Genomic DNA, 240,749 nt, shown 5'->3' on the forward strand with positions numbered 1-240,749 from the left:
ATGTATTCCTAGAGAGTGTGTGTAACTTTAACGAGAAGAGTTTTCTGAACACAAGCAAATGTTTCTTCTGGGCCTGTGGGGTTTGGTAGTTGTGGTGGTGGGTGGGGGTGTGGGCGAGTGTTGGGAAGTAGTGAGGTATTGGGGGGCTGGTAGGGGGGTGTGGGTGTTAAGAGAAATAAGACCTCTATTGTATAACGTCAGCTGTATTTCGAAAGCACCGACTGCAATGCTGCCTGTGGTGGTTACTAGAAGCAGAACTGGGTGTGTGTTTGTGCGTGTGTGTGTGGTGTTGAAAGCGGTGGTCTGAGCACTGGACTCGAGGCGAGGGGAGGGTGTCACAGTTGCGAGGCTGTTAGTGGGTCTAACTATCTGGTTCCCATTACTCCAAAACCAAAATGGCTGCTTTTGCCTCCTTTGCTTTTCTGAAAAGAGACAACTCGCTCCAGCTGAAAAGTGTGGAGCTCTTTAGCACGAAAAAGTCCCAAAGTGGAAAAGACAGGCTCGTTCCCTCTCACCCAAAAAAAAGAAGAAAAAAAAAGAAGTTTCTACGAGTGATGATGTCACTTGATGCTGTTAAGGCGGTTGTCATGGGGACTGTTTTTGTGATGGTGTACTGTGTTTTAAAGGACAGGAAGTTTAAGCAGTTTCACACTACTCAGAGCGAGCTAATGAATGTGTGCATGAATGACTGGACAATTACACATTTTATGATGCTGAGCTACATGATGCCACCCTTCATAGTTACCAGGAAGCTGATTATAAAAATTTCCATCTCCTACAACACAGCTAAAGCACTGACAGAGGGAAGAATCATAGTAGAAGCCCTAATATGTTCAAGTATTGCTTAAAAAGAAAGTTTATAATCTCAACACTGGTTTGTGTGTGTTAACGACTCACCAGCTGCTGAATGACTCTCTCGACCAGCGTGGAGAAGGTGATGCTGTCAGTCTCTCGGTTGTCGTAAACATATTTGATCAGTTTTGGGATCACTTCTGTGTCAGTCTCTGACTCAAACTCATATCCTTTGGTGATCTGAGAAAGGTAAGAGGATGCACTGTCTGAAATCCATATTCTTATACAGGTAACAGATAAGAGGAAATCTAAATTATGTATAGCATCCAAAGTGTCTCATATCATTGATGGGTGTAACGAACTACCTACTTCATTAACTGAAAATGTCCTCAAGTGACCAGGTTCAATACATCATTTGTTAAAGTGATGTTGTTACACACTAAAGTTGCATGGGCAGATAAAGTTATTTTACACTAAATATTTAATGTGCAATAATCCAGTTTGAACAAGGTGAACTATTTTAACAAAGAGGTTTCTTTCAGTTTTTAATCATTAGATTTCCTCCCTCTATCAACAAACAGTTCCCCACTACTAAGAAACATCCTCTCTCAAGTTTTTAATCCATGCTTCTTCAGAGGGATAACATGAAAGCTACTACATTCCAGTCAAAAACAACTCCATAGAGCAGCTTTTGTGCAAGCATAATGAGCTAACAAATCACTTTTGACATTCTTATTTAATGACAGAAAATTTAAAACTCATAAATAATGTGATTTTAGTCTCTATGAATGCTACAGCATGTTACTGTAGACTGCTGTTTTCTTTATATCTATCATATATTCATCTTGCATTCTTACAAATATGTTTATATGTTTATGCTTTTTTACAGTCCTTTGCTTCCAGTGGTTACTGATGCAGTGAGCAGGTTGACTTATAAAACAATCCCAGCTGAATAGAAATAACAAATGGTGCAGCCAAAAATTTACATTTGCTTGACTGGTGGCCAGTGTTAGTATTTCAGTCAGCCTTGAACACTGGGCTAAAAGGAACAACATGACATATATTGCCACTTTAAAGAGTCTTTCTAACTTATTCTATGGATGTTAGGACAGTGTCAGAGCAGCTAGCCACTGAACAGGATGACACTAAGTGTCTGCAGTGGTACGAGCTTCAACCTGACTGACAGGTCCAAGAATAGCACTGAACAAGATGATAATTCAGTTGTTTGTACAACAGGAATTCCTCATGATAGGATCACTTACCAGGTACTCTCTCAGCTCTTTGTAGTTGGTGATGATGCCATTATGGATGACAACAAACTCTGAGAAAAGGCAGCGAGAGTAAAAATGTTAGATAAAGGGGCTAAAGGTTTAAAAGTTTTAGTAAAATTGTAATGGGACGATGAGACGACATGTATGTTCTCTACCAATGATTTTTTTACTCTCTTAAAGAATTTATATGCTGCCCAAGTTCTAAACTAATAATAGAGCAATAACTGCCACACCTGCAGACCTGAGCAATGATGATCTCAATGTATGATATGGCAGGTCTAACAGGTTGTTACTATTTAAAGAATGTTACTTTCAACAATGGAGGATAATACATGTGGACACAGCAGTGGATTTAGAAGCAGCTCAAATGACACAAATATAGTATAACCACTATGACATGACAGCACAGTTTTCTCCTTATGAAATGGACTTTCACACTTTGTATTTTTATGAGCATACAGCACATGCTTCAGTTTAAAACCAAGGTATATTACTGACACACCTACGAGCATGGCACGCAAATGACAAAATGATGGGTGTGTATTCGATAGAAAATAGAAGGTGTGTGAGGGCGTCTACAGCACCTTGACTTTTCAGCCAAGATATATATGCCACTTTTATAGGTGGACAATGAAATGATTCAAGACATGGGAATCATGGAGACAGAGTTGATCTTGATTTGCCCTTTATTTTTTCACTGTAGTTAATGTGCATCAGTTAAGCCAAATATACTGAGATTCCTGCAGTATGTTTTGCATAGATTTATACTTAGCTGAGCATGGATGTTAAGTGCATTTGCATACAGCATATAAAAGAGTGTTAGCATGCATATTAGTACATTATATTACCGTTGTCCTTGTCAGAGCGATGGGGGTGGCTGTTGACTGCACTTGGCTCTCCGTGTGTGGCCCAACGAGTGTGAGCAAGGCCAAAGTGTGTGTTGAGCTTTGCGTCCAGGTCCAGTGTGTCTTTTTCTGTACAAGGAAAACACAACAACAATTCTTTTACTGATATGAACTGACTGCAGGGAACTATAAAGACAGAAAAAATGCACCACGAACCAAAGGACAAAATTGATTCTAAGTTCTGGATAATTTCCTTCAAATGTTTGGATTAAGACAGAAAAACAGAGGATGATGTGAAAATAAAAATGACTGCACTGATCATGCTGGTATACACGGAGCACAACCAGTAAAACTACCACCACCATATTTAACTCCACAGTTGATGTACAAATCGGTCATAGAAATATTAAATGATATGTGGATAAACTCACTGTACAGCTCCTCATCCAGAGCCTTGACCTTCCCCCTCTTCTTGATCAAGCAGATGGTGTTTCCATTAATGTCAGTGGTCTTGTTAGGGCCATCCACAGCAATCCCTGCAATCAGACAAGGAGAGAAGAGTTAAATATATACTTTCATAGTTGGACAGACAGGCCCTAAACACACAATTATCACAAATTCAAAGTGAAGGTAAATTATTTGAGGTAATTAAAGTGACCTGTGATTTAACACATTAGTATCTGAGGTGCTGTGTTATGTAGGAGACTGCGGTTAACAGTTATAAAAGGACCTGTGGCTTCATCCTGCTCAAATAGGATGAACAAATACAAAGTGTATGTGCGTATGGGTGTGTGTGTGAGTATTATTAAATATCCAGGTCGCAGTAAGATCTGAGTGTGATGTCACTGGAGCTTTACAAGGTGTTGCGGTAGCTGAAACATTTTTATTCCTGCAAGCAAAATTGTTAGTGGTGATAATCTCCCCCTGGTTTTATGATTAAAGGTGTGTTGATGTGACATTGACTACACTCTTGGCATGTCATCTGTTTCACCTGTCATACCAGTTTGTCTTCATTTCAGTCATTAGAATTATGATTGGGCTTTTAACTTAAATGTCAAACAATCATGTGCAGCAGAAAGAGGTTGAATGGGTTAGGGCGTGCTTGTGTCCTCAGAAAACTGACCCAACATAGGACATATTATTTATTGACCTTTAAACATGATTCATATACAGTATGTACACTATGTGTTCCAGGGCTGACTACTCATCATTAAATCTCTGGGTAATTTCATGTCTTTGAGCTCTGAATACTGAGAAATGTTGCCTGGGGTTTGATTTCTGAGGACCTGGCACACAGGTGCTGCCAAGGAGTACTATTAGTGTTTGTCCATGGCGTGTGTGTGTGTGTGTGTGTGCACATGTGTGCGCGTGTGTGGCAACTCTGTGTAGCCGAGTGTCTTACCTGCTGAATCGTACCCTCTGTACTCCAGTCTCTGCAGTCCCTTCACCAGCGTCTCAAATATCTCCTTTCTGGTGCGAGGCACTTGGTAATTCAGGTAGGCAAAGATTCCTTTTAGAGAGGGTGGAAGAAAAAGAAGCAGGGCTTGAATCCTCTGACAGGCTCAAAGCTGTGGGCAGAGTTTACACAACTGGCAAAGCAAACAGTGCCATCTTTTTAATAAGTATTACCATATGTTTTTATGAAAAATCTATAATGCAAGCAAAGGAACGAACGCTGGCCTAAACAGTCATGAAATTACATCAATATTCACTTTTTTATTCTATACTTTATTATTCAGTTGCATGATAAGTCATTAAGGAAGGAGCTGCTTGTTCAGTGAGATCAACTACTTAGTCCAAGCTATATTATTTTTGTTATCTATCATCCTCATCTAATGTATTCACCCTGGAAGAACAAGGACACATAAGACAGAATGAGAAACCAGACATGGCATGTCATTACATTAAATGGCATGAGTTAGGGCAAACTGATGCATCCTTATTAAATTAAAATAACTTTGTGTGTACAGTATGAGGCTGCTGGGTATGTTGTCCATAATCTGTATATTTCTAAACCAACTTCTCTCTCTCTCTCTCTCTCTCTCTCTCTCTCTCTGTGTGTGTGTGTGTGTGTATGAGTGTGTGTCGGAATGTTCCGGGCAGCTCTCTTCTCCCGCAGGCACACAGCTGGCCATTGACGGACGCACATTGCGCGCAGTGTTGGAGCAGCCAGGTAGGCAGACTGCGGATAAGCAGCAACCTTGGCCTCTCCCTCGCGGACGTGAGGAGAGGCCGGGGGGACTGTTAAAGATTTACTTAGAGCTGTAAACGCTCCTGCTCGAGACCGGAGACATGTGAGGTTGTCAAAAGGCGAGATGCACTGATGGTTCAGGGTAGGATGGATGTGCGTCACCTCATGGACGCGAGGTAATAACTATTCCCTGTGCTACCCTTTAACAGTAACTGGTATGGCTTGCCTGTCCTGTTGTCTACACCCGTAAGTGAAAACACTGACACGTAGCAGTTGTGCGTAAAGCGCTTCAGGAATCCACACAGATCAGAAAACTGAGATTTATCCAACTGTTGCGGCTCAGACTAAATATTTAAATTATCACAAAATTGTAACAAGGTCGTCATAACCCGTTAAATTATCTGATAACTTTGCAAATGTCTCGCTTTATCGCTGGTATTACACTCTTAAACATCGCTCTTATAGCACTGGGCACTGCAGGGGCTCGTCATGAAGCAATTTTCGTGCGTAATTCGCTTAAATTCCTCGCAACAAGATTAAAAGATACAAACATTAAAAAGAAACATGAGGAGAAGCCTTACCACACATGGCTCAAGCTTTGCCGTCGTTGTTAAAAGGCTTGTTTTTTAGTGAGAAAACGTCTTGTAAGTTCCCGCTGGAGTGGAGTGATGCTTCTGCTTCTCCCGTGTTAAATCCAGAGCGACTGATCACTCCGGCACAGTCCCAATATGCATTTTAAATGGTGCTTCCTGGAGAGGCAGCGGGCCACACCCCCTCTGACGCCTCCCCCTGTCCTGTTAACACTATCCTGCTGCCTCACAGGTGTTCACCACTTCATCTGTCATAGATGGATCGGGCGCCTATTAACTCAGTTCTTTGTCAAACCCACCTGTTAACGTCAGAAAGCAGTGGAGAGTTTCAATGAGACACGGAGCTATAGGTGATGGTTCACCTTTTGCCTCTGTCAGCCAAGTCTGACATGTGTAAATATCTATTTTCAATTATCAATCACTTCTTTCTTTTATTATTTATTTGGTGAAGGTTTGGTCCTGATTTCTTTACGTCAGCTCGGACCGTTTTCACCAAACTATGAATGAGGAATTGTACTGTAAATGAAACAAAACCTGTTCCTCTACAGGCATCTTTAACAACAGGGAACAAGATTAATTTATTGTGTCTACTGATGCAGAACAGGTGCAACTCTATACTTAGTTTCACTAAACCTTTTGCTGGCACACTTTTGGTCTCTCCTGCTCTTTGTATAGACTAAAAAAAATCTCATGAATGTCTGAATAAAAGTGTCTCTGTTACTTCTATTGAAAATCTGGTTCATTTCTTAATAGTAATTAATCTATTTGAATGTAATGTTGGGAAATAAACTGAGTATTTCTGTAGTGGTTGTATACATTAGTTTCTACATTGTATATAATTTATTCACATTCTTGTACTATTGTTATGTTACATTTATTTGTTCTGTACATGCCCAAGAACTGATGAGTAGTTTGTAAGGAATGAATGAGGAACAATGAGGGGAGTAAGTGCTAATTATTGAGGTGAGTTCCTGAATAAGTGCATAATAGACAACTTTACCGGGAGCACAAAAGTAGTAAGTAACAAGGAAGTATTGATTGGTCACTGGTTTTATGTAATTTGAGACCTGAGTCAGACCTGATCTTATCAGGGGTTTAAAGATTCCTGAATGTATCACTCTGGTTTATAAACAAATTATTCAGGTTATGTGATTCTATTCCTAGGTACCTTCCTAGGCCCCAGAACTGCACGTTCAGCATGTCACCTGTTGAATCCACCATGGGTGGGGGAATTGGCTCACTCAGGTTCACCTGTTGGCAACTGTGCTATTCTGGGTGGTAAAGCCATCCGCCATACTCCTCATACCCTGACTGCCAATGCTGCACGTTTGGATTTTGGGAGATAACCTGGAAGAAAATGTAGAGAGCACAACCCCAAAATGGTGATGAAAAGGACTTTTTATGTTCACATTGACATAAAAAATATTTTATTGTCTACTCCACCTAAATGAATACCAGGAAACAGTTTTATAAAAGTCTCAGGTATGAAACAGATACACTTAGATGATGAAAAGGATTTAGGTCATGTGGTCAGTTCTTGATAATGTTACTGAAACCTACTGTGTTTTGTGTCTTTGTGCAATGATCCAAGTTTCTGTAACTTGGAAGTTGTTTTTCTAAGGAACCTAGGAATGTGGCGTAAGACTACTAATTATTCTGTATTGGTACCGGAGTCATCTGGTCGATAACTGTACTCTCATGTTTCTACTCTTACTGAGGGTGATCTGATTCCAAGCAAAACATAGAGCAATAACGAATTACGTATTTATTTTAATTGACAGAAACTGAGGGGATTACGTCCACCGTCATCTCTTCTGTTCCTATCCTTCTTGATAGCACAAGTTGCTTCCTTATCAACTAAGATGATTTCCCGGACTCTGGAACACTTGTTCCTTCACTGACCTGTGTACTTAGTTTAAGGACTTTTTATGTTCACATTGATATAAAAAAATATTTTATTGTCTATTCCACCTAAGTGAATATCAGGAAACAGTTTTATAAAAGTCTCAGGTATGAAACAGATACACTTACATGAACTGTGACGACAGTAATGACAGTCTGGTGAAACGCCTGGTTGGAAGTATTTAACAGAGATTAATAAACTATTTATTTGACTAATGATTGGATAAATGATGTGTTTATTATTTATTCACATACATCACAAAATTGTTTAAGGAGTTCAGCTGTAGTACCATTTTAGTGAAACAAAAGTCAAACTAAAACACAGCACAGCACTGAAGTCAGGCACTTACTTATCAACCATATCACTTTGATTACTCCTACTGCTTCTAGTTTCACTGTGCGAAGGTCTTGCCAGAGCTCAGATCTGGTGCCAAGGCAGCATTTAAAGGGAACAATGAATGATAGAAACCAACTGACTTGGACAGGTTTATATGGAGTTATTGCGTTTGCTTTATGTGAATTTGCGTAACACAGATACTGAGGGAGACTAAATTATTATATAAACTATTTGGTTTGATAATATATCTAAATTACATTTGAACTATGGTTTCCATATTGAAGACCTATGACAATATTAGGGGTAGGCAGAGACACTGCTTATCTCTGTCCCCACCCTTCATCTCAGTTGGATGGGAACCAACAGGGACCGAGTGGGTAGAAGGAGACAGGTAGTCAGAGAATGTGTGAGACAGTGTGTGGGGAGGACAACTTAAAAAAAATAACAGAGAAAGGCACAAAAACAGAGAAAAAAAAATCTTGGTACATGTGTGTTCTCTCTGACGACATTTTGTCCACTTACTGTCCATGTCTCTGCTTGAGGAATGTGTGAGCGTCTGGCTTATTAACAAACCTCACCTCACTTTGTCCAAACCACATCAGCCCATATGTGATCATTATGAAGTAGAACAGGGATGGACCATTTTACAAGTGGCCTATTGTGAGTGTATTAAAAAGTATAATTACATGTTTGTTTTTCCACAGCTCCACACCCAAGCTAATGCTACACATATTTATTAATATGCATGTGTGGATGTGCGTGAGTGAGAAACTGTGACAGAAGCCAAAGTACTGCATTCCTCTCCTGGCTTAAGGGATTAATAATTATAATTAAGTGTGCACCATGACTTCATTATCCAATGAGATCCACACCAAAGATCAAAGGTTCCTTAATAACTATGGTGATATAAAATGATGGGCAACAGTGAGGTTTTGCTGCAGCTTATCAAAGAATTTTAGGGAGTTTAAATATTTGATTCATTTTCACTTTTACCTTTTCAGCTTTTAACCCTTCACTTCTGTTGTCTAGTTTGTTAGGTTAGGACCATACTTTATTGCTACTCATGGTATTCATCTTCTCTAACTGTTACATACTAATAATAAAGCAATGCCAGGTTATCGTGGCACAGTCAATAAAGTGTCAAATATTTGAAAGGATTCACCCAGATAAACTAGTGTTGTGTGGAGCGTGTGGGTGAGCCTACAGGAATGACAGCACTCACAGTCTGACAGCCACATCATATTAAAACGAATAAACCATCTATTCATCCGTCTCAATTCCCATCCAATAACAACAAGGAAATATCAATTACAAAGTATAGCAGGCAATGTATGAAAACAGGATGTGGGCAACATTTGTTGAATATTTGAGGGTTAATTCATGACTGGTGACATAAACTATGGCCCTAATTTAAAGTTTATGTAAATATTAATAACTATGATATAATTTATCTGGCTGATGATAAAAACTGGTTAGTAGCCAAGATAAATGCTAATGTACACACCTTAATCTTCGCTTAGAGTCCATAAGGAAACACTGTAGCCTGGAGTACGTAATTTTGATTATAAAATATCATGCACTTTAGTCGATTGCACAATACGTGTCTTGGGTGTTAAATTAATCTCTATAGCAGCACATCCCAGACATGAATCATTGCACACACATGCTAAAGTTTGATTTTTGAGTGCACACACACACGGGCAGGGCTGCACGCACAATGAGTGGTAGTGTTTTCACATACCTTTCTTGTGTTTTCTGTGTGAGGGCATCAGCAGCTCTCTGAGTGTGTGTGGCTTCTAAATGAATACTGAGTGCATCAGCCGGATGTGGCTCTGGTGAGTTGAGCACCTCCAGCTGACTGTTCAGACCTTGTTGGGGGGGTTCCCTCGCACATCTGCTTCATGTTAGCTCCTGGGGGCCAGTGCAGGAGGGCCCAACAATACTCTCTGCTTCTCTCTCTGTTTCTCAGTGGGGGATGGCAGGAGAATGCCTGAGGAACTGTGCTGAGACACACAGCCAGAGGCTGGAAACTGGGTTACATAAAACAGGTAACATTTGTTAGATCAATTTAAATATTGATTGTTTCAGTTTTTCCAAAAGCACATAGATAAAACAAGGAGAAAAAACAAAGCAGTGTGGTACACGAAGAGTATCCCACTCATCACACATCACCATCACCTGCTACATACATACATAAACATGAGGAGAGAAGAATAGGGGGAACAACAATTGGCAGCTCTGTGTTGTTGTCTTTTCCATAAACAATCATTTGCCATAAGGATACAGAGGTTACAGTATTAAGTACTATTTACTCTATATAATTCTCTGATGCTTACATCCATACACACTCACTGACTGTGCAAAGATGCACATTTTTTTCTTCAGGGGCTCTTCAGGGACACAGCGATGCTGTAACATAAGTCTCATGTCATCTCAATTTATGGGGTACAGCAGTTTGTTATTACATAACATACTGTAAGCACGCTGATTTGATTTGTGTGTGACCTACATCTGTGTTAACAGCCACAGCACTGTAACCCTATCCCCAGGTAGTAGGCATGATTTATATTTACTTTCACAGGATACAGTACCATCGGTTCAGGTCCCTGTGCCCCCCCCCCCCCAGCTTCTCTGAGCTTGGTGGGTTCACCTCAGGGCCATGTCACCGTGAATCAGCCCCAGATGTGGTTCTGGAGTCAGATGTTGTAGAGTACAAGACAGAGAACCCACCCAGCAGCAAATGTTGAAAGAGACCCCCTCCAAATCCCTCGCTAAGTTTTTGTCACCAGCTGTTCATGTCATCGCGTGAATAATCAGATTACCTCTGAGAAAACAGTACGTTAGTCATCACCACGGCTGGTGACGCTTGTTACACTAACAAGTTGTGAGTTCAGTGAATAAGAGGTACTGCATTTATGGCTTTAAATGAAATGTAATTCCAGTAACAATGTCTGGCAAGTGTAGATATTATTATCTTATCGCTTTCTTTAGTGTATTAAGAAATTCAGCTCTGGTGTCTTTGCAAGTAACATCTCATGTAGAGCTGATACAGACAGTACCACATGCTTTGCATCACAGCAGCTTTCAAAAGAGTTTATTGCTGCTTTAAAATAATTAATCTGTGTAGGTCAACCCAATAATTGAAGATACAAACTCATGAGCTGGTGAGAGGATTTCCTGGCATACTCCTGGAGTCATCCTGACATGAAGTGCTTCTAACACTCCTACATATATTAGATGAAAGTTCACACAGTCTTCCTCAAAGCTGACCTTTACACAGTACACCATTAGACTCTAACAGTGTTTATACAGTGTTTTTACAGATGTAATATCACTAACACACATGAAGCTGGATCAGTGGAACAAGCTGGACTTAAAAAAATTCAAAGTTGACACGGTTTCCTGTGAGCTGGCACCGGCATTGTTTCCACATCTTGGTAGTTTGGCCAGACAGGCAAATCAAAGCTGTGTCATAGGGGTGTGAGGAATTAAAATAAAGTCAGTGGAAAGGAAAGACGTTGTTTTGAGGTTGTTAAGGAAGGAATTTGGCAAGACCAGTTTTTCAAAATACAGATGAGTAAGTGAGTGTGCCGTGTCGGATTGCAGATGAGACCCTATATTGTTTGTTTTGGTGTGCGGTCACTCTGGCAGGGTGGTGCTTTGCCATCGCACATCTGTGAGTGAGCTAAATGATTTGTGTGGGATCGGAGCAGGGGTGGGGGGCGGGGAGCAGGGAAGGGTGGGGCAGGGTGGGGGGAAGGGGGCTTCGCAACAACCACGTCATGTCCGACCCAGAGAGAGAGAGAGAGCCATCTGTATTATGTCATGATTGCCAGGGCACTCCACCCTTCGCTCTCTATTTCCCTGTTCCTCTGTCTCGCTCCCTCCCAGACTCCCCCGCCCTCTGATTCTCTTTACTTTGCTTTATTGCTGTGTGTGATATTGGTTGAGTGTTACTGACACAGTCGTCTCTGCCCAGTTGTTTATGTGCCATATTGACTACCTCTAACAGAGATGTGGCCTAAGACTGAACATCTCCATCTGTGATTGTAGGTTCAACAATATCTTACACCAAATTCACTGCACTGTCTTTCTCCCTGCCTTTCATCTTGTGTCCATCTGTCCATCACTTTAATTGCCGCTAATGACCACCCACGTCCAGCTTCTGACTGACAGCTCTCTGTCTGCACTTGCCTGTCGCATTTGATGTTCACCCTGGCTCCTATCACACCACCTGTAAACCTGACGTGGACATTCAGCAGCCTGTAATCAAGGGAAGGAAAGTTTCCTTGAAAAGCTCCAACAAATTTCTGAATAAATGAAAGTTACATTTTTAATTTAATGAGATAGAAAGTGAAAGTTTGCCACAAGTCAAGGCCATGCTTCTTGTTAGAACTGCAGCTCCAAGGTAAGATTCATTATTTACATACACTCTTTATAATGAGTCAACATACAGTATACATGTAAATGGTATGTATCTGCATTCTGTTGTGTCTCTGTAGGTAATGAAATGGAGGCTACAGGCACACCCTGAATAAAGCAACCACACGAGACACACACACTGCGATACTGTTTCTCTCTCACACACAATGGAGCATCAAACAATAAGTGCAGAGAGCTTTAACAAGGCTGTAAACCTTGCCCGTTCATGGCTGAGCCCACGGGGAGGACTCTGCTCTCTACTGTTTCTCCTTGCTGGCTCATTGTCTCATGGCCTGGATGTTTGCTTTGATATGGAGAAAGGAGACCTGGCAGGTAATAATATTCAGCTATCCTGTGGTATTGTTGACAATATAATTGCTGCAAAGATTAATCTCTCTGACAACAGCAGGACAAGACTAATTAAATCTGTGTATACACAGCAGATGACCTGATAAACTAGTCACCAGAGAGACTCATAATCTCCTCACGGTTCCTCTCACCTCTGCCCCTCATGTTTGCATGGCAAAATTAATTTCCTGATTATCTATTTCAGATTATGAAATTAGAACAAAATAAATAAATAAATATCATGGCTACTTAATACATGATTTGAATGCAGCACACATGCTCCTGTTTTTGATTCTTATCTGATAAGGGTCTATGCAATATAACACACGAGTGAAGAAGAGTCAAACTAATAAGTAAGAAACTTTTAATGTAATGTGATGTGATTCCATGTTGAACTTATTGTGCCATCTTGTGGCCAAAGACTGCAGTTAAAGGTTGGTGCGAGAGCTTTACATGTTATCGCCACTGGGATCAAAGTCCACCCTTATGTGCTGACATTGCATGAATAATTTCCAGTTGGTGCTTATTGTTATCACTCTTTTTCCATGACAAGGGAAAGGTAGCCCATTTTATATTGCCTTGCTACAGGCCCCAAATATATTAAGTGAAACAAACAACAAGAGAAAGAAAAAAACAAACAAAAAACCTTGAATAGCACTCAGTAGAGTGCATACCTCCGCAGAGGCCAAACAATCCTACATGTCTGTCTGACTCTGTTCTGCACCAAACTGTACAAACTGGTGGCTCTGAACAACATATTTTTTTACAACATGATTTTTGCATCTATATCCAAACAGTATTTCCTGAGAAACTTAACGAGAATGCTGAAAAATGCCCTCTTGCAATGTTCAGCACCTAAACTTAATAGGCCCTTCTCTGGCTCATGCCTCATCCTTCCTCCAAATTTGGCGTGAATCGGTTTGATGTGTTTTGCGTAATTCTGCCAACACAGACACAGGTGAATACATAACCTCCATGGTTGAGGCAAGAAAACAAAGAGGACCATTTTTGCTTGTCACTATCAGATTTATTTACAGATGTAAGTGGGAGACAACCTCCCTTGTGCAATTACTAGAATTCATCAACTTTTTCAAATAAAACAGCAGGCATTCTTGGATTGTGACACACACACACAAATATTGAAAATGACCACTTCAATGCTTCATATGTTTTAGCATTTTGAAACAATATTGTGATGCAATATAAAAATGTGATAAACCCAAAATTCTACTTATTTAGAATGACCAGTGTTGAATTAAAGTAGAACAATATGAAACTACTTAAGTTGAAATAATAATAATTAAAAAAAAATCACTTCAGGTCAGCAGTCATACTGTCATAAAGCAAAATAAGCACTCTTTCACATAATAAAAAAAGCGGAATTAAATTGCAAGAATGTCAAAAGCAAACACTCTGCAAGTTCAGTCATACCACACTATACTCTGCATGCCAACAGAGAAAAGCACTACACAGCTACAAATCTGTGAGCATATAAAAAAAACTCCAAAACAAATTATAATACAAATGAGGCAACTGAGCATTATTAATTGAAATAGCTGGTCAGTGTTAGTATGAGAGGCAATGCTAAAGCGATTAACTTAAGCAAGGGACTGACAAGATATTTCAAAGACTTCAATCTCATGCCACCACTGACAATGAAACGAGGACAGCAAGGCAATGCATGCCAATGCACCCATTACGTGACAAAACAACAATAATACAAAGCAGAACCATCTTGAGGGATGACAAATAAAGTTACTTCATTTGGTGTTTTATTTGGACCAATGCGCTGGAAGAGACAGGAAAGGGATGGTTTGGAGTAAAAGAAGAGAGAAATCCATCTGAGTAGGCCCACTGGGAGGAGTAACAGTGCAGCAATGTCTCGGGGGCGGGTGACCTAATACTACAGGTGGTCCTCATTTCTCTCAGCCTCAGTGAGTTTGCAGGGAGGCAGCAAGGACAGAGGAGGGCAGGAAAGCAAATGAGTAACCAGATGGAGAGGGAAAAAAAAAACTAATGAGGATGTGGCACAGAGGTGTAACTACACCGCTGGTCTGGTTTCAGAAGCCCGAAGGTGTTAAAACATTCATGTCCCGAGGTTTAAGTTTGTGTGGCCGTGGGGGCACCTGCTTGGCCTCAATGCCCGAGATTTCAATCTTGGGGGGCATGAAGTTGGCAGGGTCCTCCACCTTGAGGTTGACCTGGGTGTTGGTGCCATCCATGGTAGAGGACTTTTGCAGGCCAAAGTAGGACTGCAGAGAAAAACCTACAAGAGAGAAGACGAAACAGTACATATCATTAATGACCTAAATCTAGCTTTAAAAGGGATCATCTTAACTGTCATGGTTTTAAAGAGTAACTTTAACACCCCCTGAATGTCTTGATTTTTCTAACATTCAGTGGTTTAGCTTCTCACCTTCCTGCAATGATATACAGGTGTAATCCAGGACACCATTACATTAATAATGTTAAATAATCCTGCAATACAGTCAATATCCAGATGCGTGATCTCTCACCCGTGCTGGTATCAGAGCCTGGGTCAGTGGGGGACTTCTGTACCACAGACCGAGTCCCAAAGAAGCTCCACCTCTCTCCTCCTCCTCCTTCATTTCCTCCCATGTTGGTGCTGGGGTTTGGACTGAGGTCTGGGATGGCAAGAAAAGGCGCAGGACTCAGCTGGAACCAGCTCCTGTAGACCCACCAAGCAATGAGCATGTAAGTAAATACAAGAAGGATAAGACATATGACACGAGGTTGGGAAATTAAGTATGTTATGATTAGGATGTCTGGTTCCACTCATTTCAACATATGATTTTCACTCTGGGCTTATGTCAATTAATAACATGAGTTAATAATTTCAGCAGCATGTTACCTACCTGCGACTAACAGCCGGTGATGTGTGGGGACTAACGCAGGGGGTGACACTGGGAGTGACGGAGGGGGTGACAACAGGGGTGCCACTTGGGGTGGATTGTGCTGATGTTGTAAGCCTGTCCTCCTTGAAGTCCCCACTTGGCATTCTCAACTTCTGCACAGACAGGAAAAACAAGCAGTTAGACAAACAAACAATGAAGGAATGTCCCCCACTGATCCAGAACAACCCTGTACATTAGAAAGTGAATTTAAAAAGTCTTAATACTAAAAACCATAGTTGACTAGTTGTTTATCTTTAAACCTTGAACAAACACCAAAGTTGTGGCACTTTTCCCCCATGTCCATGTTAGACTGTCAACACAGTTGGTGACAGATGTGTCAGAGACACAACATTGATCTTATTTAAAGAGTAAACACTCCCTGAATACAGAATGCAAAAGGTCAGCAGTGTTTTTCCAGGCCCACGGGTCAAAAATGATAACAACATAGTACGTCACTGATCCTCAAAGCCTGTGGCCATAAGATGTAGGAGGGAAAAGAGAGAGAAGGAAAGACACACACATAGTGGACCACTCCACGATACAATTACAGTGATCTGATGATGAGCCAGATCATTACCAACCATCAAAATAAGCTTTCATAACATAAGCTCTGAGCTTGAAAAGTTGTATTACTTAAAGGCAAATACTGCAATGAATATCAATTACTTAAAACTCCTGCCACGCATCTGGTTGCACTACCTGCAACACCTGCAAAACCACCAGTCCAAGTGGATGTAACCTGGTGTGGTTTTCCTCTTCTACTCAGACAATAACTGCACAAAAGCCAGTGTTCGACCCTGATAGCTTTAACACACTAAATACACGTTCAACCATACTTGCCTCAAGATTTAGATGTATTTCAGTAATAACTGGAAGAAGGTTTTCAGTGTTCAGTCTCCATTCAATGCAGGAATATTCCCATCTATATGCTGGATGTTCTTCCAAACTCCTATCAGTGTCATACATGTGTTCCTGCATTCTGCTCAGGGCAGTGGCTACTGTGCAAATGAATAACACAGTACCCCCATGGCCTTTAATCCCCTGTGTATTATTTAGGTTGGTATCCTGTTGGGATGTCATCATTGCTCCAGCCCTGCTGGACCTCAGCCAAAACACTCCAAATCAGGACTCAACAACATTTTGAGAGTTTAAACCTGTTTCTGTGTAATTTATTAAGTGTGGGGTAGGTGCCGTTGATACAGGAAAAATAAAAATAAAAACACGACCCATGGTAAATCATGTCCTCAGATCTGCAATAGACTCTCACATGTTTACTACAGAAAGGCACATGTAAGTTATATAAAACAATTACTATCTTTTATATAGTAAGAGGTACAATGGAGACAAACGTGTGGCTAATGTAGAAAATGTTTTAAATGAAGATAAATGTACAGAACAGAACAAGCCTCTCATATGTTATTATGAAACTAGGTGATAACATGTGAAGGCCACAAACGGGGGCTAGTTTCCCTCAAGAGGCTATGGTTACATGGGGACATGGCTGCCTAAAAAGTGTAATATACAAAGAAAAATCTAATACAGTCACAGGAAAGGTCTCTGATGAATTCCCTCTCTGAAGCTTCCATTCATATTAAGCAATTTCACCGTTCAGCGAGGCAGTACCGTTAGTAGGCTAAGCTAACTGTGGCTGGACTGCCACATAACAGCTACTGTATGAGCCTAACGGGCTACATAGTAAGTTAACATTATCTAGCCACCTACAGTTCACGCCACTCTCTTTGCTTCTGGCTCAGCCATGAGCTCCACAGTTCTTTACTAAAGCTGACGGAGACTGATAAATGCCACTTAATGTTTGACAGGAATCAGGTTGTTTACCGGGGTTAGCTCTAAGGCCAGTTTTACTAGCTAGCCGACAAGGTTGCTTTGCTAACGGCCTGCTATTTCGACAGAATGTACAAACTCTGTTGATTTAACGCAATAACGTCTTGACATACCTTTTAATGATACGTTTTCTTTGACGCTCCAGTCCGATAGGTTCCTTAATTTTGTCCATAATTAGCTGTTTTTGAAGTTTAGGGGAGTATTATTTCTCAAAAACAGACTGTATCGTCTGCTCACACCACAGTCGGCCTCTAAAACGTCTGTGTTTTGTTAGGAGCTCGCTGATTGGTCCGTTTCAGAAAATAAGGGGGCTCGGTTCATTTAAGGGCGTTGCCTGGCAACACTGCTGATAGAAGCTCCAGCTTATGGAACCAGCGCAGAGCTGATTACGTAATTTGTTTACCAAGATGTTTTTCCATACTTAGCAAGCAGTCACTCACCAGGCTACAACAATATGTTACTGCCGTATAATTTCTCTCAGTAATACTTGCCTATTTTAAGTGACAATACAGACAGTCATTCATATAGTAGGAATTGGTCACAGTGTTTACTTGTGAGTATTGTGGAATCTAGTTGTACTTGTGACTGGTCTGTTGACAGGAAGGGGAACGTGAGCATGGAGGGTGGGGTTGGGGGCAAAGTGGACAGAGAAACTGGACAAATCTAGACACAAAAGAAAACAACTTTTGTGCTTTCAAACACTCACAGGTAGTGTGTGGATACATGTGCACAGCGCCCTCGTCTGTTACTTTCTAAAACAGTCTTTGCTAAAACCCTCCATGAATGAAAGAAAAAGCACAATACTTCATCTGCTCAACTGGTTAATTTTTAGCACCAATTTTGTTTGCTATTTGTGCAAGTTATATTTTGAAGACATTATTCTTGTTTTCAGTGTTGGTGCACCACATTGTGATCATGAAAACATTATTTTCAGGGGTTGTGTGATATTTCCAAACTGAATTTCTCCAGTCTGATGCAATCTAATTAACTTAATCTTGCCAAAAGTTCAGTGGCTGTAGAAAAAAAAATCAGATATGCAGTGACTACTCATTTAGGCCTAAACCAGCAGTAAGTGAGAGTGTTTTGTTTTTTTCCCACCTTGTGTAGTGTTGCCCTTTGACAAATAAGTCACATGTTATGGTGTGAAGAGATTTTCTTTTAAGTTATCTGAGGACAAGCACAAACTCAACACTTCTGCATGCATCAAGGCATCTAACTCCCATTTGTTTATACTCACTGGCAGCGTGCTGTCACCCAGTCGGTGAAAGTGGGTCTCCTCAGCAGAGAGGCCCTTGTGGGGAGAATACCCAGCTTCTGTCAGCCCTGCTTGGTGCTCAAACCTCTGGAGGTTCTCATGGGTTTGCTCTAAGTGAAGATGGGCACAGTGTCAGCGGTGGAGATAAAATTAGTCAGTGTTGTAATTTGTTGCACTCCACTGTAGCCTGCTGATGCTCTGAAGATTGTTTATCTGAATCTTTGCATTTTTAGATATTTATTGAAATGAAAATTAATCGCTTTTGGTGACTTACTGATCATAAGTGAGCTCATTAAAGTGGTGGCTTTGGCTTTCACCACAGGCACTGGAGACTTGGTTGGCGATGCCGCCTCAAAAGTCAGCAATTTCCCACTGCTCTCACCTTCCTATTAACACAAGTTTACACTGTTAACATTAACTCACAGACGTGTATGGACAGTCCAAGAACAGGTTTCACACAAGCCAGAACAAACAGCATTTATAATCTCCAAAACAATCCGGTTCAGGCAACACAAACAAACAGGAAAGCACCTCTTTAGCATTTCTGAACTTGTGCTGTGGGATGACGGGGTCTTTCCATAAGATGTTAACAGTCAGGTCTGGTGGTGGAGAATGCATGGGGGTGTCCATGTGCTCATCATAGCTGATATTGTGCCTAGTCATTCCAATAGGAGATGACAAAGCACCGAAGAGTCCGGGCGATGTGCTCGACTCAAGCGCTGAAGTATGGAAATAAACATTCATGTTAGAGCTGTGTTTAATCTTGCATAAGGAAACCATATCTGATATCAAAAATGGCAATAATTTCACAAGATACAAGATGTAAAGCTTATCCCCCACTCATTTGCCAAATCTAAATTCCATTACCTGGAATGTCTCCCTGTCTTGAGTCCATTTTTGACACCAGATCGGAGAGGGAGTCTGGGGGCTGACTGTGTGGAGGTCAGCTCTGCTTGACTTTGGACTCCAAACCTCAACACTTCATCATATGACATCACACAGTGGTACAGGGTCATTAGACAAGAGAGAAAGGCCTGGTGCTATTGATACAAAGCATGTAGCGCAAGAACAACACGTGAGCCGTGTTGAGATGTAAATGCATGCATGTTTTTATTAGCTAAACCATAGTTAAGTCAGAGAATAAACTTCTTATTTAGGCTTCTTATTTACTGTTCACAGTACATGGTGTTCTGATTCTGACCTGCTCCAAATAGAACCTGTGGGTCCGGTTACAGCAGTGTCATTAATGTCAGTCACCCTCACATACCAGCCTTTACTTCTCTCTGAGGCAAAGCAAAATAGCCCAAACTCTGAGCTAAAGCAGGCTCATGTTTCACAAGGAAATGAACCTCTTGGAATTAAGGAAATACTGTTTGTTTGACAGACTGGAACCTGTTCTGCAGTTTGATCCATATTGTGTAATATAGAAAGAAGCCTCCCTTTATAGTCCTCTGCTCTTATGGTGAACCCGTTATCAGCTCCTTATCAGCCTTGGCTGAGCTCACTTTCCATTGGAATCTTCACCTGCATCTCCCTCATTTAAATAAACGATGAAGAGACCGTCCGCAATCTGCAAAATCTACACCCAAATTCTGCCTGAATTCAGATTTAGCATATTTAAGTCGGTGGTGTTCTCTGGTACAGGACTAGTTTACTTTGCAGACAGCTGACATCTATCTGCTGTTCACGTCAGCACTGTGTGAAGCCAGATACAGTGACTTGCAAAAACAGGAACCGAAGTCACGCTATGGTCATACGGGAATAACATTTAAAGGAAAGTGCAAACTATGATTATAATAACAAACATAATTCTGATGAGGGGGTATTTTCCCAGATAACACGTATGATTAAAAATCGTTTATTTAAATAATATAAGTAGTGGCTCTCCTTTAATAACCTCTGCATTTCAGTACAGCATGTGTCTTTTTAACAGTGGTCAGTCATTTGCAGGTTTCACATGAAGGACAAAAGCTTGTCATGCATGCCACACTCACCTCACCCTGTCAGGATTTCTTCTCCTCTCCTGTTGAGATTACTCTACAGCTGCAGAGATTTCTTTGTCAAAGCGGCGCTTTTGCTAGACTGAACGGACGGACGATGTATGTTTGCTCAGCGGCCGGTTCATCCATGACTTTTGGACATGCAAACAGTAAACAGAGAGCTGAGACGCCCGAACAGCACCAGGCAGTGAACGCACCCGGGAACGCAGCCGGCGGAAGTGATGATCCGAAACTTAAAGCCCCACAGCTTGCGAATAATTGGTGGTGCAGGATGACAGTGTGGTGAAGTCTTAGCCTTTCATATGCACCAATGCCAGCTAGCGTGTGAGGGAAACACACAGTTCAAATGTTATATGTCAAAACTGAGATGGGTAGGTACAGTATTAGGTTGGTTAGTTGATAAAAAGTTAGGCTTGATGTAATATTTGGGGTCACATTATGAATACTGAGTTCCTTTTTGAGAACATAAACAGGCCTCCATTGGTTAAAGATTATGTTAAAGGGGGGGTTAAGCACATAATTGTATTGGTACTGGTTAAGGATAGGGTAAACCCCAAGGGAGTAAATGAAAGCCCATGTATGTGTGTGTGTTTGTGTGTGTGTGGTGGGTGTAGAGAAATGCAGCCTATGAGACTCAGCTGAGCTGAACCGCCCCTGTCAGAGTTGAGCGGGACCACATGGTGTCGGCAGGTTATTGACCCTGTCTGCAGCTTTGGCGTCTTCTACTATCTGATACATGTAAGTACCGGTAACACCCATTAAATGTGTCTAGATGACGCTTTAGAGCCTAACTCCTTCTAATATTTCATGCTTTGCAACCTGAGCCCCTGTGAGATCACAGGACATGTGCTCTGACACATACACTGTACTTAATGCATTGACAGAACTGAACCACAAGATAGCACTGTTGATGTAGGACACAACTCTGGCAGTCTCAGACTTGAAGCAAAAAACAATCACTCAGTGCTCTATTGATTTTTCTTTTTTATTAAAAAAACTGAAGTTATCAAAATACAGACTAACTTGGTATAGACTATAACACATAAACCTATTTACAAACAAAAATCAGAGGAAATAAGATAGAACGGAGATATACTGTAAGTGCACGTCAGTATAAATAGAAGATAAATAGACAAAAAGTTTCACTCATTCTACGTCTACATTCATCAAAGGTGGGAGGGGTCAGAGGTCATACAAGCTTCTTGTTCATCCACGAGTTAAAGAGATCAGTTGTGAGCTGTGTTGGTGCTGCCTGGGGTGGAAGAGGGTCCAACTGTGGTGGAGACTTTCTTGCTCTTTCTGGAAATGACAATGAAATGAACAATTAGACACAACAGTGCGGAGAAGACTTTCGTCTGTGTGTGGTTTGTGTATTCTGGAGATGAGGCTTGGATTCGGCTCTGTATACTCACATGATGTTAGCCAGGAGTCTTTTCACTGCTTTCAGCTCGGGGTTTAGGCAATAGCGAAGGCCTCTGCCGGCGGTGACACTGTTGAAATCAAGATAAGTTCAGATGAGTCATGCAGGTAGTAGTGGTTTTCAGAGATTACCATCTACCTTAAAAAGTTACATGAGTGCTCTTTTTAATGTTCCATCCTCAAGAAACTTTAAACTCGTGAACAGTTGCAGACATTTTATGATGTTATTTAATTCCTTATAAATGCAGTGCTTTATCTGAGCTACAGTAAGCCTCTGTTGATATCAAATTTTCCTGTAACATGCCACATCCTCACATTTTTACTGTAAAAAAAATTAGTGCATCTTACACAATCTCCACTTTGTTACAGAAGATGGTTGCCGGGTAGATCTGGATGTCCTTTATTTCAGACTTGTCAAGTTTGTTCCTGACACGCTGACACAGACACTGCTGTCCTGGTTCATTCACTGGAGAGGAAGACAAGGGAAAAAAAACCCAAACATTTTATTTAATCCCAGTTCTTTTAACTGCACAGAATTCCAGCTTGCATTTACCAAAATCTCATGTTGTCTATATTGGAGTGTAAAATGATGGAAAATGGGATAAAAAAAAAAACTTACATTGGGCTCTGGAGAGGCAGACCATGGCGCCCAGGAGCAGAAACACTTTGATGATGCCGGACATTGTTGGTTTCTTCTTTAGTCAAGATGACACCGGAGCTGGAAGAAGTCTTGGTGGTTGTGGTGAAGATGATATAAAGAGTAATAAGCTAGTGTCAAAGAAAGCCAAGTGTGTTGACAGGAGCACTGTGAAGAACTGAAGGTGAGGGGCAGCCTTAAATACTACTCTTGAGCTGCATACATCATCCTTCCTGTGATCAAGGGAATTTTTTGCGAGTGGAAAGTGAAACTTCAAAAAAACCACAAGGAAAAAAAAAAAACCTTATTCCTCCGCTGCCCCTTACATATTAGCAATAATATATCCAGATTTTACATTATTCACAGAAATACAGTAGACATTATATATGAGAATAAAAATGTATAAAATAGAATAAAAATAAAAAGGAATTTAAAAAAGCAGTGTAACTTGTTGGAAATGTAAACCCACATGTACAATCAAACTTTTACATCTAACTAGTACTTACACTGTTTGTGTAAATAGTCATGCAACTAATGGACAAATCTTTTTGGACATTTTGCATATTTTCTTTTTTTTTGATATAATGAAGAGAAAAGATTCAAACAAATGAGTCTTGTCAAAATCAAAAGAAATATCTATGTTAAATGATGACACTTGTGTTTCTATGTCCCATTTCTGCCTATGTGCAATATAAATTTAGCACAGTAAACCTATACATGAGTACAGCTGTAACATTTGTGTCTTCCTGTTGAGATGAACTGTGCAAACTGCATTTATACACAGGGGGGTCATAGAGTTGTTCCATCTAAAGCAAACAAAAAAACTATAAAGTAAACACACAAGTGAAGTGAAAAAAAAGAAAAAAGGCTAAATTACATATCAATGCATCGTCAGTACCATTCTTACTCTATGTCTCTGATTGACTTGGTAAAAAAAGTTTCCAAATGGATTTTTAAAATTAAATTAGTTCAGATATGTGTGGACTATTTTATATATTGCAACACAAAGTGTAGGCTGTGATCTTTGCAAGACGGGGCTCTGGAGTATTTTATGTGCAACAGTGGTTAACACCTTTAGTATGTTCAGTACCAAATCAAATGTGCGAGTGCTTGGAAAAAAATGAAGGCATGATTTCATTGCTTTCCACTGAAGATGCGTGGTCGTCGTGACATTTGGTGGTGTTGAATAAATCACTAATATCTGGTTTGTGTGATAGATACTTATCTTTATTTCCTCCTTAATATTGTGTATTTCATATTAACACATAGCATCACATAGATGACATGTTCAGTCCTCACTGGTTTGAAAGGAAATGCTTGATTTCAACAGAAAGCTTGGTCTTAAAATCAGTTTCACTTTTATGTCCTCTTTCACTTTTCTGGACAAAGAGAAATCTTATCATAACAACAACTTTTCTCCTCTGGATACTCTTCTCTTTTCCTCTGTATTCAGGCCACAAAGCTGGAATGAAATAAAAGGAGGATGGAGTGTGAAGAATACTGCAATTATACTGAAAATCTTAATACTTAAATAATAAAATAAAATACTTTTTTGTAATATACTAAACCATTTGCCATGGAAGGCAAAGGAATGTGGTTGCTGTATTGTCATATTACTTTCTATCTGACAGTATCTCTACAGTGATCTGTAGCCACACTGATAGTTTTGGCTTTACTTGCCCAAGTTTTGAGATTTCTATCTTCTTTGGGGGGCGGACAGAGATAGTTATCTCAAAACAAGGTGATTAAAATCAAGACTATTATTATGCGTGGATTTTCGTGGGTATGTGTGAAAATACAGTTTTATTGTAGCCTGGGTGAATTGACTGTTTGCATGGGAACAGTGCATTTTAAGATTTTCCAGTGGGTTTTGAAAAGGTTTAGTGAGTGTGTGGGAGCATGCATTTCCTGTGTCTTAAAAATCATCAGATTTAGAGATACAGAGTTCTTAAGTGTAAATCCTTAGATTTACACTTATCTATCTTCTTCTGGTTTTGTGGTAAAAAATTATTTTCACTTGGCATCGCACCAACCAGATTTCCAAAGGCCAAGCGGTGCTAATTTAAGACACAGGGGTCTTCCCTGTGAGTAAAGTACAGTGAAAGGGACTTTTGTCTATTGCTGCATATGGAACGGACCAAACAACAATAGTCACGTGGTCAGCAAGAGTGGCTTCTCCAGAAACAGTCACAGTCATAAGAAATAGCTCATAAAACACATTAAATCCTATTACAACACAAAAAATGCGAGTGTATAAAAATGTGAGTCATGAATCGAGAATTTCTCTGGTTGACTTATCAGGGGGATTTAGAAATCACACGACGGTTGGTACAGAGCAGCACCTCTGACACACGTCATTTTCATTCTGGCAGACAGTCTGCACTTAGCAAGCTTGAATTTTTCATACATCTCCTCAGTCAATATTTCATGGGTTTTACTTAACGGGGACAGGAGAGTGCACCAGCACACGTCAGTAAAGCACAGCTTGTTCCATCACATGCTGACACAGGAACAAAAGAACGGGCAACTGCAGTCCAGTACATGTTTGACCCCTAGAATGTGGTTCATGGAAAAAGGTGGTTTTTCTGTAATTTGTCCTAAACTGTTAAATCTTAACTGTTGAAGGGGTGAGAGTAGGTTTGAGCATGTGAGGGGATTACCAACCCACAGCAACTATCTTTAATAATTCATGTTTCCTTTTTGTGAGGCAGTGCATCTTTTCACCAAAAGCAACTTCACCACAAAGTGTGACCATGTGAACCGACAGGAACTAATAACGTCAGCAGAATCTCTTCCTCTGCAGACTTTGGGTACACGGCCTGGTGTGGTTGCACTTCTCATTTCATTTAAAAAGCGATTTTTAGGATCAGTAGACAAGCTATGATGAAATAAAAAGTGAATAGTGTCAGTGCTGGGTTGGAAACATTTACAGTACACAATATCAGTGGAGGAAGAAGTACTCACATCCTTTAAAAGTGCCAATGGAAATATGTCAAAGTACTCCATTCTCAGTAAATGCATTTGAACTAAGAAATCAAAAAAAAAAAAAAAAAAATTTTTTTTCATTTGGCATTTTTGCCCTAATTTAAGAGCAGTGGTAGAGATAGAGACAGGAAGTGTAGGGAGGAGTGAGAGGGGTATGACGTGCAACAAGATCCTCCGGCTCAGAGTCAAACTCACTCTGCTAAGAAATAATATTATTAAATGATTAAATTGTAAATATTGATGCACTCATTTAGAAGTAGCATTTTACTGCTTTAGCTGGTCGAGGCAGTTTAGATACTTATATACAGTTCATCAGGTAGGTCCAGTTCCCAGACTAGAGCTCCAATCCTCCGCAAAGTGTTATTATGTAAATCTGTGTGAGATAATTAATGAGGATTTGAAAGAGAAAAAACATAAGTTCCGCTTTACAAATTAGTGTTTTTGGACTTTTCTCTTATTTTTTTCTGCATTTTGTTTATCTTCCTGTGCATCATGAGACTGTCTGAAAAGTTTAGAGAGGAAATCACTCTTTGGTAAAACTAACCACAGCTCATATAGGACATCTGAAATGTGACTAGGGGCTTGAAGCACTCTCTGCTATTATTGTAAGAGGTCACAAGTCAAACAGCCAGGGAATCAGTGGTTTAGGCTTTATCTGTTTGTTTCTTCAGCTTATCACATTTCAAATTAGAATATTAATTAAATGTAACTAAAACTAAATGTAAAATAAATGTAATGAAGAAAAAGTACAATATTTCCATCTATTTAAAGTATCTCAAAATTACAATGCTTTCTATTTTCTCAGCTGGTGACACTGCTGCTGTGTACAAATCCTGATTGGTCAGTGTCTACACAAAATTATTTTGTACATTTTACACGTGGAAGTTAAGACTTCTATGTACAAGAGAGTTGGTTATTCATATGACCAACTATGCATTATAAGTGACCTATTGCCTCAGGCTGCTTTACAGAACTCTTTGGTTTCGTGTTTCTTGGTTGGTGCTGAAGGTTGGAAGGGCACACGATAGTTTCGTTTGACATTCAGAGGATTGTTCCTATGTGTGGTTCCCAAGTGCGGTTGTGTTTCCACCACATGGTTTAGATCATTCCATATGTGTTGGCGGTCAAAATTATTTGTTGTTATAAGTTGTTATAAGTTGTCCTCAAAGATAGTGAAGCTAAATATTAGAGTGATGTTTTACAAATGCATGTAATTAGAAAGAAATGTTTTAAACTTATAGACAGGGCAGTAACAAAAATGAAACTGATTCACTGCAGGGGGAGTCAACCAAGATTAAGACAGTTATTTTAGTTTGTGTGAATTTTCAGAGATTCTGAATAATTTTGTACTAAACAAAACAAAGTATTAAAAATGTTTGCATATTTGATGATGTTTATTGTACTGTTTTGACAGGTTACTGTGTTAGTAACTGTAGGCCTTGCCTCTCATTTTAGGTGAGGTAAGTGTGAAAAGAAAGACAGAGTTGACAGTCACATTACCACACAGGAGTCTTTGAGACTCTTTTCCTGTGACAAAAGGTGGTTTACTCTTACTGGAACCATGAATGTTCATGTTCCCCCCTATTATTCCGGCAAGTTTTCCACTATGTCCACGTGTCTGTGTTCATCGTTAAGTTTTCTCATTAGTTGTTTTACAGGACAGCTCTGGTTTATTACAACTTGGTTCTTGGTTAGTAGTGTAGCCCATCATTTTTTGTGCTATCAAAGTAGTTGCTGAGATATGGGGACATAGAAACACAGGAACATTGAATAAAATCCAACTACAGTAGGTAGCAAACCTGTTTGGTCAGTCAGTCAGACAGCCAACTATTCAGCCAGAGTTAACTAGGCCACAGTATTTGGTAGAACCAAAAGAGAAAGCACTCACAACTGTTAATAATAATAATCCCCTGTTGTTGAAGTGCTGTCAACCAATATGGAAACTCTGAAGGTCTGTAAGTTCACATGGATGTTTACGTTTTAAAGGTCCAGTTTGGGCAAGTTTGTTTAACCTGTAGGGTTTGATTAAAACAAAATTTAAAAACTATGAAAATAAAACGCAACTTATAATAAAAATAGAAATCTGATTTAAGATGTTCAACTAAAAAGGCCATATTTCCTTTTGGAAAAGAGGAGCCTCAGCTTAGCCTAATTACACTTGAACTACATATAAGTCAATAACTCTTCACCCATGAAGAGTTCAAAGGCTTTTCAATGATCTGCAGTCACAGTGATCAACAGCTGAGAGTCAAGCATGGACATGTTCACTGTCCACCATGTTGGAATGGAACAACTTGTCGCTTCTGTGTTATTGTAATGTGATGTTTATGTTCCATTTGATCTCAAATGGTCAATTCACCCAGTTACAACTAACATGTTTTATCACTTACTGTAGTGATATTTACTCATGGAGTTAGTTTTGGAGATTTTGACAGTTTTTAAAAAAATATATATTTATCTCTTAAGATTTCTGCCTCCACCCCAATATACAATGGAGGTGAAATGAATTTGTTTATGACACTCATAACACTGAAAAAAATATACTTGATGAGCAATTTAACAAACTGCGCACCAGGCACTGTCTCTGCAAAGATACATATTGTTTCTGAATTTTTGAATGTTTCAATGGCTCAAAACCTGGGCAAATAGACCCAACACAAACTGCGTGGCACAGATACCACTACAGGTGAATAATAAAACGTGTTTTGTTTTGTTTTTATAATCTGGGTGAGCTGAGCGTTTATCCATGACCTATGGCAATGAAACAGGAAGCAGCAAAATACTGAGTGAGTTCTGCTGGTTCCCTCACACTCCTGTTACAAAATGAAAGAAGGGAGGCCCAAAACATCCAGTGCAGTGCAGCTATTGTTGTTGGGACCAGGTCTCTGATCCTTAAATCAGGTTGAAAATAACTACACACCCAGAGTTACTTCAATATCATCAGTACTGCAAGGGCTTGAACTGCTTATGGGAGATTTGAGGTTACAAAATGTGTGATGAGTTGGTTATGTAAAGTGTTTACCTGAGGGATGAATGATATAATCCTGCCCTCTAGTGTTGCAGATTTACAACTACATCCAGTGCATCCGATGCTTTGTTTTGTGTTTTTTGGCAAAACCGCGTCCAACCTCTCATTGATCATAGAAGATAATATTTGTTCAAAATTGTTTTTCCAGTTTCATTTATTACTGTCTTTTGTTTGTAGAACTGAAATGTATTCATGTGAATCAGCAACATCACTGTTCAGGTAATAATAATAATAATAATGCTTTTCTCTGTGACATGCAGGCAGATCTCATTGTCCCAGTTACAGCGACAGATGACCTGCATCTCGTGTGTTTAGGTTCAGAAGTGTCATCTTCACTCTGCTTGTGTTTCTCCACACTTTGTGTTTACCAGCACAGGATCCCACAGCAGTTACCATAGAAACTCCAGGCGCCTGGCACCGGCAGAGGCGGAGAGTGGGGAGTTCATTTTCGCAGGGTTTACACATGCAAGAAAGAAGAGGTTATAGCTAGAAGAAAAACACTGATCACACAGTTTGGTCGAGAGTATCAAAAGGTTGTTTTTATTTATTCATACATGGTTCACAAAACACAGAGAGGTATAAAAGGATTTTGCAGATTTGTCCATTTCTATGATTTTGTATGATCACCAGCATACATCAAGAGAAGGGGGGTTGCAATAGTAAATAACGACATTAATATAACATTACAGATTGATAATCATGACAATATTTATTTGCCTCTGTGTGTTTTCAATGTGTATTAGATTGTATAGCTGTTATATATCTGCATAATACATGTCTATATATCTCCTAATGCCAATGTCTCATGCACTGACAGAGAAAGACCAGGATACTTTATTAAGGAATGTCTTAATTCACAGTTTCTGTCCATTTGCACCCTATATCTCAGCGATGGCGGGCAACATACAGGCTCGTACACGTGCCTCCCTCCACGCCAACTTGCAGTCAGAGATCCACTGGGAGATGAGGGATTGTTTGACTGTTGGATTCTGTCTCTCCCACTCTGCTCCTCTCACTGCGGGGCTACCTCCCCTGGCCTCCAACCTGGACAAACAGTTTGGGGAGATATTCGGGGTTGAAGTGTTAGTGCTAGTGTGTAACTCAGGGCAGCTGCTCTTGCGCTGGCGTGGTAGGTCTGGACTTGAAGCACGAGGGATGCTGTGTGCTCTGGAGCGAGCCAGGCCCTCCCGCACGCTCCCACGTTGCCTCACAAACCTTCCCTCGATGAACACCTTCCTCGCACCCCCTGAGAGGTTGTTCTGGTGTCCATAACCATAAAGATACTCCAGAGGGTCAGAGTTGCCAAACATCAGCTTGCCACTCAGTTCTTTCTCCTCCTCCCGCTGTGCATCAGCGGCCTGTGCCTCCTCTGTGGGGCTGAATTCAAAGGCAGCGGTCGGCGTAGTCCCAGTTTGCCGTGACAGCCTCAGCCTCTGGTGCCCGGCGTCCAGCTGCCGAGCGTGGACGTTGTCAGGGGAGACTTCTCTGGTGGGGAAGGTGGGGTGGGCCAGGTGGCAGATGGAGAGGAGGTAGTCCTCTGAGGAGACAGGCTGGCTGTGGCCAGTGATGTGATGAAGTGTGTTGGCCTCATTCAGATCCCTCACTGTCTCCTCAGTGCCCTCTCTGATTGTGGGCAGCAGGAGTCGTCTCTTGGACGGCAGTCTGGACCGCGGCCGCATAGCTGAGAGACAAGGAGGGAAGAGGTTTATATTTACACAGGCAGAGTGATGGACAGCACATAAGTGTCAGGAAAATCATTTTTCCATTCATTTGTTTTGAGTTTTACAGTAAATCCACTGAGTGTTTAGAGCATTTCCTTGCAAAAGCAGATTTAAAAGCTGAACATAATAAATAGCAGTGGACAGCGATCGGCTGATAGCATTACTGTTCAAATTGAATTATATTACCACATCTGCGGTCTATCCATCCAAAAACAAAACAACAACAACAAAACAAAAAAACAAAACAAAACAAAACAAAAAAACATAATTTGATTCACAAGCATATTTGAGACTTATAATTGAGGTTTTCACTCTCCAAGTCAGAGATAAAAACAATTTTTTGAAGCACAGCAAATCAAAGAGTTGAGGCATTTCAAAACACACCCTGTTTTGGTCAATCAATTTTTATCAATAAATTTTCATTCACATATAAGCCTTCCTCTCCTCCTGACCCTCCTCTTCCCCATTTCAGACACCGTCCTCTGCTTACTTTGGAGTGGCAGTGTAAACAGCCCAAAATACAAACAATCCCAGCAAGGAGCAGCATGAGGCGGCATAAATAGATGACTATTTTAAAATGCCTTCTCAGTCATGTAAAGCCACAGAATGTGTCAGCCTATATTTTCTTATGTAATCCCATATTGTTATAAGCCTGAGTGCAAGCCCACGATATATTTTTGTCTCAACCTCCATGCCAAAAATAGTGCAAGCCAAACCAAAATACCAGCCTCTCCCTGTTTCTTCCAAGGTGTAACCATTGCTAAATTTAGACCACACCTTCGGTATACAGCGGCTAAAAATGGTTCCACGACGGCAGCTCCGGGCTGAAGCACAGAATAGCCTCCCTGTGTATTTTCACCTCATGCATTATCTGTAATTATGTAAGGTTTTTATGCACAATTTGCTTTCACACTCACCTGCTCGCAGATGGTCTTTGTCGAGTCCTTCCTTCTTTCCCCTGCTCTTGCAATCTCAAATATCAGTCTGCAGGCTTTTTGTAGCTAGATGTGTGTGTGTGTGTGTGTGTGTGTGTGTGTGTGTTTTTAAATCTACGATGCTGTGTCTCCCGCCAGTGATGCTGCTTCTCCTTGAGTGCACTCTGTAGCTCCAACTGTCTCTGACCAGAGGCAGTGGCAGAATGCAGATTTATCTTCTCCTCACATCCCTCCTCCTCCCTCTCCCTCCCCCTCTCTCTCTCCTGCTCTCTTACTTTTGGTTTGCCCTCCTTCCCTGGTTCTAAATATAGACTCACCCTCCATTTCCTCAGCCCCAGCACTGTCATTGGCTGACTGTATTGATGGGGAGAAAAAAAAACAGAGGCAGGGAAAGAGGGAAGAGAGAAAGGGAGAGGACTAAGAAACAGAAGGAGACAGGGTGATTGTGAGAGTGGGAGAGAAAAGAGAGAGAGAGAAGGAAAACAAAACAGAAACACAGGGAGGGAAAGAGATGGAGGTTTATTTTGTTCTTTGCTTTTTAAAGACGTGCCATTTCTAAAAATGACTGTAAGTGAACTCAGTCACCCTCTGTAATTTTGGTGAATCTGCCAAAATGAATGATGCTGTGTGAAAACAGAAATCTGCATATTGTGGATCTGGTTTGACCTTATTCTGTAGCGCATCATGCAGATAATTTGATATGCATGTGAGAGCTTTGCACATGTTTACTTGCACAACTAATAGCTGATCACAGGGCCACTTGCTTTAGGAAGCTTTTCGCCTAGAGCTTCACGTGCAGCACATGACAAGTCAAGTCATATTTTATGAATATAGACTAGTATCACAAATCACATATTTGCCTCAAAGGGCTTAGTAATCTTTGAAGCATCAGAACATACTCTTGTCTTAAATCCTTGAAGCACAACCGAGTTTCAACCCTCACGATGAGCTAACATTAGCTTGAATGAATCTAACCTCAGCAAAGGGGAGCTGTTGACATGTTGCCAACCCTGCATGGATTGGGGGATAATGTTTTCCAACAGCGTTTTCAATCAGATCATGAAAGTGGTAGGCTGTTTTCTCTGGTTATTTTCAGACTGATGACGATCATTTCACTCCCAGTCTGCCCAGTCGGACAGACAGGGAAGGGAAGATAGTGGTAGTAAGAGTGTAGGACATAGTCCCACACCTGCCCCACATGGGTCACCTGCCACCTGTTTGGGCAGCTGGGGGCCCATTCTTCTTAGTGTGGGAAAGCCCACACTCAGCCACATTTTGGGCTTTCCAGCTTCGAGGCCCACCTGGGCCCCCTAGTGTGGGGCCCACATGTGCCCAGCATTTCACAATGGTTTCTGCCCACAGTGGCCCTGTGTGGGCCCCAGATGGGCATGTTTGCTGGGAAGACATGAGGGGTTGAGGAACATGAGGGAGAGAGAGCCGTAGCATCATTAGCTTAGCTTGGCGTACAAATGGAGGAATGTCTCTGAGAGAGGATGGTTACAATAGCCTACTCGCAGTTACTACTTCTTCATCCTCTCATGATGGACTGAGGTCAGTACAGTTGAAATATAAAGTGATATGGAACAGAGTGGATGGGATGGGGCTGATGGACCAATGTGGTAAATTCGAGGACAGGCTAGTATTGCTTCAAATTTGAGAATTTAGCAATCTGTCATAATGGATGTGATGGGTGAGACAGATCAGAAATCACTATCCTGTGAGATAGAATCAGGTCAAGCAGGTTACCACTGCAGTGAGTAGGTTCACCTACAAAGTGGGTGAAACCATAAGTATCAGTAAGTGTGACAAAAGCTTTACTTAGAGGATAGCAGGCCGTATTCAGGTGAACACTGAAGTCAGCTACATTAGAATCTCATCAGAAACAAACACAAACAGCCCTTTACTATTTAAGCTACTGAAATGTGTTTCATTAAGACTTTGTGGTGGGTCTCACAAGACCAGAGTTCACATAAATTAAGATTTGAAACACACTAAGAAACTTGGCAGATGTGACTCCCAGCCAAGACCATACTGACTGAATTTCTGGGTAAAGACACATTTAGAAGCAATGAATAAGAAAGCAGATATCTTTGATCTAGAACAAGCATTTCATCTTAGATTAAACTGGACAATGTAATGGTGAACTCATTTTTGAGGAGTTGGGACAGATACAGGGAGAATTATATAAACATATGGACTGACCACTGGACAGTTTTGTGGTAAAAAGTGGTTGTTGTTTGTGTCTTGTTTAAGGGAAAGATTTTTCTAGAAAAAATGGGGCAGCAGGTCAGTGAATAGAGGCAATGCTTTTTTTTTTCAAATCTCCTGCTTAGATTTTGATGACTGTTTGAAACCTCAGTTATTTCCTTTTCATTCAGAAGCATGTTTCTCTGACACAGCATGAGTTGTTTAGTGAGTGTTACTGGATGGCCTCAAATCACATGGTGATTCAGGCCTCTGACCACTGTGGTAATTCAGTTATGGGTTTGTAAACAAGGGTAAAATATTTATCACAACTGCATTAATTTAATACAGCAAATACAATCTTTCTGACCACTGTCAGAAAATTTGAATTTTTGCATATTTAACACAACATTTCACTTAAAATATTTAAATATTCTCACTAATATGTTTCAGAAGTTTTCTTGAACAACTAAAGATGTGGGTGTGTATTTAAATATATTCATGATGTGGCATATACATTATCAATGTGGTGAGTACATTTGTGTAGGATCACAGACCTGCTCACCAGAGGATTTATACACAGGAAAATCCAGCTTCAAATCCTTCAGTCAACAGTCTGCTCCTGTGTCTGGGGAAAAAGGCTTTCAGTTGAGTGAGAGAGTGTGTGTGTGTGTGTGTGCGTATGCGTTGGGGGCAGCATGACCCCTGATAAGTCAGATGAGTCACATCTTCTTTGCATCCAACCTGTAAAAAGATTCCTTGTTTTTTATGGATCTCTAATGGACTAGTCACAAGGAGCTAAATTTGCCTCAAACACACACACACACAGACACATGAACTCACACACGGACACTCTGGCACGTGGTGTAGTTCAGTTACAGTCTTAAGAGACTCTAGGGCACCACACTGACTGCATTCATTGATGTGCTTTCTGCTAATGACAAACACCATGCACAACATCAACCAGGCTTCAATTCTAAATCAGGCAGCAGGATGTAAATTCACGAAAGGAACAACAAACACAAGATTAAACACCAGTTATGCTGGCATTTGTATTTGTTGCTGTGTGTGTTTACAGGGAAATAGCTGTCTTATCAGCAGGCATAGCAGGCATATTAAAGGACTTACGAATGGGTCTAGTTGCTTATTGGTAGTTTTCAGCTGAACACCAACCCACAGCCAATGAGCCAACTACATTCAAACTGAGGTAAACAGGTAAAGTCATGAAAACACACAATAAATATAAAATCAATTTTGCTATTTTGTCCTCAGGTTTTGCATATACCAACAATTAACATATTGCTGATGCATGTATGTATTTCTGTAGAGAAAGGATGGTAGGCGAGAGGCTCAAAACACAACAACATTTCACAGAACACAGAAGAAGCCTTGTCCCACAGTTTCCATAATCTATGTAATGTTGTTGTATTTTCTAAAATGTTGTTGTGTTTTGACCTTCAGGACCATCATCAGGAAGTCCTGCCCACTGCAGAACATGCATCTAAAAGAAAAGAATCTGTAAAACTTTTCAAAAATAATCACATCTTCATATAAGTAATTGACATTATACATATACAGGCCTCTTTCCACAATGGTCGTGTTGACTTGTCACAGTAGAAAAAGCACATCTATATCTAATAACATGAACAATGCCTTTGTCTTTTTGAAATGTGTCAGTGAACCTGCATGAATAATACCAGGACCCTTTAACTGAAGCAGCTAAATGGAATTCAGCCATCAGTCATTTCATGATTTACACCTGAGCTTTTCCTGCCCCATTTTTTCAAGAGAAGGCAAAACGAGGGTTAAATACTTCCAGTCCTGTTCAGTGTAACTATTCTCTCTGTCTTGAACCTCTTGTTCTTATCCACTTATAGGTTCAATAACAATTAAATTGATGCGGAAGGACGCTTATATTTTATGGCTGATAAAAGCTTCATTGTGTAGGTAGAGAGAGGTAGACACTTGAAGGATGGATAAATGGAAAGGCTCTGATTGTTGAGCCTTTTTATTGATTTTTATCACTGAGCTTCCAGCTTCCAGAGTGATTCTGAGAAACGGTCATATAGTCTCACCTGAAGGGCAGAGGGGAGAGTTTCCTCACTTCTTCCAAGAAGCTGTTTTGAAATATTATTGGGAAAACAATTAAATCACATGGGGTGGGCAAAATAAGATAGCACAGTGCAATGCAGTGTAATCCAATACAACCACCCTGCATAAATACATTTGTAATGCTGTAATAATGCATCAGCTGTAAAATAATATATCTAGCAGACCACAAACTTCAGCTGTCACCAGAAAACAAAAATCATCATAGTTATAACCTGGCTCTAATTGTAGGGCTACTGAATGACATAAAAATCCCTGTAAATAGTTACAATTATTTTACCACTTGTTTTGAGTACAAAGCATAAAGGTTAAATTATCCAAAATGAGTCAGGAGAGCTTGTGTTACAAAGAAGGCTCCAGTTCTAACACAACTGTGTCTAAAGGCAAACCCGATTTCATAAGACCAGGATCCAATTGATGAGCCTCACAATGTGTTTTTCATTATGATTATTTCTAATTATATCACACTCTTCCCTACTTGTGCGTTTTTGTTTTCTGCATAGTTCACCAGGTGAAAGTGACCTTTCTTTGAACCATATGCATCTCTTTCAAAATTGCCTTTTCATTTCTGCATCATTTCCAATGATTTATTGGTCTGAATAACTTAACAAGCTTAGCAGTTAACTCAAATGTCAACAAATATTGACAACTATCCCCTACTGTATACAAAATTCCTCTTTATTTATTTTGGACTCACTTCACCTCAACACACAGGAAGGTACTGATCTTGGTGGGTACCAAACATCAGATCTTAGTGTTTTATTTCTTTGTATTGTTTGGGCATATGTACACTATATTTTTTGTTTGTCTCCCAGTGGGAAAAATTGGTAGCCGACAGTGTTTTTGACCATGCAGTCCTAATTTGCTGTGCAATATTAGACAAGAATTTATGAGTAATCTAATATTCTGATGCCAGTCAGTGTTGTTTGGAAGTATTGACAGACACAGTGGAACCTTTAAGTTCCGTAACAAGAGTAGTGTGGACACTTTATCAAGGCCAGTTAAAGACCAGTCTGGGAAAACAACCAAAATGGGAAATAAAGAACAAAAAAAAGAAAAAAAAAAACCCCACAACTGATTGGTTTATGAAAGATGTAAACAATTAAGGGTCAACTTGAACTCTTGCATAACTTGGGAATCAGAAAAATGCTCTTCCTCATGTTTGTTTTTCTCCCAAAGTGTTGAATCTGGCATATTTAAAGAATGCAAATGTCAATAAGCCAGAGTGTGAGTGCAGTGACTCAACATTTCTCACAGAATCAATCTGAGTGTAACCAGATGAAGTTAGATATGAAGTCTAATTTAATGAGTGCAGAATGATGGTATATTTCCAGTGACGCTGGTAATCCCATTAAATGTGTTAACAACCAATTCTACCCATAGCAATACAGCTGTTGCATTTCCCCTCTTACTCCAAGTGCTATCTAGCCATGCACATAGTTTGGATTTTAATTGCAAATGCCATGGTTAACTGCCACTTGAATACAACACAGGATAATGAAATCCTTAAGTGCTTAAAGTGAATGAAATTAAATTGAAAAAAAAAAAAAAATCAATGGCAACATATTTTTTCAGAAACATTATCCAGACCTCACTGTGAACAATTTTCACTATTGTTTTAACCCTGTGTTGAAATATTTAGCCTAGTCATTTCCTTTGTACAGTCAAGCTGAGTCATGTGCTGGACCTGCTCCATCGACAATGAAGAGGCTGAGCTTATCTTTATTATATATTAGACTCAGTTTTAACAATCAATGACTTTATACTTTGGATTTGACAGTCCAAAGACAGCTGTGCCCTGACCCTGCTGTCAAGATAAAGAAAGGCAATAGAAAAGGCTGGTGTTAGTGATTACAGCGAACATAAACACGTGCTCTGTCTCCCCCTGTGTGCCAGATACTGCATTACTCTGGAGCTGTAAGTTAAATATAGATCGAAGGAATGGTTTTAAGCATGCTATAGATAATTTGATGAGATTGTTGCTTAACTGGTACAAACTGGATCAGAAGCTGCAAAGTCTTACATCACTGAGTTAACCTCAAACTGTTGCAGCTGTCAGGCTCACAGTAGCTGTGTCCCACATATCAGGATTGACCGAGTGACATAACTACTGCTTGTGACTGAAGACATAAAGAACAGCAGCATGAATGTTGTCACTGGAACAAAATCACACTCACACTGACAGTTTGCAAAATTCCACAGGCACTTAAACTTTAATAAATATTAAACATTAAGTTCTTTTTCATATGTACAGATATCGTACAGAAAGATCCGTAGGTGCTTTGGCAGTTGCAAGTTAGAGATGTACCAATAATAAAACTTTTAGAAAAGAAAATATACTGGCCCTCAAAGCTTCTATGTGGATACCTTTAATACAAACAGGCTTATTATATTTTTGTTGTTTTTGTACATAAATGAACACATGAGGGACATTGCTGTCAAAAAAAGCACCATACTTGACTGACCGTTGAAAAAGAAAAACAACAACAAAAAAACGCAATCAAAATATTTTTTTTCTCTTCAATAATTTTAGCTTAGCAAGATATCAAAAATATAATTAAAATCCAGGAAGCACCAAGTGTGGCAATGTCCCTCACCAGACTTCCACAATGTATCTAAACTTCCTGAGAGATGAAAGACCCTTGTGCAGTCAGAGAGACTGTTTGCTTTGGAAAAGGCAACACGATCCAAGCAGTGTAAACTTTCACAATGCTATTAAACCAAAAGGAAACTCTGACTTTCTGATTGTTTGGCATTACCATACTGCCCTCAGGCCTCCAAAAGCTCCAATTTGCTGTGTGTGTGTGTATAGGGTATTCAGAGTGCTGGCCACTTAACAAGGACACATTTTAATTTTGTGCTACAGTAGCTGTTATTAGGGAGCTGAGAGGTATTCATATCTGTTTGGGGGAAATGAGCTGCAGTCCTGGGCTGTAATATAATATCAGATGGAGATTTGGATTCTAGGTTGTAGATTTTGTTCCTCCATAAGTGCCAGTACGGATAATACCATTTTACAAACTACATTACATCTTATCTACATCATCCGTTGAGTGAATCCTCAAACAAGACTGTGGGTGGTTTAGAGGGATAAAAGCTTGGCTTTGTAAAGTGCTGGTCAAACTGGATGTACACTTTTCATCCCTTCTGTTTCTCATTATTGTGTTTACACAGGCAAGGCGATTTGCTGCAAATCTGCAACAGTCTGTACTCTGAAGGGCTTTGCTTTATTCAAAGCAACTGTTCAAACATTTGGCCATGATATTTTCTCTCTGCAGCAGTCCTGATTGTCATGATACTGATATGACAGAGAGTTTTTTTGTGGAGAGGCCTGACAGAAAGCATCATGGCAGTTCACAGAGGGGTTTAAACAACTCTTACAAAAGTCTGTAAAGATCTCTATAAGAGAAATGAGAAGGCTTGGTCTATCGTGCCGCATGGCCTCTCTTCATCCTGAGGAGAAAGTTCCGTTTCTCCTCCAGAAGCTCCTGAATGCGTTTGTTCCTGGTTCGTTCTCGGAGGTTGACCCGGCGCTTTGGGATCAGGTTGTTCTGAGAGATGTCATTGTCTACGCTGACGACCCTGTTGTACAAGACGTCAATGGAGTTGTTCTCACTGTTCTCCTCTGCTCGTCGCTGAGGTCTCACTGTAGAGGCCGTGGTGGTCGTGATGACAGCTTTTTCTGTTGTTGGAGCGAAGGTGGTGGAAGGTGAGGGGGTGATGGGGTCTGGGGTTGTCATGGGAATGCTCACGGGGATGTACTCGGACAGGTCCAGCCAAGGTGTGGAGGCGAGATCCATCATATCATCGCTGTTTATGGTCGGGATCACCATAGTGAGACCGTCGTCCAGCACCATGGTGTCACTGACCACTCCCACGTTGCTGTAAGACACTGTGATGTCATCACCGCTGACAATGGTCCCGCTGGTTACTGTGATGTCACCACTGCTGGTCATTGGGACATCACCATATGGCATGGTTCCACTGGGCATCGTGACGTCATCAAGCTGAGTAGTAGTGGTGGGTGTTACGAGATCATCAAAAGTGCTGGGTGTTACTGATGCGGTGTCTGTGCTGTCATAGTACTCAATTGGAGTTTCTTCTGTAGCCTCTGTGTTGTTACTGATGAACGTGACATTGACTGTTGACTCAGGAAAAGCTGCTGGATCATAGACACTAGTGCTAGAGGAGACAGTGGGAGAAAAGTATTCTCTTGATGGTTCTGGGCTTGTATAGGGAGAGGGAGCTATGGTGTAATAGAAAGACGTTTCAAGTGTTTTCTTCTTCGGATTAGTCTTTTTCACTGTGCCCTTATTCTGATTGACCTTGGCATGTGAGGCTGTGGGCTTTGAGTTCTTTTTGTGGTTTGTCTTGGTCTGAGTTTGTTTTGTTACTTTTGTCTTTGGCTGTGTGATTTTTTTGGGGCTGGCCTTTGGTGGAACCTCCTTTTTGGGCAAGGGTTTGAGTTTTTTCTCAGGAGTAAGCTTCACTGGAGAAGTCTTTTTAGGAGTAGTTTTTTCTGAAAGCACCTTTTTGGGGGTAGTTTTTTCTGGAAGCATCTTTTTGGAAGTGGTGCTTGCCGGAGTAGTCTTTTTGGGAGTCATTTTTTCTGTAAGAGTCTTTTTGGGAGTAGTTTTTTCTGGAAGCGTCTTTTTGGGAGTGGTGCTTGCCAGAGTAGTCTTTTTGGGAGTAGTTTTTTCTGTAAGAGTCTTTTTGGGAGTAGTTTTTTCTGGAAGCGTCTTTTTGGGAGTGGTGCTTGCCGGAGTAGTCTTTTTGGGAGTCGTTTTTTCTGTAAGAGTCTTTTTGGGAGTAGTTTTTTCTGGAAGCGTCTTTTTGGGAGTGGTGCTTGCCGGAGTAGTCTTTTTGGGAGTCGTTTTTTCTGTAAGAGTCTTTTTGGGAGTAGTTTTTTCTGGAAGCGTCTTTTTGGGAGTGGTGCTTGCCGGAGTAGTCTTTCTGGGAGTTGTTTTTTCTGGAAATGTCTTTCTGGGAGTAGTGCTTGACGGAGTAGTCTTTTTGGGGATTGTTTTTTCTGGAAACGTCTTTTTGGGAGTAGTGCTTGACGGAGTAATCTTTTTAGGCGTTTTTTCTGGAGGAGTCTTTTTGGGAGTTGTTTTTTCTGGAGGAGTCTTTTTGGGAGTACTTTTTATTTGAGGAGTCTTTTTGGGAGTAGTCTTTATTTGAGGAGTCTTTTTGGGAGTAGTACTTGCCGGAGTAGACTTTTTGGGATTTGTTTTTTCTGGTTCATTCTTTTTGGGATTGCTGTTAACAGAAGTATTCTTTTTTGGAGAGGCACTTGTTTTCATTTTGGGATTGACCTTTGGTGAAACATCTTTTCTTGTAGTATTTTTTGGTGCAGTATTCTTTTTTGGATTGATCTTTGGTGGAATCACCTTTTTGGGGTTTTTCTTTGAAGGAATATTCTTTTTGGGCTTTGGTTTCAGCGGGCTGTCTGTTTTTGTGCTATGTTCAGCTGGATTTGTGATTGTTGGACTGGTGGCTGCTGTAAAGTCTATGGTAGTTATCATACCAGATGTCGTTAGAACATTTGTAGTGCTCTGTAACTGTGGATCTGTGCTGTCGTCTACATCTGGGATAGGCAGAGGCAGGGGATGAGCAGTTGTACTGGGAGAGGTTGTAATAACTGAGGTGGTTGCCATGGAAAAGGTGGTAGGGTAGACAGGAGCACTGGTAGCATCCAACAAATAAGGTGTGATCACGTCTGTGGTTCTGAGTGGGGTTTGGGTGGAATGAGGAACAGGAGTGGTGAAGGCAGGAGGATGAGTGATGGTCCAGGGGCTGGTGGTAGGAGCTGAAATGGTGGTGATGACAGGTTCGGTGGGTTGGGTGGTGGTGAAGCCAGAGCTGAGGGTGCTGGTAGGTGGAGGAACTGTGACACTGGGGCGCATAGAGGTGGAGTTGGGTAGAAGCTCTGTGATGGTCACATTGCTGCAGGACTTGCAGCAAATGCGCTGGTAGTCCGGTAGAGAGCAGTAGCGCTTCAGCACCTCCATTCGACAGAACACGGAACGGTCTCCATGACAACGCTGGCCTGTGAAAGAGAGAGCAGAGAGCTGAGACTGGGCACAGCCAGGGGTAGAGTCTATGTAGGGGTGTGTATGTGTGAGACTGCTGGGGTATGTCTTTATGTGTGGAAGTACATGCAACAACAAGAGTGTATTATTTAGCAGTAGTCTCTGTGTGCATGTTAGTTTATACATTTGGTACATAAATGTGTGTGTGTGTTGGTTCCACACCGTGCAGAGTACAGTAGTAAAGCCAGACCATTAGCAGAGGATGCAGGGGAGAAGAGGAGAAAAACCCAAACATCAAGAGATTCATGAGATTAGTCCAGAAAAAACTGAAATGGAAAAAGAAGGGTCGCCAGTCTTGTGTTGTAAATATAACTATCTTTCAGGTCGGAATATTTCATCTAAAACGTTTGATGTCTAATTTTGACTTCTTTGTGCTCATGCAGCTTTGTGTTGCCTTTGCATCAGGTGCACATCATTCAGTTAAATTTGACTTGTACCCTTTTTGTACCATGCCAGTAAAAATAACTGTGTTCTCCTGGCGATGTTTGACATTTTGACATTTTCTCTGACAGATAATCTAGCCAGTGAACACATTCCTACTGAGAGAAAGATCACACTTTTTAAAACATTTTTATTGATACAACTTTGCTGTTGAGAATGACAGGAACTGAAACAATGAGATGTACGCCCCCCCCTGCTCAATATATAGATATATTCTTTTCTTAAGAAAAATAATTCAACTGTATCGAAAGTTACAAGTTCACAGTCACTTTGGTAAAACACTTCATTACTTGGAAATCAACCAGTCAATCTGTTTATCGATTGGAAAAAAAAAAAAAAAACGAAAGAAAAAACAAAAAACAAAAAACCATGAAGTACATAAATGATATTTGCTGTTTAAATAAAATACATAATTTCCATGATGATGTAAAAACTGGAATGGCACATTAAGTGTCATATGAAACATTTACAAAACATTAATAAAATTTCCCTGATAAATCAAAGTGCATATAGACGCAGTGCACGTAGTCCATCTGAATGTTTCTTCAACGTTAGCCAAACGTTAGCCAGCCCCACGCAGCAGGCCAGTGAAGCCACAAAACAGTTACCCATAGTATAGAATATTATAGAAGAAGATAACAGTCATGAACATTATTAAATACAGTCAACACCAATGTTATATACAGTATCGCACTGCTAGGTCTGGCTTGGTCTCATACAGTCCAACTCCAGCAGAAGGAAACCTTGGATAGCTCGCTACATAGTCACAACAGAATTATGTGATCACAATACAATGACAAGTCTGAAGTGTTTTTTTTTTTTTCTAGATGCCATATGTGTCGATACCTTAGGCCCTTTGTAAACCCTTCCCAGTAGTCGGACATTGGTCCAACATCACCTTGGTAGGTTTGATGGTTGGTGGGTGTGAGTTTGTTAAGTTGGTTTGAAGCTGCCTCTATTACGAGTGAAACTTTGAATGAGTAAAGCCATCTCTTTCACAGATAAATGCCATTACATTCAATCCAAGATAAGGCATTGTTCATGTGGTTAATGTTCATCAAAATAAAATGAGATCATCGGACGCTCTCAAATCAAAGTTTATGAGGTATTTCTGTATCTGATTGCGATGTGTAAAAGCCCGAATGATGAAGCACGCTCACACACACACACGCACGCACACAACCACGCAAACACATTTTCATTAACAAGACGACTACTCATTCACTCACCCGTTCATTTACTCACTTATCCAAGCTTACACACAAGACACACATGCATCCATTCACATATACACAGACACGTAAACACGCACTAACTCGCTCACACATGCATGCAGACACACATGCCCACACACACACGTACACACGTGCACAAATGCATGCACGCATGCACACGCACACACACACACAGGTGATGGATGCAAATGCGCATGACAAAACGTGATCCTATCCTTAAAGAAAACAAGAAGCGACAGTAAACCACTGATCCATCTGAGAAAATGGAGAGGCAACTAACTGACCAAGTCCTGCATAATATAGGTCTAACCCCTTCCCCCCTAAACACTTTACCTTTATTAAATATTCATCTGTATTCATGTAAAATCAATAAAAAAATACACATAACAGTCAAGGATCTAAGCGATCAATAGCAGTCCAAAGGTTTTAGGCAAATAAGCTACAGCTTATTCATGGTAAAACATTATTAATATTATTGTTACTCATATAGATTTAGATTTATAGGTATATATAAATACAAATATATTTATAGATGTATTTGTTTAAAGTCTGCAAGCACAAATAAGCTGCATTTATTGAACTTTAGTATAACAGTCAAAGAGAGGATGGCTGATGGTGAGGTGAAATGGGAAGCAACCTCAAGCGGTCAGACTACCCTGTTTTTTTTTTTTTTTTTTCAATTAGCCTTTACTTTGAGATTCTTCATCTCACAGCCCCCCCCCCCCCCCCAAAAAAAATAATTTAAAAAAAATCAAAAGGTTTACCTATGTCACTTCCTGTCCCTGTGCTGAGTTCCTGTCAATCTGAGAATGGAACGTAGAATGAGACACCATTCTCATCCCCGAATGGAACCAGGATGTCAGATGAGCACTTTAGCAAAGATGTCCTCATTGTGACAAGATCACATTCACAATAAAGCTTTCATATTTTTTATATATATATTTTTTCTATATAGATATTTATATACCTTTTCTGTTTATTTTCACACCTGTTTCTCCCGACAATGACAGTGCGCTAGAAAAAGAAAAAAGCGCAGCTGCATCTCAGGAGTGGTAACCCATGACAACACGCAGCTAGCTCGCGCAAAACATGGCCGCCAAATGCAGAGGGGGTCCCTCACACATGAACGGCTCCTCGACACATCTCAGGAGGTGTCACTGAAATCCTGTTCGCCTTGCCACTTCGAATCCTTTTCACATCAAATTTTTTGTTGATCTTTTGAGTTTTCGACTGGCCAGCGGTTACAACACAATGCTCCACAAAGGAGAGAGAGAGATAAGAGAGAGAGACAGAGCAAGAGAGAACCAACTAGCACACACAGGAGCCAGAGACCTCCCCCCAGTCAGAGCTGTCTCAGACACAGAGAGAGAGAGACAACATCCCCCCCCCAAAAGAGAAGCAAAAGCTTTGCCGCTCGCTCACGGGCGTGGGCACAGGCACAGGGCGTGGGGGAGGGGCGGGTCAGGGGGCCAGCCGGGGCCGGCCCTGCAGAGACAGGAGGACAGAGATGGGCAGGGCCCAGCAGAGGACAGACATGCAGCTGCGGCTGCCGCTGTGGAGGCCAGGCTGGGAACTATAGAGGGAGGTTTTACGTGAGGAGATCTTCGGGAAGTTGGGGTTGGGGCGAGACAGCCACTGGATCAGGATGTTGCCGTTCTTGTTGAGGTCTGATGAGCCCTCTGCAGACACAGGAGAAGAGAGAGTGATGGAGTTCTTAAAGTGAGGAGGGAACTCTTTTAATGGTTGATGTATTTATTTTTTTTGTCTGTTGTCTGTCTGTTTTGTCACATATCCTTCTCCGCTCCTGTGCTGATGTCTCTGTCTAATTTATAAGTTTAGTATTGCCCCCCTCATCTTATTCCACACTGTTTGACAGTATCACATACATTATATATTCAGTATCAGTTTGCTCCAGCTCCTAATTTAAGCTATGTGATCTTTACATTGAGTGCAACATTCAAACCTAAAACTTTTTTTTTTATAGCTGTGCCATTCTGTCAAATAATATTCTAGATGTCCTAGATTTCTGTGCAGTGTATCAGGTTTTAGATTGCCCCAAAATTCAGCCTGACATATTTGGGCAATTAAATAAATGTCTACTTTGACATAGTACAGTTTGCCCTGGCAGGCTATGCATGGATGGAGAACTCACTGGGACATGGATCCATGCGACAGACTCTGATGGTGTCAGGCTTGCTGTCCAGACACAGGCCGATGGTGTTGTCCCTGGTGTGGCACAGAGCCTGCCTCTGCTGGGTCCCATTACCACATGTCACTGAGCACTGGAGATAAAGGACATTAACACAGACCAACTTATTCTAGCAAAAACATGGTAAATGTGAATAAAAATATTTTCATGTTCACAAAATCTCAGAGGCTTGTCAGACCTGCCAAGAATACAGTTCTGAGGAAGTCTTGTGATATTTAAAACCCTGAATGTCTGACAAGAATGCCACCTGTTTGGCTTCAACACAAAATATCACTAGTATTCACAAGTATTCCTATGCAAAAATCTTATTGCTTAAATGTCTTTTCTACTTCAGTTTCATTTTTGAAATGCCCTGTTGAACCATGTTCAGCCCGCACACCTGTGACCATGGTCCAACTCTCCACTGGGTGGGACAGGGGTGTCGGTTGCAGGGTCTGCGGGACTCAGGCCGGTCGTCGTTGCAGTGTTTGTTGTGGATGGAGCGTGTGGTGTTGTCGTCTGACGGCTGGACACAGCTGACTGAGCGTATTTGCATACCTGTCTTTCCACATGGTTTGCTGCAGTTCTGCCACTCCCCTGTCACCCAACTGGAGAACATCACAGGAAAGAGAGAAACAAGAGTTCTGAGGGCATTTGAAATGTCAAAATTCTGAAGTAAACAATGTCACAGGAAGAAAAAGAGGGCTGATGGAATGAAGAAAAAGCCTGAAGTTGTCTGTATCAAGGTGCAGTCAGATTCCTTCTGTTTTGTTTTTGCAGCTGGTGACATATAATACAATGCATACATGGGTGGAGGGCAGGGCTTCTGGTTGCAGTCTCTGGTGTCTCCTCTAGGTTTCATGTTGGACTTGTTACAGAAACTCTTGTGGACCATCTTGCTGTCAACTTTTCTTCTGCAGCCGTATCTCAAATACTGCTTCCCTATGGCAAGACGGAATAGAAAATTAAAAAAATGTAAGCACATATACATAAACATAGGCACTCAAAATGCACACAGGTGATCTCAGAGATACAACAGTTTCACAACGAGTATTTTTCTTGCTCTACTGTACCTCCACCACAGGGCTTGGAACAGTAAGACCATCTCTTTGGGGCCCACTCATAGGCACTGTCTTCTACCAACATGTTGTTCTGAATGGCTGAGTCACTGTCCATGTTCATCATGTACTTATAGGATAAATTCACATCTTCATCCCCGTGTAATTTCATCTGCAAACAGAAAGATCATCATAAAACAAGTGATTCACCTCACTGAAACCTGTAGATAACTTTATAATTTAGACCATTTAATGTGCAGAAAATGTCCAACCAAAGTCACCACCATCTTCATTTATTACCATGATAAGAATTCCATGTCTGAGAGGGCCAGTGGTCTGAAGGGTCTCCTTGTCGTTGTCGTTCTCATATTCCCATTCCACTCCTTTCTCTATGACTGAGTGGGATTTTGGGTATTCATCGTCCCCATTTAAGAAAAACAGTCCGGATGCCACATTCTTCACAGCTGTAGATATGTGATAAAATATATATTAATTATGCTTGTATAACACACAAATTCAAGGATTTAAACATACCCAAATGTTAAGGACTCAAGTGTGGAGTGTCAGATACCTAAGATGTGAGAAGTTGCTTTCAGCTCTTGAATCAGCAGGTGTCTGGCTCCTCTGGGGATTTCAAGAACCTTGAGGAAACCTGAAATGAAACGCACATCTGGTTCATGACTCCAACATCATCAAAAGCTTGTTTTACGGTTTCCTGACAAAGAGTCTCAGCTAATCCACTAAAGAGCTCTCACTAAGTTCAATCAAGCATACCTGCTCACTAGTTAAAATCCCTGCAGCCTTGGGTATTTTCATCCTGAATAAACATCTGATTCTGGGAATTTTTGGTGTTATAATCTAGGCCTGTACCGACGTCAAGAGTTAGATAATATACTTATAAACGTTAGCTCACAGACTGAGGGCTTGACATAACGTCTTGGCAATGCCCTACTCACATGGAAACACCTCAACTCAAATCACCCTGAGGTTTGGACAGTGTTACAAATCTTCCTCTAGAGGGTGATGTTTAGCTAAACATAAGTAAATACAGAAGGAGAAGGGTCCAGCTTATAAACAAAGGACGCTGGCCAACTATTTATGCTGTACTCACCAGCATGACAGACACCTGCTACACTGATGGATGGTCTGTCCCGTATGTAGATTAAGGTTATTGTGACTGTATGTGTTTACCTTGTTTTTTAGCAGTACGTGTGATGGTGTCTTTGAAGGTTTTGCAGCTGGAGTTGTCGCCTCCACACACTCCACACTTGTCGTCCTGCTTTGACGAGCCGACCACACTGTCGCAGCCCACTTTCTGTTCATGATGACATGGAAAGATCAATGCATGTACATCTGAACACACACAGCTCTCTTGCTCTCATATGTACGTGTACTGCCACTCACCTCACACTCTCCACGCACACACACGCTGTGCGGGTCCTTGTATGAGCAGCGTGTGCCGTCAAGGACCATTCTCTGCATGAAGACCACATCTCCTGTCTCCTTGGATTGGCAATGCAAGTGGCAGCGTTTGTTAGCTGGGAAACGAAGACAAACACACATTAAAAATGACCCAATTATTCAAATGACTGTAAGAGTGGCACAATCTATTCTGATGATTTCATCTTTACAACTAACATGTGGTTATATTTTATGTTCTGAATGAGCTCTCAATGAGTCAGCGTGATGCTGTGTCTCATTGTGTCTGTCTGTGTGAGTCATACTACAACTACATGAGCCTCTAGAGACAAAACCTGGCAGTTCATTCCAGTGAGAGTGAACACTCCTACTTCATCACGTTTATTACAGATGGACATAATCCGGAGACCTTGTCTTACAATGCTCTGACACTAATAAACAGGTGGCAGAAGTGCTACTGAAGCTACTGAACTGTAATATGTGGAGGAGACACATTTTTGTCAGGTTGAACTGAGAATGCAAAGAGACAATACATGAATAACTACAGTGTGAAATAAGCTATGATAATTAAAGAGGGCCATGCTGTGAGAATATCTTAAAGGTGTAATGTATGTGTGTCACAGTATGTGTAGATTTAAAATACAGAATATTTATAGATTTACATAGACATATATACATGCACAAAACAGAGTACACCTATGTCAGCCATTCACTTCAAATGGCTACAAAACAACACCAAACAAATAGACATATTTGATATCATGAGAAGTAATAATACTGACAACATTTAAAAACATGTTTACAAATGTCAAGATTTCCAAAATTTACTTTGTTATAGATTGTAATAAAGACCTATTTTGCATGACTGCTCTATTGTAGATCTATTATGTGGAGTGGAGTAGCAGAGCAACGGAGGTTAAAATAGTCAGTCTGTATTTATAATTTGCACACTGCAGCTGCAGCACCAAGAAGATATAAATGTACATTAGTTGTCACTGTCGGCCACATTTTCCGTGCTGCTCCTCACCTTTTAGCATTTTGACATTTCAGACACCGCAAAAATCTTATTTTGAGGTTTTCAGGAGGTCCAAGGTGTTAATTAAAGAGTCAGAGACCCCACCATGTTTTGCACACTGCTCTATGAGGAGTTTTGGGAGATATCTGATCTCATCTGTGTGAGAGCACTAGAAACAACAACCAGTTTTGGGGTTTAGATCTAATGTGATAGACCAAAGGGTTGGACGACTCTACTAACCAGCCACACAAACAGGGCAACCTTGCATTTCATGTTTCTTTGCTCAGGAGTATTTTACAGTATATCTGTTGGCCCGGGAACAGACCCAAATAGAGACAAAAAACCAACAGTGTGTCAAACGTCTCTAAACAAATACTACAATTTCACACTCGCAGCAGACACTCTTTTTCTCTCCTCACACTATCTGGAACTTAGGAGATGACAGACCATGAATGGAATTCAATTTCACCTCTCTGTTCACTTTTTTCTCTCTCACACACACACAGACACGCACTCATGAGAAAGTAATTTGAGACTGAGAAAGCCTTGCTGAAAAATATGGCATTTAGAAATGATAAGAACAGAGAAAAACAATTTAGTGAGACACCTCTTAGCCAAGTGTGCGTGGCGTGACCTCTGATTAGATATGGAGACAGCTCAGCACTTTTACTCTATGGCTGCCCTTTAGTTGGATGATAATTTAATACATATCGGGAAGGCAGTGACACCTCCACTTAGAGACAGAGTAGGTCTGACAACTGCACGCACACGCACACACGCACACACACACACACACACACACACATCCTCACACTTCTCAATAATGTAAAAAGGTTTTTGGATATTAAGTGGAGAACTTTAGGATGGGATCCTACTGGGTTTGTCAACTGATAGCAGTTGGACAGCATGGAGGAAAAGGTGGAGGAAGAGGGGGTTAGTGAGGTTCAAATGAAATAAGCAAATGGGTGGGGAAAGAGAAGACACCAAGTTCAAAAGAAATTGTTTTTAAAGAGGTTTTCAAAGACATGGTGTGTTTTTATGGGAGGGCGTAGACATACCTCAAAGCTGTACTCAGACTCAGTAGGACAGCCAGATGTCAGTGACCATAAGAGAACACAACCTATATATAAAACCCTCTAAAACCCAACCGCATCCAAGAATTATGTGTTTGTTTCCTCTTCTTGGCTTTTATTCATACAACAGTGTATCGTCATTTAGGGTTTTCTATTCTCAGGTTGGTGACCCCCCCACCCCCCATCTGTGGGTGTATACTCACGGTCTGGGTGTTCATAAGGCAGCCAGTGGTGCTTGTTGCTGTGGAGTTCGAAGCGAGGGTCCCAAGCGTGGCATTGCTCTTCTCGCATGTCACTGTAGATATCCTCGCATTCGTTGGTGTTGCACATCTGGAACTGGTAAGTCGCCCCCACGCAGGTACGGCCCCCGTTGGCTGGTCTGAGAAGACGGCAGGATGGGCAATTTTTATCCATCTAAATGTGTTTTATGTTTTACTTCATAATTTACTGGCTTTTATTTGAAAAACCTGATCTAGAAATTACACATCTAAGACAATAACACACATGATTGTAATTTATGTTAATGAAGCAAAATGCATCTCTAGAATTATCAGTATCAAGAGCAAAGGTTGACTATCAAATATTCATATTGAAGTACACCTGCTAAATAAATGTTTAGGGCTTCAGCTGAATTTTACAAAATGAAGCACCGACTGAAAACTTACAATGCCACTTTTTTACACAGACTTTCATACCTTGGATTGTCACAGTCACGTGTGCGAAACTGTACTCCTCCACCACAAGTGCGGGAGCACTGGCCAAACTCACTCCACGAACCCCAGTTTCCATCTTGCTTTATGATGTCAGGGGTCAACCAGATACAGTGACCTTTAAAGCAATGCTGGAATAGGCCAAGAACAAAAGACAGTCATGGTTTCATGAGGCTGTCAAATGATCCTTCTCAAACGTGATGTATGTTAAAGTGTAGTAGTGTACAAATACCTTCCCATTCCCACACATGGTGCCATCAATGGGCGGTCCTTTCTTGGTCTTGCAGAAGAAGGGATTATCTGGGTGGCTACACCACAGCTGCTTACATGGGTCAAATGTGCGATACTGCGGGGCACAAAGAGAGACTCCTTACAATCAAAAGCCCTGACATACAGCACACACACTGGGTAACAGACTGACCTTCAGTAATACAAATCAACCATCATGACAGCTGGAATGAGACTAAACACTGAAAATAGGAAATTAAAGAGATGAGAAGAGAGATATCACAACAATAATAACCACAACAGTATTATACCCAACAACAACACCACAGATCCTGTACTGTGTCACTTCACTGTACACTACGCTCCACTGAGAAACACACAGCCATTCATGCAAACTAAACCAAAGGATGAAAGAGAGAGACAAGACTCTCAGAATGAGACAGCCCGTGGTTTAATTAGGTCACAAGGGAGGTCAGAGGGCAGAGGGCAAAAGGTTAAAAGGCCAAAAGGTGAGGTCTCAGTGACCTCTAAAATGCCCCTAGACACAGATCAAGGACCAAATTCTCCTCATTGTCTGAAATGAACCATTGATGAGGATACCATCACAGTAACCTTCGGTCCAGTGTCTGAGGGGCCGTGCCCTCCTCCCTCCATTTCACAGATTTCCCTGTCCACCATGACCCCCGAGGAGCAGGTCAGAGGGTGAGTCACAATCAATGGCTAGACTGTGGTAGGTAATCACCAATGACATCAGACTGGAGGATCCTAAAAGCTGAAGTGAAACATGGAAAAACAGCCTCTGTTCTGGCTCAGCCCTTTCCCTCTTGGATGGGAAAGACATCTTTCCAACCTTTTCCACTCGTTTATAGTCACGAGCGTGCCAATATAATGAGGCTTTTCCTGACAGTGCTGCAGTGATTTAACACAGATTTGCAGGAAAAGAGTCGGGGTATGGTGCGGTTCAACTGCTGAAATGCACCATAGCCACTGAACCAGAGAACCAGTAGAGTGTTTTTAGGGATTTTAAAGCCACTTTCTCTGGAAATGTGAGCATTTTAGAATCCTGCAGACTAACATCCAGAATATGACGATGGGTAGAACAGAGAAACAAAGTACAGTAAAAAAGAAAAGTAAGGAGCAACATTACAAACAATTACAACTTCAGAGGACAAATAGAAAAAGAAAATCTGAGAAAACAAATGACGGGCCACATGTCTTCCGGGAGGTGGGGTTACCTTACCTGCGTTCCTGACTGGCCCGCCTTTTGTAGCTGAGGGGAATGGGTTTGACAAGAGAATAGAGGGTAATCTAGCAATGTGTGCAAAGCCCCTGAACAAGCCCTTTGTCAATCAAGCAACAGCTTCCCAACAGCGTGCCACAGTGGCTTCACAGTCATAGAGCGGGTGTGGGTGATGGGGAGGGGGAGGTAAGATGCCTGGCAAGGTGCTCCAGCTGGGTGAAGCTGTGTGGCGTTTTGTGTTTACAAAAAATACTGTTTGTGATGGGCTCATGTAAAGGCACTGTGGTATCAAGGCAAGTGTAGTGTTCAAATAAATAGTATTTATTATAACTAACATTAATAACAGAAAAAAGAAATAGCTATCAAAACCAATTACCTGCTTTTAATCAAGATGTCAATCCCACCAGTGGCCAGGGAGAGGAAAGCAGAGGACATCAGAAGAATGTGAATAGCTGTGTATGTGTGACTCTCATTTCATTACAGTGTAGATCAGAGATAGATGTCGGTGCTTTGTTCAGTTCACTATGGGAAAATTTTAGAGCTCAAAATGTATCTATCCTAAAAATTTCAACTCAGAATGATGCTCTCTCAAAAGAAACACAGATTTGAACTGACTGTGTTCAAAGTGGGTCTACCCCAACTCTGAAAGACTGCATCACCTCGGTAGGTAAAATGAGGCTTCCTTGAAAAGGTTGGTGACAACTCTCATGGAAGTGCATATGTCCCTCACAATATTAGTAGAGTTAGTAAAGTGTTAGTATAACCTATAGCTACTTCAGTAAAGTCAGACTATGGGGATCTCTTACCGCTGTGCACATCGTGTAGCCCACACCGAAGTCAAAGCGACACTGCTCATTCATGGAGTAGTGCAAACCAGGGAGCTGAGGCAGCGAGGGCCAGTTGTGGTCAAAGGGGTCGTCACGGAGACAGTCATAGGAACTGCAAGAACAGGTGAAAAAAATTTGATGAGATTTCATTCATTTTATTCCACTTCTTCCATTTAAGTCATTATTCAGTTCTAGAATTAGCACTGCAACTAACAATAATTATTACGAGCTATAAATCAAACCAAATCAAATCGAATCAGGATTAATAACATCTAAAACACTGATTATTGCCACAAAATATGTGTGAGTGTGTGTGTGTGAATCTCACTGAAGGTAACGTCCCAACTCTTGCATGCTACATCTAGACCAGTGAAAGCGGTGGAAGGCAGCTTGCACCAGCGGAGCCATGATGCTGCCCATGTGCACCTCATCTCCACAGCGGTTCCCCTGGCCGTCGTGCTCCATCCCCAGCCTGCACAGAGAGAGAGCGAGAGAGAGAGAGACAGAGGGAGAGACGGAGGAGAGAAGTGAAGGGAAAAGAGACGAACCAGTGGAGACAGATTGGGAGCGTGTGGGAGGAGAAGGAGAGCAAGCAATAAAGGAGGGAGGCAGTGGCAGCTCTCTCATCAGACACTGGCTGATGTGACCAATTGACCAAAACTGTAATAAATCAATAGAGTCCTTTAAGTGACTGCTTTGTTGTCTTCTGCTGCACCATGTAAGCAAGCCTGAAGACATCATTACGGCGTTGCACTTACACGTGTCCGGTCTCGTGTGCCACCACAAAGGCAGAGGAGAAACCGTCCTCATGGTTCAAAGTGCAGCTCCTCACCGGATGGCACATGCCTGTCACTGGAGCGTAACCTAGGCAACCGACAGAAGAGACATTTTTAAAAATCTGGAGACTTTTCATTATATTTTACTGAAACCTTTAGGGAGTGAAAGAACCTTTGCAATGCTCAATATAACAGACAACTAATTTGCTTGGCCAGACAAAGGTCATTTTTTAAATTATTATTTTTTTTATTTTAATATTTTGCACAAAATGTACACTAATAACAATACACTAACAAACTTCAAAACATCTAACAAACATACACAGAAAGGAAAACTCTCTCTAATTACTTGCCCCCTTTTCAAGATGACTGATTATGACTGATTAACACAGATATAAATGGTTCCAAAATTTTCAGTCAATCAATTACATAAATATTATGTTCATATTGTCCGATCACACAGTCTGTATGTATTTTCTTAATTGACCTGAATAATACTTGAGTAACATCAATTTGAGTAAATTATTATTGTATAAAATCACCCTAAATCTGAGACTTACCTATCTACAGTAAATATTTACATATGTATAATGCACACACACACATACACAAGAGTGCAGGAGTCAGTCACACACACAAAAGGACAAATGCATGTTTGTGTGTGTCTAATCCTAACCCTAAACCCTTGCCTTCCGCCCCCACATATGCCAATCTCCAACTCCCTGTGTGCTTGTCTGTCCCGTACTGCCTTTAATTGTGGAGCTGTGGCTGGCCCTGCTCTGTCTATTGATTTTCTGCTGCTGAAGGCTGAGCCCAAGGGCAGCTGAAGGGCTTCTGGATAGCTAGGCCACTGCCTTTAGAGGCCTCTCCCCTGGGCCTGCCTGTTAGTCTGCACTCTGCTGCACAGAAAACCACCAACCACCAAACCCACAGTGCGCTATGCAGCTGTATAAGGCAAAGGAAGGAAGATGGGAGTTTTCTATGTGTACTTATGAGTTTTAGGTCCTCAAGAGGTTCAGCATGCAGCTTGAATGTATGTACTATACGTTAAACAGAAGGGGTTATGAAGGCTTTAATTTGTGTACATGTCCTTTATTACCCTGCATGCCCGTGGGACCAAATTCCTGTCGTGTGAGGAAGATGGCGTGGTCATGATACTCGGCGTCCCCTGTGTCCTGCTTCTGCTGCAGGAAGGCCCAACGACACACATTCTCCAGACTCTGAGATGGGTTCCCCAGTTCAATCAGACTCATGGACTGGAAAGAAAGACACACACACACACACACACACACAGAGAGGGACAAAGAGAAGATGGTGTAAAGATTATATAAAAACAGGAAACTATACCTGCTTCTTGTTTAAGTTCTGGTACAACAACATTTTATTCAACCCTGTAGAGGGCAGTGTCACAATGTTACATATTGTCAGCACATCTTGTGAATTGCTGAGGTGTACAACACTCCCATACACACACACACACACACACACACACACACACACACACACACACACACACACACCACACACACACACACACACACACACACTCCAAGAGATCTACAGTGCTCACTTTCCTGATGATTTCAATAATGAACATGAAACTGAAAACAGAGCTGCCCATTAATGAGCTATGCACTAATGGTCAAAGACATGTCCAATTACAGAATATTTACTTTTGATAAAATGCATAATACCGACACCCACACAAACACCCGGATGCCAGCAATTCCTTCCATTCACCTTCACCTCTCATGCTCCTCCTCATTAGGATCTCCCCATGCCCTGCTCCTCTGTACAAGTCCTTCCATATCTCTCTTTCACTGCCTCCTTTTTTTTAGCCTTGCTTTATATGTTTCCTCACTGTTTTCACACATGCACAATGCACAGCTGAATCAAACAGCAGAGTGTGTGTGTAGTGTGAGTGCGTTGCAGCAAAGACATATGGCCTGGCTCTGCACACATGATGAATTGTGAAGTCTGCTCTCAGCACACATGCAACCCTGGACGGAGTGCACTGTACACGCGTGTGTGCTTTCTCATGTTCATCAGGTGCTTGAGTGTGTGTTTCAGTGTGTTTTTATGATCTTTAAAAATGTGTTTTTGCGATGGTGTGTATATGGTGTGTACATGCTGTATTGGTGTGTGCGTGCGTGTGTGAGAAGTTAAGTGTGGGTGTGTGGGTGCGCCTGCATTCAGGGTCACATAGCCAATCTGCAGGCTGTCTGGGTGCAGCTCTGTTGCCACGGTAATTGGGGATGATGGACAGCCGGAGCTTTGGCTGAAGCTGCACAGGGTCTGGCCCAGAATGACCAATGTAGGAGTGTGTGTGTGTGTGTGTGTGTGTGTGTGTGTGTGTGTGTGTGTGTGTGTGTGTGTGTGTGTGTGTGTGTGTGTGTGTGTGTGTGTGTGTGGGAGTGTGTGTTCCTGGGCTCCACTGGGACTGTAGACATGTAGAGAGGAGAGGAAGAGATAAGGCTACAGCAGCATAAGTGTATCACAGAGCACCTATCCAGCAATAAAATCATTTGTGTCATCCTGTGGGGTAATCCCTGCCCTCCTCCATTCCTGCCATCTCTACCTTTATCTCTCTTTTTCCCTCTCTCCCACTCTTTCTCTCTTCCTCTCTTAAGCACAGACAGGCAGATAGAGTTACAGTCAAGAAGAAAAGGATGCTACCCCCATCGTCCGGTCTCTCTGTTTATGAATGAGGGAGGGCTATCATTGATTGTTTATCTTTGCCTGGACTTCCCATGATTCTGTGCTGCAGCCTACTGGGAGGAAGGCTGATTGCATAACGGGCAGAGTTTCTGTGTGCTTTGGTGCTGAACTGTGAAGGCGTGCGACTTGAAAACACTCCCCTGGGACGCTGCATGCTTTTAGTTCCTCTTTTGCTCAGTCCACTGGAATAACAGGCTCCGAGGCATCAGTGCGTGCTGATGAGTGTGTGTGTGTGTGTCTGTGAGTTTGTTTATGAGTGTGTGTACGACTTGGCTGTGCTTACTGTAGGTACTTGAAGCAATTGGAGCAAAATCCTGGTATCAAAGATGGTGCCAATAGAGAGACAAGGCAGGCAAGGCATGCACTTTCCAGGAACTTGCACCTTGTAATGTCTTACCTTGCCATAGCCCAGCATGATAATCCGCACCAGAACCACATTGATCTTTGCTCCCAAAGACTGGTCATGGTAGATCTCATTTACCTGGAGTCACGTGGAAAGAAAGACGAGAAGGAACATAAATATCAGTAGCAGGAAAAAAACAAACAAACAAACAAACAAACAGATGAAGTGGTTGTAAGTAATGGCTTTATTAATACTTATACATACTTATACAATACTTTATACATCAGTTATAAACCATTAAGAAGAACTTTTGAGTTTCAAGGTAGTGATGATGCTGATCTATTAATTAATACTCATTAGGTGCTTCTTCACTTTCTAATAAGCCACTTGGTATGCAGTTATAAATCTTAGTAAGTCATAAACAAAGAGTTTAAAAAAAAAAAAAAAAAATTAATCAAGTTTGCAGCTGTTAATGTTATAAAATATAAGGAATAGTTTAACATTTTTGAAAATATGCTTACTCATCCTTGCCAAGATAATCAATGCCACTTCTAATACCAAAATATGTCAGTCAAATATGAGGCAAGGTTTGTGTTATTCATTCAGAAACTGAAGTGTAAAATTGACATGTTTTAGGGAGTTATGTAATGAGTTGTGTAGTTGGACACAGACACTACCTGGAGTCACTATGCTAAAATAAGCTAGTCACCTGCTACCAGCAGCTTCATATTAAATGGACAGAAGATATCTTCTATCTCAAATGGTATGGTATAATTCACAAAATGTCCAACTATTCCTTTAAGAAAATGCTGTAATTATTTCCCATATAACTGGTCAATTACAGTGGTGTTCTCACTTAGTTAAAGAGCTAGCTAAAAAAAGATTAAACAAGTGGCATGTTGGAGGAAAATAAACACCAATCTATGAGATTTTTTCAAAACCTGGAGGCCCAAATGTTGTTAGGTAAATGGCTATTAACTGATGTACAAAGCCTTCTTATATAACTTATCAACCAGGAATAAATCAATGTACCAAATTATAATCCTGTTATCAAATAGAAAAACAATAAAGACCGAGCAAGAATGTAACTAAAGTTTGCAACCACCAACACACTGATAAACAGTGGACAGAGGAGAACCAAAAACAAGGAGGGTAAGGAGAGGACAAGGGACTCCCACCGAGATGAGGGAAGGAAGATGCAAAGGAAAGAAAGAACCTAATGCAAGGAAACAAGGTAATGTGTGACAAGGGAGATGCAAAGAGCATTATACTGGTGAAACACACACACACACACACACACACACACAGACACACACACACACACACACACACGCGCATGTGCAGACACAAAGCAAGAGAGAGAGAGGGAGAGGTAAATTGGCGCGGGAGTTGAGGCCTGCTGTCCTCAGTGGCTGTGTGCGGTGCCTAATGAGGCAAAGGGATGTAAAAACAGACAGCCATAATGAGATGGCTGATGGACACACTGCGGAGAAAGAGACACACATACTGTACACATGTGTGCGCGCACACACACGCGCACACACACACACACACACACACACACACACAGTCATAGAGGTACAGGGATGAGGAACAAAACTGCAGACACATCCAGTGAGAGAAAGGTATGAGAGAGAGTTAAGGAATGCTATGAATAGAGACAGCGAGGCAGAGGGGAAGAGACAAGAGGCGGAGAGGAGAGAAGGAGCACAGAGGCAAAGTGAGAAAAGAGAGAGAGCTTGGGAGGCAGTGGAAACGAGGCATTCTTAGGAAACAAATGTAGCATGGAGCTGTGGAGAAAGGTTTAGAGTAACCTAATGCTCTTTTCCATACGTGGTGTAAAGTTGGAATTTCCAGCATCCTATTAGGAACAACTGAGCAGTCCTTCAAGTCAATATCCTCATTTGTTAACCACAAACCGTCTGGAATAAATGTATTTGATTACATCAACATATAAACATGGCTGCAGCATAAAGGTTTAACAGCTTTACGTCACATTCAGAAACCACAAAATAAAGTCATGTTTGATTTGCAGCATTGCATTGCCTTTGTGTTATTAGGAACATCTGATATACTGATTAACCTTCTGAAATATTATGTTTACAACTGCCAGCATTCTAAGCTAAGTTGCTAATGTATCCAAATATCATTAAAATAACATCAGCAGCTTTAGTGGAAGCAACATTTTATGTAAGGAAAGTCACATTTTGCGGACATCCATGGTTTTCCGAGCTGGAACACTAGAAATAATGGAGACTGTAATTAGTCTGTGACACTAACTGGGACTTTTTGACCTTCAGCTGGGAATGGAACAGACTATTATGTGAGAGAAAGGAGAGAGTAATATTCAAAGTTGTGATCATAAGTCAACACATCTGTATTAAAAGAGTTTTGGTAGAGTCAGGGAACTCAAAAGAGATACATTAAGAAATAAATGGTCACAACCAATGCACACATAATGTGTCTTTTGTTAAACCCTCCCTGCCTGGTCAGCATCCACATCTCTGTGTGTCCAGTCAGGAATCATACAATTACAATAAACTGTAATTGTGTGATTCCTATAGGACTACTTCACTACTGAAACATGTTCCCTATGCACTATTTTATATATAGGAACTTTCTTGAAAAAAAAAAAGAAAAAAGAAGAGACACTGAATACCTCTCACCTGTGGAAGAGGTATTCAGGTTGTTTACTTAAGGAAAAAGGAAAAGTAGAATACTGAACTATGTGTTAAAGTCCTGCATTCAATGTACTTAAAATATTTGTGTCTATATATATATAAATATAGGTGTCTATATATCTGTATCTAAAGTAAAATACTCATGATGTAGGAAATGAAACAAGTCAAATTTTACTGTTGCAGTTTGTCATACACCGTTGTGTTGTTTAATCTATAACAATAAATCACATTTTATTAATATATGTTCTGCATATAAAATCCTAATCTGCAAAGTAACTAATAATATTGGTGTCAGATGAATGTAGTGGAGAAAAAGGTACAATATTTTTCTCTGAAATGTCACAGAACCTAAATATAAAGTAAAGTAAGTAAATACCCAAGTAACTAGTAAAAGTGATTACAAATGAATTAATGTAGTGATTTACCTTCAGACATTGAATGCAATATAGACCATGTATACGGGTAGCAAATCATGATGATAAAATGTATTCTTGGACTGGCTAACTTTTAATATTTGATATTTTGCTTCAGTTCCTAAAATGACAAGTGGAAGAGGAGTTGGGAAAAGTTTTAGTGTGTGGGACACAGAAGAGGACAGGGAAAAGTTTTCTTCCAGCGACCTTCAGTTCCATGTTTTGGATGCTCCTTTCACACATTAAAAAAGACACATAGTTGCTAGGCAACCACCAAACAAAGACAGAGGGTTCTGTTGTCTTCTCAGTTTAACCCTGTCTGAGATTATGTGTGTGAGTGTGAGAGAGAGGGAGAGAGATTGAGAGAGAGAGAGAGAGGGAGGTTGTGTGTGTGTGTGTGTGTGTCTGCAGTTTTCATCTTGCCTGTCTATCTGGCTACCTACTGGTATTTCTGTCTCTCATTTGGTAACATTTGTCTCACTCCCTCGTTATCTTGGCAGGCTGAGGTATATGAGAGGAAGTGACACACAATGTATCTGTGTGTGTGTGTGTGTCTGAACGTGTTTGTTTGTCTGAGATGACATGGACACTTGGGTGGGTCAGCTCACACTTGGCCTGATCCAGCCCGTTTCCTTGACAACTGTTAGGCCAATTAGGAGCAGTTGACTTCCAGATGACCTCGAAACCACAAGTTCCACTCTAATGAGACACACACGCATGCACACGCATGCACAGAGGTGGCAAAGAGTCCTCTCAGTCCCAGATTTAGCTTTATGTGTCTTCATACACTTCAACACTTCCATACAGTTGGACACTTCACACACAGATGTTTGAAGACAGATATGCCACAAAAATTCATAAACCCAAACACACCCACATATTCAGTGTTGTCCTTACCCATGCGTACACATGTACACACCCAACACACAAACACACACACACACACTAGGGCGACGCCAGGTGTCATTACTTACCACCCAGGCTACAGGTATCCAGGTTAACCTAGATTTGTCCAGCTCTGTGCCTGTGTGTGTGTGTGTGTGCGTGTGTGTCAGTCTGTCTGTGTAGTAAGTAATGCAGGCCTAGAGGTCAGCAAGGCACAAAATCATTACTATGAGATAAATAATGCAGACAGGTCCTGCCACTTAACTCTGCAAGAAGGAAGATGAAATTAAGCAGGAAGGCAGGAGGAAACTGGCAATACGGGGTACAAGGAGTGATATTCAAGGCATCACTAGTTATTGTCATAGAAATTATAGGTATATTTAAAATGTTGGATTTTAAAATGAACAATGGGGAGTTTAGTTTGTTTACATGCATGATAATTGGAAAACAGAGGCCTGCTTTACTCCTGTGTACAAACAGTGTGGAAATAAACCTTCTGTGGCATCAGAAAACATGAATAACGTCACATCGATCAGTAATTTCAGCGGTGTGTTTCGAGACTGAATCAAAACCTGCATGAAAAGGAAGGACGGCACATGAGATGTGAAAATGATGTGAAAAAAGGGGGTAAATGCTTTAAAAAAAGGAAGGGATAACTGAGACTGAAACCCAAGAGCAAGAGAGTAGTTCTGTCACAGTGTAGCGACAGGTTGCTACTTCTACTCTACACTTTATTAGCTGCTGGCACCTCATCCACTGGTTCACACATACATTTAGTATTACAATGACACCTTTCCTTACACATTAAAAGGACAGATAAGAAAAGAATCCTTCTATTTCTGTCTGGATTCGGCTCTTACTGGGACTAGCGATACATAGTGGTAATAAGCTCACAAAGGCTTAAAATACACTCAAGCTAAGTGTGTAATAATATCAATATTTTCTCAGTGCTTCATACACTGAGCTCATGTGTTTTAATCAGCTCATCGTTGAGAGTGGGTTTAATTTAATAGGCAATGAAAATTTGACAGGAAAAATTTGGAAAATATGCATTAAAACACTTTGAGCTTCTGATGAGACAGAACTGAGTCATCAAAGAAGATTTGGCTGGAGTGCTACATAAATTAGAAGACTTTGGACAGCTTTTCTACATCTTTTTGTCAACACACATGGGAATATTAGAAAAAAACTGAGACCCAGAATTTGAGCTCTCAGTCTGACAGTGCTCCTTACATATCTGTGACACTTACAGCTAACAAGGTGTCTATTATTACCTGGACTACCTCTACTTTCCCAGCTTTTCCTTCCACTTATTAATATGACTTTTCTCTGCCTCCAGGAGCTTTGGTAAAGACAAGATCTGCACTATGCACACCAGACAGCTCTTACAGAAATGATGCTTATCACACACTAGAGGCATAAAGGTGCAGACAAAATACACCTCACTAAACCAATATGCATCATTAAAATTAAACCTGCGCGCGCACACACACACACACACACACACACACACACACACACACACACACACACACACACACACACACACACACACAGACAAATGCACGAGCACATCCCAAAAGCACACACACTTCTCTCATCAACAGTGGCTATTCATATCCATTGAGAATGTGATTAACACTATGCAGCACCTCTCTAAAGGTCTCCATTAATGGGTGAGACAGACAGGTAGACAGACAGATCACCATTGGCTACTAAATCTATCACCATGATGGTTGCCACAGGAAGGTTACCACACAAAAGTATCTACTTGGTATTTGGCACACAGCAGCTTTATAACACTGTTGATACAACACTGTGTTTTTATAAACAGGCGTAAAATGTGTGTGGAAACCCACATACAACTTCTAATGATGATTTTCCATGTGAAAAAATGAAATTTCTTTTTGCAACAGAGCATGTGGTAAAAGTATATGGAGCAACACGAATTAAGATAAGATAAGATAATCCTTTATTAGTCCCACATTGGGGAAATTTGCAAATTAAGATCACAACACAACACGTAGAGTACACACTAGTACTCTGTAATAAGTTAATTAGCAGAGATAGTCCTTTTGTTTATGTAATATGATATAGGCACTTCAGTAATTAATATTATCAAGAACAGTATTCAAATAGTACTGTATTTACCAAATAAAGAAAGCAGCTGTTAAAGTCAGGGTTCAGGCAACCATTTCTCCAAACGAAATGACAAAATGATGTTAAATGTTTGCTGATCTGACGCCCATGTCGACTGCATGACAGCTTTTGTCAGCCTCTTCTACAGCTGTGACCTTGACAAACATCATTAATATGGGAGTTTTCTGATCTGCCACCACTGTGCATCAAGTTTGACAAAGTTAAAAAAACAAAATCTTTTGGTTGAGGTTTGAGAAAAACCAACCCTGATTGTTATTAGGAAACAATGCAAGCAGCAGTGTCCTGTCACAGTGACATGCTTTGTTAAAATAAATGAAAGGCAAAAAAAGACTTGAGTGAGTTTAAGTTGATCTCTTATGTTATGAGGTCAGTCAGGATTCTGCTCATCAGGAGTGATGGTGGTTTGGTATAAATAAGGAGGAAGTGTTCCCAGTTTTAGTCTTCATCATGTCATAATTATGAAGCTTCTCTTCAACAGTGAAAGTTGTCCAATTTTGCCCTTAATCCATCAGTCTCCCCAGATTCTTTAATATCTCTTCAGTCATAAAAATAGTCTCAAATGAAATCCTCTTTTTATGATTTTTGTTGAATGAGAGAGAGAAAAAGGAAGAGAGGCTGGAAAAGGGTCTGGCTTTTTTTTTTTTTTTTTTTTTTTTTTGTTACGCATGTTTGGTCCATCAATTGTCATTCATTTCACCTGTAGCAGTTCCATCAAGACATAACTGGGTTTTTGACATTTACTCTGCCTCTGTGGATGCAGTTCTTTTTGTTTTACAATGTGCATCTTTACTTGTATATTTTTGCATGTATTTACATGAACATTCTCATCCACTGATAGTTTGTGAAGTGTTACATGGTCAGACCCATTCTTAGTCCATTGATGCAATTGAACAAGAAGACAACATGAGGAAAGGAGGTAAACACATGGGAAAGGAGTGGGAAGCAGAATTACCAATACACACATTTAACACACACACACACACACACACACACACCACACACACACACACCACACACACACACACACACACACACACACACTTTGACACTCCTGTTGAACTTCACAGACAGGATTTAGTGGTTTTCTGTGGGAGCGCTTTGATGTCCTGCAGACAGCAGTGCTGCTCACTATCCCCCAACACACATACGCATACGCGTGCACGCACACACACACGAGACCACATTGTCCACTTTGACCCTTAGCTCACTTCAGCTGTCATTCAGAGACAGAGATATAGGAGGAAGATGCAGAGAGCAATTACAAAAACACAACAGATGAGAAGAAGATGAGAAAATAAACTATGAGAATCAATACATATATTGTCACAATGACTCTCTGCACTGAAACACAAGTGCTTTATTTATCCTCTTCAAAGTGTACAACAGTGTAACAGCTGCTGTCACAAAAGACACAGGATCACTTCACACTTTATTTCAGGTGTGCCAAGATTGTAAATATGCACACAAAAAGGCAGAGATCAGATACACTCAACTCAGCCTGGGAGTAAGGAGAGGGAGAGAACTAGGGGGAAGAATTTGCACAGAGAAGAACAGGGGAAGGCAGGAAAAAAAACAAGAGTGGCAGAGGAGCAGAGAGGAGACATCATGACATAAATTTGACGGTTTTACAGTCTCAAAACAGTGCCCTTATTTTCTTGGGCTTATGTAAAATACAAATTGTAAAAACCATATAGACATCATCATATAAAACTTTATTACACCATTAAAGTTAAATTAGTAGAGCACTCCTCTCTATTAAAAGTTGTACTTTTAAACTGAAAAAGGAAAGGAAAAGAAAAGGGCAATACAGAGAAGAAAAGTATTTCTGTGTTTCTGTGTGGTTCAGCAGGCACACTGTTACAATAACTCAAAAACCTGTCCTACGTATGAATGCCTTTAGAGGGCACCTGTGGTAAATAAATCTTCTAAAATCACTCTCCTTATCCTAAATTTACCTTGTGAGTCTCCTCATAAACTTGTGTTAGCACTCACATTATACTTAGAAAGTTTTTTTTTTTTTTTTTTGAACCATTGTTGAAGGATTTGTTGCCATAAACTACCCCAGTCAGGGAGGAGTAACAATCTCAAAAAGCTCAGTGCAGAGCGAGTCAGTGCTGCTGAGCGACTGGGAGGGTGAGAGAAAGACAGAGAGGGAAAGAAATAAAACAGAGACAGAGGGAGAGGGAGAGAGAGGGAGAGAGAGCACACCCATCCTGAAGTGAGCAAAGCAAACTTTCAAGAAGAAAGTCGCCCAGATGCCATGCGTGGGAGGCAGCCCTTATTTATTTATTTCTGTTTATCTGGCTGTCAGTAATTTATTCCGAATGCGCTGTTTAAAATACTCCCTTCTCCCTCTGTCTCTCCATCTCTTCCCCACAGATTAGAGGGGGGCTGCGACAGGGCTGCGTATTCCCTCTCCTCCTATATTGTCTAACAAATATCTAAAAGGGGAGGCAGAGAGCACAGCGGCTCTTGTTCTTTCTCAAGTGCTGAGCTGAGACAAAGAGGTGTGGTAGGATTTGTTGCTGTATGCTTGCACCTGCTTAACAGTCAGAGATTGGTTGCTTGCGCAGTGTGGTCGCAATACGAGCAAAAGCAAACAGGAGCATGCACACAAACAGATGTGCACACACACATGCGAGCAAGCGCGCGCGTGTATGAATGCGTGCAAACAGCACTCTCACCACAGGTTTAATTTACAAAGATTAAAGTCTGCAGTGTGTTCAGTGTCACGCCAACACACAATCACATGTACACACACACACACACACATACACACACATACACACGTAAAAACACCTGGGAGTGTGAGTGTTTGGGAAAGTGTTGTTGTGGCCTGGAGCATACTGCCTGCTGTTTCTGCATCTCTCTCTCTCTCTCTCTCTCTCTCTCTCTCTCTCTCTCTCACACACACACACACACAAAAACACACTCACAGTGAATGATGACATGACACAAAGCTTGATGAAACGATATGTAGGAGCCCCTTCAGAGCACGGGGCTCATCTAACACACACACACACACTCACACAAATGAAATCTCATCATATTCAGATAGAGAAGAAAGGATTACCCGCGGCTGATTGCTGGATGAGAACATGTAGGAAGGGAATTGAATCCTCATTCAATTGGGGTGTGTGTGTTTGTGTGTGTGTGTGTGTGTGTGTGTGTGTGTCTTTTACCCTCTTTCTTTGACCTCTCTGTGACTTAATTTCCATTCAACTCAAATGGAAGTTTTCCCATTTAATAATTTAACAAATGTCACTTTCGGGCATTTGGGAACCTGTGTATGAGGTCTGTACATTACCATATGTTGATGTGATACCTCAAATGTTGCCCATTTACCTGACAAGTGCCTAATTCAATCATGCATTTATTTGACATACACTCATCTGCTCCTCTGTCTGTGTGTCTGCATTAGTGCATATAGGCCACTGACACTTACGATGTTCATGAGTGTGAGCAGGTATTTTTGGACATGCTCCTTCCCGTGAAACTGGACCACCGAGTCATCGACGCCCAGCAGCACCTCGATGTTGTAGGCCCTGTCCAGGCTCTGTCGACGCGTTCGCCCCGCTCGTGTGTGGTTGATACTCTGCTCCACACCGCGGTACAGAGACTCCAGGTCCATCAGACCACCAAGATCAGCACCTAGGGTTGGAGAAAACACACAGGTTTTGAGATAAACATGCAATTAGACAAGATCTGAAGCTTTAAACTCAAACATACACTTTTATACAAATATCAACATTGCAGGGATGAAGGGAGGAAAACAAAGTCGACTCCCACCTTTTTTATTTGGAATGAATAACTGAGTGAGATACTGATGTATCAATCTCATTAAACAGCATCCAACTAATTCTATGTAAGTAGCTCTGTTTTTGGTCTGTACCACCTCCTGAAGAATGTATCTGACTCTTTAGCTGCTAAATGCTCTACTATGTTCACCAGCTAGTTTCTAACTCTACTGAGAAAGTAGTGTACCGTGGGTTAGAACTTTTTCTCTGCTGTGGTGGAAAATGACACTATAAGAGTGGTGAGAGACAACCAAAAGAGTTAAGTTGTGGGCCAGATAGGTAAACAATGTGCTGAAACTCTATTAACCTGCATTAAGGTTCAGCACTACAGTAGGAGGGTGCCTCTCATATTACACATTGTCATTAGATACATTGTTATTATAAATATGTGTTTATAGCTGCTTTAAGTATGCTTTGACATTTACCAGATGTAGGTCATATTGTTGTGTATTGTCCTGTTTCTCTGCTTTTACCTCACTGTACAGCAAGTCCTTGTTCATCTGTCAGAGAGTGTTTGCATCAGCTGGCGAGCGTCTGCTTCTCTCTGACACGTTACAGAGTTTTGAACACTATTGTCGTACACATTGACAAATGCACGTGTACTTGTTTGAGCACTTACATGTTGATGTCTGTGTGTCTGTCTTGTGTTTGCTTTCCAAGACACCAGTTGACAGAATTGAGCATGTGTGTCCCTTGTAACCGGTGGTAACGGTGCGGCTATCCTTTGCAGATCCTCTCCTAATCAACCAAATATTTCTGCTCCCATCTGAATAAAAGCAGCAGATGGTGCTTGCTAAACACATGGATTAAGACAGCTCCCTCACACAGGGGCTGCCCACCCTGCTCTTTTCTTGGCTTGCTACATGCTGGAAAAAATGCAAATTACACAAGAAACTCAGTTCGAGGTTATTCCGTCAGAAAGTGTGCAACCTACAGAAGCCCTGATTTGTTAAGATCACTAATTATTTCTCTGGTTTTACCTGCACAGGTATGTCAGAGTGTTACAGTTTTGGATAGACTGCAGTCCTGGCTCCTAAATGACCATGTTAAGTTTTAGGTGTCTGGTCTGATCCTGTCTCTTTTTTACTTTTTTTTTTTTTTAAACCAGGCAAAGAGTTGCAGTGAGTGAGGATACAGAAGATAAATTGTCCTGTCTCCAGAGCCAAGGACATCCTTCCTTCATCATCCCTCTCTCTCCCTCTCTCTCCTTCTCTCTCATCCTCCTGGTATGTAGACACAGCATGGCCTTGCTTGTATGGAAGCCATGGAAGGCCAAGTCATGCAGTCTTGAACATGTGGTCTCGGTGGATTCGACAAAGCACTATACTCTCTGACTCCAGCCAAGGCCTCCCACAGCCAAGGATGATACACAACACAGTTCATGGAGCGGTGTGTGTACAAGCGTGCGTACGCAGGTGCTTGTGCGTGAGCGCTGTGGTGGACAAACATTTTCAATTGGGCTATAAATCACTGTTCCAACAGGATCTTTAATTTAGTTGAAGCTTGGGTGCAGGGCCGACTAACTGTAATAGATATGCTGTTTTTGACTGCAGAGGTGCTGGGCGCTGAGTTGATTCAACACGTGGCATGATGGGACAGTTGGAGTGCCAGTGTTTTGACACATACAGTTAGAACAAGTGTTGAGTGGAGGGAAAAGAACAAGATGCAGGAGGAAGATACAGGGAAGACAAGGGGAGAGAAAGAGCGATCTGCCACCTTGTCTCCCAATCAGCAAGGGGCATCCCGCTTTCCCACTCCCTCTTATGCAACGTTTCCAAGGCAACGGGCTCATGGGTAAAACAACGACCGCGTGGCTAATATTGGCTCCTGAGTCGCTAGCAGAATGAATCTGGAAGTCTGAATATGATCCCATATCTGCCCACATTCCAGTGAGTGACAGAGTACCCACACAGAAAGAGAGAGAAACAGGAGGCGGGGGGCAAAGACAGAGACTAATATAGCGAAAGACAAGAGACTATGAGAGGAGAATTTAAAGATTTTTGCAGCACATACTTTTGTTCTGTTTTCATAGCTTCTCTCTCTCTCTCTCTCTCTCTCTCTCACACACACACTGAACATTTCTTCTTCTTGTTAGCAGAGGAAGCCCGATATAAGGATGTGTACTTCACAACAACCCTTGGCTCTTCCTAGTTATAGCTGCCTTTAACGAGCCTGATGTCATAACCACACCATCTGCTTTTAAAGACAGGTCCAGATATTTTTACCTTTTGCTTATGTAATGTTGAGACAAAACACAGAAAAACAGTATTGTGTTCTCACTTTTAACTGCGCCTTCGCAAAATTGCAGTGCCTTGAAAACTGCGAATGCGACAATGTGGGGACATTGCATAACAGGGGGCCACAGCTGTATAGTAAGTGGAAGGAATAAAGTAGAGATAACTCAAAGTGACACAAGCAGAGTGGGAAACAAGAGGTGACTAAACCAAAGGTTGGAAGGTGCTTGACCAGGTTTTGAGCTCTAACTATTTAAGCCTCTCCATGTCATTGCACCTCTGTCCTTGCTTACACTTGCTAAAACACTATTTTTCTCTCGCTTCAGCTGTTTTGGAGCAAGTTTTTCAGAGAAAACTGTGGAGGAATAAGGTGCAAGAGAGACTGAGGGAGGTGAGAGGTAGAGCTGAGGGGTGTGATGGATGAGAGAGAGAGATGAGAAGAGACCAGAAGGACCTTGGGTGTTGTGAGTTCCGCTTCAAGCTCCTGCAGTGACGGAGAATATCGCTCTCTTGTAGAGCATCCGAGGCTGTCTGTGTGACTGCAGGGCGAAGCATCAGGGTGCGCTGCCGCGTTTCTCACAGCAATAGCTTACATTAGCCTCTGTAACCAAACTGTTATCACTCTCAACTTACAGACAGGGGATTGATCATAACAATGTTCCACTTTTTCCTTCTCCAAGGAGCATCATTTACAGTCCGAAACCTTATCCTCCCGCAGATCTTACCTGCACACATACACACACACACGCAACTCTTCATGTCTCTTCCCACCTGCAGCTTTCCTTTCCTTTTCTGGTCCTACCCACTCATCCTCAATCCTCATTTACATTTTCATACTCCCATCTGTATCCCTATGTACACACCTCCCTTCTCCACCTCCACCATCGCACACAAACACCCCACACTACATGCAGTCCTCCTCACCACACATCATTCTCTCTCCCCTAGTATTCTCATTCAGGTGGGGTATGGAGCGCGGCCTTATTATGAGACAAAGGTTCTTTGTCTTTCAACCTTTGCAAAATGTCAAGAATGTCTGGTTACCCCGCTGAATATGAGGTGGGGGAAGAGGGATTGGGGGGTCGAGAAAGTAAGGGGAGACTAAAAGCCACAACAAGAGAGAGAGAGAGTGGTGATGATAATTCAGGTCAAGCCACATTTTACTACAGAGCAGCGGTCTTTGGTTTAAGGTGACTGTTTGACAGTCAGGTGTGGCACATCGCTCTGCTCCGCATTCAGGAGTTCTACTTTTCTACTGGCTTTGACCTTATGATGGTCACTCTGGCCAGACCACGAGAGAGTATGTGTGTGTGTTTATGTGGATCAGATTGCATGTTATGTATGGCTCATGGATCAACAACATAACATAATAACTACCAAGTATAACACAGAGCTCCGTTAACATTATTATTTACATATAGAGTAATTAAAACAGTGAATTACACATTATCATATTGTAAATATACACACTCTCTTACTCACTCACACACGACCACATGATGACAATACTTTTATTTAACAAGACTGGTTGGCTGGCAATGCATCTTTTTACAGCAACGCCCAATCGACTTTTAAAAGAAACAAAATAGCCGACGTAGACGATAAACAAGCTCTATTAAAGTCGCCAGAGGCAGTTAGAGGACCATTACTGAGAATGGTCTTGATTGATTAGCGTTTAGGTGCCAGTATCCTCCAACAGAAGTTCTTGTCGAATGGTAGAACTGCCCGAAACCCCCCCTCTCCCTGACACTTTGCCGATGTTGGAATTTGGAGGGCTGCACCTAACAATTTCTGTAAACCACACACAGTGATTGGCCAGCTGTGCAGAGGTGAAAAGGGTTTTGAACTTTTTGTCTTGCTCTTTTTTTTTCCATTTGTTACATAACTGTTTCTGTTGCTTTTTTGCATGTGCAAACAAGTGCAACACAATGAATTTCTTCTGGGAGAGATTGTATAAAAGTGTGTGGCGTTATTCCCATATGTCAAAGATTATTGCGTGTCACCGCTTTCTGTGGCAGTTGGCTTTTCGCTTAGAGTGTGTCCAAGGGTTCCCCAGCTTCACCCACACTGTTTATGGTAAAGTCTTGCACGACTTTAAAGTAAATATAGTAGAGTCTTATAATAAGCATTTTAGGGCTGCTAAATTACACAAGATTATGTGACCACAGTGCTCTACCATGTACTTATTTGGTAAAAGGAGCTTTAGAGGAAAAAGTGCTTTTAAGAATGATGATTAAATTTGATTACATATTTGTTGTATTGATTTTAGAGATGTGAGGAGTTTCGTTTCTTAAAGTGAAAAAAATAAGAACTGGTGATATAAATATTACATTAATCACTTGAAAATGAATAGCATACTCAAGTGACTTTGAGGGTTTCTGCCTACACACACACACACAGTCATCCCTCAGGAGTGATTAAAATCTGTAGAGTTATTGTGTATTTTGGTTATTTTTTTAACACAATGCTAACTTATGAGTGGCAGCAGGTAGGAGGGGAAATGCTGAACTCATTAGTGCTTATCTGAGTTCAAGGCTGTCTGTCCACAGGAAGGCACAGTTATCCACACACGTGTGAACTAATTTACTTACAGACACATCTTGGTCTCATAGCTCAGGGCATGGACATTTTGTCCCCCAGGTGACAGCTTTATGGGTTGTCAAGGTGATGAGTGGTTCGGACAGAGGACTGTTAATGCTGTTGCTAGCATCTGGGCAGGTAGCAACATGCCACGCCGTCCCACACAATGTTACCATGCTGAATGCTCATTATTTCTAAGCTGCCATATGACTGCTGTAAAGGCTACTTAGTGTGGAACACACAGTGAACTACGCTTCCCATAATCATACTGCTGTTAATTATTTAGGTTGGCAATCAGTAATCTAATTTTACATGGACAGCTCCCTGAAGACCATAATAATTATTCATACATCAAGCAGTGAACTTTGCCCATTTATTAATAACCGCTTTAGGTTAGGGCTGTTTATTTTTAACAGTGATTTCTATAATGCTGATGAGATATTTTCAGTGGTCGAGCCTTGGTTGTGAGTTTGCTCAAAGATCCATAATATTTAGGCTGATGTATTATATCTACATATCTGTGCTCCCTGAGTAGAGGACCATTTTTAATATTGCATGAAGCAGCCTTTATAATCAGCAGGCAAGAGGGCCGCCTATCCTCACCGCTGCTCGGTGTGTCTGGGTGGATTTCTGGTAGTTCAGGAGACAAGGCAACCTTTAGCTCTCCCCTCTTACATAACTGTCTGTCTGTCAGAGACACACAAGGCTGTTGGCTGCTGGGGAGGTGCTGTGGTGCACACCGATTCCCCCAGCGTCCTGCTGTATACCATGGTTTCATTAGTTGAGCCGAGCCACTTGTTCATAAAGTCTATATGTATGCAGAGTTACCTACACATTCATAATGCAAAGCCATCAAATGAAATAAGCTCTACTGAGGTTTGAAATGGGCAGAATTCACACTCATGATTGTACATGTTGTCACAAATAAGCCTAAATTAAGTGGTGATATTTGTCACAAGCTGCAAGGAGCCCGGTGAAAGCCTCTTGTAGCATCAATAATTACAGCGAGAAGAAGAGCCCATGTAAACATTGCAAACACATCTCAAAACATGGTAATCCAATCATTGCCATCCACGGAGGCAATATTGTTGGCAAAGATCAATCATGTCCCCAAACTCTCGCTCTCTCTCTTCGCTCTGTGGTTGGATCTACAGAGCTCGATGTAAACTGGAGAGCCTTAGTGTCCAATAAGACAGCTAAGCCAGGCTGATATAGGGCTTACTGCAGGTCTCATCCAGTCTGAAACTGACCTGTCTGAGTGCCCGTCTGCCTGTCCTTCCCTGTGTCTGTCTATATCAGCCTCAGAAAGCCAGACATTTATAAAGGTCTGTTATGAAATCAAAAAGTAGGAAAACATCTCCAGCCATGACAGGGCAGCTAAGATAAACACATAGCAGCACCGGTATGTAGATGACAGCATTTGCAGACAAGACAAATTCATCTACATCTCTTATTACTGTCTTATCAAGCTCCACTGCCCGTATGTCTTCTTTAAGAAAAACCTGTACGGCTACAGATCAATCTTACTGGGAAACAGTGTATGCATCAAGAGGAAGATGAAGAGAGAGAGGCTGACAGTGAGGTGCAAGGTCCAGTTTACAGAGTATCTATAAATCTAAGCAGAGACAGCCTCCTGCTGGCTTGAAGGGTTTGTGGCCCCCTTGCCACCTCTCTCCCCAACTCTGCAACCCCTCTTTGCCTGTCCCCTCTCTATTTCTGTCACCTCATCCTCTCCTCTAATAAAACAACCAGTCTCCTGAAAATTATGTTCACATATAACTAACATGCATTCGCAAAGATGTTTTGTAAGAAATATAATTCAGCCTGGATTATGTTTTCATCAAAATAAAAGAGGAAATATTCATCTTGAACGTATATCAGCATATTTCTTTTTTCTTTCCTTTCTCATATATGTGTGTGTGTGTGTGTGTGTGTGTGTGTGTGTGTGTGTGTGTGTGTGTGTGGATGGATGGACACCTGTTCTCTGGGTTGTATGTAAAGTTAGCCACACATCAATTAAATTACCCAAAAAGTAAATTTAAGTTTTAGCTGCAGGTTTTCTACTTCCATACATATTTTCATATTTGCATTGTCATAGCACTAACTGGCTCATCACGCTACAGTTTGACAAAGGTGTTACTGATTTGGCTGTGAGATCAACGTTTTCGCCAGTCTTTTACTGAGATGTATCTACTGTAATGAGAACTTGGGTAAAAAGGCATTATGAAATTAACTAATATTGAAACTCTTGTTTCTGCTCCTCGTTTTCTCATGTCCTCCCTGCTCCTATCCTCATTTCTCCTTCCTTCACCCATAGCCCCAGGCAATGTCCTGTCCTGTCCTGTCCTGGCTGTGAAGTACTCAAAGAGCAGCCAACGCCAGCCACCTGAGACATTCAGCTCCACAGTTATTATGACAGGCCAGCCAGCCAAACATCTGTCAACCTGAGCACTGTGGGGATGGATGGAGCGGAGGAGGCGATGTAGGAAGAGATGAGGGGAGGGGGGAGCAGGAGAAGAGAAAGATAAAAGTGAAGAAGGAGAAACATGATGGAGACAAGATAAAAAAAAGCAATGAAGTGAGAAAGGGGAGAGATAATAATGAGAAGAGGTGGAATTGGGAATTGAGTTCTAACCATGCTTTGAATTTTGAGAGAAAATGTTTGACTCTACACATTATTAGTCAGTGGTCAGTATTATAAGCTCAAGGTAGCGGGCAAAATATTAAAACTTGGGTTACAATCACAGCCAGGATCTAAAGCCTAGATCCTTTAAAAGATGAAACAATACAGTTATTTGTACTGAAGTTAAAATTTTGTTTTCTCTCTCATGGATTCTTGACATTTCAAATGTTAATGCACTGTCACTTTTTATTTCATGAACGGCCACTATAAATTTCCACTGTCTGACTGAAATGTCATTAAGAAATGAAAGTTAAGGGGAACTGTAGAATTCAAGACGACATTTGGAAGACCAAGAAAACTTTTCAGAAAAAAAAAAAAAAATCCATAATGACTGAAAAGGGGCTGCAGGAAGGTTTAGTTGACACAGGAGTGGTTGTGCACTGTTCCACTGTGCAACTTGATGTACAAATGTGGTCTGAATGGAAGAGTGATCAGATGGAAACCATACCTCATCACAAAAGTAAACATCTGAACTGTACAGAGCAACATCTGGATACACCAGAGTAGAGACAAAGTTAGATAGAGTTAAAATTTAGCTCTGCAATTTGAAAGAAAAAACAACATTTGGCAAATCTTGCCAACTGTTAAGTGTGGCAATGAAAATATTATTCTTTGGGGTTATGTGGCAGTCAGTGGCACAGATAGAGGGAAGAATGTTTTCCACCAAATATCAGGAAAGTCTGGATGCAAATGTTCAGACAGTCATGAAAGTGAAACTGAAAAGAGGCTGGGTTCTACAACAGGACAATGATCCAAAGCAGACCTCTAAATCCACCATGAACTACTTCAACAAACACAAGCTGAAGCTTGTGGAGTGGCCCTCAGAGTCCCCCTGACCTGAACATCATTGAAAATCTGTGAGTAGATCTTAAACATGCTGTGCATGTGAGACAGCTTAAAAATATCTTAGCACCTTCAGTGATCTTCAAGAAGAGTGGGTGAAAATCTCTAAATCTAGAACAGAAAGACTCTTAGCTGCAACAAAAAGCTTTCTGAAAACTGAAGTTTACTAACTTAGCAAAAAAATTTCCACATGCCACTGTTAAATTTTTTTTTGAATTTCATGAAATAAAAAGTAACAGTGCTCTCACATTTGAAAAGTTCATTTGAGGAATTAGCCCAAACTTTTACAGAAAACTGTATCTGTTTAAAGCATTTTACATGATACCTTTCATTTTGCACTTACTACATTAGAGGGCAGTATTTTTAATTTGTTAATTATCACCACTGGCAGCTTGTGAAGTCAGCTGGTTTGCAAATGTTTTCTAAAACAGGCAACTGAAACCCAAACTGACTATTAACACTCTATAAACAGGACTCATGTCATGCTAAAATATACTTGGGCAAAGTGCAAATGGCAGTGCCTTGGTGTTAATGCTTCTGTCAACTGCCAACCTGCAGTGAAACATAAGTGTCAAACAAGGTGTGTCAACAGTTGTGTCTAATGTATTTGGACCCCTTAGTTTAGCTAGTATAGTCACTCCCCCTGTTTCAGTTTGTCTCTCTACAACTCTCTTTCTTCCTCTGTTTTCTTCATTTATTGTTAGTTTACGCTTTTTCTGGAGACATCTCATTAACACCTGGATGATTTGACAAGACAGCCACAGGTGGACCAGGAAATACTTACACCACAGGCAAAGCAGGTGGAAACAGCCACATAAAACCAACAGCTCAGCTGTGTGAGTGGCCTTCATAATGACCATACAGCTTACAGGTGTCTCTCAGTCTGTAGGCCTGCTGACCGACAACCACCCCCTTCAAGTATCCTTCACTCTTTACATTCCACTCCTCTTCTGCTTCCTTTATTTCCTCTTTTATTCATTAAATGTACCTTTGAAAGTGCTTTAGAAAGGGTAGATATGGAGTAAGCGTGGGTGAGAGAAAGGGAAAGTCTATCTAAAGGTGTGAGACAATATGTATGCAAATGTTCTCTCCAAGCAGCTCACCAGTAGAGCAGAGCATGGCTGCCATGGGGCAGCACGATGAGGATTTATCATCCAATATCACCTCATCATAAATGATAAAGATAAACACATAAGCCAGGTTGTAACATAGTTACACACCATCTCTAACCAAGCTACCTAAACTGAGTAGTAAATCAGCAGAGATTATACTGTAATGATTTAAACAATTAAGGCATGGAATACTTGAATACACCGAAGGCTTGGACACAGGGAGGTGAATAAAAATAAGAGTGTTTTGGCATTTAAAAACTGGCATGCTCTAACACCAAGAAATATTACTGCCTAGCCGGCCCACAAACACACAGACGGAGTTCTTTTCAATTGCACACTGCTCGAGCCAGACGGGAGAGAATTAATAAGGCACTACAGTGTATCGGTGTTACTAAATTGGCGGTGTTTCATAACAAAGTCTTTCAGAGCAGTTATCAATTAGAAACAATTAAAAGAGCCATTCATCATTCTTACAAAGCCAACTCTGTATGGGGAGCAGCGCTGACAAGGGAAGCTGATAAAATGTAATCAAAACCATAATCAGTGAGTGCTCTTTAAGAGAGACCAACAGAGACTATGTAGAGATCACACTTCAGACTGGCTCCACTGGACAGAACACTGTGCACGTCTGTCAAACAAACACATGGCCACTGAAGCGGTATCTGTGCAGAAAAAAAAGCGACAACAGGGGAGAAAAACAGGAGAAGAACAGGTTTAAAGTCAAGCTGTGAATAAACTTCAAAACATGCTAGAGAAATCACACAAACAAGTCCATCCTTAGGCCCTTGGCAATCATCAGTACGGCATGTGTCTGCTTGAGTATGAAGCCATGTGTGCTGGTCTATTTGTGTGCATTCTGTTGATTGACAGACAGTTTCCTTCTTTCCTGGAAAACCCTCGCCAAGGCTTCCCATATTAAAGTCCAGATTATCGCTGCGTTATTGGTAACCAATGCAGATAGGATCTTAATGCAAAGATACACTGGGGGAAAGTAGGCCCTATCCTGTACACAGTATATCTCTGCATATCCAACTTCCCCAGCTCTCAGTCCCCCAGAGGCGATCGTGATGGCACAGGGTGAGGCTACAACGCCCCCCCACCGCCACCCCAGCCTCCCAGGCATATGGCTAATCAATGCAGCCGCTTCCGCACAAAGGTAACTCTATACTCAAGCAGGGAGAGTAGGGGAGTTACCAGCGCGGCCTCCCCTGTTTTTCTATCCCTAATGAAGCTCCAAGGTAATCAAATCACTGTACACACAGGCAGATGGCCAATAAGTGAACAACCACCAGGGCTTTTTGATGGTATCATCAAAGTTTTTAACTTAGCAGTGAGTCTCTCTCAGCATCTATTTATCATTAAACAAAACTAATTGAACATGCGGCTCAATGTGTGATTTATTTCAATGTGCCCTTTCTGTATGCACATACACACACATTTACAGTATGGCTGAAGATGTATTTTCATTTGCTGGACTGGACTAAAGTTGCAAAGCAGGAGGGTCAAGGGTTTCTGGGAGTTATAGTCCTGTTCATTCTCTACATATGTTAGTGGTCCTCATAAAGCAATGTATAAGAATAACAGACTTTTGACAAGGAGGAGAAGAAAGACTGTTTACGTTGGGGCGGGGGGCATATCAGGCGGCCACAACAATGACGTTAGACAACCGGCAGCTGAAACACTTCCAAGGCTTGGATGGGCATGAAAGTCGCTCCCTGTTCAATCATTAGAACAAAGTGTGAGGTTCAAAATAATGTAATTCTTTGATAAGAGGTCAAAGAAACTCTGTCAACTGAAAACTTCAGGAGAGTTAAATGAAGTTAAATGAAGTAACGATGACACATTCTGAGCTCACTACAGCTGCTTTCTGCTGATGTCCTCACCATAGCAACGTGCGTATTGCAGTGTTTAGAGCCATTCGCCATACCAAACAGATGACCAAAGACCTTAACTTAACCCTATATAGTACATGTTGTATTGTGAAATTCTCAGCTCTAGGCAGCTGTAAGAATGTAAGTATAATGTGATATGGGAAAAGAAACATTATTTCCTAGTAAACTATTTTCTGCTTTATGTCGGGATGACACTCATATTCAAACTAAACCCATTCAGAAGCAATAATCTGATCCATATTATGGGATTCACCATTAACTAATTACCTTTCAATCAATATGTTAACAATGACTCAATCAGAAAAACTTGGCATTAGCTGAGGACAACTGTTGGCAGCTACACAGACAACCAGCTCAGGGGGGGTGAAACAGGCTGCTGTATGTCCTCCAGCTAGATTTAATAATGAGAGGTTATTATAAAGGAATATTTTCCCTGCTCTCCCAATCTAGGAACTGGCAGTAAGACCTGTCTCATTCTCCTCGCTCTGCAGAGCAAGTAATACCCACTAATCCTAGACACAGAGAGAGACTGTGGGGATGAGAGAGAGGAAGAGGGACAGAAAGAAAGACAGAGGAAGAGAGATGGAGAGACAGAAAGAAGAGAAGAGGTAATGACATTATTTACAGTTTTTATGTTAAGTCCTTTCTTCAGCCATTCCCATAGACCCCATCATGTTGGTCTATGTGTGTGAGAAAAGTGTGTGAGTTTTTGTGAGTGTGTGTATCCATGTATGTGTGCTATGTCACCAGAGCATGCCCAGTGTGGAGGACTAGACACAGACCAAAGAGTTGCAATCCCCAACAGTGTTCATTTAGAGGGGTTCACGCTGGCAGTGCGGACACACACGCACACCCACCCACCCACAGGAAGCTCCCAGGCCCATCCTATCCACTGTGATGTAATGAGATATCTGCTGTTTCCCATTTCAGCCTCTTCATCCTCCACAGAACAGAAACAACTGCTGGAGAGGAGAGGAGAGGAGAGGAGAGGAAAGGAAAGGAAAGGAAAGTATGGGACTTAAAGCACAAGGAGCAAAATCAGACTCCTGTGTTTCTGCCCCCCCTCCCCCGTTTAAGGGAGTAATATGTCTCCATCTCTGTCTATCCTATTGTAATGGAGTAGGTCTCACTACACTGCCTGAGGAAATTGCCTTATAGTCCCTATGACCCTCTTCTATATGTGGACACACACACACACACAAACAGACCACACACACACACACACACACTCATGGCGGTGGCCCCAGTGACACTGCTTAAATATTAATGATCTGATCCTCCCTCATTAATAATAGCTGCAGCACTGATTACTCTGTGAATACCACAGTGTGTGCGTGTGTGCGTGTTGATGTGTGCATGTGTGTACACATATGGAAGTATGGCTACTCACAATGCGCGAGCCAAGTATTTGTTCTGCCTGTTACTGACATATTACACCGTGAATCACTCCAAAAGGATTACTGACATTGCATTACTAAGGTAAATTAAATAATATTGAATTACATAACAGCAGGAGTGTTAAAGGTTAACATATGGTGATAAATCCATTGTCAGTTTGTGTCAGTGTGTGTGTTTATGTGTGTGAGAGAGAAAAAGAAGTGTCGGAAGAGGGTGTATGGATGATACGAGCAGACATGCACAAACACACATGAAAAAGAATTAGACATACATAGGCCACACACACATACACACAGATGCAAATGCATAGACTTACAAATATACAGAAACACCCACACAGACGGGCATTCGCTCAGTTAAGCCATGCATGAGGCGTGTGAGATGCAGCAGGCTTAAGCTAGCTTAGTGCTAAACACAACACACACACACACATCGGCATGCACACATAACATACACTGGAGCCAACAAAAAGCACAAGTAGACATCAGTATCCATTGGGTTGTAATGGAGAACTTTGCCTACCCCTCTGCTAAGAATAGCAATGCTGTAGCTAGCCGTGAAAGAGGAGAGAAAGGGAGGCTGTGGGTAGATATGGGAGTGTGATATGATGAGCTGTGTGTCCTTTAGTAACGATGAATCAGCAAGTCACAATGGCACATGTGGTAAATGGAAAACAATCCAAAATAAGGCGTTCGCCAGTTGAAAAAAAAAAAAATGCTTTTACTGAATTAAAGTTTAAAAGGTAGTTGCTTGTGAAGTTTATCCTTGAGGTGCAATACACATTCATATATGATTACCACTGTACTATTTACGAAAAATAATGGACAATACTACAGCCTCAATTATTCTGCCTAACATTACTGGACTCTGTACCAGCTACTGGTCATGTCTGGCATGTATGAGTGTACTGTATACTGTGTACTGTATTTTCTTTGTGTTTTTGTATAGGTCTCTGTGTGTCCTGGAGTGTGTGTGTATTCACGTGTCCAATGGCCCTGCGAAATTCCCATTTCCCTGATGAATTACACTGAACTACATTGAGACAGGGAGGGAGAGAGAGGGAGCAAAAGAAAGAACTAGAGAGCGAAAGAAAGAGAAGGTAATCATTGTTTCTTAAGTTTGTAATGCAGTTACAGGACAGCTGAATCTGCTTAGAGATTGAAAAGAAGCAGAGTTCCCCAATTTTTACCACTCACTCACTCACACATACGAACGAAGAACAGAACTAGCTGTGCCGTGCATGCAACCCACACTTCATAATCCTGCTTTTCAGGCCACCCTTCTCCTTTTCTCCCACCTGACTGACACCCTTCTCCCCACTCAGCCTTCTTCCACCCCTCAGGCACAAGTCAGACTTCAGTCACCGTCCCGCCGCTGCCGCCCACCCCACCCCACCCCAGATCTCCCTGGCCCTGGCTGTCGTTCCTTGCATTGTCTGGCTATGGCTGATGGAAATCATCTTATTAGCGCTGTGCTAATGTCTGCTCTGGATTCCTGGGACACTCCGGCTGCCCCTATTTTAATTGGCTGACTCTATTAATATTTCATTCGTTTAAATACAGCACATCACCTTTCCCTTCGCTAAGTCTGACCCTGTGGCTGGCTGCTCGGTATGTCAGACTGGGAATATAGATGGGGGGAAATTATTTTCACAGTGACATGCCACAATACTGCTTTGGATTTTTTTGGTTACGGTATGTTTTGTCAACAGTTAGAGTGAACTGAAGTCATGTATTTTATTCATTTAATTATGAATTAGTGGATTAAAAGGCCAGGAGTAAAGTTATATTTAAAAAGCCTTTTGTATATAAACTAATATATGGAAGTATAAAAACATACAGTGCAGTTATGTCATTATCAAGTCACCACTGGGGTGCTGAATTTCAGTAAATCATGTTCTACTGCCTCTGTTTTTGATCTGTGGAGCAGGATTTTTTAATCTTCTCTGGAACACACTCCAATTTTTAGGCTTGCAAAACTCTCATGACCCCAGTAATTATATTATTGTAAAAAAAAAATCTTGAGAATTTGAGTTTGGCGTACTTCTGTTGTTGACTGATACACAAGTCTATTTCCAATTAAAACAGTTATTTTAAATGATGTTCAGTGAATAAATGCACAATTCTTAGATCTTTCTCGCAACCCAGTCTACCTGTCAAATAACCAGCAGCCGATGTAGTCTGAGAGAGGGGGCAGGGGGATTCAAATGCCCAATGAACCACAAACATGATGATTCATGGACAGAAAGAAAACAATCAAACTTGGATGCAGATACATCTGGGCAGAACGAACTCAACAAACTTTAAAGGTAGATGTGAATCCTCTGTGCACCAGCTATAAAAATGCAGGTGAGCACGTTGTTCACTCAGACATGCACAGATACACACACACATACACATACAAGCAAACATGCATGCACACACACACCTGGCAGCCCTGGGGCTACCTCCAGGATAGAATGGGTGATGGAGCTGGAGGAAGGAAAAGAAAACACAAGGAGTGGAATAAAGTTGGGTAGGGTGATATAAAAAGATAAGAGACAGAGAAGAGATACGACAAATTGGTTTAAATCAACGCAATTCATTTGGTACCTAATTTAGCAGTTGTGCTATTATAAAATGCATTGTAAGAGCATTATGATTCACTGTTATTTTGTTGGTTGTGTTGGTTTTGTGGTATTTAGGGATAATGGCATCAATGGACTGCTTTTATCATGTAACAGTACGGTTATAAATCTTTCAGCCTTGTTCTGATTCAAGGATCATCCAGATGTCTTCTGCAATGATCAGGTACTAACATATCTGTCTCTGAGTGCCAGAGACTCCAAAGATGTGCATTCACAGTTGAATGTTGTAGTTTATAGTGAAGCTGGCATTTCCTTTTCACTGTTGAAATGTCCAGGACATCAAAAGCTGCTGGAGGTTAAATATAATAAGACACTTTTTTTATTGTAAAAGTGGGTTAGCTGCATTACTGACCATTTCTTCCCCAGATGACTATAAGGTGAAGTTTACTCTGTAAAGTAAACAAACAAACAAACAAAAAGAGCAAAAAATGAGAATGAATGTGATCACTGTGCCTTCTTAAAGAGGCAATATTTACAGCTCTTGGGGAGCACTACTGAATATATGAAAGTAATCTGCATGAGTCTTTTTTCCAGAGGGAGCCATGCAAAGTCTAAAACACTGTGTCAAGAGATGTCTCTTTAGTCAGCATCAGCTGTTACTGACTACACTGACTACAAAATCATCACTGTTAGCTGCTATCAGCATAACATCCCTGAATTTCCAACCAAACTACTGGCTGTTCAGTTGCATTGTGGGTAATGTAGGTGCCAGGGTGTGACAAGAAAGAGGAATGTATGGAATGAAATATATTTATGATTCTGCTGCATTGATTTTGATCCTTTTTTTAAAAAAACTGTGCATTGTGAGTCCAACAACTCTAAATATTTTGAACACTACGGGAGATGGTCTGTTTTTAGCTGTCATTGGGTTGTCAGAAATTATCATTTGCCTGCTGTAGTATGAGAAACCAGCTTCCATACTTAAGCTATTGGTCACCAATGTTCCCCCTAATTTTTCATGTGTCTGAGCATATACACAAACTCCCTGAGAATTCCTTGGACCACTGTGAGCAACATCAGACGTGCACACTGTTGCACATTTTATGCAGTACATAGTTTTGCTGTGCGCAGAGAAAGCGGGAGCAGTGCGTGATTGCGCGCAGCTTAGAGGGAACATTGTTGGTCACAAAGACTTATGAAAAACACATTTTTCTCTATTGTGATGTTATGATGATAGATGGACTGTGGGAATGTCCATTTTTGAGTTCTATTTTAGGGAATCCCAGTCAGCTTACTGGAAATGCAGAGAAGATGGGATTTTTTTCCCAGTAGTTTTTTCCCCCAGTAGTAAAGCTACACAGACACCTTTTCTTTCATAAGCATTTATATGTACCATATATCTTTCTGTGTAACTGCATCCTTGTGTGAGCTAATATGAGATTAGAGTGCAGAAATCATCTTACTGAAATGTAAATCCCATGATCCAGAGTTTATTCATCATTCACTCTGAATTTAAAATCAATATTGTTCTCCATACAGCACAATACCTAACATGTTCTAACTAAATACACACAGTGTATTTTAGTTCTTATTTAGCTGTGTTTTTGATGCGTTTGATTAAAAGCAGGACTAACATTTGCTTTGCAGCACCATAAGCAGCCTGAGTGTGAATCCCTAAACCAGGCAGTTTGACACAGCAAACACAGCTGTTATGAGTTTGAACCCTTAGGGAAGCATGATGTACGTAAGAAGCTTGAAAAAATTTAAGTTTTCAGTCTGAAAATACAAAAGCTTTCCCTATTGCTGAAAAGTTAAGTATTTGGAAAATGCTGAGACCTTAGCACATTATTTGAGGTCTCTAATAGACGACAGAGTGAAGATACTCAAACCTGACATTGCACTAGACTTTATTTGGCAGCCCTAAAGGTGAAAATTGGTGCTAGGAGGAATGTAAGCACAGGTAGGATTGTAATGTGACAGCTTCGGCAGCTAGGAGTTTGTGCGCACACATGTGTATATGTGAGTCATGGCTGCTCCTGCGGCCTTTAACACCCAGTCATCTGTCATCCATCGACTCAGCTCTGCACTGCTGCTGTCTCAATCGCCTGACATAATATTGCACATACACAACACTCACTTTCTCTCTCTCTCTCTCTCTCTCTCTCTCTCACTCATTCACTCACTCACTCACTCAAGCACACACACACACACACACACACACACACACACACAGTATTTTGACAACGTGCCACCAGCACCGAGTGTGAGTGGCACAGAAACACACACACTGTGTCCCCACAGTGTTCCCTGATTAACGAGATGGTTTGTTCTCTTCCTCAGGCCTGGACCAATCAGGCACGAGGACACAAATCTCTCCCCGCTGGTGATGCTGAAGGCCACCGGCCACTATTTATTGGCAATCTCAGCCCTAACTACCCAGACAGACAGAGCAACACGCTTGCCACAGGCAGACATCCACCACCACGTCTGTCTCTGTGTGTGTTTTTCATGTGCTCCCAGTAAATTTATCGAGGGGAAATAAATATGCCCGCTAGTATCATGAACTAACAGTTTGAAAGAACATCAAACAAATACACAACAAGATATACTGAGGGATCTCCCCATTTTTAGGTTGTGTGGGTGTGTCAATAGAGTGGAGGCATTAAAGCGACAAACCCATCAAAGCTGTGATTAATGCAGATTAGAACTTCTCAGCATAAAAAAAAATAATGTCTTCTTATATCTCAACAGAATAATTCCTTCTTTTTTTTCTTTTTTCTTTTTTTACCTCTCTGGACTTAATTAGCAGGATTTAGCAGGCTTGGTGCTGTAGCAGCTCAGCTAAACATTAGTAATTGCTGTGTTTATCTGCTTTCAGAGTAAAAATAACCCACACAGAGAGGTTGTGACAGTGTGGCTGCTTTCACCGAAGCAATATTCCTGTTTTGTTCACTGAAATCTGAAAACAGCTCCTCATGGCAGATCTTTTTTTTTTTTCCTGAAAGGCCTTGATGACAGCTTTGTTGGTGAAACATTTAACAGTGTTCCCAGCAGTTATTTTAAGAGGCCTTCAATTGTTTACAGTGTTTCTCTTTTTAATAGCTTTAACATCACATCAATGGCTAAATTACAGATAGTCCTGGCATGAACTTCAGCCTCAGAGGTTTGAACTCGACTGACAAGGAGTTTAATGAGAAGGCAATTTCTCTTCTCATCTTCTCCTTTCTCTTCTCTTATCTGCCCTCTGCTCATTCTTTACTCACTATCCCATCTCTATCTTTTATCTTGTTTATCTCCCTAATAAGAGAAACCTTTGATATCTGTGCTGACGTATTACTTGTTCAGCTCCACAGACAACAAACAGCATCTCAGGTATGCTTATTTATCCCACTTAACAATCCTAAGGTGATGAATTATGACCTACATGTGGAGTTAGGAGATAGTCAGTGCCATCTACTACACGCTTGTGATATTGATGCCATAAAGGAATTCAAATGCAGAAAGATGTAGTGGGAGGAAATGTGGAAGAAGAAGAGCCAGAACTTAACTTGGCCTATATTCCTTACTGTAGTGTACATGAGTCATTCTTTGCGTAGTCAGACACGCTGTGATCGCAAAACCTGGCACAAAGTCATTACAGCAGGGAGGCCAGAGGTGATTCAGGGGCAAGAAAAAAATGGGAGTGAGTAAATAAAAATGTAAATCTAAAGTTATAATCCTTCAGATTTTTATAATATCAGGTCCTGTTTTTGACAGCATTTATGGTTGGTATTTTGTCAGTAACAGCAATTTTATGTACTTAGATTGTGTAATTACCCCTGTACATTGACCTAATGCATTTTAACACACAAGGAAACGCTCCAACTCTGATGTTTTGTCTTTTAACTTCCTGTCTGCACCAGAAGTGAGGATGTTTTATGTTGTGTAGGTGGACATCTGCTGCTAATAACTGCTTTGTGCCTACATTTTAGCAAACATCTGACTAGTTTCACAACATAATTTAGAGTTGTTAAGGCCTGCTGGAAGAAAGAGAGACCAAAACCTGCACTGGATTCAGTCAGTCGATTATTTTTGCTATCACTGGATCCTAAACCCAGTCTACAGTGTTTACTGCAACAGCAGTTATTCAACTTTTTTCCAAAGCAAATGAGTCTTTATTTAATCAAGTCTCAAATATTGAAATGAAACTTTGACCCAGAGTGGGCAGTGAAACACCAACACTTTTCAGCCTAGTGTTCAGTTTCTCTTAAAGGGGGGAGGAAGAAGAGAAGGAGAAAGTGAAGCAAGGAAGGAGGCAGAGGAAAAGAGAGCCAAGGGACCGACGGTTCAGGGGTAGGAAGGAAAAGCTGAGGAATAGAGGTCAAAAGGAGAAAGCAAAGGGGAGAGCAGGGAGGGATTTAGCTCCTGTGTATGAGCAGGGTAAGAGTAGAAGACACACACACATTGATGATCACAAGCCAGAACACTGGGGTTTGTCAGCTTGACTGGGAACCCTTTCAGAAATCTCACAGAGCTCTGAGCGACAGTAGGAAGGCTGGAGAAAGAGAAGGATCACAGGGGGAGTGTGGGTAATATGCCAGGGAAGTGAACTAAGTTTTCTCTGGCATCAGCACATCTGCTGTGGAGGATGATCTATCTCCCTCTCATCGCTACAGGGCAATACATATGGCAGTGGAGGTAGAGTTTGCACATAAGCTGCTCTGTGACAACACCCGCACGCAAAGAGCACAGTAGTGAAGACATGCTAGTGTGCTCGGTAACTGTCTCAGCGTGATTGTGACCACAGCTGCAGAGGACACATCACATGAAAGCAAAGGGTTTCCAACAGTCACTTTTGACTTACTGTGTAAACCAGTGGCTCAACTTTATTACAAGAACTGAACCCTCTAAAACTGACCCCTCCTGTCTGACTCTGCCAGCACAGTAAAGCTGACACTTCAAACTGAACCTCCCCTGTAGATTTTGATGATTTTACATTACAAATAGGTTTTGTGTAACATAATGCCAGACAGAAGCGCATCTGCATACTGCTCACTGCCAGTGGAAAATTCAGTTCATTCTGAATGTATACCTAAATAGCATCAAGAGCACCTTAAGGTACCTGCATGTGAAGCTGATTGTCTTCTGTGTTCATTTTTGTATGATTAATATTTTTAAGGTTATATTTAAACTATTTGAAACTTGGTTAATGTTAGGTAAAGGATTGTGGTCCTGGTAAAATGTACATGAACAGCACATGCTGATTCCTTTCAATATTTAATCAAAATTACCAAACAAAACGGTTTTGGATGGAGGATCTATACTGCCATCAGTTACACTTCATCAGTTATAATTAGTAGTATAAAAACATATGAACTGAGATAGTGACTGGTATTGACAGAGCTGCAGAAGTACAGAGGTGCATGCAGGATATCAAATGTCAGTTCTTCATTCTGTTGTGTTTAATTATTTTATTATTGCACTTGCATGTGGTTGAAGTGCTGCATATAATCTTTTTTGGTCTTCAAGGGCTAAGGTGTGTTTCCCTGCATTGGAACATGCACTGCGCATACAGACACACACAAGCACTCAGAAACACTTAAAATACAAAACAAACATATTGCTCCACACAAACATTTGGGCTTATAATCTTACTCTACATTTCTCTTCACACTCAAATCTGATAGTGAGCTAATATTCAATTTTGCAATAATATTAAAGATAATTTGCTGTAATAAATTATATGGATCATAAATGAAATTGCTACACATGTTGATTGTGAATATAAAATTCTATTAAATTGCAATTAATTATAGTATCCAATTCTCGATGAGGCATATTGCCATGCTTGGCCTTTCAAGCACCCGAGAGTGACTAAATCATGTTGCTGCAGCCACAATATGCAGGGTGTGAACAGAGCCTGCGAGACAAGAAAAACACAATTAAGAAGAATCATTAGATTATTGTAGCTTTGAAAAAAGAAGACTAATAACCAAGCCTGCAGTTTGCCTCCCACCACCACCGTGTTACTGTAATTGCTCCACACAAGCACACATTGTTAAAGGTCAGAGATCAACACTGTATGGACAACCACAACATGACCCATCTGGATTTGACAGTCACTCCACTTCATTGGGTGCAGTAAACAGAATGACAAATGTGTATTTTCAGCTCCTGCTAAGCTCTAAGTGGGCTTTGTTTTCTCCTCCCTCCCTCTCTCCTCTCATCTGTACAGCCATTCTCCACTTTTATTCGAAGCTAAATCTGAACACATCAGACTAATACTACAAGACATACTTGTATCAGCCACATCAGTGGGAGCAAAGAACTGAAGACATAGATGGAGAAGACTGGAATTTCTCTTCTCCCTTAAAGAGATCCAACAGTTCATCACACTTAAAGTAAAAAACACAAAAATACTAATATACTACATCCATCCATAACCTGTCCTACTCATAAATGAGTGAGCCTGTCCTCGATGCTCATGGCTAGTATAATAGACACCGTCAAATGAAGAAGCACAGAGCTGTGTTTTATTCAATTAAACTTCCTTAGGGGGCGCAGCAGCAAATGAACTGCAGCCTAACAAACTCCCACCGCCACACATCACCCTGCTAATCAGACAGCAGCCACGAGGCGCACACACGCTTTGACAATTTTGTTTCTCGCTACATGGATGCGTTATTACCACTGTGCAAACAGAGATGTATCCTGTCCTTGTTTGTGACAATTAAAAATAAGGTTTTTATTTAGCCAAAGAAAATTGCTTAATAAAACTCAACAGTGACCTTCTTTACTACTAAGTTGGCTGCATTGCATTCTTATCTGTAATTCTTAGAAGTCTGAAAAATGCAGGGCAAAACACTATAAAAATAGTTTTCTGCAAATATCTTAGAATGTTGGAGCACTGGAAACAGCACTCTCCGTGTTTGACATTTACTAACTTTTTCTGGTGCTTTAAACTATTACTATGTATGATAACTGTTATTATGTGGATGAATCCAATGATATGAGAGGTCAGGAGCTATTAGAGCTACTAGAGTTTCATCCATTTAGGATTTCTTGTTTGTGTGACAGTTGAAAAGCCTGGAAAACCTACCCTACCCCAAAATAATATGTCTATGCTCAATAACAAGCTTTCATTCTTAACTTAAAGTAAGACAACACAAACAAGAAGGAGCTCACACATCAAAAGAGCCCTATCTGTTGACGAACAGTTGATATAGTTAAAAGAAACAGAGAAAGCTTGTGGACCTTGAATTAGGATTGTTTCATCAAATGCTCAGAATCATGTCTCTCTGCTTTTGGAGGATTTTTAAAATTTATTTATTTATTTTTAATTAAATACACAAATCATATAAATATAGATTTTATCACTTATGCAAACTACTGAAAAGGCAAAACCACACACTTAACCATGACTCTAATGATTCTGCACTTGAGGAACATGTTTACTCTTCACTGAAGTAGATAATCACAGCACACACATAACACACACACACACACACTCTCTCTCTCACACACACACACACACACAGAACAAGAAATCTGCTGTAATAGCAGTGAATGTATTTGGGTCTCCAGAGCGATGAAAGCCTCATTCACATGAAAGGCTCCATTAACCTCTGAATCTGCTGCCATAGTATTACATCCTCTTTACACACACACATTACTACATTAACCTACATGGTGTTCTACTGAGTGGCTGCTCATACCAGGGACCATTATATTGCTGTTTAAAGGCCCTACACGCCCACACAGGTGTCTTTAGTTATTCTGGCTGATTAGAGCTCAGTTCAGCTTGATGTTGGGTGGAACCGTGCTGTGAGTCACTAAACTATGTGCACTTATAAAGATGATAAAAGTGCAAATTGTCCTCCCCTGACAAATGCAACTAAACTAGAAGGAGATCACCCACATAGTCCAGCAAGGAGCTATAATCAGCCAAAATAACTGACAACATTTGTGTGTTTTTTTTCTTTCACCATGGCTGTGTGGAAGCTTTAACATTAGAAAACAATGTCAAATTTTCCTGCTCAAGTGTGCACATCAAAGAAGCTTATTCAGCGATGGAAGTGGCTCCCACACTGCTCTGATGAGTGCCAGATTTAACACAGCATGCGTGTGCGTGCGCATGTGTATAGAGTGTGTTTGCGGCATTGTGACAGTAGTGGGAGGAAGGAAGTCACACGCCATCTCCTCTTCCATGAGCTTCTGTCCCTTAGGTTGACTGGTTACATAACTGATGCTAGCACAGAACACTGGCCACCTCCAGGGAGGTCTGTTGCATGTAATTGTCATCACATAGTTGTACCTGCTGTGTGTGCGAGCCCTGAGTTTATGTCAACATACATAAAAATCAAGATACCATGACATTATGAAATATATTATATTATCCTTGCACAATCATAGTCTAGCTACTGCTGTACACATACAACACTGATAAAATTTAAAATACAAACTGCAGTATTTTTGATAATGATGTTTAAATCATTACATTGAGTGGGTTCTAGCACATTTTTAAGTGTTTAACTAAGCATTAATACAACACACGTCTTTTCTCTGTTAAGCAGTTTTAGGAAAAAAAAGAATTAAAGTCTAGACAGCTATGATCTAATTATAATGCCTGAACAGGAATCAGACACATACTTTGAATATTTTAACCCTACGTTTAACCCCTACACTATATCTACAATCTTACTCAAAACCTTAACCTACAGTATTTTGATCCATGTCACCAGGTGCAAATGTTACTGTTTGACAATTCCTCTGAGAATTCCCAAAATTAAAAGAAATGGTATTGTGTGGCAAACAATCTATAGATCATATGGTTAAGATATGGAAAGTTTAGGCAATGAAACTTGGACAGGGGGAGTTCATGGTTGTGGGAAAAACAAAAAAAAACAAGCATTAATTGCAGGTTGTAAACTCCAGTTTCGCATGTGAAGATTCCCATCTACCTTTCTAAGCTCAAAACCTTACTTTCCTCCTTGCTTCATAAAGGAAACAATACTAATGTTCACTATGGACATAATTTCTGCAGAGAGGCTGACAGAGTGGGAAGCACTGTTTTAGCCCTAATGATATTCACAAGTTGATTCTGAAATCAGGTCATGCAGGATCATAATTGCTCATCGGAAACATAAAACTACAAGGACACACGCTGAGCTATGTGGCAGGATTTTGACATCAAGAGTGTGACTCTGAAAATATGAACACCACATCAGAGGCAGCACTGAAGCTCAGAAAGGTGCTAATCTTGTCAAAACACTATGATCACCATGATTATAGTGACGCTCTCTCAATCACTAAGGCTGTAATAACACTATTCCTGTTCATCCCTCCAAGGCTTCCCTTCTTCTCCACCTCATCCTCTCCTTGCTCACTCTCTCTTTGTCTCAGAAACAGACAGAAACCCACACACAGACAGACTGTGGCTGCAGTGGCTGCAGACAGGAGCAGAGGTCGGCCGCACCCTGCTATTATCCCCGGAGTCCTGCTCTTTTTAAAGGCAGCGCTGTGGCACACAGAGTGACGGCTCAATGGAAGGCCTGCTGGGAGCTTACTAGCAGGTGAGGAGTCAGATGATCCAGAGGGAGAACACACACAGAGGGACACAGTGCAGACACATGGACAAATACACACTTACACACCGGTAGACGCACAAATGCCGTCAGTCAGTCATGAGTGAAACAGGCAAGAAATAAAACCTGCAAACGCATGGGAGAGCACACATAGATGCAGGAATGCATGACTGCACTGACACACACACACACCACACACACAGACACACCACACACACACACACACACACACACACACACACACACACACACACACACACGCTGAGTGTGGTAATAAGCCAGTCGTGCTCTCCAGGGATAGAGCCAGTGGCCACAGAGAGGGAGAGAGGAAGCAGCTGGCTGCTGAAATACTTCCCCTCCTAGCACTGTAATTTCCTCCCAGAGGCACACCTGGGCCAGCATTCATTCACACATGTATACTGTATCTGTGTGCCTGTGTGTGTGTGTGTGTGTGTGAGAGAGAGAGAGAGAGAAAGAGTGTATTTCTGCACCTGTATATGTATATGTGTCTTTTGTGTGTGTGTGTTTCTACTTGGCTGCATGTACATGTGTTTATGCAGGTATGCGCTAATGCACTGCTGATCCAAAGTGGATCCCTGCTGCACAATATAACACCCATATTATCATATAGCATTACACATTATTATATACATAAAACACATGTTCCATACAAAACGCAAGCTGTGAAACAGCGTGAGGTGCTGGTGCTCTGCTGATCTGAAATCAAAGGCAGTAGCCGTTAGCCAGCTGATCTGAGACTGGTACCTTGATATAGATTTTTATTTTTATTTATTTATTCTTAGTTTTATTTGATGGACACAAAACTAATGTGTGTGTGTGTATGTGTGTGTGTAAGGCAAGGGGGTGGGGGTGTTGATAGAGGAGTACAGAAAAGACGTTGGGCACTTTAATGTACTCAAATGAACACTGGGTGAATTATTCTCAATTAACACCTTTTCCTGAGCACTGTATACATTTATTTTGGACTGCTAAAGCCTATATTTAAGCACCCTATAATGGTTCACTTAAGTTTATGTTTCCAGATTCTGGAATTTGGCGCTAAGCTTCAGGTTTTCCCTGCTAAAAATGCTCAGCCTCAGACAGGCCTTGGCGAATTACATTGTTTACATAGGCTATATATGGTGAAGGAATTCTCATTTTAGAGCTTAACACAGGAGAAACACTCTCAGGACAGACGACTCCTGCATTCATACTAGGGATTAGACGGCCATCTTGCTTTAGGGTGAATGGGAAGAGAATGCTGGAATGGGAATACGTTGCCTCAGGGAACTGGGCTAGAAAATGGAACGAGGCACTTATCTGGCAAATTGTGTAACTGCAATGTATCTCCTGAGCGGAAATTTCCTGTTTCTTGCAATGTAGTGGTCAAACAAGCAGACAGGTTTGAAACAAGTCAACGGTTTAGTTACATTATTTAAATCACTTTATTTGGAGGTAACACCCAAAGTGACCACACCTGAAAAGTCAGAAAGAATTCCTTGAGGCACAGCAAAACTGCGTTGGACAACTACAGCAGATATTTTTTACTGATAATTATGCTTGTCACCTTTGTTTTCTCTTCCAAAAATGTTTGGCTAAGCTGGGAAAGAATTTAAAAAAATAAGGCCTTGATGGAATGAAACTGTGATTTCCCTTCAGATTTGTCCACATATACTTGCAGCCTGTGATAGTGCAGGTCCAAAGGAGAGTGTTTAGAGGATGTTCTTAGCTCAGTCTCTTAAATAAGCCTCATAATGACGTCAGAAGAAAGTCACCTTCTGAGGGTTTTCAGTTGGCTATTTGGGATTCTAACAAGAGGCACGCTGTCCTGCAAAGTGTCTGCTGGGACCCCCTGTTACACACTGAGGATGAGTTCAGGCCATTTATGAGTTGTGTATGTGTGTGTGTGTGTGTGTGTGCGCGCACACTCACTTCTCTAAGTGCTTAGTCACGAGTCTCCTTTTAAAACCCTTGCACCATATGACTATCCTTGTGTCACACCAGCAGAGGCAGAGCACAGGGGGGAGAGAGAGAGAGAGGTAGAGCGAGAGAGTGAGGTTCTCGAGGGAGCCCCTTTCATTTTCTGGATGCGAGAGGCAGACATTAAGCTACAGTGACTAGCACCACTGGCCTCTGTCTGACCCCCCTTCCACTTCCTCTCAGCCCAGGCTGAGGCTGACACGTCACTGTGTTGGCGCTGTGCGACGTGGCATGCTTCGACAACACAACAACACTGACCTAACAACACCATGTTGGCCCGGAACAATAAAGAATAATACGATACAGCACAAAGCATACAACAATGTAACAGAACAGCAGTGCCTGAGGAGTAAAACAAATACAGGCTTTGTGCAGATGCATGGGGTCCTGAGTAGCTGCCTCAGTCCTCCGCCCAGTGTCAGCCCACCAGCTAATTGCAATTGCTTCGCCCTAGAGGCCGCAGGGAGCCTTTCTGCCCCGAGAACAATACAGCTGAAATGTCAATGAAAACAAGTCAGCTGCAAAGGACTACATTTTTCTATCATAACTCTATAGCCCTCAGTATACGACAGTTGAGAACAGAGCTGATGGATACCACATACAGCAGCCCATCATGTTGCTTCTTTAGTGCGGAAAATTTGACAGGAAACTGTTAAAAAAAAGATGCATTATTATTGCTGATAACTGGTGACATTTATGCATAATATTTCTGCAGAATTCAAGTCCAGGTAGCAGGCTAGGTGAAGGGGATTATGGGAAAAAGCCCTCTGGTAGTCCATCTGTCTAGGCATGTCGCAGTACTCTGGACACAACTCTGTGTGGGTGTGTTGCTTCAGCTGTGTGTATACAAGCATGTGTATGCGTGCCAGTGCAGACAGTCCAGTCCTCCTAGACAAAACACTAAACTTCACCCTCACTGTCCAGCCTCAGAAAAATAAAAAAATCTCTGCACACACCAGTGGAGGAATTGGGGGGGGTGAGATGACAGTTTGTTTGGGGAAAAAAGTAGCAAGTGTAGCTGGCCCCCAAGAAAAACAGGGAAGAGGGAGAGAGGAAATAAAATTAGCTGAACAGAAAGACATTGATCAAAACTACAGATAAAAGAAGGAGATAAAATGAAATTGTAAGAGGGGGGAGAAAAGACAGATTGAAGGATGGAGCTCTGTCCGCCCGACAAAAAATGAATGGCAATCCTTCGTTTTCTATTGCTGCAGCGATTAATTGACGAATGTGCCACATTAATAATAAAGCTTGCTCTCTCCACTTAGGACATTGATTCACACCTCCTCAGCTTACGGTGTAAGAAACCGATCAATCTCACGCCGTCTTCATCTCTCTTTCTCTCCTTCTTGAGCTTCTCTATTACCTTGCTAAATATAACTTCCTTCCCTCTGTCTTTAGCCAGGAAATGAGTCCAACATTCAATAACGGGCTGCGAATTAAGCAGGCTTGACGAAGGAGATCTCCAGAAATTATCGATTGATTATTAATTAATTTGCTAATTTCCCTGATTGATCCACAGAGAGGGGACTGATTGTTTGAGAAAGAGAATATGAGGGAATAAAAGAGGAAAGACTTTGGTTTGGATTTAACTGGAGGATGGAGGGGGAAAGAGGCAGGAGAGTGTAAAGGCAGGAGGATCTATAATGTGCCTCCTATGTTGTCCATGTGGCTGTGATATTACAGTGATGTGATGTAACGACTAGAAGGTAAACCTTATGTTTACATAATGTTTGTGGTCTAGAATAGCTAAGACAAAAGATAAAAAGGAAAAAGAGAAGAGAAACAGAGAGAGAGATCCACATCAAATGCTTCTGGGAGCAGCACATGCCTGTGCGTCTGTCTGTCTGTCAGTCTGTCTGTCTGCTTAGCCTTGAAAATCCCAGCACTCAAAGCCAGACGACCACAGAACTCATGCCCACGCCATACATGCATGCACACAGACACACACTCACACAAACACACACTGTGGCCTGTTCTATCCTACGCTATTGATCTGCACCCCACTCTTCATTAGAAAGAAAGATTCAAAGGCAACAAGGAGCAGTGAGACGTGTTGAGTGTATATGTGTGTGTGTGTGTGCGTTTGCAACGCATGTGTGTGTTCCAAAGTGTAAATGTATGATCAAGGGAGTTGTGTAAGCTGCATGTGGTTACATCCTGTATGTATGTGTGAGTTTCCGTGTAGTTTTTTTTTTTCCCCAGTGTGTGCTCATGCCTGTGTGTGTGTGTGTGTGTATGTATGTGGATGTACTGCCAGGTATCAGTAACAGTGGGAGCAGATCTGTGTTACTCTAATGCAGTCTGTCCTCACTGGGTGTTCCTATGGAAACTCTCTCTCTCTCTCTCTCTCTGTATATTATTAGACATTCTCGAGTCAACTGCTCAGAATAGGAAGACACAGATCTCATCTATTGCCATACACTCGTTATAAAGCGCTTCGCCTCTCGCCTGTACAACATGGGAGACTCAGTGCGTTGAGAATATTTTTTGCTTTGGTGATTAGTTGAGATGCAGACTCTTGCACTGGTCAGGGTCACGATTGATTGACTCGTAGGCATCAGATCAGTCACGGTGATCGCACTTTTACTTCCAGATGCAAGTTATTGACAGTATAGCTGACATACTGAAATCTATTTGCTAGATTTTTCTAGTTTTTTTCTTTGCTCATTTTGTTCAATTTGATGTGCACCTTTTATATAGTACATACTGTAGATCTCCTGGTATGAGCCAAGATGTGGACAAAAGAGTACTTTCCAAATGAATGCAAACTTCTGTGCTTGTTATAATAATTTCAATATGTCTTTACTTATTTGCATGTGAGAGTGTAAGATCTGCTCTCTTGTCTGATTAGGTGTTGCAGTGGATCACATGTGTTGTGGTCCATATTATGACATTGCTCCTCTACATCCATGTTCATATAAATTAAATGTCCCATCCAGGCTTCAGATTAATAAAAGATGGAAACATTTGTTGCTATGCTTTTCTACATGTAGTATCATCAGTGCTTAGACTGAGAAATGCACAAATTAAAAGAGATCATTTTGACTCCTCTTGTCCCACTGGATTGGTAATGAATGCATATTCCCAACTTCCAAATTGATCAAAACTCCCTTTTATTTTGTGTTCATCAAAAAAGCAGCGAGATAAATTCCTTTGATCAACTTGAATCAAGTGCAGCTGCTCTTGTATGAGCATTTTTTTTTTTAATCAGTAATGTGACTTGTGAGCAACTTACACTGCATTAAAAGCCTGATGTTATTTTTCACCGTCTTTTCTAAATAAATAACATTTGATAGTAATACAAATGAAAAAAGATGAAGAGATGAATTTTCATGATAAAAGTATAAATTTTGCTGGCTGGTGTGATAATCTTCAGATTTTGAGTTTTTAAGCCTATTCGAATACATATTTGTCTCCCTTCCTTTTAATCCTAGAGCCAACATGCTATGTCAAACACTAAGTATTATGCTCCCTCTAAAATAATGGCCTTTCTTGTTGTTTCAGTTCATTTATTTCATCTGTGGAAAATGGATGCAGACACAATGGGAAACCAAAGACCCGGGTGCCAGCTGTTAATTGTTTAAGCAGCCAAGGCAGCATATAATTCTATAAAAGATGCAGAGGGTGTTACCTTACCAATCAAACACGTTTGTCTCCATATGTCACTCCTTTCTCACTGAAAAATTAGTGCAGTGACAGGAAGATGCGTTTGAGTGTGTGTAGGTGTAATCTTTTTGACAGTAGGTTATGCTCACGCTGTGACTCACTGTCTTTGCATACAATAGTTTGATATGATTATATAAGTAGGTGTGCATGAGGGGAGAATGGTTTAATTCTATAGTTTTCTTGAAGAATGAGCAGAGCTTGTGCTGTGTTTACTGCAGAAAATATTCTTACTCAAGTAGGTTTCAAATTTAAGGTGAATGATCAGAGATAAGCTTGCAGCGAGTGTCATCAAATAACTCCCACATGTGGCTAGCTTAAGTTAAAACAGAGAAGATGGAGCTGAAGTGTGCATGACAGACATCCTGTGAAGGGTGTGTAAAGGTGGAGGGTTGCACAGTGGGAGCCACAGACTGACCTCTGGAGTGGAAGTCTGCCGCCGCGCTGCTGATGGGAGCTTTCTTTACGGCTGACGAGCGGTAGACGATGTGTGTCCTCCCTCCTCCTCCCTCCTCTTCCTCGTCTTCTATCACTCCATCGCCCCTCTCCACTGGCTCGATAAAAAACTCCTCTTGCTCCGTCCTGATCATACCAGCCTGAAAGAGAGTGTGGAAAATTAATTGGATGATATGAATACTTGTAGGTGAACCTTGACATCATGTTAACATGACCCCCCCCCCATAAAAAAAAAATCCAATCCTTTCTCCACCTTCTCTCTTGCCTTGACAGTGGAAAGAAAGAAACATCCCTTTGCTTTACTCAGTTGCTGTGTTAGGTTGGGTCATGCTGGTAGAAAAGAGACTAGGTGGGGGGCAGTGATCCCTCCTGAGGCCCCTGAACAGGGCCAGAGTGACACCTGGCATCTACAATGGACAACACAAAAGCAGGAGATGAGACTGTCCCACTCCCATCCTGAACTAACATATTCTGTCAGGTAATTCCCCATGTCCACTTCTCACACACACACACAAACACACATTGGCCATGCACAAATGCAAACTCTCAAGAAGAGAGGGATGGGAGGGGCCTGAAAGAGATGGAGAGAAGTAAGGAAGCGTGCATACAGAGCACGCACGCAAAAAAAAGGAGTTGCGTGCACATACATGGGGATAAAACAGGCACTGGGAAAATTGCCCGTCACTCTCTCTTATTCCATCTGTCTGTTTAAGACAACTGGTAATTACCAAGGCAACGCGCTGCTGTAGAGGAAAGCCATGGGGGAGAACACACAGAAAGGATGGAGAGGCTTTGGAGAGAGGAAGAGCGCAAAAAGAAAAAGTGATAAATGAAGAAGAGAGAGACCATCGATATGATCAGTGCTTGTCTGCTTGTCCCTCTGCTCTGACAGGGAGAAGGAAGGGGTGAAGAGCGAGTTGAATAGAGGAAAGTCAGCTGATGAGTATACATTACAAAAGAATGCATGATGAAAAGCTGTGTGTTTGTGTGTGTGTGTGTTTGTGTGTGTGTGTGGACCGAATGTGTTTTAAGTTCAAGTGAGTTGAGGTCTCTCTCAGATACCGTACTATATACATAACATGTGGTGAATGTAAGGGAACAAATATACAATATATATCCTGCACTGTGCATTATTTCTTTGGCCTTGTCAGGTTCCCACTGTGTGAAGGAAAGTCATGTTAACGTCACTGGCAACATCTTTATCCAAATCATCTATGGTGCAGTACTTAACTGGAGCCTGAATGTGACATATGTGAGAGCAGTTTTAATTTATGAAAGAACATAGACCCTATTCTTTTGTAAAGACAAGTATGCATACCACTTATTGAATCCTTTGAGCTCTAAATAAAATGGAGTTTAAGAACTTGCATGCTCCTTGAATACCCCAGAGAGGCTGATTTGAAAGGAGGTGGATATTAACAAGAGTGGCCCCTCAGAAATAAAAAGGTTCTCTTTTCTCGCCTTTACTTTCTCTCTCCCTCTCTCTCTTTTTTTCTCCCTGTCAGTCTGAGGCTTTGGTCCCGGAAGGATGTCGACAAGCCACTGACCTGCCCTCTCTCTCTCTCTCTCTTGTTCGTTCCCTCCTTTTTCTCTCTCACTCCTCTCATCCCTCCATTTCCCGGAGCCGTGGTGCGGCATTCCGATCGGAGCTGATGGATCTGCGATGGTGCATGCGTTCCCACTCCAGAATACCAAGCAGGGGCGGGGGTGGGGGTGGGGGGGCGTGTCAAAGAAAAAAGATGACATGTGGGACTGGGAGACATGGTCGGATCGATCGGAGCCGGCGTAGAGGGGGCGGAGGGTTAGAGAGAGGAGGAAGGTGTAAGGGAGAGCTGGAGAACTGGACACGTCCTTTGAAAAGCCTGAGTGAATAAAGCATCAAAGCGTCTGCACACATTTCCATAGTGAGAAGCATTGTCTTCATCTCCTCTAAAGCAGGAGCAGCCAAGTCCTAGTCGAGGGGATTACGGGGAGGCTTGTCCAAACACTGTGTCCAGAACAAGTGAGAGAAATTCAGATTCACCGACAGTACACTACCTGCCTTAATGTGCCGACACGAGTTAGGTTATTCAAAAACAGGGCTGAGGGCCACATAGTGATGAGCTATAGATGAAGATCAGCCACACTGTTGGTAGGGGAGTAATGCGAACACTACTAACTGTCTCTATATGGGTTTATTTCCTGGATTTACAGTAGAAGTAGTAGGAATAAACAAAAAAGCATCAATTTAAACCATGTACTTAAATTAAGAATGAGGTGTATTTGAACGCCACGTCAGAATATAACGAGAAGCTGAACAATCAACATGGTTTTAGAGACTAAAGGACTTGTTGGTGTTTTTCGATGACTCTTCGAGGAGCATTGTGACATTTGTAGCAAATTGTGTGGTTGATGGACAAAAAAATATTACTGCAAAAATTCAAGTTTATATCTGAATAATGTATTAATATTAGGTTACATCCCCAGTCAATGGTAAAACACTACAGTCCTTTCCATAGTGATGCAGGACATGAAAGCCTGCCATGTTTTTTTGCCACACCTGCGACTTCAAAATCTGTTCAGTCATCTTCAGTCATTAATTCTTGTTCATGCTGTGGCATCAGCTGCCTTGCTAGTTTCTGTTCTCTTATTAAAGTAAAGTTGCCATGCTCCTTCTGGTGATGAGCCTGAAGATGTTTTATAAGGTTTGGTGTGTTTGAATTTAGCGTATTAGCCCCACAACCCTCATGAGACATTTGAATATGACACACTTAGTTTTCTGCATCTTATCTTCATCTGCAGTGATTATAGAGGGACTTTTACTTCACACACAGGAAGTATCGCTGCACATCTGGCTACAAAGGTCAAGGTAGAGCATCCTCTTCATTTATCTGTTATCACTTTCATCACAACAGCTGATCGTTTGCATAGAGTCAAGGTGGTATAGTGGATACTGTAAACAACTTTGTGCTGGGAAAAAAAAATAGCACCTGTTGGATTGCTTCTTAGTTTAGCCATGGTTTCTGCGTTAAATGTCAAAATGATACTTTTAGGAAGATTTCATTTGATTACAATTACATGCGAAATAATCTACTAACTTTGCTGTGGAGCATTTTCAGTTTTAATTACTTTAACTTGGTCCAATGGAAAGTATCCATAGCCAGGTTTGTGAATTTCCTGGAGCAACTGAGACAGTGTCTGTTAAGAAACATGATTTTTTAGATGTTATTGTTCAGTGCCAAAAGTGTATTCACTTCTATTGTACTGAGGTGGTGGCAATCATCTCAGAATTATCTACATAGCTAGAAACCACTAGTTTGGAAATAAATCTCCATCACAAGGAATCGTGATGGTAATTATTGTACATTACTGAGTAATTTATTATCCAGATTAAAGCAGGGAAAACATTAGCACATTCCGCACATGCTCACAACTCCACATATGTAAGTGGGGTATTATTACTCTCATGGCCACTGAGATGGTGACACTAACCACAACCCTCCCTGTGATACTTGAAGCCCATCTGCAGGCTCCAAATCTGGATCCTACACACCAAGTGTCCAGTTACAACAGGAGGATCCTCTGTGTTTGAAGGCACACTGAGCTCTATTTGAAGATCTGAAAGGAGTAACTTGAGTCCCGGGTAAGTGTCCTGAGGGGGCACGTGAGACAGATGAGTAGAAGAAAAGCAGTGTTGGAGTGGAAGAGCGGATGTTGTGGTGAGGATCAAAGTTGCACCCGGTCAGGGCCCTTCAGCTCAGTCCAGCGCAAGTCTGTGTGTGTATGTTTGATCTGGTGTCACTATGTGTGTACGTGTGTGTTTGATCTGATTCATAACCCTGCTACTGCCACCGAACTTCACACACAGTTGCACACATGCATCCACGGGCAGGCAGGGCAGACACAGTCGCACAAACACAAACACACGTCTACGCACAAATATAGCTTTGATAGTGACTCACTCACACTGTGTAACCCTCCGATTCATTCACCCTTTGAGTCATAAGAAAATCGGGCTTGTACAATAGTAAGGCTGATTTGAAAAATTAGACACACTTCAGAGAGAGAGAGATTAAAAGGACACGTCACCGCAAATATACGCAGTGTTTAATTTAATCGCATCAGCAGCAAATTGTACGTTTATGGTCCCCCTGCCAAACTCAGAGAAAGCCAAGTTTTGTGTTTGGATTATGAATATGGCTTTGGCAAAAATGTAGATTGATTTGAAATTTATGAAGGCGGCATGAAGCAAAGCTATTTAAAACATTCAGGGAAGCTAAATATATAAGACATTTATGACCCTTGGCAAACCTTTCCTCTCTGCTGCTTCACTTTTGCAGGCAAAAAAGGTAGAGAGCAGAAGGAGCAGGAAGAGGGAGAGAACTGCAATTAAGGTTAAGTATTAAGACAGATTCATTAAGTGAATTAAATTATTTGCTTAATGTCCTGAAGAGTGAGGCGATTGCCCAATTATGCTAATAAGCTATATGCAAGGAGGATGAGGAGACTAAATCCGATGCAGCAAACAAAATTTATCAAATGTAAATACATGAGGGGAGGGAGGCCTTGTCAAACTGAAACCCGCTTGTACCCTTTGCTACTCTGTCCTCTGTCGGCCATACAAACACTGACACACACATACGCATGCTCACAGACGCTTGCAGGTTGTGTGTGTGAGAAGAAGCCAGATGCCAGGGTGATTTAAGCCGTGCAGGACTTAGCCATGCGGCCCTGTCCCTGTCACCCTGCTCATGCTCATTATATAGAGTGGTCTCTAAAAATGTCACTGGGAAAAAAAAATACTGTAAGCACACACCTACACAACCTCACATACATACACATGCATGACAGCCCCGTCCCAGTCACCCTCTATTTCTCTTTCCCTGCTTTCTTCAGCTCATTTGCAAATTGTTCATCTTTGACCTACATTTTTGATCACAGTATGTCAGCCAAAACTACACACACACAGAAAGAGAGAGAGAGAGAGAGAGAGAGAGAGAGAGAGAGAGAGAAAGAGAGAGAGACCGGGTCATTTCAGGCTTTAACTCTCAACTCAGTCCTGTTCTGTGTGCAACCCCTAAAAGAAAAAGGGGGAACGGTAAAAATGCTGCAGTGAGAGGAAGAGGAGGAGACGTCAATAAACAGGAAAGACCCTGTGTGAGTCCCTCCCAGGGCCACAGCTATCTCCAGAAACATCTTCCATCTCGTAACTCCGACCACTTGCAGCTTTCACACTGCTATTTTCACTCTTCTCCATTGCTCTCTGCTTTCCTCTTTTCTTTTCCATCTCACTTTTTGTTTCTCCCTCATTTTTTTCCTCTAACAATTCCATTAGTATCCCATCCTCCTTCATTCCATCTCTTTCCGTTTCTCATAATACTAAGTGGTATAGGCACTCTAAATGTGTGAGAGTGAAGACAGGCCCAGGTGTTGGAAAAAGAAGACAGTCAAAAGACAACAGAGCGCAGGCCCATATTATTTAAACAGGCACTGGATGGCACGAGCCTAAGAATAGCAGTAGTAAGCCAAACCTGGTTAGCCTGACCGCACGATATGTGGAAATTTTGGTTCGGGGTGAGAGCGTTGACACAGACAGAAATACAGTCGCTGACAGTCTGGCAGATAGACCCAGAGACAGAGTGCCAGCCAGCCAGGCAGTTTGCAAAAGGAGGCTGCCTCGGTGTCCTGTTCTCGCTTTCTCTCACTCTCCCAATTCCTGTTGTTATTCATCAGGACAGAAGCTCCCTCCCTCTGTTTTCTGTCCAAACAGAGATTATGAATCAGCAGTATGAGGAAGGGAAAAGGAGAGGAAACAGAGACAGAATGAGCAGAGGAGTTAAAGCAGAAGAAATGTGTGATGACCAGCCGGGAAGAGGTGATGGGGGAAAGGAAGCAGTGGGAAAGTGACAGATGAGAATTAATGAGAGTAGAGAATTAGAGAAAAGAAAAAAAGAGTGGAAAGATGAATTGTATGGGGAAAAGCCGAGAGGAATTTCGAGGGCGCCAGACAAGGAGAAAAAAGGGTAACTGTTGAAGAGAATTTACAAAACAGAGGATGTCATTTAACTTCATAGCCAGCTCAGAACTAGAATAAAGCAAGGGTCCTCCTCCACCTCCTCTCTCCTCCTCCTCGTCCTCCCTTGTTGTTCCTCACTCTGTCTCACCCTTTCGTTCTTTTCTCTCAGCAGTCTGACAGCTTTCCTAGACAGCCAAATGTTCTTGGCCAGGCCAGCATGAAGGAGTCAGGACAAGTGTGGGGAATGTTTACAGGATCTAATCATCAGAAGCATCCACACTTGTCTCCACTGTTGTCTTTTTGCAAAGTGGCTCAGGTATTATCAGAGGGCCTGTACTTTCTAAAGAGGGTAGCAGTTTTGCTGCAGAGGCTGCGTAACATAAAACTGATATATTGTTGGATCGAGCTTAGTCCAACCCCACAGGAAGGTTCATTCCAATCATGAGGTGGTGTGTGGAGAGTTTGCTGATGTTGTGTTACATTTACAGCATCCCCAACAATGCCAAAGTTCCATTGAGGAAAGCTCAGAACTCCAAACAGACCCTGGGGCAATGCACCAAAGGCTATCTCTGTGGAAATGCATGCCTATAGGGCTTAGTGTTTGTTTAAGCCTTGGAAATCCAAATTTTACATTGTGCAAATTAGGGAAAAAGCAGATCTCCATAATAAAAGAGCTGATTATAATGGTTATCTTTATTACATTGTTCTGATGTACCTACGACTGCAAACTGAAGACTTGAGTTAGCCTGGAATGCTAACTTGTTGCTTGTTGTACATACATACATTGATACTTGACCTTAGAGACAGACCAAAAAAAAAGTTGTACTTAGTAGCCTTTTCTTGAGGTCAGATCTTGCTTATTTTTTTACTCAAACTGTAATGAATTTGGACAGTTTTCAGTGTGAAACTTGTGGAAATTTGTCAGAGAAGCAAAAGGAAACCATTTTATTGCACGGCCCAAGTAGTTTTTAAGTGACAAGACTGACACATTTCAGTCGACTGGAGGTTAATCTTTACAGACCTTTAGCTTTTTTTGCTCCCTGCTGCCACTGTGTTCATGCCAGCACACTCACACTCTTAAACACACATACACACACACACTTGCATGCGCACACACGCACGCACACACACGGCACCAGTCAAGCGCCCATCAACCCCTCTTACCGGCCCAGCCCAGCCCAGCCATCGATCAGTGTGTGTGTGTGTGTGTGTGTGTGTGTGTGTGTGTGTGTGTGTATTTCAGTGAGTTCACATTTTTGTGTGTGGTCTTCCCGGATTGATAAATGACCCCGATTAGTGGCGACTGACCGCTCTGTGATTGCAATCTAAGTGCAGCAGAACAGCTGTTCTCAAAGCAGTGTTGTCTAGAGCAGTCTGTGATTAATACAACAGCACTTTAATGAATTACAAACCAACCACAGGCCTGGGATCTGCTGACCAGTAATAATTAGACTGCTACACCTGTAGATTTTGAGGAGGTCAGAGGGAAAATATGACATTTTGAGGTTATCTGTATCTCATACAAGTCTTGCAAAAGAAAGAATTTGGTGTCATCTGTGTTTAAAAACAACAAAACAGAACAGCATTTTCAGATCTCTCCATATTTGGTCCATTATAATTGTTTGGATAAGCTGTCAGTTTGGATTGTTGGAATGTAGATAAATTATGTTTGTCTGTGTGAACAAGACTCTGTGCTAAAACACAATAAACCTGCTTTTTTTCTCCCTCTCACTGTCAAGAAATCCCTCCGTCTCACTCACTTGTCGCTCCCCTTCTGTCTCGCTCTTCTTTCCACCCTCCTGACCCTCAGTCCTAGCGACCCCTCCCTGATACTGACAGTCTCACTCACACACACACACACACACACACTGACACATCCGCACACTTGTACACACAGATCCATGCTCAGATCCACACCCATGCTCATCCTTATCTCTACTCTATCTCTATATCTCCACATCTATTGGGTATACCTGTAACCTAGCAACAGAGCAGAGCAAAGACCCTCCCCTACCTGCTCACTGCGCTGACTGCTGGACCTGACAGCCAATCAAGTAGTCTCAGGGCAGCAACAAGAGCCAATCAAATGTTTGCTAGAACAGGGAGTTGCCCCCACTGCACTCCATGCTTTTGACCCCACATACGGGCAAAAGAAAGGAGCATGTGTGTGTGCATGCACATGTTAATGCATGCTCTTGCACACACTGCCTCACACACAGCCACTAACACACACATGCTTGTGCGTGCACACACACACACAACGCAAATCTCTTGAGGCCACCAGGAGAGATCACAGGATTTGGCTGACTTGCCTGTTGAATTCATAACAACCAATCTTTCATTAGCAGAGTGAGGAAAGCTACCTGTGGAAACACATTACATGTGTGAGTGTGTGGCTGAGTATAACTGTTAATGAAAAATTGCAAATCCAAGCATCCATGACAAGACATATGAAACTGTTCAAGAAAAATGCAGAACATAATGCTAGGTGAAAAGCATTTCACACCAGAACAAGCTCCTTCTGTAAGACCAGGTCAGTGTTTCTTCTCTGCTGGAGAGCTACAGACATCATGGTCTAATCATGCTGTTCTGTCTCTTTGACCACTGCTGACTACTTCTTGATTTATTTCTCTCTGCATGTGGTGATGAATATAATGTGTGATGGTACAAGTGTATGACTAGTGGCTTCCTGCTGTACTGTTGCGGTAAAAAAAAAAAAAAAAAACAACATAGGCACTGGTGTTGCTAGGTGCAACAACAAGACCTGTCGTGTTCAAAGCCTCAATGTCGCCACGCAACTTTTCTTTCTCTCCTTTTCCAGGTCACATTCTCATGCTCCTTCTCAGCAGAACATGCAATATCTCTTTTTATTATTATTATACAGATAATATGAGGCCCGGTATTAAATTCTTCATGTCTTTCATACTAACAGATTAAATCAGAAATGATTCTTTCTGATTCTCCCTCCTCCAGGTATCATTTAGCACATACTTAAGTAACAGTGAAGTATATTACTGCCACAGAAAAAAATTATGAATAATAATAATGGATAACACTAATCTACAGCAGAAACGTTTCACTTCTTTTATGCTGAAACCAAGCAACAGACATGTCGAATGTGTCGCTTAAGGGCCGTTTCTTCCAGTTCTTGCTAACTGGCTCAGAGCTGGATGAGGTAGCAGAAGTGAATGTTCTCTGCAGGCTTAAAACAAACTAGAGGCAGTACATCAGCAAATGCTGAGTGCTAAAACCTTTTCCTGAATTAATGGCTGCTTGCCATGAAACAGCCTCACACTATAAGATCCTCAGGCAGCGAATTTCTGGCTGTGTCAGAATCTAAACTTCAGTCAAAAGGGGACCACACTGATTATTGTGACACTGTGGATTATTTTCTCTATTAGTTGTTTAGTCTAGAAAAAATAAAAATAAAAATAAACATTCCAAGAACCCAAGGTGACTTCTTTAAAATGCTTGCTTTTTCCAACCAACACACCAAACGTTATTCAGTTTACAATCAAATCCTTTCATTTGAGAAGCTGGAACTGAAGCTGTAAATCTTTGGCAATTTTGCTTGAAATAAAACAATGAATCAATTATTAAAATAGCTGCAGATTAATTATCTTTCTATCAACTAATCCTTGCTGCTCTACATGCCACACAGATGAGATTTTCTCTTTATCTTATCTGTCCCTCTTTCAAGTCTCTCTACCTTTCTCTCTAACCTCTCTCTTTGCCTACTGCTTCTTTTATTTTCACATTCCTGCTATTTTCCAGAGGAATCTGTCAAAACACCACAGGAGTGGGTAGGGAGGAAGGCAGCATAGAGGGTGAGAGTCCCTTGTCTACCTTTGAATTGTAAGAGCTCCCTCTCCGGCTGTGTCAACAGCTCTGGTTGCACTCTGTCTGAGTGGAGTGATCAAAGCGACAAAATTGTGAGAATTAATCAGACTCTTGTTGGATAGATGCAGAGAAAAAAAGAGAGGAGGGGGAAAGAGAGAGATGCCCCAGTCCACGTAAATTTTAACATCATTAAATTTGGACCTTGACCTCATCTGCACAAATGGAAATATGATTATCTTACTGGTGGATGAAAGTCATCAGCATTTACTTTAAAATTCCTGGTCACACTATCATAGACACCTTTAATCTTTATATAAAACACTTTCATGTTTCCAAAAAAAGACAACAAAGGTCTCCAACTAGTATTCCAAGAATTCCAGGTATGACATCCACTAGCTCCATATGAACAAACTGTGTGTGTGTGTGTGTGTGTGTGGTAGAATGCTGATGAGGTGAGGAGGCAGACTGGGAGGGTTTATAGAGTTACAAAGTGGGGGTGTTTTTCTCATTTCAGATTTTTCTTTAAACAATGACCTCAGTGTTACTACACGTAGAAACACGGGACTCTCCCTCAATAATGTAACAATCCTCTACGTTTATGTAATGACCACCAGTCTCAATTATTTCAACTTGGTTTCTGAGAAATCATGTTTTATCCATCACTTTGGTCAGGCAGACGCTCTAAATACATTACCCAGGAACCCACCATTAGCAGTTCATGTGGCAGAATTTTAAGCCTGGTAATTCAATGTTTTTATGTGCACAGACATGTACCTTTGACTTTTTAATCAAAGAACAAGCATTTTTCTGATCCAATTGTTTGTCTTTTGAACTGGTCACTCGGCCAGAAGAGTTTTGTGCTGATTTAAGCTGTAGAAGTGTGAGTGCTGAGTCATGTAACATTGTCAATGGGAATAAATTATTAGGAGTTCTACTTCCAGAGCCAGGAACACTGCACTGCCCCCAAAAAGAGCTCCTCCCACTTTACAACTCTATAGTAAGTTATCAGCTCCTGGTCTGTGTAATGCTGTGCAGGGTCCTCCCACTTATGTTGCTGGTAACAGAAACATTAGTGGGAATGTGTTGGGTAAGTGTTTGCATCAACTTTTGTTTGTATCTACACTGTAGCTTTACTTGTAGTTTTAATGCTGAAGAAATCACAGCAACGTTGCAATCACTGTAATATTCTTGTAACATACCAGCAGCGCTGTCTGTTATCTTATCCATTATCTGTTACACAGTAGTCCTTGTAAATGCTTATACAAGATTCAATTTAGAAACCAGCTTCATGGAGATATAACTGTAGTATCCCTACAGTACTGTACACACTTGTTATTTGATATACTCAGTTACCTTACATTATTTCCTCTCAGGTTATTTTCTTCAGATTATCTTTCCTGCCTGTATCACTTCATCTTAATGGAAACTTATTTTCATCTCTGTGGGGATGAAAACTGTTTTATTCATCTGTAGTTTGGACTGAACCTAAACACAACATTATATGACACATAGACCATAACATGTTGGATTGGACTGGAGGAGACCTTACTCCTATTTAGCAAATCTTGCATTACCTGTGCATAAAAATGGACCCTTACTACTCGGTAAAGACCTAAAACAGACAGTTTCTAGTCACATAAAGGCAAAACAGGATCACCAGCATCTCAATGCAATTTCTGCAAAAATATGACAATTCCATGAAAGTGCAAGGATGAGAGCCAGAGAGCCCACTAAGTATACTTGACTGGTTGCAGACGGCTGGTGCGTGAAGTGAATTGGAGCCTTTAGGGGCAAACAATGGGAGCATCAGTGAACTGAGGCCACGAGAACCACAGAGCTTCTTTGTTCTTTGCCCAACTCACCCTCTATTCCTCTCTTATTCTAGCGGTCATTGTTACTATAAAGCTTCCAATATGTGTAATATAGACAATAACTAGAATCTATGAATACACAAGTGAAAGACAATTTAAGATAAACCCCGGTTATGGGCAAAAATATGCACCATTTTACTTGTGAGAGTCTGTGTGTAGAGCATAGTTCTCCTGCATGTCCCTGAGTGTATGTGCTGTGACCAGCCTACAGTGTGTGTGTGTGTGTGTGACCTGGTCAGCTGTAGAAAACTATAATGCAAGACCAAGCAAGAGGCAGAATTACACTGAAAGTGAATACCACACTGTATAAGCCTCAACGTCAAGCTACGGTTTACTTAGTTTTACGTTCACACATCTGCTGCATAAATATAGAGGATGAGAGACGACATACACAGTTTACACTGGTAGCAGTGGCACATTTACAACTCATAAGCAATGGTTCAGACAGAAGTCGATGAAAGCAGGCTTCTCATTTTTAGCCAGTGACCATCCATTTTATAGGACAGAGCCGCTGACGCTGACCTCTGATAGCATCCAGGTCCAACCTTCAATCAAATGTAACCTATAACCCAACAAACTGATGTAGCTACAGTCAATTCTTGGCAATGATCCCGTACATTCAAATACGCTGAAAAAACACTGTCTAATTACTAGACCAAATTTCAGGTGAGTGATAAAAGGATTGGACGTATGAACTCTTACATAGAGAATAATGCTACAATCCCGCATTGTGAAGTGCAGGACAGCAGTGCGATTAACAGTAAAACTAGAGGTGGTGGTGCTCATATTCTGTTTCTCAAGTATTTAAAATTCATTTTTTCAGGAAGTACTTTTGTGACTGATCAAAAACAGATTTTTGATCGATCCAAAGGTTAGCAAAGGCAAATGAATTACAGTGACATCTTGAGGCAGATCAAGGAACTCTTTCACCTACACCATGACTGGCTTTACTCAAGACAAATTTTTTATTCAACTACCATAGACTTTTTGAGACACACATAGCAATAAACTAAGTAAAAAGTTCAGTTAACACCTCTCAAATCAGAGTCGCGTAACAACACACTTAGTGAAATTCCGCATGCATATTTCAAGACATTCCCCTTTGAGGTGTGAGTACTACCACCAGAGGGCGACACTGATGTTCCAGGCCCATAGGAACTCAGTGGGCAGCAAGGTCTGTCTGGTGGGCAGAACAGAGAGAGGTAGACGGGGGGGGGGGAGGCAGAATGTGTGTGGGAGAGAAAAAACACTAAACAGAAGGTGAGGCGAGACAACTGAGTGGGGGGCCATGAGACTGAGATGTACTCAGAAGGAGTATGTTTGTGTGTGTGTGCGTGTGTGATTTTATGTGTGTACATGAGGCTTATGTATGAGATCTTGCATAAGCGCAGGTGTCAGCAGGTGCATGCAAGCACTAATACGAAGTGGTGCATTGGCATCTGTGTGTGTGTGTGTGTGTGTGTGTTTGTGTGCCTAAGGACAATACTGCTCCCTCATTACCAAACTGTTTCCTCCAGTCCAGCACTAATGAGGAGCCTCACCGTCACCATGGTAATCAAGGTCAAGCCTAGGCCAACACACAAAAACAGACACACACACTCACACGCACAAAACACAGACCTTCACACACTTTGCAGAGCACAGCGTGCATGTGTGTGCGCGTGCAAAGCTGGAATTAGCGACTAATTTATGACGAGTAGCCTCACTTTATACGGATTTACCCCAAAAACGAAATGGGGACACAATGGCAAAGGCAAGTGGCAAATGGGTGGAGTTTTGTAGCAACCCACATGATCCAAACAGTTTCATAGGTGGGTGTGATGTTATGTCCCTCTTGTCTCCTCCTCCTCCACCTCTTTTTGTCAGATGAAGACAGAGAGACAGAAAACATGTGGGAGAGGATGCACGCATGAAGACAGGTAGAGTCAGGTAGAAAAAGAGGAACAGACAAAGAAGCATAAGGATGAGACACAAAAGAAGGGGAGGGAGAGGAAGGCAGGGTGTGATATACAGGGGAACAAGGCTGGGGGGAGGGAGAGAGGGAGGCGAGGAGAAAGAGAGGGAGGAGTAATTAAATGAAAAGAGCAAGACTTAGCTCTTTAGTCTCATCCCTCAAGACCGGCCTGACTGCTACATCTAGCTAATGTCATAGCAACAGGGAGAAGGAAAGTCTAATGGGTGCGGCACAGAGAAGTGGCGTAAAAAGCAGGTACAGGCAAGAAGGAGGAGATAAGGGAGGAATAAAGTGAGCAAGGAAGTATGGAATGGCAGAAGGGAAGAAAGGAAGGAGGGAAGGGTGAAACTGAGAGAGAGAGATGAACACTGCAGAGTCAAGGACAGAGACTTCACGCTAGGAGTGATGGGAATGATATAAACATGGAGGAAAGGGAATGAAACGGGGGGGTGGGGGGGTGTGCTGTGCTGGAAGAGAGCCAGAGGAATAAAGGCCATACCATCCCCTTTTTTCTCTCAATTTCATTTCTTCTCTCTCTCCTCTCATCTGTTCTGCAGCTGTACCTGTGTTTACCATTGTTTCTATATCTAATTATCCCCTCTGAATAATTCACCAGAATATCAATAATTCAGCTTTAATTAGCTAAGACACACCAGACAGACTTGGACTTCACTTTAAGATAGACAGGACAGTCGTCAAACAGAACCAAACACACACAGTGGGAGCAGTGGTTAGGGTGGCCTGAAAAGAGAGAAGGCACATGTGAAAATATGAGTCGGAGATGGTGGTAAAACTAATACACAAAATTTTAAAGAAGAAGTTGAGACAAAACACTGTCTGAAAGTTATCTTGTTACCAAGATAACATTTTTTGGACTGCAGCTGACCAGGGATGTGTCCGGAAATGTGGCAGAGGTCACTGTCTGACCATCCTGGTACAATGGACTGTTGAACCAACTATCTGACAGCACCCCAAACCACCACAACTGTATCACAGCTTGGCACCATCTGCATTCACAGGAGTGCTGTCACTTTTGACAACAGTCTAACCAAATTCAAAATGTATAAGTGCAACAGAGTTGTGCTTTGTACTCCAGCAGGCGGTCGTTGTAAACACTGCCATCACTCAGATCCATTACATTCCATGTGAGTGAACTGGGCTTCTTCATTAAAACACACAATCTGAGCCACACTGAAGCCACACCGAATAGATAATCATGGCACCAAACCATCAAGGAATCATTTTGGATTCAACACTCTTTGTTACCTTTTGTAAATGCAGATACCTTGCAGTATCATTGTTAGCTTGTAACAGAAGTAAGACAGCAGAGGGGCCCCAAATACACAGAGCCACACAAATTTTAAATTTTACAACATGACATTTGTTTGGACAAATCATGTTTTGGTTTTCATTTGTCTGAAGATTTTTTTTTTTTTTTTTTGAAACAGTGAGAGCCCACATCACACACAAAGCTCTATTAATCGATGCTCAGTCAGCAGGGGCAGAAAAACACAAAATCTATGTGACAAACCACAACCCTGACACTTTATAATGTTCTTAAGCTTAAAAGGTTAGCAAACAAATGCGAGCCTGAGAAATCCTGCAGAAATAGCAGTGCATCAGAACTTATTTACATTCTGTGATAACATAAACTCTATATTAACATAGTACTTTTAGTAGCTTCATAGTAGCTTTTGACAGTTTCCATGGCCTTCTTCAGCAAGGTGGGTCATATACCATTTACTATCACATGACTGAACTTCCATATATAGATCACCTGATGACACCTGAGTAAGTTCCATTCGTTGAGGAAGGCCATGCCATACAATCAAAAGCTCTGGATAAAGCTAGTAAGAGAACTTTGAGTTTGCTAAAGCTAAAGCTCATGCTGTGAATAAACCTGTTTGTCAATATTGTTTTTTGATGTATCTACACAAATAGTGTACTTACAATAGTTTCCTCATTAACACAGACAACAATCAGGATTTCAATAACTACTAAAACTACAGTTCTAACTGCTGCACATGGTTAGTGTGGCTTCATGCAACTTTTACGACAGCTGTTGTGAACATTTGTCAGTTTTCAGGAACACCAAAACTCCCAGCAGTGCCTCATTCAACGGAATTTATGACAACTGTTTGCAGGAAAGCTTTTGTTGCTGGACACGGATGAAAACGTCCAAAAAAATGTGTCACAAACCAAATCATTTTCAAGTTGTTTGGGCTTCTTTCTACAAAAGGGTTTGATGGTCATTCATACCCAGCAAAGAGAAAAAGAGGGACACTGGCGACACTGACAGCTTCATCGCTCGCTCTCTTTCAGTCCCCACCGCCTCTCCATCTTCTCCATGTTCTCAGAGTCTTTTTACTTCAGTGTGAATCGTTGGCAGGTTAAGTGCAGAACTGGGACTCTTAATATGCCTGTTTTATCCGTCAACTCCCACTGTATTTTCCAGAGACACTTGCTCTTCATGGACGCACACACACACATACACACACATGACTCATATACAGACATCCCCACAACAGCATCTATGTGGTAGAGACAGATTAGCAACTAGGACCAAAGCCACTATAAAAGATTCCTACCTAGAGCTTATGACTCATGTCTGTGGAGTGTTTCTGTCTGTACAGTGTGTATGTGTGTGTGTGTGTGTGTGTGTGTGTGTGTGTGTGTGTGTGTGTGTGTGTGTGTGTGTGTGTGTTCCAGCCCAAATAGAGTGTACACCAATAAGATCTGGCTCTGAATCGATTGGACTCAGACTGTGCCTCAGTTGACAGGCCGGGCCTGTTGTTCTCTTGATTGATCCATCCTCTGTGTTATGTGAGTGTGTGTATGTGCGCATGTATAAAAGACAGGAGAGAAAGGTTTATAAAATGGTTAAAATATTTGTTTGGGTTTTGTGGGGTTTTTGTTCACTCTGTGCAACTGTCGTCTGTTTAAAGACTTTTAAAAAATCCTCATCTGTGTACACATTCTGCACATGCTCAACCATGATCTCCACAAAAGACAGTAAAGTCAAACACCAGTCAAACAAGTTCATTGCTTTGGGTCTTTTCATTTAACACTTAGAAATAAAAGACTACAGTACTTTACCTTACTATGCTTAATACAAAATCCAATTGTCTCATTCTTAAAAGAGCAACATGTTTCAAATGTTACATGTCGTCCAACAAAGCGGTGGTAAAAGAACTTTACTGCAATCAAGAAGCCTAAAATTGGCAAGAGAGTCCACACAGAGGACGTGTTAGAGCTCTCCTCTTCCACCATCATCAAAACACCAAATGAGGGAATATCTTTTGGAAGAATGGTGTTCAATCCCTACAGTTGACAATGATGTATATATATGTGTGTGTGTGTGTGTGTGTGTGTGTGTGTGTGTGTGTGTATATATATATATATATACACACACACACACACATATATATATAGCTGCAACTAGCAATTATTTTCATTCTCGATTAATGTAATTATTTTCCGAATATTCGATTAGTTGGTTGTCTATAAAATATTTTAAATTGATCACGAGTGTCCGTCACAAATGGTCCAAACCTAAAAGATATTTAATGTACTTACGAAAGACTAAAAGACTAAGGAAACCTGAATATATACATAACTAACTACTTCTTTACTAAAAAATGACTTCAAAACTGATTAATTGTGGAGAGGAGCAAAATAAAGTTGAGAAACAAGAGGGAGCAGATAAAGCTGAGAAGCAGAAGCAGCAGGTTAGCACTAATGGTCAATGACATGTTAGCGCTGTGGCTAGGCTTAACGCAGGCGCCTGAACTGCTGAAATATTTACAAGGCTTACAGAACAAGAGACTCATTCACTTCAAATGAGCTGGAGCAGAGAGAGAGAGAGGGAGAGAGAGAGAGAGAGAGAGGGGAAGCTGGGCCACTTTTCTACCTCCTCACAGCACTGAGGTAACAGCACATGCAGTTCAAATGGACAGCACCACATGAATAATGTGCATGTGTGACTTTTTGTTTTACTTATTCATTTTTGCCCTGGCATGTTGGACTTTTGCTTCAGTTTGTTTACAGGCGAAGGTTTAAAAGAAAGACGAGGAAGTGCAGACACAAACTTATTTGTCCTTGTTTGCTTTTGCAGTGCCTTATCTGACCATATTTTTTCTCTTTCTTGTCTGAGTGGTCACACATGCACACACAGGAGCTGTATTTAAAGTTTTGTGTTAATTCCTTTCATGCTGGACGTGAGGCCTAATCTGATCTCTTTCGCAACTTGGTCTTTTCATTTCTCTCTCCTGCACTCATTTTCTCCACATCTCTCTATGAGATGAAAAGGACTCTCCTCATATATGACGGAGGTGTTAAAGACAGAGGATGTTATTATGACTGACAGGCCCCAATCAACTTCAGTTTCAACATTTTTATGCAAACCCACCCCTGCCATACTTAGAATCTGACATCTGGGTTACCGTGTGTGTGTGCGCGTGTGTGTGCTTAGTGTCCTTGTGCGCGTGTGTGTGTGAGCCTGTGTGGGTGTGTGAAAGTGAACCGTCCAAACTCCTCAGTGTGTTTTTTCGAGCGCTTGTCAGCTTCAAAGACGGGGGTCAAACCAACAGGCACCTGACACAAGCTAACTTCACTTACCGGTGCCATGACAACAGAAAACAAACAGAAAATGAAAACATACTGCATTTTCATAATGGCAGCTCGCCCCCCACACACTCACTTTCTCTCCCTCAGACTGGACAGATGACTGGATGTGGGAAGCGACAAATCTTTCACTTGTGCTCTTCCCTCCCCAGGAATTTTTAACTCTCTCTCTCTCTCTCTGTAGTAGCATTTTTGTTTTTTGTTTTCACCTTCAATGAGAAATGATTCAACGTCCTCACCTTCTCCCTCTCGTTTTTCCTCTCATGCTTGCTGGGAGCCTGAGGTGGACATGCCTGGAAGCAAAGTTCCTCCTGAGCCATCCTGACAGTTCCAGCTTAATATTTAACCACCGGACAGGCACGCACACGCAGACATGCACACAAACGCACAGTAATGCTGCAGTACTGAAACACACAGAGATGTTATATGTGCAGAAATGCACAGGAAAAATCCAACTCCATCTAAAAGTTCAAATGAAAAATAGAAATTTTGTCAGTGACAGCGATGACAAAAAAGAAGCAGCTGTCCCTCCAGGAGAACTTTCTGTGTCTTACCTAAGTGACAGGGGCTTTGTGGAAGAACCCATGGGCTTTAACATGGCGGTTGCTGATGGCGCTGCTAATGACAAGTTATGTTTTCAGGCGAAGCTGCATGAGGTTGTCCATTATCTCTCTCCCTACTGGCCTCTTTCTCTCCTTCCCTCCCACTCTCCCCATCTCATCCCTCCCCCCTCTTGTTCTTTCTCTCACTTTTCTTTTTAATTACCTGATGTCTCCTCTTCTGGCCCAGACGCCAATAGAGATGTAAGCGGCACCGTCTGCACTGAACTGTCTGTGTACATCTGATCTCTCATCTTTCCTCTGTCTGACTGTGTGTATGTACTATGGATGTGTGTTTGCCTAAGTATGCCTATTACGTGTATATCCAGACACAACCTGTCTGCATTTTCTATCTGTGAATATGATGGTTTTTGCAAGAAGTCAAACAAGCATTTCTATATACACATTTTGAGGAGATCCTTGGGATGAACAAGGCAAATCAGCGTGATCCTGTAGATTTCTGAATGTAGGAAGATAGATTGATCCTACAATGGGTGCAGCTGCCAGCATAATAATTATCATTATCAATTAGTCTGCCAATTATTTAATCAAATACTCCATTCTGTCATAAAATTTCCCAAGCTGTAATATTTAAATTGTTGAAAAACAGTACATTTCACATAAAATGATTAATAAGCTAATTAACAGACTTACTGTTTCAGTTCTAGATCTAACTGGTCCCCAAAAACCTAAATGAATCAACAATCAAAGATTTTGTGCATTTAAGTGCAAACATGCTGATCTGCCTGTTGGTAAATCAGCTTTTGCTCTCTGTACCGCTTTGCATTTACGTCATAATCATAAGACAGGAGGAATTAGAATAGAAAACAAAAGGGAAAAATGACAAAGAGGAGACAAATGACAGTGAGAACAGAAAATAGGGTTTGGAGGGATTTTAGGAAGATGATCATAAACTAACTCTGTTAAGCTGACAGGACAGAAATATAGAAGCTACACAGACGGGATTCAGAGGAAGTGACATTGATGCTCAAACGGATTTTGGCTCACTCTCAGTCCTCCTTCTCCACTTTAAAGATCACAACAAGGCACTCTGTGTGCGTGCCATGTACTTTCCCTTTCTCTGTGGCCATGTTTTTGTACTCGTCTCTGTTTCCTGTGACCGATCTCACTGGGATGCCCCTTCTCTCTCCTGATGCCAAGCTCGGGTTCCCCATCTGCGACATCTATGAGGACAGAGGCTGCTTGTTGCACTTCAAACGCAACTGAGAGGCCTCTGGCAACCTTGGCGCAGCAGCAGAGGGGACTGGATACTGAGACAGGAAGTTACCTGCCAATGGAGTCCTGTCTGTGTGTGTATGTGTGTGTGTTAGTGTGTGTTTGGCAGTGATTTAAGAGCCTTCATTCCTCTTGTCATTGTTGGCATGAAAAAGGCAACATGAGGAGTGTTTTACTTTGTGGTTTGTGAAAGACAGTATGCCTTGCTAGCATCAAATATTCACCTGCTGTAGGCTGGAAAGGTGGTTGTTCAAATTTCTATAAAGGATTAACCACATTAATCATTTATCACTTAAAAACAATCTGTAAAATGTGTTGTTTACATACTGTAGTCTCCAATGTCAAAATAAGAAAGCAATCCTAATAACTTATAAGTTTACAAGCATAAGATATTAACAGATTGAGAGTGTAGTCTGTAGATGGGTAGGACCTGATACATGCTGGTTACAGTCAAAGATACTAGAGAAATCCAGGAAGTCAAGATGCAGGATTACACTTTTGTTTAAAGTCTCCTATTTACAACAGTCTCGGAGTCATAATAGAGAGGTGGTGAGCAAAATTTGATAGGAATTTCCCATTTGTATTTTGGAGAAACATTAAGTCAGCCCAAAATGACCAAAAGCAAAAAATAAATAAATAAATAAATAACAACCTTTTTCCTGTGTTTTGTAAATGACAAGCTGCAAGTAAGGATTATTTTCTCAGGTAGCTGGTTAATTGTTCGATCTGTAAAGTGTCAAGAGTAGTCAAAATGCCTCTCATTATTTTACACAGACAAAGGTGACATATTGAAATAGCTTTTTTTTGCCTGAGCAATTTAAAAAAATCATTAATCATTAAACTATTCAGATCATAAGAGTAATAATAATAAGAAAAAAATCAACTGAGGGCTGAAACATAATCTTTGGCATTTTTGCTTGATAAAATCAAACAACAATCAACTGTCAAAATATTTGAATATATCAACTGTCACTTAATCAGCTAATTAATTAATGGAATGATTATTTCAGCACTTTAAGTCCTCCAGCAGCCAGATAACCATGGCCAATTAAAAAAAAATGCCACATTGAGAGAAATATCAACAATGGACAAAGTTTTGACAAGAAAAATAAAATCCAGAGCACAGGAAGTGATAAAATCAGATCTTGAGTTCCACAGGGAGCATTTGAAAATGGAACTATTAAGCTCTCTGACAGAGTCAACAGACTCTGTGTTTACAGCGTGGAGGTTAAATACCATCCTCGGAGGTCTATGAGCTTTAAAACCAGATCTATCAGACATCTTTTTAAACACTCCAATTGTGTAATAAATGACACTAAGGGACAGGTAAGGTACACTTCTCAGTGTGAGAATTCTTCACTTTAAAGTAAGCATTAAAATAAGTAAAGTGTGGCAAAACAGGAGAAGAAACTATAGTGAAGGACAACATATGCACTATCCAAACAACCACACAGTTTACAATGGATTTGTGCACCAACCTAACCATCATATTAACCAAATCAAAAGACTAGTCAATACATTAAACAATAAAAAAAAGCCACTACTATAGTAAGGTACACATATTTTGATCAAATGTGTTAAAAAATAAAATAAAGAGGTCTCAGAAGATAACAATGTAGCATCCTCTCCCTCTTACATCAGGCTACAACTCAAGCAGCTTAAAATCACACGATGTTACATTCAAGGACTGAACTAGATACAGTACGATGACTGACATTTGCACTGATCAAAATGGAGTGCTTCTGATTATCAAGAACATGAGGGAAAATGAGAGAGACAGAGAGAATGAAAAATTGAGTGAGATGAGAGGATAAAATACTCCATTACTGTCAGCACATTACACATCATGTCAGATTAATGATTAAGAATAAGCCAATGGAAATGTAGCTAAAATACTTTTGTTTACTCGCAGTTTCTTGATGGGGATTTTGAGCTCTATATTTTAAAAGGTGTTTATACAGCAAACTATGCAGTGTAATAGCTATAGATTGTACACACAGACCAGTTTAATGAAGGTATAGCTTGTGACAAGAGGGCTAAAGCCAGACAGACTTCACCACCGCAACAACAATAGCTGGGAGATATGATGATATATTTAGTGAGCTGATACAAATTATTTTGCTATACTGTTATACAATATATTGCTTAAATATCTCTGAGTGCATCCAGTGGGTAATATTACAAGTTCTGTGAGCAGAACTGTTTTTTTTTTATCAATACTGGATTTTATATGATTCTTGCATCACTGCAAGCATCAAATATCTGGATTTGAAAGACAATAAAGCTGGATGATTCAGAAACAGAAAATTCTGTTCTTGTTATGACATAGTGTATATGGATAGGCAAAATAAAATGACCTATATCATGACAGAGGATGTGTTTAATATTGCCCACTTTCTGGCACAACCCAGCTGTGCCTTTGCCACTGTAACTGTTCCAAACCTTTCACCACACAACATTAAATATTGGACCATTCTACAAAACCCTTGATTATGATCCACCACCCTGACCTCTACGCCTCACTTTCTGCTTCACTACATCCTACTTCCTGCATTTGGCACTGAACATTGGCCTTGGACATAACTCATGAGGTGTAGAATCATCCAATATGGATGTAATTCATAGAGATGCTAGGCTGGACTAGGTAAAGACTTTTACTTGATGCTCTGTAATGAGTAGTTCATGTTCACAAGGACATTTAGCTGTTAGTTTCTCCAACATGTGCAAACCTTCTTAACAGCACAACCTTGACTACTCTGCCAGACAGACGGTTAGCCACACAACCTACAGTACATATGAATGGCTCCTGATGCAAAAGACATTTTATGAATCGTTGAATCGAAACTGCTTTCAAATAACTGCATGTTGTTGTTTTTGAAGGCTCCCTGTTCATTGAGCACATCAACTTTGTGCTCAATGAACAGGAAAAACATGTGAATACTGTATATAACTTGGTGCTTAACTTGCGAGGATACAGTAGGTAGGCACAAACATTGCTTTATTGCATTTCTGCTTAACTTTTTGCCCCATGTCTTTCAATGACCAAGCACGAACACCCAAGCACACACAAACACACAAGCACACTGGAGGTCAACTCGTCTTTATGCCAGAAACCTTGTCGAGGGCCATCCAGTGAATAGCAGCCGTAACAGCTCTGCACAGCAGGCAAGACACTAGAGAGAAGGGCACAGCGTGCACAGCAAAGATAACTGTCAGAGCGGCCGGCCTTTTGAAAAGTATCACAACATCTATCAGCTAGAATCTTGTGCTATCTGTGTGGAGGAGATGCCTCAAGATGTGTCAAGGAAAGCACAGTGGTAATGCTATTGATATTCCTGTGCGCTGTAAGGTTACAGAGGACTGCTTTCAAATGAAACTGGCCTCTTTGAAAAGATACAACTATTTAGACACTGAGAGCAGAAACATAGAAACAAAGCTGTTTTCAGTCTCACAGTTGATTTTGAATAGGTTACAGGGGACTGCAGATGAAAGTGCAGATAAAGAACTGCAACCTTTCAAAGCAAGTACCCCACACCATAAGTTCCACGAAATGAATGCAACATCAGTACACTCTGTGTTTAATCACTCCTAGTTGCTATGGTAACACAGGGGTCAGTAGGTCGGGAATACATGTGGTTTTGCAGTTTAGTGATGCCAGCCATTTATGTCATGCATACACTCAGACACACACACACTGGCTCCACGTCTGCATCTATCCCACATCCAACATGACCTCCCTCATTAGCTGGAATTAGCCTAATAATTCCTGGACAGGCATGGGAAAGGGAATGGGACTGGGAAAACTGCCACATTCCCTCACACTTATTTAACTCTCACTGCATCAGGAGGCAGAGACGGGAGAGACAGAACAGGATCAGGCCTCAGGGGCTTGATCTGGATAGGGGAGCTAGCGCTTAGGGATAGGGGCAACAGTGGGAAAATGGTTGCGTGTTATGAAGAAGTAGAGCATAACTGGGTCTACAAACCATCCTTCAACTCACATCGCCTCTTTTACTCAGAAAGTTTTGTTCCCTATCATGATGCTGCTTTGTGGTTCTGTGTGTCACATTTAAAACTGAAAAAAGTGGTATATGGTATTTATTATACACCGCTAATTTCCTGACCCCAGCTGCGTCTGTGGGAAACCTGATATGAAGCATGACTACATGCATATTTTTTTATCTTATTAATTCTTGGAAAAGCTGTGGTGTAAGTGTTTCATCTAGCAGCTGCACTATCCGGTGAGGTGCTGTCCCCAGGGCTAAATTCTCACAATTTGTATTCACACAAACAGAACATACAGTACATGGGTGAGGACTTAACAAAAAAAAGGTGCAAAGCAAGAGTGTTGGCCTAAATTAAATGCAGTGTATACTGATGAGCAGGTATTCAGCAAGAGAAGCATGGAGGACTGATAAATCTAACATATGATGCCTTTTAGATTATTATGGCTAGAATTATGGTTCAGTGAAGAAATAAGTAAAAATGCACCATACTTGCTTGCAAACCTAAACGCATGTGCAGACCTGAGCAAGATGATTGGTCAATCCAACTAGTGTCCAAAGGCGGGGTCTTAAAAGAAAAGAAAAAACACTTGAACGCTTTTACTGTCTGTGCATGTGTAACAGAAACGGTCTCCAAACAAACACCATGCACGCTCGCTTTCATGCAGTTTGTTCTATCCATAAATCGTCTGGAAAAAAGTATTTGTGTGTTTATAAGCCTGTCAGTATCTTGGACTTTATGACTCAAGAATGTTTGTCTGTAGTGTAACCCAGTAAATATGAAGAATTAGTCATTTTCAATAGTAAATAACAGTTAAAGATGGTTGGTAGCAGCTGTCCACAATGACAAACAACTCATGTTAAGCAATGCCCGCCAAGTACTTTCAATGTGGCCATGTCGAACTCACAAAACTGTTGGTTAATATAAATAAAGCAATGATTTAAAAGAAGTTGCTTAGCATGTAACTGGGTGTTAGGTGCCAGTGTGTAATATTTTCCCCCCCTTAACCACATCTTTCAATTAACAATGTATACATACATGTATACATGAGGACAAGGCAAACTGAGGGTTTACAGAGAAGACATCTTCTCCCTGTGGAATATTTTCTGGCATCCACCAACATGCAGGATGGCTTTTAGGGAGTAATTTCCACCCCACACTCCTCTTTGTGTAGCTGCTCTCCTTTGTCTCGCCCCCTCAGGCTCCTGCCCTTCTGCCAGTGTGGTGATCCTGTCTGGTTATTAATTCATAGTTAAATCTAAACAGTCTGGACACTCACATAACCCTTCCACTGCTGTTAATTTTACATTTGGGAGGGCCACTGCTGTGTACCTCACAGCCACTAATGTCTAACAGACACACATACATAAAAATCCCACATGCACACGCTCTCACTCTTTCACACACGTGCACAGAGACACATTTTTTTCCTCTCTCATTTGTATACACAGCTACCTCTCTGTGTACTAACATGAAGAGGTCGTTTTTGTTTTTTTCGTTCTTTGACCCTTTTAGCTGAACTGCAAACAATGCACAGCTATAATCATCATACTGTTTGGACACTTCACAGAAAGAATGTGAAATATGGCTTTCCTTGTGATGAAAAAGTATGAGCATTAGCATAGTTTAGATGCCATTTCCAATGAGCCATTCTGCTACCACGTCTCAAGTGGCCAACTAACTACAAATTTGTACTCAGGTCCACACGCACTCCTTCAACATGCTGCTTCAAAGAATATTTTCACACATATTCATGCACGCACCCCCCCCCCCCCCCCACACACCACACACACACACCACACACACACACACACACACACACAAACAAAGCTGCACACGCATACGCACCTTTGCTGTCAGGATAGTGATAAATTGCAGGGAAAATGAAAAGGGGGAGCAGTAATCTGACACCTCCAGTGCTGGGCAACCAGTAATTAAATCCCTTCATTAGGTCAAATATTTGATTATGAGGAACCTCTGGAGGGAATCTAGTAATGACCTCTGTCTCTCGGGGGCAAGGTGGGAGGAAAAGGAGAGGAGAGGAGAGGAGAGGAGAGAAGCGGGCCAGTAATGGAGGTAACAAGAGGGAAACGGAAACGGGAGAGAGCATGGTTGACGAAACAAGGCAAAACATAGACAGAATGGCAATAAAGTCATCTACATATTGTCTGTAGTCAGTGACTATGTTCTTCACACCTCCTCCCCACTTTTCCCTCTGTAGCGTCTGTGTGTTGTTGTAGTAAGACGAAAACGCTGGCCGCAGCATATTGCTAATGTGTTGATGAAGGCAGTCCAGGCCAAGGGAGTCTCTCTCTGGTGGAAGACAGACAGTGTGCGTGTTCGACAGACGAGTGAACATCGCTGGCCTCCACCTCAACCCTCTCTGGGAAGCTGCTAGCTCCAGCCCGCGAGTGGCATCTCCTCCACTCCTTGTACATTAGCCTGAGATAACACGGGGAGGGATTATGCACATTAAAAGGCAAGAGTGTGTAGGATTAGCACAAGAGACAGAGACAGAAAATGTCGTTTCATTCTCATTGGTACTCATATGTTATTCTTTTAACTTTCACTTTATCAGTACTGAACTCTCAAAGTGAAAGACAAATGAGGTGGCTTTAGGAAAATTAAATATAATGGGGAAACAAATGCTGTTGTGTAGAGTACTTGGAAAATTTTACTAAATTAGCCTAACAAACTTAAGAACTGATTTAATCTATTGTGCCCAGAGGGGCACTGCAATTCAAGGTGCATCTGCAGCTGCATTATGTTCGCACTATGTAGTTCCAAATGCTAATTTCTCTATTGATTAGCTTATTATCCAATCCTAATAGCCAAGCAAATATAGAACTAGTGGCCATGCTGAGCCAGTGTGGCTGTGTTGCTGTCGAGATACAGTATACAATACTGTTGATGAAGCACAATTATTCAGCCATAAATCACACAGAGAGGGGCTAGCCCTGTTTCTCTGGCCTCACAGGCCCACAGAGAGAGAGACATGAACACACTACAGTTTATCCAATAGAAGTATATAAACTATAAAAACACTTACCTCTACTAAAAACACAACCTCTTTCCTTATGAGCTGCTGGCTTCCACAATTAATTAATAGATGTTTATGCAAAAGCGTACCTGAACTCAGATGCTCTTGTTTCATATTTTACAGCTTTCCCTCGATCTCTCTCCCTTCCCCTCTCTCCTGTGTGTGTGTGTGTGTGTGTGTGTGTGTGTGTGTGTGTGTGTGGCTGCTCGAATGCCAATGCCGTCATCAAAGGATACGTCAAAATGAAGGCTCTGGCAGAGGCTGCTATTGGGATCTCAGACACACACACACACACATAAACATGCGCGCGCACGCACGCACACACACACACACACACACACACAGTGCTCCAGCTATGCTTTCATATCACGCCCTGGCAACGCCCACTGACTGCAGCATATCTCCACCGGTATCACCAAGGTTACCAGCGGTAGCCAGGGATACCGTCGGAGCCGCCTGTGAAAATGTAGAAATTGGGTGTGGTCAAAGTCTAGTTGGTCGACGTCGACACCTCCATGTCAAAAATTCCACCATCAAGGACACACTTTTATGCTCCAGGATACATTGATATATATCAAAAACAGTGTAACTGCTTGTTAAGATTTCAATGAACTGACTGACATTACACTTACTAAAGCTTTAATGACTGAATAAAACTTCTCACTCACAATTCACAAAACATTTCTTCTGTGTCAAATGTGCAAAGCTGGTTCTGCAAATCTTTCCATAGTCGATCACAGCTTCGTTTTTTCATATGCTGTGAAGAAAGTATTATTCCTATCTTTAACAGTTATCAGTATGCAGACTTTGCCACATTACTAATACAGCCACATGCTATTAACAGTCCAGGTGTTGTTTGATCCTCTGCACCTCAGCTCATCTTATTCTGCTTTTTTACACACAATCTGGTTTCAGTACAACACATGCGCGCTTGGATCTGACAGACATTTCAGATGCATCAATATACCAGGGAGCATGCATTAGTCAGTGAGTTAGTTAGCTGATGTGAGAGGCTTGAATTCATTGGTTTAAGGACCCAAGATTAAAAATTGGTGTTTCCATGACAAAGGAGGGCCTCCGCCAGCACCCGTGCATCCACAGCACTCACACACAAATTGAGAGAGAATATTCCCAGGCATGCTTCTAGCTTCACTTTCTCTGCCTGGAGAGGTGTGTGTGTGTGTGTGTGTGCGTGTGTGTGTGTGTGTGTGTGTGTGTGTGTGTATGAGGGAGAGAGAGAGATTGTTGTCCTCTTCGGTTATCAAAAACACTTAGAATACTTGGATCCATCAAGCTGACGGACAGAAAAAAGCGGAAGAAAATTATGTTAAATTATTATTTTTTGTATGTGTGTGTTTTATCGTTGCACCTTTCTAAACCATCAATCATACACTCACTGTGTTTAACAGGCGTTCACACCAAAGTAGAAACATCCACAGAAATATATGCACACAAATATCCCACAATGACAATGACATTTTTTTTCACATCATAATTCTAACATGATATGCATTCCTGCAAGTGAGAATTGCATATAGAGCTGTCAAAGCAGCTCAGAGTTGTGTGTGTGTGTGTGCGTGCGTACGTGCGTGTGTTAGGTGTGGTGCCAGATAGCAAGACTAGCAGAGCCTTCAATGTATGCCTGTTTCCAAGTATTTAAATGTTACATGGCCTTGTGAAGACAACTTTGAGGTGATGTAGCAACCCTTCCTCCACTATTCCACATCCTACACCTACTCCATGAGGAATTAAAGGCGTAATCCACCCTGAAGCAACTCCACCTGTTTATAATCAGTAACTAATGATTAATTTCATATTTCTGGGTCCAAGTTATTTTTTAGGTATCATGTTTTCTTCTACACACCATGGACATACAGTAAACTGCATTCCTCAATCTCCTTGAGGAAAATGGATAATGACACAAAAATGCCTAATGACACATATACACAACACAGGAAACCTATAAGATGAAATAGTACAAATGTGCAAAAATACACCCTTATGTCCCATTCTACCAACACCCACAGAGAATGTCAAGAAAGAAATGTGACTCTGACTTACTGAAGAAGGTCAAATATTCTAGCGGCAAAGACTATGTCTATCCTCTACTGTCTCACTGTTACAGAAGTGTGCAGCTGTCCCTGGGGGCACTTGTTAAAAGAACATGGTTTGTGGAGAAATATGGAGAGTGAAAAAAAAAAAAAACAGCAAATTTCTGAATCTGTACTTGGAGAACTGCAGTTGATGGTCAGGTATATAAGGATGAGAACTGAAATTTTGCTTTAATGCTTAATGTGTATTGGTTCTTGAGTAGATGAACTACAAAAACTCTGGCACAAAGTCATTTTAGAGGACATGCTTAGAAGAGTGGACACTACATATAAATATCCATGTGTTGTTTGACACTGCGCTTATATCAGACAATAAACCAGTTTGACCATTTAAATGGTTTTATGGAAGGCTGGAAAAATACCACGATAACCAGACAAGTGAAGCACAGATTATGAGACAACAACTGAATGCACTGTGCGATTATAGTGCTGAATTTGCCTCAAAATGTCTCACATAGCACCAAAAAATGAAAAAGCATGGTGTTGTCTTCTAACCTGAAACACTGTCTGTTTGTCCTGGATCTGTCCTTAAATAAATTGAGCATAATAAGCTTTACAAGGTTATTTCTCATTACAGAATTTATTCTGTTGAATTACATTACATTCTTAAGTAATACTATTAAATCCTTCATAAATACATACAGAAATGGGGCATATACTCTGAAATGTCATTCTTACAAATGAGTGCTTCTTATTATTATGCTCTCCAATGTTTAAATTATGTTTGATCCAAATAAAACCTTGTTTTTTGTATTTTGTCAGCCTGCTGTAATGCTATATGCCAAATATTACTTGTTTAAATGTTTCATCATTAAATATAGTGTAAAATTACACCCTGCTATTGAAATATACTGTCTGTATGCAAGCACACACAGGGGACAAGGAAGAAGGGCTAAGGATGTAGCCTGAGGCTGTGTGAGTGTGTGAATGCATACATGAGTCTGTGTTGTACTACATACATTTGTGGGTGCCAATTAAAACGCTGACACATCTACACAGCGTCACTGTTCCAACATCTGATCCACAGGCTCTTGTTAATACAACATATCAGGTTGAAAACAGATATCTCTAATCCCAGATCTGCAATCGAGTCCAAATCCCGTCCGCCCATCTACAGCATTATTCACTCATGCACACATGCGGTCACACATGCCCAGGGGAAAAAAAAAAAAAAGAGAGAGATTTATACAGAGTCTCCACAGAGAAAATTCACCACCAGAAAAATAAAAGACGAGGTAAGCTATCAAACTGACAATCACCAGGGAATTCCACCACTTTCAAACAAATAAATATGTGCTTGTGCACCCATAAACACCCTCAGACTTGTTCTACCTCTCCTGCACACACACACACACACTGACACACATGTGCATCATCCTCTTTCTGAGCTGAGGAATACAGTAGACACTGTAATTCACACCCTGTCTGGGCTAAACCAGAGATTTCATCTACAGGGGAAACACCAGGCTCCTCTATTGCCCCCAATTACTGGGGCCTGGAAGCAGAGTCAACAGCCACAGTTTTATACAATCACATCGTCTGGGAGGAAATCAGCCCCTTTTTTGCTTCTGCTTTGAGCTGCACATTTGCCGGCCAGGGCTTCAGCAAAAGCCACTTAAACGATCATATTTTGAGAGAGAGCAAAAATTACTTGAGCTCCTTGTGGAAAAGGATTTTATGCAATTTCATAGAGAGACGTCCTCCACATTATTCTTTTTCATGTAATACTTTGACTGAGATCAATCTGACACCTTAATCCTGAGAGCACACAAGGGCTTCTGCTTGGTAGTTCATATCGTAGAAGGAGAGCCTATAGGTTCAATTTGTGTGCAATTTGTTGTCTGTATTTGTGTGTGTGTGTGTGTGTGTGTGTGGTGTGTGTGTGTGTGTGTGGTTCATGCAGGCCATTCTGCTTTCTGCGAGCTCACTCGTATTGCCATTATACATCACAGCACAGCACCAGCGAGTGGTTGTGTCAAAAAGCCTGCCTTCCTCTCCGCCATATCTCATAGTTACCTCCCCTAACCAAATTACCCCCCAACCCCCGCCTCGCCCGCCCCCTTCTCCTGTAGACACTGAGAGATGAGCTTTGGAAGCAGCTGCCTCAAAAAGACAACAGCAATGTCCAGCAGCATTTGAGAAGAAATGAGAGTAAACAAGCACACTCAACAAAGATCCTCGCAGTCATATTTCTGCTGAAATCAAAAGCCATTTAGAAAATGAACGAGCAACATTCATTCAATGAAAATGGAAAATCGCTGACATTTTCGTATAAACACTTGTCCATTTTACTACTGTTTATCACCAGTACAACATTTATAGCCAGTTCATCAAAGCTTTTGCATTCAGTGAAAATCCTCTGGCACACAGGAAAGCAGCAAGGGGTGGTTTGTTTGAAATAAGTAGGAGAATGCAAGCAAAAAGTGGCCACTGCCAAACAGGAAAAAGAAAAGATAACCACCAACAAACTCATTCATTAACAAACAAATAAACAAACAACCTGCACTAGAGCAGAATTTGCTGGTACAGCATATTAAAGTTAAACCTCCCTCTTTGAAAAGTAATTTTTCCACCCATACGTTTTGCATGGATAAAATTATAGATGTTGAATAAACAATTGTATGATTATTAGGCAATATTGTGAAAATAATTTTACCATCTAAGTTTGATAGGGCCACAGTGTGTTTTGACCCCTGCACCATCCAGGTGTCTCAATCAGTGTCTTTTATTACTTCAGTAACTCTTCCTGGACTGGTTCAGATTCTTAGCTATATGGTGGATCAGTATGTGAGCATCTAAGGCTCATTATGTGCCTGAATGATACATCTGTACAAAAAATGTACTTTTTTTAGTACAAAATGTACTTCTGTGCCTCTATTTTGGAGCACAAACACTCATTACCATTTTATCTGTGGGGGTGGAATGCAAAAGCACTACAACACTGATTGCTTAACATCGCAGATTTCATCAACATAAAACAAATCAGGGTGTCAGGTTTTCACCTTAATGCAAAAATTATTAATGCCAGTCTAGGTGCAGTCGTGGTTGTTATATCCTCACACCATCCCTCTGCCTTTTCTACGTGTGTGTGTGTGTGTGTGTGTGTGTGTGTGTGTGTGTGTATGTGTGATCTTCCCCATGCAGACCTTGAGACTAACATGATAAACTGGGCTTGCTGGTCATATTAGCAGGTAGAGTAGTCAGCGTAAGGCAACAACAGCTTGTGGCTCAGCTGGGGCTTTGACCTCTATGCACTGTACTGTGGAGATGGTGGGGTGGTGGGGGTTGGGGGTGTGAAGAGGGCGAAAGAGAGATAAAGATGTATGGGTGGTGGATGAAAGGGAAACACACATCAGACACAGAGTGCTTCAATCGAAAATATCAACCTAATCTGTCCCATTGATAGAGGTTGGTTAGTTGCTGCTCTAATGATGACTAAACCTGTATATTTCAGAGACACATGCACCACGACCATTGTGCTGTCACATCTATAAGTAAAAAAGAATAACTAGGCCACTGGAAAGGGCTCTAAACTACCAGGAAGAAAGAAAACAATCCCTTTCATTAGCTTGTCCTTCTACTTTCAAGTCCCTTTCCCCACGCAAAAATCGTAAGAGTCTCAGCGAGAAGACTCCGTTCACTTGTGATCAGCTATAATTATTTGGTCACCTTCATCTGCAGGAATTGTTAGACTTTGCTTTCCAGCTAGGCCCATTTGGCGGGATACCCATGGAAGTGACAACCCCTACAGTAACACTACTACAACGAAGACAGTGTGAGTAATACAGAATCCCACGAAACATTTGGAGGCAACGACAATTTTAGAGCTGATTGTGTTGAGTCATATTATGACACTGTGAAACAGTTACTTTTTATTCTCAATCCCAAAAATAGAGAATTGTGATTTGGCAGCTGAGTAAAATGATAGTGAGGAAATGCCTAATATTACTATATTTCCTGGTTCTTTTGGGCAGTTTAAAATAACCTGTGGTACAATCTGTAAGTTGCCCTCTCTGGTCCTACAGTGGACCTTACATTAATTGAATAAATTATTCAGGCAATTACTTCTCCACTTTATACATTTTCACTCCAATAGTAACTCTGAGATAAAACAAGCAGCTTGTAACAATGCATACTGGGCTGAGTGAGGCCTATACCAACTAATATTCAATCTTCAAAAATAGGCTATAAAACTAGTAATCCCTGATGCCTACCATGACTTGGACCTTCAGTACAAGTGTTCGAGCAGTGTGAATGGTCCCATTACATCTGACAACTGGCCCTGGGGCTCACTTCACTGCCTCAGGAAAGCATGCAGTTCATTTGGCCTAAACACAACACAGCCACACAAGAGGACATTGGGAAAAAGTAGAAAAAAGGAGAATGTGCTTGGCCTTGAACAGGCTATACACAGATGAAGGCTGCCTGGCCATTGTGACTGACCCTAAACTGAGAAATTCCTTGAGCAGACAGAGCCTTGGTTTAACAGAGTGGCTGTGGAAACAGGCCAACACAGCTACAGAAGTGCTAAGTGGGAGGTCATCCTGCTCTCAAAAGAAATGTGAGTGCTGCAAACACTGCCAGAATATTAGGAAAACATACTTCCCTGCATTTCAAAACAAATGTAATATCAACTACCTCCCCCCTGGTATGCCACTCCAATCATTGCTTGAAGAGTGAAGACAGTGCGCCACACTAACTGCAAGTCCTCTGAGATCATTAGACTATTTATTGGTCAAATAAATCTTCTTTGAGTGATCCATAATTGAACAGATGTTTTTCTTTATTTATTGTATTTTCATGTTTTGCTGAGTTGAATTGAAAATAAAAAAGGTTACATGGGGAAACCTGTACACACACTTCTAAACAGACCTAGATACCCTCACACACACACACCACACACACACACACACACACACTGTGCAAACAGTTTGAGAGGAAGGGCACCAAAGCTAGTCCCAGAAATGTTTTTTTTTCACCTCAACTTGTGAGAGAGATGAAGTGATGGGATGGGATGGGATGGGATGGGAAAGAGACGGAGGTGGATGGCAGCTTCATGCTGTCACACACTAGCAAAAAGGACAGAGAGGAGGGTCCTGTCACATCGCATCAGAGTCAGCTGCAGCCACACCCGCCCTGCGAGCGTACACCCTGCTGCTGGGAGAGGAGAGGAGAGGAGAGGAGAGGACAACTGGAGCATAAAGCTAGGGGAGAAAAAGAACATCCCCTCCTGTTCTTTTCCTCCATTAGTCTCTCCTCTCCAGTGTGCCTCATTTCAATTGTATCTCATTCCTCATCTAGTCTGCCTCACATCCAGTACTATCCCTCCACCCTCACCATGTTGCCAGTCTCCCTGATTTGGCCACAATGAGGACTTGTGTGTTAGATCCCAGCACTGGGACAGACCTACTAGACTGGTGGTTGTGGTTGTGTTTGTGTGTGTGTGTGTGTGTGTGTGCGTGTGTGTGTGTGTGTGTAGTAGTGGAAGTGGGGAGATGGCACAGAAAGGGAGAAAGAGGATTAGAAATGAACTGTGGAGATAGAGCACAATCTGACAATAAGTCCTTTCTCCCCAGTGTGTCTGTGTCTGAGTGTCAGTGTGTGTGAAAGAGAGAGGTTCCTTTCTGTTCCAAGTGATGCTGTCAATCATCACAGTGTAAGAGAAGCTGTGTGTGTTGTGTGTGTGAGGATGCACAGTTGTGGCTATAGCCATAAAAATAACCAAAGTCTGACAGCAGGCCTATTTTATCATTTATCTTTTGCTCCTTCATTCCTATTTTAATAGCTGAGCACTTAATGCATACACTAAGCCACACAAATGACACCACACACTCATGACAGAAACAGAGATATCTCAGTGCAGGAGACCTACACAGCACTTAAAGAAATGCACAAACGTACAGTAGGAAACAGCTTACTATAAACATGCTTCTTCATTGATCCCTGCTGGACTTTTCTTTCCTCGCTCTAGCAAGGTCAGAGGTCAGGGATGGCTACAAGCAGCAGCTTGATGCTTAAGGACCTTAGCTCAAGGACACTTCAGCAGCAGGAGCCATGTGAACAACTGAATCTGATTCTTGCAAAGTGGACTGGGCAATACACATTAAACCATATACACAATAGAAAATTTCCTCAGTAAAAAAAATTGACAATTCAATATACTGATCATGAGTCGCATCACTTGACAATATGCTAATAACCCAATCTCAACACAGACACAAAGCTGTTTCTAACCCATCATTGTGGAAGCCCTCGCCACAAAACAGGCAGAGTTTTACCATGCAGTGGATAAGCAGGCTCAAATAGACTAAACTAATGTTACTTAAAGTCTGACATGAAACCGATACAACGGTGATAAATACCACAAAAAGTATTACTATCTAATAACGCATGCAGAATGCAGGTGCTTGAACTCCCACAAGTAATTAGACCTATCCCTCAGAACAAGCAGTGCAACAAACCACAACATTACTATGTGCTTTGCTGTCACTGCCATAAATTAGGGATTTTAACTGATGAATGTAAGTGACCCAAGATATACACTGTAAACATTTCACATATGGGATTTAAAGGAATTGGAGTTTTTAGTTTATAATTTTCTTATTTAAATAAATTTTTGTTTTCATACATTTCTCGGTCAGTTCAGTCAAAATCTCTTGCCATAATAAAATAGTGACTTAATTTATGTTGCTAAAAATACAGATATTGACTGACATGGAAGACATTGTTATTATAATTTTTTTCCCCTACCCCCTAGCCCTACTTGCTAACCATATCACCCTGCTGTGGTGAGTGTTGCTAGGGTACTTGGCCCTTGTCCCTCATTCAGAGGATACATGCAGCACACCTTGGAAGCCCGACTATACAGTAACTCAATCTCACACAGAGCTGTACATGGACAAGGTCATCACAAAGTCTCCATTACATCTTGAACAGATTATATAATTGTGAGGCATTTTCCAAAGCTTTCCTTGTACACACTGGCAGACGATCAGTCACAGTGATCAAAGCACTAGATGTGTTTCTTTGTTTCTGCTGCTTCACTCCAGCCCCCACAGAGTCAGTTATTAGAATACAATATATTATTATATAATATATTACATATGCTGGTACACTAAGAATTCCCGGGGTCCTCATGCACTGGTAAAACCCCCCAAACATAATACACTGGCAGAGAAAAAGTGATTATTTCTCTATTGCAGAAAACAAAAACAGGCAGCCTTAGTAAGATGAGGAGGGTGTGAGTTTCTGTTATGAGGTGCGATTCTTGCCGCTTAGCTGCCTGCTGCACTGAGCACCAAGCAAAATGATTTTCAACCATAGATACTGTATGCAGACAGACAGAGAGAGGATCTGTTACATTAAGAAACATGCAAACAGAAAATACAAATCTGGAGGAAGAACAAATACAAATATTTAGATCAAGCTAGGACAAAACGCACACGTATATTTCAGACTGTATGGGGGCATTTTCTCATGCAGTGAAAATTACTGGCAAGCTAGCTTCTAGAGGCAGGAAAGTGACTTTAGGTTAGATGAAGAGACAATAAAAAGCATATTCTTCATGCTAATCAAGAAAAGTCTGAGCACTGAGCAGGTGGTGACGCTTATGATGTTGCTGTTGTTCTTGTTCAGGTTTGGGCACATTAAGATTCCAATGCGCTCTGCCTCCCTCCCCCTTTGTGTTACTCTTGTTTTCCTCCACCTAACCTCCCTCCCTCCTGATGCGCCACCCCCCACCCACCCCCCCTCATGTTGTGTTTTGTTTGTGAGGATTATGTGGAGAAAACTTCCAGATGAGTAGAAGCTTTAAGAGTACAAAGCCACCTGTGTGGAGGCTGGGCGGTAAAACAACGCAGCCATGGGAGACAGTGGCCAGGTCAGCCGTGGGTAGGCAGGCAGAAGGCTCGTTAAGGTGCTGGAAGATAGGGAATATGTCTGTTGTGTCCTGTTTCCAACATCCTCCACTGCTGAGGCCTGTTAGCTGGAGAACTGCTGATGTGGCTAGCATCGATCAGTTTCCTTCACAGCCCTGCGGCCTGTGGGACTGGCTGGTTGACTGATTGACTGACAGACAGGCGCACTGGTGGTGGCTGTCCGGCAGGCAAGAAAAAAAAATTCCCAACCATGCCTGGTCTGTTTTCTGTTTTATTACTTATTTTATTTCCATTGACGCTGCAGAATAATGCTGTTATCCATTCTGTATGTTACTACCCTTTGGCCCCTCTGGATTTCATAGATTTAATTATATTTTTGTCCCTGTAACATGACAGTTGCTCTCCTCATTGTGACCTCTTATTCTTTAAAATTTGCGAAACATGATGGGCTAGATCTTTCATCCTGACCTTGAAATGTGCTATGTCCATTTATCTTTTTGCCTTCATCTGTGCACATGGCAATCATATGAGAAGAGCCACAACATGTTTGTGGATCATTGCGTTTGCAAATGAAACTGCGCATGGAAAACATGGTTTGCCTTTCCTGTACTCATGCCTAAACAGTCTGCACATCTCAGAAAACATGTTCGGAGGCGGAGTCATTTTCATCACATGCAAAGTGGATTTAAACATGCAGAGACTAGAGACTGGTCTGATAAACATAAAGCTCCAATTCCAGAATCTTCATCTCAATGACATCACAGAAACCAGGACACCCAAATTCCAGAATAACATTACTGGTACGATGCATTCCTCTATCCCTGCTGTGCTTTAGCTGAATCTAGTATAAAGTCAAAATAACCTGCTGTAATCTTGACATCATGGAGGTGTTTCCCTATAATCATTGGGGTTCCACTGCTCTTTTTTTTTCTCACGTGAATCATGTTATTTCAGCCACTCAAGCAAACCATGTGTTCTGAGCCAGCACTCTGTGAATGACAGAGAGCGAGAGGAAAGAGAGGCAAGGGAGCTGGTTAAGTGCACTGAGTGAGCGGCAGTAATCACAGCTCTGGTAAAAGCACTCTTTTGCTCTGTACAGCGTTCCTCAGAATGGGTCTGCTCTCTGTCTGACTGACTCTCTCTCCCCCTCTCCCTCTATTTTTCTCTCTGTCTGATAATAGCTCTAGATTGAGTAATTGTGTGTTTGAGTGGAGCTACACTGCAGGGTGGAACCTGCAATCAGATACAGAGAACACGTTTCTCTCTCTCTGTCTGTCTCTCCATTCATACCATGCCTCAGCAGTCTGACCTCCGCACACCCAGCCCTCCCTCCAGCCCTGCGGTTCCTGCAAACACTCCTCCACCGTTTTTTTCTCTATACAGTCAGTGAGGGCTGGGGTCAATAACAGCTGTGCGCCGTGCTGTAATTGATGTCATCATTTCAATTTGAGCTGATTACAGTTGAGAGCTGCTTATCGTGTGACCCGGGGTGGAATAACACACTGTAGGGCCCAGTGAGCCGCCACGCCTGACCAAGCTTAACTGCTGGGCTGGCTGGATGGATGGATGGGTTGGCTCTGCCCAGGGCTGCCTTCTCTATTGACTCCTAATGTGGAGGTAATGACTGAGCGTATTCCAGGGGCATGGCTGGCGCAAGTGTCCATGTCGCTGGCATTTAGTGTAGTTCTGGGGCTATTATTGTGATTGGCCTGCCCCTCTGTCAACACACTCGCACATGATTAAGCTTTCTGCTGGCACAGAACTCAGAGTGTGTGTGTGTGTGTGTGTGTGTATAATGTGTGTGTGTGTTTAATGCCTTTGTAATAACTTTACAATCTTTCTAATTTTAGTCATTACAATCACAACATCATTATACTGAATCTGGTAACCCCAAAAATGATTTTTACAGTATTTGCAAAGAATGTGCCATCTCCAAGCACCCACCCACAGAAAAGAAATAAATAAAACACCTGTCAGTGCTTTGGCATTTCTCCTTGCTGTTGATGTCTGAGTCTTTTCAATGAAAGCACCAAAATAACACCACTGCCTTCCAGCATTCTTGCTGTGCACTAATAACACACATGAACAGACTGAAGCATACATAAATATGGCACATCAGAGTGTACAAAGGGCAGCACCTATACAGGATCAGAGATAATTATCTGAAAAGAAAAGGGGATGACCGTAATGTACAAATAGCGGGCATAAACTATATCTTGGTTAGTAAGATGTAGATCTAGCTCCTTGGCTCTTAACTTTTTTCTGCATAGACAGCGGGCAATACCCTTAACCCTCAACACCACTTGTCTGATCAACGCTTGGGAGCAGAGCTGCTGCTAAAAACAGACAAAGACTGCTCACTAAAGGAACATGGTCTCTAGCTGTCTCTTTCTTTTTTTGCCAGAGCTCTGAATCTGTGGGTGTTGGGGAGCAAAAAGCTGTCTGCCACATTCTTTTTCTTTCTCTTTCTCTGTCATTTTCCTGACTCTTTTAATACCATCATTAGGAGAGCTCTCCTGCTTTCTGCTACCGCTGCTGGCCAAGAAACACGAGACAGAGGGAGCAAGAGAGCGAGAGAAAAGAGAGAGAAGCAAGGGGAGGAGACAAAAAGAGAAATGTGTGCACAGGTTTTTGTGATGCAGCGAGGTAAAGATGGTTCAGGGGAACTTGCTTTCGGCCGCCGTCTGTCCCTGCCATTTGTCTGAGCGTCTGACCGACCATGCTGCAGGTGTGATCATGTGTGTTGGAGCACATGGTTCCCATATAGTAAAGATGCGCAGTGTGTTTATTGCAAGCACGTGTCAAGTCATCCAGGTGTGCATCCACCTGGATTTCAGGAGTAAACCCCATGATGACAGGTAACATGCTTCCTCTGTTATAAACTCTGAGACGTGAAGATCACTTCTCACCCAGCTGGATCTCATTTCTGGCCTGTGTGCACACCTATCGGTTCCATAGACCTGTGTGACCCTCTGTTCCCACGGTAACTCGAAGCTGCCCTACCATTTGTCAGGTGCTGGGGCCCATCTGTAGGACTGGAAACCTCATACTAGAGATGGATATCTGGATGTGCAGTACGAGAGGATGTGTTTGTGTGCGTGTGTGTCAGCTGATAACAAGATGTATTTGTCTCATCTTGCAACACTATGGTTATTACTTTAATTATGAATGTTAATCAAGATTATTTGTTTCTGTTAGGAATTATTGAAAAATTATCTGTTGTCACACACATTTGTTTCACATGGTATAATATGGTTAAATACCTCCTTGTAGAAGATGAGGATATTTAAAGACAGACTTAAAATAACTTTACTCCATTACCTTCTGCCTACTCACTCTTTTCCATCTTATTTTTTGCATTTTTCTGAAGATTGCCTTTTGAAGATTCTTCTCTTTCTTTCCCAGAGTCTCTTTTTAAACTTCTGCTGGGTCACATTGGTGCATGCTGAGCATTCAAAGTTTAGAACTGGTCAAATATAATACTGATGAGGATTTCTGTTTCTCTGTGCTTTTGGCTACTTAAAGAATAAGACCACTTCACCTTCTTAAATCATGATAGGGTGAGGGAGGAGCTTAAAAATGAACATCAAGAACCTGCTCTGACTGTGCTCTAGTAGACAGCACTCAAAAACACTAATAGTACCAACTTGCAAAAGCAAAAAAAGCCTTAAATAGACAAGTGGCACAATTTACATGGTGAAAATAGATACTTCCAAAGTGAAAATTAATACATCTTTGGCTGAGAGTCTGACAGCATTGCTCTCAGACAGTGTAAGCACACCCTGCACAGTGTGACAGTCCCAACTTAACTACTTCAGTCTCTCAGAATAACAAAATTATTCATCATGGCAAAATGAAACAGCAGTAATTTTGTAACTCTCCCTCTCTCTCTCTCTCTCTCCCTGTCTCTGCTGAAAAGAGGAAAAGCAGGAGCTCTGCTGACGCTCAGCATTCCACGTAAGATTCCAAAAAGACATACTCACATGGATGCACCTGAACTCACACCCACATGTGCACAAAATCAGGCCAAAACAGCTAACGGCCTCCACATCTCTCAACAAACACTGTGGGTGAGGCTGAGGGAAAGACCACAAGTGAGGCCGACACACACACAAAAACACAAATATGCACGTATGCATTCGCATGAAATCAAAGTTCGGGATTTGAGATCCTGGGATTTAAAAGCACCTCTAACCAAAATCAACCAAATCAAGAAAAAATAAATCTGTAGAATCCCAGCACTATTAAGCATGTCTCTGATTTTATATGTATAATATAAATAAATTTTAATATACAACATGGAAATAAAAATGTAAAAGCCACAAGAACGCATTCAACCCTAATGCATATGCACAAATAAGTACTGACAGACACACACAAACACGCCACGGATGAAGTGGAAACTCATGCAGTCCCCCATTCTGCACAATACACACACAAACTCAGCTGCAGTTTAATTTCATTTTGTCCTGCACCCATCTAGGACTAAACACACACACAGCACATCCCCCAGTACTCATACTGTACAGTGCACTGCCTCCTTTTACCCATCTAGAGAACTAACCAGCTGATCACAGCTTCTGTTCACAAAAATCCAATTCCCTCCAAAGGTAATTTGTCCATTGAAAGATTTTCCTTTTTTCCTTCTGCTCCCTTTTCTTCTCTTATTTATTCTGGTCATTTGTTACTTCTTGAAATCTATACCCTTTGCCCTCTTCATTTTCCCTCCTCTGCCTCTTTATTGTTATTTTTTTGTATTTTGGTTTGAACCCTCTCTGCCCCTTTCTTGGCTCTCTCCCCTCCTCCCCTCATCACACACCCTGGATTCCAGCCAGCAAGATGTTCTTGGCTGTAAATGGCAACACAGGGCAGAAAAGGCTCTAACCAGGTGTCTGGGTCACTGAGGAAGTAGGCACAGCAGGGCAGAACTGAGCTACGTGGCTCTGTTAGGTTTAGGGAGGCAGATATGGGCAGAACTAAGCATTGCCTGACAGAACTTGGCTGTATTTCTTGGCATGCCTGAGGACGTTGTAAGAATTGATTAGCAATGACATGAGTTGTTCAAGGGCGGAGAGAAGCAAATTAAATATAAGTGGACAGCACTAACGTGATTATTAAAAAACATTTTTCTATTTTTCACTTTAACCATTTGATCTGAATATTCCAGCTCTGATGTCAATAGTATTTTTGATACACTTTCAATGTAACAAAATTGTTTAAATTGTAACTTTTACTAATGTAACTTTAAGTATTAGACATACATGACCATGTGTCACTGGAACAGGGCTTGGTTTGGGGAATCATTCCTCCTGTCCCTAATGGCCCTGAAGAGATCTTGTCCTAAAGCCACTCCTGTTCACAAGATGGAGGACAAAATCTACAGTCCTTCTCTGTGCAAAAATGTATTCTTAAATTCAGCTCACACTATTCTGAAGCTAAGTTGGTCAAATCAAGTGACTGTTTTCCAGAAATTGTGTTCTTATGAAATTCTCTGTTTCTTCAGTCAGTGTTTTCTTGCTGAGGTAAGGTAAAACAAACAGGGTATTTTGTACTGAAGATGACCATAACTTTGGAAGATACCTTCTAACTCAGACTGATGAATCCTTGCATTAACTTCAACTATACATTGAGGCTGTATGTCTGACCTTGTTTGACTACGTGACACAAACAAAACAGGGACCCCCTTTAAAAAAAAACAGCTGTATAGCACTACTAGTGGTCAAAAACTGCACTGAGTACCTTTAAGAATACATTCCTGCAGATAACAAGAGCAGTGGATTTTGTGCTCAAACTGGGGTCACGTTAGAAAGGAACTTCCATGTGCAACAAAAACTGATTATTATTTCATATAAGACAGACATGAAAACATGCAAACCTAACCTTTAAAATCCTGGCATGCCTGGCAGTGCCATCAGCTACTTCGACAAACCAGTGACCAGTGCTGATAGGTGATCCGTTCTCTGTAACCAACTACACTTTGACAGTAACTTTTCCTATGAATTGCCAATAGGCCCTGGAACAGGCTGGAGTGAGCAGGAGCAGCAGCAGCAGTGAGTTGCGGCTGACTGGTGTCAGGCTAAGTGGGCATGTCAGGCCTGTGCTGTCCTGGCTCCCTGCCTGCTCTCTCAGCTGCTCACTCAGTCCCCAGTGTCCTCAACCCTAAATGGATCCAGTTGCTGCTACTCAGCTCCAGTGGTGGGCTGCTCCGGCTGACTAATGAACACTTTTCCTAATGAGGGAAACTCCTCCCCCCAGTCCTATCATTCTTTGCGCATTTTAACTCTCATTTATTTGCCTTTTTGCCTCTGACCTGAGGCTTATCTCTCACATTTGCTCCCTATACTTCTTCCTCGAGCACTGGTCTCCATCTTTCTGCATGATCTCATCTGAGCAGTTCCTGTGCACAGTCTTCACACTGCCTATATCTCACTTCTCTCCCTTGCCGACAGCCATTCACCAACTGTTTGCCATCTCTTTTCCTTTTCCTAAATTCATCGTCAGCTCTATTAAAAGCATTTACAATTCAGGCTCTTTGAGCAGCTGTTGTGCAACCAAAATATTTTATGGTGGCAGTTTCATTTAAAATGCTGTTGTAGTGTCAGCTATTCATCTAGTACTTCTTTATCTGTGTGTAGAGAGCAGTACAAACCAGCTAAATGTTCTTCTCAAAGCATTGTGCTGAGATGAAGTCATACATACTGAGGTTATCTGTGAAACATCAGTGCATTCCTTTAATAATCACTGCCCCTTTTACATGAGTAAACTAAAAGGGGCAGAGGACAGAGGGATGAACACATGACTCATGGCAGGCCTGGTGTTTAGAGGACAACAGGAACAACAGCAGTGTAAATCATAAGTTTGACCCCATGACAACCTCTGAGCTGTGGGGTCAAACAGAAAGACTCACTGGAAACACTGACAGGGTCAATGGGCAAAAACCTCTGGCTTTTGCGATTTCGTCATATCTTTGTATCTATTTCAGTTTCCTTACAAATTCAGAGCTGCATCATCTGCTCTCATGTCCTTTCATGTCCTTCTGTCTGCAGACACCTTTACAGCAAACTCGGTGAACACTGGCCAGAAATACAAGAGCACAGGTAACACAGGTTGTCCACTCACCAGGCCATCACAGTTGCTGATAGCCACAGCGGCCCCTGGTGCGTCTGTGATATCACCCACGTAGAGGCATTCATCGTGCAGGGGCTCAGAGTGACGGGTGCTGTCGCTGTCATCACGCCACTCCATCTTGGCTCCGGGGGCCACCAGCCTGGTGTTGTGGCGCAGGCGCAGGTGGAACTCCCGGCCGAAGACGGTAACGTTGTAGTAAAGCCTTTCCCGACGGGCCACCGGCTCTTGGTCCTCCTCAACTCCTCTTGGCCCTTTCCACTCATCATTGCCTACTCCTATCTCCCTCCTCCGGCGCCTACGGGACTGCCCTCCTGCCATGTGGACAGCCGAGACAGCGTGCGACAGGAAGCGGCCCTCTGCGTCCACACTGATTGGCCTCACCAGTCCATACTCCCCCAGCACATGCTGCAGGGAGTCTGGGGACAGGACAGTTTGGAAGAGGGGGAGGGGGTAATGGGTGAGAGCAAAGTGGAGAGGATAAGGCAGCAGCAGATGAGAGAGGGGGGAAATATTGTTTTTTTTTGATGAGTAAATATGTGAAAACGTGGGAGAGGGTGGGAAGAATGAACATTAAAGATTGAAGATAAGAAAAAGAAGCCAAAGTACAGAGACAAGGAGACGTCATGGAAGGAGTATGGGGAACAAAACAGTGGAGAAAATGTGGAATCACGGGTAGCGGGTGAATAGGAGGATGGAAAAAAAGAGGTGGGAGGAAAAATAAGGGATTAGAAAAATGTCAAACATGCCATGGAATTATTTATTCCTTATTCCACGTTGCGTCACAGGGAACATAATAATAAATAAAAAAGCAGTAACCTTTCACACAGACACGCGCGCGCGCGCGCTCACACACACACACACACACACACACACACACACAGCCCCACCCATGAACCCAGAGACGACCCCGGTGTTCGGCAGTGTGCGTTTGGAAACGGCAGCCTCAGCAGTGCGCGCTGCGCTCCTGACACCTTCTGTGCCCTTCCACCGTCAACAGGAAAGCCAGTACAAGATCAAGGTGCTAATTGCGGCTTTCTCACGCTGTTTTCTCACCGTCAGGCGAGATTTCTATAACCTCGACTGCGACTGAAATTAAAAATAAGACAAAACTGATCCGCCAACTGAAATTGACACTCCTTCTTATAAAGCGCTTATTATGAATATGCTACACACTGGAAAGTATTTTTGCAATAATTTATCCTATCATCACCGTCAGCACCACTATAATCATTATCATTATTATCTTAACTACAAGCCAATCAAGATTAATGTTTTTGCATTGACTCTTCGTGCGTCTGACATTTTCTTGGATTAAAGAACATTTCTCTTGGTCACATGTGACAACACAGGTGCATTCTGAAGGCGACCTGACAAATGCTCCCTGCGCCCACACACTCACACACACAGCCAAGGCCATCATAGAGTCAGAGATAGTTATGCTATCACCTTGTATGTGGTCTTCAGGTGCGCTTGGTATTATGATAGATGGATAATCATATAATAATACCTAATTTATAAAGTTTACTGATTAATAAACCCAAATACACACTGCTAATATTTCTTGAGCTCCCATCTTAAAGGAATGATTTGATAATGGTGTGATCAATAAGCCGACATCCGACTCCAACGTCCTGTGACAGATCGATAGATGCGACAGCGGCCGAATCAGATAATGTTAGGCTACTTCCCTGCAAAAATCCGACAGTAAAGCAGCGCATCTGATGGCCCTTTACACCCCAGTTAACACTATACACTGGATGGGAGAAAGCAATATCACAACACTGCTTGCACTGCTGAGGGATCTCCGGAAAGTCCCTGCAAACACCACAGCAGGACATACAGAAGTTGCAAATGCGTCCTACAATGTTGTTTGCAAGAACTGCAAAAGCATGCCAGGAATTAAACACAAAGAGGAACTGGACAGTGCTCTGCCGCTACACGCTGAGCTCCACTTCCAGGGAGCGCATGAAGAGCCCCGTGCAGCCCTGCTGATAAGAGATCAGCAGATACGGAGAACAACATAAACACTGACCACGTTTAACTGTACTGTACGTACCAACGCTACTGGCGATGTAAAGGCCGCTGGTGTGCAGCAGAAAGGCCGGTAGAATAATTAGGACAGTAAATCCAGGCGAGAGACCCATGGCAGCTCCGAACTGCGCAGGTGAGAGAGTGGGACTCCGGGCTCCAGTGTGGTGAAGTTCCCCGCCTGGCGCGACCAGCCACGCCACGACAGCAACAGCACAGCAGCCCGCAACTAGACTGCCAAGTGCACCGGGAGAGACGGAGCTCTCCTCCCCTCTCTCTCTCCTCCTCTCTGCCGAGGTCTCTCTCTCTCTCTCTCTCTCCCACTCACACACTCTCACTCAACTCTCCTCCTCTCTTTCCTCCTCAATGTCTCTCTCTTTCTCTCAACTCCTCTCTCACATTGTGCGTGCTCCCCCACTCTTTTCCTTAGTGCTCTGACAACTCCCCGACTCTACACACACACACACACACACACACACACACACACACACACAAACACACAAACGTACACGCGCACGCGCGCACACACACACACCGGGCACCGGGCGCCCACACACTCCCCGTGTCTGTCTGTGTCTGTGTGTGAGATGAGAGGATATTTCAGAGAGCGCTGGCCGTGCTGCGAACTCACTGCCTGCCTGCCTGCCTGACTGACTGACTGACAGGCCTGCTGACAGCTCGCAACGACAAGAAACGCAGTGAAATTAACAAGCAAGCTGCTTTATCACTCCTCCAACGTGAGGCGCGCCCAAAAGTAATTTCTGCAACTTGGACACTCTTTCTGGGATCATATGCACTGTTCAGCTCTCCGATCCGCCGGTCCCTGATCTGCTGCAAGCCTTGCATAAACTTTGAATATCCCGTCAAGCGTCCTGAGCTGGGTGAGCAGCAGCGCCCCGCGTGGTTCAGTGGCGGAAATGCAGAGTTTTGCAGGGCCCAAGGGTCCAATTTACACACAGAAAAAAAGAGAAGTCTTACTAACGCTAACCTGCATTGCCCTCATTTAACACATCACTTACCCCCCCTTGACCACTAATCTTATACTGCTATAAACACTGATAAGCATCATAAGGCAAAAGACAAACAAACAGAACAAAAAAACGGACATGAACAAAATCAATTGTATTTTCAGAACATGCTTACTTTTTGGCTTCACTCTTTTTTTTTTAAATAACGCAACACAATAATAACAGGGACAAAATAGCACAAACACAACTGACAAATAACAATTTTCCACTATCTTATATAAGATCAGCTATCAAGGTGAATCAGTTGACTCCAAATTAGCAGTATGTCAGCTTTAAAAAAGCTCAGACTTTATTTATAGTCTTTGGTTTCTGTTGATTTTCACCTTTGTACCCAGATGTTCAAAGCAATAAAAAACAACAAAAGAGCTCCAAAGAAGCATAAGATATACAGCACAGAAGTGTAAAATAATAACAATATGCCAAATACAGACAGGCTCTATAGAAGAGAGACCTCTGGTATCTTAATGAGTGGTCAATAGAGTTGAGTGTTGAGTAGAAAAATAAAAATTTTCAGATCTCAGTTAAATTCCAGTAGTATGTCAAACACACTCTGACAACTGGCTGTTCATAGCCATCTGCTGCAGTGTATAAATGTTTCAGATTCATGTTAACATATTGTTCATGCTTAGTTCACATTTACAAGATTTTTTTCTCAAGATGCAAGAACCTTTGCAATAAGTTTTTCCATGGCCAACACAACTGGGAGAAAGTCAGTTTTAAAAATACAGTAATCCTTTATAGGGCTGCAATTATTATTATCTTTATTATCCTTTTTCAAAAAACTGTATCTTTCTTATCAATTAATATGTTTTTAAAAGTTATTAATCAATAGTGAAAAGTAGTGAAAATAATGAAAAATGACGATCAAAAGCTCAAGGTAACATTTTCAAATTGCTTGTTTTGTATAACTAAGAGTAAAAAAAAAAGAGTAAAAAAAAAATATTAAGCTTATAATGAAATATAAATAGAGAATAGCAGCAAATCCTCCTGTTTTACAGGCTGAACCAAGAAATATTTGCTTTGAATGACTTCAGCATGAACGTAATTATTAATATATTATTTTAATTACTTCAGCAGAGGTTCATTTACAATGCACTACTTCAAGCTGTGGTGTTTTTGTCTCTCTGCAGCTTTGGTTAAGTCAGTAAGAGCAAAGTATTGTTTTGTATTGTTGATGACTAAGACTCTCCTCCAACAACCAATCTGTTCCTGGTGATGAAAACTTTCTGATGGGATTCACTAATGTTTCTGCACAGTTTAGTTAGTTTAGCATTGTGCAGCTTTCTTGCAACCCAAAGGCAGACTGTAGTAAATGTTTCTTAAATATTAATGTGAAGCTAAAGGCAACTCAAAATTGCAAATTTGTAACTAAATAGGTGTTAATTGTGTCGGTGGCCTTGCCATCAGCTGCTAAAAGAGTCATTAAAACTGTTATTTCCCTTTTGTATCTCTAGTTTTAATCATTATTTCCTGGTTAAAAGGCTTAGTTCTGAATTGTGAACAACTATGAAACACCATTGTTCCCTACACATCACATCTGATGTGTGACTGACAGGTCAATAGTTCAGTTTCTTTACTTTATTTTAAAAGTCTTATTTGACATTATGTTATTCCAGAGGTTCTGCACAGACCTCAATATATACCACAATACATGTCCATATCAATTTGGAAAAAAATCTATTCCTATATCAACTTCCTTGTGGTTACAACAACTTAACAGAAAATACCAGTTTAAACTTTAGAGATAACCTTGAGCTTTTGGTGTTGATGCTGACCTGAAATTAACTTCTATTGCAGACTAATCCACTCTTAACATTGACCAAAATACTAAACACAAAGTTGTTCTCTGAGGGCTTTAACGCTACTGATGAAATAAGAATCTTTTATCAAAATGTTTGATATGAGGTGACCTTGTCCTCTTTTTCTAGTTTTCCTTGGTGCTACAGTTTTGTTTATTTCAAGAAAAGTTCAGGAAAGTTCTGAAACATTCAGAAAAGTCAGTCCTGCCTGACACAACTATGGGATTTGACACTGTAGTTACTCATTGGGAGTATGTTAGCACCGCTGACATTAGCAATTAGCTCAAGGCACCGTTGTGCCCTAACAGAACTGTTAGTCTGACTGCAGACTTGTGTCTACAAGTACTTATGCATCCACTAAATTTTAACTACTAAACTAAAACATCTGTGTATGATCAATATACATCAAGGGAAATGTGTTTTGAGTGACTGTTTGCTTTGATTAACAGATCTCTCAGATCTCAGCTTATCACATTCAGCCCTGGTTGCTGACTGCTCCCCCAATCTCTCCATTTAGCCATAATGCCACTGGCCAAACTGGGCTTCTCTGGTTTTAGTAAATATTGTAATCAGCAATCCAAACTAAGGCTTAAAATGGTCCTTTGAGAAACCAGGGATTGATGCAACAAACAGTATACACTCTGTTGGTTCACCGTGTGTGTGATTTTCCTGTATTCTGTGAATGCCATGCCCCCAAATTAGTAGTGGTTTCATGAACTCCAATGTTTCCTCAATTGCCACATCATCACTGAACTTTTACAAGAAGCTCTGGAGAGAGCAGACTGAACACATTACTGCCTCTGTCTTGGTTGAAAAATCATCCGGTATCCTACTACGCACAATGCAGGATTTGAATTCCAGCAACATAGGGAGGAAAGCCATTCTGAGAGTAATTGCCTTTTTTCTTGATTCTTTTAACTCATGTCAGTTTAATAATGTTGCTTTAACTTATTTTGGAGCTCAAAACTCAGTCAACCATATATCCTTCAAATTAAATTCATTCAATATCCGATAGCATGTTAATACTGTACCTGTCTGCAACATGTTTAATTGCCAGTTTTTTTTTTTTGTTTTTGTTTTTTTTTACATGATTGTTCTTAACAAACATGCACATAGCAACAAAACACTGGTTGTGGTAAGACAAATAAAACCACTTCATCAAGGTTAAAAAACGACATAAGAGCTCAGGACTACAGTAGTATGAGACGTGACATGAAGCCAATGTTGAAGGCAAATTCATCACTTACCCTGACCTCAACACCTTTACTTTTCACAGCAGTATATGAACATCACACTACTTCCTGCACTGACACAGAACATAAATCACTGCGTGGGATTACTGCCTATACACGTCTGCCTATAATGAGACATGTCCAAGTTGTGTTATTCTTTACAGATCAAGTTTTCATCCTCCCTTTACTGTTAAAATTATGTGGAGGTTTATTTTTGAATGAAAAGGATAAGAGAGAGCTTTAAAGGGTTTAAAAAGAGAGAACTAGATGTTAGACAAAGATGGAGAGATAGGCAAGAGTAACCAGAGGAGAGAAAAGGTCAAAAAAGAGAGAGAGAGAAAGAGGAGAAAAATGTACAGAGGTGGACATATCTGGGCCAGCGTGGACACATGCACATGTAAACACAGTCCGATAATACCTGAAGGCCTCTGCTATACAAACACGGACACTGACCCTCCACTGAGAGACAAGGATAGGGTGTGTGTGTGTGTGTTGTACAGTGAGAGGTCATCTTTCACCAAGCATTGAGATCACACCTGGGCTCTCAGTGCATAGATCTCCAGGCTGTTTCTCTCTCTCTCTCACACACACACACACACACACACACACACACACACACACACACACTCTCAGATGAACACCGCTTGAAGAAAGCCACACCCTGTTTGCCTTTCGCCAAACAGAACACAAAAATGTCACAGTGTTCCCAAGTATGTGTACCCAGCATGCCTATCTGTGACCAGAGGAACCCCCTCTGCACACATCAACACCATCACCATCCCTGTCGCCCCTCTCCTCTTATCCCCGCCTCCATCCCCACCGCCCGCCACCTCCTCCCTCCCACTGCTCCTGGTCGCTTTGCTGTTGCCATGGAGATACCAAGCCCTGCACCTTGAAAAGTGCACTTGGAAGGAGCAAGGGAGACACAGACAATAATATCCCCCTTCCCAGACACACACAAACCCTTGTGTTTGTGAAGGTTATTATAGCTAGGTTTGGCAGGAAGGGGGCTTGTGCGTGCGTGTGTGCAGGCACGTTTGTGTGTTTGTCTGGGAGGTGGGTGTTCAGATGTCTGTTGCCTGTGCTTGTGCAAACAGATTGTGAGTGAAGAAATAGAGCTACATGGTCAGACTAGACAAGTGGTGAAAATCTGTTGTGTTCTTAACATGTTGCACTGTTTCAGTGCCGTATGTGATTAATATAGATTCTTATCACAAGTTGTCATGTTAGCTGACCACCTTCAGTGTTTATCCTCCACTTATGTGAAGTACAGTCACCACTGTGGAGTGGCATTCAAGCAAATTCTTAGAAAACTGTTAGTACTATAGAAGTAACAATATCAACACAGAACAAAATAAAGCACAGACGCACTTACTGTATTATTCATTTATTATAATTTCCTCCAGTTGCCAACAGCAAAGGAATGTCATCTTGTTTCTAAGGGATGTTATTAATAAAAGGTGTTTTGAAATCAAAAGATGAGCTGATTCTTATTTGCTCAAATTTGTGTTTTATTGGTCTGACTAAGTGCTTTAAGTGCTGTTGGTGTAGTCTGCCTCAGCATTATGCACCTTTTCTCACTAGCAACTTGACTATGCTGCATGTGTTAAGGACTATACAGAGTGAGCATATGCCACATTGTGTCCTGCAGGGCTGTCGTGGCCTGTCTCTCCAATGACTCCTGCTGTCCTAGCAAGGTCAGACAGCAGGCCACCATGTGTCTGCATGTATTAGCATGCCTTATGAGTGCAAGGACAGGTGTTCCCAGTGTCTCAGAGAGGTTACATGATGAAGCATCAAAGCCCCATGACAGCACATCAGGCTAAAGCCATGAACTTCAACACAGGTGGCTGTTGAAAGTCAATTCACATAACTCCACATGGAGAGCAGTGGACAGGGAGTTCTAGGTGTTTGTGCGTGTATGCTTCTTCGTGTGTGTGCAAAAATGCAGGTAAGCACACCACAAATACAGTGGACACCACATAGGTCCAAATACAGGTGCACTGCCACTACAGTTACTAAGCTGAAAATGTGGTAGAGTGTCATGAGACAAACCCACAAATCCCAAAGAAACCAAAAAGGTACAGGAGACATACAGGAAACAAGTGTAAACTGAAGCAAGTTGGAGATGAGTTAAACTATGTATGAGTGAGGTGGACTTCAGCTTTGTGGTTCTACACCAAAATCTAGGTGCATATACGGATTCTGGACAGTTTTATAATTCAGGTATCAGATACAGTAAAATAATCTTAATGGGACAACTGACATTGAATCAAAAGACAAAAGACTCCTTAAACACTACAAACTAATTTTGTCTCCAGATATCAACTAGCTAAGACTGAAAAAGACTTGGGTCAAACGTGGTCCAAATCATAACTCTAATCAGACCAACAAACCTAATGTGTGTCTGCACCTTCAACAAGCATATCGATCATTAAGAACCACAGTTAAAAACAACAGGAGGTGAAACAAAGACTGTGGTATTGATTTTTTAGACTGTGACACAAACAATGGATTCCATAGACTATAACCAAGTGAGAAGGTACAGTATACTGGCATACTGTCCATTTTACCACTGAGTCAATGCAAAAACTGTGCATATGCAATTTAAAAAAAATATACATATAAAATTCTATCACAGTAAAAATAGAGAGGCAAACAAAGCACTGAGAAGCAGATGTAGCTATCCACTTCAAACACTGATTTCTGTTTTTTCATAATTTTATGCTTTCAACAGTAAAGTTAACTGACTGATTTTGTCAATACTTTTCACTTTTCATTGGGTAGAGTACTGTGAAAGCACATGGAGCACGACCCTCAGGTCAATAGTGCCTTTACTTATTCACTGGCAATGTCAATACACTGCCGTCCACTGCAGGACCACCTTCAGGTACGTGTTTATTTACACACACACACACACACACACCTTTTGCTATTGACTGTTTATGCGCCATATGTTATCTAAGCTCTCAGTGGGTGCCAGTGGCCTATTTCCCTTTATGCCCTTAACTGATCTGATTGGCCCAGGTGCCCTTTCTGATAAGTGATGACTGTGGATCTGGAGCACAGAGGCTTGCTTGTCTCTGCATTACAGAAACCTAACTCAGTCCTGCTCAAACAGAGCAATGAACTGTATTTTACTTTGTATCAGTACAGTATTATTACATTAAAAAAGAGGCCAGTAAACTCAAAAAACTCAAAAAATAAAATAAAAAATACTCTCTTCAAAAAAATTTAAACAGCTGTTGGGAAAATAAGCCATCTTGTTTTCTCATCTAAATTCCTCTCGTGTCCAGAACTAAATTAATATTTCTTAATCTTCCACTCTCATAAGAAGATTAGGATTCTTTTTTTTTTTTTTTTCCTGGATGATGTTAATCTTTGCCTGGACCTGGTTTATGCCAGTGACCAGGGCAATAGACAAGTGGATTTTCCCAGGCTGCCTTAAGTCAAAAAGTCTGGCCAGTAATTCCAACAGTGCCTCATCCCACAGAGAGGCAGCCATGCCATTAGAGACAGATTCTGCTCCCTGACCTTTGTGGCACAGTGGCCACCAAATTTAACCTGACCACAGGAAACTCAACGTCCTGCCCAGGAATGAGTACTATTGTTGTACTGTAATTATCGATGGGAAAGTATGTGTGTATGTGAGGGGGTTAGAGAAAGGGGGAAAGAGAGAAAGAAAGAGAGCAAGAAAGAAAGTTTCTTTTTGAAGTAGTAATGCAAAGACTGAAATGGGTTCTTTTTAAAACTCCTGTCACCGGATCAGGTCAGACAGTGCACAAAGCTGGCACACTGGCAGAGAGTGAATGTCCTCCCCTCCACCACAGCTCTAAGGGTAACAGTTGTGAAATCTGGGACCACTCTGTCTGATAATTCAGTAACATGAACGCTTTCTCAGCACCTAGGTGCAGACCAAAAGTTACTTGTGTGATCTGTGAGATCTGCTCCAGAAAAACTAAACTGTGGTCCCACAGGATGAAAACTCAGACAAGAATATATACATACAGTCATCAACATCAGCAGAGCTCGTTCATACAGCACTGACAACAGTGAAAGGTTATACCAAATTCAGCTCTTTTGAATGTAATCGTTAGTCATAGGCTGTAAGAAGTAACCTCTATTTAAACTTGTGTGCATTTTGTTTGAATTCACGTTGTCACCAAATAGCAAACCAACTTAATAGAGTCAACCCCTTTTAAGGTGCTGGTTATTCATTTAGTCCACAATGGAGGAAACCATCATTTTAGCTAATGCTGTTATTCACTGTTGAACTGTATTTGCCATGCAAAAGTCTTGTGTTGGAGCTCTTGTTGGCTATTTTATTATACATAGAGTTTCAAGTGTAGTGTGTTCTTAAATGGGCTTCGTAACAATATTGTTGCATAGTTATCCATTAGTTTTATAGCATCATTGGGGAAAATTAGCAAGCTGTGTCATTTATGAACAGGCAAGAGAGCAGTCAAATCCAATTGAATACCACATGAACATTCACAGTACCGTAAACTGTTATCTATTGTTGGCATGTAAAAACAGCTGCACTTTTTCAAATGTATTATACGGTGCTACAGGGGCCAGTTTCACCAAATTTGGAACATGCAAGCTATGATAGGCAATATGACATTTTCTTCTCAGGTTAATTGTTCTGATTATTGAAACATGTCAAAATTAACCAAACACCATACCAGCAACCCATGCAGCATGGAAGAGCCCTGTTTGAGCCCTGCGGGACTCAAATTCATTGCAATTTGTGAGCCACGGGCATTTGTGTAGCGTGATGTTGCTACCATTTGCAGTCTGCATTTAAACAGTGCTTTTAAATGGCTTTTGTGAAAAAGGTCCCAGATTAGTTATTTAAACAGTTAATATATTTGACTCACAGAACACACCTAGTGTGGAAATGGAGACGTCAAAATGCATCTCATACTGTATTACTGCTCTCTTCACACATTAATCAGTCAGTGAATAGGCAGGTATTCCTTCAAAGGATTTGTAGAAAAACAATGGCTGTAATGGTACAAGAAGCAAAAGATTAAACTTAATTAATTGAACACTCAATTAAAAAAGGTGATACTTTTACGTAAACTAAAGTCACAAAGTGTTTGTACATTGCTCCATAATTGTATTGACACTGGCTGCCTTTTATTACATGTTTCTGCTCATAAGAGCAGGTAAAAATTGACATGTGGCTAACATTTCTATAACGTGGACAAAGGGACTTTTAGTCACAGTGCTGCTCACGAGGTGGGATAATCCCTCTGAGGCATGTCTAGCTTTCAGAAGAATGAGTGGTATGATATGTACTGTAGGTGCATTATCAGTTCTGCTGAGTGCAAGGGGACAAGAGGGCCTGTTAATTGAATGCAAACCTTTGTTCTCCTTTCCTGCATAGTGTGGGTTCAGGGTCAAGGCTGGCACAGTCCCACATGGACCATTCAATTCTGCAGAGATTGGTGTGACATTGGTGTTATAGTGACACAAAGATAGAAAGGGCTTTTACTGATGCAGCACTAATGTATTAGCATGAGTCTAGTGTGAGTGTTATCCCGTGTGTAGTGGACTCTATTAACTCTTTGTCTATTAATCAAATGCAGAGTTGATAACAACATATAAGATGTCAGCCAGTGTTAATCATTACATAGAAGCCACTGCGTGTTGACGATATCAACTTAATGAGGTGCAGTGGAAGTTACATGATTGCAATGCTACATGCGTTGCAAGGTTGGAAACAGTCTGTTGAGCTTAGTTTAAATGTATGATTTGAGCTATTTTGTGAAGAGCTCCAGATGAAAATGAGATGAAACACATGACAGTCATTAACCACTGTTTTCCTGCCAATTCCTTGTCAATGAAGACTATTTGAATTAAACAAAATTAATCTTAATATGCATCATCCAGAATATCTTTATTAATTTCTCTTATCCACAATGATGAAACTCAAAATATATGATATATATATTTGTCAAATTTTGTATGTAAAACTGATCTGTTGAGGCATAACAATATACCTGAATTCTGACATTTTCTAATCTGTCTCACATGCAAATATGAGACATATATACACATGCATTAGAGCCTGGGCTGTTTGTGAAACTAGAATGAGTGGGTGTTTTCCTGCAGTCTTTGCCCTGGGAAGCATTTTCAGCAGGGTCAGGGGTCTGAGGCCAAAGGGTAAAAGAGTGAGAGTGTCCGGGTGAGCAAAGGAGGTCGCTGGCTGACAAATTAGGGCATCAGTGAGGACAGAGAATGATAAATGGAGGACCAGACAGAGGAGAGGTGAGGACATGGCCAAGACATCTGATGACAGGAAGAGAGCAACAGAGGTGGAGAAGAAAGACAACAACACAAGGATGGGAGAAGAGGAAAGGCAAAAGCAAGTTCAGACTTCCTGTTTAAAGCCAGCAATTATTCATGAATTAATCAGTGTAAACCAAAAGTACATCTACACTAAGCTGACTAATTTTTTTTAATTTCTCTGTTTGGCCTTCTGCTCTAACTAATCCTGTAATTTTCTTACCCCAAAACAGAACTTTTCAAAAACAGTCTCCTGAGTGCATACATCTTAAAACACCAGCTGTGCAATTTTGTGGGAAACTCTGACATGAGCCTACCCAGAGGGCAGCTGTGTCACAGTGAAATTAAAGAGACAATTTTGCTGCATGACTTTTAAAATGAGCGATCACAGAGGACAACAGACATGTAATTACGCTGAATTTATGTTGATTACAGCTTAATCAGGTGTATTAAAACACAGTGGAGGTGATCACTGAGATAAAGAAAGATGCGGAGTGGTCCAGCAATTGAAGAAAAATCTAATTTATAAGCAGACAAGGAAACAGGCCTGGCTGAAAGATGATATCACAACTTTAAAGTTGACATGTCACTCAAACCACATGAGTAAACCCACATGTGTATTTTGTTGCTCTTTAGGAGTCACGTCATGAAGTTGAGTCATAAAAGAGGAAAGGCCACTCTTCCTCCAGTAGATATTTATAATCCATCAGTAGGCTAATAACTTCCACCATGACCAGACACTCTCCCACATGGAATATATCAGGACTGATTCTGATCTCTGTAATTATACTCTGACAAACACTCACTCATTCAAACAAACACGCATGCTATAAGGACACCATAACTAATTTACTGTTCATTTGTGCTGCTCTGAGGATGCAAAAATATGGGAAGACTGAGAAAAAGATGTTCAGAGAGGGAGGGAGAAGAGTTATCACCAGTCAGGCCACAAATAAAAAACATGAGGACAGCAAGCAATCAGAGTGTGGTGAAAAACACTCAATGTTCCAATCCATATTTGTCTCTGTATTATAAATACTTATCCTTGGATTAACATAGCTAAATGTAAAATGTGTCATACTATTATTGCGATGATAATAAAACATAATCACTGCACTAATCCTAATTAAGCTTATGGCATGTTCTGATACCATTTCAAAACAGTGGGACATTCACACTGCACACTGAGCCATATTTTGAATACCAGAACTTATGAGACTAAACCTAAAGGAGACCAGACCCAGCAAACAAAGGAGCATTTTCATGAGGGCAACCAAATTTTATGATCCTGGTATTTACCAAATACTGATCTTGTTTAAATGTGGAGCTGATGAAACTGGCTGGAGGGTTGAGAAGTTCATTTGTGAAATTCTGGACATATTGGAGTTAAGTGCAAAGTGTTTATTAGATGTTAATGAACTGTGTTTATGAAGTGTGCACATGTGTTCTTGGTTCAATATGCTGCACTAATGAAAGAAGTGCAACATTGTGTAACATTCATTTAAGGCAGGTAAAGTAAAGGTGTGGAGGTCTGGGTATCGGAGCCCTTTTGTTTTTCATACCTATTCACTGTTGACTATTTAATTAAAGTTTTTCCAAACCAAAAGCTCTGGCTGCCCTACCCTCAAGACACACTAATAAATATTTTCATATAAACACTGGAACAAGTAATCATGTCATTGCCTGATTCTGTGGGCCCCCTCAGATCTAAGGAGCATTTCTCTTAGCTCATATCAACTTCTGTCTTTCAGTTTATTCTCAATGCTGTCACCAACCCTGTTAACAGCTGCAAAAGGCAGCTGACTCAAGCCAAAAAACCTCACTGAAGTCATACCAGACCAGCATCGAACAGCAGACAAGGTTAGCAACCAGCTATGGTGAAGCATTTAACAGCTAAAGACCCAGACTGCATTCTCAGAGTGAATATTGAACTTGCATTCATCAAGCAGTCAGAGACACGACTCCAAATGAATGTGTAAATAGGCAACTGTTTGCTAATGAGTTAACCACAGCAACTTCATACAGTGACGACTGGTCAGATAGATTTATCAGCAGCTGAAATACGTAGCCAATGATCATTCAGAAATATCACTGAATATAATCCAGGGTTAGAAGAAATGTACAATGTCTAAATGTTTGGCAAGTTTTCTTTTGCCTGTCTTTTAATGTTGAGATGTTGCTTTGTATGAGTCTTCTCCACACACACACACACACGTCTATGAAATAACTACACTTGGTCATTTTCAGAAATAGCAAACAAGGCAGACAGCAGCCGCACAGACTGATATAATGACGATCAGAATTGCTACCAGATCCGCTTTCACCTCATACGAATCACTGCTAACAGCGGTGCCATGGTTTCTACCCCTTTTGTGGCAAGGCATGCCTCCATTGTGTGTGTGCGCGCTTATATGCAAGTGTGTGTATATCCTCCGCAGCTCAGAAACATTTTATGCACCCCAACACAATTTAATTTAGTTTAATCTCAGTCCTTCCACTGGGAATGCAACATATAATTAAACTTTATGGAACTGCCCTGCAGCTCATGCGGAGAAGCAGACTGTCTCACACACTTACACACACAGACACACAAAGACTGAGAATACAAAATAATTTGTGTCGATGCATAATCAAATCATTATATAACTTATGATTTAAAATTCAACACCTAAAAATAAATATTGATAAATCCTGAGAACATGGCAGTGCATAATTGAAAGAACAGCAAGAATAACCATGTAAACCTGTAATGCATCTTTTCTATTACATGAAAGCGGGTGGATTTCATTGATTTGACTCTACGCTTCATTATTTCTCCATGTATAGGGGGGGAAATGCTGTGGATGCAATAACACCAGTTATTAGGAATGATACACAGAAATTGGTTCTGAATAGATTTTATCCAACACTGCTCCTGCCTTCATAGCTCCTGAATGTTACGTGGTGCTTTTATTAGGTTACTAAGGACATAACATGGTCATCCGTCTATCTGGATGGGACTTAGCATGGTGGATTCTTATTGGCGTTTCCATGGAAAAAGGAGTGGTCAGGACAGTAATGCCTCAATAATTACTGGGCTCAGGGTCTGAAGGCATCGCCTCGGAGACAGTGGGACATCAACTGAGCCTAGATGTGCAGATCAGATGTTGTGTAACCGACAGACGCACATGTGTTGCACCACAGGCACTGCCACACATATGGGAGAAGTGATGTGTCTACATGTGTTCATGCATTACATGCAGACTGGCACAGGGTACCTGATGTGTTTTCTGCACCTTAGGGAAAGGCCAGAGGCATTTTGTTGATGCATCTCTCTGTATCCACCTCCTATGTGGAACAAAGGCCTGCTCCTCTGAGACCTCCTGCATCTCCCTCTCCTCTCCTCCCCTGACCTAGTTTACCTGATTGATTTCTACCCAGCCAGCCACTTGTATAACACTGAACAATCCTTACGTGTGTGTGTGCACATGTGTGGTCAAAGCATGGATGCAGTGTGCACAAATGGATCTGGGTTATGGTTTTACTTGTTTCTTTAACGTTTGTTGGGTAAGGAGTTTCGTCACTACTGGATTCCATCAAAATGTAGCACACAGTACAAAGTAGGAAATACCTGTTAAAAGTCCTCTACATCATTCTTCTGTCCTCTATCTCTTTTTCAAGCTCTCACTCATTGCTCCTCTGTCTGTCTCTCTGAGTCTGTTTTTATAACTGTCTCTCCCTCTCTTCCTCAGTCTCACACCAACTTCAGCACAAATTAAGTTTGACAGCATACAATGCAGTACAACGACATCTTGTGAAGAAGTGTTTTTCTAGAAGGATGTAGCAAATTCAACAGGTTTTTTTTTTTTAGGCAAGTCCATTTCCCAGGCAACAAAATGACTCTTTTCTTCTTTCCAAGTAACCTCAGTACAGTCCATCTGGGTCCCACACAAACACACACATGCTCACACACATTAACACACACAATAACAGAGTGTACTGCCAGGACTGCTCCTCACACCCCCTTCATGTCCCTTTGGCCTTGCAAAGTCTGTTTCTCACACGACCACGCTATTTATAAATTCACTTTTTCTTGCTTTCTCCCTGTCTTTCTTGTTCTCATTAGCTCCACCCTCGACTGTCAATTCCCAAATAATGATACATTCCTAATATTTGATATTCATTCAATGTGGTTGCTCCAGGCAGAAAACTAGAAGTCACATGTGTAGCATAATTCCAAGGAAGGCAGGCAGTTTTGGCTGTGAAGCCTTGACTCAGTGAGAGCAGCAATATGACTGGCTTTGTTTCACCAGTTTTACTGTTAAGGTTTAGGAAATTACCAGCAAGACTTGTGACATCAGCAGTGGAGGCTGAGATGTCAAAGCATAACTGCTATGTAGGAGCTGAAAACAGTGCTGCGATTACAGATAAAATGCAAGGAAGGCAAGAAGCACTTGTCAAAAAGTGGTATAATTTCTGTGGTTGACATAACTGGGTGTTTTGTGCTCAGAGCTGAGTACCTGTTGATTGTACTGGTTGGCTGTCAGGAGGCTGGACAAGTGGCAGGAGAGCCTGTCTGAAAGTCTGCTGAAGTGTCCTTGAGCAGCACAGTGGGACATATCCAGACCAGAGGGAACGATGTAGCTGACACTGTGCCCTGACATCATGGTAGGGTGCTGGAGGAGATTACATTAAAAGGAAAATTCCATCTTATCTCAACTTTGGTCTTATTTCTGTAGTTTTGGTCATCACTTCTATCAGTAATGATAACACTCTACTTACCAAAGTGACTGCTAGGCTCTGGGAACATAGTAGCCTGGCACTGAACCTCTTCAGTTCATTTTCAGTTTCCCTGGGGTGTTACCAACAGTCGCAGAACAAAATGCCTCTGGATGCAACTGGACAGACCTACAACCAATCAGAGCAACGAAACATGTGACTTAGAGCAGAGTACTGGAAAAATTTAACTGTAAGCTGTAAGTGCAGTTGTTTGATCTTCTTCTAAAGAAAATGGGCTGTCCAGTTCATTTCATACTGTCGCAACAGATCTCTGAACATCAGCAGCAGCCATCTTGGTTGTTAACAAAAATGCTTCAGCAGCACTCCTCTGTCTTTCATATAAAGCCCACTCCATTTTACATAAATGGTTGTGTTTGGCCTGACCTTTCTCAGGATGATAGAAATTTGTCTGAATGGGAGGGGTGACAGCAGTCAGATGATCAGACAACACCGTAAATGAGCCAACATTTAGCCTGGTAATCTAAACCACTTTGTATATGATGATGACCAAACCTTTTAAAATAAGATCCAGGTTGTAGGAAACTGGAATTTTCCTTTAAACTTGCAGGGATCAGCTTTTTGCATCATATCACGATCACAGAAATCATAGAAGCTGATGCTTGCCATATGTGCTAAATCACCTTGAGTAAAAGGTTTTTGCAGGTAGTAAAATCTCTTACAAATTCATCTTAATTACAATTTTCATGACACATTGATTGAACAGTTCAGTTACATCTCCTAACTGAACATCCATTGAAAGCAATGAAGTAATAGTGATGCTGTGGTCTTGGGCCTGTGCGCTCCAGATTAGTGTTTTCTGGGCACACAAACGCCGCCTAAGCCACAGGCTGTGAGTCACTGGATCAAGAGGAAGAATTCACAGCTAAACAAACGTAGGCCACCAGCCAGGCCAACCCACTCTACTGGCAACCATGCATGGACATGAGATCACACACGCATACATATGTACGCACATGGGCATGCACACATACTGTATGAGTTTACACATAGAGCAGCACATGCATACATCTAACAGTTAAACACCCATGTGCTCATATACCACAAACATCACTGCTACTCTTCCCTGTGCCTACGGTTTACTCAAGCTGAGTTTTTCTTTCACTCTCAATCTTTTTGATACAGCCTTTGATAAATTTGCCCTTTTAACAGTTGTTATCTTTATCTGTTCCACTGGTTTTTCTCCAGCTGCTGCACTTATAATGTCAGCAAGAAAATCTACAGCATCTCTCAAGCCTACAAAGATAAAGTCCTTTTTATGGTGTGAACGAACTGCTTTAAGTCAAAAGTGGCTCACAAGAAGAACAAACACACTGTTGCAGGGTCAGAGAGTTCCCTAGCTATCATTTCACCACCTCCACCACCATCCACAGAGAGGGGCAAAGAGCACATTTATCTCACGGGCTATTATATATCTTCTTACTCTGTCCTTTTTATTTCTGCCTACTGACAATATAAATGCAGGCCATTTATTTAACAGGATTAGAAGATAAGGCTGCTTTACACTTGACCAGGGCACATGCACCACACAGATATCCCTTGTCCCACAGCCTGAGGCTAATACTTGTGCTAACCGCTAACACCTTCATCCAGAAGGAGGAGAGGGGAGGGCTGCACAGATAGAGATGATCCCAGCCAGTGGGCCTCTATAGGCTGGGTGATTTATCTCATCCTCTGCCTGCTGCTTTGGGAATGTGGGAAAGGAGCATGTGGCCACCAGGATTGAGCATGGCAAAAGTGTCTCATAGCATCGCTGTTGTTTTCAAACTGGATCCAATTAAAAAACGGGAAAATAAGGGGATAAGTCGTTTTCCATACAACCCACATTTTTAAACTTTAACGGCTTTATTCTGGCTTATGCTTAGAAATTAACTTGCATGGTGGCAATTTTACAAGGACATAAAATCTGTGGTGTTAACAGCTGTACAAAAATTTAATATTTATTTATTTATCTTACTGCTGTTATCTACACATTGTTGACAACCACTACAAAGTCTGGTGACACAGTCTAACGAGAGAGTTTGAGACTTGTTGAGATCAGCCACATGTCTGATCCCAACAGAGTATTTCCACGGATGACGAAAACTAAATATAGCCAGTGAAAAATAGCTACGCTCCTTATTAGTCTGCAGTACTCTATATTTCCATGTGGGGGCGTGGCAAGGGGCATACACTTATGGCGGAAAAGAACAAGATGCTCCATCTCTGACATTATAAAAGATCAGAGAGCTCTAAAAGGTCGCCGTTGCCATATTCTCATTCTCGGCGGTATTGACACTTGGTATTTCTCTGATCTTTTGCTCTAATTAAAAAAGAAAGAAAAACAGTTGCCAAGGCTGCAATTCAAGGGTGTTTGTGAGCTGTGAGTGTGTCCTTGTCTGTGTTGCTATGTTTGTGTGTGTCTATGTCTGTGTGTGTGTTTATACTCCAAGGCATCAGGACATTATGATCAAATGTTTAATCACCAAGCAATCACCAAGCCATTCCGAGAAACTCTGACTTCTTCACTCTCTTGTTGGTACTGAGCCAAAAATCATTCCAGGGAGTCACAGATCATAAATGGTCTTGATGATTTACAGTTAAAGAACTTCAAGTTCTAAATTCACAGAAGAAGCCTTTTGTAGTTCTGTATAACAAAATGCAGTCTGTCACTCCATTTCAGATTTAACTGACAGATATTCACAGGAATAGACAAGAAGAGGTGCTAAAAGGAGACGACCTTGTAAGCTGCAGAATCACTCCTCATCTATTGTATTCTCTTTGTCAGTATTAATCTGCCTCTCGATGTTATAATGTCCACTGTGTTGTTGTTTGAATACACTCAGTCCACACCAGTGAGTTAATTTAACATGTCTGATAGTTTTTAACCACAGCCACGATTAATTTCAGCTTTATTAGTCATCAAACAACTCTGAAATCAGCACTTGTCACCTCAACATAACTGTCAGTGAAAAAGCATTACTCATGAACAAAGACTTGCCATGTGTATGTGTAAAACCACAGCCAATGTACAACAAAGCAGGAGCACAAATTTGAGGCACTCTCGGTCCTTTTCTTCACAACAAAACCTTGCAAACCTTGCAAGATGCAGTCACCTTATTATAAAGATGTCAAGAGGTAAGATTTGTGTAAAGTGGAGATCTTAGCTATTATGAGCTTGTCATCAAATAGAGATTATTACATCCTGAGGTGTGGGTAAAGGTATAGAGTGGGGAGGAAATGATCCTTGTCACAGGGCCGTGTCAGCTCAAGGTTAATCCCAGTGTGATGCCTATGGGTAAAATGTAAGTACCAGCATGTCCTGGCACAACAACTCCAACACAAGATATTGGACCAGTGTTTGCTATATGGCAAGTTTGGGCAGAGTGGAGTGAAGAAAAGCTGGGAAGAGGAGCAAGGAAAACACAGGTGACACACATGTGCACAGTCTATGAGTTCAATCAGACTTCAGTAAGTACTCCTGACTTAAAAACAGGCCAGCATGCATACAAACGTTACTGACTTTTCTCTCTCTCTCTTTCTGACTAAATCTGCCTTTCACTCTGTTAAGAGTTAGGTCTAATTAAGCATCCATTGCAAGCATCAGCGACACATTCTCCACAAGTGAGACACTTGACAGACTCCGCATCCTTGTTCAACCCCAGACTTTTTGAGCTCATGTGTACTGAAAGTGAAATGGAGCGAATGAGACAGAGACAGAGGGAGGAATGATGGAGATATAAACAGATGAACTGGTAAGTCCTCCAGTATTTCTGCCATTTAGTTTCCATTTCCACAAAAGCTGGGGCAGATCCAGAGTTCATATTAGTTCTCAAACGAACCCTTACACAATAACTCACATGTACATACACACTGTGTATGTCTGTTGCTAAAGATCACCGGTGTCTCGTGGCACTAAAGCACATAGGTATTTGGCAGGTGGAAGCGAAGAAAAATCCACAAACACAACACACATGGCCTACTGCCATCTGCCTTGCCATACAGCACTAGCATATACTATAGACAGCTGCAGTCTCTCAGTGTCGTCACTACTTTTTGTCTAAATACTTTTCTGAAGAAAAGAAAAATGTTTCTGGAAGCCTTAATCCTCCTCCCATTCACATACTATGTTGAGAGTCAGTTTACCCTCAAATCTGTGCGATGTGCAAGCTTCACACACTCTGACCTTTTTTCTTTTTTTTTTACCTAAATCATTCTTACCTTGAATTTGATATGGTTTTACTGTGACAATAAGAAAGTCTATGTTCAGTTTATTCACACGTTTTTAAAATGATTACGGCAGCAACCCTGACTGTTAAATGCCTCTTTGATTTCACTTGCTGTAACCTTCATTTTCTACAGCACTTTAATTTTGCTGTGATTAAAGAAACTGGACTATTTCATATTATGCAAGGGTTATTCAGTACAGGTGAATGAGAGAAGCTAACACGATACTGACAGATTTTCAGCAGCACTTGTACAAGATCAACTTCAAACTATCTTAGAGGATTTGATTTGCAGTGTCAAAGGAAAAGGCTAGCAGCATCCAACAACGATTCATTCAACGACAAAATCCTTTCGACCACTTTTAAGCTGTAAATGTTAAAATTATGCGACAGGGAAGGTCATACATATAATTATTATATTATCACATCATCCTGAACACAGATTCTATACTTCCAAGTCCAAAAAACACAAACTCGGTGTCGCTTCGTTGCCTAACTCTTACTAGCAAAATAGCTATAACGTTCAATTCAGTTTTATTTATATAACGTCGAATCACAACACAAGTTATCTCAAGGCGCTTTTCATATAGAGCATGTCTAGACCGAACTGTTTAAAATATTTTATTTACAAAGAGAGACCCAAGATGTCCTGCTAGATATTACCAACTTCAAGAATGATTGTAGTAGAATTAAACTTAAAAAAAGATGATGTAAATATCAACAACTTACCGCCTTAAGGTTTGAAAGGTGGCTGTTTGACGCTAATATTTGTTGTTTCAAGCTTTCAGCTTTACTTTAAAACCATCATCGGGAGCAGACGTGCTAGGGAAACCAAAGCTAATGAATAGCAGGTGTGCCAGGTTGCTCAGGTGCACTAATTAGACTGATGATGTCATATGTTTGTTTTTTTTTTGGCCGGGGGGCAAACTCTGTGAAATGACCCGGAAATAGTGACATCATCTAACTGATTAGCACCTGCCAGCTCCTGATGAGGAGCTTTTTAAGTAAAACTACAAATGTAAAAAACATGCTCAAATTTTAACTAACAAAGTCAACGACATATTAAGGATAACTTGAAACTGTAAAATATGATTTGATAAATAATAAAACAGATAAGAGCTTTTTATGAATTTCTCTCAACATAACACTTTGATTACTTTGAATTTAATAAATCCACTACTTCATTCAAACGAGATCATTCCTCACCAGGATGTTAGTTCTGCTTGCAGACATCTCAGACCTCATCTATTAGGTTCAACAGCTGAATGCAAACAAAACAGATGTAAACAGTTGGAGTTTATACTGTATATGCTCATTTTGCTCAGGAATTTGCTGACCAAAGGAAAACACATCCTCACATACTTAGATTACGACTCATTATTCCAAACACACAGCAAAGCGAGGCAGGTAACGAATCATCCCTGCTTGTGGTATTTTATCACACGTCAGCCCCTCCTTTCACCAGCCTACAACTGCGCTGTCATTCCCAAACATCATGAAAAATGAAAAATGGGTAATAAAAGCTGCTCGACCAGAACTGATAATGTTGTGTCATTTGCTGTAATATCCACGGTATGAGGCGGTAAGTATTACATTATTGTTATTGGCTCATATCCATATGCCAATAACAGACTGGGCCTGAATTAGAGACAGGGTATGTCCCAGTGAGGAGCAGGCTGTCTGCCAGACACACCTGACACCACTGCCAAATGACCTGTGGCACTTTCTGCTGCTGCATACACACACACACACACATTCATGCACACACAAAATTGTACAGGGAAAAGGAGGAAACTTAAAAATACATGAAGTTTTAAACCAAATTTGAAAGCACAGTGCCTTAAGGAGGGGTGGGCTAAATGGTTTAACTTCCACTGGTTCCCAGTGTTGGTGTGTGTGTGTGTGTGGGGGGGGGGGGGGGGGGTACAGACGTGCATGCGTGTGTGTAAATTGAATCTCTGTATATGGAATCAGTGGTATCTATTTGTATAATGAAGACAAACTAGGGTTGGGTGTTTTTGTAAACACGCCTCATTCCTAAATGCAATACTCTCCAGCTGTAAAAACACTGGATCAATCCTGATGCTCATTCATCACGGTCTAACCCCTGCCAAGATACACAGAGCAGATCTCAAAACACATGCTGTACATGAACACATACGTTTCAATAGGCGGCAACATTCACAGGTTTGCAGGCACTTGTATGTGTTCACTTCTCACACAGAGATGGACAATAATTTTTCAAAGAGGACAAAAGAATTTAGATGTTATTGTAGGCCACGGTGCTTCTTTGTCAACTATGACTGGCTTCGAGGTTAAGCTATTATCATGTGCTGTTTAAAATTCAGATAAAAAGTCTTTAAAACAAAACCATCACATCAGAGGGAATGCAGTTGAGGTCAAAATTTAACCACCACAGCAGTTAACCACAACATTAAAACCATTTACCTATATGAGTGTCTCAATATGCATGAGAATATGAAAATTCTTATATTCAACACACATCAATTTACATCACTTGATACTCGCTCTTGTGTGTTTCTCTTCATGTGCCTTGTTCCTCATTCTTGGCTCAGCTAAACCAGACAAATAATATGTTAGCTGCCAGTAAATGATCTCTTACAGCTAACTCAGTTCTCTCAGTGTGAGTGGAGGATTGATTTTATAATCTCAGATGAAGTTATCTTGCATAACTGTCAAACAACAACAACAATCAATTCAAGCACACATGAAAGACAAAGCCCAGTTTTAATGCTGTGTTTACAAACATTATTAAAGTAAACAAGACTTCAACAGCATCAGAAAACAATAATAACATGGATTTAGTATTCCTCTAGTGCGAGTCTGTGCATTAAAAACACCGGTATCAAACAGGGACTCATAGAGGTTTCTAGTCTTTTGTTTTGAAATCTGGTGCCTTTAAATAGAATACAGGGAACATTAAAGGGGTTGTGACTCTCTCCGGAGAAATACACTTTGCATCTACAGGCAGCATTCAATTAAAATCCTTAAAGCCCTTTCTGCAGGCAGGGGATAGGTGACAATTACATGTACGCTCATGTACACACACACACACACACACACATACACACACACACATATGCACATTGGGAGGGGATTTAGAAAGACGACTCTAGAGTCTGACATCAATAAACTCAATTCAAACTTTCAGCTTACATTCTGCCACAGAGCTGATTTCCACTAAAGCTCAGGACTACACAAAGAACATGTTTTGTATCATTATATCAATGTACAAATTTGAATACACACCAAGGATGAATTATCCACACAAACGCACTGTCTACACAAACACCCACAGAGTACGTTATGTGCATACTTTCTCTTCCTTTCTGGTAGACTCTCTTTCACACACACACACATGCACACGCACACACGGAGCAAATGAAATCCCTCCCTGTCTGTGTTGGCTGTCCAGTAATATATTCAGTTGCACACCTCCAGTATTTACCAAGCTCACTGTGTCTGGCATCTCTGTAAAGGTGAAAACGCCTCAAAATGTCCCTGGAGATGACAAACTGGACCCAGCAAAAATGCTCACCAGTGGACTAGAGGGTCCTGATGTACAGTGCAACACATCACAGCATATCATCTGTGAGAATATCACTGCATAGACCACAGTCACAACAAACCTGAAAAGAAAACAAGTGAATTTATTTGCTGAAGCCTTTCCCTCAGTGGCAGTGGACAGATGCCTGATAAGACTATACTGTCATTAAAATTACTTGTGAAAACAGTTGTTAAAAAGGAAGTCCACTTTTTTTCACACATATTATTGGTGCTATAATATGTTAATCCAGGGAATGTTTTTCAAAACAATACGGACACAGGATCTTAAGCAAAGACCACATCTGCGACTCAAAATGTGAAATAAATCAAACAACAGAAAAGGTCAGTTGAGCCAAATCCTGTGGCCCCTCACCAGCCCTGATAAAACTGAGGGTTGAAAACACACTGAGGAGGATGACACGAAGACACCTGAACCTCTGTTCACTGGGGAGTTGGATTTTGATGACTTGAATAACTTCTCTTTGGAGAAAGCCCAGAAAAAAGTATTTCACTGTTTTGCTGTGTAGTTAGGCATGGCTCTACATTTATTCTTTCACAGTTAGCAGTAAGAGGATATTTATTTTACACAGCTTATACTGGGTTTTTGTTAAAACAACATGATAATCTGTCTATGGTTATCATAGCAAATTATGGCTGTCATGAGCACATTTTGCAAATGTGATCATGGTGATTCAGCCTAACTATTCCAGGACTTTGTCTCATTCTACCACCCTTTGCAGATGGGATACTCTTAAAATAGTAAACAAAAGATCACAACATGCATTGTGTCCATCTGTGGAAAGAGAAAGTTCCTCTAGAACTGAGAATCCCAGGACTTAAATGTTTCAGTTTTACTCCCTCGCACCTCTTTCCTCATTTCAATTATTCTGTTGCAGCTGTTAATTAGAAATACCAGTATGAACCCCATGCTGTCTCAGCTGCCAATTAGGGAGCAGCTCATGCACGAATGAGGTAACAGCGTGGCGTGGTCAGAGTTATCCGGGCAGTATGATTGGTTGATCCTCCTCGCAGATGAACAGGCAGCACCTCAGAGAGGAGGAGAGAGGGGAAAAAAAGGGACAAGCGGTTAGGTAAGTGCCCGACCAAAAGTTATGCAACACTCATCGATTGAGGAGTGTAAACATACAGCAGAAGCCACTTACCCTGCCCTGAAGTTTGTGTTCTGTCGGCTTGCTGTCCCTGTCTGGGGAACCCTGTCTCCAGACACCCCTAATGATTTAGAGAGTAAATGATCCGCGATGGAGTGGATTTACAGTTGGGCCTGGCTCCTGTCTGATGCATTTGCGGCACAATGGATACAGAAAAGCTATCATCACTTTCACTAGTGACCTCACTGAATTCCCCCCAGTTTTCAAAAAAACCTCCTCTGGCATGTGTTCCAGGAGGCCCCACTAACTAAAGGACCCCAGTTGTTGTCAGATGAGATGAAATACTCCAGGCAGTAAAAATATTCAAGTCAGCTGTGGTGGGTCATCCACCTCTTCCATCCAGACAATATTGTGAGGCAATTTACTCTGAGATGATACTAATTATTTATATCCAATCTGAAAGGCATTTAGAAATGTTGAGCTGACACTTAAAGGAGCCATAAAATGTTTTTCATCCAAGAAGCACACAAAACATTAGGGGGAAAGTGTTGCTGGCTTTACCGCACTGGAAAATTGGAGCGATCCACAGGCGCGACTGACAACCAGAAACCTGACCTAGTCTGGGAAAAATGATGCTTACATCCCAACAGAGGAATGCCATGATTATGCAATTTTAGGTCAGTGCAGAGGAAATAATGAAGTAGAAGATGTTTCACATATTACACTTTTTCTGCTTAATCCTACTGCTACTTCTTTATAATAATTTCTTCTGTCTTCTTCAGTGGGCAAACTGTTGGTAGAGAATATGTGTCTAAACACAATGTTTGTGGGAGTAAACTTTCAAACAGCCCTTTTTTTTTTCTTTTGTAACACACTAAATGCTGCTTCTGAGATGATGGGGAATCCACCCCCAGGCTGAAAACACACACAGACATGGACACAGACACATACACAGACACACATGTATTCATCAAATCCACCTTCAAGCATAAAATGGACGCCTACTCAACCTATAACTTCCTGGAATCTCCAGAGTCGTCTGCCAGCTGGACATGCTGAGGTCAACACTCACTCACACACACACACACACTGACTCACTCATATGTGTAAGATGGAAAAATAGACACTGTGCTGGGTCATAGATGTGAGCCACATACACAGAAGGCCTCACAGATGTTATTTAATTGTTTCTCTCACACGCACAAACATACGCACACTTTTCTTCAGATAGTATTAACACAACTGCTGAGCATTTGATCGCTGCTCTAACTAACAATGTAATGACACTGAGGAAGCTGTTCTTTTAAACTTTCAAAGCACATTCCTGAAAATGACCAGACAGCCACAACATAAACACCACATACTGCATCTCCTGGTGATGTCAAACATCCCAAGCAGCTGTGTAGCAGAGGTACAGAAAGTATACACTGTACTGCCCATTATTGTCCAAAAAAATCAGTCTGACTCTTGATCGTTCAGCTGTTTTACAACTTGCTGTTTTTACTTCTTCCATTTTTACTTCTTCCGTTTTACTTCTTTCATATAATTGTGTCTTTTATGTTGAGGCCGCAGCCAAAGAAAATGCAGTTTTGTCTTGCTTGTCTGTCCCTGGTTTTACAAGAGGAACCCATAAAGTGCTCTAAGTCTGTGCATTTGACTGTGTTTCAAAAAAGGCAGACACTTGTTGCTCAGCTTTGAGGCTGCATTCTTTATGCTGGAATAGCGATCAGCGGCCTGCGCAGGTTTCGTACACACACATTCAGACGCGTATGCAGGCACACACATGAATGTACATGCGCAGTCCCAGTACAAGTAAAATGCAAACACACACACTCTGTGGCCCCAGGCCATTATTTGAGGCAGGTCCAAGCGAGGGTCTCAAGGTTATTGGAATGTCATTTCACTGTTTTTGGAGGGGGATCAGATTTCCAATCCCTCCTGACCTCGCTCCTCTCTGCCTCCCCTTGGGCTCTGCAGAAAATGAACAGGGTCGCCATGGTAAAGCAGGCTGATCCGCTGCAGGCAACCTAGCGGCACAGTCGATCCGATCTATGTGGGGCCAAAAATGTAATAAACGGCACGTCATTCTGTGATTAGTTTTATGTCTGTCACCATAAAATAATAGTGAGGATTTAGAAGAATTTGTCACATGCTGGAACATTTTCAGCAACAGCTGGAGAGCTGTGTGTTGCTTCATTTGAGGTCTAGTTGAGAGAAAGTGAGAGATGGGTTTGTGGTAAATGGATAGTCTCTCACCTTCATGTTTTGTGTGAAATAGTCTCAGTTTTTTAGCATCCTCTCATAGCACCTCCATTCACACACTGACCCCTTTTTCAAACCACTGTTGACAACCACATAACCCTGTAATAGAGGGTGTCAGGAGCAATCTGGAGACATTGCTCTCTGGGAGGCCTCCCTCAGATACAAGTCCGATATGTCCCACTCAGGAAATACACTCTGTTTTACACAACCAAGAAGGAACTTGATGTCTCTGTCTGTTGTCCTTGTTCCCACATTCATTTCTCTCTCTCTCTCTCTCTCTCTCTCTATTTCTCACTCAGCCTCTTTCAATCCAATAATCATACCTTTACCTCACCTGAACCTTGTTTATAAAGGAGGTTTCAGTACACTGCCAATGTCCCTGAGTAGATGCGTCCCTGAGCTTAGGCCAAAGAAGAGGAGGAGGAAAATGAGAGAGAGAGAGGGGTGAGGGATGGATGGACACACAGAGGGAGTGGATGACATAAAACAGATAATTCAGGGTCAGCAGGTTCAAAGCCCCACGATGACCCTGGACAAATCCTATGGTTTTAACGCTGTCATCTATATTTCATCTGAGAATCTGTGGTTATTTTCATCTGTACTTTTTCCTCCATGCTTTTGTGACTCATATCGAGCCTACATGTCATATTTGAAATGGCATGGAAACCATTACAGATAGAGACAGAGTCAATTGATTCAAGATCTAGACTGGTATCTGTAAAAAGTTTCTTAGGGCATGTCACAGCACTGCACCAGCACTACTTAGCATGAGGAATGACTTGCTTTTACCAGCTGATGTTGGTCATTCATCAGTTGTAGTTCACCTTGACCTCTGTGCTGCATTTAATACTACTGATCACTCTGTTCTTCTTGACTCTCATGAGCCCTGGTTGGACTCGTTTAAACCGGTTTGCTTCCTATCTCTGAGATGAAGTTTTGCTGTTGAGAGCAGAGTCTACAGATCCTTTCAGCCAGGATGATTTGTGGGATTGATCTTGGGGTCAGTTCTGGGACCAATTTTGTCTGATATATTTATGATACCTTTGGGCAATCTATTGCCATCCACATGTCAATGCCGCTTACATATTAAAAGCTGCACAGCACAAAAACTCACAACCGCGCTGGAGAAACATTAGTGTTGTTTTTAACAGCAATTCAATCCCAGACCAGCAGTGATACAGTCATGTCTCATAAGTCAGAGAAATTACAAAAATCATAACATTCTTATCATGTTGATAACCTCAAAACTCATGTATTTCACACATCTGTCTAGACTAACTGTAATGATCCCAGATTTCATAACAAGTCTTTGGCACATCTCCTACTTGTTCTAAAAGCAGCTAGCTGGACTCTAATCTGGTACATAGAAAAAACACAGACCACCAGAAACCGCATTTCTTCACTGACTCCTTAAAATGATAAAAAAAAAAAAAAAAAAAAGTCTGGTTGTTTACTCATACTGGTTGTAGCTACATCAAGACTAATAAGAACTAAGAATGATTTCCATTAAAGACTCTGGTTTTTGGAATAACCACACATCTTCTTCTTCTTTTTTTATGAAGTTTAAAAACATTTTAAGATTTTCATTTTTATTAGACCATGATGATAATTACTACTAATAATTATTATTATTATTATTTTATTATGCAAAAACCTTTTTCCATGTCTCTAGGGCAAACGAAAACCATAGTCTATTCAATTCAACTTTACACAATGCTAAAATTCTAAAATGGAAAATGTGTGTATTTAGGGCTGATTTGAAAAAGTCAAGTATGGTGTAAGGAATCTGTCACCCTCTATTGGCTCCACAAACCAGTATCTACTCAGTGATCGTACACATATGTGGCAATTTTAGGAAGCAGTATTAAGTACTATGGTGTGCATTTAAAAAAGGAGGAGCTACACAAAGGCACGCAATCACTTACTGTAGATCTGCCCCCACATTCCTCAGACAGCTCAACTCCACAACACATAAACCTACACACACACACACACACACACACACACACACACTCCTTGTGTGCGTCACTTTGGAACATTTCATTGTGGTTAATCGACCTATGGCCCACTAAGAGGATGATGGCAGGTATTAGAGGGGAGCAGAGAAATACCTGGCTGGACCAGGTCACTGGAACAACACCACTCATATTGGAAAAAGTAATACCTCATCCACATGAATTAGGATGGACTTGTATAATCCAAGCTGCCTCTGTGTGAGTGAGCAGAGGGTCACACGGCGATGCATTTGCACACAGATACAATGAATACGTAGACTCGTGCATACAAAGATGCAGAGCCACAAGCAACAGACCTCTGCATGTTTAAAATAATGTTGTGTTTATTATGAAAGCACCAAACCATTTCACTCATCATCCTTTCTCTCTCCCTGTCTTTAGATTTGTCTCAACCACGGCACCTGGACTGCAGGTGTGTAGCCATCCATTTGAATTTCTTTCTCTTTCTTATTTTGATGTCAGTTCAGTTCAATGAATATTTATTGACATGACATTTTGATTGAAAAAACATGTTATCAAACACGCACATAAAAGGAGTGAAGAGGGCTATACGTGTATAGGTGCATGGACATGGTCTCCACATACTTTTGTGTGCTTTCAGATAGGGACCGTTTTTCATGGTTTGGGCTTTAGTTTATATTATATATTTTTGACATTTTTAAAGAAAACTGGCTTCTCTCTTAACATTGTTTTCTTTGAGTACTCTTATTCCACTTTCTAATGAGTAATCAGTGCTTTCTACAAGTCTGAATTAAGTAATTAAGATTTGTCAGTGTACAGAGATTTTCATTTAGACTGTAAATAAGGTTACTTGAATCTCTCGTTGAACTGATTGATATTGTTCTAGTTTTGGAACTGACTATTTTTATTCAGTAACTGAAATTAATTAAGTTTTTTTTTTTTTTTCAATTAAAATTGATGTCCAATTCTTTTTTACTATTGTGTACATAATAGACTATGTTCATGGTACAGTATTAGAGCAGACGGTGAACCCCTCTCTCTCTTTCTCCCTAGGAAGACATCAGATCTCACTACACATCTTATCTTACAGTTGAGATATAGCCCTACATTCCTTTAATCGCCATTCCCAAACTTGAAAGATTCCCACCACTGACTATTTTATTGCCAAGATTCCTCATTCCTCTCCCTATACCTGGAGCATATCCTCTGGCCAGTAACAAATGCATAAGCTTGCCCATAAAGGCCTACTTTGGCTTCTTTGTTTCCCAGCAGGAGTATTTAGAAACTGTAATAAAAGTCAAAGTCAGACTATTTTTTTTTTCTAAAACAGAAAAACGGAGCATGAAGGGCATTCCCAGTGGCACAGAGGGACTCAGTGGTGACCAAGTGTTAAATGCTGCCTGTCTCTTTGTCTTCGCCTCCTTTCCTATGTCTGTCCTCTGCACGAGCTTTTAAGGGATCCCAGATGATTCTGACAGACGTCCAATAATCTGTCCGTGTCTGAGTTTGCATGTATTGGAGTCAGGGCTGGGTATGGATAACCCACATGTGAAGCTGACTGCACCAAATTGAACCTAGATTTAATGATACAGATACAAGTGTTTAATGTACAAATGTAGATTTATACATCACTTCATTAAAACGGATTACATCACACAAACTGGCCCTTTCGTAGAGATTAGTTGTTACTAAATATATAGGCTAAACCCAATAACTACCAGGTATAAGTGTTGGCAGTTAACTGAACCAACTGACAAAGCTAAAGTTAGCTCGCTGACATCTGATTCATACAGTAAACTGGTAAGATTTTGAATTAAACTTTACAAAAAAACAGCATAATGTAGTAGTCAGACAGAATGGCCAAATAACGCCAGCAACGTTAGCTTAATGGACGTTTCACACTCATTGTAAAATGAAGAAATACTAGTAACTGAAACATATATATATCTTCAAATGGAAACAAATCACAGGCATGCCTACATCAAGAGAGCACTGACAGATAAGTTTGATCTATGGTTTACCCCCCAAAAAACTGTCATTTTTGGAGGCTATGCTATCCAAAAAGTCAAATATTGTGGCATGATGGTGATTTGATAACGCTAAAGATGTTTCCTAGCAACAAACTGACACTAAAGGTGCAACTAGCTAATACATTCATTAAGTTTTAATAGTAAATCACTAGTTTGAAACTAGCATAAAATCCAAGGCACACGTGCATACACACATATGGACACAGGTACACGCCTATACTCAATGCAAAAACTTTAAGCAAAAAAGGTCACCGCCTGCCAACACATATGCACCCACATTTTTTTCTGTCCACATCTCAGTCTCATGTGATGTGGTGGTGAATTAAGGGGGAGGGAGCAGTGAGTCTGTTTCCCCCTTTAATTAATAACTATCTCTGTTATTATCAAAGCCACACTCATCTTTAGCAGGGAGGAGAGAGGAAGTCCTCCCTCTATACCTCATAAAAAACCAGAGAGGGTGGCGAAAGAGAACTTTGACATCCACAGTAGAAGAGTAAAATACAGGACATATGAGCGGTAATAGCAGTCGGCCAACAAGTTATGCTACCATGTTGCTTTTTCTGTCACTAACACATATGATGAGGGGGTACAGGCATCTGTTTGCAGTTCATTTATGGTAACAGTAGCACAGATTAGATACATTATTTTTAACTGTGTTGCATATTTCTAGCATATTTCTATGTATACACTTGGACTGTACCTTGTGTGTATGTGTGTGTTTGTAAGTGTGCGTGCGTGTGTTGTGGGGGTTATCGGGACTCAGGTCTAATAACAACCTTGATACTGTTCTCACAGAGGCCTCTGAAGTTACCTCCACTCCATCAAGTCAGTGTGTGGTTGCCCGGCAACCGAGGGTCCGGTGTTCCCGAGCGGCGCTGTTTGTTCCCTACGAATGATCCGCCAGAGAGAGGGAAGATGGGCGGAGGTGAGGATGAGAGAAGGAAAGACACAAATTGGTAAATGGAAGACGCAGCCTCAAGGGGCCCTGAATCAATGCCTGAGCAAACAAGCTCTGTCTGTCTCTCTCAGCCACCATCTTTCTCTCTGCTGGATAGCTCCTCTGCTTCACTGTCTTGTCTTGCTCTTTCTGACCCTTTTTCTTCCTTATTAAATTTTTACTATTTTACATGCACTTTGTTAACTAATTAACTCCAATTTCTACTTTAAAATGTTTTTAATTTCCTCTAAATTATTCAGTTTTCTGTCTCACCCCACAGGCTATCCCAAGTCATCCACTTTCCCACTTTTCTGTCCCTGTACCATAAAATGAAGACTGAGTCTCACAAAATAAAGAATGAATTTCTCTTTCATAACTAACTGCTGAAAATAGGCTATGAATTTGTATCTTGGCTTGATGTAAGGTGGCTAGTAATCATCATGTGCCTCAAAGACACATCCTGCTATTAGCAGCTGTTTCTCATGACTTGGACCCAACTACTGTATGTTTGTAGGCACTGAAAAAACTGTATTTATGGCAATAGTGGATGCATCTGAGTGGTACATATTCACGGAAGAGTTGTGAAAAATGGGGCGTCTACTGAGGGCTTTGAACGTGAATAGAAGGATTCTGAAGCCAGTGCCAGCGATGGATGACCTGCAGTCATATGATCGACAAAAGTGATAATGTGAGTTAACTGATAGTTTCTTGAAGGGAGCAGCAACAGTTTTCCAGCCAGGAGATGGCAAGGGTCTGAATTAGTACTCATGGGTCAGTTAGCAGGAAGCAGGAAGTGCATGAGACTGAATATATGAGTGAATTTATGGGAGGGGTGCCGACACAGATGTCATAAAGACTTCCAACTTGAGTAGAGTTTGAGTCTTGAAACTTTGTTTGGAAGTTTTGGGTCATCTACCTTTCAATGTCAGATGCAGAGCAAGTGAGTGCGGCCAGCAATATAGTGAAAACAGAATCTAATTTGGTGGGTTCACGAAAGCTACAAATTTACTGTATGGTTCAGCCCAACATCTGTAGGCAGCAAAAGCTCTGATAGATCCACTGTATGACCTGACCAGTGGAATTTAATATTCTGTCCCCACGTTGCCAAGAAAAGAGTAAATGCAGCTTTATCGGATTGTGGTTATTGGTGTTTTCAGGTTGTGTTTTTGTTACTTTACACACACCTGCAGTGGTTTTATTTCTCCTTCAGGGTGTTAATATTTTTGCCAGTCCAAGATTACTTTTAAAATATTGCTGTGTAGAGGACGTTTACCCTCAACTATGTATACTGTAAGCCCTGCTTACGTCTTTCCCAGTCAAACCCCCACCCTGTGCAGCTCTACGGTCCACACCAAAACACTAGAATATGCAGTGAAATGGCTTTATATGAGCAATATTTCTCATACAAAGTGTAATATGAGAAATAAAGTTAGGCTCTGCTGACTTTCACAAGCCTTACCAAAATAACTGTGGCTTGACCAAATCATTCCAAAGGCCCAGGCTGTGACAGCAACAATCAAAACAGATTCATACTCTGTGGAGTATTATGTGGAAAATGTGCAGATCGAGTCTTTGTTTTCATTTTGAGGTCTGTGGAAGCTGTATGACATCAGCGCATGTCTTCACGACTTTGCGGAACAGTGGATCCGCCGGTTAGCAAGCTATCATTTGGGTAAATGTTATGAAAGTATCTTATTAAACTAAGCACCCTTTTTCTTTAGGACAGTCACTTAATGGATCCTGACAGATCTTGTTATGTAAAGGTTCGGGCAAAATCAATTTGTTAAAGTTGGTCCCAATAGAGTCAGGTTCAAAGAAAACACTGAATGCACACTGAAGCGTGAGAGTGTACCTGGCCTTTCTGCCAATTTCGGCTTACATCAGCGTTGAGACCTAACCAGCTAGTGGCCAGAACACACATACACACATACACACACACACACACACACACACACACACACACATGCACTGAGCTCCACAAAGGACACAATGTACTCAGCACCATCTCTTGTTCTTTTCCTCCTTTTTCACCCTTTCCCCCTTCCTTAACCTAATTATATCTGTCCTTATCCTTCCTTCTCCTCCCTTGCACTGCAGAGCTGGCGTTCTCACCACCACTAATGACACGGTGTGATCTCCACAGAGTCCCCAGCCAGCGAGCGGGGTCACATATGTTCTATATCATCTCCTGAACACTTCCATATGGAAGCATGCCACCTATGCCAAGACCTGACACAAACACAGTGCCTCAGCAGGGAGAGGGAGAGAGAAACTAAGATGGACGGACTGACAGAAATAGTTGGGCGTAAGACAAAACAATAAACAATAAGAAAAACAGAGAGAAAAAGATCTAGAGAAACAGAGAAGTGCAGAGGGAGAAGGAGAGGAACAGCCAATTAAAACCAAAACAGGGAACGTGTGAGTATGGTGGAAAAAGAACGCATAGCAGGTCTACTTTTTCCCTGTCTGGCTGTTGACTTAGGCAGACAGAAGCAGTCATAAACAGGAAAGCCCTAAATGATGAAGCACCACGCTGCTACTGAATGTCTCTGTCTCCCCTCCCATCTTTTAAGAATCAGTTGGTTCCTTTTTTCCCTCCAACCCAGGCCCCACTGAAACATGGTTAAAAGAATTTGTTCAACCCTCACGTTTCACTCCATTGCAGCTTCATGTGAATGGATCTACTTTTTAAAGATAGAAAGCCTATAAAATAGTCAAACAGGTCTATATGCTCTAACAATTAAAAGGGAGTTCCTAAGCTTTCTGTGAAGGTTTATCGACTCCATTTTTTCTACATGGGTTCCAAAAGCAGAGAGTAGCACAAAAATCACCCATATCCAATTAGAAAACAAATACTTGAAAAAAAAAGGTACAGCAGATAGGCCTCTCCAATTTTATAGACCATTAGACCATTCTTTTAAAGGCCAAATTTTTTTTGTCAAATTTCATTGTTTAAAGCTGCACTCATTTGTTTTGTTTTGTTTTTCTGCCACTTGGGGGGCAGTACAACAAACTAAAAATGTAACTGACCCGCTATCACCCTATAAAGTTATTATGGTGAACATGTTTTATGACAGTTGCCTATTTAGATGCCCTTTAAGTATCAAGCAGCCTCGGAGAAATGCTAGCACTTTGTTTGGGTCTCCACCAGCCCAGCCAAGCACATCACTGTGTTGACATGCTAGTTGCTACTGTTTGGTGTAAGGAAGATAGTGTACAGTAGGTTTATGTGAGGTTTATTTTTTGGCTGAAAACAGCTGCTTGGACTGGTTTGATGATAGAAGAGTTGCATGTTTTAAAACCAAAACAATGTGCTGAAAGACATTAAAATATAGATAATAATATGAGTAAGAAACTAAAATACACTTCTAGGGAACTGCAGAGTTGGCTTAACTCTCTGTGGATTAGTCACCACAAGTAAACTCTTCCAAAATGCACATATTGTCTTAATCCATTGTTAATATAAAACCAATTACCAATGAGTAGCTGAAGCGTATCCATCAAACTGATTGTAAACAACATTCTCTGGGTTGAACAAAAGGTGAGTCTGTCCTTCAAGTAAACAAGAACATGCATTCAGTCCTCAAATACCTTCAATGAACTCCTAATAAAAAGCCTCTGTGTAATGTACAGCTCCATCAAATGACATACATATACACAAATGTTCACACTCTCCCTCTAACAGAGCCTTAATAACTCGCTGTGACCCTGAGTTAAAGACGAATTAAATAAGGACAAAAGACAGAAGGAGACAAACAAGTTGGTTGCCATGCAGATGTGTGTGGAGGTTGTGAGAACACCGCTGTGCCACTAATCAGCCCATTACCCTGACAAACTTACACCAATGACGGAGGGGAGATGAGACAACATGCTGGAAGAGAGGCAAACAAGAAAACAAAGTGATGTGCATGCAGAATTGGAACACAAATATATTAACAAGTTTCACAAGTTTTCACGAGTGTGCTGACAGAATTACTAATGCAGACCTATGTGTAAAGGATGTAGACAAGTAATCACACAGAAACACACAAATAAACATTCAAACACGCATGGTAATAGGTGATGTTTGGAGCATAATGCAGAGCATACACACTTTACATGGCAACAGCTGAGTTAGCTTTTCCTCCAGGGGTGACATATGGTATGGGGTGCTATAGGAGGCAGAGCAGCCTGTTCGTACATGTGTGTGGTGCTGAAGGAATTTTTTTCAGTACAGTTTTTATCATAGAGGACATATATATATAACAGATACACATGCAAATATAGATGCATATCAAAGTAAACACAAACATTTACAACACCAATATAAACAATATATATAAAAGAAAAGCAGCATATACTGTTGTGTTTCTTGAAATAACATTTGGTAGGTTTATCAGAGCCTTATTTGCTAAAAACACTGCCTACTGGAAACAGGGTTGATAAGAATGGTGAGACAACCAAAGCACTTATTTTAGCATGAAACTAAAACAATAAGCTGAGAGACACTTTAAAGTGCTGTAGAGATCATGGGACCCACAGAGTCGGGTGATAATTCTCTGTGGGTTCATTACTACAAGTGACACCTTTTATGTTAAGCATAATCATTTTCTGGGATTGTTAATTGAAAAACCTTTGTTAACACAGCTTTAAAGAATAGACAACTTGGAAGACACTAAAGATAAGTAACACACACCTTCAACTAATCATCTCAAACAGAACTTCACCCATATTACTTAATTCTGTTTTGATGCAGTAACTAACAACCTGTATTGGGATTTTGAATGTAACCTACCAAAGTCTGACACCCACACGTCTGTGAGGGACAGTAGACGAGTGATCACAGAGCGATGTGATCCTTCCTGCGCTCTGTGAGATCAAACCAGCAGAGACGCAAAGAGCTAAAAGTGAGATATTGTCTTCCCATTACCCACTGATAAAGTGATGAAGACTCCCTGTGTGAAAAATTGAAAATGTAGAAACATCGTCCTTGACATGCCCTTTTCAATTCTTTTGCTGTCAATGTGTGACTCTCTGCCAAAACGTCATGTGCTGAAAACATTCTTCATGTCACTCTTGTTATTTAGAGACAGTTGTTCATGCTTTGCGGTGAGAGTGAAATCAGGACAGTCTGCTCTCCTAATCAGGGACCATATTGAAATATGTCTGTTTTTTTTATCTGTTCTTGTACGTTAGGCAACCAAACACGTGGTGCGCACGCACACACACACACACACACACACACAAACACAAACCTACAAACACAGCATGGTCTGCAGATGTACCAAAAACACACCAGGCAAACACGCAAACAGCATCATGTGTCATGTTTAGTCTCATACAATTTCACCATAATAAAAAAGTGATTATGCGGCGCCCTGGTAGTGTCAGAGAACAAGAGTGTGTGTTGGAGGATGAGATGGGCTGATAATGGTGGCTCAGTGGACATATGATCCGAGGAACTCTAATTTGCAAACATACCTGTCCTTGAATTCTCTGTTCCTTCACCACAGGTTTCCATGGAAACCGGGGAAAGCAGGGAGGTTGTGTGTGTGTGCATATGTGTGTGTGTGTGTGTGTGTGTGTGTGTGCGTGCATGTGCAGGAGAGAGAGGGAGGATGAGAGAGTTTGCAGGTAAGAAAGTGCTTGCACCTTACAGAGCTCACTTCAGTTTTAACACCTGGTTGTTCCCATTAAAAATTTGAGCACAGAGTGATTTTCAATGATAAAAGGATACTTGAGGTGACTGGCTGGAACCATAATGATGTACAATTCAAGTTTAAATGGATATGAGGGCATATAGCTATTTAGTGGTTCAGAGTATTTTGAAAAGTTGCTGTTTTGCTAACAGTAAACACCTCTCGGGAAGACCTTATGTGAACCAAGTCTCCGACTTTGCCCTTGACACCAAAGTCAAAGATCAAGCACATAAGCACTGGGCTCATTCTGAGGCAGCCCTCATCAGCCACAGCAATACCAATGATGTATTTACAAGCGACAGACAGAGAGGTCCCAGTGAATTTTTAATGAAAGCTCTGTTTGAAATTTTGAACAAGCTCAAATTGATTCATGATTTTTTAATGGTGCCTGTGGAAGCCTCCAGAATTGCTGATTGTTTCTCCCACGATGAGCAAACATCCACAGCAGGAGGAGGGGAAAAAAGGGGGCCGTGACTCAGACATTTTCTACCCCACACAAATTTTTGTGAAGTCAATATCCTGTCCAGTCAGTCTTGATGTTATTGCGTGTAACTTGATGATACTGAGAGTCAAACACTTTGTAGATGTGTCACTCTGGAGAGATTCTCCTTGCTCATTTAAAACTGTTTAGCTAACTTCAACATGTCTGAACTTGACTGTGGACTGTGGGTTGGAAAAAAAAAACTCCCAAGGGAGATAACATCCACATGGAAATCAAGCTAAAATGTAACACAGACTGAGGTCCAAACACTGTTGCTGATCTCTTGGCTCCAATCGCAATGATCTCATCATCATAGTGAGCTCATACATGGGGAAATAGTTCAACAATTTGTGTAATATAATTATTCTCTTATAAATATGGGTCTTGAGCAATGAAGGAAGTAGCTTAGCGTAGCATAAAAGCTTCTATTTATCATATCAAACCATACAGAAACATACAATCAGCTGGAAATGTAAAAATGACCATTTGTGGAGTGCTGTAGACACAGCAGCTTGGTACCATTTTGAGTGTAAACATTGTTTGAAGAAATTAGATCTTTAAAAAAATTGTGTTACTTGGTGTATTTCTCATCTTTGATGAGAACCAGACTAGCTGTTTCACTGTTCCTCTGCTTTTAGTTTTCATGCTAAGCTAGGCTACTTCCCGGCTCTAGCCTCTGATACAAAAACAAGACACAATGTCTTAACCTTTACAAGTACCTATAGGTGTATTTTTTGGTTTAAGGCGCTGTCCGTCAGTTTATTATTCAAATGTAGGGAGAAAAATTATATTTACAAACAAAATTGAAAAACTGGAGAGCTGTGCTGAACAGATGAGACCAAACAATCTAAGTAATGTCTGTAATTTTGGATTCAACACCATAGGTAGAAGAACTGCGAATAAAGGTAAGACTGACTTTGTAAAAAATGCAACACTTATTTTCTTAGCTTGTCACTGTGGCACACCAAGATTGAAAGGAACAACTCTAATTCTAGTGTTTTTTTTAGCATAGGCTAACTGCATCACATTTAAATTGATTCAAACAACTGACATTAATAAAACTGCTGCAAACAGTAATGTGATATTACTGTGACAGATGCTACATATTCTTGTGTGTGTGTTTTGAAGCAGGGAGGGTAAACTTCTTGCCAGTGAGCCAGTACAACAGTCTGTGTGTCCATGATGAGCATGCTTGTGAGCAGAAGGAAACTTTCACAACAAGCCTTTCTGGTTTGTTTCCCATAATAGAGAATTCCTGCTGTTCTCCAAGTGCTCTGCTTATGTTGTTGAAAGATTCAGATTCAATCGATCTGGAATGCAAATCAACAACAGCTAAGTATCAAGAGGCCACAATTATTATCACGAGCGAAACTTTAAGTCTGCTCTCAGTTTTTGTCAACACAGGATGATAGAGACATATTCAATAGAAATGAAAATTTAAAGATAATCTATAAAGATAATCTCCCTGCAACCTCATCACCTTATTTAAATATTTGAGCTTCTCCATCTCAAACAGCGACGCAAGATTATCTCCAGCAGTCAAAGCTTCAGGCAGAATGTTCAGATGTGCAGCAGGGATAGTCAGGTAGGATTTCATGGTCCTTCTTTGCCTCGTAAACTGAAGATTTGCTTGTTTAAAAATTGTCCATAAGGTCACCGGAGGAGGACTTTAGGATTCAAAACTCAGCCTCGCTCCATCCAGCGGTAATAAATCATGAGCTACGAAACGGCGGGTTGCAACTATTGCATCGTGGAAGAGGTTCAGGTGTCCATCCCTTCCCCTCCCCTGCCCGCACTTAATTTATATTACAGGTGTAAAGCAGTCTCTGCTCAGCTAAAGGTCTCCTCCAAAACCCTCAGGGCCACAGCTCGCCCCGGCATGCAATAATTTATGAACAAAGTTGCCAGGCTTTACGAGACAGGAGTGCCAAGTTTGTGATACCTTTATCTATTCTGGACACAGACTCTGACTGTCTAAAATATAGATCAAAGACTGTGGCCTGGGTATAGATTAAGACAATGTAGTGTAGAAAAGATGGACTCGTTTACAGAAACCATAATTCAACTGTCATTCGGTTACGTGTTCGAGCGAGAAACAAATCTTTGCACGTGTGTTCTTGTGCTAAAAGAATACATCTTTTAATGACAGAACGGTGGTGTCGCGATAGTATGACATTTTGGAGACGTTACCTGCTTTCACATGTCAAAGTAAAGAAGACATCAAGCCTGTAGGGTGATCATTAGACCAGGGAGAAGCCACAGACCATCTATTTGCACTGTGTGAAGATATTAAGCTGACAGTGCTGAGATCTCTCTTCTCTACCTCTCAATGTCACTCTAACCCTCCTCCGTCCCTGGTGCATTTCTTTTTGCTTTTTGTCTCATCTCATTCTCCCTCTCCCTCTAAATCTCCCTAACCCTCTCAGTCGTGCTATTTGTCCACACAGCTCTCTCCTTTCTCGCGCATCTTACAGTGCATCGGATGGAAAGCCACATGAGAGATCCCCGGCATGCTGTATGATGGGAGCAGAGGCCACACGCATCATTCAGCTCTCGCAGATATTTGTTCTCTTTCTGTAGAGGAGGGCAACACTATTAGACTGCTTAGAGCCATCCATCATCCTCCGCTCTGACTCTGCGCTCGGTAGCATCTCTCTTTCAACTTTTTTTTTGGAGGTCAGAGGAACAGAGTGAGCCATCTTCGGCGTTCCCTGGCATTTTCTGCTTCATGCCTGGTGGCGGGGAGCTGCGGGGCCCGAGCAACGACAGGAAGGAATAAAGGGCTTCCATTTCTGCTAGAACGGGCGCGGTGTCAAACTAATAGACTGGTTTCTGACAACAAACACACAGGTGTCACCGGGCACGGGTTAAAGAGATGGCGGGGCGGCGAGTACAGGTGCCCCCACTGGTTGTGTAACAGGAGGAGGTAGTTCAAAGGCTCCCGCTGCTTACACAACAGACATTTACCACCTCTCTGCTGTCTGTCACTGTGTTATACAGGCTGCTCTGCAGTGCTGGGAGGAAATGTGGATTTTCTGAAGACTGTTGCCTCCTACCAGCCTCCGTCGGGCTAATTTGCAGGTGTCCTATCCTCTACACCACCTGTAATGGTGGAACATTCCCCTGAGATGAATGTTTTAGCTTAAAAAGTATTCAAAACAGAGCAAAACACTGCTACCCTGAGCTGCTCATTACCAGCTGAAGCAACATCTGACACTAGGTACTGTAGTGGGAGATTAAGAGGACTGACATCAGTTCCCAAGGAAGTTAATACAGCCATAAAGTGTCCATCTGTGTGTCTGCAGGGTCTCAAAGAATTCCAAACATGTGCATGCATACGCACAGATGCTCACACAAAACAGCTGCATAACACCCGCCACAAACGCGGCGAACACATGAAAGACAAACAGGTTGATGGATGGGCCGAAAGCTGAATTGAGACAACGTCGGATAATAAACAAAGGAGGACAAAGTCAGAATCACTCGTCGATACAAGTGCGTTTGAAGCCCTTTACCTGGTCTCATGACAACAAGGCCCGTCACGCAATCTCTGCCACGGGGACACAAAGGCACTTTTCCCAGAATTCTCAGGGGCTCACACGCCAGCTGCCATCATTATCTCTTCTCACCTCAGCTCTTCCCCTCCCCTTTCCGTCTCTCACAATAGCTCCCTCGCGCTGCAAATTGTTTGTCAATCCCTTCTTGACAAAGTTGGTTTAACACACTGTTAATGTCCTTCCCTTCGCCCTGTGCAATGACGAATACGACGCAACAGTGAGTGGAAGGAGGGCAAACATAGCCTTTCTGACTGCAGAGATCAAGTCACGTCTGGATCTTGTGTACTCATCCCTTCGACGCTGGATCTCCAGAGTCGGGCTTACATTTACCAACATGGCATCAGAGTGATTCGCAGTGCCCGTGGGGGAATGTGAGAACCTCATTTGGCAGCATCTTTTGCTAGCATACCATACATGCCTCTTCAGTCATAACACCGACAGTGGTATCCAGGTTGGATGCTCAGGGCTTGTCACTGCACTGAAGCAGAAGATGATGCCTTGCCAAAGACTCTCTCTGTGTCATATGAACTCATCTAATATGAACAAGCATGATGGACAGAATAATAAGTGAAACAGTGATCTAACTTGTTGATGATCCGGCCCTGTTTTTGAATAGAAGGCGTGGGCAATATTGTATCAAGTTTAAACCCCTCGTTGCAGGCTGTGTGGCTGTGTGTTAGAACACAATAAGTAGCACGAGCGTTCCCATGCACACACACACGCACAGGCAGGCAGACGTGCACACTCTCGCCTTGAGGATTGCTGCAGGACAAAATGAGCCACGCGCGATAAGAAGTAGTACACGATAAAGCAACGGAGGCGGCATAATGAAATGAAGAAATGGAAGCAGCGACTCGGGCCACAGAGGCAGCTGTCAGTACCTCTGGCTCTCAGATGCTGCTCTGGTCAATAGCGATCGATACTGAGAGACAAACGCCTTCCAACTATATACACATTCACACACACACACACACACACACAGACTTGCACACACTAGCTGAAAGTCTCTATGAAGCACAGCTCACTCATTTGTCTCGTTACTCCTAATTCCTTGTCAAAACTGTCATCACATTACAGTCCCTAAGTTGCCTTTCTTTGTTTCTCATGCACATTCTGTTGCTCACCAGAGCCCAGCCAATACACAGGCCAGGCAGATATCATTGGCCAGTTTAACTTATTGCAGACAGAAACAAAAGAATTTCAGCTAAATTATGTATAAATGACACAGAAGGATGAATTAGCCGTCATCTTAACTGTGTAAAATTCATTTAATGCACATAATACATGTTTCCCCCATGCCACACCATGTTTTACTGTTTATAGTTGTGCTTACGTATTAGCTTATGTAGGCTGCTTATCATATCTTTTTCAAATTTTTAATACATTTTAATACATAATTGTTGTCTATGATGGCTCTGTTGATCTTTCTCTGGCTGTTCTTTGACTCTTGGTCAGTGACTTAAACACGTGCTCAAGTTCCATTCCCTGAAGATGAATGTGGAATTGTGTTGAGTTGTTACTGCCATTTATTTAATTTCCAGTGATATCTATCATTTGAAATTCACTGTTATATTTGCTGTTTGTTTTTTTCAACTGTAAAAAGTCCTGCTCAGTATCTGCAACAACTTTTTAAAGTACAAGTTTCAAGCCTTTTGGCTTAAGGCCCATTAAAATGAAGCCACATGTATTGGTTGATTAGGAACCACTGAGAGGTTTCTTACAAAAAATGGTTGTTTGTTGTGCTGAAAAAAATATTCTAGTCAATGTGCCATTGTAGAAATATTGCGTTGGTCGAAAACATCCAGTATTGGTCAAGGTCGACTGCACACACACATACATATTCATGCAACCATATGTGAACGTTTACATTATTTTGGTCAGACCACACAGTTTTTTAGGTAAAACCTGTTAGAGCTAAACTGGAAATATACTTATCTACTGTGGCAGCTTATTTACGATTTTCCACAAATTCTGCAGTCCTTCTCTCGAACCCAAGTGTTCATGTATAAACATGAAGCCTCTTGAGGTCGTGAGTTTGTGGACAGTCAGACAAGATGAGATGTGTATCTTAAGCTCACACCAGACTGTTTTTCTCCTGTCAAACCTCACTGACCCATCCAGCACACTTTCAACCCAGCACGCAGTGTTTTGAAAACGTGTCAGCCGTGCTTCCAAACTATGCTGATAACATCCGCACTCCACATGTGTGTGTGTGTTTGACTGGATCTGGCCTGAATTATCTTTCAGGCTTAACTGGATGAGTTCTCTGTATTCCTTCAGAAATCTTTGTTGTTTACATGCGAGTGTGAGGCAGACAGGGCATGCAACACAGAGACGTGTAAATTCAGCATACCTGCCTGTCGCTGTCTGAATTCTCCTGACGCAGCTGCGATCCAGCTACGCCACAAAAACATAAAACTAAATGCCAGGCACACTCAGGATTTTATTTGTTGAATTGAGACACTCAGAGATACACAAACACACAGGGAGGGCATTTTGAAGTTCATCGTTAACGTCAGCCTGTGCTACATTGATATGTGAGTGTGTGGACGAGGACATTGTGATGAATGTGAGTTGCATCAGCGTTCAAGTTGGTTAGTATTTGGCAGGAGGTGTTCAGGGCCCCATCTCTGTCTGAACGAATGACTTTGAACTTTTGAACCAGAAGCCTGGATTAACAACTGACCTAGGAGCAGCCGAGTCTGGGAAACTATAATTAAAGTTGATTAAAGAACATTCCTGGGGTCTGTTTCTGCATGTTAAGTGGGCTGTGGAGGTTGCAGTAGACCTGGGCCCCTATCAAATGGGGCAATTTCGTAGCTGTGAAATGAAATATGTTCCTTCATTGTGAAAAATGCCACAGGGCGCCACCTCTGTGTAGTCACCAACATGTATATTTGTGGGCATTTGGGGGAAATATACAGTACATGTGCATGCACGCAGGCCGTGGTATATACACGAAAACATACACGCACAAACAAAAATTCCCTGATTGTCTCCTATAGCAAAATGAACAGAGAGGAAAACAGCTCTAAATGCTTGGGAAAGCCAACCAGTCATTACTGCAATCATCCCTATGGCGTCCACAGTATAATTAGCTGAAACAGGCAGCACTGTACCTATAAATACCAGAGACTAAACAACAGTAAACAAAGGGACAACCGCAGCCGGCAACCTCTCACATTAGACTTGAGCTCTCCCCCACAAGCCCTGACAGCAGCAGCATCAACAATAACTGTGGCAGCAGCGACAGCAGCAGCAGCAGCAGCAGCATAACTCAGCGATCGGGGTGCTCGCAATTAAACCTCGCTCAAGTTATTTATCACAGGAACAGCTACAGAGGGAACGGTTGCTTCGTTGAGATCATCATTCTTCGCTACGTCCCCACCCCGAGCTTTTCCCCCATTTCCTGTTGATGCCTCCTCTCTTGTCCATCTCCTCCCAAACTTCAAACAAATGCATGCCAGTTTCATTTAGTTTGGTTTGGCAGGAGTGTTAACAACAAGCTTGGAGTTAAACCATCCCTATACTTCTGAGACCTCTGGTATGACCGTTGGGAAGCAGGCCCAGAGGACAAACTGGGTCAGAGAAAGCACGAGCATCACGTCATAAACAATATCTACCAGGGCTGCAGCACAGGTGTTTACTGAACCTGTTTATCAGCCTACAAAGAGCCTGTAGTAGGTAGGTGGATTACTTTGTATCAGTTTATTTCTAAGTTTATTTCTAAGTTTATTTTATGACCCACTGTCGTCTGTTGTGATTACAAAATGATTTTTTGCAAAGGCCTACAAGCTACAATGTAAACATTGTAAACAGTTTCAAGATACATAAACAAATACTTAAACAGCATTTATTTTCTAGCTAACATAATAGCTGCTACTGAGGGATGATATTTTGCCCACTTTAATAGACATGCCTTTTACATTTCTACTCCATCTTCAATCACAGGCAATAACCGTCAGTTGTTGACTGCGCTCACAAAGGTCAGCACAGGTTAGATGAGCGTTCAGCAAATGTAAACTTTCGATGCAGCCTGACAACCTCACACTGTTGACCCTAAGACTCCAGGAAGTCACTGCAACAGGTCAAGAAATAATTCCGCACATAATCTCTGAATTATTATTATTATTATTATTTACACAGATTAAACAAAGGAGATATAATGTGTTGATTAGTGAACTTAAAATGTTCTGGTGGGTGGATTTTGCTTCCTTTAGGTGAGCTGTGTGCAGTCTTTGTGCTAAGCTAACCTAGCTCTAGCTACCATAGAGACATGAGAGTGGCATGGTCTTCTCATCTTCTCACATTCATAATGAAAGCAAATAAACATATTTTTCAAAATGTCAAACCACTCCTTCACTAGAATACAATGCATCACAATCACTCTGTTCTGCTCCTGACAGCCACCTATTCCTTATATCCTTAACTGGTTTTCATTTTCTTTTCTTTTTTGCAACACACCTTCATGTCTGCCTGAACTGAGACTCCAGTCATCACCGCCTCCCCCCACACTATTTAGACACACACACACACCACACACACCACACACACAGGCAGACGCAGAGCTGTCATACTCTACTCCAGTCTTTGCTGGAGCCTGTGACCCACAGATGCAAGTGTGGCCTCAAGTGACAGACGAATGTTCCCAAACCCTGAGAACAATTAGCACAGCTAGCAGTGGAGACAGAGAGAGGGAGAGAGAGAGAGAGAGAGAGAGAGAGAGAGAGAGAGAGAGAGAGCCTGTCACATGGAGGCAGCTCACTGGAGAGAGACAAGGAGCTGCGACCTTATTCCAACGCACTGTGTTCAGTCGCCAGATGCTCAACGCTACGAGACTTATTGACAAAGACCAGAGAGACACAGAGACAGTGAGAGAAGGAGTCAAGTCCAATTCACACCTCTAATTTCATGGTGTCCGTGGAGAAGACTAGGGCCTCTCCTCACCCTCGATAAATGGTGGAGCAGTCCCAAAGAGTCTGGGAGGCTGTGGCAAACTCAGCTGAATCAGCCTGCACTGGTCCTGCACCACTGTCTGTCTGACTGCGGATCATTAGACACACACTGCGCCCTAACCCATGAATAATTGCAACGTTACCACAAACACACAGTGCATCAAAGCACTGACAAGCAGGCAGATCGCTTGACCTCTTCTCACACCTTGACCACAAATAAACTCAGGAAACACGGCACATTGCATTGTCTTGAGAAAAATCAGGGCGTGTGTGTTTTTTTTTCTTTTCTTTTCTTTTTTTTTCACAAAGTGCGTGCTGTGAATTCCTGGCATGACTTCACAGGCGCACGGCCTTGTTTTTCTGCGCTATTTGTGGATAATATATGTTGGTGGTGGTAGGGGTGCTGCTGGTGAAAGGGATTGTTCATGTGTGCGTTTGCGGTGTTTGTCGCTGCTGCATCCTCCATCTCAATTAGGCTGTGTGTCTTACCACTTCTTCTGTCACCTGTCCACACGTTCATTGCTGATTTTTTTTTTTCATTTTTCATCATTAATTTTAAGCTGTTTTTCATTGTTTCATTTATTATTATCATAAAGAAACTATCTGCCTCCTTTCAGATGATAACTTACATCAGGAGCCACAATAGCACTTGAATTAGTGCGTTTAGCAGAGCAGTATTATTTATGTTGGAGCTGACTGCTGAAAACATTAATTTCACAAATGCTGGGTACTAAAGCAAGTCTGCAGGAAACATGCTTAAGTTTAGGGTCTGTCTGCCTGGCTCAGACATTTTATGATGTTTTTTATGACCTATGACATAAACAGCACATGACATCTTAAAATATGTTTGAGTGTTCGTCCCAAATAATAACAATAAAACTGAGCAATGAGAAACAGCCTTCGGATGACTCAAAATAAAGGAACTTGCAGAGGGAAACTGAACAGAATGTTTTAAAAAAAGATTTCATATTATTTTCCTGTGAGCTTCTTCGCATATGAACCAAACAATATGTTACACTAGACGTCCAAAGCAGCTGCTACAGTACAGATCTGTTTAATGAGGAGGCAGCAGTTAGATAACAGATTGAGCTACATTTTGGGTGAGTTTCACTTCTCTGGTTCAGTGAGTGTAAGATCACTGTACCCTCACAATAGCCAGAGCGAATAAACATGAGCTCGCTCACTGGTCTGGTTTCCAGGCTAACAACAGGTGACTCCAGTTAATATATTTCACATCTGGTCAGGATGCAACCTGACCACCCTGCTCATACAGGGAAAAAAGGACTAACACACACACACACACACACACACACACACATCCTTGTACACCTGTATTTGTGGTCATTGACATAATGCATTCTGTAGCCCCTTACTCTAACCTTAAAGATCACAATTGAATGTCTGACCTTACCCTTAAAACAAAGCTCAAAACCTCATTCTCAGCCATTTGAACTTGTGATGTCCCCACAAAGCTGTCAGACCCCACAAATATAGTAAAAGAAGTCCACATAAACACTCACTGTAAAACATCAGACACCAGTCTAGCCAAAAAAAAAAAAAAGAAAAAAAAAAGTGGAATCCATTAATCACGCCTCATTCACTTAAATTTAAATATCATGTTTTGTGAAATTCTGGTTAAAATTTAAAACTTAAGTATTGAGTTAAACTGACTTAAACTGATGAGTTGACTGAATGCTGAATGCTCTCTCAACTCATGTCTTATCCCCTATATATCTCCTATGAATTAAGTCTTGTTTATTCTGATTATGATGACAATTAGCACTATTTCAGTTTCTACCTATGTACACATACAACTTCTTCAAGGTGACTGGGAGCAGCTTGTTGTGTTTTGTCTTCTTGCTACCACTGATGTGAAATTAGCTCTGACATTAAAATGAAAATGTAGCTGCAAAACAAATGTGAATGTGACGTGTCAGTGTGACTGAGCAGTTGCTGATTGATCGATTGATTGATTGATGGATTTTACATTAACATTTACATTAACCTATGAGAAGACTTTGAATTGATTATTTTGGTGCAGTTAACTCCCAATTTTAAGGCAGCGGAGAAACTCATGTTTTTAAGTTAAACCAGCTCACAATGTTTTACAGTGCACATCCTCCGTCCAAAACTGCCGCTGGCCAGTACACATAAACTCCCAGGTTTCAACGACCTCTCTAACAGGACAAAGCCACACCCCTTGGTTTAACAAGAGTAATAAAACACACATGCATCGACGCAAGCATATGCTGTTTTACAGAGCAGCAAATGGTCAGGTGTCATTCTCTCCACAATAAAAGCTTTTGTTAAAGCAATCAGCATTTTTGGCTAAATTTGCTTCAAATTGTTTCACTGTTTTCTGTCACCGTTCAGTGAAGGTCAGGATCGAGGTGATTTCCACTCAATGAAAACTCTCTCCAGGTCCGAGTGCGGGGCTTGGCCCGTACAGTGCATTGGCTGCGTGTCCTGTCTGGCAGATCCAGCCTCAGTTAGACACACAGACGCACACGGCTATATTTCATGTGTTCATTTCTGGAGCTTTACAACTTGAATCCACAACCGTGGAGCCCGGAGAAGTATGCTGAGAGCGTGTCAGGAGGAGTTGGCTGAACATCACACAGGCAACTGGCCTAGTAGTCATGCACACACACACACTTTAAGACACATTAGTGGGAATTTCAGAGAAAAAGGATTTTAAAAAATGGTTGAGTGGGGGAGGAAGAATAAAGGAGGATACAGAGAAGGAAGAAAACAAGCAGGAACAAGAGAGGAGAGATAGAGAGAGTCTACATCTGCAAAGGACTTTACAGGCTTTGCAATCATGCTGCCACGTCACCACAAGACAGATAGCCCAGCAACATTGGGGTGAAGTGAAGGCAGATTTGTCTTCTCTCTCTCCCCTCTTCTTTCTCTCTATGTGAGACAACAACCTCCCTCTTTCTCTTTAATGTCCACTCGCACACAATAACACACATATGGACAGCTGTTCCTGCAAGAATATTCCATTTAATGCGAGGAACAGTTCACAACCTCGAGAGGGAAAATCAGCACTTGGACAGCCTTTGATATTCTCTTCCAACTTCCTAACTCTCATTTTAAACACATTAACTGTGCCGAATTAAGGCGGCATGTTTTTAAAGCTCCTGGTTTCCATATGAGCACAATCAGGTGAGATTTATATTTACTGTCACAGGCCATTTCAGGGTAATAATAGAAAGCCTTGACTCTTTGTACACAGCTTCTGCTGCATTAAAAGGCATTATTGTATAGAGGTGTATGTGCTAAATGAGAATCTATTGGTGATTATCATTTTGTTCTGTAGAACTTCACATCAGTTTTTAAATCATTTGTGCTGCTGTATTTCCCGCGGGCATTGAGCAGTTTCTCAGGTCTCTTCTCTAACCACTTCATCATGTGTGGCACCATCATGAAGCAGAGATGGTGGCTCACATCCCTGCAGCTCTGTTAGCTGGTACTTATTTCGCGGACACAGCTGCTGTGTTCTGAAAAATGTCCCTTATCCGGTACCAGCCCAACAGTTTGTAGAAGATGTTAATCAGTTTGCAGAGTCAACAAACACAACAAACAGACTTCAGTGAATACCACATTGATTAAAGGCAAGTTGTGCGGCATTCCCACCGGCACCATGTGTTGTCTCATGGCAGGCTGAGCGTGATGAGGAGAGACGAGTTAGTTGTAGTTGAGAGTGTTGAACTGTGAGGCAAACTCCCTACGTCGACTCATATCTAGGGCTGCAGGTAATGATCATTGTCATATTGATTAACCCTCCTGTTGTCTTAAAATATGACCTCTTCATCAGAATTTTACAAAAGCTGTACACCAAAAGGGCACAGAGACTGTTTTTAGGGTCTCTCTCTCTCTCTCTCTCTCTCTCTCTCATATAGTAAAAATAGTAATAGTAAAAAAAGGGTGGTGTACAGTGAATACATTCTCTAGGTTTTTAAACATGAAAACACAGTTATTCCCTCGCTTGTTGGATGGTAGGTGTTGCTTCTTCATGAAATATTGATTTCTAGTTTGAGAAAGAGGCTTTATCAGAGGGGTGTGGGAAGGTCGGGTCATTTTTTGCCCTTTATATTCTGTAAACTGGAGTGTATTGAATATTCAGACATCAGGAGGGTTAATTCGTTAATTCTGTTAGTGTGTTTTTTTTGTTTGTTTGTTTGTTTTTAATCTACTAATTACTTACTAAGTAAGTAAATAAGTAAAGTTTATTTATTTAGTTCATAAATGGTAAGAAAGTCATTGAGAAATGCCTGCTACAATCTCCCAAAGCTCAACATGCTTTCAAGTTGCTTGTTTTGTCTGATCAACAGTCCAAAACCCTGATTTGATCCATTATCAAAAAACTGTGGATTAATTTTCTGTTTTCCACAAATTCATTAATGAACCAATCACAACAACAACTGTCAGAAGATGCACTAGAAAAGTGTCAACACTGCTGAGTGAAGCATAAATCAGCTGTTCTAACATTCAAGTTGTAAACATAGAGTGTATATACATACATCAACTTCCCTGTAGTCATCAGCATCTCTGACTGGTGTATCAACAATAAAAATATTTACTTACACTGCTCAGATCAAATGTTACACAGTGTTTTGTCCAATATGTTCTAATGGCAGTTTTGATGAAGCCTTGGAGTATAATTATTGCGCTCCCACTGTGCTCTAACTAAACTCTCCTGTTCAGCTTTCTGTCTCACACTGTTCGTGTCCGCTCTAAATTCACTCCAGCTGATGTTATGAGTCCTGTGTGACTCGTTCAGACCTGGCATCATTACTCCCTCAGTGGATGCATGGATCAGTTTTCACTGCTCGTCCAGGAGGTGATCCTTTAGCTCCACCGTGTGCCCACAGACGATAATACACAAACTGTCATCCCCAGGCTATTTTAGGTATTAAATGTTAATGTTAAACTTTATTGATCCCCAATGGGAAATTCTCTTTTCATTTGCAGTGCTGAAGGAAACTCAAAGGTCAGGCTCAGCTACAAAATGGCACCTGCGGTGCCAGTAATGGTTCAGTGTCTTACTAAAGGACACTTCAGGGGGGTGAGTGAGCAGATTTACTGACAAGGTTTCAACCAGGATGGCCCCTCTAACTCACTGGTTTGAAAATAAGTGTCACAGAGAGCAGTAGGTGTGCAGGGTTTTTAATTTCAAACACCCACTCATGTTCACACAGTTAATGAAGCTGCTGCAGGGCTGGTTTGGAATGAAAACCTGCAAACCTGCACACTCTTGGGCCTCATAGTTCAGCCTCTGCCAGCTGTTTGACACAGTTGCAGCTTCAACATCGACCAAACAACACCCCTGAATAAAAATTTTAATAAAGAAATCTGTGCTTTTGTTTAAGATGGGAAAGAAAAGATCTGTGCGGGTTGTGAGCCAGAGATCTGTTTACTTTCTTCATTCAAATGACTCATGAAGAGGAGGAAAAATGAAAACTAAGAATACTGTCTGCAGTTAAGACAGGAAGCATCAAAACTGAATTAAAACTGAGAAAAACAAGGAAGCAAAGGGAGGCAAGACAAGGAGAACAGATATAGAATTTATTTTCAATATCCATTGCAAAGAATAAGAGGTGACACAGCTTGAAACAGATAATATAGAATTTATTTTCAACCAGAAGTAGGAAAATACATAGGTAGGTGTAAAGGAAACAAGCAGAACCTGTAGTCAAACGGAAAAAATAAAAGAACAAAACTAGTCCAAAGAGAATCAAGAGGACGGCTAAGGGGTACAACAGAAAGCATTGTTTACCATTCAGTTTCTTTTTAAAACAGTATGTGTTGATTTGAAAACAGCTGCCTTGATTTCTCATCTGGGTTAATGGACATTCTACAACATTGTGCAAGTGTTTCGTCATTATTTTTTTTCTTTTTTTTTTTTGCTGGTATTTTCATGAATGGTAAACAATAGTTGGTCCAGTGCATAAACACAGTGACACAGATCAATATATGTACTCAGCTGACTACAGATAGACAATCCTGATCATTGAACAACTACCACTAGATCGGCAGGGAGAAGGAGATGAGCAAATATACAAGATGGATGATAAAAGGGAAAGGGAAAAAAAAACAAGCTTAAAAAGGTCTTCAGGTAAAGAAACAATCTGGGAGGTTGAAAGTGGAGAGTTAAAAAGCAAAAGAGAGAAAAAAAAAAAAAACGACCACAGTTTGAAAGATGAAATAGCTACATTTTCCAGATAAAATATTTAAAAACCCATTCTGAATGTGTCTGAATGTTTCTGGGTATTATTGCCAAGTTTTTGGAAAAAAAAAATGCATTTAATCGAGTTGATGGGTTGAGAAACCAAACTCCAGCCACAGTGACAAGTACGAATATGGATGTTCATGTGATTCAAGGAAAAGGACAAAAGTACCTTGCTTTCCTTACAGCCCTACGTTTCATGAAGACTATGATTTGGATTTAAAAAAAAGAAAAAAAATGATGCGACGGGTTGGTGAAAGAACTCGCTCTACAACAGAGAACTGAACTACAAGCAGCTTTGGTGTGCACCATTACAGAGATGCAGCCTGGGGAGAGAGAGAGAGAGAGAGAAAAAAATCACTCTACACAGACTAAACAAGCCAACTATGACAACAATGCAACAGTGGAAAAAGTACAATGCGATCACTCGCTGAAGCTAACAGAGCGACACAACTCCGCTCTGTAATCTACCAGATTTTCCAATTAGAAGCCATAGTCTGCGGTTTTATCAAGAGGGTGATGAAAAGGAGGGAGGGAGGGAGTCAACAACTGAGAAGATTTGAAGAGTCAAATCAGTGACTATTGATAGTAGCTAGCTAGTGTAACAGATTTAACCACTGTGATGCACAAGAACAGAGTGAGATGGACTAGTAGTACTCAAAAAATCATCACAGGACCAGTCTAGCAACCAGTGGCACAACATTAGCTTAGTCTTACAAACACGTTTTACACCAGTCAGAACAGTGTTCTCTAGGACTGAACTGCAGCCACTAGTAAGACAGCTCTGCTGCCCTAACCTACAGGCACTGGCACTCTCCACCTAGTGCCATGCAACATCCAAAATAAAGCTGAAAAGCAATGAAAAGAGAAAAAAATGAATATCCCTGTGCTGAAAGTTCTGATGCCAAAGATGCAGGTACTTTTCCTCCAGTAAGCACTCAATCCTTCATTCTACGATGCATTGATAGGAACATTCAAATTCTCTACATCAACCCATCAAAGACAATGCCTCATCATGATTTCTACAGAGGATTTTGGTTTGTGATGGGATAAGAGTAAATGGTGGGAGGAAAAAAAAATTGAGTAAAAGTAAAAACAATGTAGCAAACATAACACCATCATTGAATTCATGATTTACACATCAACAACACAATTCAATATCTTTTTAGAAAGGAAACATGAGATACATCTTTTATTCACACTTTACAAAAAAGCTAGCCTTTAAATCTACTACAATACTAATGCCATTCAGGAAAAAAAGCAAACTGGACACATTGGTTTCCATTGGAAAACAAAAAAAGTTTAAAAACAAACATGTAGGGGGCAAACAAATGGGACAAGAAAACTTGATCTGAGGACTAAATTTATACTTCCTATTTACTTGCTTCCCTCTTGCTTTAAAAATGTCATTTCAACATATACATTAAAGTAATAAGATCTTTACTCACTAATATGATCGGACAGGGAGTGAGGGGAGCTGCATCTGAATCTACTAAGTGCTCGTCGTCCATTGTATCCGTGTAAAAGCATGGCTGTTGAAGTGATCATCTCACCACTGACAGATTTCTTGTTGTCGGTCTGAGATGTAACAAAATTTGATTCATCACAACGCGTTTGCCCTGGGGCCTTCAGGGAGAAACAGCTGAGCTCACTGCCCCTCATCCCTTGTTCATCCAAAAGCAGCCTTCCACCTTTTCCCAATACAGAGGTGGTGGTTTTGGGGGGGGGGGGGGGGGTTGGGGGGGTGTCCACAGATGGCACTATAGCTGCAGTGACGAGGGTAAGAACTATACAAAGTGGTTGAGCAAAGGGGTTTAAAAGACACAGCTTGAGTAATATAGTGGGTAGGTTAAGTCTGAGGTTGGGCGGTTGAGGGTTTGTTAGGGTGATGGACAGGCTTGCAGAGACTTAAATTTCATGGCCAGGGTAGGAGCTATGGGCGAGGTTTTTTTTTGGGGGGGGGAGTTTAGGCTTGGAGCCATGCTAAGGTACTATGAGGGAGTAAAACAATCCGAGAGAGTGGATTTAGTAAAGATAAGACATCCTACTCATGTTCTTTAAGTAGAGAAAGGGTCGGTGGAGAAAGCATACCTGATTACTAGAGAGCTCAATGAATAGGAAGGATATACACATCATCATAACATTGTCACAGCTCATAAAAAAGGAAATCAACATTAACAAAAACCAAAAAAAGGACATAAAATCTTCACAAATGTCTCAACAGTATTTAAAAATAAAAGGAGAAAAGGTTGTTCAGGCGTTCGTCAAATGTAAATAGTGCAAGACGACAACAACTGCTACAGTGAGGCACGATGTTTTTGTTGTACGTGTGGGATTTATATAGGTTGTATCGGCCACACGTCACTGGTGAGAGCGAGTGAGAGATATTGAGATGAACAGATGTGGAATCGCTGGTGGGCTGCGACTCGATCTTGCGTGTCCTTTTGTCTGAACTGATGGCAGCAGTGTGGATCAATGGCTTTGTTAATGGGCAAGAAGCAACAGGCAGAGTTTACTCAGTGTCTATTTACAATCGCAGCAATGTGCCGGCAAATCAAATCAATGGCAGAGAAAGAGAGGGGGGTAGGAAGGAAAAAATAAAACAATACTGATACATTAATTACAGTTAATCTCTAGGGAGTGCAAAGTAGTGACAGCGAACGCCTTGAACAACCTCTTCTTACGTCTTTTGTACAAGCTGGTAATATCAATTCATCTTAACATTAACTGGATAAAAATTTAGCCATAGTTTACAATACAATCTTTTTTTCAAATCTGATCATAATTTACTCTTAGTACAAAAAACGCCAGAAAACAGGTCTTTTGTGGTTCATATACAATCATGTAAAGACTGAGTCTAGATTTCTATTCTGTACAAACACTTGTGAAAAAAACCACTGCTTTTGTGTATGGAATTTATGGCTGGGGAAAGTCACTACTGGCCTCAGAGACAGTGCTACAGATCTGCCTTCAAATTACCTGTATTATGTGTGTCTGTGTGTGTGCAAGTGTTTGTGTGTAAGCTTGCATGTGTGGAGTTGTGGATGGCAACTCCAGACAGTGAGAGGAATGCTGGTTTTACTCCCGTGTATCAGCCATTACTCGCTCTGTCTGCCTATAAGCATTCAAGATAAAGAAAAGATTTATGATACCCCCCCCCCAATTGCTTTTTCCATCAGCCTAAATCCCCTTGCCCCCAAAAAAGGTGATACATGGGCCACATGAGCTCCTAAGCACAAGACTAGCCTAACAACTATACAAGCTGGGGTGAAACAGTCTGCAAACAGGATGGTAGCTGCTCTCAGTTTCTCACAACATCCTTCCTTGACAAATTAACACTACACGCTGCCCATGTGTGATCAGGCGAATGTAGTTCTCGGACGTTTGGTTCTCGAGGCATCTGTGGGTTTGGTAGCTAATGCACCAGGGCCGGGGTCAGAGGTGTAGACTATCTTGTAGCACCACGGGAGGCCGTGACCACACAAAAGGCCTCAGCACCACAGAATGACAGCAGGAAATCTCACCTCATACAAGCTGCGCTACATCCACCTCCAGGGATGCACAACTACCGAAGCTAAAAGCTGCTCTAACCCAACCACATCTGAATCAACAAATGTGTGTATCCTAGAAAGACTGAGAAAGTATGCTGGCTGCCCAGAGTAGAGGGAAAAACAAGCACAAGCCAATAATGGAGGTCTGAGACTGACAAGTCTGCTGTCTTTGCTGGTTTTAGATTTATACAGGACAGACAGACAAGCAGACCATCAGCTATGATCGAGCTTTTCAGGTGGATGTCATCCCCTCAGCCACTTCTAAGTTTCCCCTTCCTCTAAAAACCAAACAGTGCCCCATGTGACAAATCTGAATGAGCTACCACCCCCTCTAGTTTGGATGACAGAAACAAAGTGGGTGGGTGGGTGGATTCTGAGGAGGAAAAGGAGTCCGAAACACAAAATATGATGCACGAACAGGACTGAATTGAGCGGTTAAAAAAAGAACAAAAAAGTAAAATAGAGAGAGAAAAAAGAAAAATATAGAATATCTATAACAGTATACGAAATCCCTGTCGGCCAGACCTCACTGTACGAATATTTTACAGGTTGTGTTTTTTTTGTCTTCCTCCTCCAGTGTGGTGGAGGGAAGAGCTGGTAGTGGGAGGGAGGAGGGTTGAAAAGGGAGAGCCTGTGGTTGCAGCTCCCCCTGGCGGTGTGGCAGGGACTCACTACCTGCGTGCAGGCAGATGGAGCCCATTGACCTGGGGGGGCACGTTGGGCAGGAGCAGCTCCAGCTGGGCGAAGAGGGAGAAGTGGTCGGAAGGGATGTGGGGATGTGGGCAGCCGCTGACATTGTTCTCTACGAGCCAGTGGGGGTCCAGGGGGCCCAAGATACCCAGCACGTTCAGGTGAGGCTTGGAGTAGAAAATATAGTCGATGACACCCTGAGGAGAGAAGAAGGGGAGGTGGAGGGGTCATCTCTCCAGGAATTGATCAGAACATCCGTGATACATCTTTCTGTGCATATACAAGAAACATCATGAACTACAATGACGAGTTCAAATCCGTTTTCCATCTGTAAAAACTACCTTGAAGTCGAAGGTGTAGTTGGTGTAAGGCATCAGGCCGTTGTCGTAGGCGCTCTTCAGCTTGAAGCCGTGGGTGATCCTGCCGTTGGACGTACTGTTCTTGCCGTTGCAGTTGAATTTGGTCAGGCTGTCGCTATAACGAAGCTCCTTGAAGTCCTTGTGGGTGCAGTCCACTCCGCCAGTACTCAGGTACTCCACTACGCCTGAACAGATGGGAGAGAGGAGAAGTCGTTTTCATCAGAATCAAGAAAAGTCAAGAGGCACTTCAAGGTCCTAACAAACCAAGCCAAGACCAAGCCGTTCCAACAGTTACCATAGGGACTGCTAAACTTCATTTCTTAAGGCAGAAATTTGGGATACTGCATCTTAGTAGCCCCTTCTGGAACACATAGAGACATAAATCAACTCTTGACTTTTGTCATCTTTTGAGCTAAACTGAATGAGCAAAAAAAGGAAGCAAAATCGAAGCAGGAGCACTTGAATATCTTTACTGGACAACCTTACCTTCACCTGCTGCACCACAACACAGAGACTGACATGTAAAGAAAAGTTCACAGCAATAAAAGAGCAAATCCCTCAATGAATCTCTCAAGAAGTATCTTCATTCCATTATTAAAAACACTGAAAGAAAATGATGACTGAATGATGCTCAAGATATCGATTAGTTTGCACATTATTTTCTTCCATTTAATGACTGGTCTATAAAATGTGAGAAAACTGAAATGCATCCACCACAGTTTGGGCCAGTTATTTGGACCTGCTTATCCAGAAGTTTGGGGTGCCATTTTGCTCAAGGGCACCTAAACACTTTGGAGGAGATACTGGGAACCAACCCAGCAACTGTATAAATACTTGTTACTGCAATGGTAGTATTGTTGTAGGTTTTTTTTTTTTTTTTTTTGGCATATATTATCTTATATGCCTTATAAGATAGACTTATATGATAGACCACAGCTCTAGTCATCTTGCTTATTTACCAGAGTCAGGCAGGGAGTTGAGGTCAGCGCACAGCACCAGTGGAATGGCATTGGTCTCACCAGAGACAGAGGACAACTTGAGGCTGCGTGTGGCCTTGTCCACTATGTTCTTCACCTCTGACAGGAACATCATGGTCTGGACCAGCTTGACGTCAGAGTACTCTGGGTCCCAGTGCATGTGGGCGTTGGCCACCAGGAGCAGCTGCTTCTCCATGCCATGGAGTGACTTTCCAGCTGGAACAAGGGAGAAAGGTAAACAAGGAGAAACAATACAAAGAGGATTTAAGACAAATACAGTGCCACCCACAACCCATTGTACTGTAACTTCTGCCTCACAGATCAGACAAAGGTCAATTCAGGATTAGCAGGACTAGGAGATTTTAGAGAAAAATGCTTGCAGTAAATCTAGAGATGCCAGGCAACCAAATAAGAAGCTCCAAAGATCAGAAAAGGGCGTCTACTCACAGGAGACCTCCATCATCTCTTTGCGGACCTCAAGAAGTACAGCTACCCCAATGTTGTCCTTGGTCATCACCCTGTTCAGCATAGCCTCTGAGCCCTCGGAGTTAGCCATGGCCAGCTGGTTGAACTCCACTGTGTGCTTCTGCACTGCGCTGAACCTGGAGATAAACAGAGGGAGACATGAGAAAACAGGACCCAACACAACCTCTGTACGCACTGATGGGAATACATGGATGACAACAAACACATAATTTACAATCTGCTGCAAATAAATGGTATCCTGGATTCTATCTCTTACAATCTAGATATTACAATCTAGGACCTCATCATGACAAATCAAAACACAGGAACTAAACTTAAAGTGGTGTAATCTTCAGCCACAAAATTACTGTAGCAAAGTCCCACAGGGGCTCATGCATGATAATACTTTATGTTTTTTCTTCCCCAACCTAACTGCCTTCTGGTTTTTATGCAAATAAAATTATTCTAAGCACAGGGATAGTTTCCCACACTGGGTCACATTTGGTTAATTTGGTAAAATTAGAATGCCTCTCTATATCAGAGCAAATAGGATATTGTGCAACATAATGATGTTACAGGGACCGAGTAAGACTGCTGAACAATAAAACTGCAGACAATTGTAAATAGACTTTGAATTTCAGTTACAATTTTTCTTGCATTCAACAAAATAAAGGGATCAGCAATAGATGAAACTTAAGCCTTCTATAGGCTTTCAATTTAAAGTCAAGAACATGCTCTCGTTTTAACCACAGGCTACTAATAGTCACATGAGTATCATCCAATTGCACGGCTTTAATTTCAACATTTACATTTTCTGCATCACACTAATACTAAAAAACAGTCATCAAGATCGCACACACACACACACACACACACTTCTGTAAAAACTGTTTGTTTTAATTAAGTATCACGTGTTGTACTCCAGGGATTTAGTATTTCACTTCTGTAACACTGCCAGACTGACAACAGACAGTAGATCCGGAATAAAAATTGATGCCGCAGAACCAGAGACACTGTATTATTCTTGCCAAACCAGGTGCCTATGTTACCCATAAAACAACTTGACCATCAACAATTCAGCTGGAGATTCATTCAGGTGTGTTATACCAGCAGCAGCAACTGTAACCTCGAACCACTAACCTCAAGCAGAGACGAGGAGCAAGCTCACTTAAAACACACCCACAGATTTTTTTTTTCATTTTCAAACTTGTAGTAAGCCCTAAGAGAAAGTGATCAGACTTTCTGCAACTCCCTCTCAAACCACATAGGCAGTAATACTCCAACACCTGTACACTGACTTTGTGTAAAATCTGTATCACTCACTTCCCCTTTATGGTAAATCAAAATCAAACAATTCAGGATTGATTGGCTGCAACTGGTTTCCAGTTACAAAAAGTTTTAACTTCTATTTATCATGTTCCACCAATACTGTGGTCTAATGTGTACAGGATTTTGAAAGGAGCTACAGCAGACATCATAACGACATTCATATTCTACAGTATATAAAGTATGACATTTTGACATTTTCTAGTAGTCCTATCTCTGTGCCATGGTATAAACAGAGACACACTTGAAGGCTGCTGTCAATGTCAAACCTTTAGTATCTAGTCTAAACACATACAATCTGACTAGCTTTTGTATTCAGCTATGAATGTTTGTGGTTTTATCGTTTCTGAAACTACTCAGGCATGAAAGCACAGTAAACATGCAGGTTATAGGAGGCTTGACACAAATGTTTTACCAAGATGAGGACAATCAGTGTTATCGCTGAGGGCTACAGGCTACAGACCAGTAATCAAACTGGTTAGGTAGGTCAGTGGTGGTAGCTCCACCCAGTTGATACACCAACAAAAACAAGACACCATCAACATAGAGCAGAAATAAAAATCAGCACTGCTTACAGACTGGACCTGGAGTGAAAGGCTTACAATGTTGTAACTAATTTCTTTGTTATTGCACCTGTTTAGCGAAGGGGTAAAGTTAAGTTATAACTGCACAACAACAAAGCTGTATTTATCACTTGGGTAACAATATTAGATGCTGATTTTTAAATGTTCAAATGTATATTTAACTGCAATTAAAATGTTATTTTTTGTAAGCCCCATTAAGGCTGGTCAACAACACATACAGGACATAGGACATTAACTACAGAACTGTAGGTACATACTTATCCGTCTTGTAGAAGATTGCACATCCGTCCACGTGTTTACGGTCTGACTCTGACATAGTCCTAGCTCTTGACTTTGGACTGAAGAACCCATCATATCCCTGCTCCTTCAGCTCAGGCAAGAAGAAATTGTAGTACTGCTCTGTCTCAACTTCCTGTAATCAACAACAAACATAAGTAAGTGTAACAAAGACCTGGTGAGAGACTGGTAAGACTACAAAGATAGTATAGTGTAAGATACCCTTTCACTGAAATAACACTATTTGCACAAGTAGAAGTAAGAAAGATGTTAAATGCTGATACAGTGCAAGAAGTAAATGCAGCAAACAACACAAATGTGTTTGCTGTATGTAATTGTGTTTTTTATCTTGATGTATCTGCCTCGATATACAAAACAAACATTTAGTTAATGTATGTGAGAGCCAATCTTATGTTCTGACGTCCAGCTCTCACCTGCAAACTGATGATGTCTGCGTTGCAGCCCAGGATCTCCTGCATGATGGATTTCTTCCTGTATTCCCAATTTAGAGCCCAAGAGGGACAGTAACCATATAGCTGTCGTGTGGCGTACTTATCACACAGCACATTGTAGCACATCACCGAGAACAGTGCTGAGGGGAGAAACAGACATAAGGGCATATCTTGAAAACTGCACTGCCTAAACAACAGTTATGGCCGTCAACCAACACAGGTAAATGCTTAACCAACAGATAACAATGATATATTGTACATATTTGCAGGAGATTTATTGCTCAGATTCAACCACACAAACTGCACTTATACTACCGTGTACATATCAGAAGCACTGAGCCCTTACGACTCTTGAATTGTATATTGATGCAAGCACCATTTTTTGTCTGTTCAGCGTAATAATTATTGCCAACAGCAGATAAACATGGCTAGCAGTCAATTTTCATGGATTCAAGCTGGATCTATATTTATGACAAAGCTGCATATTACATAAAAGATTCCTCAGAATATGTGCATCTGTTCAAAGTCATGTTTCATGTGTGTTGTCTTTACCTGAGGCCCGTGTTCGGTCTGGTTCCTGGAGTGAGATCCATGACCGGGCTGGGGGCTGCTCTGTTGGTACTGAACAAGGGAGAAAAAAAATTCACTATGGGTGACAAAATGAACACAGATGTCACATAATGACTTCAACCAAGTTAAGGGTAAATGAACTGTTGGATTCACAGTGTCCCCATCTATATATACACTAATGGATCTATCTTTTGAGCAAATAAAAACAACTGGATATGTGCAATTTTTGTGCCAGGGTCAAAACTTCCAGAGAGATAGGGGACTCACTGCGCTTGATAGCCCCTGCCAGATTGTCTAACAAGTAGTTGAGCAGTCTCCGCGTGCCATCAGGTTCCTGGTAGAGGCTCATAATTTCTTGTGCAAGTGGGTTTCCTGATGAAGGAAAAGCAAACCAGGCTGAATCATTGCTAAGAGAACAATGGGATTTCAAGGCTAGAATGGCTACAAAAAACATTGATATGCCACTGACCTTTCAACCCCAGTGTTTGTAACTGAAACAGTTTCCCCAATTCAAATGGCAGAACCCGCAACTGGTTGTTATTTAAAAGCAGTTCCCTGTGGACAACATAGGGAAATATGATCATTAGAAACCAGCCCTTCTAAGAAACAACCATCGTTGTTACCTTACAAACACCTCATTTACCACATTACTGGCATCAAAAATGTCTATGGCATACTTGGTAACTTTTGATTGATTGTTAATGTGAATTTTTACATCAAATTAAAATATTAGATGGATTCACCAAGAGTGACTAGAATGTGTGGGTGCCAAAATTTAATTTAACATCAACCCTGTGACAGCTGGTATTTTTAAGGGGTAAAAGTAATGCTGGAAATCACTCACCTGAGAGACACCATGTTGCCGAGCTCTGCCGGCAGGCTCCTGATCTTATTGGATGAGAGATCCAGGTACACCAGGTTGTGTAGTTTGGCAATGTCTGGCGGGATGCGTGACAATGAGTTGTCACTGAGGTGCAGGGCAGTGAGGTGGGTGAGAGACCACAGGGCTGTGCTGAGACTCCTTACTCGGCCTACAGTGACAGTGAGAAAACCACACACACAAAGAACAATGAAATCACAGCATTCAACTATCATTCCTTTTACACCAGTGGAAAATTTTGGCACTTGTTTCTGTGTGAATGGGTCCATATGGGTTAACTGATATCAAAAAGATCAAGGTTATGCTTGGGTATAACTGCAAGCCTTCATTAATTTCCCACAAAGCCAAAATAGACAAATAGACTAAACCATTTTAAGTTGCAAATTATCAATGCTGCCCACCATGTTGCCAAATGGACATAAAACAATTAACAGTGACCTATTTTAAACCCTGCAACTTCCAGTGGGGACAAAAGCTGACATGATTAATTGATTCATCAATTAATTAACTGACCAAAATTTTAATGGTGACAAGTCTGATAATAAATGATACATCAAAGTCATTTTTGCATGAAAAATGCAGGAGATTCAAAAGTTGCCACTTGTGCTCTGGTTCAAATGTGGGTTTGTGCTGGTTGCCTTAGTCTTTTATGATATGAAACTGAATATCTTTGGGTGTTGTACTGATGGTCAAACAAAATAAAACAAACAACAAAACAAAAGGCCAAACAGTTGATTATGAAAATAACTGCTAGGTTAATTGATAATGAAAATCCCCAGCTGTAGCTCTGTATGGGTCTGATGTGTGCAGTGCCACAGCAGTGGGCTGATGTCTTACTTGAACAATGAAGATCCAATAATTACTTGTGCCCAGTAGTGTGAGTAGATGTACAGAGAGATGAAATGTTAAAATAACAACAACAGTCGGATTTGACTTACCTATATGCCACTGTCAAAAGATGTGTGAACAGTTCAAATTCAGTACAAATATGTATCCTACAAAAGTAGGAAGTCCCTGACAATACTCACCGCTAATTTCCAGCTCAGCCCAGTATGACTTCTTCCCGTTGGCTGCCTCCTCGCTGGACATAATTGTGTACATCCGCCTGGGATCCGGCGGGTCATATTTTTCCTTGGGCATTCCTATAACACTACAAAGATTATTTTGATGTTAATGTCATTCATGAACAAATGAAAGTTGTCCTATTATGCCCTCAGTTGTACACCAATTTAGTAATTTTGGCCTGAAACTCAAGCTGGAATAAGTTAACAATGAATTAGGATTATAGGTGATGTATGTAGCTCATCAGATAACCGTATTTGCATTGAGAGTGATAATATGCTTCCTCGTGTACACATGGTTGCAAAAGATTTCAAACGTAACCCATACCAATCTAAAGGAACACGTTTTAGATCATGATATACTTTAAGTACAACGTTGCTATGGATCGTATATAATGCAGTGCACTTATTTAACATTTAAACAGCTTCCTGTGAAGACTGTGATTTCATTCGAGTTACATAATAATCAACATTAAAATCAGCAACGTAGTACAACACTTTTCATGCTAAACTTGACAAACTATACTGATAACAATTGTGTGAAACTTTAATTTAATTAGACAAAGAGCCGAAATGAAACTACATTTTTAAAATTTGTACAACATAGCTAGCTGAGGTTAGCAGCTCTTCCCCTCGTTGGTGCTAGCCGATTAGCCTAGCTGAGGTAGCTAACAAACTATACATAACAAACGCTAAACGGCTAACGCTAGCTCGCTTGCTAACTAGCCAGGTGGAAACGGACGAGCGAAGTTAGTGAAACTGACCAATTCGTTTCCTTTAACACTCTGTCCAAGTGTGTAGCGAAAGAGACCCAAAGTGATGTTAAAAGATACTGTACAATTGTTGTTTACATAATAGCTAAGCACTGACTTGCGCATTAATACTAGGCCACGACACAGCGCATTAGTTAGCTGCCGCTAGCTAGCCTCCAGCAGCAAGAATCACTATCGTTGAGATAAACAGAGTGTAAACGGGTTCACAAAGCTACACAATGCTGGGTCTGCAAGTAACTACGAGCTATTTAGCTTAGCTTCAGTTAGCTTGCTGGCTAAAAGAGACCAATTACTCGAAGCTGACCGACTTCCTACTCAAATAAGCTCCACTTAAGAAAACAGTCACAGCGCTTTTAACATCTAGATAAGATTTTGGTGAAATAAGTAAAAACAGTTCAGGTCCAAGAGAAAGGATTCCGTTTTTACCTGCAAGAGCATACCAAATCGCGAGGACGACTGCGTGTTCTCTTTTGTTTTCTAGCTACTTCTCACCCGTTTCCGCTGCTGTATCATGGCGACTGTAAGGATTTTTTTTCTCTGCCGATAACAGCGCTTGATCCTATTGGTCAGCGTGTAGACGGTCCAACCAGCTGTTGAACCAGAGTAAATAAAATCCTTGAGAGAAGAGTGATGGACCGTGAGATGGATGGTTAGGATACCACAGTTCAATTAGCTGTGGCTTATTTAGAAATTGTGCATAGTTAGCAGAATGAACAGTTTATCAATAGCCATGTAGTCTGTAAGAAGTGATGTAATGGTTTAATCTGCATGAAGATACAAGGAAGATTGTGCTTCATGACAAACTCATATCTTTGTTGGCTACAAAACAATAAAATTAAAGGAGCCTTAATTTAAAATACAGCAAGAGTTCAAGGGCACCAATACAAAAATATAAATATTAAATTAATTCAGTGCTTTCCAAGGCCTTCCAAGAAAATAAAAACAACAAAGAGCTTTTAATTCAACACTGACAGACATCCAGCAGGTGATCCTGTAGGTAAGTGAGCGATTCTTCCACATGGAGAGGTAATGCTTGGCCAAGGTCAGCCTGGGATCTGGACAGGAAGGCCTCCACAGCTTCACTAATGGCAGACTTGGATACCTTGTCATCCGGCTTGTAGACCAGTGTGCCAACTCTGCCTCTTTGTTCAGTGATTGAGCTGCACAGATAGCCTGGGGACAACATATGAAAGAAATTAGGGGTGAACCAAAGTGGACAGAGTGAAGTTAAATAATTTTACTTAATGTTGAAGTGTTTGAATATTCAGTCCATTGGATATCAAAAAATTAATCTAATGTCTTGGAGGAATAGTGCAGCAGAGATTATATATATTGAAATCAGCCTTTAAAAGCAGCTGAAGACTCAAAAATACACTTTCACTTTCTTGACAATATATAAATCTTAACACACGTGATTGTGAGTCAAATAAATCAACACAGAAACGTAAAAATGATGTATTAAGTTCACTACTGTCATGTTTTACTTGACATATAGTTTAAAGAAATAAAGAAAATGCTTTGCTGAAATTAATCTACAAGTGACCTGTGGGAAAATGAGTGATGGGAAAGTAAGAGACAGGAAATGATAGTAAGCAGAAGAAAGGTAAAGTCATTTGACCAGGTGATCAGGATCTGCTCATTTGATCTTTTTAACCTGAGTAAAATCTTCATCTTAACCTTCTCTCCTTTCTCTGCTGTACAAAAAAAGATTCAGATGAAACAGTATAGTACAATCCCATATGGTATCACACCACATATTGCACATTCACTGGAGTCTGAGGTTTCCCACAGGCTCCAAGCACTGTCTGCTTCCTGGCAACAGGAGACTGGCAAGCTTATCCAGTCCCTAAATCTTCAGGCTTTGATTCTGATGAAATACTCCACCTCACTGTATTTATAAAGATGGACAAGAATGGATCATGTATATAACATTTATTTTATCATTTTAAAACAGACCTTCACCATCACCACCAGAAATATGTTCTTTTTGAATTTGCAGGATTTATCAGAGACCCATTCCATAGTCACAGCTACAAATGCTGTTGAGGCGTGTACTCATATTTGTAGAAATAGAGAAGCAGTCCCATCATGGTTTACCAAGATCTCACCTTTCATCGCTTTGTTGTAGCTGAGCAGTAACATCCACAGAAGATGGACCAACTCTTCCCACCTCCGCCACCTTTCATTACCGTCCTGGAGAAAACAGTTGTGGATCTGTTGCATTAAACTCTTGCTTGTTGTGGCAAACTTAAGATTTCACAAAAATAAATCATAGAAGAATCATAGATATTTCCTTAATTGTTAATGAGAAGATGTAAAGTAAGAAGTTCGCAAATTTTCTAAAACGTCATTCAAACTGCCAAAATCTTTTTCTGATAAGTTTATCAGTACATTATAAGTCAGATATATATAGTAAATGTACATGTGTAAAGGACTAAGGTTGGCTGATAGGGTAAAGATGAAAACAAGACATGAAAAATCCTTTACACCAAGTCTAAAGCCCCTTTTATAAGGCAGGAATGTTGTGCTGTTGATCTGCCTCGCCATTCTGTCTAAAATTTATGAACATGGAAAGACGAAGGGGCTGTGGAAAGAGTCACGGAGCCAAATCAATGCTATAAAAGGGAGCGCCGGCATGAAAGGATAGAGACGTTGTCGCATGCTATATATTTAAAAAATAAAATAAAAAAATCACAATTTGTTTGGTTCAGTGTAAACTATCAAAGGCGACGCAATGAGGGGTCTTCTTAACGCCAATATAGGAGGATGTCTGTTTAAAAGAGGCTTAATATTCACCATAGGATCTGGTGCCAGAGTGCAGTTCTTCAGAAAGTGAAGCAGCAGACTAAGCGACAAGGGCAGAGAGATTTTCAGTGGGCATGCATAGTCCAACAGATGTTCCAACAGCTTACATCTCAGCAGCTTGCTCTGCAGGCTCTCCAGCAACAACATCCTGGGAGTCACAAAGAGATTAGTCAACGATAGCTTCAAGGACTGAGGAAAAGGGGCAGACTGTGCCATTGGAATAATTACATATTTTTTCAGTGGTGTGTGAATTGCATTGAATGTATAGTTATTACATGCATTCAAAATGACTGGTACAACATGTTATTGTTATTATTAACTAAATGAAAATAAATGGTGATAAATGATAAATATAACCCTGAAAGTTTATATAGATTTGTAAAATTATTGTTAAAAAAGGCTTTCAAGTTTATTTCATGTTACTCCATCATTCACATACATATAGTCATAACATACAACCTCACAATTTATTTGCCTCCTGCTTTAATGTTACCAGCTTGTTTCACCCACATTTACATTAGCAAAACCTAAATTTAAAAGCACTGATACATTTAAAGACTTAAAATTTAAGGAGACCCAGTCTACAAGGCACTAACATGAGTTCTGACTAGCAAGCTATTACTTTTACTGTTTTGAGCCACAGCTAGAACATCCTTTCTCTTCAGCTGGCTAATGAGAGCTCCTGTAACTGCTCTGTGGGCTGAACCCAGTTTAAGTTTACTTTGGCGCATTGGCTGGATGCCTGTAAGGTAACGGAGTGTCTCTGCACTAAACAGAAACAGAGCATGTTTTAAAAAGGAGAAAATAAATTGATAGATAAATATCATAAAAGTCACATTAGTAAATGGAATTTTAAAAAGTGAAATTTAAAACTCATTACGAAAGTAATTTTATGAACCCAGTCATTATCTAATCATTACTTGAAGAACAAATAATGAAATTGAATTCATAATTTGCACATGATATTTAAAAACTTATTTTACACATAAATTACATTGTATCATTTAAATGTAGAGGTAATCCCTTTTTAACTTGTTTACCTAGTGGCCCACTTACACAAGCGATTATATTTAATATCAGTGGCACACCGCAAGTACATTGAATAAATATAAAAAAGAAAATATTTCTTCCTCTCACTCTTCACTCTCTCTTAGTGGTCAATGCCTGCTCAACTTGCACTCTCATTGCTCCTCCTCACCTGTGTGCTCTCAAAGGCACATTGCTGATGAGCATATGGAAGAGCTCTTGGGACAGCTTGGCAGAGCTGAGGGCTGGAGAGCGGTCCACCTCCAAAGCCAGAGACAGCATCCTCTGGAAGATGGACACCATTCTGCAGGAGAGAAAGGGCCCAAAACAGGGTTTGTCCACTTGAATGTAAAAAGGACAGGCATAACAACCATAATCATACAAAATGCATATGAATTCAAACGAGGCTACATACATACATCAGAAATTCACCTGATTTGTTCATCTCTTTCTCTGTTTTTTTCTCTTGTGTCTCCATGCTCTGTTGATTTCATAATGGCAGAAAAAAGCCACTTGATGACGTCCCTGGAAACAAATAGAGTTTCACAAGTAAAAAATATTAATAAAAACTTGTGCTAATCATTAATTGTTGCTAATTGTGTGATAATGCGATCACCCTTGCATATGGTGATTTATAATAATGTATTGTGTACAGTATGTTGTGCTGTGGTTACGGTTACAACTTTGAGATGTCTGTTAAAGTTATTGAGCTTCAGGACGTCTAATAGTAGCAGTCTGATATAACTCACAAACCTGATTATCTGCAGCCTAAGTTTACTTTTGGTTTCTCTGTGTAGCTCTCTGTGAGTTTCATTTACACAAAAGAGGAGGGTTTTTTGAAAATAGTCCAATAACACGTACCTTCAACAAAGAAGAGTAGTGCACTAAATATGACACTGTTAAGACACATGGAGAAGTTTTGGGTAAATTGAGGTTACTGTATAAGAGGTAGTATGTAAGAATGATGGTTATTCATGTGGGCAGATTACATGTTTTTATGTGATCCCAAGAAGTAAACGTGCTCTAAGTGTAGCAAAGTAAAATTCAAAAGCTCCACAAAACTGAAACAGTTGGATAATTTAAAAAAAGTCAAGTTCAAAAACCATTATAGGCCTTATGAAAGCGGGATTTACTGTACTTCAAAGCCACATTTGTTTTATCTAGGTGTATCTGATAAACTGGTAACTGAGCGTATTCTACCATGATAATGCACAATGAAAGTGAAAGCTTAGGTTAAGTCTAAAGATGTCACCTGGTTACCAAGCTCACCTAACTTGAGGGAACTGGTGATCACATGACAATGTGGCTTTAGCAATTGAGTGGTGGGGGGCAATAGAACATTTTGCCTGGAAGTCGTCCTCCAGAGTCTGCACGATGTACTCCAGGAGCATGCGCACAACCTCACAGCGATGTCTCTTTGTACAGTCCTAGGGAAGTGAGAGGGCCACATACAGGGACGTGTTAGTTTATTGAAAGCACAAGAAAAGACATTAAACTGTAAATATCTCTGCATATTAGGGCAAAGTCATACAAAAACAAAGTGCAGAAATTGCAGTGCAGATATAAAAAGCAACAGACTGCTCAATAATCTCAGAAACTTGTGTCATTTACTCTAACTGAAGACCAGAACAGTTGACACTATTTAAGCTATTCAATATGGTTGTATTCAACAACATGAATTATACCAGATCACCCAGCTTTACTGTATATTTGCCTGGAATAGTACCTGATTGGCCATGACTGAGGTCAACAACTCCCAGTCCCATGGAACTGTGGTTTTATCAGCCATGTGGTGTCTGCAATCAGAAAGCAGCTTTAATCTCTGAATTCAAAGATGTAATGGTGAAAGAGAAGATGGAAGAAACGCTATAAAGGGCAGATTAAATATTTCTATAACAAAGGTGACAAATAATACATTACTATTAACTCTTATTCCTTTGGTTCTCTAACCTCTGTGTCCTCATCAGCAGATTAAAGGCCTGCACACACAGGTGATGGGGACACTGCATGTCTAGCAGAATGCTGCGAAGTAGGTGGTTAGTGATATCTCTGGGGGGATAGAAACCAGGCTGTAGTAGATCAGACAGGAGCTGCAAAGTCCCCTCTGGGTAGCTCTCATCAATGGTACTGTAAACCAGGCTCAGGCTCTGGCGGCACAGCACCTCTGGAGTTCCAAAACCTTCATCTTCTACATCAATCTTAGAAAAAACATAAAAAAGAAAAGAGAAGCTGTACATTCTGAATTGAATATAATCACATGTAACGAGTTAATGAAAGGAACATAAAAATATAAGTAGAAAGATATAGAGAACTGTCTCTCACCAAGTCTTGGCCTGGTCCAGACATCATTTTCCTAAGTGTAACCGGGCACACAAAGTCCCTGTCCTCCCGACTGGCCGCCCTGAAGTCCATATCGAATCTGCTCTCTTCGTTCACCTCTTCTCCATCACTTTCCTCTTGCCAAAGGAAAGCCAGTGGACTGTCACCTCCCATATCCCCTCTATATGTCCCTTCATCCATGTCTGCAGTTTTAGGTTCACTAGGGATGCTGCAATGCAAGAAGTCAGGGCTGCTTGAGGCCCTTTCAGCCATATCCTCATCCAGTTGCCATTCAGACATGTTTTCAGCTGGTGTATTTTCAGAAGTAGGTGCTTGGTCAACTTGGCTCTCAAGATCATGTGATAAAGGACTTCTGTGGGACGGAGAGTCAAGATCTAAAAGCTCAGAGGGGTTCTGTCTGGTAGTGGGAGTGTGGGGGTATGAGTGATCAGAGAGGCCATGTAACAGTGTGCTTGTAAATTCATTACTGTTCTCTGGTTGTTCCTGTCCGACAACACATTCAGCCACCCCAGCAGAAGATTCATCCAGTGAAGGTTCCATGGAAGGACCATTTGATGCTGTAGTCGTACTCAAATTGTTAATGCACTCTGGTGCACTGCTGTTAACGTCCAGTTCTCTAAAGCACAGTGACATTTGTGCGCAGTCTTTGGTTAAATAGACAGAACAACTTGATGTTTTCAGATCCTTGACATGCATTTCAAGAAAAGGCAATCGACTCAGTTTTACAGCTGGTGCGTGATTGCAGGGACGTACGTCACAGCTCTGTGTTTGGGATTCTGTTTGAGAATTCAAGCGTCTTATCTTTGGCTTTAGGTTACCACAGTCCTGCTGTGGAGCTTCAACAGCTGAGTCTTGTGAACTGCTTGTCTGTAAATTTAAATCTTGTTTGTCTGAAGTTTGATTTTTATCTGAACTTTCATTTTTTATGCGACAGTCACCCGGTAACAAATTCTGTGTTTGCTGTTCTGTCCCATTTGCTACATCACTTTCAGTCAAGTCTACCACTGCCACGGCAGTGGAATTTTCTCTTTTGCGCATTTTCAGCTCTGGAAGAGTCCATCTTGGATCTGAAAGGTCAATATAACGCTAGAAAAGGGGGGAAAATAAACAGAAAAATATCAGTCAGTAAATACTGTGGTTGCTTACATAATTAAACAGATGAATGACAGAGCTTCTGATTCTCAATACAAAATGTGAGGAAGTGGGAAACTCAATTCAAAACATATGTCAGAATAAACATATTCTTCCTCACCTATTAAAAAGGAATATAATTATTTTGTCTGTCAAAGTTCATTAGTGAAGAAAACGCCAGTCTTGTAGGTTGTGTGATTTTTATATGTCCCTTCTGATACTACAGTAAGCCATAAAAGATATGAAACCATATTTACTTTTTATCTCTTGGCCAATGAAGTAAAAGTATAGTACATATAAAAGTAAAAGTATTGTAGTTTTATATATCTGGGTGTACTTGTGGACAATGACACAATTTCTCAGAAAGTATTACTCTATCATAATGTATGAATCATGATTGTGATGTAAACAGTATACAATACAACGATATTCAGGGAAATTTATCCATACCGACCCCTAGATGGCAGCAATGATGCGTTATACACACACACATATATATGACGTTTAGCAGCTCAAACCTGGAACCATATAGACATAAAATATATCATAATAATTAACTGACACATTATTTTAAAACATTGTTAGCACACTGTTATGCTAACAGCACTAGTGTACGTAGCTAGCATTCAGACCATGAGTTTACGTTAAGGTTACACTACTTCAGACTAAAATGCTTATGGATACAGATAAAGTTCCAAAACAAGGTAAATAGGCTACAGTTACATTAATATTATGCCCGTGTACTGTAGTAACATGACCAGCTGAGTAACATCCTGTGTTTAGCTATATTCCCGTCAGAGGAAGATTAACAGTAAACTACTCATGTTAAGTTGGCTTTAATCGGTTTCCTTCACCTTAACAAACCAAGTCTCGGTAATTCTTGAAGTTCACCCAACTGAGGACGGCGCTAGTGAGCAGTATTGTAAGCTGGTATTATTTCTCGGTTTAAGCAGAGTCATTATAAGGAATTTTCTTTAAGTTAACTGCAACAGCAACGATATCTTAAGAACACTTAAAAGTAGCGCGTGCGAGTTTCTACGGTAACCGTAGACTTGCTCACCGGTGGAACGTTGACGTTCACGGCTTTGACGTCAATTCGCACAGCTGTCAGGGGCTGCGGCTCATCCTTGGTGGTGGTAAAGGAGCCGACGATTTCCACATCGGAGTCGTCGGAGTTGGAGCTCAGGGTGATCACCTCATCCATTTCTCCTCAACCTCAGAGGAGGCAGAAACTTCATCAGCCAATGTTTGGTAATACTAGCCAGTTCACGAGAGCATCACCTATAGTAGGGCCATGACAGCCGCCACAGTCCTGGAGAAAGAAAAGCTGGCGTTAATGCGTGACTCTCCATCATGTGTCGTAAATAAACAAAAGATAACGCCTCCAGTGAGACATGTAACCTTAGGATTTGCGGCATTTCCTTGTTAAAACCGTCAGCTACACGCGCCTGATGCTGCCACCGGTAGTTTTGAGTTTGGTTTTATCTTCATGGTTCACGAGACTCCACCAGTTAACTATTTTAAAATTCAGGTACAGCCGAAAAAATGTATGCAATAACACGAAGTCCGTTTGGTTTGGTTGGGTTGGGTTAAACTGTATGACTCGCACACCTGACGCTTCCTGGTTTTACTTGTCGTTTTTCCTCTGCAGTATATATACCATTACCAGCAGTGCAGTTGCGAATATCTCCACCTGCTGTTCTGGAGTGTGCGTCTCAGTCTGCCATCACTTCACACTTAAGCCATAACACCTATCCTCCATGAAAAGTAAGAATAGGGAGGGAAAAAAGAACCAATGAACTTATGGCCAAAGAAATATAGGTTATAATTTTTGGCTTTAACACACACTGAATATAATGAGATTGAAACAGTTTCAGCCAAAATCCATCAACCTGAACTGGAATACATTTCCTACAAAGCAATAAGCCTTCCAAATGGATATATTAATCAACCAGCACACAAGGTGGAAGTGGTCATCAAAGGCTACTACAAGGCTGGATTGAGAATGAGTCTAAAGCTATGGTGAGTCTCAGAAGTTCACATCCAAGACTGACCACATTGAAACAGACATACCAAGGGTCTTTTTCACTCAAGCTATTTTGAGGTGTCACAGTGTAAATGATAGAATTAGTATTGAGCATGTTGATTCACTGTTAAACTGTCATTACTGGGACACTTGATTAATAAAGTAAAAGATGTTATCTACTATGACAAGTTTAAATGGCTGCTGTGAAAAATACCAATTATGAGACCTTTACAGACCAACAAACAACATTTTGAAATTCTGTCAGAAATTCTCTAAAGTTTTTACTGATGTAAAAAAAACTAGACAAGACAAATGTTTTACAGTCAGAGTGGTTTCACAGTGAGTGTCACTGTAGTTATTGAATAAGAGTTTCACTACTACATGTCAACTAAAGTTAAAACTAAATCAGATTGTACTACCTGGCTATCCTAAATGTTCATGTAAAAACATCAAGTCTCCGTGGCAAAATTCAGTTTTTGTGTCAACATGTAGTCTCACTTACCACCACTGGAGTGCACTCATGTTGTGCAAACGATTTAAAAATTTGACAAATATGTCCATCTACACAGGACAGTAATAATGACACATCTGCATGTTCCTCATAGGACTTCCCTTGAATGTGAACTATGAACAGAACTGCTTACAGCTCAGGGTAAGACCAGTACTAAGACATAAACATGTTTTTTTTTTTTTTGCCTCATTCACCTCTCAAACGTACTCACATTTAACTGTACACATGCAAAGAGGCTGTTGCTGTGATGATATGAAGTGAGACACATTGTTCAAACATACTCTGTGTTTACTTTGTCCTCCTCTGAGCCCAGGGGATGCATTCTGATACTCCATGAGTGGACCCAGTGGACTTGAAACACATTAAAACTGTTGTGTTGTAGTGATATTAACCCACAGTGTCAGGGCTGAGTAGGCTGCAGGAAAAAGATGTGATGCATTTCTGTATTTGTGAGCCATTCACAGATGACACACTGAACCCTGTGCTTTGTCGTATTTCATAGCTTAGTTTCCTGTTAGAAGCACAAACGAAAGCTTTGAGTGTATTTGTGGTGCATGCCTTCACTAAAAGCTGCTTCCTTTTTATGGAGAGCTGTTACACATATACACATACTGGTGTGTTGAGTTGATAAGAACACTGTAAATGTGATAAGCACATTGCTTAAGCTGTAGAAAAAGTGCACAATGAACAGGCAGCCTTGTTTATAATGTCATATCATTTTGTGAAATATCCCTGTAAAAAAAAAGTTGTTTTTTTCAAATGCATGTGTTGTGGACAGGAAATATTCCAGGAAAAGAGTAAATATTATTCTGTTACTTGTGCTTGTTTTTCAAAGAAATGTACATTTTTGTTCTGCATTCCCATGTAATTGGACGAAAGGAGCTATTAACCTCAGATGGCTCTGGCTATTACACCCTGTAAGGAATACCAGGCAGGATGAGTCATCATAGTCAGACATTCACAACCCCCTGACACCTATCCAGCGATGTCAAAACTTTATTACAATGATTATGGTGAGACAGAAATAATGTGTGTGTATATACTGAAAGAGGTAAAGGCTGTGAGTGTTTAAATATGCGCAACACCAGTGTCTTTTCTGTCGAGGTTTTGGAAACCATTCTTATTTTTTTGTACTCTGTGTCATGATGCTGTCAATTCTGGAGCGCACGTTTTGCCTCAGTTTGAAAACAAACTATCCTATAAATTTCTGATAAAAAGTAGCATCTTATTACATGGGTAATAAAGTCCAACACACAACGGCAGTTGATGCCAAATCATTGTTGCCAGTCAGTCCATGTTATTGTGTTCAGTTCATTAGTTCTGAGAACACAAATATTGCCACAGCTTCAAACCTAATTCAGCTGAAAAGGCGGTCCAAGTTCAATTAGACAGAGTGATGGAGATGTTTTAAATCCCAGATGAACCACCAAACACTCTGCTGCCCATACATGGACACAGATTAAGGATGAAATACTTGATCAGAAACAGAGCATGCGGTTTCCTGTTCTAAAAGGTGAACTAAAACTCGCCTGTACTCATTAATCGTTACTTGCATCGGTGATGTCTAATATAAGGCCAGCTGGCTTTAAATAGAAATGTTCGAGGAGATCTGTGAATAGCATTGGACTGAAAATAGAAAACGGTGCAGGTCGTTGTTTTCAAGGCAGGCTGTGAAACTAAAAGCATTATCTGGACTTGATCAACTAAATATTGTAATAAGTGCTTACTGTTTGTTCTCACAGTCTAAATATACAGCTACTTTTTCTGAAACAACTTCATGGTAAATAAAAATCAAAATGTAACAATTACAATTAGTTGTTTTACAGGGGCTGTATGTGGGGGACTACTTCTTGGCTGAGAATAGTGACTTCACGTGTCTCCCATGGTTGCCTGGCAACCTCATAGTGACGACAAGACTTCAGGAAGTTACTGTGCCTGGCCAAGAACTATTCCTGCACATAACCCCCTCCTTACAAATGGTGAATTGTTGGTTTTACACTTAAAAAAATTAATTAAACAAAGGAAATATAATGTGTTTATTAGTGAACTTTAGAGAGCCTCAGTAATGGATTTTGTTGTCTCTGTGCTAAGCTAAGCATCTGCTGGATGTATCTTTATAACAGAACACCAGGAGAGTTATACAGAACTGTTCATCTAACTTTCAACAAGAGAGCAAATGAGGAAATGTCCATATTGCTTCCTATTATTTCTTTAGCTGTTTCTTCAAATGTATTGTACTTGCTCTCACATTTTCTCAACATGTCACTTGTCTTCTTTGTGCACCAGCTCTTGACATTCTTTACTTTTTTTTTGCTGAAGGACAGACCTGAGACTTGCTCTGAGTACGGTTAAGTCAGCGTTCCTCAATTTAAGTCAGCTTTGTCTGCAAATAAAAGTATTCCTCACTTTATTTACTCACTAACAGCACAAAAGAATTTTTCTTCCTTTTTCCTTCTTCCTTTGCTTTGGGTTGTATCAGAAGAGATACAAGAGATATATATATATATATATATATATTTTTTTTTTTTATCGATATCAACATGCCCGAAAAGAACAGACAGAACAGAGTTATCATCAGTATACGGACAAGCAGTTTGTTCCACCAAGTAAAACAACTATCTGTGTGTACTGAGCACTGACAATGAGTAGCAACTGTGTTTCCCTTCTTGTCCCAGCCAAACAGTCTGGGCTCTTTGTGACACTGACAAAAGAGTTAGCTGACACATTTTCTGCTGCAGTAAGTCAGAGGTCACATCTGCTGTCTTATCACATTTAGCAGAAAATGACTAATATTTCAATAACGAATTGGTGAACAAATATTCTGCAGGGGGGAAAATCCAGTGTCCAAAAAACAGCCTTAATTGTTTTGAGTGTGCAATCAGCGTCATTAATACTCAGGCTGCTTGACAAATCTATTTGCATAACTCTTCAAAGAACTATAAATAAATGCCAAATTTTGTAGGAACTGTGCATTCTTGGCACAGAATGAAAGTAGCTGGGATGAATAATGTTTCAAAGAGTCTGTCTGAATGATGGCTATGTCATAACATACAAGGGGTGTTCTGATATTTAAAAATCACAGACGAGGTTTAAGTGTTTGCTTCACTGAGTGAATTGTCTTTTATGTCAGAGCCCTCACCTTATTATCATGCCTATGCCATTGTCACTTGAGGTTTAAAATATATATATATATATATATATATATATATATATATATTATATGTGTGTGTGTGTGTGTGTGTGTGTGTCAAATGAATATAACAGCATGGCGTGGATATACTCATATAATAATCCCTGTCTCAAAGTTTGTTTGTACTGTAACTCATGGTCAGGTAAGTTCCAGTTGTAAACTCAGGAAGACATACACATACACTGATTTATAGCTGTGCTTTGACTTGGAGCTTTGTTTGACAAGTCCTGTTGCACAGTTTTGGTATTTTCTTGCTAATTTAACTAAATTTTAAAAAAACAAACAAACAAACAAACAACAACAAAAAAAAACATCATCAACATTGTCACCCACCAAGACTGTAGCTCCACAAATATATAAAGCAACAATGATGATGATACTCCACCTAGCATGTTTGTTTATCCAGGATCCAAGTAGCTTTTGGACATTGATTCTGGCGAGTGGTTCTTCCCTGTGGTCTCGTGTGATCATGGAGAAAGGGACATAAGCACTAGAACAACAGGTTCATTGCCACAAAACAGCATGGCAATGGAGAGGGCAGAGCGTCCCAAAAAGCCCTACCAGATGGTCAGGGGAAGAGAGAGTCCCGTCTCATGGAAATGCGACGTGACAACAGGAGGGAGAGAGAGGGAGGGAGAGCGACAGGTAGAGGGGTGAAGTGGAACAGCGGCTTACAGAGCCAACAGGTGTCAACTGTCACCACAGGAACATGAAAGAGATGGCAAGAGAAAGAGGTGTGACAAAGTTAGACTGGGAGCGGTAACAGAAGGATGCTGTCTGAAAAGTATCCAACAGCCACCTCCTCACTTCTCTGTTCTGCTGTCCACATCCATGTCATGCTCTTAGGATGTTAGACCATGCCTGCCACATGTCCCGCTTCACATTGTCATCAAAATTCAGCAGTGTGTCTATCACCTGTTTTTTTTGTTGTTGTTTTTCCTTGCTGTGGCTGTTGAGCAGCGTAATACTCCCTAACAGGTTTCATTTGACTGGCAGAGCGTGCCAGGTCCACGGACAGAGGAAGCTGATGGTGGACCGGAGCCCAGTGACTCACTCTGCAATCTGTGACCCCAGCTGATGGGTGTCACAGCAGGATCCTCTGCTGGACAGCTATACAGCTATGAACCACTGGATGCCAGGTCAGAAAGGCAGAGCTGGCCTGACAGATGCTAAAACCCTGTAAATATCTGTAAACACCTCAAGAATCAAAACACGTTCGTCATGCATGGTTTTTAAGATGTCTTAATCTGCTGCATTGCATTGCAGCCTCTCCTCTTCCTCTTTTTCCTTATTACTTTAAGCACGGTGTTTAAAAAAAATAATCAAAGAATAGATCGTTTTTATGGCACAGGATTGATTTCATGCATTTTTGAAGCTTGTGAGTTACAATTTCAGTTCAAGTGGAGGCCTTGGTCATACTACAAATCTGATAGTTATCAGCCTCAGATGAATAACTAACTCTTAAAATAAGGTGACAGAAAAGACTTATTGTATAAAACACATAGCAAATTTTCCCATTAGGTTCTAGTATGTGTTCTGCATGCTGTAACAGTTTGTCATGTGGCTTTAATCTGTGATCTTCGGGTAGTTTATATAGAATCTGACTTTTAACTAATAGGAAAAACACACCGGTGAATCAATCATGATAAAAACTAAACGATAAAAATACCAGAAATTATTCTCTTTTCCTTTCTCTCATTTTTTATTCCCCTAAATAAAGTGAAGTGTCCAAGAGCGCAGCATCTGGTGCCAACAAAAATGCTCACGGGTAATAAACAGAGATGTTTTCTGTGATAATAAAATGGAACAATTGTGCTGCGCAGGCTGATGCAAAACTACTGGGAAACAAGGTCAAAGTCAAATTCAAAATGAATGCTCTAATGAGCACTTGGCCCAGTGGCTGGATGCTGGATGAAGGGACACCTTGAATACTAACAGTGCACTTTCGAGAGCTGGGATTTGTATACAGCTGAGTCAGAAAAGTGGCAAATTGTGGAGATTAAGAGCTAACAAGGATTGTTTGGAACTACTTAGTTTCTGGAAGCTGACGTTTGAGACAGGGACCACGACCAAAATCTAATTCAAAGTCACCTACTGTAGTGGAATTAGACCACTTTCTCAGTTTCAAAGTGTGAAACTTCAGGCATTTTACAATGATACTAAGAACCTAGAGCCATGCTGGCTATGTGAGGCTGTATTTAAGCGCAGCAGTGCTTTGAGCTAAACGCTGATGTCAACATGCTGACATGCCCCTAATGCTTATGTTTAGAGGGTATAATGCCACAATCTTTGTTTTAAAACTTTGAAACATGAGATTTGTCAGGTTAATCCCTACAATGCATTAGTATCAAGTGGAGTGACAGGGAGTTTGAGTGGCCATGCCGTGGGTCAAATTACATTTTTAATGCGGTTTTCTAGTAATAGCAGTGGTTCTTGTGTTAGCAGTCATGTAGTCTGTTAGCCATGTATCTTAATGACAGTGAAGATCTTCTGATTTGTCAAATAGCACCACCAGGAGGTCAAAATTTAAACTTGTGAAACATATCAATTCTTAATTAAATTCCTGACAAAAATATGAATTACAGATTTAGTTTAGGTGGCAACATGAGTTTTGTAATTGTAATTAGCATTACACTGCTACTGCCATAGCTACACTACTTTTGATCTCATTGTCAGCATAAATGTACTCCATCGAAAACTGTAATGAATGAATATTAGTAGAGCATTCACAACCCGTGTTCTCTCTAGCATATGTCATCTGATAACTCATGTTTAATAGTTTATTACAATCACCAAATAATAATGTGATCTGAGTCATCAATGAGTTCTGAGTCATTGCTCCATTTGTGCAGTGTTTCAAAAATTAAGCCAGTAAGTGGATTTGAAAGTTTTGTGTCTAAGGGATATTAGACGAAAGGACTTTGCCATTCCTGACAAAGAAAGACTTGATTTGCTTAAGGCCCTTATACTCGCTTGTTGCCTCTTATTCCTCATCCATTTTTCTTAATTCTAAGCCGCGGCCAAAGGGCAGCCATGCAGTTAACCAAATCACACCCAACACCCTGAACATGAGCCACTTTCAGCCAATGTCTTCTTTGCCTCAAAATAAGATGGAGGATCTAATTCGCTGAAGTGTTTTTGCAGGAAGCCTATTCTCTCGGGTCTTGGAAGTGAATTTTAAAAGTGCCTTCCTCTGCTGGATGTGTACACAGCCATTACGGCTCTTTATCAGAAGCGAAGCCCTTTAAACCTCATTCCAATTCAAAGAGCAGCTGATGAAACAAGTTGATCAGTTCCTAGTTTAAATGTATTCAGAGCTATTTTAATTATCTACAGTCATGTATTTGAAAAGATTAAAAAGACCCAACTGTTATCTCCCTTTGAGCCCTCCCTGATAAAAAGCCCTCCCAAACTGCTGCTGAGATCTTTTATAATTTGAGGTGAAACTTAAATCAGGGAATGTGCTGACATGTGTGACCTTCAGGGGCTTTATTAATCTGGTCACGCTCTCAAATTCCAGTGAGTTTTGTTTTGTTTTTTGTTTTTTTGTCCAAAGCTGTGGAAAAATCTGAGGGAAAATCTTGTTTGTTTGGGACACAACAAAGGTCAGCAGTCATGTATTTATCCATGCCTGCCAAGCCTACTGACAGCAATAGCAGCACTAGGAGAAGGTGGGAGATGTGAAGAGATGTGTGATCTGTGAAAAAAAGAACATGTGAATCACAGTGTGGCTGTGACACACACACACACACACGTACACACACACACACACAAAACAGGGTCCCCTCCCACTCTCTTGTACGCTATCTCACATAAGTGTACACATCAACAAGAGCCAAGGATAACACACACACACACACACACACACACACATGCAAATAATTATGCATATAGCATTTAAGCAATCACACGGGGTCATGGCGGAATTTCTACGGGCTGAATTCCCTGAAGAAAATGTTTACTATAACAAATCACCTGCAACCTGAGACGAGGTTCTCACACACCACCTTGAGGCATTTATTCCTGGAATGTTACATAACGCAGCAGTGGGTTCTGCTCACATCCAGCCTAAACAGCCTCCTTAGAAAGGAAGGTAAGAGGATTGAGACAGCCAGGGAAACACAGCCATCAGCTGCCTCTGTATACGGCTGCCCTCTCAATGATCTTCTCTTTTTTATCTACACAGTCTTGTATGGTCAATAAACAGTGTTATCAGCATCATCTATATGTCAGCATACTGTATTTTTAACAACGCCTTTTACCCGTAAAGCCTGATCACAGGAGGCACCCTCTCTTGTTAGTTTCCTGCGAGGCCCCTTCTTGACCACACTCCATTTCAGCTGCAGCTAAAAAGCATCTACAAGTGCCTCAGCCATCACCTTAAGAAGAAAGTGAGAAAAAAGTGTGTGGAGCTTATAATAAGTGCAGTTATTTGGCAGTAGAATGGTGTTCAGCAAATGTATTAATAGTCACTGTGCTGAATAATTTCTGGGAGCAGTAGCCTAATTACCACTAAAATCTCATCATTCAAAACATTACCTGCTGGCAGTGGCACAAGTTGTCAAATCAGGGCGCATATCTAATGATTGATGAGTTGATGAGATTCAAGCCGTTCGAATGACTCAGCAAATGTCTGCGATGTTCCCAACGCTTCTGTGGCTTCAGACTGCCGCTAATATCTAAAAAAGTGATAGTAAATGAATGTGGCATCCGCGTCACAGAGGGGTCATGTGTGTCACAAAGATGCCAAACATACAACATGCTAAACAGCTTATTAGTTTTGTCTGTTGCTGCTGCTGCTGCTACTGATGGCTTAAATTTTTTATCTGATCCTGAAATTCCTGAAATCGTTGGAATAATTGATTGGTGGGAGACTTGATTTGTGTCATTTCTTCAGTTTGTGGGACAACCTTTAGCCTCGCAGAGCAGGCTCGTATGCATGTTGATGCCGATTGATTTGCTGTGATGACGGCATCATAACAGGAAGCTGGATCCAAAGTGACAGGATGTTGGGTATTGTTGTATTACTCAGAATAGAAAGTACAGAGGGCTGGGAGGAACATGGGTGCCATTACTTTTCATATTTAGTGTTCCTGAGATCACTAAATCATTGATAACATCAGAATGGTTTCAACAGCCTATTATGTCAAGATATACAGTGGATAATTAAGAACAAATGTGTGCATAATTACACTTGGTATGGGTGTATGCATGTATTTTTCCCCATATTCTTGTATTTCCCTCGTCTATGAGACATACAGTACATGTGAAGCACATACAGTATGCATAGTCCTGTGATATGTAAGAAATGGAGGAAAGTGTGTGTGTCCATTACCTTATAACATGAAGCATATTGAAACATTTAAAGAGATATTTAACATTACATAACTGTAAATTCACTTCTTTGGGTTAGACAAGTCCTGTTGAGAGAGTTTTGTTCTTTCTCTGTGGAACAATTGTCTACAGTGTTGACTAGAAAGTAAAATTAGTGCAACGAGACAGAACATTTTGTCAACACTTGCAAGCAGAAAAAAATCTGAATTGTTGCATAATTCCTGTTGTTGCCATGGTTGTACAGGTGCAGCGAGCATTGTAAAATTTTCAGTTTCATTGTGCACGACTTTAGAAGTATGTATCACTTATGTATATCACTATAAAGGTAGTGTATATCTCTACTTAATTTCCCTGAGCGAGTCATCTCAAGCGATCAATAAAGTCTAGTCTAAGTCTAAGTCTATAAAAATCAGTGATTTAATCATAACTTAAACAGCTGGACTTTTGGCTTTGTCTGGTCTGTCCTTTGCTTTGGAACAAATCCATAAACGTCTTAATGTCCCTTTAATGTTCAGAAAAGCTCTTAGATTAAAAGCAATAAAACAGAAAAAATGTGTGTAATTGTATCTTCAATCAGAGGATTGCATAACAAATTGCTCATTTGTTATAATGATAATTGTACTTAATTTCTTGGATCTGCCTCAGGTTACAGAGTCAGACGCAACAATCCTCTCTGTTTTTCTGCTTGTAAAGAGCATGTTTGTGTTGGAGGACACTGGTTACCGAGGTCAGTGTTTTGTTTTGTTTTTTTTTTCTTTCTGTTTTTATGCAGCAGGTAGACCCTCAAGGGAATGTCTACACACCACTGATATATGGTGACAGTCACCCTTTAGATGATTTTCACTACCTTTTTTTGTTTGTTTTGTTTTTTTATGTTCATCCTTGGGAGTCAGATAAGAGCAAGAGAGAGAGCGAGAGAAGAGAGAGGGAAATAAGATAGGCAGTCCGAATCCTCCTCCACTTCCTCCTCCAAATCTACAGTAACTCCCTCTGTGTTTCATCTCACTGCAGCCACTAAAGGATGTTCTTACTGAGCCTCCAGACAACTCACTTTCAAGGATACACACACATACACCAACATTAATGTTGGCATCCATCAAACAGCTTTAGCTGGACTGCAAATCTCATACTGACAGGCTTCCAGCAGATGCTATTTACTTTATAAATAGATTTTTTTTTCAATCCAAAATTAGTTAAGTGCTTCTGTCGGATGGAGCAACAGTCTGTTCATCAGCTCAGCACGTATTTTTCACAATGACCCCTGACTGGACATGTGTGCATCTTTTTGTATCATTCCTAGGTCTGTATCATTGGTAAATATCCCCTGGCTATAGGATTAGCTGCCCAACACAGCTACATACATGTTATATAACTCAACCTCCAAAGCAAACAGAGACAAGCCTCTCAGCAACAGGTATTATGGTCACCTCTGTCTGTACCACAGTAGAACAATTGCAGATTACAGTCTATGAATAATGGAGGAGAGTGAGAGTGCATACAAACAAGTATAAGTCTCCATCAGAAAGATGGACCATGAAATATGTATACCTCTAAACTTCAGAGATAAAATTCAAGTGCAGACCAGTCAATCACTGTTGCATTAAAGCCTTTTTACTTTGAAAATGGTGGCTTCCTGATTAGTGGCCCTGCAGTGCTGATAAAGTTCAGAGAAACCTCCAGCTGTGCTGTGTTACCTCCTCATCCATCAGTGACTCTTGATGGCCATGTCACTCTAAACGTCCCTACCACACTGCTGCCAGTGGCATGAGAATCAATTCAAAAATGATTACAATAGAGAGATACTGTGGGACATTTTGATCTGCAACACGCTCCCTGCGAGCTGTCTGCTACATGTAATGTTGAGAAAAGCTAAATATGAAATGAAAGAAAACAACAAGACGTGAGTGTACGAAATCAAACACAACCAGCCCAAGGGCTCGCCTTGAGAGAAAAGCTTCCATTTTCAAAGAAATCTCAAATCCAACTGTATAAACAATGCTCTCTTCCCTCCCCCCTTTTTACTCACTGACTCTCTCTCTCTCTCTCTCTCTAAATTAAATTCAAGTCAGTATGCTTTACTGGCATAAATGTCAGGTGAACAATATTGAGAATAATTAAATCAAATCAATAATGGGATGAGAAAAAAATACAATTCATTAAGTAAAATGAAATAAATAAATGGATAAAAGAACAAAAAACGGCAATAATAATCATAATAATCATAAATAACAGTAAGCACGTGTGTGTGTGCGTGTGTGTTCCATGTGTATAACAGACTTTCTCAAGCATTATTTGTCACATATGTGCCTCCCTCTCTCGTTCCCTCTCTCTCTCCTTTAAGTTTAGAGATGGGTTGGTCCTCCGAGTGATGTCACCTCACTCCTATATGGGCATTCATTCCAGCAGCAGTGTGCCTCTCTAAAGCGATGCTCTTCACCAAAACGCAGAAGCATCGTTACGCACGGCGATGTGACATCGGAGGACTGACTTTATAACGTATGGACGCTTGGATTGTGAACTCTGCTCTTCTCACATATGTGTGATACATTCGGAACTCGCCGTGTACGCGTCGGGACAATCTGCAGGGACCTGTGATGAGGGGTTTGCCGTGTGCGGAGGTACATTTGTGCGGGTACTGTGCTTTCAGTGGACCATACGCTATACATGTTTGTACTGACCAGGAGCATTACGCACGACGCATCTCCGCGCGTTAGTGGAAGGCGGCTCAGCGCACCCAGTCGTAGCTGTTTTTGGAGGGGAGAAGGGTGCAAAACAACAAACATGATACGAACGGACAAATTGGAGGCAGCATGGATTTAACCCGGGTAAATCTGTTGGCGGAGAACGTCTCCAACGATGAGAACGCCACGGACGCACCGCTTGCCTTGCCGCACACGGAGGCAGCCACTGCGCTCATCATCCTGGTGGTTACCGTGATCATTTCGGTGACCATCGTCGGCAACGTGTTGGTGATAGTGGCGGTGCTGACCAGCCGGGCTCTCCGTGCGCCTCAGAACCTTTTCTTGGTCTCTCTGGCATCAGCGGACATCCTTGTGGCCACGCTGGTCATCCCCTTCTCTCTTGCCAACGAGGTTATGGGCTACTGGTACTTTGGAAGCACTTGGTGCGCCTTCTATTTGGCTCTGGACGTTTTGTTCTGCACCTCATCCATCGTGCACCTGTGCGCCATCAGCCTGGACCGCTACTGGTCCGTCACAAAGGCGGTCAGCTACAACCTGAAGCGGACGCCTAAGCGCATCAAGTCCATGATTGCTGTAGTGTGGATAATATCCGCTATCATCTCCTTCCCTCCTCTTCTCATGACCAAACATGACGAACGGGAGTGCCTCCTGAACGATGAGACCTGGTACATCCTCTCATCCTGCCTGGTGTCCTTCTTCGCTCCGGGTCTCATCATGATTCTGGTTTACTGTAAGATCTATAAAGTGGCCAAGCAGCGCTCCTCCACCGTGTTCGTGGCCAAGAACGGCCTAGAGAGGCAGCCTTCTCAGTCGGAGACCTGTTTCGTCAGGAAGGACCGCTTTGAGATGGAGAGCCCCAGCAGCCAAAGCTCGGGCAGCCACCAGCAAAGGCAGGGGGAGCTGGATGACATCGACCTGGAGGAGAGCTGCTGCCCGTCGGATACTAAACCCCGCAATCACCGCTTCACTAAGCGGAGGAAGGTGGAGGGGTCGGACTGCTGCCCTCCGCAGAACTGCCGCCTCTCGTGGGCTTCGGCCCGGGCGTTACAGCTCTACCCGGAGCAGCAGAAGAACCCGGCCGGGCGGCAACATCTGGCCGCGGCCAACAAGACCAAAGTGGCCCAGATGCGGGAGAAGCGTTTCACCTTCGTGCTGGCGGTAGTGATGGGAGTGTTTGTGCTTTGCTGGTTCCCATTCTTCTTCACTTACAGCCTGCGTGCCATCTGCAGAGACAGCTGCTACATCCCCAGCGCACTTTTCAACCTTTTCTTTTGGATTGGCTACTGCAACAGTTCCGTGAACCCCATAATATACACTATTTTCAACAGGGATTTCAGAAAAGCCTTCAAGAAAATCGTCTGCAGAACTCCTAAACGCACTTAAACAATGAAAGGGTCACATTTATGTTGCCTCTCTCAATCAAGAGAGCTGGGAAGAAATTATATTATTAGAACTCATTCTTCTTGGCTGACTACTTCCCCTCCCCAAATAATTTTAATGTAACTGTTATATTGAGAAAAAAAAAAGATCCAGTCTTGTGTACACATTTAAATGTCTATGAATAAAATGTAAAGTGGAGCACAGCAAAAGACAACTACTTTCAGTCCCAGAGTGTTGTTGCAAATCAGATGTACACATGAAACATGGTCAGTGACTTAACCATCAGATATATTTATCCCACTTGAGATATGCAAAGTTTTAATATATAGGTCACTGTATAACAAGTCCTGCAAACCTGCACTTTTGAACAAGAAATCCTTGTACTGGATGAATCTTTTATGCTGCAGCAAGCAGGAGGAACGAGCCACTTGAAAGTGAAAATGAAGTCATGGGTGTAACTGGATTTCAGTGCTGGCGGCTGGCTCACAGTGGGTGTTTTGTGTTGAGATAAATAGAAGATCAATCTCCGCCATCTATAAAATATAAGCGTGGGGATAAGCAAGTGAGCAAGTACTGCCTGTGAGTGTGTCATGGGAAATATGTTCACTTGAATCTTGTAGATTAAACAGGGGTTCATCACAAGTGAAGAATGCTGCATGGTTGAAATGTTTGACATTATTACAGGTGATTCACATATATCCTGACTTGCTGCAGTTTAAAGCTCCAGCAAGGTTTCAAGCCATTTCTTATCAGTGAACCCCCAAACTTACGTAAGAGTCTTATCTCACACCCCCACCGCACCATCACACCACCTCACGCCAGGACAATTGCCAAGCCGAGGCTTGGGTGTGCAAACTCTGTTGGATAAATCTGCATATTTCATCATTTCAACCTAACCACAATAGCTCAGTATTTTATCAGGAAAAATTTAAACCTTTGTGAGATCTCAACTCTGCTACAACCTGATTTCCTTGTCACGAGACAGGAGTTTAAATCTGGGTTATGTTGTCCTGTATATGTCTTTTTTTTCATTGCGGTGCCAAATTTGTTTCCTATTCTCTGACAAATTAAAAGTTTCTGGTGAGATGTTAAAAGAAACTAAAATGCATTTAACTGACTGTGATAGTTAGAGTGGGAAAAAACCCAAACAGTCCTGCTCCCTCTATCTTAAAAATAGCACCTCTGGACACAGTTATTGCAGGTAGAGCTGGACTTCCATCCAGCATCAAATCTCCTTGGTTCAATAAGAGAGCTTAATATCTGCAAGCCGTGCCTCAGGCTGTAATCCTCTGCTTTATAAAGCTGCATTATCATAGGAAAAGTCCTACGAATTATGACCTCATCTATCCTCTAACTTCCTACTTGATAAAAATATCGCAGAGATTATTCACAGTGTGAACAGGCCATTAAGCTATACAAGAAAAATATACAAATTCATGCAAGTTACATACAGGAAATGTGGTTAAATTCAAGGCTATATTTGAGCTGCTGAGCACTGTTTTCCACATAGACTCAGATTGTGGTCAGTTCATGATGCATCTGGGATATAAAATGTATGTGAAATGTTGGATATTCTATGGAAGTTGCATGAAAAGGCCTGTGCTTCTCTGGGAAAAAACTTAAAGAGTTAGTGAGGAGAAGGCTGACCAGCTCCATATCAGCCTATTGTCTGCATGGGGATGCTGGGGATAAATACACTATTTATATCCTCTCAGGAATGTCTTCAAAGCACTCCTACAGCTCACTGGTGCCTTGCCAAAGATAATCACCCTGTTTGAGGGGTGTCATGCTTAAAAAGAATTCTTTAAAAAAGTTTAATGAAGTGTTTTTTTTTTTTTTTTGTGAAGCGAGCTCATATTCATGAGGGTGTTGTTGAAATATCATCACTAGGTGGTTGCATATTTCCTTTTCTCTTGACGTTCGCTGCCCGTTTTATTCATGGCCGGAATTAGACAGTCTGAGAGAAGTGGAGTTGGTGTGAGGAAGGAAACTTTGTCTCAAAGGGATTCTCAAACTCTTGAAACAAAATGAAATGTCTGGGCCAAGTCGTGCTCAGAAGAGGAGGTAAAATTAGCTTTGTGGCTACATCTTCGTCTTTAGCAGGCTGCGAGTGATGCTAATTGGGATATGTGCAATTCAACGGGATGTTATTGTGCACATGTCACATGTAACTTAATTTCTCCAGTGAGCACGGCCATCAGTCTCAATGTATGAAGCATTACCTCTGCTGGAAATATTCACATGAACATTTACATGTAATTTTCTCCCTGATAGTGTACTGATTACTATCTGACAACACATGCAACTCCCTTGTTAAATCTCACTTCCCAATTCAATTATCTTTCTAATCAACTGTTCCATTGCAGCAGGAACTGAGCACAATGCTTTTAATTAGCTGTAGTGCTTTTCTGTTACTTTCAGGCACGTCTCCTCACATACTTCACCTATGTTACATCTTTTGTTTTAGACTCCAAATTGAGAGACCTGGAGCAGCATGGCGTGTTATATTATCATCACTTTCACCTCAGAGAAACTTTCACACAAGACTAAACAAAGATCCCTAAACAAAGACCACAATGCTTCACTATCCATTCAATAAATGCTCTGCTAATTGCATTTTTATTCAAGACAAAATTAGGATTGTTTACACTCTGTTGAGTCGCAGGCCTCCCAATCTGCCCTTCCATCTACCGAGCCTTTTATTTATCCCAGACTGTAAACAAAGTTGGAGACTGGTTTAGGAAGAGAAGCGGAGCTCAAACTCAACCTCCCGGATCCTCTTCTAAAGGCCTAATGAGAGAAACAGACCAACTTGACAGAGCCAAAACATTTCCTGGTGTGGGATGCTGAAGGGAAAGCTTTATTTAGGCCGGTTTAAAGGGGAGAAAGAGTGGACGGTCAGAGTGGGCTGCTGGGGCTGTTCAGGGTCAATAGTGTGGGCAAGTCTATTTGCAGTCACAATAGTTGGAGGAGATGTGGTTATAAATGTTTCAAGATGGGTGCAGTGCAGGAGAAAAAAATAGAAGAGCCTCTTAGGATGAGAGAGAAAACGATGAAGAGAGCAGTTGCTTGTTGTCCTCTGCTGCATTACCTTGTTTGTCAGACACAATGCAGCATCTGCAGGTAATTGCCTTTTTCAATTGTCCCTAACAAGATAAGGGGTGAGGGCGAGCAAGGCCAAAACTCGCGTCAATCCCAGGAAGCTACGTATCTGGAGAAGAAGAAGCCAGTTTGTCATTAGTGTAAATCAGCTGGTGTCACATCGAAGCGAGGGTGGGACTGCAACTCGCTGGCTCCAGGCCATTCTAATATATCGCCCCGTTCAACACAAACAACCAGCGTATGACTTGGGGTGTCAGATGGAATCAGACGACTGTGGTGGTAACTTAAAGCCGACAGTCAGATTACTGGCCTCTGTGTTCCTGTTTCGTATGCATCGTATGTGTATCCTCCGTGCCTCCAGACAGACCAAGCAAGTGGAGATTCTACTCACTAACAAGATCACTATAGTGTGGATGCTCTGCTGCACAAGTCATTACAAAATAGGTGAGCTATAATGCAAGAAATGTGCAGCTTTAAAGAAAAGTTAAAGTGATATTCTACATTCTTCTTAATTAATTCACAAGTATTGTCTGTATGGTCAAAGCCTGATACACTGCAGCTTATTCCTCTGAACTGTTGTCCTAAAACTATTAAAAACACATCAGTGAGCCACACTGTTGCACCATGTTCCTTCATGACCATAAACATGGGCAATGTAGTTTATTTTGAGTCAGTCCCACATGTTCTGTGCTGCTGCTGTAAATACTCCCAAACCGACCAAATCCACCACGGAAAATAGTCCCAGGCCAAAGCACTGTTTACTCCCGTTTGAGTAACATTTGCCAAAACAGCCAATACAGTGCCCAACTGCAGTGTCCAAATTCATTAGCTTTTTATATACTTGTGGCCTATTTTAAATAAACCTTCAGTAGGAAGAAATGGGCTTGGAGTTGAGAGCCAGTTATTAAGATACAGAATATTTCCAGCCATATCCTTTACTCCAGTCCATATGAAATTAATTTGATGAGGCGATTAAACCTAAATTAATTGGGTTGAAAACTTGCATTGTGTTTAGAGGCTGTAACACTTTCAAACAAAACTTTTCTTTCACCTCTTCTGCTCTTGAAACTAAAGGAACAACTCTGGGGTGCGTTTAATGATTTTTGAGGGTGCTGGAAAACCTTTGGTCCCTAAAGGTGCAACAAGCATACACAATCTATGGATTTATCTCCTCTTTTGTTCTGTCGTTATGAAAATACAGTTATGAAAGTAAAGGGTAGTTATTCATAGAGAGATCAGAATAAACAGTGTACCCATGTCTCTCTGGTTATCTATCATTTCTTTTCATTCCTTAATGAGTCCTCTTTCCTTCATATCTAGATATAATTCACCATTCATCCACTACATACAGAACTGAACAGTCCAGGAATTTTCGCAGCTCTCTGTACGTGAGTTTACATTCATGAGCTCCTCCAACACCATAGAAAACAGATGCTGTAGCACAGTACAGATGGATGTACATAAGGTGAACAACGAGGATTCTGTAATTCTTTCATTCATTTTATTGCTGTTGTTTGTATCTACGCATCACTGGGAGATATTGTATTCATCCCCACACACTCTTTCTCATAAAGTGAACATGCTTCCTCAGCAGTCTGCGTGAGATTAAACTGTCTTTTGTTTCTAGCAGGTGTTCACAGGCAACATTTAAATCCAAACAAAGCAACTGTGCAGCTGATTCATTTTGTAGGGAAATTTTGCATTCTGTGTATCTCTCACAATCTCTGCTGCAAGGTGCTATTCTTGGTACGCTCTGGTGCTTCCCTTGTTCCTGCACTGAGGCAGATTACTGGGATGATACTACACCTCGCTGGACCATAGTGCATCTCGATTCGCTTTTGTTTTCTGTTCCTACCATCATCTGTGAAAAGAAACGCACCTCCTGCACTGCACTATGTGTTTGTCCATTTCACACATTGTGGCATAGTAACTGCACCATTAAAAGCACACCTATGACCTGTGATATATGGGAACTGTCATATCTGAAAACAGGAAATGGACTCGTCTTACCATCAGGCAAAGGTAGGTCACTGCTGCGCAGAAAGGGGACATTATGAAATAATATTAGTGTATTTATTAGCACTTTTAGAATGACCCCCAAATCTGTTGGTACAATTTAAATGACATATATTCAAAGGATTACTGCTCTTAACTTTTCATAAAAGTTCTCATCCCTGTGTGTTGTTACTGACAATCAAAAATAATGCACAAGTTCTAGTGTTGCCACTGGCAGTAACAATAACTGTGCCAAGTAATATTGACAGCCAAGGGAGAATGACTATTAGAAATAATGATAATGAGGATAACTAAAACAAGTTTCACAGGCATCAAAACACTGTGCATTTTCCTCAATCTTTAGGGATCAGCTTTATGGTGTTCTTCACAACCAGAAGCAACCCTCCGATACTAACTCTTCTCTGTCCCAGTTTCAGTGAGTGGGAAGGATGGGTATAAATGCTGAGGGCGTAATTAAAGGGTCCCCGTGCTTGTCTTTGCCTTGGGCCTCTGAGTAACTCAGTGCACCCATGGGTGGGATGCAGGCAGAGACTGTAACACTACCCAGCAGGGGGTGTTTTAATCATGCAGACTTCGAATTGTATTCATGAATCTTGGATTGAGTCCAAGAATTCACCTTGAACAGGCCCCGCAACGAGCTCGATACAAGACGTAACAAAGGTTTCAATCTGCACTTTGCAGACTGAAGAGACTAGACCCTCGAAAGTGTCTCATTATGGTTTTACAGCTCTGGTGCTGCTGTGTTGATCAGTCTCATCATTAACAATCTTCGTTATGCAGCTCTAAATATGATGTTGAATAAAGGAATAAAATATAGAAACTAGGACCATTTCAAGCCTCAATAGAAAACCTAAGGCTTGATAAATGTTTAAAAAATGCCCAACAGCAACAAGAACAGAGCATGTTCATGTTGTGGGTGGAGCAATTTTCCTCAAATAGATCAATAAGATCTGTCACAAAGTATTCAGTCTTCATGTAATAGTTTTCTTTTGTTGTCAAGCATTTCAAATATATAAATCCTTTCCAAAAAAGTGTGTGTGTGTGTGACTGCCTTGTTGCCATCAGCTAGACACTATTAATATGCTCCACAGCTCTCCTAATCCTAGAAGAGATGGGATGTTTGGTTTTTTTTTTTTTCAAAGCTACAGTAAGAAGAGGATAACATGCTTTTACTTCTGTCCCTAAAAGTAGGATCAGAATCGCATTACTCTGAGAATTTGTGGGTAGTTGGGACCAATTTTGTGCTCTGCAGATATTTCAGGGCTTAAATGTGAGAATGCAGCAGGAATGTGTGTACGTTTTTCTTTCCAGATTCTTTATGAAATAAAACAAAATTGCAATTTTTTAATGTGTAAATTCTCTCAAAGATTTAAAGCTGCAGTTCCCCGTCAGTTGAACAAAGCATTTTAGCATCTTTCAACTAATTGTTTTGGTTCTAATGGTATATAAACACCTAATCAGCTGCATTTCCAGCAGCAGCGGGCAGCTGTTTTCAGCCGAAAGCTACACATTAATACCCAGTGTATGCTACCATCCTAGCACCAAAAGGCAGACGGACACAGTAAGCAACTCGCTGGTGAATACAGTGCAGTATTTAGCAGCTGAAGAGGCAGATATTTCCCTAAAGAGGTGATGCCAACACACAGCTAGAAGCAGAGTAAGTATTGGACTTTCATCATTCATCAGGTGGCCACAAACACAACTCAGCATGAATGCTAATGTTTCTCCGACCCTGCTAGATTTGTAAAGAGGCAACTGCAAACACATTCACCATATCATCTTTATGTAGCGAAAATATCAGTGCATGTCTGTGTCGTGTTTACATCTTACTGCGCTGTCTCAAAGGAGCCAAGAAATGAAGAAATAAAGGTGTAACCAGTCAGAATTTTTTATTCGGACTAGTTGAGGCAGTGACAATCAGTACCTGTATAAGAATAGGAATATCATATACACTATAAGAATACATATTCATATCACTGGAAAATAAGGCCATAAACTGATCTCTAATCAAATCTCTGTCAAGCTTTTTCAAATAAACAATCAATTTCAGTGATGCTGACTGACGCAAGGAACATTTTTTTGTATTGTTTTAAAATCACCAACATCTGTTCTCAATGAATATTTTGAATATATTGATACAAACTTTCCGATCTAAATTGAAGACTGTGAAATGATAAATCATCACTTTTCTAGATGACGAGGAGGAGCCATCTGTTGGGACAGGAAGTGGAGGAAGATGTGGGAAGGGTGAAGGAGGGTTCCCCTAGCCCTGACCTCTGTCTCTGACCCTGAGCTGAAAGTGATGCTAATGAGGCCTGACACTCACTCCATGAGAGACAATCACCAAGCAAAGATTTGGCTGTTGTCTAACTACTTTATACACTCATTCATCATCGTATGTGCTATTTTAATCATGCTAATCCAGAATTGTGGTACAATGACTGAAGTCCCCCCCCCCAGCGTGCACACACACACACACACACACACACACACGCTTATCTTATCTTGATATGGTACATTCTTACAGGCCTGTAACATGCCCACAACCAGCCAAGTTTAGGAAGGACAGTCATTTTGTTTTCCATCCCATCATTCCTTTTATCTCATCCCCTGACTCCAAACTATTTTGGACCCCACAGCTAGGCCTTGCGGTCAGCGCTCCCAAGCACCAGCGTAGCTGGAGTTTTCAAGCTATATCTACACACACAGGGTGTAGTGAAATTCAGCAATCCCAAGGACAACAGGAAGTAATAAATCAAAGCGACAAGCTGATTGAAGGCAATTGCTGAGGAGAAACCAGCTGTGCAAGATAGTGGCCCCTTGTATCTAATGGATTCCACTATGGCATCAAAATAAGTAGGAAAACACAGAAGTAGTTAAACATCAGCTGACGACACCCTAAGGAAACAGGCCAATGCCCTGCGGAGAGAACAACACAAACAAGGGTAATGTTTATTTTCATGACCTTTGACCTGTTTCTACTGCATCCATTTGCCTCTATCTCACTTTGCTTATCCTTCTGTTCAATTATCCACTTTACAAAATAAAGTTTGTGTTGGGTAATTTGCCAAGTCTTACATCCCAGCACCATTTTGCTTCACTGACCTTTTCAAGGTCATATGTGGAATTTATTGTGAGGAATGGACAGTTTGAATGTGTGAGGTCGGGAAAATACAGTTTATCATTTCCGCACTTTATACACTTATATATATTTTACAGACATATCCTCCTACCGTTAATAATTCTTAAAAAGAAAATATTTCACATTAACAGCATCAATATTCAAAGAATGTGCTCTGATCCAACTTTCACCACCAAAAGAGAAACTGTGCTATTAATCATAATATCTCTGTCAAAAGTCCCAGTACATACCAAGTTAACACAATACAGAGGCAACACAAGTACTGCTCTCAGACTGAATAACCAGTCATTAATAGAATTTAAACTATGACCCAGACAACACATTTATTAAGGTGCAGATAAGATAAGATTTATCACCTTGCACTTGGCAAGCTCTCTGAGGGGAAGTTCATCTTCAGCTGAAATAACTACTGTTCTAGTTCAAGAAGTAAACTTTTATCTGATAGACATCTGGTATTTGGGGGTTATGCAGGGAATTCACAGATGAACAGCAGCTCATTAATAAGACTTCAGGTTATATAGGAGGGTATTTAAAGAAGGTATTTTCAGGTGTTGCTTGTGACGGACTCTGGAGAGTGGAAGAAGTATCATATAGATTTACGGTTATCTTTCTCTGGAGGCAGGTTTGACAGCACATCTGTCTTTCTGATCCAGAGGAGATGCTTGGTATCTAGTGGAGGAAGGGGCTGTTGAAGGCTGGGTATTTTGTATCTACTATTTATTGTGCCTCTCTACCGAAGTGCTGCATCAATGCAGGAGAAAAACAAAAAAGAGAACTTTTTCATCTCACCACAAAGTCACACCTCACCTCTTTTCATTATTTGGTGTAATAATGTTCTGCTTGACTTTTCATTTTCAATCAAAACTGACTCATCAAAATAATTTTTGAATAATGCTGCTTTTGTTGAGTCATTTTTCCTACCTAGCTAAAAAAAAAGGTACTCTTTCAGCGTCTCAGATTTTTACACAGACCTCAGCCTTTCGGCAGTGACAGCCATGTCCAGGCTTTCATAACAACAGTGACATAAATTGTGAGAAATCATGATCATTTCAGCAAGGATATGTCAAGAGACCCTCTATTATCATGTAATTGCTAGTTGTCATTTGACAGAAAATGTAAACCAGCACTGAGACCAACACAGATTTATAATGCTAATAAACTCCTGTATCTTTAGAATACTTTTGTTTATCTAAAGATTGTAATATATTTAAAAACTACATATCAACACTAAACATGTAAACCTGTTAGATTGATATTCACAGCTTGCAAAGGCTTTAAATTTAAAATACTAAAGAATGCGAATAGCTGGTAAATATGGCATAATATTTACAGACAGTAAGATATAGATAATACAGTGGGTTATAAGATACTGACCACTGCATTCTATGTGTCCTTTCATTCTGGATAAAAGCAGTCTACATTTCTCCACCAGTGAAATGTGACAGGCCTTGTTACCAGAATAAAAATGTAGACTTCAGAGTACCCAGCCCCTACACTGGAGCACAGCATGTGAATTTTGTGTACTCACCATCTGTTGACTTATTTAGACCCTGCCATGCTTCACCTGCCCACTAGATGTCATCATCAAGTTTTCCTGCTCCTGCAGATCACCTGTCCAGGTAGGCAGTTCATCTCTGGAAAAGATGCACAATTAA

At 41.2% G+C, this 240,749-nt stretch overlaps 8 protein-coding genes across 13 annotated transcripts in view; 1 reads left to right on the plus strand and 7 right to left on the minus strand.

Annotated features, from left to right (window-relative positions):
* The window catches only part of gfpt2 (glutamine-fructose-6-phosphate transaminase 2), a 16,039-nt gene extending 10,202 nt beyond the window's left edge, over positions 1-5,837 (minus strand). Inside the window, exons 1-6 of the mRNA XM_018699566.1 lie at positions 5,681-5,837; positions 4,311-4,418; positions 3,340-3,444; positions 2,912-3,037; positions 2,055-2,113; positions 898-1,032 (exon numbers count right to left, since the gene is read on the minus strand). Coding sequence (XP_018555082.1) covers positions 898-1,032; positions 2,055-2,113; positions 2,912-3,037; positions 3,340-3,444; positions 4,311-4,418; positions 5,681-5,687 — 540 coding nt within the window. The 5' untranslated portion in view covers positions 5,688-5,837. The remainder of the gene's footprint in view (positions 1-897; positions 1,033-2,054; positions 2,114-2,911; positions 3,038-3,339; positions 3,445-4,310; positions 4,419-5,680) is intronic.
* Positions 5,838-13,703: 7,866 nt separating this feature from the next.
* On the minus strand, positions 13,704-20,893 carry LOC108899250 (putative monooxygenase p33MONOX). Of its 3 annotated transcripts, none has more exons than XM_018699605.2 (8): positions 20,710-20,891; positions 19,578-19,689; positions 19,242-19,429; positions 18,985-19,096; positions 18,693-18,820; positions 15,575-15,726; positions 15,215-15,387; positions 13,704-14,964 (listed from the first exon to the last, which is right to left on the minus strand). In XM_018699605.2, exons 2-8 carry the CDS (start codon positions 19,603-19,605, stop codon positions 14,759-14,761), a joined length of 987 nt encoding a protein of 328 aa, XP_018555121.1. In that variant the 5' UTR covers positions 19,606-19,689; positions 20,710-20,891; the 3' UTR covers positions 13,704-14,758. The 3 variants fall into 3 exon arrangements, with proteins under 3 accessions (XP_018555121.1, XP_018555120.1, XP_050928196.1); XM_018699604.2 differs by having other exon boundaries at positions 20,705-20,867; XM_051072239.1 differs by lacking the exon at positions 19,578-19,689 and having other exon boundaries at positions 20,705-20,893.
* Positions 20,894-21,677: 784 nt separating this feature from the next.
* LOC108899251 (C-X-C motif chemokine 10) lies at positions 21,678-22,983 on the minus strand. Its single transcript, XM_018699606.2, has 4 exons — positions 22,749-22,983; positions 22,478-22,595; positions 22,123-22,200; positions 21,678-22,009 (listed from the first exon to the last, which is right to left on the minus strand). Exons 1-4 carry the CDS (start codon positions 22,810-22,812, stop codon positions 21,937-21,939), a joined length of 333 nt encoding a protein of 110 aa, XP_018555122.1. The 5' UTR covers positions 22,813-22,983; the 3' UTR covers positions 21,678-21,936.
* A 6,308-nt stretch (positions 22,984-29,291) lies between these two features.
* si:dkeyp-72g9.4 (uncharacterized) lies at positions 29,292-31,689 on the minus strand. The gene is made up of 2 exons (XM_018699431.2): positions 31,418-31,689; positions 29,292-30,460 (listed from the first exon to the last, which is right to left on the minus strand). Exon 2 carries the CDS (start codon positions 30,456-30,458, stop codon positions 29,658-29,660), a length of 801 nt encoding a protein of 266 aa, XP_018554947.1. The 5' UTR covers positions 30,459-30,460; positions 31,418-31,689; the 3' UTR covers positions 29,292-29,657.
* A 6,224-nt stretch (positions 31,690-37,913) lies between these two features.
* On the minus strand, positions 37,914-164,497 carry LOC108899249 (A disintegrin and metalloproteinase with thrombospondin motifs 2). 2 transcript variants are annotated; one of them, XM_018699598.1, is made up of 24 exons: positions 164,371-164,497; positions 159,422-159,547; positions 159,160-159,315; positions 142,271-142,695; positions 97,963-98,140; positions 66,676-66,881; positions 57,146-57,229; positions 55,130-55,286; positions 54,013-54,118; positions 53,583-53,726; positions 53,234-53,366; positions 51,192-51,305; positions 50,945-51,090; positions 50,453-50,628; positions 48,147-48,280; positions 47,934-48,057; positions 47,314-47,394; positions 47,043-47,206; positions 46,758-46,914; positions 46,491-46,626; positions 46,085-46,292; positions 45,649-45,778; positions 45,089-45,175; positions 37,914-41,777 (listed from the first exon to the last, which is right to left on the minus strand). In XM_018699598.1, the coding sequence occupies exons 2-24, from the start codon at positions 159,447-159,449 to the stop codon at positions 39,154-39,156; spliced, it is 5,898 nt and encodes a 1,965-aa protein (XP_018555114.1). In that variant the 5' UTR covers positions 159,450-159,547; positions 164,371-164,497; the 3' UTR covers positions 37,914-39,153. The 2 variants fall into 2 exon arrangements, with proteins under 2 accessions (XP_018555114.1, XP_018555119.1); XM_018699603.2 differs by lacking the exons at positions 159,160-159,315; positions 159,422-159,547; positions 164,371-164,497 and adding an exon at positions 144,336-145,047.
* Positions 164,498-195,806: 31,309 nt separating this feature from the next.
* Positions 195,807-208,943, minus strand: cnot6a (CCR4-NOT transcription complex, subunit 6a). The gene is made up of 12 exons (XM_018699571.2): positions 208,816-208,943; positions 207,584-207,705; positions 206,520-206,706; positions 206,145-206,230; positions 205,943-206,047; positions 205,658-205,726; positions 205,088-205,245; positions 204,635-204,789; positions 202,450-202,604; positions 201,985-202,218; positions 201,008-201,210; positions 195,807-200,863 (listed from the first exon to the last, which is right to left on the minus strand). Exons 2-12 carry the CDS (start codon positions 207,693-207,695, stop codon positions 200,648-200,650), a joined length of 1,680 nt encoding a protein of 559 aa, XP_018555087.1. The 5' UTR covers positions 207,696-207,705; positions 208,816-208,943; the 3' UTR covers positions 195,807-200,647.
* Positions 208,944-209,124: 181 nt separating this feature from the next.
* simc1 (SUMO interacting motifs containing 1) lies at positions 209,125-217,329 on the minus strand. 3 transcript variants are annotated; one of them, XM_018699569.2, is made up of 11 exons: positions 217,093-217,329; positions 216,752-217,003; positions 214,543-215,646; positions 214,171-214,418; positions 213,947-214,016; positions 213,490-213,647; positions 212,653-212,745; positions 212,393-212,524; positions 211,186-211,342; positions 210,498-210,582; positions 209,125-209,562 (listed from the first exon to the last, which is right to left on the minus strand). In XM_018699569.2, the coding sequence occupies exons 2-11, from the start codon at positions 216,893-216,895 to the stop codon at positions 209,351-209,353; spliced, it is 2,403 nt and encodes an 800-aa protein (XP_018555085.1). In that variant the 5' UTR covers positions 216,896-217,003; positions 217,093-217,329; the 3' UTR covers positions 209,125-209,350. The 3 variants fall into 3 exon arrangements, 2 of the variants coding, with proteins under 2 accessions (XP_018555085.1, XP_018555086.1); XR_007813666.1 differs by having other exon boundaries at positions 209,548-209,562; positions 211,302-211,342; XM_018699570.2 differs by lacking the exons at positions 216,752-217,003; positions 217,093-217,329 and adding an exon at positions 216,546-216,733.
* Positions 217,330-229,120: 11,791 nt separating this feature from the next.
* adra2db (adrenergic, alpha-2D-, receptor b) lies at positions 229,121-231,051 on the plus strand. Its single transcript, XM_018699644.2, has one exon. It carries the CDS (start codon positions 229,563-229,565, stop codon positions 230,835-230,837), a length of 1,275 nt encoding a protein of 424 aa, XP_018555160.1. The 5' UTR covers positions 229,121-229,562; the 3' UTR covers positions 230,838-231,051.
* The last annotated feature ends 9,698 nt before the right edge of the window (positions 231,052-240,749 follow it).

Source organism: Lates calcarifer, linkage group LG8, assembly GCF_001640805.2.
Source record: "Lates calcarifer isolate ASB-BC8 linkage group LG8, TLL_Latcal_v3, whole genome shotgun sequence".
Taxonomy (NCBI): domain Eukaryota; kingdom Metazoa; phylum Chordata; class Actinopteri; family Centropomidae; genus Lates; species Lates calcarifer.

Coding starts and splice junctions, on each gene's coding strand:
- LOC108899250 (XM_018699605.2), bottom strand. CDS start 19,605: ATGGACTCAAGACAGGGAGACATTCCAG. Junction 19,097..19,241: donor AGTTCAGAAATGCTAAAGAG/GTGCTTTCCTGT, acceptor TTGTGTTAATAG/GAAGGTGAGAGCAGTGGGAA. Junction 15,388..15,574: donor TCACCGGCTGTTAGTCGCAG/GTAGGTAACATG, acceptor GTGGGTCTACAG/GAGCTGGTTCCAGCTGAGTC.
- LOC108899251 (XM_018699606.2), bottom strand. CDS start 22,812: ATGTCCGGCATCATCAAAGTGTTTCTGCTCCTGGGCGCCATGGTCTGC. Junction 22,596..22,748: donor CTGCCTCTCCAGAGCCCAAT/GTAAGTTTTTTT, acceptor CTTCCTCTCCAG/TGAATGAACCAGGACAGCAG. Junction 22,201..22,477: donor TGTAACAAAGTGGAGATTGT/GTAAGATGCACT, acceptor TGATTTCAACAG/TGTCACCGCCGGCAGAGGCC.
- si:dkeyp-72g9.4 (XM_018699431.2), bottom strand. CDS start 30,458: ATGCGGCCGCGGTCCAGACTGCCGTCCAAGAGACGACTCCTGCTGCCC.
- LOC108899249 (XM_018699598.1), bottom strand. CDS start 159,449: ATGTTCCCAGAGCCTAGCAGTCACTTTG. Junction 47,395..47,933: donor ACGTACTGCTAAAAAACAAG/GTAAACACATAC, acceptor GTTTCATTTCAG/GTTTCCTCAAGGTTCTTGAA. Junction 45,779..46,084: donor GAGTTGGACCATGGTCACAG/GTGTGCGGGCTG, acceptor CTTTATCTCCAG/TGCTCAGTGACATGTGGTAA.
- cnot6a (XM_018699571.2), bottom strand. CDS start 207,695: ATGCCCAAGGAAAAATATGACCCGCCGGATCCCAGGCGGATGTACACA. Junction 206,707..207,583: donor GGCTGAGCTGGAAATTAGCG/GTGAGTATTGTC, acceptor CTGTCACTGTAG/GCCGAGTAAGGAGTCTCAGC. Junction 205,246..205,657: donor AGACCGAACACGGGCCTCAG/GTAAAGACAACA, acceptor TTCTCCCCTCAG/CACTGTTCTCGGTGATGTGC.
- simc1 (XM_018699569.2), bottom strand. CDS start 216,895: ATGGATGAGGTGATCACCCTGAGCTCCAACTCCGACGACTCCGATGTG. Junction 214,017..214,170: donor CTGCTGATGAGGACACAGAG/GTTAGAGAACCA, acceptor TTCTGATTGCAG/ACACCACATGGCTGATAAAA. Junction 212,746..213,489: donor CACCAGTTCCCTCAAGTTAG/GTGAGCTTGGTA, acceptor ATTTGTTTCCAG/GGACGTCATCAAGTGGCTTT.
- adra2db (XM_018699644.2), top strand. CDS start 229,563: ATGGATTTAACCCGGGTAAATCTGTTGGCGGAGAACGTCTCCAACGAT.